Raw genomic sequence first — 226,450 nt, 5'->3', positions numbered from 1 at the left:
CAGCCGTCCCGTCCACCGCTGTTCCTTTCCGCGCTCCAGTGCCGTCAGTCAGCAGCTGTCATCGCCCTCCAGAGAGTCGTGAGTGCCTGGGGTCAGCGGGGGCATCGCGGCCCCCGCTGACCACGGGCACTCACGACTCGCTGGAGGGCGATGACAGCTGCTGACTGACGGCGCGGGACAGCGGTAAGCGTTGGCGGCGGGACCGGACGGCTGCGGCAGGACAGGTGAGCGGCTGCAGGCGCAGGGCTGCTGTCTGCCGCCCCCAGCAGGGGCGCAGAATCTGCCGCCTGAGGCGGAATACTCATTCCGCCTCATGGCAGAAACGGCCCTGACCACACATAGGGGGCGCACAGGGCACTCCACAACAACACGGGGCGCTCCACCACACACGGGGCTCTCCACCACACACAGGGCGCACAGGGCACTTCACCACACACAGCGCTCTCCCACACATGGAATATCACTGGACTAGGAACACCTTCTCAGTAGTAAGTTGGGTGATCAGACATCAGGTAACAATCCACAGGAAGGAGACTATCCTCCATACTTTGCCCATTAGCCATGCCCGCTGCTGCCCATCTCACCGCCACTACCTGCATATCCCAAACAGCTTCTTAGGGGTTACACTGGCGGGAGTTTGGGGGCCCAGACATTGTACAGAATCATCATTGTGTTCCTCCAACTACTCCTTAGTGATCTGAGCCATTGACTTGGAAACAAACAGGAAGATTTGGCTGCAGACCATCAGCTAACAGGTCCCTGCAGAGTTCACCATTCACGGATTGTGCCATGGTGCCCAGTGGTCCTAGGGCATGCCAGGAAAATGCCCCCAGACCATCACAACTACCACAGGCCTGGTCCATTGGGTCAGTTGGTCCACAGTGGTACATTACTGAGATACCAAGCATGCCAGCGATGCTCTCTTCTTGCTATGTGAACTGCCAGATGGCGGTCCTCGGCTGTCCAGTTTTAGTATAAATTTGCCAGTCATGGGTAAAGGTGGTGACTTGAGTGTCTTTGACCCCAGGTAGATTGTTTGGGCCCAGGGGTGTAGTGCCAGTATTCCTAAAAGAGCGTCACTTGGCTGTTTCTGAACCATTGGTATGAAAAGAGTACTGACACTTAAGTCACAGCATTTACCTATGACTGGCAGTCATTGACTTCTGCTGTGCAGAGGAGAGGACTGAGACCGAGAACTGACCGCAACGCAGTCACCAAGTGGTATCACATTATTGGTCATGAGATGTCTGGTGTCATTTGTTCCTAATGCAGTGATTATTCAGTGTAAAAGCTCACAAGGACACAAAGTAGACCACACCCCATTTTTGCATAAGTCCACCCCTTTTTCATACCAGGCAGAAAAGTGGTAACTAAGTGGTGACAAAAGTGTCTAAAATACATAATAAATCTAGAGTAAAGCCCTGTGCACCATGTTGTCAGCCAGAATTCTCTCTGGCGGAGACACATTAGTAAATCTGGCTCATTGTGTCCTTGCTTCATTGTCTGCATTTATAACAGAAACCACATTGCCAGAAGTGTTGCACAACCAATGGACTTATAATGGGGACTGTCATTTTGTCATGAATAATAGTTCTGTCCTTCCCATCAATCAGTCAGGCCTGTAAATCAATAGTACCAGCATCAGCCACATGTTAGAGACCCCTGGTATTCAGGCTAAATATGTAAAAAAAAAAGTGCCATATTATAGTAGACTGCTATTTCATCCTACAGTCCAGTAAGAAAACATAATTATAATAAAGAGGTTGTGCTGAGATAAAAATGTATAAATGTTTGGAGGTGCTATTAAAATAAAGTGATACTCACCTATCTTGATCCCTCACAGCCACCCCTCCAATTTACCCAGCCTTCACTTATCACCAATGCATCCTGGTTCCTGTAATGCGACATCCATAAAACCTGTCTGCTCAGCCAATCACTGCAGCCAATGACTGGATCAGTGTAGCAGTTCCTATGGGGATGACATAAGCATAAGGAAGCAGAAAGGACCAGGAGCATCGGAGCTGCAGTTCCAGGGGAATGGGGGGAGGTGACTATTAGTACCACTTTTTATTTTCTTTCCTCCAAGTATCATGGGTGATGGTTGCTATTGTTGCAATAGTTAAAGTGTCACTCTTGTTTGGGAAAACCTTGATCAGTCCTGGTCTCAGTGTTCAGACCCGTAACAATTCGGAGAACGAGCGGGGACAGGGCCGCACTGCAGCGCGTCTGCTCCTCACTCTGTGTGCTTTATAGACTTACATTATAAGTCTGACCCTTTTTTTCTAACAAAAAGTGGGAGTGACCGCACTGTAGAGTGGACCAGAACCGATGAAAACGTTTGACATATCTCTATGATACATGATGCATATGTCGCAACCCCTTGGTTACAGCTGACTGGCACATAAAGAGGAGAGCAGCTTTGAGGGAAGAGGGAACTATGCCGTGGCTATTGTATGTTTGGCTGGGGCCCCAGTGACTGGAAGGGGACACTAGCTGACTCTGCATATGATCATTTGAGGAGGGCATCCAGGAATTACTATTATTATCTATTGGTTCCCTGGCACTCTTAAAAGGGAACCAATCAGCCCAATTGGCTCGGCGGGGATGAGTGACAGGCAGAGAGGCCCGTTACTGGTGCCTCTACCTGTCAATCATCCTTGCCGAGTGCACTGACAGGGAGAGAGCGGTGACTACACGGGCCAGCAACTGCCCAGATGACTACCTGCCATGCCTCTCCCTGCCACGTGCCGGGGGATCAAACTTCATTTCCTATAAAGCTGCTGCTGCAGTCGTGGCCGGTACGGGCCGCAAGCTGCACAGGGGCATTATACAGTGCTCCAGGGAACCAAATCAGCCCAATTGAGCTGAGTGGTTTCCTTTAAGGGCACAAACTTGCATTGACAGTAAGAGGGAGGAAGTAGAGGTAAGCAGTCTCCTTAATGGACACTAGAACCATCTTTGTGAGGGTTTCGGGAATGGGAGGTGCAGAGAGTCCAGGACACTGAACCAACCAGACAACACCTGAGATCGTATCACAAGGAAGGGTAAAACCTGTTTTCCTCAGCTATGCCAGTAGAATTATGCATAACTCTTTCCCTCTTTTCTCTCTAGTGATGTCACCCGAAATTGGGGTCAAAACTGCTAAAATACTCCTTTTGGGTGCGTTCACACCTACAGGATCTGCAGCAGATCTGCAGCAGATTTGATGCTGTGTTCAGTTATTTAAATGAAATCTGCTGCAGAAAATCAGCTGCAGATCCTGTAGGTGTGAACGCACCATTTAAATGTATTTTAAAGAAAACCTGCTGATACAGTTGCATATACACTACTCAAAAAATATAGGGAACAGTAAAAGACCACACCCTCAATCTCAATGAATTAAATATTCCAGGTGCAAATCTTTATTGATTACATAGTAGAATGTATTGAAAACAATAAAACAAAAGTAATCAATGTAAATCAAAAGGAATATCCCATGGAGGTCGGGATTCGAAATAATACTCAAAATCAAGGCAGAAAATCAAATTACAATCCCAGATGTGCTTGATTGGAATTAGGTCTGGGAAACAGGCAGGACAGTACACAGCATCAATACCTTCATCATGCAGGAACTGCTGACACACTCCAGCCACATGAGGCCGAGCATTGTCCTACATCCGAAGGAACCAGGGCCCACTGCACCAGCGTAAGGTCTCACAAGGGGTCTGAGGATCTCATCTTGGTACGTACTGGCAGTCAGGGGAAATGCCTCCCTTCACCATTACTGACCCACTGCCAAACCGGGCATGCAGGAGGATGTTTTCTATTGCATCTCTAGATTCAGTCACATGCTCAGTGTGAACCTGCTCTCATCCGTGAACGGCACAGGGCTCCGATGTCAAATATGCCAGTCCTGGTTTTCTCTGGCAAATGGAAATTGCCCTACAACAGTGTTGGGCTGTAAGCACAACGCAGACTTGCGGACATTGGGCCCTCACACCCAGGGCCGGCCTTAGGGTAGATGGCGACTTGTGTGGGTTGTAGACACCTCCTCATGTTACCTCTATGGGTGAGAGCAATTACAAAATGCAAAAGTGACCAAAACAACAATCAAAAAGGATAAGAACAGAGAAATGGTCTGTGGTCACCACCTGCAGAATCTCTACTTTATAGGAGGTGTCTTGCTTATTGCCTATCATTTCTATCTATTGTATATGTCATTTGCACAACAGCAGGAGAATTTGATTCACACTCAGTGTTGCTTCATAACTGGACAGGTGTGACTGACTTAGGCCTTATTCATACAATCCCCTAGCCTAAGCCCCCCGCCACCCAGCACAGATCCCTGCCACCCACCCCCGGCAGCATGATGTGCACTCCTGTTATCGCATCTACTACTCACCTACTCCCCCTTTCTGAGCGGCTACACACTCACCGGACGTGGCCTGGACTACGCTCCTGGGAGAAGAAGGCAGCGTAGTCTAGGCCACTTCTGGTAAACATGAAGCTGGCCGGTCCCAGGGAGTAGATGAGTAGTAGATGCGATGACAGGAGCGCACATCATGCAGTCCTGGCATCTCTGCTGCGAGGGCGCGTGATCCGTGGTCGTGGTGCGGGTCGTGGCACTGATCATGTGAATGGCTTCATTCACTTCAATGGTCCCTAAAATGGGGCTACTGGTTTCCCTTTTAGGGTACAAACACACACACCAGATACGCAGCAAATACGCAGCAGATACCCAGCAGATCTGCAGCAGATTTGATGGTGCAAATTTGATGCTGTACTCAGTTATTTAGATCTAATCTGCTGCGTATCTGCTGCGTATTTGCTGCGTATCTCAGCAGTAAATATGCTGCGTATACAGTGTGTGTGTTTGTACCCTAAGAGACTAATATTGTTTCCTGTTATTGCTTTGTGTATGCACTGTAAATGCAATGTATATGTGATTGTTGTACTGTGCTCATGGGAAATCATGTTGTGCACATTTTAGGTCCTTGATTACCAAACTGGGAGGCAGCTGTACTCAGTGGTCCGAAGCACAGTGAGTTACAATGGGAAAGACTATTTTTTGGCTGTTCGCTAACTGGGGCATTTTGATAACCTAGAAGCCATCTAAAGTGTTTGACAGTAGGTAAAGGGGTCCCCCTTCCTGGCTGTCAGCATCCCACAATGTGATTGCTGATGGTTACCATGGCAGCTGGAAGGCTACCCAATTAAGGGCACTACAGTCATGGCCAAAAGTTTTGAGAATGACACAAATATTATATTTTCACATGATCTGCTGTTTTTTATGTGTGTTTGTCAGATGTTTTATCACATACAGAAATAATTGCAATCATATTATAAGTAACAAAAGCTTATATTGACAGTTAGAGTGAGTTAATGCAGCAAGTCAATATTTGCAGTGTTGACCCTTCTTCTTCAGGACCTCTGCAATTCTCCCTGGAATGCTCTCAATCAATTTCTGGACCAAATCCTGACTGATAGCAGTCCATTCTTGCACAATCAATGCTTGCATTTTGTCAGAATTTGTTGGTTTTTGTTTGTCCACCCGTCTCTTGATGATTGACCACAAGTTTTCAATGGGATTAAGATCTGGTTAGTTTCCAGGCCATGGGCCCAAAATCTCTGTTTTGTTCCCTGAGCCATTTAGTTATTACCTTTGCTTTATGGCAAGGTGCTCCATCATGCGGGAAAAGGCATTGTTGATCGCCAAACTGCTCTTGGACGGTTGGGAGAATTTGCTCTTGGAGGACATTCTGGTACCATTCTTTATTAATAGCTGTGTTTTTAGGCAAGACTGTGAGAGAGCCGATACCCTTGGCTGAGAAGCAACCCCACACATGAATGGTTTCAGGATGCTTTACAGTTGGTATGAGACAAGACTGGTGGTAGCGCTCACCTCGTCTTCTCCGAATAAGCTGTTTTCCAGATGTCCCAAACAATCAAAAATGGGATTCATCAGAGGAAATGACTTTACCCCAGTCCTCAGCAGTCCACTCCCTGTACCTTTTGCAGAATATCAGTCTGTCCCTGATGTTTTTTCTGGAGAGAAGTGGCTTCTTTGCTGCCCTCCTTGAAACCAGGCCTTGCTCCAAGAGTCTCCGCCTCACAGTGCATGCAGATGCACTCACACCTGCCTGCTGCCATTCCTGAGCAAGCTCTGTACTGCTGGTAGCCCGATCCCGCAGCTAAAACACTTTTAAGAGACAGTCCTGGCGCTTGCTGGTCTTTCTTAGGTGCTCTGGAGGCTTTTTGGCAACAATGGAACCTCTCTCCTTGAGGTTTTTGATGATGCGATAGATTGTTGACTGAGGTGAAATCTTTCTAGCTGCGATACTCTGCCTTGTTAGGCCATTTTTGTGCAGTGCAATGATGACTGTACGTGTTTCTTTAGAGATAACCATGGTTAACAGAAGAGAAACAATGATGCCAAACACCAGCCTCCTTTTAAAGTGTCCAGTGGTGTCATTCTTACTTAATCATGACAGATTGATCTCCAGCCCTGTCCTCATCAACACCCACACCTGTGTTAATGGAGCAATCACTGAAACGATGTTAGCTGGTCCTTTTAAGGCAGGGCTGCAATGATGTTGAAATGTGTTTTGGGGGCTAAAGTTCATTTTCTAGGCAAATATTGACTTTGCAATAATTGCTGTTAAGCTGATCACTCTTTATAACATTCTGGAGTATGCAAATTGCCATTGTAAAAACTGAAGCAGTAGACTTTGTAAAAATTAATATTTGTATCATTCTCAAAACTTTTGGCCATGACTGTATTACTGTGTAGCCACTGAGAAAATCAATATTGCATTGTGGGGCACTTCATTACATTTGGTGCCTAATAATGTTGGCCCGCCCTGGGCCACAATTTGTCCCTGAACATTATATTCAAAATATTGTTTGTTTTGTTAAGTGTTTAGCGCCACCTAGAGTGAACTTTAACCATCAAGCAACTGTGCCTTGTACTGTATTACACGATACTATGAAGCATTTTGTGTCACTGCCCTGTGAAGAAGGACTAAGTAAAGAGTCTCCTGGTATAACCAGCAGTCTGCAGGGGCTTCTTTAGAAGCAGAAGCCAACATTTGGTCACTTCTTGCACAATAACCATTTTACGTGTCACACCTCAGTTTGCGACATATTTACTGTGTCTCATTGTGTAACATGAATAGCAGAAAGTAATGGTCAGTTATAGTATGTGTGTTTAATCTCTTGCACTGATTATCAGGTGTTGGATGCTGACCAGGTACATAGCACCTGGTCAGGATGGACATGGCATTGGAGATGTTGGAAAGGGCCTGCATTGTGTTACATAGCATTAGTGCAGCCACTTCATTCTAGGGATTGTTGAGGGTCACAGTGGTCATTCCACCATGGTCAAACATGGTCAGTCAGATCCCTATTGCGAGACATTGTAGGCCTACCATATGAATATGCATTGATTGTGTGTAATGAGAAGCCCCTTTTAAGACTGCCTGTCACCAGAACGCTGTCTTTCAGCACTCATGATAGAATCATATGATACGTACATAATGCACAACTATGGGACTGTGATTTTCTTTTATTATTTTACTCTGCAGCTTGACAAAATGGCAGCTCATGCATATTTATCAGGGGATCTACTCTTTGCCAGCCCTCGTAGAATACATAGTTGTTTAGCTGTTGATTGGTTGATAATGTCACCTGACATTCTCACTGCGGCGCCAGCCTTTAGATTTATTTAGACAAGAGCAGTCAGTAAAAAGTGTATTATGTAATTTGCCCAAATATCCAGAAAATGTCATACACGAACACTGATAACGCTTAAAAATTATTAACAGACGCACTTTAATCCTTTAGCACCATATGATCAGAGCACATGCTGCAATACATGTAACATACAGGTGACTCTCTGCTGCAACAGCAGAACAGAGATCACCATTTAACCCCATAAAAGCCTGATCATTGGCTACCACAGCATCTAAGTGGCTAGACTGATGGAGGAAAGCCTAGTGACGGCCTCCAGATCTGCCATGTATGCAATTCTATTAGGTCCTGCTTAGTAGGCTGCCTGTTAGGGTTATACTGACAGTCATAATACACTGCAATTCAAGAGTATTGCAGTGTATTATAGAAGTGAATAAAAGATTGAGCATTCAAGTACTCTGGTAGGACTAGCAAGTTAAAGGGGAAGTACGGCAATGTGAAACATTTTTCAAACTGCAGCGGCAGGGGGAACATACCAAAATATCCTAACTCACCTCTCCCTGTGCCTCTTCAGCGCTGGATGGCTGCTCCAGGACCCCACTAGGCCCTGGGATCTCCCAAAGAGCCAACATCATGACCTTGTTGATGGACTGTTCTCTCAGCCAGTCAGTGACTCAGGCAGGACACCGCTGTAGTCACTCATTGGCTGATCGTGCACTCCATCAATCCATCAGTGTTGACGTCATCAGAACTCAGGGGGAAATGCCTGTCACGTTGCTCATCGCAGGCATGGAGAGAGGTAAGCTATGACTGATTGTTATGTTCTCCCCTGCTCCTGGTGGCTGTGAGATTTTAAAACAACGGCCATTATTTACCATTATATGGTGGAAATCCACTCAGTTTCATCAGTTTGTGAACATAGCCTTTCTGTCTTTTCAATCCACTCCTGGTTTTGGTTGTAAAATACTCAGCAAAAATACTGTGTGAGAACATAGACTTAGGCTATGGGCCCTCAATGTCATTTTAGGTGAAAAAACAATAGTTTTTTTGATAATGATCATGATCATTAATGACAACCATCGTCAAACAGACGTTTTCCACCTAAAAAGACATTGTGAGAACATAGCCTTACTCTGCAGTTATTTCTTTCACAACTTTTGGTTACTTATTACCAGGTTACATTTCCTCACATCATTTTTTTTTTTTACTTAGAATTGGTTGCACCACACCTCCGTCCCTCCTCCCCACCCTCTTCATCATTAGGAATGCCACTAGAACATTTTCTCTATGCTCAACATTTGCACAGGTGTCTTAACGATCCAACCCATGTGCCACAGCTGACGAATAGTAGGCAATCTGCCTGGAGCATTCCAAATGATGAGGAGGGCGGGGAGGAGGGACAGAGAGGTTGTGCCAGCCTAATGCATACACAATCTGGGCCACTCCTGTAGGGCACAGGGCTGCCAGTTTAAAAGTTGTTTTTTAGCACAATAACTGCATCACCTGCTGATAGGACCCCAGGACAGATCTTATATTAAAAGCAGTTATCCGAAGGTACAAGCGGTTTGGGGCGGTCAGATTGTGGGCAGAGAGTCACTTTAAGGTCTCTGTTTCTGCCTGTACCTTGCCAGTTATTGAGTTAGTCTCTTCCTGCTTGTTGATTCTGTTTCCTGGTATCTCCTCATCCCTGACCATATTGCCTGTTTTTTTACTACACCTATTGGATGCTGATTTTGTACTTTTGTTGCCTGACTGTTGTGACCCGGATTGCTGGCTATTCTTATTTTGTTTGTTCGTCTTGTCTTGTCTTTTGTTTCACGTATCCAGGCCAGGGAACGCTGCCTGGTTGCATGCTGCTGCAGAGGTCAGATAGCTAAAAGTAGGCAGATACAGTGGACGGAGCTGAGCTTAGGGTGTCAGATCTATTATGTTTAGCTTCTGTTGAAGGGCCTAACATTCAAACAGGACACTCAAGACCCAAATCTCAAGATCGCCAGCATCCCCTGTAAATATAGGGGACAAATATTAAAGTACAACTCCTTTAATACTCACCATCCCTCCGGTGACGATCGGCACTTGAATCCCCTGCCGCCCGCAACACCGTCACCTCCGGCCCCGGTCTTCAGAACTCCCTCACTTCTGGGTCTGTGTGAAGTGAATGGGAGAGAAAAGGCTGCCAGTGCGCCTTTTCATTGGCTGGAGCGCATCACATGGCTTCCAGCAAGCTCAGCCAATCAGGGCTGAGCAAACTGGGAGCCATGTGATGTGGTCCAGCCAGTGAAAAGGCTGCTGGTGCGCAAGTGCACCAGCAGCCTTTCATGTCCCATTCACTTCAGCAGAAGACGCCAAAGAGGATGAAGACCTGGCCCGCCCCCTGCTGTGACCTCATCATCACAAAATGGCGCCCGGGAGGAGAGGACGTGGTCGGCCGTAATCGGGTCTGTATGCTTTATTTAACTTCCGGGGTAGGGGGGGGGTCGGAAAGGGGGATATCGCAGCCAGATAGTTTATTTAGACACATTACAAAGTTATATAACTTTGTAATGTGTGTTAAATAATCTAAAAAAAAAAAAAAAAACGCCGGAGTTGCCCTTTAATTAGGGATGGTCTGAATCTGCCGATGTTCGGGTTCGTATGAACCCAAACGTTCGGCATCAGATTCCCGCTGTCTGCCCGCTCTGTGCAGCGAGTGGATACAGCAGGAGGACCGCCTGGAAAACTGGGATACAGCCTATGCTTATGGCTGTATCCCAGTTTTCCAGGCGGTCCTCCCGCTGTATCCACCCTATCCACGGAGAGGGCAGACAGCAGGAATAATTTCCAAGGGTTCGGGTTCGTAGGAACCCGACCCGAACCAGGTTCGGACTATCCCTACCTTTAATGTTTGGACAACCCCTTTAATGTGTACTATCATTTTGACAATCTTTTTACATGCAGTAGGGACATGTCAGAAGTTTTGTTCTGTGGGATCCATGTCCTGAGCCCCCAGCCAAAAGGTAAAGGATTGGGCAAGTCAGATTTAGACTGCACAGTTCTTTTGTTCCTTAGGTAATAACTTGTTGCCTGCCATGTTTGGCAGCAGCTTTCCTTCCTTTCCCTATTAAGAAGACAAGCCAAGCTAGCATGTGTATGCAGGATTGGGAGAGATGAGCAATCTTTACTCTAGGCCACCTTTGAAGCTTGGGGATCTGTGCAGCCATCCTCCCTTTGGATCGCTGCGCGGATCGTGTGAATAAGGCCTTAGCGTCTATGGATTCCATGTGCCTGTATGAACTCCTGACGAGGTCAGGAGATAGTAGATGGTGTTCTGGTAAGGTGCACAGGGCTCCATGTATTGAGTTTCCTTATCTCTCTGCCATGGTTAAGTTCTAATTTCTAATTAAGAGACTGCTAGAGCTGTCAATTATAGCTAAAGAAAGTGGCCAGGGCAGCTCTCAATATAGACAGTTCAGGGGTCCTAAAGAGAAGAACCCACTTTTTGTTCACTTGTTATGGTTGTGGCCAGGACGTCAAACATTTTTCTCAGTTATGCAATTGCATGACCCAGACACTTCCTTCCTCAGCCTCTGTATAGAGCTGCCATCAGTTTGATGGCTGAGAGGCTTCTAAGACAGAATATAATACTCTTTATTTGCAAAGCACCAGCATATTCCACAACACTTTGGGGGAAATTTATCAAGGGCTTTGTTACTATTTTAAGGTGAATAATTGGATTTTTTAACCAATTCGTCCACAAGTTCTATTTAACCCCTTCCCTCTAAAGCCTGTTTTGGCCTTAATGACCAGGCTCATTTTTCAAAATCTGACCTGTCTCACTTTATGCGCTTATAGCTCAGTGATGCTTTAACGTATGCTAGCGATTCTGAGATTGTTTTTTCGTCACATATGACACTTTATATTAGTAGCAAAATTTGGTCACTACTTTGTGTATTTTTTGTGAAAAACATCAAAATATCATGACAAATTTGAAAATTTTGCATTTTATGAGAAATTCTAAAAAAGGAAGTCATAGCACATAAATTAGTTACTAAATCACATTACCAATATGTCCTCTTTATTCTGGCATAATTTGGGAAACATATTTTACTTTTTTAGGGTGTTATGGGGCTTAGAAATTTATTAGCAAATGATCACATTTTGTGAAAATTTCCCAAACTGATTTTTTTTAGGGACCAGTTCTTTTTTTAAATGGATTTAGAAGGCTTGTATACTGGAAACCCCCATAAGTGACCCCATTTTGGAAACTAGACACCTTAAAGAATTAATCTAGGGGTTGTGACATAGTCCGGGGGTTGTTGCTGGATGGGAGGTATTTTCCTCTCAGGTTGTCTTGCTCTGAGGATTGTAGAGAGCTAGGTTCAAGGACTGGACTGGAGTTATTAAGCCATTCCAGGTTTTTAGGCATTTCCCAACATAGAAAGCTGAGCTGGGAGTGAGGGCAGAGAGAGGTGGTGTGTGCTCAAGTCCGGAGTACACCTATGTGATCTGTCTAGGAGGACTGGTTGGACTGTGTTCAGACACATGGACTGTGTACAAGGCAGCTGCTGCTGTAAGGTCTGAACCAACACTTAGAACTTCTGTTACTGCTTTAAAGGCCAAGCTGGAACTGCACTTATGTGTGATGGCAGCATGAAGGTAATGCTGGATTTTTGTTCCATTTGTTTTTGTGGTGTGAATAAACACTAAGATTTGAACTGTGAATTGCCTGTTTTCCTCTGTCTGCGACCGCTACCTAGCTATACCTGAGCAACTCCCCTACATATGGTGGCTTGGAGCGGGCATACGCAGTGAGGCAGAAGAAAAAACAGAGTTTTTTTTTCATTTTTTTTTCCTGGCACCATTGCATGTCCTGGATTAAGCCTGCAAAGCTTCAGCCGGCATCTCCAGACAAGATGGAGGAGTTGATTAAACAGCTGGTGCGGGCTAATACCCAGCAGCAAGAGACTAATGCCCAGCTGCAACAGGCTAATATACGGCAGCAAGAGACTAATGCCCAGCAGCAAGAGACTAACAAATTGCTGTTACAACAAATGGTGGCCATTCGTGAGTCTCCGCCAGTGGTTTCCCAGCTACAGCCTGCCGCCAGAGAGAGAGTCCGGACGGCGCTGAGAAAGGTAACGGCAGAGGATGATGTGGAGGCCTTTCTGGGAGTGTTCGAGAGAACGGCTGAGCGAGAGGGTCTCCAGCCTGACCAGTGGGCTGAAGTGGTTGCCCCATTTCTCACAGGAGATGCACTAAAGGCATACTTTGACCTCACTCGGGAGGACGCCCAGGACTACCAAAAGCTGAAAGGTGAGATCCTGGCACGCTTGGGGGTCAATATATATGTTCGGGCCCAACGTGTATATCAGTGGGGGTTTGTGGAATCCAGAGCCGCCAGGTCTCAAGCCTATGACCTGCTGCACCTGGTAAAGAAATGGCTCCAGCCCGAGACTTTAACTCCAGCCCAAATAGTGGAGAGGGTGGTGGTTGACCGATTTGTGCGCAGTCTGCCGGTCACTATCCAGCGCTGGGTAGGCCAAGGTGACCCAGGCAATTTAGACCAGCTGGTTGGTCTAGTGAAACGCTATGTAGCTACCCAAGACTTGGTGCGAGACTGTACCCCTGGCCGGAGGCCACCCCGTCCCATACTCCCACTTGCAGTGGCTGAGAAAAAGCTTCAACCTCCTGCTGGGAGTAGCTCCCCACCAAACCAACATTCCCCAAGGTTACATGAGGTCCCCATTATCCGCTGTTGGCGCTGTAATGGTCCGGGACATGTTGCGGCAAGGTGCCCCTTAACCTCTGAGCCTATGGACTGTGGCTATACTCGCCGGACATCCTTCTATGCCCGACCTGCTGTTAGTGTATGTACCGCTAACCTCCCGGACAAGGATAGGGCACCTCCCATGTGCCCAGTGTCTATCGGCAGGTGCAGGGTCAATGCTCTACTGGACTCGGGGAGCCTGATGACCCTAGTACGGGATACCCTGGCGCTTCCATCTCAGTTCACTAAGCGCAAAGTTGGAGTGTTGTGTATTCATGGAGACTTGAAAGACTATCCTACTGCCCAGGTGGTAATAAAAACTCCTGCAGGGGAGAAAGTCCATGAGGTGGCAGTAGCGTCGAATCTGCCATATGACCTGATAATAGGAAGAGACTTTCCCTTATTCTCTGCATTGTGGCCATCATTTTTGAATGTCTGTCCCCAAGAGTCAGGCAGAGCAGTAGCTGAGGGTCCTAATCCAGATGTTAAGCCAGAACCATGGGCCACCGAGATAGAAAGGCCAGCCGTAGGGGTGACCGCCACTTCGGTGGATGAGATGGAGACAATTCCAGTGAATGTAATGGTTGGGGATGTAGAGGACTTGCCACCTGGCCCCGAATTGTCAGATCTGGACATCTCTGGTGACAATTTTGACACGGCGCAACTTCGGGACCCGACTCTGTCCCGAGCACGGGGGAGTGTCTTAATGGTCGATGGTGAACCACAACAACAAGGAGCTGAGGCTATATTTCCTCGTTTTGTGGTTCACCACAATATGTTATATCGTGTCACTCAACTACGTGGGGAGAATGTTGAACAATTATTAGTGGCCCAGGCATATCGTCACCTGGTACTAAATCTTGCTCACCAACATGTGTTAGGTGGACACCTTGGGGCACAGAAAACCCAGGACCGTATACTGCAGAGGTTTTATTGGCCTGGGGTATTCAAAGAGGTGGAGGAATTTTGTAAGTCTTGTCCGACCTGTCAGATAACTAGCCCCCAGCAGCACTTCCGCAGTCCTCTAGTACCCCTCCCGATTATAGAGGTACCATTCGAGAGGATTGCCATGGACCTCGTTGGTCCAGTTCCAAAGTCTGCTAGGGGTCACCAACACATCTTAGTAGTTATTGACTATGCAACCCGGTACCCGGACGCGGTGCCGCTGCGCCATACCTCTGCCAAACTCATAGCTAAGGAATTAATGGAGATGTTTTCAAGGGTAGGGTTACCTAGAGAGATACTGACAGACCAGGGGACTCCCTTCATGTCTAAGGTCATGAAGGAAGTCTGCATGTTGCTTGGCATTAAACAGTTAAGGACATCTGTTTAGCACCCCCAAACGGATGGTCTTGTGGAGAGGTTTAATCAAACTTTGAAAAATATGCTGAAAAGAGCAGTGTCTAAGGATGGGAGGGACTGGGACCTGCTTCTGCCCTATTTAATGTTTGCAGTGCGAGAAGTGCCCCAGGCCTCTACTGGGTTCTCGCCCTTCGAACTTCTTTATGGCAGACACCCCCGAGGCTTGCTCGACGTGGCCAAAGAGGCGTGGGAGCAACAGCCTACTCCACACAAGAGTGTCATTGAGTATGTTACTAAAATGCAGGAGCGGATGGAGACAGTGATGCCCCTTGTCAGGGAACATATGGAGGCAGCTCAGCAAGCCCAGAGTCAGGTCTACAATAGAGCAGCTCAGGTCCGGAACTTTAACCCAGGAGATCGGGTTTTGGTTCTCGTACCGACTGTAGACAGCAAGTTCCTTGCGAGGTGGCAGGGCCCCTATGAAATTCTGGAGAAAGTAAGCAACGTAAATTACAAAGTACATCAGCCTGGTCGGCGGAAACCGCAGCAGATCTACCATGTCAATTTACTGAAGCCATGGAAGGATAGAGAGACTTGTGTTGGCTGCCCACAGTCGGTATGTTTAGGGGAAGGGAAGCTAACTCCTCCGACTGTTTCAGGGGAAGCAGCTGCCAGAGTACGTGTTGCTGACAGCCTTTCACCGAAACAGGCTCAGGAAGCCAAGGAGTTCATTAGTCGGAACACGGACGTGTTCTTGGACCTCCCTGGGCGTACCTCCATAATCCAACATGACATTGTCACCGAGCCTGGGGTAAAAATCCGGCTAAAGCCGTACCGGGTACCCGAGGCTCGACGCCAAGCCATCGCAGAGGAGGTACAGTTGATGCTACAGCTGGACGTGATTGAAGAATCTAAGAGTGAGTGGGCCAGCCCGATAGTATTAATACCCAAACCGGATGGAACTTTAAGTTTTTGCAATGATTTTCATAAGCTAAACGAGGTCTCTAAATTTGACGCCTATCCTATACCCCGGGTGGATGAGTTAATTGAGCGTTTAGGACAGGCCAGGTACTTTTCCACCTTGGACCTCACCAAAGGGTACTGGCAAGTGCCCTTGACGGAGGCTGCCAAGGAGAAAACGGCCTTTGTCACACCCGAGGGGCTATATCAGTATAAGGTATTACCTTTTGGTCTTCATGGTGCTCCGGCCACATTCCAGCGTTTAATGGATATTGTTCTTCGTCCACATCGTCAGTATGCCTCGGCGTACCTTGACGATATTGTCATTTTCAGTACTGACTGGGAGAGTCATCTAGCAAGGTACAGGCCGTACTAGACTCACTCCGTAGGGTGGGACTAACTGCTAACCCAAAGAAATGTGCCATAGGGTTAGAGGAGGCCCGATACTTTGGGCGCGGAGTCATCAAACCCCAGATGAATAAGGTAGAGGTGATACAGGGTTGGCCAAGGCCTGTCACTATCCGGCAAGTAAAATCGTTCCTGGGTTTGGTGGGATATTATATGAGGTTTATTCCCCATTTCGCTACTTTGGCAGCTCCATTGACAGGGCTCTTGAAGGGACATAAGTCAGTGATGGTACGCTGGAATGACCAAGCTGAAAAGGCTTTTTCAGCTTTGAAGTCTGCTTTGTGTGGGTCACCAGTCCTGGTGACACCTGACTTCAAAAGGGAGTTTGTAGTACAGAGCGATGCCTCTGAAGCGGGCCTCGGGGCTGTACTGTCTCAGGAGGTTAACGGGGAAGAACATCCCGTTGGATTCCTGAGTCGCAAGCTTACCCCAGCCGAAACCAGGTACAGTATAGTGGAGAGGGAATGCCTAGCCATCAAGTGGGCACTGGAGTCTCTCCGTTATTACCTGTTGGGGAGGAATTTTCGTCTGGTGACTGACCATTCACCTCTCAAGTGGATGAGCCAGGCGAAGGAGAGGAACGCTCGGGTCACAGATGGTTCTTGTCACTACAGAACTTCAAGTTCACGGTAGAACACAGAGCAGGCCAACTACAAGGGAATGCAGATGCCCTGTCCCGAGTGCATTGTTTGGCAAGTGTTCACCCCCTCAAGGTTGAACAAAGGGGGGGGGTATGTGACATAGTCCGGGGGTTGTTGCTGGATGGGAGGTATTTTCCTCTCAGCTTGTCTTGCTCTGAGTAATGCAGAGAGCTAGGTTCAAGGACTGGACTGGAGTTATTAAGCCATTCCAGGTTTTTAGGCATTTCCCAACATAGAAAGCTGAGCTGGGAGTGAGGGCAGAGAGAGGTGGTGTGTGCTCAAGTCTGGAGTACACCTATGTGATCTGTCTAGGAGGACTGGTTGGACTGTGTTCAGACACATGGACTGTGTACAAGGCAGCTGCTGCTGTAAGGTCTGAACCAACACTTAGAACTTCTGTTACTGCTTTAAAGGCCAAGCTGGAACTGCACTTATGTGTGATGGCAGCATGAAGGTAATGCTGGATTTTTGTTCCATTTGTTTTTGTGGTGTGAATAAACACTAAGATTTGAACTGTGAATTGCCTGTTTTCCTCTGTCTGCGACCGCTACCTAGCTATACCTGAGCAACTCCCTTACAGGGTATAATGAGCATTTTAACCCTACAGGGGCTGGAGGAAAGTATTCACAATTAGGCCGAAAAAAATCGAAAATTAAAATTTTCAAATAATATATACGTTTAGATTAAAGTTTCTCATTTTCAAAAGGAACATGAGAAAAAAAGCATGCCAAAATTTGTAACGCAGGTTCTCCTGAATACAACGGTACCCCATATGTGGGCGTAAACCACTGTATGGGCACACAGCCGGTCCCAGAAGGGAAGGAGCGCCAATTAGCTTTTTTAATGCAGATTTTGCTGAAGTAGTTTCTGAGCGCCAGGTGCATTTGCAGAGCCCCTGTAGTGTCCGCAGAATAGAATCCCCCCAAAAGTCACCCCATTTTCGAAAGTACACCCCTCAAAGAATTCATCTTTGGGTAGGATGAGCATTTTGACCCCACATACATTAGAGGAAAGTATTCAAAATTAGACAATAAAAATGAAAAACACTAATTTTTCCAATAATATGTTTGTTTAGTTTGAAATTTCTCAATTTCTCGAGGAACAAGAGGAAAAAAGTACCCCAAAATTTGTAACCCAGGTTCTCCTGAATACAACGGTACCCCATATGTGGGCATTAACCACTGTATGGGCACACAGCCGGGCTCAGAAGGAAAGGAGCGCCAATTAGCTTCTTTAATGCAGATTTTGCTGAAGAAGTTTCTGAGCGCCAGGTGCGTTTGCAGCGCCCCTGTAGTGTCCGCAGAAGGGAAACCCCCCAAAAGTCACCCCATTTTGGAAAGTACACCCCTCAAAGAATTCATCTTGGGGTGTGGTGACCATTTTGACCCCACAGGTATTAGAGGAAAGTATTTAAAATTAGACAGTAAAAATGAAAAACTTGAATTTTTCCAATAATATGTTTGTTTAGTTTTAAATTTCTCAATTTCACAAGGAACATGAGAGAATCCGCACCCCAAAATTTGTAACCCAGGTTCTCCTGAGTACAACGGTACCCCATATGTGGGCATAAACCACTGTATGGCCACACAGGAGGGCTCAGAAGGAAGGGAGCGCCAATTAGCATTTTCAGTTCAGATTTTGCTGAAGTAGTTTCTGAGCGCCAGGTGCGTTTGTAGTGCCCCTGTAGTGTCCGCAGAAGAGAACCCCCCCAAAAGTCACCCTATTTTGGAAAGTACACCCCTCAAAGAATTCATCTTGGGGTGTGGTGACCATTTTGACCCCACAGGTATTAGAGGAAAGTATTCAAAATAAGACAGTAAAATTGAAAAACTAGAATTTTTCCAATAATATGTTCGTTTAGTTTGAAATTTCTCAATTTCAATAGGAACAGGGGAGAAGCTGCATGCCAAAATCTGTAACACAGGTTCTCCTGAGTAGAACGATACCCCTTATGTGGGCATAAACCACTGTATGGGCACCCAGCTGGGCTCAGAAGGGAAGGAGCGCCAATTAGCATTTTCAGTGCAGATTTTTCCGAAGAAGTTTCTGAGCGCCAGGTGCGTTTGCAGTGCCCCTGTAGTGTCAGCAGAATAGAACCCCCCCCCAAAAGTCACCCCATTTAGGAAAGTAGACCCCTCAAAGAATTCATCTTGGGGTGTGGTGACCATTTTGACCCCACAGGTATTAGAGGAAAGTATATAAAAGTAGGGAGTAAAAAAGAAAAACTCGAATTTTTCCAATAATATGTTTGTTTCTCAATTTCCCGAGGAAAAGGAGAAAAAATGTACCCAAAAATTTATAACACAGGTTCAGAACGGTACCCCATATGTGGGCATAAACCACTCTATGGGCACACAGCAGGGATCAGAAGGAAGGGAGCGCCAATTAGCATTTTCAGTGCAGATTTTCCTGAAGAAGTTTCTGAGCGCCAGGTGCGTTTGCAGTGCCCCTGTAGTGCCAGCGGAGTAAAATCCCGCCATAAGTAACCCCATTTTGGAAAGTAAACCCCTCAAAGAATTAATCTTGGGGTGTGGTGACCATTTTGACCCCACAGGTATTAGAGGAAAGTATTCAAAAGTAGACAGTAAAAATGAAAAACTCGAATTTTCTCTCTTCGCCCGATGACGGCACCCCTGGAGAGGTCCACCCCCTGCTCCCATAGGACAGGAAACAGGATACAGGAAATCCCTGGATCTTTTAAAAGAGTAAACTCCCCTCCTCTCGTCAGTTTCTGTTTCCTGTCCCTACGGGAGCAGGAGCTGGAAGGGGTCTCTCTCCTTCCCAACCCTGGAAAAAGAGAGGTGACTGGGGTGGCCGTGGTATACCTTACCGGCGTCCCGGCGGCATCAGACTCCGCTGGTGGAGCAGCCTCCTAGTCTGGCTCCCCCCCCGACACCTCCGGAAGACGGGTCCCCGGGGCTCCCCTGACTCTCCTCGGTGCGGCTGGTGCTCCGGTCTGCAGCGCTGCGCTCGCGCGCGCTGTGGCATGGGTAACCGGAAGCACTGGGGAGGGGGTTGCTCTGCCGGCCGTGTTCGGCAACTTCCGGGGCTTAGGCCTGCTCGGGGAGAGCGCCGGGAGGGTGACGCCGTATCAGCGCGCGGCATAGGGGGCGGGACCAGCCGGTCACAAGGGATTCGGCGCCAAATTTAAAAAGGGTGCCGAGGAAGACGCCGGGGCAGTACATCCAGTACTACAGCTGCTCCTTTCAAGTGAGTAGCTGCCCGGTGCTGTTATACCGCTTCACTGTAGCTAGCTGCAGTGGGATATCTAACCTCCTAAAAACTTCTATTATCGTTATGGAGGCGGAAAGCGCTGAAACTATTGAAACCACTTCACCTTCAACACAGGCTTTATCGGAAGGGTCATCCGGTAAAAGCAGAGCTAAAAGCAAGGAATGCCCAACTTGTAGGAAACGTCTTAGTAGCTCATACAATAAACTTCTCTGTGGTAGTTGTATGAATAGAGTATTGGAAGATCAGGGGCCTTCATTTGTACGTAACATGAGAAGCATCATTAAGAAAGAAATTAGGGCTGCCATGCCTTCTCAGTCGCAGCCTCCACTTCAGGTGCCTTCTCCTACCCTTCCAACAATCCCTATACCAGCTCCGAATCTGCCTCCACCTATGGCTGCTCCAGTGGTTATTCCAACAGTTGATCTTGAAGAAGCTGGGCATAGTATGTCTGTATCCGAACCTCCATCCTCCATGGGAGATGAGGAGGAACAGAGTCTAGGCACAGAGGCAGAGGACATGGGGTCGTCAGGTGTAGAAGGATTAGAGGTTGCGACTGACCCGTCTCCAACTGTAGATATCCTTATTAAAGCAGTAAAAGAGACGATGGGCATAGAAGATACTCCTGAATCCCAGACTATACAGGACCGAATGTTTGGAGCTTTAGCGCCTAAAAAACGCTTGGTGTTCCCTATCCATCAGAATATCAAGACCTTAATCAAACATGAATGGTCTAACCCGGATAGAAAATTCTTTATCCCTGCTGCCTTCAAAAGGAAGTACCCGTTTGACCAAGAAGAGTCTAGTACTTGGGGTGTGGCTCCCAAAATAGATCCTCCGGTGGCAAAGATTTTCAAGCAGAATGCTCTTCCGTTTGAGGACTGTGCCTCCTTAAAAGACCCTATGGACAAACGGGCGGAGGTTTATTTAAAAAAGGACTGGGAGGCATCCACAGCTCTATTTAAGCCTTTGGTGGCCGCTACTTCAGTCTCTAGAGCTTTAGAAGTATGGTTATCAGAGCTAAAAGAGATGATTAGCAAGGGTACACCAGCGGAGGAACTCCTTAAACCCTTTGATACCCTTGAGAAAGCTATGTCATTTGTGTCTGAAGCGTCAGCTGACGCACTTAAACTTTCCGCTCGTTCGGCCGCAGTATCGAATTCTGCTCGCAGATCCCTGTGGCTTAAGGAGTGGAAAGGAGACATCACTTCTAGATCCAAGCTATGTGGTGTCCCATGTGAAGGCAACCTGCTTTTTGGTCCAGCTCTGGACAATATCCTTGAGAAGGCCTCAGACAAAAAGAAGGGGTTTCCTTTGATTCCTCAGCAGGCTAATCGCCCCTTCAAGGGAAAAGGTAGGAACACACAAAGGGCTCCTAATACTAATAAGAAAGAGTGGAGACCCACGAAAAAATCTAAAGGGTTCCTATTCAAGAACACAGATAGTTCCAAAAAACCTACACAATGACGCCAGGTCCCTGTGGGAGGTCGCCTTTCATGTTTTTCCTCACAATGGTGTGGTATTTCCAATAGCACGTTTGTTCTAGATATAATAAAACATGGATTGAAGATTTCCTTCTTGTCCTCCCCAGGGGAAAAATTTGTGGTTACAGATTTGTCATCAGATCCTGAAAAACATGTAGCTCTCTCACTAGAAGTACAGTCCTTACTGGATAAGAGAGTCCTGATTCCAGTCCCAGAGGCAGAGTATGGTAGAGGGTTTTACTCCACTTTATTTCTGGTAAGGAAGCCCAATGGTTCTTTCAGAACCATTATCAATCTTAAACCTCTCAACAAGGTATTGACCTATGAGAGGTTTAAGATGGAATCAGTTTCTTCAGCCATCCTAAATCTCACCCAGGATTGTTACATGGCCACCCTAGATTTAAAGGATGCTTACTACCATATTCCCATTCACCCAGACCATCAAAGGTTTTTGAGAGTGGCAGTAAAACTTCAGGATTCTATTGGTCATTTTCAATACCAGGCTTTACCGTTTGGTATCTCACAGGCACCTAGAGTGTTTACCAAAGTAATGTCAGAGGTAATGGCCCACATAAGAGAACAGGACATTATCATTGTCCCATATCTAGACGATTTCTTACTGATAGGTGACTCGTCTAGCTGCCTTCAGGCCCAGATTAAGATAGTGGAGGACATCCTCTCTAATTTGGGTTGGGAGATCAATGCCGAAAAATCTAACAAGATCCCCTCTCAACACTGCCAGTTTCTGGGAATCTGTTTAGACTCCAGATCCAGAAAGTCATTCTTACCAGAAAATAAAATTTCTAACATCTGTAAGAGAACTCAGGAATTTTTAGACACTCCTCTGACTACCTTCAGAAAGGCTATGTCACTATTGGGTCTATTCTCTTCTTGCATTCCTGCGGTCCCCTGGGCACAATATCACTCCAGGGTGTTTCAGTCTCAAATTCTTGGTGAATGGGATGGTGCGACAGATTCTCTTGATTCTTCCTTTCTTCTATCTCCACAGACCCTCAGGTCTCTTTCTTGGTGGAAAGAAAGAGATCATCTCACCAGAGGGCTCCCTTGGAATCTGGAGGACGTCATAACCATCACCACGGACGCCAGTCCTCGGGGATGGGGAGCTCATTCGGATTCTCAGGTCTTCCAGGGCCAGTGGACTCCAGAGGAAGCCAGAGACCCTCAGAACGTGAGAGAGTTGAGAGCAATATTCTTCTCCTTATCCCAGGCTCTTCCATTAATAGAGAACAGAAATGTCAGAATCTTAACAGACAACAGTTCAGCAGTGGCATACATCAACCATCAGGGAGGCACGAGATCGCCACAGCTCATGAGGTTAGCCCATTTTCTCTTCAGACTAGTAGAACCACATTGTCTGTCCCTTTCGGCTCTCCATTTGAAGGGGGTGGACAATGTCAAAGCAGACTTTCTCAGCAGACACTCACTAAATCAGGGAGAGTGGGAACTCTCGCAGGAAGTCTTTCTCCAAATCTGCAGTCTGTGGGGAACTCCAGATATAGACCTCTTTGCCTCACGCACGAACAGAAAGACCCACAGGTTCTTCTCCCTCTGCCCTGCCGACAGACCCATGGCCCTGGATGCTCTAGCGCAACCCTGGAACAAGGGCCTACTTTATGCCTTCCCTCCTATCAGACTGATTCCAAGAGTTGTCAGAAAGATCAGACAAGACAGGGCACACGTTATACTAATAGCTCCCTTTTGGCCAAGAAGGGTCTGGTTTTCTTGGCTCAGGAAGATGTCTCTGACGGACCCCTGGATTCTACCGGACAGGCCAGATCTCCTCAGCCAGGGCCCAGTCTTTCATCCACTAGTTCAGAATCTCCACATGACTGCATGGCACTTGAAAGGCAATTGTTGATAGATAGAGGCCTTTCATCGGAAGTCATCACCACTCTACTTGCCAGCAGAAAGAGGGTTACTTCTATCATTTACCTGCGTACTTGGAAAGCATTTTGCAGATTTATAAATAAACCGATTAATGTACTAGCTGCTCCGGACGTTCCTTTAATTCTACAATTCCTTCAGGAGGGTCTAAATAAGAACCTTAGACCCAGCACCATTAAGGTCCAGATCTCTGCCCTCAGTGCCCTCTATGACTGTAAACTGGCAGATCATCCATGGATCAAGAGATTTGTTAAAGCAGCCAGTAGACTATGTCCCACCATTAAATCAAGGATTCCTCCCTGGGACCTTAATTTAGTTCTAAATGGTCTTACCACTAACCCCTTTGAACCCATAACCGAATGTCATATTAAGTTCCTATCATACAAGTTGGCCTTCCTATTAGCTATTACGTCAGCACGGAGGGTTAGTGAGATTAGGGCTTTTTCTATACAGGCCCCTTACATGACCATTAGAGACGATAGAATTGTTCTTTCTCCTGACCCTGCCTTTCTACCGAAAGTTGTTACTGACTTCCACAGGTCACAAGAGGTAGTGTTACCTTCATTTTGCAACACACCAACTAATGAGCGTGAAGCATCTTTCCATTCTCTTGATGTTAGAAGAGCGATCATACACTATCTACAGGTCACGAAGGAATGGCGCTTGAGTAATAACTTACTGATATCTTTTCAAGGAAAAACTAAGGGTAAGACTGCCTCTACACAGACAATAGCCAGATGGGTCAAGCAGGCAATTGGAGAATGTTATAAAGCCAAGAACATTGATACACCAGTCGGATTCGGTGCTCATTCAACTAGAGCAGTAGCAACCTCATGGGCAGAAAGGGCATCAGTTTCCATTGACCAGATATGCAGAGCAGCTACATGGAGCACCCCACATACATTCTACAGACACTACAGGTTACAACTATCTTCTACTGAAGATTTGACCTTTGGTCGTAGGGTATTACATGCTGTAGTCCCCCCCTAGGCGGGTATATCCCTATTCTATTCTCCAGGGGTGCCGTCATCGGGCGAAGAGAGAAAATATAAATTACTAACCGGTAATTTCTTTTCTTTGAGCCCATGACGGCACCCCGCCTAAATCCCGCCCTTGTATGAGTGGGTGTAGGTATATGTATGTATGTATATATATATGTGTATATAGCTGTATATACTAAAAAAAAAAAAAAAAAAAAAAAAAAAAAAAGGGAACGTAGATATATATATTTTTTTTGTGTTTGTGTGTCTTGTGAGCTTCGCTCCTAGGTCCTTGCTAAAGACTGACGAGAGGAGGGGAGTTTACTCTTTTAAAAGATCCAGGGATTTCCTGTATCCTGTTTCCTGTCCTATGGGAGCAGGGGGTGGACCTCTCCAGGGGTGCCGTCATGGGCTCAAAGAAAAGAAATTACCGGTTAGTAATTTATATTTTTCCAATAATATGTTCCTTTAGTTGGAAATTTCTAAATTTCACGAGGAACAGGAGAGAAAATGTACCCCAAAATCTGTAACGCAAGTTCTCCTGAGTAGAACGGTACCCCATATGTGGGCATAAACCCCTGTATGGGCACACAGCGGGGCTCAGAAGGAAGGGAGCGCCAATTTGCTGGAGCAAAAGCGCAGCTAGAAACAGTTATTAGAATAGCGCAGTTACTAAAATACAATAAAAAAATTAGATTACAGGTAATGTGGGGTGGTTACGGGTAATCTGCGGTGGTTACAGACAATCTGGGGTGGTTACAGGTAACCTGCTGTGGTTACGGCCAACGTGGGGTGGTTACGAACAATCTGGGTTGGTTACGGATAAACTGAAGTGCTTATATGTAATTTGGGTTGGTTACGGCAATCTGGAGGGGGTCTTTGGCAATTTGGGGTGGTTATAGGCAGTGTGCGGTGGTTAGAGGCAACATGCGGTGGTCAGTGGCAATGTGTGGTGGTCAGTGGCAACGTGCGGTGGTCAGTGGCAACGTGCGGTGGTCAGTGGCAATGTGTGGTGGTCAGTGGCAACGTGCGGTGGTCAGTGGCAACATGCGGTGGTCAGTGGCAATGTGTGGTGGTCAGTGGCAACGTGCGGTGGTCAGTGGCAACGTGCGGTGGTTACGTGTAATCTGGCGTGGCTACGGGTAATCTGGTGTGATTACAGGCAACCTGGGGCGGTTAGGGGCAACGTGCGGTGGTTACGGGCAACGTGCGGTGGTTACGTGCCTCCGTGGATCCGGTGAGTATATGGGGAAGGGCGGGTGACTGGAGGACGGGGGTGACTGGGGGGGTGGGGGCGACTTGGGGGGCGACACTGTAACGCTTTTTATCCTGTCACCAATGATTTATGGTGACAGGGGATAAAAAGTGCCGGCAGCACTGGGAACAGGCGATCAGCGTTATATAGTATATACTGCCGATCGCCTGTTCTGGGACCCCACAGGGGGGTCCCCGATCACTGCCCCATGCTCTCCGCTACCTTCGGTGGCGGAGAGCATGGGGCTTTGATCATTTTTTCATTTCCATCCCTGCGAACAAACATCGTTTGTTCGCAGGGATGGGGGCGGCCATCTTGGATTTGATGGCCGCCCGGGGAGGGAGCGGGTTAGTGATCGGGGCACTAAGGGGGCTGATCTGGGGTCTGATTAATACATTTTCATCTCCCCCCACACCGTGGATTCACGATGGGGGGAGAGGAAAGCTGTCGGCGGCGCCGGTACCGGAGATTGCCGTTATAACGTTGATAGCGGCGATCTCCGGTACGGGAGCCGGGGGCAGGGGGGCCGGGGGACACAGTGACAGTGGCGGCGGGAGGAGGCAACGTGCTGCCGCCTCCTCCCGCCGCCCGATTAACGTCAAACATGACATCTCCCCCATAGACGCTGAGGTCGCATCGACCGCGGCATTTATGGGGTTAACTGCCCGGGGGGAGTGTGCCTCCCCTCCGGGCAGAGGCAGCGGGAGGATGTGGTGTGATACTGCCTCCTCCCGCTGCCCGATCTCACGACAGCAGGGGGAGGCAGGAACAACATGACGTTTGGGGAACGTCATGTTGCATTAACTACCTACTTTACATGACGTTCCCCAAACGTCATTTTGCGGCAAGGGGTTAAAAGCCAGTTTTTGGCAGCCAAATATTTTTTAGATTCGCCTTTTTTTAATCTGCCTGTTTTGAGTGTTCACCCAAAAATTTGCATTATCCGGGATTAGTGCACAATTTATCATTTGTGACTTTTTAAAACATCGCACAAACTGGGCCAGGCTTATGTCTGGTCAGTACTAGGTGAATTTGTTTGGAATTTTCTTTTGCAACTTACTCATTTACAAAGCCAATGCAACTTCCTAATAAATAACACTCAACATACTGGCACTAATTAAACACCAATCCCCATTACAATAGTTGCACAAATTACACTCCTTAGTAAATGTCCCCCTTTGTTTAATTTTGAAAAAAAAGATGGTTGAGGGGTGATCTAATTACAATCTATAAATATATAATATAAAAATTGATTGATCTTTTTTAAATTTAGGCCTGTGGGCCTCCAGCTATTGCCAAGCTTTGGCTGTACAGTCCTATTGGAAATTGTGTTTTGACACTTGTGTTCTATGTCTAAAGGAAAAAATATTTCACCATTATCACTACAGGGATTCTTCACTGTAAGAGCAGTGAGACCATGGTATGAGTACTGCCACATGATGTTGTTATTATGAGCAATTCCTTAAAAAAGTTGGATTGATGACTTTCTTGAAAAATATCCATTTTTACAGAGATTTATTCTGATTGCCATGTGTGCAAGGATGCCATTTCAACTTGGATAACGCAGTTGGCGTCTGCCTCCTAAGATTTCTTTGGTTTCTTGGATCAATTCAGTAGGGCTGTAGGTTAGACTTGATGAACTATATCTTTTTTCAACCTTATCAGCTACATAATTCCTGGGAAAACACAAATACAGTGTAAAGTACGCAACAAAATAATACAGCACCTTCCAATCACCATTAAATATAATAACTTTGTAGATAAGATAAATGATTTCTCACCTGATCCGGTTCCCATATGCAGCTTCTTCTGGGATATCCTAGTATAACATAATAATATAGTCAGACAGCTAGAATGTGACCTCTATTTCATCATGTACTATTTGACCTTGAGTTGCCCTGTGTATTTTCTTCATAAAGAACAAAATAGACCTAATCTACATGTACAAACAATATTTCCCATCCCACCGAGGTTTCAAGGTTTTCCGCAGCTCATGGAAGCCTAAAAAAACACAGCTTTTATGCTAGTTCCCTGATAGCATCAGTGAAACATGGCTTCTCCTCCACCTTCACGTACAAGTATTCCTCTTCAGCACTTTGTGTTCAGTGACATCAAGGGCGGCATCTTCCTACTGGCTTTGTTATTAGAAACCTCTGTTTTTCTACCTCACTGTCCATAGAGATGTTACCTGGATCGTTCCTTAAAAAATAAAATGCATGTTTAGGCCATGATCACACAACGTATATTTTTGTAAAAGTACGGCCGTTGTTGCCAATTGCAACAACGACCGTGATTAATACGAAAATATACGTTACCTTGCCATCTATGGAATCCTGGCCGGAGCGTATACACAGAGTATACGCTCCGGCCGGGATCCCTAGCGGCACCGCAAAGAACGGACATGTCAGTTTTCTGCGACCGCTATTCATTGAATAGCGGCCGCAGAAAACCCTGTCAGTGCACACAGTGGAGCGAGCGGCTCCGGCCTCCTGCTTCATTGTGTGCAGTGGAGAGTTCTGATGCGGGCGCTAAAGATCATCCAGCCGGTACTGCAGTTTGTTGATCTAGGAACAGGGCTGCAAGCCATGATGGTCAGGAATCCAGGATACTCCCAAAAAGAAAGGGGCCCTTCTTAGAGGTAAACTTGGTGGAGGTGTATGTGTTTCAAGGTAAGTGAAGATACTGATTATACAATATTTGTTACATTGCAGTTATTAACATTTATGCGTAGTACTGATTTGTGTACCGTCTGAAACCATTATCCACAATGTTGAAATTGAGTGGATGGCCGCCATTTAATGGCAAATATTTGCTGTTATTTTAGAACAACGGCTATTGTATTGAAATAATGGCAGTTATTTACTGTTATATGGCGGCCATCCACTCAATTTCACCATTGTGTGAACAGATCCTTTCTGTGTTTTTAATCCACTCCTGGTTTTGGTTGCAATACTGACTGAAATATACGTAGTGTGAACGCAGCCTTAAAGGTCTTTTCAATGGGTCTTAACATTTTGCTTCATAAGTTGCAAATTGAAAGCAGTGAAATTATTGGTTGCCAGGGTAAAAGAATTCATGGTGTAAATCCCTCCCCCCCTTCTCACCCCTTTATCTAACCTGTGTCCCGCAGTAGCTTTACATTACACTGGGGGGTTTGCTACATTGCCATGACACCGAGTGACACAGCTGTCAAATGAGGAGGAGGCATGCAGCAGCTATAATAGATAGTATGTCACACACATTCTGTTTCCATCACTTCAGCTACATGTCAAAATGGGTCACATATGACATTGTTTTAGTATGACTATATTAGTTATGTTTATAACAATGCAAATTAGAAGACATCTTAGGGCATTAAAAAGTTACATTGTTTCATGGGCTAATGTGCTGCCTCTCCCAACATTTAGTACACAATAGTAAATGCATTGTTATATCTCATTCACACATACAATTTTTATCCAGTATGTTTTTTGCTTGTATTAAAAAAAAATGGTTTTTCTTTCTTTGCATTTGTGCTGTAATTTTTTTAACACATTGTTCTGTGAGATTTTTATTCCTATACAGAAGCCTGTGGAAAATAAACACAGTACCTACTGTAGTGCTTGCTGCCTAAAGATCCCCAAAAAGCCACATAAATGGCACAAAAAGTATTATTAGTTGTGGGTTTCATATTTCTTTGATGTTACCCTGTACCCACAATCTCCCCTCCCAAACCGTCAGAAAGCTGCTTTTAATCCAAGATCTGTCCTGGGGTCCGTTCCGCAGGTGATGCAGTTATTGTCCTGAAAAACTACTTTTAAACTTGCAGCCCTGTGTCAAATTAGCGTGGCCTAGAGTGTCTATGCCCTATGCCTTTCTGTCCCTTCTCCTCGCCCTCCTCATCATAAGGAACGCCCCTGGGCAAGATTTCTCCTAATCATCAATTGTCTGAACACTGCACATGTGCTGGATCTTTAAGGCACCTGTGCAGTGTTCAGACCAGGGGCGGAGGGGTGTCGCAGTCCTTGGGCACAGACAGTCTACACCACACCAATTTGACAAAGGACTGCAAGTTTAAAAGTTGTTTTTTAGGATAATAACTGCATCACCTGCCGAATGGGGTGCAGGACCGATCTTGGATTAAAAGCAGCTATCTGAAAGTACAAGTGGTTTGGGTACAGAGTCGCTTTAAAGAGAACCAATCATGGAGTAAATTTTTTAAAATTTTTATTTCATTTATATTTTTGTTATATTAACATTAAAAAGAATATATGATCGAAGGGGTATGAAGGATATGAAGCAGAGCGGTGGCCAAACATTAATGGGATGCAAAGCACCACCACGAAGCATGCTGGGAACTTCCTGTCTTGCGTCGACTCTTTTAAAAAGGGCAGCGCAAGACATTACAAAAAAAAAGGAAGAACGGGCATAAAATTAGTTAAAGGGGTTATCCAGCTTTAGAAAAACATGGCCATTTTCTTCTAGACACAGCACCACTCTTGTCTGCTGTTCAGGTGTAGTTTGTAATTAAGCTCCATTTACATCAATAGAAGTGAATTGCAAAACCCCACCCAACCTGGAGACAAAAGTCCTGCTGTCTCTGGAAGAAAGTGGCTATTCTTTTCTAATGCTTTAATTAATGTTATGCCCATTCTTTCTCTCTATTCTCTTTTTTTGTAACGTCTCACACTGCCTTTTTTAAATGAGTTGGTGCAAGACAGAAAGTTCCCAGTATCCTTCTCGTGGCAGTGCTTCGCATCCCATGAGCACTTGGCCACTACTCTGCTTCATACCCAGTGCATAGGCTCTGTGTCTTACTGTTTGCATGGTATCTCCCCTTTTCTCATGCTGAATGTGTAGGATACATACCACACATGCGTATCACACACAGCACCGGAATAGGAAGAAAATCAGAGGTGGAATGTACCACTGAAACACAGTGAAGAAAACAAGATGGTGGTTGCCGACTATACAGGACTGGACCAGCAAGATTAGGCAAAGTATACAAAAGACAGTCTTTAAAAAAAAAAAAAAAAGTACTTATTTATAGTATATGTCCAGTTAGTATTAGGTAATTGGTTCTCTTTAAAGAGGTATTGCGGGCATAATTTACTAATCAGCTCATCAGTAACTAATCGTTCAAGTGAATGGGAGCTGAGCTGCAGCTGCAATTAGCAGCAACACAATGAATGGAGACAAAGGGGGACATTGACGAAGTCCGGCGTTTTTTACGCCGGACTTAAAAATGTCCCCGCAGCTCCGAAGCTCAGGGGATTTATGTAGAGGCGCACTGCCTATACATAAATCCCAAATTTTTAAACCTATGCCAGCTCATAAAAATGTGGCGCATGCGCTGCCGCACCCCCTGTATCGCCCCATCTCCACCCCACTGGCAAAGGTGGCGCAGATGGGGCCGGTGTGAAAAAAATATTTACAAAAATACCCTTTGCAAATATTTTTACGCCAAACAGCCCCATCTGCGCCCAAAAAAAGGCATTTTCACCTTTTCATACATGTCCCCCAAAATCTGTTTTGTATAGTGCAGCCGAACAGTACATTTTGTATGGAAAACCCCTTTAAAAACACTGTGGCCCTACTTTAGCTAAAAGACGGTTGGGCGGCATAACTACTTACAATACTTTTTTGGGGGGGTCAGCAGCAGTTTTTCAAGCATATGTTCTCGGTGGGGTGCTTTTGTGACCTTTGTCTCCCATAGACCTTTACTGTTTGTTTGTTTGTTTCTCTTTAGAGTGTAAATCCACCACTGTTTTTAGGAAAAATGTCCCAAAGAGAAAGTGTAAAAAAGACCGTCACACAAGGAAGCTGGAATCACACATGCAGTTATTGGTGCAATGTGTGATCAGCAATGACCTAAAGCTAGTAAGGACTTATACATGTTGCACTCTGCCACAGTATAGGTCTTCATCCTGTTCTCAGCACATTGCCAATGTCTCAGACAGAAGTTAACATATAACACATTAAATACACGTTTTACTAATTTATTAGATTTATCACTTTCTTATTCTAGGTTCCCTAAATATTGCATTATTTTTACCCCACATCTAGAGAAAGTATAATTAATTCCCATAGCAACAGTGAGCACAAAAGCAGGGCGTTCAATGTGACACGCCACTATGTTTCATTGTATGAATATTCTACACTCGGGGTTGGTATCCCTGGGGAAATCATATTACATAGTTAGAAAGAACTCATCTGTATTCACCATGGCCACAATATTATGAGAGGAAAAGGACATTTGGCCCCAAGATACTTTCTGAAACACTTACATGGAAGAAAGTATAAGTCCATTTTGTTGTTATATTCTGTCAAAGACAGATAGGTAATAGTCGTTGTGCTCTCAGTATATTAATAGCTAAGGGCCAATAGATGGCGCTATATTAAAATATAATACAGGTAAAGAATGATGAAACCCGCAGACCTGTGCCTAGGGCGGCAGTGTTGGAGAGAACATTTTGGTTTGATTTACCTGGGTGGATTATGTTTTGGGTTTGTGATTTTACTACTTTCTGTGCATAGTGGTGATATTCACAGCAAGTCTGCAACAAAATCCACATGCAATATATGGGGAATCACTCTAAGGGGGTGGCATTTTCAGTCAGAGTGCCTAGGGCAGCACAGTCTGTATATACGGCCTTGCATAGACAGTGACCACACTGATCTGCATAAATGTGGAGACTCAGCATGCTTTACTCTTATTGCTGACCAGTCACTTTAACCTCTTTCAGCCTACTACTAAATAGATTATTCATTATTGTATGAAAACATCTTTAGTTGCCATTTTATTCCATGTTCACAAACAGCAAAATACTGTAATAAACTAGTTATAAAACACAGCCATATTTGTAATCTAATAGTGTGCTACATTAAAGCCTAAGGGGGCATTTCTATCTGTGTGCGCAGTGCAATGTGTGCACACACAGGCTTAATTTAGCACATAATTAAATTAAAAATACAGCCGCATTTCATAACTATATTACTGCCATATTTTGCTGTGTATGAGCCGAGCCTCAAAGTTTTAAAATTATTAAAAGGGAAAATAGTGTTGGAGACACTGGAGCCTTCCACTGGAATCATCATGAGTCATATTAAATAACCTAGCCAATCTACTACAGCTTAGCACTGTCATAAAAACCTCAGTGTCATTGTTTCCCAAGTCTCCGTGCCTGGCACGTTACTCACAAGGAAATTACTTTGTTTCTTAATCAGGGAAAGAGGAAATTAACAACTCTTATGTCTCAGTGTCTTAGATGACTCACTTAAAGCCTGGTACTCCTTCCTAGAAAGAGGAAACCTCTGCCTGTGTTTTTTGGCAGCGTACTCTAATGTTGTTGTTTTTCTTTTTTGAGTAGAATGTGTCACCTAGATTGCTTTACTTAGTACAGCCACATAGTGAAACATTTTGATTCTAATCTGTTCTTGTTTTTTTTTATTGCAAATGTTTTTATTTTATCATTTGTACATTACAATGAAAGCAACCATGTTACCTGAGCAGCCTCATAGATATAAGAAACAACATGCTGGAAGGGACTCACTGACTTTTTTGGGAAAGTGTTCTACCCTGTTTTCCAGAAAATAAGGCATCCCCTAAAAATAAGACCTACCTGTAGTAGAGGTTTTAGTGAATTGCTAAATATAAGGCCTCCCCCGAAAGTAAGACCTACCAAAGTTTGGAAGCATGATTGCCAAACACCAGGGCATGCAGCTGTGATTCTTTTTAGCCTTCCGCCATTGCCCCCTACCTTTACCAGCCATTGCAGGACATGAAGCCCGTCATCTGCTGCCAACACTGATGTTCCCTTTTGTAGTCGTCACTTGTAACTGTGCGGGCAAGGCTTCAAGAGGCCTGTCGCCAGCTGCCATCCCAGTTGTCCCTGACCGCCAGATGTAGAGCTGCACACAGTCTGCCTTTATCCCGTACCCTGCCGCCATAATGTACACTGTTCCTGCTGTGCACGTGACATGAATTTTTCTTCATGGAAAAATAAAACATTCCCGGAAAATAACACCCAGTGCATCTTTGGGAGCAAAAATTAAAATAAGACAATGTCATATTTTCAGGGAAACACGGTAGGCATGCACTGACCTATACAGAGGTATTTTACAGGCAGGGGAGGGTTTGACCTGTCACTGTTACCTATTGTGAATGGTCCAATCCTATCTTATCTATATACTAATAAGGAGGGCACTGCTGTAAAGTAATCTGTGAGAAATGCTGTTATTGGGAAATTTTGATTAATATTGATAGAGGAGAATAAAGAGCTGTCAGATACATCTGGTTCCACTTATCGTCCAGTTGTGCAATTGATCAGGCATCTTAATATCAAGGAGTCACACACATTATTTCACATGAAAAAAAAATATATATATATATACTGTGTATATATATATATATATATATATATATATATATATATATATATATATATATATATATATATATTGTACTTAGTGTAGACAGATCTGCTATGGTAAGTGATAGCCGCTATAACCAGCTCATGTTGGCCATTGAATGTGTGACAATGGTACTGCGTTAGGGGCTCCTACCTAAGGTTTTGCCCAAAGGGCTCCAGCAGCCTTTATCCAGAGTTTTTATTTCATAATACCAATCCATTTGCATTCTAACCACTTACCAGATCTAAACCTTAGTTAACACTTCCTGTTCTGTGTGTGATGATAAGGAGGAGACTGGTGAAAAGTGGTCAGTACAGCATAGTCAGATAAGACTGTATTAGCTTAGTCTCCCCACACCTGTAGAATGGCCTTTGGACAGGTCATGTAGCATGCATACAAACCTGCTCCATACAAAGAATAGGGCCTCGAAATGTTCAGTGTGTGTATGTCCATCGGGCATCAGAAAATAAAAACAGTTCAGAACAAAGAATATGTTTAAATATCTTGATCTCATCAGTAATAGCAAATCTATGTGACACGTTCACTTGAAGCAAACGCATGGGAATGTTACAGTATACTTTATTGGCTGGTATATGTTACATGGGTGGCCCAACCATTGTTTGACCATGTTATAACTGCTATCAGGCTGACACCTAGGCTTTACCTCATAGTGCCATCCTAGATTCTGCACCTCGCATGGCCTGCCATACTATGGAGTGGCACACTGGCATCAGGGTCAGCACTAAGGCAGTGGCTTGTAAGCCCACACACTTAGCAAGCCACCATTATATCTTCACCTCAACAGAGAAGGAACATTCTGGCTTTATTTTTAACATACACGTCCCCACTACTATTACTCTGTAAGAATTCACTTAGCTATTACCGGAAAGTGTTTAGAACAGTTGCTATTTCTTTCTCAGTGGGGAACACATATTATATCTGACTTCACGTTACTTCTGTAAAACGAAAATCTTCTGGTCACTGCCAAAAGGAAAAGGAGAATTTGTAGTTTTTCTTTACCATAGCAATAATGGATGTGAATCTACAATAGTTACACTCAACACATTGCAACATGAACTCATAAGACACTTGGATGTGCAGTAGGACTGGTCTACTGTGTTTTTTTCTAGTGTATCAGTATCACAATCAGTATGTTGTTTTTTTTATTTTTATTTTTTATTTTATTGTGGAAAGAAAAAGCAGGAAAGCCACAAGTGAACTTACAGACTACATGCTGAGGTTCTTTTTGGTTAAATTTGAAGCTAGAACTCCAGCCCTGCAGGTCAGCTTATTCTGACCACTATACTGCTCAAAGTGCGGTCATTGTGGAAACATTCTGTGGCAGTCTGGCTTGTAACATGGTGTTTGGAACGTTTACTATACCTGCTGTGCCTTCATTTTGTATTACATGTGCAGTGAATGGGCTACATATTTATTATCATGTTTGCACCGGAAAGAATAGTAAAATGCAACACACTAACACAGCTGACTAGACATTTGACACATTTAAATTGTGCATTATGGCTTAGCCTAGACGGTTTGTACACCAATTGTATCTATGTTTACATACTTTTTTCTGCAGCTTTATAGAAATAGAAAAAATGAATAGGTTAAAAAATAACCATTTTCTGTACAAAAGAATCAAAAAAGGAGCATGCACAGAGGTTTACTCATAGTAAAATAAAAGCAAAATACAGCAGTTAAATAGGTATAAAACGTGGCCTTATTTTTCATTTAATACAGGGGGCTCTCAAGTTACAATATTAAATTGGTTCCAGGATGAGATGACCATTGTATGTAGAAACTATTGTATGTTCAGACCAAAACGTATGGAAAACTGGTAAAATCTCCTAAAATCTTCCCAAAATGAGATAAATGAAGATTTAAAGAAAAATAAGTAGATAACTAATATGGATAAAGCGAGGCCTTACATACAACAGTCAGAAAGAGCTACTGGAAACTATAAATTACTTTCTGTGTAGAGGACTGGAGTGTTTTTAGGGTTCTGTACAGTTCTGGCAGGGTCTCAGCTAAATAGAAACAAAGCCGCCCTCACCTGGTGCCCAAAGGGGCAACTCATCCTGGCACAGGTAAAGAGCAGTACAGGACATGTAGTATCACACTGTACTGTACAAAGGAGATACTAGACAGCCATTCAGTGCATGTACCTCACTAACTAAATGCCCTCTTTTATTGGTCGATCATCTAGTTTTTTGCATATGCCACAGATCCTGACTGTAATTAAACCTAAGTATATGTTTATATAAAGGGGCATTCTGCCCAAAGTAAACTTTTTATATTTTTTTTAGCCCTAGTAAGAAAATAACAAACAGCTTATTGTTACCTTTCTTCACTCCCCCGGTGTCCTCCTACACCATCTTTGGGTCCTCAGCTGAGCGATCTCGCCTCCTCTAGCTGTCTCAGCCAATCACTGACAGAGACGGGACAGCGTCACGGCCAGTAGGAGGACACCAGGGGGAATGTGGAAAGTTAAGAATAGGATGTTTGGATTTTTTTTTACCAGGGACAGCAACATAAGTTTACAGTGGACGGAGCACCCCTTTAAACTTGAAAAAGGAGAAATCTCAGTCTTTCCTTTATAACCTGTCTTCTATTTATAATTGGTTCCTAAATTTTGTCTTCAATAATTGTAATTAAAAAACTGTGTGAACACTAAGCAAAGAGTATTTAGTTGACAAGTCTTCCTTAAAAGAGACAAATCTAACCTGCTAAGATGTCCCTTTTGTGCACAAAGTGTTGAGCCTTCTTCCTTGGCGCCCTTCCTCTGCAGTAAACTATCTGCTGGTTAGACGAATCTAACCTGCTGATATGTCCCTTTTGTGCAGCGGAGTGCTGAGGATGAAGGTCTTTTGCCTTCATCTTCAGCGCCATATATGTGCAGTTAGTAGTTAGATTGTTATGCTAATCAGGGGGTTTGGAGCATTAGGGAGCCACCAGGAGTAGATCAGTGCCCTGTGTGCAGTAGCCCAGCCTCCTGTGCTGTAAAGGGAATCTAAGGTGCTGACAGTGTGCTGTAGCTGACAGCCCCCAGTGAGAATGGGGCCTGTTTGGTAATTTTCCGTGCAGCGGATTATGTACAATCTTATGTCTCCTACTGTACTAAAGAGTCACAGAGCAGTTGTTCGTGCCACACTTGTCATGCATCCTTCTCCCTTTTCATGAATAATCAATGCTGCCCGGCCTCCTGCTCGAAAAAAAAAGACATCTATTTAATTTCCATTAGGGGATTTGAACTGCTGGCAGGTCTCTAGACAGGTAAGTTACCCCTAGACCACAGCTCCAACACATTAGGAAGAAGGGATTCAATTATACCTGAGTGTTTCTTTCAGACATAACCTGCCTACAAAGGACTGATCTGCAATCTGACAGCTGAGCGAGCAAGAGGCCGGGGAGCATTGATTATACATGAAGAGGGAGGAGAATGCATGCCAGAGTGTGGCATGAACAACTGCTCTCACATAATGAAGGGTGTGAGCGCACACTACATCATAAACTATACTGTGGAGTGCAGACTACCTCAGCAAATTACAATGAGCAAAAAACAAAGAAAGGTCTGAGGATACAAAATTTATTTATTATACAAAAATTTAAGAAGACACACAGAAGAAAAAGAAAGGCTGTATACAGCAATAAAACCTAACTCTAAGGGGGGAGAATACAATAAGTCACCCCACCAACTGGGATCCTCCACATGAATGAATATAACATGCCTGAGAATCTAGCATCCCTCACATGTATGCATAAAGTATGGGGTACAACATGCAAAAATAACAATGAAACGACACAATACATAAAATAATGTATGCAAATGATAAGATATATGCAATGATGTACAAACCAAAATAGAGAACTGAGAGGAGATGAGAGTGACCCCGGTACTGACCCTACCCCACCCCATGCGTTCCATCAGCAAAATGCTGACTTCATCAGGGGACAGTGGAGGATCCTGGTTGCTGGGGTTTCTTATTGTATTCTCCCCCCTTAGAGTTAGGTTTTATTGCTGTATACAGCCTTTCTTTTTCTTCTGTGTGTATTCTTAAATTTTTGTATAATAAAATCTCTTTTTGTATACTATTGGATGTGCAGAGATTTTGTATCCTCACACCTTTCTTTGTTTTTTGCTCATGAACAACTGCTCTGTGACTCTTTAGTACAGTAGGAGACCTAAGATTGTACATAATCCGCTGCACGGAAAATTACCAAAAAGGCACCATGCTCATTGGGGCCTGTCAGCTACAGCACACTGCACACACCTCATGTAGGGCCCAGGAGCTGACAGATTCCCTTTAAATCACTCACTTAACATAAGTATTTAAGTACTAACTGCACCGGCATGGCACAGAGGATGAAGGTAAGATACTTACCTTCATTCTTAGCGGTCCATGCACATAAGAAACATATCAGCAGTTTAGATTTGTCTAACCTGCTGATAGTTTCCATTTAAGACCTCATTAATATGAAAATCAAATTTGAAGGCATACAATGTGAACGGACTCTCAGCTATGCATTTTATATTAGGTCCACTATGTGGAAATTTACAAGTATATCCATCCACTAAGTAATAAATAGTATAGATTATTATTCCTCTTAAAGGGCTACTCCAGCGTGGGGGCACTTTTTTGCTGGGACCGGGGATGAGTTGGCCGAGGGAAAAGACGTTCACTCACCTCCCCGGAGGCGGGATCCGGGCATCTCAGCGAACCAGGCACCGGAGCGCCACGATGCGGGACCCACCGCTAGAACCGGGGAGGTGAGTGGACGTCTTTTCCCTCGGCCACCTCGTCCCGGTCCCAGCGCTAAAGTGCCCCCACGCTGGAGTACCCATTTAATGCCTTTGAAAAATATTAATTTCCTGATACTTTTGTTTCCCATGCAGCTTCTTCATTTATACCTAACATAATCCTGAAGGTTATCCAATCATCATAAAAGTGCATGGTGTGTATATTGCCCTTAACTATAATGCAGTATACAACATCTTTATGTTAAACAGGAAATATCTTCTACATGTGTTATATAAGATAAGAGTGTGCAATAAGAGAATCTATGCTTCCTACCTGGCCTTACAAAGGCACTGAACAGACCATGCATTCCTCAGGGTAACAGATAATAGTAAGTGACAACTTCTTACTACTGCCCAGCCAGTCTTAGTCGGGTATGATAGTCTTACATATTTATTACCAGCTCTGCATGCTCATAAAATATAATTGCTGTGAGATTTTAGCCACAGGGAAACAACATCAAAATGTCAGTCTTATACTTTGCTGTGTACACCCTGCTGTTTTTAACTTCCTGTTAAGGCTTCTTTATGTAGCCCAGCACATGAACATGTGTGATAAGGAATGACAATTTTCCTGTGCCATATTACAACTAGATTCTGGTAGCTACATGAAGCTCCATTCAAAATACATGTCTACTCCATCCTCCATATCTGCTTCTTGAGTCCAGTCAGTGACCTGGAGGTCTTTAACCTTTCTGACCAGTGATTACAGGTGATTTACCAGACTTATTGCTTGTCATGTCCATACTTGTATGTGGGTCCTATAATATAAACCTTCCCTAACATTAAGGCTGAAAATTGAGTAAACTGGCCCAAAGGACAAAAAAGATGAGGCCTAATATTAACTTTATTCAAAACATGACCCATGTTGCAAAACATACATACAAATAAAATTTTCAGCGTGGGTCCTGTGAATCATTATCCAGCTTTAATAAACTTTAGAGACGTAAGGCCCTATCATACCAAGCAATTATCGGCTGTATTTGGCTGATTATTGGCTGTTACAGCCGATAATCAATTGGTGTAATAGCTCCTGTCTGCTGATCCTTGTCTTTTAACAAGTTGGAAAAAATTTAGAATAGCTACAGTCTGCTAGACGTCGCTCCATGTAATAGTAGCGACGTCATTTAATGGCAAATAATGGCCATTATTTCCAAACAACAGCCATTGTTTTAAAATAGTGACAATTATTTGCCATTAAATGGTGGCCATCCTCTCAATTTCAGCAGTGTGTGAGCATAGCCTTTATGTGTTTTCAATCCACATATGGTTTTGGTTGCAATATACTAAGCAAAAATACTGTGTGGGATACAATAATGAGAAAAAAATAAATGAATAAAGACTTATATTTCATTTCCATGAGGGGATTTGAACCAAAGAATGAATTGCTGGCAGGTCTGTAGACAGGTGAGTTACCCCTAGAATACAGCTCCAACAAATTTAGGCTCAGAGATTCAACTATATGTGAGTGTTTAGTTTTGTTTTTTTTCAGACATAAACTGCCTACAGAGGACTGATCTGCAATTAGAGACACTGGCTGACAGCTGTGTGAGCAGGAGGCCGGGCAGCATTGATTATTCATGAAAAGGAGGGATGAGGAAGGAGTGGTGAGGCGTGCCAGAGTATGGCACAAACAACACTTTAACACTTCATTACAGTAGGATTGTGCACAATCCACTGCACGGACAAATTACCAAATTAGGGCCCGGTGATGACAGATTCTCTTTAAGGTAGGGAGCACATCTCCTTATCTTACACCACCTCTCCCATCTTGTCCATGATCTGATCGGATCTAAGAGTTTCAAATGAATGGCATAACCAAGAGTTGGTGATATACATATAGTATATAGGCCAGGAGTGGTATGCTCACCCCCGGGTATACTAACACTAGGCTTTGTAAAGGTAGCACTAGGTGTGTGGGTGCAGGTGTGGAGCAAGGATACAGCACTTAACCAGGTTAACACTGTACTTAGGATCTTAAGTGCAATACAGTTAAAAGGGCGCTGATAAAAAAAAAAAAATCAATCAATCATAAACATAGTTTTTACACTTAAATGGGTTATCCAGCGCTGCAAAAACATGGCCATTTTCTTCCAGATATAGCCCCACTCTTGTCTCCAGCTTGGGCGAGGTTTTGCTGCTCAGTTTTATTGAAGTAAATGGAGCTTAATTGCAAACCACACCTGACCTGGAGACAAGAGTCATGTTGTCTCTGAAAGAAAGTGGCCATGTTTTGGTAGTACTGGATAACCCCTTTGACCTCCCTACTGGGTTTGTCTCCGTTTGAATTTCCTGCTGTTTGCAGGTCCCTGAAGCTCTAGTTGATGTCTTTTTTTCTTGACTTCCTGGTTTGGGCTTTCCCATGATGCACTTTGTCTCCTGTGATGTCTAACTGACTCTGTAAAACTGTTAGATGGCTTACAGCTTGCTCAGCCAATCAGAGCTGAGCAACCTGAGTCAAGTGACATGGAGAGGCTGGCTTAACAGGGCTTAGACCCGCCTCCCTCATGATGATGTCTTTGTCACAAAATGGCTGCCTCAGAAAAGCCTGGGGTCAACAGTCATTAGGTAAGAATGAGTTTACTTCACTTCCTGGTGGGGGGTGGAGGGGGGAAAAGATAGGGAAGGGGAGCAGATAGGTGATTGAAGCATATTACAAAGTTATATAACTTTGTAATGTGTTTCAATTACTGGGAAAAATCGTTTCACTGTGTGCTAGGGGGAAGCTCTGATGCGAGCGCGCGCTGGGATCACCGAACGGCCGGTCTCTGCACGGATCATCCCGGCTGGTACTTAAGTACCGGCCGGATGATCTTTCCAGCCGCGGAGCTCTTACGTTGTGTGAACATAGCCTAAAGGTGAAAAGTGCACAAAAGATAATCACAAAAATAGGCAAAAAACAATATCCTTGTGCTTGGCTTAGGTGCTTGTAGTGTAGCGTATAGGTAGTAGGCAGGGCCGTATTAACAACTGCTTCTGCCCTAGGCACTAAACCTGAAGACGCCCCATCTTCACGCACCAATTGGCCTTGCCAGACCTGACCAATACCACCATACCCCCATCCCCCCTGGAAAAGACACCAGATTTACTGGCAAGTCTGAACAGGAGGTGGGAGACAAAAAAAAAAAATGTTTTTTCCTTCCCCTGCTTTCTGGTGCTGCCCCCCTGCAAGGTGCTTCCCTAGGCCCCGGGACCACAGGTGCCTAGTGGTAAATACGGCCCTGGTAGTAGGTGTTACTTGGGTGTAGTAAGGTTCAGGGGCTGTTTTGGGGCTTTGCCTAGTAGTGCAGAACTCTGCCGGGACAACTTTTCACAGTTAAGACTGAGACTGAGGATTGAGAAGAAAGAAGAAGACCACCTTATGACAGAAGAGCCCACAGAGTGTCAGGTCTGGTAGTAGGAGTCCCAGGGTTGAACAACTGGGTGTAGCTAACTCCTCAAGGTTCCCCGAGTAGGTCAAGCAGAAATCAATGAAGGCTCTGGCCCTTTGCTCCACTGCAGATCAATCCTAGATATATGGATTGTCTTGAGTATCTGTAGAATAGGTTATCCCAGGTGTAGGTAAGGTTTTCCCAGGTGACACCTATGGGTTTAGCATACTTGTTACTAGAAAGTCTCTTTCATGAGACCCTGTAATCTGTGGTTCCTGACAAGGCCCTGACCCTCAGGCCAGGCCTGGTTATAAACTTCAGCAGGAACTCTGGTTTCTGTCTGTCTCTCTCTCCATCCACTAAAGAAGACTAAAAAAAGACCTTCCTACCAGGAACTAAGGGACTTAAATAGGGGTGACCGTGACTAACCTCCTATGGGTGGAAAGAATGCTAGAAAGAAGTGGCATACCTGAACACTGGGACACTATACAAACATTAATAAAGCAGGTCTGTCAGGTCTCCAGTGTTACAATATGAGAGGGCAGCTTTACTTCTCGCCCACACATTGCTGACTGACAGCTCTCTGCGCATTAAACAAATGCTGGGAAAGCTGTCAGTCACTGTGTGTGGACAGGGGAAGCAGGACTAACATGCGTCTGGTCTCAGCAGTTTTTAAATAGCCTGTTACATGAAAACACTAAAGAAAAGGCATCGCTCTGCTGCCCTCAGGCTAGCATAGGAGACCTGCCAGTGCTGCTTTAAAATGTTTGTCATTAGTAACAAAAAAACATTTGACATGTCTCTGAAAAATATTTAACTTCTTGGGTCCAACAGCACCTTGAGGAGTGGATGCACATTAGAGTGTTGGCAGGGGCGGAACTACCGCCGTAGCAGCCGTAGCGGCTGCTACGGGGCCCCTAGCATCGGGGGGCCCGTGACCTGGGCCCCCGGAGCTTACTGCCTACAACACCCGGTGGCCGAGCGGGCCTCCCGGGTGTTCAGTGTTCTGATTGACAGCGCGAGAAGCCATAGGCTTCCCGCCCTGTCAATCACTCTTGTGACCGCAAGCAGCATTTTGCTTGCGATCACAAGAGTGTTGCCCCCGCCCCCGACAGACCAGCAGCTTCCAGGCGAAGTCCGGGGCAGCGACATCACTGAGGTCAGTGTGGGTCGCGGCGGCTGGGACTTCCGGTACAGGAAGTGACACGCACCCTGTACCGGAAGTCCCAGCCGCCGCGGCGCACACTGAGCTCAGTGGTGGCGCTGCCCGTGACTTCGCCTGGAAGCTGCTGATCTGTCGGGTGCAGATGAAGAGAGAAGAAGAGACCTGCGACCGACGGGGATCGTGTGAGTTAGGTGAGTTGTGAGTTTTTTTATTTTTATCAGAGGGGAACACTGGGGGCTGTATATATATGGGGGATGCACAGAACTAGGGGCTATATATATATATATATATATATATATATATATATAGCCCCTAGTGCTGTGCATCCTCCATATATATATATATATATATATATATACAGCCCCTAGTGCTGTGCATCCCCCATATGTATATATATATTATATATATATGGGGGATGCACAGCACTAGGGGCTGTATATATATATATATATATATATATACACAGCCCCTAGTGCTGTGCATCCCATATATACACAGCCCCTAGTGCTGTGCATCCCATATATATATATATATATATATGGTATGCACAGCACTAGGGGCTGTATATATATATATATATATATATATATATATGGGGGATGCACAGCACTAGGGGCTGTATATATGTGGGGGATGCACAGCACTAGGGGCTGTATATATGTGGGGGATGCACAGCACTAGGGGCTGTGTATGTATATATATATATATATATATATATATATATATATATATATATATATATGGGATGCACAGCACTAGGGGCTATATATATATATATATAGGGGATGCACAGCACTAGGGGCTGTATGTATATATATGGGGGATGCACAATACTGGGGGCTGTATATATATATGGGGGAGGCACAGCACTGGGGGTTGTATGGAGAGGCACAGCACTGGGGGCTGTATATATGGGGGCGGGACAGCACTGGGGGCTGTATATATGGGGGAGGGGCAGCACTGGGGGCTGTATATATAGGGGAGGCACAGCACTGGGGGCTGTATATATAGGGGAGGGACAGCACTGGGGGCTATATATATGGGGTAGGCACAGCACTGCGGGCTGTATATATATGGGGGATGCACAATACTGGGGGCTATATATATGGGGAGGCACAGCACTGGGGGCTATATATATGGGGGAGGCACAGCACTGGGGGCTATTTATATGGGGGAGGCACAGCACTGGGGGCTATATATATGGGGGAGGCACCGCACTGGGGGCAATATATACGGGGGAGGCACAGCACTGGGGGCAATATATATGGGGGAGGGACAGCACTGGGGGATATATATATGGGGGAGGCTCAACACTGGGGGCTACATATATGGGGGAGGCACAGCACTGGGGGCTATATATATGGGGGGGAGGCACAGCACTGGGGGCAATATATATATGGGGGAGGCACAGCACTGGGGGCAATATATATGGGGGAGGGACAACACTGGGGGCTATATGGGGGAGGCTCAACACTGGGGGCTGCATATATGGGGGAGGCTCAACACTGGGGGCTATATATATGGGGAGGGACAACACTGGGGGCCATTTGTAAGGGGAACAACACAGGGGGCAATCTATAAGGAGGACGTCACAGAGGAGGCATCTATAAGGGTAACTACACTGCGGGATGTATATAATAGGGCATGCGCAGAGGGGGGGGGTATTTATTTTAGTGGACTAAACTGAGGGGTTATCTATAAGTGGACTACACAGAGGGGGCCATATACTACAGGGCAGGGATAGGGAACCTTGGCTCTCCAGCTGTTTAAAAACTACAGCTTTAGCTTTGACTGTCTACACATGATGGGAGTTGTAGTTTTGCAACAGCTGGAGAGCCGAGGTTCCCTACCCCTGGTATAGGGGATGCACAGAGGTTGTCATCTACTATAAACACAGAGGGGCTCTCTACTATAGTAGATGCACACAGGGCCATCTATGTGGAAGACTGAACAAGGGACCATCTATAAGGAGCCAGGGCTACCCACTGAAAGAGGGCTTAAAGGGGCCAAAACAGATGTGCAGTGTGTAGAGAGATGAGGATGGTGACAGAGTGTGGAGCCTAATATGTCTGTCTGGCAGATTCTGTGGATTCGTGGCTCAGAGAAGTTCTCATAATGGCCCAGGACAGATGAAGAAGATGATGAAAAGGGAAGAACTCCGATCAGAGAAGACGTCCCATGTGAGTCACTAAATATATTTGCACTGTAATTTATATGTAGTACAGACCCTGTGCAGAGCTGGGTGTGTTGACGGTGTAGTGGTCGGTTGAGGGGGGGGGGGGGGGGGGGGGGGACATGAAGGTCAGCTATTTGTAGACTCTCTGGATATCTAATGTTTTCAGAAAAATGACCCTGAAATGACAGTTACGCTTTCTGTCTGGAAAATAATGTATCTTCCATAGGAATACTAATGGGAGTAACCGGCAGTGAGAGACACAGAGGAGGAAAGTAGGATCCACACTGATGAGTGTTAATACACTGACACAGTTCAAGTACATACATGACCAAATTATGGGAGTGGAATAACTCAGATTTAATACATCCTTATTATGTCTACTTATTTAATCCAAGATTTTGCTAAAGTACACAGTTAGGCTATGTTCCCACACAGTATTTTGCAACCAAAACCAGTAGTGGATTGAAAACACATAAAGGCTATGTTCACACACTGTTAACATTGAATTGATGGCTGTCATTTAACCGCAAATAACTGCCTTTATTTCAAAACAACGGCCATTGTTTTAAAATAACAGAATTTTTTTTATTAAAAGACAGCCATCCTCTCAATTTCAACAGTGTGTTAACATAGCCTTTATGTGTTTTCAATCCACTCCTGGTTTTAGTTGAAAAATACTGACCAAAAATATGTGTTTGGGCAAAACTTCTGGCAACCCATATAGCAATATATTTTAAAAAAATTAAATAAAGAATGTTTAAAAAATAAATACTGTGTGTGAACATAGCCTTAGGAGGTATGCTCTTGTTTTATGCATATTTACATATAATTTATAGAAACTGATTTCTGGTGCAGATATGAAAAAATCTGAGATTTATTTAGGTTTTTTCCTTTTAGGCCAATTTCCTGCTCCTAATTTTGGTGCAAAAATGCTGCTGGTTTTCCATTGCAAAAACTGCATTTCCTTTAAGTGTGGTCATACTAAAAAATGTACCAATAAATATATAGCAGAAATCAGAGACATACACCTTTTGATGCCACAAATCTGCATGTGCTTTAGCACCATTATCCTGGTAATATGACATCATTTATTTATTTATTTTTCTTTGTTTTTTTTTCTCTACATTTGAATTTTGAAATCACCAGAAAAACACAGCATTAAAAATAATGGAATGTGATTTTGGTGCAGAATATGTATAGAAATCCATGAGAATTTCCACCATGTGAACGGGGTCTAATGTTTTGTGTGGTCTCTTCTGTCATAGATACAGAAGAACACTTGTGTGATTGTCTCATTAATCACCCTGATCCTTTTTCATAGAAGCAACATGACACTGCCTTTTACTTTAAGAATAAAATGCTATGTAGGGAAGTGTTTTATTCCTGTAAGAATAAAGACAAAGTGAGTGGTCCATGTTCTCCTGCCCTGTATTGTCTTTCCTACCAGGACTAACATTTCAGCAGATATACTGATGTTCACAGGAAGAATAATTGCTGCATTTAAGTCTGCAGCCCTAAATTACTGTGACATTTTTCTTTTATTGTTCTGTGAAACATGGGAAAAGAACAAATCTGTTGCAATTCTTGTCTGCCTAAAATCTCAAAGAGGAAAATAAAGAACAAGGCTTAAAGGAGAAATGTATCCATATATATAGTAGCCTATCCCTGGCTGCTGATATATACACAGATTGTGATGAAAACCTCTTTCCTAGATTGCACAGTTATGATCAACATCCTTGTCCCTCTTACAGGGGTCTTCCTATCTAGCTTGTTATGCCCTAGCAATAGGCTACAGGATAACAAGCTCATAGGGTTCCAGTTGCAGGGCCTCCACTGCGAGTCTAGAACAACCATCGACAGATGATGCTGATGGGGTAAGCCATGGTGGAAAATCACAGTCGACCTCTATGTTCTGGGCATTTTTGCTGCAGCTAAACCCTCCCAATTGAAAACACAAGAGTGCTTGGCCGCCAGTTATTAAAAGGGTATGGGAACCTTAAATCTCCAATAAGAATAGAGCAGAGGGAAGTTCATGCGCATCACTGCTCCATTCATTCTCTATAGGAGCTGCCAGAGATAGCAGAGTACTGCATTTAGTTATCTCTATTTCTCCCATAGAGAAAGAATACAGCGACTATGTGCACTCACATTCTACTGCTCTATTCTAATGTGAGACTCATATTCCTGTTCTCAGGCATGGTGGGGTCCCAGCTGTTGGACCCCCACTGATTAGCCTGGTATCCCCTATCATGCTGAGATAGGAATACCCCTTTAACTATTTAGTATAAAAATGCCACTATCTTCAGAAATAAGTGGATATCTACAAACCTTGTATGTTTAGAATATTTAATTCAAACTAGATTTTGTATCTAAGTTTGAATCTAAACTTCCCTATATGCTGAGGAAAGATGTAAGTGTATATACAATGAGATCAGCAACATTTTATAAAAAATACCAGTTGAAACACACTAAGTGCACTATTTTCTTTTGACGGTGTATAACCAATTGTGAAATCTTTTAAATTTTGTGTGGCCTTTGTTGTGATTTGCTTCAGTGGGGGTGAGATATATATATATATATATATATATATATATATATATATATATATATATATATATATATTATATATATATATATATAAAGTGTGTGGGCCACATTGCTAGACTACTTCTTGCAGGGCCATATGAAAGTGAAAGTGACTCTGTACCTACAATCTTTCCCCCCACAAACTGCTTGTACCATCAGATAGCTTCTTTTAATCCAAGATTTGTCCTGGGGGTTCATTCGGCAGGTGATGCAGTTATTGTCCTGAAAAACAACTTTTAAACTTGCGACCCTGTGTTAAACTGGCGTGGCCTAGAGTGCCTGTGCATTAGGCTGGCACAACCTCTCTGGTGCAAGGTTAGGGCACAGATACTCAGGGCCGCCGATAGGGCAGTACAAGTGGTACTGCCGTATGGGGCCCGGACCCTAAGAGACATGGGGGGGGCCCGCCGGCCGCCGCCCCCCGTCCGCTACGCTAGGGGGGCCCGCACGGCCCCCCTTGCCACTTGTCTCTGAGCATCCCGATAAGCTGCGGCCGCGCAGCTTCTCGGGATGCACTGATCGCTTTGATGTTCCGCCCGCACAGTGAGCACATTGAGCAGGCGGAACATTAAAGCGATCAGAATACAGGAGAAGGACCTGTCAGCGTCCTCCTCCTGTATTCTCTCCCATAGGCTGCCGGCTCTTCATACCAGCAGCCTATGGGAGGCCGGGACGTGACCTCTCCGGCAGGCGTGATCATGTGACGTCATCACGCCTGCCGGAAGTCCCGTCCCTGCGGCTCGCAAGATGGAGCCCGAAGAGGAGGAAGAGCTGCTGCCTGCACAGCGCTGATTAGGTGAGTAGGATGTTTGTTTTTTTAGGGGCACCTCTGGGGGCATTATTAGCTCATGGGGGCACCTCTGGGGCATTATTAGTATATGGGGGCACCTCTGGGGGCATTATTAGTATATGGGGGCACCTCTGGGGGCATTATTAGTATTTGGGGGCACCTCTGGGGGCATTATTAGTGTATGGGGGCACCTCTGGGGGCATTATTAGTATATGGGGGCATTATTAGTGTATGGGGGCACCTCTGGGGGCATTATTAGTGTATGGGGGCACCTCTGGGGGCATTATTAGTATATGGGGGCATTATTAGTGTATGGGGCACCTCTGGGGGCATTATTAGTGTATAGGGGCACCTCTGGGGGCATTATTAGTATATGGGGGCATTATTAGTGTATGGGGGCACCTCTGGGGGCATTATTAGTGTATGGGGACACCTCTGGGGGCATTATTAGTGTATAGGGGGCACCTCTGGGGGCATTATTAGTATATGGCGGCACCTCTGGGGGCATTATTAGTGTATGGGGCACCTCTGGGGGCATTATTAGTGTATAGGGGCACCTCTGGGAGCATTATTAGTGTATGGGGCACCTCTGGGGGCATTATTAGTATATGGCGGAACCTCTGGGGGCATTATTAGTGTATGGAAGCACCTCTGGGGGCATTATTAGTATATGGGGGCACATCTGGGGGCATTATTAGTGTATGGGGGCACCTCCGGGGGCATTATTAGTATATGTGGGCACCTCTGGGGGCATTATTAGTATATGGGGGCGCCTCTGGGGGCATTATTAGTGGATGGGGGCACCTCTGGGGGCATTATTAGTTCACCGGGGCACCTCTGGGGGCATTATTAGTATATGGGGGGACCTCTGGGGGCATTATTAGTTCATGGGGGCACCTCTGGGGGCATTATTAGTTCATGGGGGCACCTCCAGGGGCATTATTAGTTCATGGGGGCACCTCTGGGGGCATTATTAGTATATGGGGGCACCTCTGGGGGCATTATTAGCTCATGGGGGCACCTCTGGTGGCATTATTAGTATATGGGGGCACCTCTGGGGGCATTATTAGTATATGGGGGCACCTCTGGGGGCATTATTAGTATATGGGGGCACCTCTGGGGGCATTATTAGCTCATGGGGGCACCTCTGGGGGCATTATTAGTATATGGGGGCACCTCTGGGGGCATTATTAGTTCATGGGGGCACCTCTGGGGGCATTATTAGCTCATGAGGGCACCTCTGGGGGCATTATTAGTTCATGGGGCACCTCTGGGGGCATTATTAGTTCATGGGGCACCTCTGGGGGCATTATTAGCTCATGGGGGCACCTCTGGGGGCATTGTTAGTATATGGGGGCACCTCTGGGGGCTTTATTAGTATATGGGGGCACCTTTTGGGGGCAATATTAGCTCATGGGGGCACCTCTGGGGGCATTATTAGTATATGGGGGCACCTCTGGGGGCATTATTAGTATATGGGGGCACCTCTGGGGGCATTATTAGTTCATGGGGGCACCTCTGGGGTCATTATTAGCTCATGGGGGCACCTCTGGGGGCATTATTAGTTCATGGGGGCACCTCTAGGGGCATTATTAGCTCATGGGGGCACCTCTGGGGGCATTATTAGTATATGGGGGCACCTCTGGGGGCATTATTAGTATATGGGGGCACCTTTTGGGGGCATTATTAGCTCATGGGGGCACCTCTGGGGGCATTATTAGTATATGGGGGCACCTCTGGGGGCATTATTAGTATATAGGGGCACCTCTGGGGGCATTATTAACTCATGGGGACATCTCTGGGGGCATTATTAGTGTATGGGGGTACCTCTGGGGGCATTATTAGTTCATGGGGGCCACCGCTGGGGGCATTATTAGTTCATGGGGGCCACCTCTAGGGGCATTATTAGCTCATAAGGGCACCTCTGGGGGCATTATTAGTTTATGGGGGCCACCTCTAGGAGCATTATTAGCTCATGGGGGCACAGCAGGGGATCCTACATACAGGGGGCATCCCACATTCCTACTCGCTTTACTGCACATAACACCAAACAGTGCAGTTACTATGGGAGCCTACAGGAGGGAGAAAGGGAAGGAAGCTGCTAGAAATGTGCGGAGCTTAAATTGTTTGTCTCGCAGGTTCTGAAAAGATGAAACATATCTGGAAGGAATCATCATGGAGGTCTGGGCCGGATGGAGAGGAAAAGGGAAAGTGACTCCTCAGATCAAAGAAGACGTCACCTGTGTGTCCCTGTATGACACTTTTCTTATTTTGTAGAACATCATTTAGTAGGGGCGCCCCGAGGTGACAGCTACTACATTATCTGTACTCAGAGATATCACTGTGTTATCTGTGGTGTTACATAGGACTGCAGGTGACTACTACATTATCTGTACTCAGAGATCTCACTGTGTTATCTGTGGTGTTACATAGGACTGCAGGTGACTACTACATTATCTGTACTCAGAGATATCACTGTGTTATCTGTGCTGTTACATAGGACTGCAGGTGACAGCTACTACATTATCTGTACTCAGAGATATCACTGTGTTATCTGTGCTGTTACATAGGACTGCAGGTGACATCTACATTATCTGTACTCAGAGATATCACTGTTATCTGTGCTGTTACATAGGACTGCAGGTGACTACTACATTATCTGTACTCAGAGGGATATCACTGTGTTATCTGTGCTGTTACATAGGACTGCAGGTGACATCTACTACATTATCTGTACTCAGAGATACCACTGTGTTATGTGGTGTTACATAGGACTGCAGGTGATATCAGGTGATTTCTCCAGGTTGCAGAAGTTCATGCTGGTGTCTGTATACATATGTGCTGGTGTCTGTGTGTGTGTATACATGTGTGCTGGTGCCTGTATGTGTGTATTCATGTGTGCTGGTGTCTGTATGTGTGTATACATGTGTGCTGGTGTCTGTATACATGTGTGCTGGTGTCTGTATGTCTGTATACATGTGTGCAGGTGTCTGTATGTGTGTATACATGTGTGCTGGTGTCTGTATACATGTGTGCTGGTGTCTGTATGTCTGTATACATGTGTGCTGGTGTCTGTATGTCTGTATACATGTGTGCTGGTGTCTGTATACATGTGTGCTGGTGTCTGTGTGTGAGATCAATTCTAGAGAACTGGCTCATATACCCCATTTTTCCCAGTGGCTTAAAATGTAACCTCTGTTATACAGTTATAAAATTGTAGAACCTAAATGTGAACAAGGTGCAATTCAAATAGACACTTACTTGTATAGCTGTCTCTTGTGCTCTGTATGCAGTGCATTATATTCACCCTTGCAACGTACAATTTATAGCGTGTCTACAAGCCCAGTGGGGCTCATTATGATGGAGACTAAAACTTATACAAGAGTGGGGTAGGGGTTCCCCTGTATTCAGAATGCTGTTGAGTGCTAGGAAATGCCCCGTCTGGGATTATTGAATTTCGAGGGTCTATGCAGAGCAGGATAAAGACACCTCTGCTGCACAAACAGGATCTCCTAGAAAGCGTTCTCACCGCCATGTATTCACTATCACTGTCTTGGGTGAGCTAAACTAGTCTGCCTGGGGGCTGTATGATTTGTATATGCTCACTAACATGGAACAGCCTCATTATATTAGCCTTTTCAATATATTCTATGTTAGTAAGCATACCCGGGGGGGGGGGGATATTGGTGAACATATACAAATTAAACAGCCCCCCAGACCCTCGAAATTCAATAACCCCAAACGGGGCATTGCCTAGTACTCAACAGCATTCTGAATACAGGGGAACCCCTACCCCACTCTTGTATAAGTTTTAGTCTCCATCATAATGAGCCCCGCTGGGCTTGTAGACACGCTATAAATTGTACGTTGCAAGGGTGAATATAATGCACTGCATACAGAGCACAAGAGGCAGCTATACAAGTAAGTGTCTGTATGGTGACATTTAAATTGCACCTTGTTCACATTTAGTTTCTACAATTTTATAACTTATTAATGTGGGGGGCCCAGACACTTTGGTTGTATGGGGCCCCGAAATTCCTGATGGCGGCCCTGCAGATACTCTAGGCCAAGGCAGTTTGACACAGGGCTGCAAGTTTAAAAGTAGTTTTTTAGGACAATAACTGCATCACCTGCCGAATGGACCCCAGGACAGATCTTGGATTAAAAACAACTATCTGAAAGTACAAGTGGTTTGGGGGGGGGGGCAGATTGTGGGAACAGAGTCGCTTTTAAAGCCCTGCACATCTCATTCCCTGTGTGATCACATTACGATACCTACTGCTCATACTACAAGAGGGACACAGGTGCCTTGTTCTGCAGCTTCTCTCGTGTCAGATTACTTGCCAGAAGAGGCAGATGGGGGCAGGGCTGCAGACCAAATTGTTGGTCTATGTAAAGAGTCAGTGAAAGTAACATAAGGTGTACTATACCAGTGCTTCTCAATTCCAGTCCTCAGGCCTCACCAACAGGTCATGTTTTGAAGATTTCCCATACAAATAACACATGTGATAATACCTGATGTGCTGAGTATAAATATATCACCTGGGAAATACTAAGGAAATCCTTAAAACATGTACTGTTGGTGAGGCCTGAGGACTGGAATTGAGAAGCATTGTACTATACTACGCTTTTGCATAGTCTACAGATTTTGATTTTTTGGCCTTCTCCATAAAAGTCTTTGGGAATTGGAGAAACAGTCACCACTTAAAGAGTAACTGTCATGTTTTTTTTTATTGCAGAAATCAGTCGTATAAGCGATTTTAAGAAACTCTGTAATAGGTTTCATCAGCCAAAAAAGCCTCCTTCTGTACTCAAGAAGCAATCTCCCAGCCTCCCCCCCCCCTGACTTCTTATCTGTGCATTATCAGGCAAACACATCTTCATTACAGAGAAGCCAGTGAAGATGGGCTCTGCTCTCTCCATTGTAAGCCTATGGAGGGGGAGGGGCTGAGGGAGATGAGGGAGCAGGAAGAGGTGACATGAAGGTCAGCTGTTTGTAGACTCTCTGGGCACCTAAACCGCTAAATTCAGGTGTCAGAAAGGTCAGTGCTTATCTATGAACTTACTGAGAGAAGATTGCAGGGTGTTGTGCTGTGCAGGACTGCTCCGTGCTCAGTCACTCCTAACAGCCCCTCCCCTCTCCATAGCCACATAATGGACACAGAAATTCTGCTTCATTTGAGGTGAGGGGGGAGGCTGGGAGATTGCTTTTTCAGTACAGAAGGAAACTCTTTTAGTACATAAAACCTATTACAGAGTTTCTTAAAATCGCTTGTACTGTTGATATTTAATGTTTTCAGAAAAATGACCCTAAAATGACAGTTACGCTTTAAGGCTGGGTTCACACTACGTATATTTCAGGCAGTATTTGTGAGACTGTATAGCAACCAAAACCAGGAGTGGATTAAAAACACAGAAAGGCTCTGTTCACACAATGTTGAAATTGAGTGGATGGCCGCCATATAACAGTAAATAACGGCCATCATTTCAATATAACAGCCGTTGTTTTAAAATAACAGCAAAAATTTGCCATTAAATGACGGCCATCCACTCAATTACAACATTATGTGAACAGAGCCTTTCTGTGTTTTCAATCCACTCCTGGTTTTGGTTGCTATACAGCCTCAAACATACAGCCTCAAATATACATAGTGTGAACCCAGCCTAAAGGTGTTAACCAGGTAACAAAAACAATATTCTAAACAATTCCCCTTCCCACTACCACCCTATGTTTAATATACATATATAACCTATCTTGCACCCTTTCCCTGCTTTTTTCTTATTCTCATGTGTAATAATAATAATAATAATAATAATAATAATTTTTATTTATATAGCGCCAACAGATTCCGCAGCACTTTACTATTCTGGGGGTACATACATAGACAAAAAAATAGACATTACAGAGATCTACATATAATTATCCATACAGGTAGTGTACTAGTTTGTAGCTCCGACAGTCACCACACAAGCGTTGTATTGTTTTGTCAGATGGCAGTCGCTGGATAGTCTGTGTTGTGTTCGTAGTTGCACCTAGTTACTTGCAGATAATTTGCACCTTAATGGAAGGGGGTCCGCTGTGCTGGGGGAGAGAATCCTAGAAGGGGTGGAGAGGTTTTTAAACTAGGGATGTGGAGGGAGGACAATGTAGTGTGTAATATAGTGGTGGATAGGTTAGAGAGGGGACAGAACATTGAGGAGGGAGGAGAAGGGTCCTGTGGGGGGAGGATAAGAGCAGTGGATAGGGAGATCCATCTGTTGCGGATGAACAGTGAGGATGATTGTAGCCACAGCACAGTAATAAATCCTATTTCTTATAATGAAGCGGTTAAACACAATGGTAATATAAAGTGTATGGTTACTTATGCCAGAAGTCTAGCCAGCAAGATGGGGGAGCTAGAAGCCTTGGTTCTGGAGGAGTCCATTGATGTGGTTGGTGTGACTGAGACATGGCTGGACTCCTCACATGACTGGGCTGTCAATATTCAGGGATTTGCATTGTTCCGAAGGGACCGGGTGGGCAGAAGGGGAGGAGGAGTATGTCTGTATGTCAGAAATGATATTAAAGTGAGTGTAAAAGATGCAATAGTGGGCGATGACTGTGATGATGTGGAAGCATTATGGGTAGAACTACAGAAGGAGGTAAAGAGTGAAAAAATTATTCTTGGTGTAATCTATAGACCCCCCAACATTACTGAGGGGATAGATGGTCAGTTGAATAGACAAATAGAGCGGGCTGCCCGGGAGGGGACAGTAGTGGTAATGGGGGACTTCAACTACCCAGATATAGATTGGGGTCACGGTTCAGCTAAAACCACAAAGGGGAGGGAATTTCTTAACCTCCTGCAGGATAATTTTCTGGGCCAGTTTGTGGAGGAGCCAACTAGAAGTGATGCCTTGTTGGATCTGGTTATTTCTAACAACGCTGAGCTGGTTGGGGATGTCACTGTCCATGAACACCTGGGTAATAGTGACCACAATATAGTAACTTTTAGCTTAAAGTGTAGAAAAGAAAAACATGTTGGGAGGGCAAAAACTCTTAATTTTAAAAGGGCCAATTTTCCTGGGTTAAGGGCAGAATTTCAGGGCATAGACTGGGAGCGGCTGCTATCACATACTGATACAGCTAATAAATGGAAAATCTTCAAATCCACATTAAATACGGTAACTGTACTGCCAAATATATTCCTATGGGTAACAAATATAAACGGTTAAAATCCAATCCCACATGGCTTACAACCGAGGTTAGAAGGGCTATAAATGACAAAAAAGGGGCATTCAAAAAAAATACAAATCAGAGGGGTCAGCTATAGCCTTTAAACATTACAAAGAAGTCAACAAAACCTGTAAAAATGTAATAAAAGCAGCAAAAATTCACAATGAAAGACAGGTAGCCATAGATAGCAAAAGAAACCCCCCAAAAATCTTCAAATATATTAATGCAAAAAAACCAAGGTCAGAGCATGTAGGACCCCTAAATAATGGTGACGGGGAGTTAATAACTGCGGATCAGGAGAAAGCTGAGTTACTTAATGACTTCTTCAGTTCTGTATATACAAAAGAGGATGGAGCTGTGGTGGGTGGGGCCAGTACTGAGGTGGGTGGGGCCAGTGCTGCTAACACATGTAATGTACTGAACTGGTTTACTATAGATATGGTCCAAGATAAATTAAATAAACTCAATGTAACCAAAGCTCCAGGGCCTGATGGATTACACCCCATCAGGCCCTGGTATTGTGCAGAGGGACTGGCGTAAGGCAAATGTAGTGCCGATCTTCAAAAAGGGCTCTTAAACTTCCCCAGGTAACTTTAGACCTGTAAGCTTAACGTCCATTGTGGGGAAACTATTTGAGGGGCTTATAAGGGACTACATCCAGGAATATGTAGTGGCTAATAGTATTATAAGTGATAACTAGCATGGTTTTACTAAGGACAGAAGCTGTCTAACCAACCTAATATATTTCTACGAAGAGGTGAGTAGAAGCCTGGATGAGGGCGCAGCTGTGGTTATCGTGTACCTGGATTTTGCAAAAGCGTTTGACACAGTTCCTCATGGATGTCTGATGGGTAAGTTAAAGTCTATCGGTTTGGAAAGTTAAATGTGTAACTGGATTGAAAACTGGCTTAGTAATCGTACCCAGAGAGTGGTGGTCAATGATTCCTACTCTGAATGGTCCCAGGTAATAAGTGGTGTACCCCAAGGGTCAGTACTGGGCCCTCTTCTGTTTAACTCGTTTATTAATGATATTGAGAATGGAATTAACAGCAATGTTTCTATCTTTGCAGATGACACCAAGCTTTGTAGTACAGTACAGTCTATGGGGGATGTGCAGATGTTACAGGATGACTTAGACACACTGAGTGTTTGGGCGTCCACTTGGCAAATAAGGTTCAATGTGGATAAATGTAAAGTTATGCACCTGGGTACTAATAACCCACATGCATCATATGTCCTAGGGGGAGTTACAATGGGAGAGTCACTGATGGAGAAGAATCTGGGTATACTTGTAGATAATAGACTACAGAACAGCACACAATGTCAGTCAGCTGCTTCTAAGGCCAGCAGGATATTGTCATGCATTAAAACAGGCATGGAATCTCGGGACAGGGATATAATATTACCGCTTTATAAAGCTTTGGTGCGGCCTAGTCTGGTGTATGCTGTCCAGTTTTGGAACCCGATTCATAAAAAGGACGTCCTAGAGCTGGAGAGGGTACAAAGACGTGCAACTAAACTAATAAGGGGGATATAATACTATATAGGAGAAACAGTAGACCGGCACTACACCAAATCACCATGCAAAGTCAAGTAGCTGAAAGCCCACCGTGTGTCTGAGGAAGCGCGCATGCGCGCGGGAAAGGGCCTTCACACTATCAGCTGCTGTTCGGCGTCCCACGCTGTCTGCTACACTCCCTGGATCATGTTTTAAAAGCATTCAATAAAGAAGATTTTATACGGTGAGTGCCTCCCCTTTTCTCTCTTGTTGGAACTAAACTAATAAGGGGAATGGAGCATCTTAGTTATGAGGAGAGAATAAAAGAATTAAATTTGTTTAGTCTGGAGAAGAGACGTTTAAGGGGAGATATGATTAATTTATTTAAATATATAAATGACCCCTATAAGAAATATGGGGAAAAGATGTTCCAGGTAAAGTCCCCTCAAAGGACAAGGGGGCACTGCCTCGAGAAAAAAAGGTTCAATCTCCGGAGGCGACAAGCCTTCTTTACAATGAGAACTGTGAATCTGTGAAACAGTCTACCACAGGATCTGGTCACAGCAAAACAGTAGAAGGCTTCAAAACAGGGCTAGACAAGTTCTTAGACGAAAATAATATAAATGCATATGTATAGAACCTATCACCCCTTCCCTGTATCCATCCCCTCCTTGGTTGAACTTGATGGATGTGTCTTTTCTCAACCGTATTAACTATGTAACTCGAGTAAACATGGCTGGCGTAAGGCTTACATTCGATGAAAGGAAGTCAGTTTTGAAGTGGTATTTTAAGTACGAAAACATTAATGAGGTTCAACGGCAATGGCGAAATGAGTATCAAACAGAGCCACTAACACGTTTAACGATTCGTCGCATTCAAAACAAATTTGAAGCCGAAGGCTGTGTTTAAGATGTACACAAACAACGATATGGACGACCTGTAACAGTAACAAGTCCAGCTAACTCCAGTCGTGTGTTACAACAATTCACTCGCTCACCACAGAAGTCTTTGAGACAGTGTGTCTGTGAAACTGGAGTAAGTTGCTTAAGTGTTCAGCGAATTTTGAAGACAGCAAAGTGCTACATCCGACGATTGCTACACGCAATGAACGAACGGTTTAACAACATGGTGCACAACGATGACGAGTTTGTAGAGATGATTGTGTGGTCTGACGAGGCACAATTCAAACTCAATGGTACAGTAAATCGCCACAATTGCATCTAGTGGGCCGCCAAAAATCCGACCGTCCCATGTCGACAAAGCCGTGAATTTGCCAGGAGTAAATGTGTGGTGTGGGTTGTCGTACCGGGGCTTGATTGGGCCATTCTTTGACGGCACAGTTACCGGTGAGGTGTACCTTCATAAGCTTCAGACATCCATTTTACCTGCCATCCGAGACCTGTATTGGAGACAGAAGATTTTACTTTCAACAAGATGGTGCCCCAGCCCACTACCAACATCGTGTTAGGGCGTATCTCGACGAAAATCTACCAGGAAGATGGATAGGCCGTAGAGGTGCTGTGGAGTATCCACCACATTCCCCAGACTCAACTCCTCTGGACTTTTACCTGTGGGGAACACTAAAGGACGTCGTTTATCGACAAAAGCCACGCACATTGGATGAACTTCGAGAATCCATCGTACATTCATGTGCAAATATCGAACTGAACACGTTGCAGTTAGTAGTTTGTGGTGCAGTTCGGCAGCTTCGTTTGTGTGTGGATGTGAATGATGACCATTTAGAACACCTGCAGTGATATCTTTAAGTTGGACTTTAAGCTACACTTTCACCAAATATGAGACAACTCCGTCAATTAGTTTGCAAGTTATGGACTTTCAAACAGTGGATACATTTTTTTTGGACCACTCAGTAGATTGGCTTTTAGACAAAACTTGTGACTCAAGAACGGCAGCAGCTAGAAAGACAGGAGAAGGCTCAAAATACTCAGGGGGACTTGATGAGTAAGGCCAGCTTGGCGGATAACCCCTTTAACTCACTACATTGCACCCAGGCCATGCACAAGCACAATGTCTCTCAATTAAAATGTATGGATAATATGACAGGGAAAAACTGTGACCAGGAATCAAGACTTCCCTTCTGCTAACAGGTGATGGTCCCAGAAGACCCACTGGCAGGCATAAATGGCATATCCCATGAATACAGCACCAGTGCCAAAATAGGAATACCACTTTTTTATTGTTAATAGCCCAAATTGTAATTTTTATATCCTCCTAATGTGTTATCCAAAATGGTTTTAAAGTTTAACAAAAGATTAAGGGGGAGATTTATCAAACTGGTGTAAAGTAGAATTGCAATATTTGCCCCTAGCAACTAATCAGATTCCAACTTTCATTTTTCAAAGAATCTGTGAGGAATAAAAAGTGGAATCTGATTGGTTGCTAGGGGCAACTAAGACAACAGTTTGCTAAATCTCTCCCTTAGTGTTTTTAAAAAGTTTTGGCAATTTCCCCCCTAATTTCTCATTGTTACCCTTTTTATATTTAAAAATTCTAATTTTCTTTTTTTCCTAAAATTATGCTGGCACTTCCTGTTCTATACATGATCACTTTCCTCCTTATCACAGAAAGGAGTACAGTGAAAGAAGACACCACTACAGCAACACACCATTCAAAATAGTTGAAGCTCTCAGTTTAGTCTTCCCCTCCCTGTAGAATGACCTTAAAACAGAATGGCTTAAGGCCCTATTCCACCAACAGATCCGACGACAGATTATCTGTCAAAGATTTGAAGCCAAACCCAGGAACGGACTATAAACAGAGATCAGGTCATATAGGAAAGACTGGATTTCTCCTCTTTTCAAATCTACTCCTGGGTTTGGCTTCAAATCTTTGGCAGATAATCTGTCGTCAGATCTGTTGGTGTAATAGGGCCTTTAGGAACATTATTATTTTAAATGAGTTTCTGCTTCAGACCACGGTGTGTCTGTGCCTGGGGCCTTGCTGTAAAACCAAACTCTAAATGCTAAAATGTTTAATGCTCCAGGCAAGATGTCTGGCCATGATAATGTATTTGAAACCCTGGGAGTAACTATTTCACAAAATGTATTCTATAACTAGCGTAAAGGGCCCTATTACACCAACAGACTATCTGACAGATTTTTTTAAGCCAAAGCCAGGAATGGACTATAAACAGCAGGGCCGGGACAAGGAGTTTTGGTGCCCTAGGCAGAGAAGGCAAGTGGCACCCCCCCCCAGTCTAGACTGTACACTACGCGGGGACAGCCAGGAGGCTATACTGTATGTGGGGGCTGATACTTGGTCATCACAGGCTCTGCCGAGTATTACCACACTGCAGACTATATGGGGGAGTCCGGTATGTATACTGTACCCTCTAAATATAACAGGACCGTGTATACTGTACCCCCTGACTGTAACAGGACCGTGTATACTGTACCCCCTGACTGTAACAGGACCCTGTATACTGTACCCTCTAAATATAACAGGACCCTGTTTACTGTACCCCCTGACTAACAGGACCATATATACTGTACCCCCTGACTAACAGGACCATGTATACTGTACCCCCTGACTGTAACAGGACCATGTATACCGTACCCCCTGACTGTAAATCACTGGTGTCAGGGGGATTAGCCTGTACACAATAAACAGAATATAAGTGTTCACCAACCTGTGGCAGGACTACAACTCCTATCATGCTGTGACTGTTGTAGTTTTGGAGCAGCTGGTGACCCTCAGGTTGGGGAACAATATGGGAAGTGCTGTGTATAAAGGAGCAGTGCAGGGATATGGGGCAGTGTTATATGGGGCAGCCTTGTGACCTAGGTGACCTCCCTCTCCCAGCCTTCCTACACCTAAAGAATGATGAGAGTCAGTCAGTGAACTCACCAGACAGCAGCCCAGAAGTCGGTACAGCCTCCAGCAGTCAGACAGAGAAGAGGTCACATGGTGAGGAGGAGGCGGAGCCTCTGTAGGTCCTGGCAGGTCAATGATTTTTTTTTTTTTAAAGAAATTGAAATTGCGCCCCTGTAACTTATCACTAGATGGCGCCCTAGGCCATCGCCTACCCTTTGTCCCGGCCCTGATAAAACAGAGATAAGGTAATAAAGAAAAGACTGAGATTTCTCTTTTTCAAATCCATTCCTGGCTTTGGCTTGAAAAAAAATCAGTCAGATAGTCTGTTGGTGTAATAGGACCCTAAACCATACAAGTTGCCAAGATAACTTAAACTTGTGTAATAAATAACAAACTATGATCAGTTAACCAAGCTGGATATTGTTGCAGATGTTATTTAAGGCCCTTCCACTGTGTTATCACTACAATAGTATCTTCTCTTATATAACCCAATGTATACCCTAGCAGTGTTTACCATCAGTAGTTAACACTTCGGTCAGCCTGAAACATCCTTGATAATTAGAAAGAAAGTGAGCAAACAAACAAGTTGTCATATTTTAATTAAAAACAAATACATTTGTCGAACCAATTAATTTTAACATAATTACAGTAAATAGAATAGATAAAGGAAAGGTATTCTGAAGTCATGCAGTATACATAGCCTTACTGAGTCACCCTTCACAGAAGGAATAGAAGTCAAATTAACTGCATATTAGGTTATACCTTTAAAGCGTTTGTTCACATTTTGTAGTTTACTTATAGAGCAAAACTACCGCTTTACTTAAATACCCCAACAGTTTCTTAGGTCCTAAATTAATAGCATCATAAGGATCTATGATGCAGTCAGAGTCATTAAATCCAGTTGCAGTCTGGAAGGTCTAGCTGTAATATTGGCAAAAAAAAATGCCTATTACACTAATATGAAACCAACCCCAGTCTGATTATTGCATTTGGGAATTTCTTTACAGCAGACACTGTGCAGTAATTCAGAATCAGAGCAATAAGTGAGGTATTAAAGAAGTATTGCAATCTCAAAGTGATGGCATATCACTAGTTTATACTATTGCCACATAGAAGTCCGGACACATGGGACCCTAACCGATCCTGTAATTAAAGCACATTCTGTGCTGCAGCCACTTTCCTGCACCCCCCTCCACCCGCAAATTGGTATTCCTAGCTCCCTAGCTTTGCTGGGAACTGCAACCAGCCCCATTTACGTGAATAGAGCTGTGATGCAGTTACCCTGCACCCACTGTGACTGCAGGAGCTACAGTGCCAAATCAACATTTAGACATACCTAATCCAATCATAAAGTGATGGCACATCCTAGCAATATGCCAATACTTTATAACATGGGAATACCCTTTAACTGCATTTTGTGCAATTTGTGGCATTGGAAATATAATAACCACTAAAAAGTGAACTTACGCTTCAATAGGCTTTCCACCTACAAGAAAACTCTACCTAAGACACACAAAGTGATTCAGACAGGTCTCAATTAGGGATGAGCGAACCTCGAGAATGCTCGAGTCGATCTGAACCCGAACTTCAGGCATTTGATTAGCGGTGGCTGCTGAAGTTTGATAAAGCCCTAAGGCTATGTGGAAAACATGGATATAGTCATTGGCTGTATCCATGATTTCCAGACAACCTTAGAGCTTTATCCAAGTTCAGCAGCCCCAGCTAATCAAATACCGAACGTTCGGGTTCGGATCGACTCGAACCCAGTTTGCTCATCTCTAGTCTCAATACATATAAAATACAATCTGATTACAATATATATTTATACATTGTTTCCTATTTAACCTAAAAAAAATGCATAATTATATCTCTCTATCTATATTACATTGTGTACCTACCAAGAAACACTGGGCTAATTAACGGAATTTACTATAAATTAATTATGGAATCAAACAAATTTTCATGGTTTAAAAAAATAATAAAGTGTGCAGCTACTGGCTAGAAACAAAGCCCCCAGTGTTGTTGTGCTGTCTAGAACATGTAAAACATTCAGTTTAGTATATATGCTAACAGTGGAGTCTGTCCACCCATAGGCAATAATGGGTTCTGAACATATAAATCATAACCTTTTCATGAAATTTTTCACTATATATACACACATTAAATGCCATTGAGCCTATGGTTAATGGATACCCTTATTAGCTACAGGATGTAAAAAAAATATATATATATGATGTAAACAGCGCCTTAAAATGAAGGACCGTAGTTAGACTAAACTCCATGTTGTTATTACGGCGGCTGAAATGTAGGACAAAAAGTTGAACATGATATATTAAAAGAGCGCGTATATTGACATCAGGCACAATTTACATAAAAATATAAAAAATACAATGTCATAAGAGTAACATATTCAAGTACACAGCTGAAATGAAAATTTCTACTGATAGGTTCACATCTCCCAGCGTCCATGCTTCTTAGATGTCTGTACACCAGTGGCTCTGCTGATCTGCCTTGTAGTTAGTGAGTCTTTATACTAAGCATAGTATAGTGATAAAGTAACATGGGGGAAGGGGAGCAGATAAATTATAGGTGTCTCTCAAAGTGATATGCTTTTTTCCAATGCCATCCAGCACAATTATGAATACAGCTCTGTGCTACAGAGCTATAATTTAGGATCTTACTCCAGACCCAGGGGTGTAACTAGAAATGGCTGGGACCCATACCAAACTTTCATTGGGGCCCCCACCTTCCGGATTGACCACTAAGCCATCAAGTGTAGTCATAACTGCAAGCCCTTGTCAGAAGTGCTTTCAAGCTAAAAGGGACAGACATTTGAAGAACCTGGGAGGCCTGCTTGGCCACCTGGTGCTGCAAATGATGAACAGGGGGACAGGGGACCCAGTGTATTGCAGAAATGGGTCACCAGGTCCCCTGATGTGGTGGGCCCCATAGCAGCCACTATGGCTGCTACAGTGATAGTTGTGCCTTTGTCCAGACCAGAATGACTAAATTACTTTTTGTGTAGATTATATGTGGCACTTTAAATATTGGTGTTTAGAAGACGCTTATGAGCCAGGAGAGCAAGTTTCTCTACAACACAAATTACCTAGCGGGGTACTCTTTCTCAAGCCCTACCCTTTATGTCTTTTCAGAGGGAAATATAGTTGGATCCTTTACCCGCTCTCAACTGCTCTTTGGCATTGTATAGTGTGCCACTCTCACTAAACATGTTTTTACATGACATCACTTGACGTACAGATTGGTAACTGTGCCTGCGGGGTCAAATTACAGAGGACTTAAAATTTACTGTATTTAAGTATTCGTCTAGAATTTTCTGCTAATGAAAACAGATGTCATGTGAGAGTAAAGAGTTAAGTACAGTTATGTAAATGGCACTAATGTCATTATTACACAGGATACATTACAGTAATAAAGAATAGACTGCATTCAACCTGCATCACTCCCTCTAAAAGGACTTTTACTGCTCAGCCAATCAGTTACTGAAAAGGCAGTGAGCAGCAGGGAACAAGATGATGCTGGAACAGGAGCAGTACTGTTTTTTTTTTTTTTTTAACTGCTCCCCCCCCCCCAGCAACAGATAAAGGTGTATTCCTGTACTAAAAAAAAAATAAAAAAAAAAGTTTTAAAGGTCTAGTACATTATGAGGTTTAAGCAAAGATCCCTGAAGCCAATGTACAGTTCCTCTTTTAAGTAAAATAGTAGTTATGGAGCCTAACGCAACAGTAGCTAAACTAAAGAGAGAGATTTTGAGGAATGATTCAAGTGTCACCATTATTGTTACTTTACATCATTGTAAGTTCTTTTTTTATGGCTTTAGTAGCTATGGCTCTGCATACATTGTTACCACAAACCAATGCCCCCTGCAATGTTAAACATACGACATGTGCAATTCAATTAGTACTTAATGTGACAAGTGGAGGCAAACAATAAAGTGACATTTATGGCACTGTCTTATACGCAGATGTAGTTGGCACGTGCATTTCATGACTAAATGTTATAATCCTTTAACAGGACAGATCATGGAGAAAAGATACAGGTCTTCTTTCCATCTGTTCACTAGCACTTGGCAGCACATGGCACCAAATGCAGTTAGCAGCTTTGCATGCCAAAAGGAATGTTAGTGTTCAATAACAAAATGAACAAAACAGGTAATAATAATATAAAAACTGTTGGCTCTCCTGGGTACTTGGTTTGCTGACCTCTTTGAGCTGCAGTCCAATGACAGAAGGATAGTGGCATGGCGCTGGAGCATTTACCACAGGAAATCACACTATTCATGGATTTCAGAGTATATGCTGGCCTGCAAGAGAACACTTACCCTACCAAGATGTTAGGCAGTTATGGTTACCACAATATGCCACTGTCTGTATGTAAGAAATGCAGTGAACGTGGATTACACTATAACCACATAGATCATTTAGCCCAGGGATGGGGAACCTTTGGTCCTCAAGCTGTTGCAAAACTACAATTCCCATCATGCCTGGACAGCCAAAGCAAAGCTTCGGCTGTCCAGGCATGATAGGAATTGTAGTTTGCAATAGCTGGAGGGCCAAAGGTTGCCAATCCCTGATTTAGTCTGTACAGTAACTATACAAGAAAGCAAGTGACAGGATAAAACGCAACATATATCTTGTATCATAAAGTGAGAGATATTAATGTAATGTATTACACAGAACATGATGTGAAAATAATGGAGATTAACAGTTCTTGAATTCTGGCAAAGCAAATAAATTACATTTTCTGTACTCAATGGCTTAAAGTGTAAAGGAAGTTAAGAAATATTTAGTGTCCATTTGGATGGTCCTTGTTTCTGCCAGTTGATTATTTCAGCTGTCATACATATTAAAAAAATTCTTTTCAGGTCCAAGTTTCCATGGGCACAATAGCCTCCTTAGTTCCCACAGAAGGTAAAAGATTTTCTCCAGAAAGGAACAAGAAAGGTAGTTGAACCACAAATCCACGGATTCTCTGCACTTCTTCCTGTGCTTTGACACGATCCTGTGTGGCCAGTGCTGGCTTGGCAAGGTAATCGGGAAGGTGGAAATAGTATTGGACTTCGTCACTTGGAAGACATCGGAACACCTAGTTTGCCAACACAAAGGTATCATATGAGTCTCTATATGTATCAAATGAAATGAACAATGCATTTTGTAACCAAGCATGATATTCTTTACAGGAAACAGATAACTGATCTTAGGGAGACCAGCTAAAGAAAACACTGTCTGCTGCCAGTTAAAGTGCTCAATACAATGAAATGCTAGGTGCATCGTTCCCTGAGAAATATAAATATGCAAAAAGAGCCCGTGCAGCATCATTTAAGAGTCTCAAAGCTCAGGACTAGCCAGATATCTAAAAGGGTCAGCAGTTTGGAACATTAATTGTAGCTACAAGATTCCCTTTAAGCGTAATTTATTTTAGATATTTCTGTTTACTTCCTTGTTTTTTGTAACTCTACTGTGTATATTGTCACACACTTGTTGCTTTGCAATTAGCTTTATTACTACAATGGTTTGACCACATTTAACACATTTTTCAAAGCACTGCAGTGTATACAGTATAACATATCACTTACTAACACAAGGAGCTTTCTCTGCTCAGTGACTGTACCTATATGCAGCCGGATGGTTTATCCCTCCATACATGGCTGTCCATAGAGGAGCACATGACAATATACTGTATGTCACTGATCCTCCCCTCCACCAATGCACCTTTATGATTGAAAGCAGTGTACTGCTATGGCGGAAACACAGTAACATGTATTGGCCGCAGGTATGGTATAAGGCAGTGCTTCTCAACAGTGAGGCGCCCCTTAGTTGTTGGTGAGGCCCAGCTGGGGAGACAGTTTTCATAAAAGTAACTGTGATCTGCTCAGTCCTTTTGCTGTTTGCAAAAATCTCCATTTTAGCAACATTATTAATATATTTTGTACTTGCTTTATCAGCATATAGAGCTTGGGAGATGGGTGAAAGGTAGCCCTAGCATTATTTTTAGCCTTTGAATGGACTTTCACCACAGATTATGAGGCCCAGACACCCTCTTGGTCAGTCTGGTGAGGCCCAGGCATTGCCTTGGTCTGTTGGGTGAGGCTCTAGTAGAAAAAGTTTGAGAAACACTGGTATAAGGCATCCACCTGCATACAGGAATGGGCACAGAGTGGGGGCAGAGCTGCATTATTACAATGAATAGGGCTACAGTAAAGGCTCCCTTTATAGTATGTATAGTAAGTCATCTGTTATTATATCTATCTAACATAGAAAGAAGTTATATGAGGCCAGAGACTAACAACATGGACTAGCATAATTATGGCAAAGCGGTTGCTTCCTTACATATATGTATTTGATTTGTTATATGCACTTCAGTGATTGGAAAACATAAATGTAAAAAATGGCTTTAAGTAATCTATACTTAATCACACAGCTATTGTGTGTGGCCATATTTATTCTTGCATCATAGAATCCATCAAAAAAATTAAAGCTATTAGCTACTGCCCATATGTCTGGGAAGTTAAGTTATGCCCACCGCCATTAAATGCCAAGTTTATATCTATATGTTAGCATTTTAACAGAGTAAAGAATACAGTGTCTAGCACACAAACACAACACTGTAGTACATTACAAAAACGTTTGTTATGAAAAGAGAAATGGATGATTAGAAGTATGCCAAATTAACTGGCAACCTATACTATATCCTGACTATATCTTACAACATCATTGGAAAAGACAAGCACCATAAATTATACCCACTTTGTCAAATATGGTAGTGTTGCGAGCAGTTGTGGCCACCCACACCTCTTTGAAAAAATTGTCACTAACAGGGTCCTGGATGTTGATAGATGGATCATTTAGGCAACCAAGGAGAAGCCTGGAAGAGAAGATAATACTGAATGAGATCAAAGTCATCTTATGAGCAGTTACGGCTGATAGAATATAGGACTTTGTAAACTTTCCACCTTTGTGTACTTCCTTGGCAACCATTGCTGCATAGGAAAGTGAAAGAACAGCAATTCTGTGTGTCTAATGAGGATTTTGGTTTTCTAGGCATAGCTTCAGATGACAGTCATTAGTCAATATAAATCTTATACCATAAGTGTCTAAGAAACTGTGAAAGTGTCAGGGCAAGAGAGGTTTATAGAGTGTTCATATTATTGCCTTCGACTTGGTCTACCTGAAGCAATGCATCCGAAGTGACAGGGCAAATTTCCCAGCTTCATAAGCCTCCCCATCCATGACCGAGGGAACAGTCTCTGTGTCTTGAATAATAACAGCCATCTCACTGTCACGCTTCCCCATCATGCTGCGGTCATTAATATTAGCTGAACCTGAAAGGATGAAGGAAAATGATGAATTGTCTTATTAGCAGAGCAGTAATCGCGTAAGAATGCAATTCTAGGGACAATGTGTCAGTGCCTATATAACAAACTGTGCTGATCCCAACACGCACCATCAGTTTTACAACACAGCAACGTCATAGGTTGAACATGATGATGGGACTTTGAAAACCTCAGGTCACTGGAACCAGTGTAGAGGATTAGTAAGTGCTAAATGTTTTTTAAAAACCATGAGCAGAATTTTTTCTCTCTTGGTAACTGCATATACTTCCTGCTGCTGGGTAAGTTAACAATATTTGCCTGTTTTGCATTTAAGGGCAAACGGTAAAAGGCTATTTATTATTATTATTTATTTATAAAGCGCACTTAATTCCAGAGCACTATACAGGCGACAAGGGTAACAAACAAGAACATTACAAGATCAAAACACATTACATGAAGGCCAGGGGGGTAACTAGAAATGGCTGGGCCCCATAGCAAACTATAGCCCCCCCCCCCCCGACTGACCACTAAACGGTCAAGTGAAGTCATAACTACATAACTGCTAGCTCTGGGCAGGAGTACTTGCAGTTAAAGGGACATTTGCAAAACCCAGGAGACCAGCAGGGCCACCCGGTGCTGCAAATGATGACGGCTCAGGGGGCCCAGTGTATTGCAGGAGCAGGCCATGGGGCCCCCTGATGCGGCGGGCCCCATAGCAGCCGCTATGGCTGCTTTAGTGGTAGTTACGCCCCTGATGAAGGCAGATGGCAGACTGATACATGGGGAAAAGGAACCTGCCTGCGAGGCTATTCATAGGTCAGTCATTTTTCAGTGATAAACTAGCACACAGACTTTGTAGACAATAATTGCTACGGTTCTGAAATATGTCCATGTACAGGAAGAGATGCAATAGAGTGCATGAATTAAGAGAAAATACAGACAATATGAATACCACCATGATTGTACAGTTTGCACACCAAGCCCTAGCTGAAAACGCTGCTGGAAAAGCTGGGTTCACACCATATTTTTGCATCCTGTTGAAACCAATTTCTAAAAGCTAAATAATATGATGTTTTATTTATAGGAAACAGCTATTAATACCAACACAATGACTTTTAGGAATGGCGTCTTTTTTGTCCTTGTCCTTTTTTAATAGTACCATATGGGTATGCACCCCTCTGACTAATGGATTAGATGCCACAGCCTCTATTATCCACTACATTGAGGGTATTAACACAGGTGATACCCAATGGAAAACTCCTGAGCCACCTATTGAAGAGCAGCCACCTGCCATGTATGGATTGGGCTCAGCTCCTGACCAAGCTCCATAGTCCATGACCCAACAAGTGACTGTAAAGACAAGTGAAAAGCATGCTTTTTTTTTCTTCTTTAAAGGAATTCCCATGAACACAGAGTATCATCAATCACATGATAGGTGATAAGTTGAATAATAAATGGGACCCCTATGATTGCTACAATGGCTGTCAGCACTCCGCTATCTGTCAGTCCCACAGAGTTACATAGGGCAGCACTGTAAATGTCTGATCACTGCCTTATGCAAACAGTGGATAAGGGACCCATGCACTTATGATTGTAGGGGTCCTAGCATTGGGCCCCAGCAATCAGACATGTATTACTTATCCATAATGTTTCCTGTGAGAAAATTGCTTTAACACATGTTTAGGTTTTAAAGCCCATAGAAGTAATTTATTGAGCGAGTCGGGTCCTTCATACATATCTACGGCCATAAAAAAAAGCCTTCTGCTGTTTAATTGTATAATCTTCGTCTTCCTCCTATTACATTATTATAGAACTATTCTGAAGCAGTCACCTTAGGACAAGCAGTAGATGCAATTGTTACAGTGTATAATTATTTTTTACAGTTCATTCTTCGCTAATCTTTTCTTTTTGCCACAGACTGGTTTAATGGTGTGTATTAGATGGCGCTATAGGTCGGTGATTTGTGAGGAGTTAAAAGGAGCTTTATTGGCCATGCTGCATTCTGCCCAATCCTACTAAAACTGAAGGAGAATGAGTTCTATGCAGCTGCTGATATGAAATAATACAAAACAGCTTGCAGATAGAATATGCATCTGTTTTCTATAATCCCACGTGTTAACTATGGTTATAAGGTAGATCTTACGCAAATGGTGGCCATATGCTCAGTTCTAGCAAAGGTTGTATCACGTGCTAATTTCATTTGGATTTTATTGGCCACATTATGGATTTCAATCATGTATTCTTTAATGTGATTGGTTAACAATGTTAAGAACAGAAGCAAGACACAAGTCTTAAAATGTTTGCCTTCATTGTAATAAAGGATTTTAGGTCATAAAAATTACTTTATTATGATGTAATAAAGCAGAATTCAGCACCAGAGAAGTGGCCCAATGCCATATCCTAGTATTTCTTCCATTGTCAGGCCACGTTCACACAATGTTTTTTGATTAAATAATGGCAGTAGTTGCAGGTTTGCAACAACAGCCATTGTTTAATCACATTAACTCCTATGGAATCCCGGCCGCAGTGTATACACACTACAGTCTGGATTCCATGCGGCCGTACGGAAAACTTATATGTCTATTTTGTGTGGCCGCTATTCAAAATAAGACTATGCAAACAATGTAAAGTGTGGCTTTGGCCGTACTTTACATTGTGTGCTATGGCTAATTGAAATGTGGACACACCCGAATGTGCCAGTATTCCAATGAAAAAATAAGTGATGTTAACCAGGACGGTATTGCAGTACTGACTGGGTTGAACATCTCAGACAGCGGCCATTCTGTGACACAGCCGTTGATTTGCCATGTGTGAACATGGCCTCAATCTGGGTTTTAAATAAACTTAATATTTAATTCCTGTTTAGTTTTTTCTAGTGGAAAACATAACACAAAAAGTGAAGGAACTTTGACAACAATCTCAGACATTAAAGAAAAGCTTTTTCCCAGTAATTGAAGCACATTACAAAGTTATATAACTCTGTAATATGCTTCAATCACCTCTCTGCCTCCCTTCCCTGTCTTTTCCCCCCTCCACCCCCCAGCAGGAAGTGTCCTGACTCACACAGACCTGATTACTGTCGTCACCGTCACCAAGCTCTTCTCTCAGCTCCTTCTCCTGTTACACTAGCCTCCCCCCTCCCCTGCCTTGTCAGGTGACAGGCTTGCTCAGCTCCCATTGGCTTAACAACTGCAAGCCATCACTTGTCACATGTCATGCTTATCTTCCCTCAGACTGACTCCGGCACTTAGGCAGCTCCCCCCTCCCCTCATACCCTCTCTCCTGCTGCCATGGACTCAGTGAAAGAGTCATGTCACTAGAGAAGATAAGCCGAGGAAGCAGAGTCACCTGACAAGGAGGGGAGGGGGAGGCTGGTGTAACAGGACCTAGAGCAGCCCTCCTGCTGATGACTCATCCTCACAAGAAGGAGCTGCCTGGTGACGGTGACGACAGTAATCAGGTCTGTGTGAGTCAGGACACTTCCTGGTGGGGGGTGGAGGGGGGAAAAGACAGGGAAGGGAGGCTGATAGGTGATTGAGGCATATTACAGAGTTATATAACTTTGTAATGTGCTTCAATTACTGGGAAAGTTTTTCATGGCACTTGTCCTTTAATGGCTTCTGGTTTGAATGCTTGTTTAATACCGCTTTAAGACCACTGAAAACAGTCATGTGTCCCTAACATTTAAAGGAGAAGTCCGGCCAAAATTAATTTTTGATATGTTGTTACTTATGAAAAGTTATACAAATTTCTAATGTACATTAATTATGGAAAATGCACATATAGGGCTATTTTTCTTAATTTAGTAGATCAGGATGTGTTAGAATTCTCTCAGATCCAGTGACGTCACGATGAAAGGTGTAATTCCTATGGAGTGTCCAGCAGGGGGCGCTCTCTATATAGAAGTCTATAGGACTTTATTGTTTCTGTGGATTTCTATGTAATGTAATGTAGTGTAGTGTACAGTGCTTTATTGAATTAATACATCTATGGAATACTTTGTGGAGCAAGTGTCCCTGCTCCCCAAAGTATTGCATAAATGTATTCATTCAATACATTAGGATATCACAGTAAGCCCGCCACATGCCGATCCGCCGCATTCCCGCCTATATACACTGAACTACAGCTCCCATCATCTGGATGGGAGCTGTAGCTGGGTAATGGATATCACTTGCCTGCGATGCCACTGCTTATGCCGCCGGGCGCAGGGGGAAGCCGCTCAGTACACAGGAGCGCTCCCCCCTCCTCCTCCTTCCGGGAACCTTCTCCCTTTAGCACTGCTGACTCCCCGCCTGGCCGCCGCTCTCCCCCCACACATACCGGCTCCCGATGCATCAGCGCGGACACCAGGAAGCATCGGGAGCCGGTATATAAGAGCGGAGAGCGGCGGCCAGGCAGGGAGTCAGCAGTGGTATAGGGGGAAGGTATCCCGGAAGAAGGAGGAGGAGGGGGGAGCGCTCCTGTGTACTGAGCGGCTGGGCCCGGCGGCATAAGCAGTGGCATCGCAGGCAAGTGATATCCATTACCCAGCTACAGCTCCCATTACCTGTTCATACTATAAGCAGATGATGGGAGCTGTAGTTCAGTGTATATGCAGGGGATCGGCGGGAATGCGGCGGATCGGCGGGCTTACTGTGATATCCTAATGTATTGAATGAATACATTTATGCAATACTTTGAGGAGCAGGGACACTTGCTCCCCAAAGTATTCCATAGATGTATTCATTCGATAAAGCATACTGTACACTACACTACATTACATAGAAATCCATAGAAACAATAAAGTCCCATAGACTTCTATATAGAGAGCGCCCCCTGCTGGACACTCTATAGGAATTACACCTTTCGTTGTGACGTCACTGGAGAGAATTCTAACACGTCCTGATCTACTAAATTAAGGGAAATAGCCCTATATGTGCATTTCCCATAATTAATGTACATTAGAAATTTGTATAACTTTTCATAAGTAACATATAAAAAATCAATTTTGGCCGGACTTCTCCTTTAAAATAAAAACCTTTGGACATGTCACAGACATTTTAAAAAGTTATGATTGTTGGGGCCTGAGTTTTCAGACCCTCATCTATCATTAGAATGAGCTAAGTGAAGCAGCTGTGTACTGCAGCATATGGGTTCTATAGGCTGTAGAATCCAAATACTTAGACCGTGACCAAATCAAAATGTCTATGACACATCCACTTTTTTTCATATAAGGGCACTTTTAATGAATTTCTCTTACACAGAAGTCTCACAAGATTATTTAGGATACTTGTATTATGGTGTTACTAGAAATCTGCGTCTATTTTCAATTATTAGGAATATTTGATATCGTGGCAACAGGGCCGGCTTCAGCACAGGGTTTACCTTGGCAAGTGCTAGGGCCCCAGAGAGGTAGAGGGGCCCTGTGTTCTTTATGTTCAGCCCTTTCACTGTAGTGCAGGGTGAGTGGGCTGAACATCAGAAGGAGGAGCAGGACCTGCCAGCATCCTACAGAGATATGAAGGACCTGATCACATGACCAGGTCCTTAATACTAAAGTGTGGAGATCGCCCAGGCAGAGAGGAAGAGGAAAAGAGGGAGAAGACTGAGCTGTAAGTGCTGTTTGTATGTGTGTGTGTCAGTCAGTTAGTGTGTGTGTGTGTGTGTGTCAGTCCGTAAGTAATGTGTGTGTGTGTAAGTCAGTAATGTGTGTGTCATTAAGTGTCTGTGTCAGTAATGTGTGTTTGTGTATGTTAGGGTACTATTACACCAACAGATCTGACGACAGATTATCTGCCAAAGATTTGAAGCCAAACCCAGGAGTGGATTTAAAAAAAGAGGAGAAATCCAGGCTTTCCTTTATGACCTGTTCTCTGTTTATAGTCCGTTCCTGGGTTTGGCTTCAAATCTTTGGCAGATAATCTTTCGTCAGATCTATTGGTATAATAGTACCCTTAGTGTTGTCCCAAGTGAGTGTGCATAGTGGAGGGATGGATGAGTGGCTCAGTCGCCAAAGGGCCTGCAAAAACTTGGAGCAGGCACTGTGGAAATAACAAAATACCATAAACCTGCCTACAGCAAGTCATCCGGTGAGTGACCATATAAGACAAGTAAATTGAGGCACTAAGAAGCCACTGTCTGATGCTATCCCATCAAAGCAGACCGTGTCAGACAATGTAGGAACATGCTTTCAACTGGTAACATCCAGTTGGCTATTTAGTCTCACATTTTTAAGAAAGAACAACAGATGAATGGTACAGCACAGGAAGGCAGGATAGCCACAGATCCCCTTTAGTACTTTCTAAAATGTTGCCACTGAGAACAGCTACAGTAAGTGACCACAAGTACACATACATGACTTAGGGGGCATTCACATGTTCTGTGGACATTATTCATTATGATGCTGGGAGCTCTGAAACGGTTTCACTTTTCTACTCTACATATCAGTACAGTAGCACACAATTTAAAGAGTTTGGAAGCTTCTGGCATCATAAACTTTTAAAATAAACAGCAGTAGCTGTATTGTATGTACCATGAGGTAATAAATAGCACTTTTTTTGCACTTTGAATCCGCCTGGAAGCTGTTACTTTTTTCTCTTTTTATGGACTTTTGGTTCTTTTTGGATTACGGAACCTGTAACTTTGCTTCATTTCATTACTAACTACATTCTAATGTTGTGAAAGTCTCTTTTGACTAACAGGAGTGCTTTGGTCTTTATACAATTCTATGTAATAATGTAGCTTAACAGACACCTACAGCTATCTCTCACCCAGTGTAGTAGTATCAACACTGACAGCCACAGCACCTGACCCACATTCTACTTTAATGCATGCAAATTAGGCCAGCATTATTAATTTTTCACAAAACCTACAAGCACTTTCAGATTTTTTTTTTTTTTTTAAATCAGAAATGCCTGACACTAGCAAACCCGAAAAAACCCTTAAAAGCAATGACTGGTAAAGTGATTAATATTTATTACCTTTTCAAAATGGCCCCGATCAAGGGCTGGGATGTACAAGGCAGCAAGCAAACAGTAAGATGCGGAAGATGCTATCTAAGTCAGAGCTCCTCAATTCCAGTCCTCATGACCATGAACAGGTCATGTTTTGAGGTGATATAATTATCCTCAGCACATCAGGTATTATCACAGGTGGCCTTTGTGTGGGACATCCTCAAAACATGACATATTGGTGAGGCTTAAGGACTGGAATTAAGAAGTGCTGCTCTAGATGACTGGGCATGTATGTAGACTGCTAGCTGGTAAAAAAAAGTTGTCTGGACGCTATTTTTTAAATCATGTGGATGGCCAGAAGCATATACGTTGTTTACATTGTTACCGAAAGAGATGGCATCAGAACACACTATGGAAGATGAAAATGAGATTGAGGTAGTATGATGCCCTCAGCAACATACAGCACTTTTACACAGACCACCTACCAAAACATTATTATTATTATTGACATCAGTGCCAACTTCTAATATATTTTAGAGTTGGTATGAAAAATAAAATGGATTTAATACTTCTGCCGATGTATCCCCAATGTAACAAAATCTTGTTTTGTAACAAAAGCAGTTTTGAGAGGAATTGCAGACACTGCAGTATACAGTATGCACCATATGCTAACCTACAAGGGATATACCCCAAAAAAAAACGCTGGACAAAATGTGGCAGAAATACATATATGCAAACTTTATTTTAATAAGTACATCAAATACAAAGATAAAAAATATATATATTTTTATCAATAGGAGATACTGCACAAATTCCCCCAAAAGGATGGGTAAAAGCTAGAGATGGGCAAACCGGGTTCGGGTCCATCCGAACCCGAACGTTCGATATTTGATTAGCGGTAACTGCTGAACTTGGATAAAGCTCTAAGGTTGTCCGGAAAACATGGATACAGCCAATGACTATATCCATGTTTTCCACATAGCCTTAGGGCTTTATCCAACTTCAGCAGCCACCGCTAATCAAATGCAGAAAGTTTGGGTTCGGATGGACTTGAGCATGCTTCAGGTTCTCTAGTGGTAGCAAATAGGTACTATACAGCATAACCTCTAAGAATAGATGGAGTAACAGAACACAATTTGCACAGTGTGTGGTGGTCCTATACTAAGGGTACATGGATATATACTTTTGTGAGTATATTTATTGACTTTTTTTTGTTTTGTTTGTGGGGTGTTCTTGCTTTTTTCTGTGCAGCCTCTGCAGCACACACATGTATTGGCTTTAAGCTATATGTGCCTAATACTATTGCACTTTAGGCCCAGTATCTTATTATGTAAATTGTGTTCTGTTACTCCATCTATTCTTAGAGGTTATACTGTATAGTGCCTATTTACTATGACCCACTCCTTTGGGGGAATTTGTGCAGTATCTCCTACTGTAAAAAAATATATACATATTTTTATCTTTGTATTCGATATACTTAATAAAATTAAGTGTGTATATATGTATTTCTGCAACATTTAGTCTGGCATTTGTCTTTGGGTATATCCCTTGTAGGTTAGCGTGTGAGCACTGAAGGAAACAGACCCTAAAAGTTAGGCTATATTGTAGGTATAGTAATGGCACTATATGGTAAAATACAGTTCTCAGCTACACCTTTTAGTACATTAAGAAAAATAATTGTATCTTTTTCAGCATTTTCTGAGGTGTGCTATATTGATATTTGAAAACCTCCAAGCATCAGACATATTTCCCTACAAGTAAGTATGTCATTAGCTGGCTAAATATAATTATTAATGGGTGAACATAAATCATTTATATTCTAAGGTCTCTACATTAAAATGAATATTTTTTTTAGGAAACATGTTTCTGCAGTGTGTACAATGCCAAAATTTTTTTTCAAAGCACTCTGTGTTCTTCAAAGAACAGATAACAGGTTTGTCAAGTTTAATTGCTAAACTTGACTTTGATTCAAGACAGATGGGCTACATTTTGACAGCTAGCCCACTCTTGACGCATGCTCGATTTTCTGCAAAATGCAGTAAACTTATGGAAACGGTTTATTCTAACAGTTACACAATTTCGAGCCTAAATCCTTGAGGTGATGTTTAAGTATTATCAGAGCAAATATACAGTATACTTATAGCCAAGATAATCAACCAGTCAAAGCATGTAGATTTGGATACGGTTCCAGCAAATACCATGTGGCTCTCAGTCGCATACTTTTCACATACTGATAATTCTGAAATTATAATTTTATGCATTTTTAACATTAGTAAAAGGCAACAATTTAATTCTCCATATCTAAATGATGTTCCTGATTGATTTCATAAATACTAATGGTGCCGGGGTCTACTAGCTTTACAGTTCCTTTATAGTACATGCACAAATGCTATATACTGTATACTGGCAGACATAAGGTTAATAATAAGTACTCTCTGATACTATAGCTTTGTCATTAAGAAATTTACCTCCCACTGCAATTTAGCACCCACCCAGGTAAGTTGTAACTAGGATTTAGATATGGCGTTTATAAAGCATTGGCCATAACTACATACATAAAGTCCAACATATCTAAAATTTCAACTACCGTATTTTTCGCTTTATAAGACGCACTTTTTTTCCTCCCAAAGTGGGAGGAAAAACCAAGTGCGTCCTATAAAGCGAAGACGGCTCCCAAGCAGTGCTGAGCACCGCAAGGAAGCCGTCCCGCCCGCCCCCTGTATTGCCGCTCACTATGCATATGCATAGTGAGCGGCCCAGAGTGATCCTCTCGCCCGCCCAGCCCGCCCCTTCTATCGCCGCTCAGCTGAGCCGATCAGAAGCCCGGGAAAGTGCAATGAGCAGCACTTTCCTGGGCTCCTGATCGGCTAAGCGGCGATGGAGGGGGCGGGCTGGGCGGGCAGAGGGGATCGCTGTCCTACTCACCTGTCCGCCAGCACCAGCAGCTCCTCTCCCGACACTCGGGTCTCCCGTCATCCTCCGGCACAGGCAGCGGGGAACAGAGACGCTGCCTGTGTCCCGGAAGTGTTCTGCAGCGGCTGCAGGACACTTCTGGCACAGGCAGTCTCTCTGTACCCCACTGCCTGTGCCGGAGGATGACGGGAGACCCGAGTGTCGGGAGAGGAGCTGCTGGTGTCGGCGGACAGGTGAGTAACCTGTTTGTTGTTTTTCTGGTCGCAGGGGGCATTGGCTACTGTATGGGGGCATTTGCTACTATGGGGGGCACTGGCTACAATGGGGGCACTGTATGGGGGCATTGGCTACTATGGGGGCATTGGCTATTATGGGGGCACTGTATGGGGGCATTGGCTACTGTATGGGGGCATTGGCTACTGTATGGGGGCATTGGCTACTGTATGGGGGCATTGGCTACTATGGGGGCATTGGCTACTATGGGGGCACTGGCTACTATGTGGGGCATTGGCTACTATGGGGGGCACTATATGGGGGCATTGGCTACTATATGAGGGCATTGGCTACTATGGGGGGCACTATATGGGGGCATTGGCTACTATGTGGGCACTATATGGGGGCATTGGCTACTATGTGGGGCACTATATGGGGGCATTGGCTACTATGTGAGGCACTATATGGGGGGATTGGCACCAATCACACTGCTGCTATCTCCAAACTGTGACAATGAGCAAAATATTTTTTTTTCAATTTTTCCCCCCTAAAATCAGGGGTGCGTCTTATCAAAAGGCGCGTCCTATAAAGCGAAAAATACGGTATATAGACCACGTTATAGCAAGTATATGTCCCCCTACAATGTGATCATGTGATTTAACCCTTTGATGACCAGGTATATTTTTGTTTTCGCACTTTAGTTTTTTCCTCCTCGTGTTTAAAAGACCATAGTGCTTTCATTTTTTCACACACAGACCCACATGGGGTCTTATTTTTTTGTGTGGTAAAACTGCTCGCACAGCTCTGGGAGTCGGGTCGTGACATCACCAGGTTATCCAGGAAGTGACATCACCATTTGTCTTGATGCAGTAGTAAGTGCAGGGAAAAAAGCACTTTATAAGAATTTCCCGTAATAAGTGTATATTGGTAATTTGTATACCTTTTTGGGGGGCAATACAGCACTTTAATAAAAATTTTCGCCTGACTTCTCCTTTAAGCCAGGACAAGATCTGAAGCAGTCGCCTTGAGTTGAAAGTATAATGGATCGGCTTCCCACGGGAACCACTAAGCCATTTGAATGGCATTTAAATGCCACTGTTAATTTTGGCAGCATCATCTATTAGTTCAATAGTCGGCACAGACCGGTATGAGGTGCGGTCCCTGGCCACTGATAGCACTGTGAGCCCTCTCTGTACCCCCTCAGAGACGCCATGATGTACTGTTATGTCATGGGTCGTCTAGGAGTTGAAAAGGAGTACTCTTTTTTTTTTTAACACATTGTCTTAAGTTAAAGTGTCACTGTCGTAATTTTTTTTTTTTTGCAGAAATCAATAGTACATGCGATTTTAAGAAACTTTGTAGTTAGGTTTATTAGCCGAAAAATGCATTTTTATCATGAAAAAGCAGTTTGAAGCTCTCCCTTCTGTCTTCATTTTTCTCCTATGGAGAGAGCTAAATAAAAGACCAAAAAAGGGTAGAGTTAATCTACATATACCTCACCCTGTATCTCCTCTGACAGTCACCACTGACCTCTGATTACAGCTGTCACCCAGCTCGTGCCTGTAATCCTCTGTTATCTGCTTTCTGCTGCCGGCTAACTCCCTCCTTCCTCCCCCCCCCCCCCTTACCTCTCTATAGGAACAGACAGAGTGTGAGTCATGCAACAAGTCACAATTTTCAGATTTTTTGCAGTGGATGGAAAAGAGGAGAGGAGGGGGGACCTGGGAAAAGGCTTTTTAAATGCAGATAATGGCATATTTGGCTAATAAACCCAATTACAAAGTTTCTTAAAATCACCTGGACTATTGATTTCTGAAAAAAAAAAAAAATACGACAGTGACAGCTTCATTAAAATAGGTGTATAGTTTTTAAATTTATGTAACCACTTCAGTTGAGTGGCAGCAGTAAGGGGCACTACCGGCCCCTCTGCTGCCACCAACATTTGTGTCAGGTTGTCTAAGTCGTGCAGTTTCTGATCCCCTGCGCTGATCAAGTGCTGCTGCATAGCGCTATACAGAGCAGACTCCCTTTCTCTCTGTGCACTCTATAGTCTTATATACAATACACCGGGAAAAGGGGACCTGCTCTGTATAGCAGCGCTTTGCGCATGGGTGAATCAGTGCACTAGGGGCGTTAGGATGAGGATTGAATTGCTAATTGGCTGCCGGCAGACTGAGGGATAAGAGAGCAGATCAGATTTGCTTGTACGAAGCAAAAACGAAACTGCTTCACTCATCTATACTGCTAATAGCACAGAAATGGCACTGAGAATGAAAGTAGAAAACTTCTGTTCAGGTTTCAACTATAAAAGTGTTGTAAGGAATTGAAAAAACGTGGGTTAGATCTTCCAAAAAAAAAAGGCTCAGCTGTCCACATGCTGTGCCTTTAAAAAACAAAAAAACAACAACTTGAAAGGAGGCTGTGGGGACATTATACACAAACCAATAGTGCAGGGGTACTCAACAACTTTTAGTGAAGGTCCACTTACCGAGGTCTATTGTCAGGTGAAGGTCCGAGCTGAACATCAGTAGGAAACGTGTTTTGTTACTTTTCACAAACGTTCAGCTATTTACGTACAGAATTGCTGCTTATTAGCGGGATAACTGGCATTTTTTATCTCTCACCAGCCCTTTGATATTAGGTACAAAGGGGGTGACTGCCCTGGTAGCATATAGTCCCCTGTTGCTCCCCCAGTAGTGTATAGCCCCCCTGTGCGCTCTCCCCCAGTAGTATATAGCCCCCTGTTGCTCCCCCAGTAGTATATAGCCCCCCTGTGCGCTCACCCCCTGTAGTATATAGCCCCCTGTGAGCTCCCCATGTAGTATATAGCCTCCTGTGCTCTGCCCCTATAGTATATAGCCCCCCTGTGAGCTCCCCCCAGTAGTATATAGCCCCCTGTGAGCTCCCCCAGTAGTATATAGCCCCCCTGTGAGCTCCCCCAGTAGTATATAGCCCCCCTGTGCGCTCTCCCCTTATAGATGGCCCCCAGACAAAAAAAAAAAAAACAACAACCCACAACTCACCTAGCACCTCGCTCCCCCGCTGCGCCATCTTCCTCTCTTCTCCTGTCGGTCCGGCCCCCGGCTGATACGTGCTCTGTAGGGATGTCCCGGGGATCCCCAGCAGAGCGCGCACCAGTGACCTCAGTGTACGCCGCCGTCCTATACTTCTGGGAACTTCAGGCCGGCGGCGTACTCTGAGGTCTGTGGTGCGCGCTCTGCTTGGGAATCCCCGGGACATCCCTACAGAGCGCGTATCATCCGGGGGCCAGACCGACACTGCCCCCAGCTCTACAGGCGTACTGACATCTAAGAACAGTACGCCTATAGGGCGGGAGGCATTGAGGTGGGGAGCGGGACCAACTAACCGTCCTGGGGCGGACCGTATCCGGGGCGGTAAGGAGGTCTGACCAGGGGTCCGGACAGCTGGCCTCCGCGGTCCGGGTTCGGACCGCGGTCCGCCAGTTGAGGACCCCTGCAATAGTGCAAACCAACACACTATATATAATGAGCTTTTTGTCATGTTATTACTACCTACATGCTCTTCTCTGCCCAGCAAAAGTAACCTTGTCTTCAGCAGCAGCCATGGGGGGGGTAGCAGACTACCATTCATATGCTCACATCCATTCCAGGCTCACTGAGTAATTTTAACGAAAACTCAAGTCACTGAATTCTCAGCTCGCGCCCGCTCGCGTCTCCGCCCGTGTCATAGACTCCATTCTATCCACAGGCGGATTCCGCCCTCCGTCCAAAGAATGAACTTGATCATTCTTTGGACGGATGAAAGAATCTGCCCGTGCATAGAATGGAGTCGCGCGCGTCCGATGCAGTCCGCGAGCGGGCGCGAGCTGAAAATTTTGCAACCGAGTTTCCGTCAAAATTACTCAGTGTGCACACACCCTTAAAGGGGTTATCCAGCGCTACAAAAACATGGCCACTTTCTTCCAGAGACAACCAGACTCTTGTCTCCAGCTTGGTCGGGGTTTTGCTGCTCAGTTCCATTGAAGTGAATGGAGCTTAATTGCAAACCGCATCTGAAGAGTCGTGTTGTGGTCATGTTTTTGTAGCGCTGGCTCAGTGGTTAGCACTGCAGCCTTGCAGCACTGGGGTCCTGGCTTCAAATCCCACTAACATCTGCAAAGAGTTTCTATGTTCTCTCCACGTTTGTGTGAGTTTCCTCCGGTACTCTGGTTTCCTCCCACACCAGGGTGCAAACTTGGCAAAACTATGTTAAGTGCTGCGGAATCAGTAGGTGCTATACAAAAAAAAGTCTTATTATTATTATTATTATCCTCTAACATTATTACCTAGTACCCATCCTCAGCATTTGGGACCATTAAGCTAAGGCTTAACTATTCATGCTTGATCCTTTTTTAGATTTCTGAATTCTGGTTTTCTTTATCCACTAAGAAGTAATTTCTGGTCCAAAGACAGAAGCAAGTAAATAAAAACAGAGGGCTCTATGTATTAATGATGTTATACACAATCGGGATTGTGGGATTGGGCTGGGAAGGAAGTGTGAGGTGTAGCTTTAGCCAATAACTGAGTATATATTTAACTTTGCCCCTTTTAAACTCTGCCATGGTATAGTAGCGGTCTTGCATACTACGGGTCACAACGCTACCGACTTGCTTCTTTTTGCTTCATTATGCAGACAGTAAGTTCAATACAAAACCCCACATTGAACCAGTTTCTCTGGTAGCTTATATGTTGTCACAATGTCATGTTCGCCGTGGAGCGTTCTAATAAGACTGCAGCTAATTGACACCAAAAAGCCGATCTTGCTGTTCAACTACTAATATGGTATCCTTTTTATTCTGCTGCTTCTATATTTTACTAATCTTTGTATTGTTTCACTTTAACATCATGACCCTGCCCCCGACCCCAGGGGCTCTCCTGTTTGGCAGGTTTTTTTAACCAATTTAAAGGGGTAGTGCGGCGTTAAACAATTATTTAAAAAATAACACACATTACAAAGTTATACAACTTTGTAATGTATGTTATGTGTGTGAATGGCCCCCTTCCCCGTGTTCCCCCCACCCACGCTAGACCCGGAAGTGTGGTGCATTATACTCACCGCATCTCGTGCAGGGCCGGTTTTAGACTAAATGTGGCCCTGGGCAAAGTTGAAGGTGGGGCCCCAAATACTGAAATATTGTAGCAGCAATTTAAGGTTCCCATACACTTTTTGGTGGTACCTGCTGCTCGTGGTGGGTTCGGCCATCAGTGTAAGGTGAATGGGGCTCTTTGTACAGTCCTCTGACATGATATCAGTGGACATATGGGGTTGGGCTTGATGGAAAATCAACATCCAACCTCTTTGTTCTCAGAGAGACAAGCCGTCATCAGATCTGTCTGGCTATGGCTTACCCCTCCTATAGAGAACACAGAAACGCTCAACTGTGCCGAACATTCCTGTGTATGGGGAGGATAGGGCCAGATGAGATTTTATATATATATATATATATATATATATATATATATATATATATATATATATATATCTATCATTAGTGATGTGTGTGCAGCCCTTGCTGTATATAGTGAACAATGAAGATATATACTACCTGACCACATTCCCTGGTGTCCTCAGGCCTTGTCTGTGGGATCCCCCAGTCCCAGCTCTCACTTCTGGTCCTCTCTCTGAAGTGATCGGCCATTCAGCCAATCACTGGCCGTAACAAACAGACAAGGCCTGAGGACATCGGGGAACGTGATCAGGTAAGTACCAGCTTTATTATGTTATACGCAGACAATGATTTTTACACTTGCCAAAAGACAACTATTATTTGATTACTGTTGTCTCTATATACACAGAGCGATATCGGCCAGGTTAGGACAATTTTGCTCCGTGTATTATGGCCCTTAGTCACATTGAGTCAATTCAGAAGGTTACATGCCGGGACTGCCGCTACATGTCAGGACTGCCGCTACATGCCGGGACTGCCGCTACATGCCGGGACTGCCGCTACATGCCGGGACCGCCGCTACATGTCAGCACCGCCGCTAGTGGTGTAAACACAAAAACTATCTATATGCATTGTTTTAAAAAATAAAATAAAAAAATCACTATATCAGGACCAAATATTACCTCCATACCGTTATTGATGAAAACATACTATGTATAGGCCAATATTACCACCATAAAGTGACCGCCCCATAATGACACTATATACACGCCAATATTAGCACCACACCATGACCGCCACATAATGATTCTATAAACACTATATACAGAGCAATATTACTACTATAGACTGACCATCACATAATGACTCTGTATACACTATATACAGACCAATATTACTGCCATAGAGTGACCACCACATAATAACTCTATATACACTATATACAGACCAATATTACCGCCATAGACTGACCACTGCTTAATAACTCTATATACACTATATACAGACCAATATTACCGCCATAGACTGACCACTGCTTAATAACTCTATATACAGACCAATATTACCGCCATAGACTGACCACCGCATAATGACTCTGTATATACTATATACAGATCAATATTACTGCCATAGAGTGACCACCACATAATGATCCTATATACAGACTAATATTACTGCCATAGAGTGACCACTGCATAATGACTCTATATACACACTATATACAGACCAATATTACCGCTATAGACTGACCGCCACATAATGACTCTATATACAGACCAGCACACACCATGACCACCACATAATGACTCCATATATACACACCATATACAGACCAATATTACCACCATAGTGTGATCACCACATGACTCTATATACACACTATATACAGACCAATATCATGTGGCGGTCACTGTATGGCGGTAATATTGGTCTGTATATAGTGTATATATAGAGTCATTATGTGGCGGTCACTCTATGGCGGTAATATTGGTCTGTATATAGTGTATATATAGAGTCATTATGTAGCGGTCACTCTATGGCGGAAATAACTCTATATACACTATATACAGACCAATTTTACCACCATAGACTGACCACTGCATAATGACACTATACACTCTATATACAGACCAATATTACCGCCATAGACTCACCACTGCATAATGACACTATATATACACTATATACAGACCAATATAACTGCCATGAGAGTGATCACCACATAATGACTCTATATACACTATATACAGACCAAAATCATGTGGCGGTCCCTCTATGGCGGTAATAATGGTTTGTATATAGTGTGTATATAGAGTCATTATGCATTATGTGGCGGTCAGTCTATGGCAGTAATATTGGTCTGTATATAGTGTATATATAGAGTCATTATGTGGCGGTCACTCTATGGCGGTAATAACTCTCTATACACACTATATACAGACCAATTTTACCACCATAGACTGACCACTGCATAATGACTCTTTATACACTATATACGGACCAATATTACCACCATACAGTGACTGCCACCTTATTTTTTTCTCAATAAAATACACCGTGTTGCCTTAGTGACATCATCATACACTATACATAGGAGCTGCAGCCAATCACCGGCCTCAGTGGTCACCAGAGAATGGCTGCAGCTCCTATACACAGTCTATTCACCTCAACACTTGGATTCAGCAGTGCTTCTTATACACACACTAATATTTATTTATATATATATATATATATATATAAATAAATATATATAGTGTGTGTGTGTGTGTATATATATATATATATATATATATATATATATATATATATATATATATATATATATATACATATACACACACACACACACACACTCTAACACATCCATAAAAACACATTATACAAATCCAAACCATCCAGTCCACACACTACACACAGGACATGTAACACACACTACATTCATCCATTATACACATAGTATTCATACACACACTACATGTACAGTATACTGTACTTACCCCCTCTAACAGCATGCTGGGTGTAGTTGTCCTTGTCCATGGCAGCAGCAGCAGGAGGTTCTGCTCCTTACACTGCAGCCCTCTCCTCTATCGTCCCGACAGCTCCACACCAGGAAGAGAGAGGAAATCACATGGTACAGAAGGGAGGGGGAAGCTACACACTCCGGAGCAGAGCGTCCTGTAGCCTCTGTGTGACCCCTGATAGCAGCCATCAGCTGCAGCCAGGGATCACTGAAAGAGGCTGCAGGACGCTGTCTGTGCGCTCCTGCACCTAACACTCACTGTAACTGGGGCAGGGGGCCCCCGGGGGATGGGGGCCCTGGGCAACTGCCCTCTTTGCCCCCCCCTAACGCCGGCCCTGATCTCGTGTCGACTCCCGTCCGCCATCTTGGGACAATGACGTGGTCTTCGGGAGGCCAGCCGAACCACTCCATCCGTCCCCCCTCTGCCGCGTCATCACCAGCTGAGCCGTGATTGGCTGAGGATAACTGTGCTCAGCGAATCGCGGCTAAGCACAGTTATGACGCGTCAGAGGGGGGCTGGCATGAGGGACGGATGGAGCAGTTCGGCCGGCCTCCCGAAGATTACGTCATTGTCCCAAGATGGCGGACGGAAGTAGACACAAGATGCGGTGAGTATAATGCACCACACTTCCGGGTCTAGCGTGGAGGGAAACACGGGAAAGGGGGCCACATACATAACATACATTACAAAGTTGTATAACTTTGTAATGTGTGTTATTTTGTTGAATAATTGTTTAGCGCAGCACTAACCCTTTAAACCTGTAAGTTACCCATGTTTGCTATGCACTTTCTGTATCTGATAAAAGACCCCGAAACACATCACCTTTGTACAATAAACATATGTATTTCTGAACTTTGGACTTTTGAGCATGCTTCTTTGGACAGTGCTGACCTAGAGTATCACTTTTTTTTCTTCTCTGTATATGGGTGTCATTCTGGCAATTTCTGTACATGCAGCAGCAGTCAGGCTCCTTTACACAGGCAGATCACAGCCCGATATTAGAGACAATTGGTGCCTGTTAAAAGCCTTGTGACTTGACTCTAATGAGAGAAGGGAAAGCAGCTATGCACTTCATATGGGGCCACACAAAAGATATGACCAGCCAATGAACAATCTTTTACACAGGGTAATTCGTGTCAATTGCACAGATAGCACCCTGTGTGAAAGTCTCTTAAAATTTGTGTAATAAGGCCCGATAGTGTAACACAGCATCATGAAAATTGCAGAATCAAAGTAAAAGGGTTAACTGTCGTAGTAATTTCCCCGTAGCTCCAGAATAAGCATTTGATTATTTTAAGTTAAATTAAAAAAAAAAAAGGGAATATTCCCTACAATTAGCTCCCAAATAGCATTGACCACACATACGTACACACTTAGCAAGTCAACTTGAAGTGTTGAGCAATTCTCTAACACAATGACATTTACAACAGCTTATATAATAAGTGTACAAGCTCTTACCAATAATGACAGTGTTATCATCGGCTATCAGCAGTTTGCTGTGGACATAGATCAGTTCAGTAACAAGATTTCCTTCCAGTTCTGCATGTGTCCGTAGACCACAGAAGGATATGTAGTTCAGCCACTTATCCCCAACTGAAAATAACAGAACATTGTGGGTTAGACATTTTCTGAACAGACAGAATTCAGTAATAGTACTGAGCATTTCAGCACAAGAACAGAACAAGTGCTCCCCCTGCAGGCAGACAGAGAAACAAACCAACGATTCATAAATATCACTTTCTATGATAATTGGCTGTTTCTGCCTCCACTATATATATTTATATGTTTTGCTTATCGCATACATTGTAAACAACACAATACATTTCTAAATGATTATTTTCTGGGTCTATAACTATAAAAATAGTATTTTAGTGGTTAGTTACTTTTACACAATAAAAACACAAACTATCTTTTTTAGATTATCATATTCCGGGGTATAATGGCTTCTTTTTGCAGGACAAGTTTTCTTTGGTGGCATTCATTTTAATGATTTTTTTTTTTAGCCCCACAAGGGACTGAGTCACACAATTGTCCCTGTCAGTGTATAAATGACAATCAACCTACTGGGCCCTGCCTCAGGGCATGACAAGAATGCAGACGTGACAGACCAAGGCCATCACCAAGCTCCTAGCTGCCTTGGGAACACATCTGGACCCATGCATTCTGACCACTTAGGAGCCACAGACACTACTAAGCACAATTAGAGAGGAACGAAGCAGCCGGAAATTCATTCCTTGAGCTTTGCAGATTTTGGGCCAAAACTATAGTAGCTATAGCATTGGGACTATTACAGAAGGGCGAATTTGTTAAAGGATGTTGTTCTAAGTGTGTCAAAAATCAGAAAATTACAATTGAACCCTTAGAGGATTGGGCAAATTAAAACTTTTGCATTTTTTTCATAAAGTACACTGCAAAAGTGGAAAAAAATTAAATGTGTGGTGAAATTGAAAAAGAAACAAAACACTTTTTTTTTTTTAAACGCCGTTCGCCCTAAGGTAAAACTGTCTTGTTATACATGTTCCTCAAGTCGTTTCGATTACAACGATATGTAACATGTATAACTTTTCTTTTATCTGATGGCTTGTCAAAAATTCAAACCATTGTTAACAAATATAAGTTCCTTAAAATCGCTCTATTCCCATACTTATAGCGCTTTTATCCTTTAATCTATGGGGCTGTTTGAGGTGTAATTTTTTGCGCCATGATCTGTTCTATCGGTACCTTGATCGCTTTTTATTACAAATTTTCTGGATTTAATGCAACAAAAAAAATGTGCAATTTTGCACTTTGGGATTTTTTTTTTTGCGCTTATGCAGTTTACCGTGCAAGATCAGGAATGTGATAAATTTTGGGCGATTATGCACACTGCGATATGAAACATGTTTGTTTATTTATTTTTATTTATAACATGGAAAAAGGGGGGTGATTCAAACTTTTATTAGGGAACACCTTTATTTTATTTTTTTTAACACTTATACTAGAAGTCCCCCTGGGGGACTTCTAGTATAAGTACACTGATCTCTCATTGTGATCTATGCAGTATAGTAATAAAGCATAGATCAATGATATAGGTGCAGAGTGCAGAGTCGGGATCAATGCCATTACGGAGCAGACCCCGGCCGGTGCCAGACGCAGGGACCGCTCCTCCGCGGGGGGGGCGATCCCCCCACTAGACACCAGGGAGTGGGGAAATCTAGGATTCAGATGCAGCTGTCAACTTTGACAGCTGCATCTGAATACTTAATCAGCGGGCACAGCGATCAGACCGGGCCGAGTACCCGGGTTACAAGCAGCACCCGGGACCGTGGCAGTTCAGAGCGGGGCTGCCGCGCGGCCCCGCTCTGAATTCACCTAGCGACCGCTGGACGTACGGGTACGCCCAGGGTCGTCTAGGGGGTTACAAAAATATATCAGCCAGTCAATCATCTAAATTCCGCCATAGACATCGGTGGATCGGCAGCATAATATAAATTTCTCTCTCCAGGACAGGAGTGCAATTACTGATTATGTAAGGCCCACGCTCAATTTACTGATCCCAGTAAATTGGTATAACTCAATAAGAGTTTACAGTGCCAGTGCATGAATAATATAGACTGTGCCTTAACTGGTCCTAGTGAATTCCTATAGGCACCCAGTTACTTTGTAAACTGGACACTTTGGTGGCAGCTACAACAAACAATCACCCACAATCAGCCTTCCTATCCTCTTCTCTCTGTCCCTAAATCGCTCTGTTAGTCTCTCCCTGCTCTGCTGCCATCCTGCTCTCTTCTACACACACAAACTGGCCACCTCCGTAAACTAATCACTTTATATAGAGGGTGAGGTGCTGACATCACAAATGGGCCTGCAGCTGATTGGACAGGGGCTAGGGATTATGGTTAATCCCTTTCTCCCGCCCAGTAATGCTCCAGAGAGCATGTGCGGCCATCATTGTATTTTTGTTGCCAATTTCCTTAATGAGTAGGCAGAAATTTACTTTGCAGAATGAAGCAAATTGACAACCTGATTCGCAGAGAATTTTGATTTGCCAGATTCGCTTCCCTCATCTCTAAGCACAGTATCATGAAATAAATGGGCAACATCACTTTAAAACCTTTAGCATGCTTGCTGGGCATGTCAAAGTTTTTTTTTTTCTAAACTGGTTGGGAGTCTGGGTGTTCAGACTCCTATAAAAAAAATTACACAGACCTGGGAGAAGCACTCAGATAAGTACTCTACTACTCAGCTTGCTGCCTTTTCTGTCTCACTGCAGTGAACACACTCTACATTAAGACTATAAAACCCATCTATAATGAGATGAAGAACACAGTTAGGCGCCAAGCCAAGCACTTTCCCCCTCAGATCATTAGAGCTGGTAGGTTTCCTAAAGCGACAGACACTTTAAATGCCCAGAACCAAAGCTTTATCCACTCCCGGCCATAAGGGCATTGGCCCAGGTGACATTAAGACTGATTGTTACCGGCCATGGGACTCTGTGCTGGGCTATTTCAATAGTGAAATGAAGATCCTTTTATAAAAATGTGTGTCCTCTTAGCAAATTCTGCTCTACTAAACTGGTACACTCATTTTGTATGTTGGAAAACATTAAACTTACTTTCTGCCTTTAGCTGTTCAATGATTGAATGTTCTCCTCTGCAAATGGTTCTTTACATTTTTTATAGAAAAAAATAAGAAAAGATTAAAGCCAAAGAAGTGGTCACAGAATACAACAAAAGTAGTAAAAGTAGCAAAACACAGCAATTCTGGAACAAAAATTCTTTGTTACAAGCATCGGAACCTAGAGGCCAGGCAAGTACACAAATGCTATTCAAATGTTTTCATAAACATCTTGCCTATTGTCATGTGTATAGAGATTTCCTGTAGCTTGTGCTATATTTATGTCTATGAATGCTACACTGACATGACCACAAGGGGGCACTGAAACTGTAAAAGTCAGTACAGATCGATGTACAGGAAAACAGAACAGAGGCCCAGATGTAGTATGGTTGTTGCACCAGAATTGTGGAGCACAGCTATTGAGACCCATTTATTATGCATAGTGTGCCGATAAGGTGCAATTGTATGTAGTCTGTCTAGGATTGCGTTTGTGTGTAAAACAGTGATTCTCAACTCAAGTCCTCATGGCCAGCAACAGGTCATGTTTTCAGGATTTCCCAGGTGATATAATTATACTCAGCACATCAGGTATTATCACGTTTGTTCTTTGTATAGAATAACCTCAAAACATGACCTGTTGGTGGGCCATGAGGACTGGAACTGAGAAGCACTGGTCTTAAGAATAGACAGTATTAGTTTTAGTAAATTGTTTCCATCATACTAAAGACCCTATTCCACCAACAGATCTGACGACAGATTATCTGCCAAAGATTTAAAAGCCAAACCCAGGAGTGGATTTGAAAAGAGGAGAAATCCAGTCTTTCCTTTATGACCTGTTCTCTGTTTATAGTCTGTTCCTGGATTTGGCTTCAAATCTTTGGCAGATAATCTGTCGTCAGATCTGTTGGTGGAATAGGGCCTTAAGAGAATCTACAACATAAAGATCTAGACACATCAGAGGTCAACCTAATGGTAACACATCAAGTTTTTAGTAATACTTTTAAAAATTAATCAGACAGACATGTCAAACGTTTTTATGGATTGGAGTCTGGGTGTCCAAAGCCCTGCCGATCGATAGAAAAAGTCGAAAGATAAGTGTCTTTTTAACAACTGCCTTTCGCCACACTGAAGAAGACTGATTCTATAGAAACCTATAAAGTCTGTCATACAACGAGAGAGGCGCTTACCACTTCCCCCCCTTGTTCTACAAATTTAAACCAATCCAATTATTGTCAGCCATATATTTACTCATTTTTATAGATCAAAAATAATTTTCTCAAATTTACAATGCAATAGATAAATGCTGCCTCTCACAATGTTACCTGTAGTTGAAGTGCATGACAGCCTGCAATGCATTTCCTCCTCCTGTTGAAATGTCTCCTTCAAACCCTGGGAGCAGCGGAGTGATCACAAACACTCGGTACCTCTTGTTTTCCCTTTAAAAAAAAAAAGAACATTGTACATTACCTTCCCATGACTATTTACTTGTACATCCTAACAAACTGTCTCAGTTAAATGTTTGCTTTCTAAGTGATTCATTTTGAAATGGTAGATTTGAGTGTTACAAGGGACAACATAGTTTCTTTCACAATTTACCAAGCAATACGCGATTACATAGAAAAAAAAATAAATACATTTTAAGGCTACGTTCACATGCTGTAAGACAGCGGCTGTTCTGTGACACGGTCATGTCACAGAACAGACGCTGTCTGTGAAGTTCAACCCAGCCGGTACTTCTTTTGAATTGGAGTTCCAATTAACCATTGCAGACAATATAAAGTGCGTCCGGAGCTGGACTTTATATTGTCTGCACTGTTATACTGTCTGCACATTCAATGAATAGCCGACGCACAAAACTGACACATCAGTTTCGAGTGCAGCCACATTGAATCCCGACTGGAGTGTATACACTCTGGCCAGGATTCCTTAGAAAAAAAAATTATTTGTTTTTTCCTGCAACAACAGCCGTTAAAATAATAAAAAAAACATTGTGTAAACATGGCTTACAACTACTTTATGTCTAATGTCTATAAAGTGATACTGTCACCCCCGTACTCTCGCTTCATTTCACCGGGGACAGTGTCATATAGGCGGGGCTGCAAAACAGGTGGCCCACATTTCCTGACTGAAGCCCCACATAGGTGACACTGTCCACTGATGAAATAAAGCGATTTTGTGAAGCAGAAAAAAGACAGTTTTATACAGGTATATAATCGAATCAGCAGCATGGATTGTTGCAGGGAACCGCACATAGAGGACACCTTAGCGTCCCATTAAGCGTCATGGCGCTGCTAGGAGGAGGTTCAGAGAGGGGTCACACCAGGGGAGCCAGAGTGCGCCGCTATAAGCCGATGGAGGCCATTCACCGCACCAGAAAATTAAGCATTTAAATGCAGCTGTCAAATCTGACAGCTGCATTTAAATACTTTGAAAAGCCACATCCCTGGTGTCTAGTGGACAGTCCCCATGTGACAAAATCGCAATGACACTGATCCCGGCTGGGTGCTCCATTGCTCTGGGCTGCTCCAGCAGTCCATAGCAATGGAGCACTGATCTCATCGATTTATATACTGCATTGATCTCTAAGAGATCAGGACAGTAGCATTTTAAGTCTGAGAGCCTGCAGCCTGTCATTATCAGTGAGGCCCCAGCTGCAGATAGCAGCTGGCCCTAACTCGCCATGAAGCGAGCTCCGCTCCCAAGCTTGCCTCATAGTGCTTAATGCAGTCTGGACATACCGGTATGCCCAGGGTCGTCTGGTGACAAGCGGTCCTGCAGGGCTCCAGACTAAAAAATTTACCTAGGAGCCATTGGCTCCTAACCTGAAAAATTTAGGCGCCAAATAGAATATTTGGTCTCCAACATTTTAAAACATGTAAAATTAATGTTATGTTAAATGGGACTTACTGTGTGCAGAGGCCACGGCAGCATCCTCCTCCTTTAGATCCTTTCTTTTCTTAGTTTGAAAACGTTCAACATGGAAACTTGCAACTTGACAACCATATACCCCCCTGCTGCCGGTGTGTTCCATATATATATATATATATATATATATATATATATATAGCTAGCCCCGGCAGCCGATGACATATAGCCCCTGTGGCAATGTATATGGGAAGTGGTACTGTGCAGTGTATATACATACAGACACTGAGGGAAGTGGTACTGTGCAGTGTATATACATACAGACACTGAGGGAAGTGGTACTGTGCAGTGTATATACATACAGACACTGAGGGAAGTGGTACTGTGCAGTGTATATACATACAGACACTGAGGGAAGTGGTACTGTGCAGTGTATATACATACAGACACTGAGGGAAGTGGTACTGTGCAGTGTATATACATACAGACACTGAGGGAAGTGGTACTGTGCAGTGTATATACATACAGACACTGAGGGAAGTGGTACTGTGCAGTGTATATACATACAGACACTGAGGGAAGTGGTACTGTGCAGTGTATATACATACAGACACTGAGGGAAGTGGTACTGTGCAGTGTATATACATACAGACACTGAGGGAAGTGGTACTGTGCAGTGTATATACATACAGACACTGAGGGAAGTGGTACTGTGCAGTCTATACATACACACTGAGGGAAGTGGTACTGTGCAGTCTATATATACAGACACTGAGGGAAGTGGTAATGTGCAGTCTATACATACACACTGAGGGAAGTGGTACTGTGCAGTCTATATATACAGACACTGAGGGTAGTGGTACTGTGCAGTCTATACATACCCCCCCCCCCCTCGCACCCCACACGCACTGACTACCGCACCTGGCCGCCATCACAACAGACACACTACCAATCCCCCGCCCAGGCCGCGGTCCCCCCACACACATTACTGGCCGGCCGCCACCCCTGCCGTCCCTCCGGTTGTACTCACCCACAATCTAAGCTTGGTGCCGCTGGGGTGAACTTGAAGAACCGCCGGGTGAGGAGAGGAGGGAGAGAGGCGCTGGAGGAGTGTGGCGCCTCTGGGGCCGTCCATCCAATGAATGACGGACGTGCTGGATGACGTCACTGGAGAAGCGTGTCCCCAGTGTGTGGGGACACGCTTCGGTGCAGCGTGCTGAAGGCGGTCATTGTCCTTAAAGAGACAGCGCGCCGCCGCCGGGGCCAGTCGCAAATGGCGCCCAGATTAATAAATCTGGGCGCCATTTGCAAGATGTCAGTCGCATTGGCCACCATTTCGGTCGCCATCTGGAGCCCTGTCCTGGCGTACTAGTATATCCAGGGTTGTCCAGGGGTTACATTATTGCATTCCTGATCTCGCACAGTAAACAGCGTAAGTGCAACAACGCACCAAAGCGCAAAACTGACAATTTTTGGTCACATAAAAACCAGAAAAATTGTAATGAAAAGTTATTTAAAAAATGCATATATGCAAGAAAGCTACTGATAGAAAGAACAGATCATGGCACAAAAAAATTATGCTTCATGAAGCCCCATAGACCAAAAAATAAGTGGTGGTAATAGAGCAATTTTAAACACATTTAGCTTTTTTTTTTTTTTTTTTTTAAAGGTTTAAATTTTTTTAAAAGCAGTCATTGCTGTAATCATACTGACTTAGTTAACATAGATAACATGGCAGTTTTACCATAGGAGTAAACATAAAACCCTTGAAATGATATTTTTTGGGGAAAATTAAGTCCATCATTGCAAAGTACAATTGGTGTCACAAAAATAAGAACTCATGTGGGTTTGTAAGTTAATAAAAAAAATGCAAGCACATTTTAAACATGAGGAGGGAAAAAGCAAAAGTGCAAAAACTAAATTTAAAGCGTAACAACTGTCATGTTTTTTTTTTATTGCAGAAATCAGTAGTATAAGCGATTTTAAGAAACTCTGTAATAGGTTTCATCAGCCAAAAAAAACCTCCTTCTGTACTCAAGAAGCAATTTCCCAGCCTCCCCCCCTGACTTCTTATCGGTGCATTACCAGGCAAACACGTCTTCATTACAGAGAAGCCAGTGAAGACGGGTTCTGCTCTCTCCATTGTAAGCCTATGGAGGGGGGAGGGGCTGAGGGAGATGAGGGAGCAGGAAGAGGTGACATGAAGGTCAGCTGTTCGTAGACTCTCTGGGCACCTAAACCGCAGGATTCTGGGGTCAGAAAGGTCAGTGCTTATCTATGAACTTACTGAGAGAAGATTGCAGGGTGTTGTGCTGTGCAGAAATCCTCCGTGCTCAGTCATCCTAACAGCTCCTCCCCTCTCCATAGCCACAAAATGGAGACAGAAATCCTGCTTCATTTGATGTGAGGGGGGAGGCTGGGAGATTGCTTTTTCAGTACAGAAGGAAACTCTTTTAGTACATAAAACCTATTACAGAGTTTCTTAAAATCGCTTGTACTATAGATATTTAATGTTTTCAGAAAAATGGCCCTGAAATGACAGTTACGCTTTAAGGGGTAAAGCCCGGGGCCCACATGAACTGGTCTATGATCCAACATCCCATAGAGTAGAGATGGGGATCTTCTTTTCCACGGGAGGTTTGAAGTTGGGCTTTTAAACAGGGTTTTGGCGCCATTACCAGATCCACATTTGTTCTACAAAAACGGTCACTCTCAGACAGAGTACCTGGAAGGTAAAATCGAAAGGTGGACGGCAGCACACCCTTGATCTACATATAGGGTGCTCACTAGTGTCATACCTGAGTATGTATGACCCAATAAGGTGAGCGTGCATTTGGGGTTTCCATATCAGCTCCATTGGTTTTATTTATTCTGCACATTCTGTTTTTTCTTTCATTATAAACATTAAAGGATAATAAGATACATAAGTTAAGTTACCTGTGAGCTTTAATGATCCTCTGTGCAATGGTGTCCCCAATCTTATTAAACACCACTTTATTGTCCGAACAGCTAATAAAGAACTGGTTCTGGAACACATAATGTAATGTTTTATAGTGAGTGCACTGAATTATTATGATTATTGGTAGACACCTACACAAACACTTGTATTCCATTCATATAGCTACACTGTCAACTATTTTAGGAAAATGACAGAAAAATTAATTTTGTGCTTTTGAATGAATTGTACAGAAGGGTGAAATAAATGTAAAATAGTAAAAAAATACGTGGCAAGCGTTGCCTTGGTGACATGCACTTCTAAGACTAGACACAACGTCTGGGCGGCTATTCTTATCTAGCTGGAGAATGTAGTTTTTCCAGACTACCAAAATAAATGTTTCAAAGAGTGGATGAGCATATAGCTGATAGACACTGGGCTGACATCACATATCAAGGCTGGGAATGACTGACTGGTGTTTTGTTGTCTACATTCTCTAGTGCATGTGTCTATCCAGCCCTATAAAACGGTTGGCTAAAAACGTGGCATGCATGTATTTGGATTTCTAATAAAGATGTGAAGATTTTCTGTACATCGATGCTGTTGCAACCTGTTCATCTATATTGTGGAGCCATACTTGGGGGTTAGTGGTCGACCAGCGTGCATTCATCTTTTCCTTTTTTGCCTTCGATTATACCATGATGCTCCATTCTGCATATGTCTCAGCCATGTCAAATGTTTTTTATTTAGGACAGGTATACTGAGTTTGATTATTCATTTACTGAAGCTTTCTGGACTAGTGTTGAGCAAAATTGCCGAAAGTTTGAGTTTGCTCCAATCCAAACAATAAGCATGTAATTGTTTCTTTGATGTGCATTCCCCCCTGGCTCCCATCTTGGGCCATCCAAATTTTCCGCCAAGCTTTACTGATCCGGTTTTCAGACGGTGGGTAGCGGCGGGGAAATGCAGGATCACGGATTTCCTATCTGGGAGTTCATGGGTTGATACCAGCACGCTCTTGACATGGGATGACCCTTGTCCTTTGGGTCATTTTCGGGTCGCGCAACTTCGTCACTATCTTTCCTCTCTCCCCACACCCCCACAGGTTACGAGGATGCTCACCTCTTTCGAGACTCTTTGTCTTGAAAAGAGACCTCTTAGACATACCCTTTCCATCACGTACCAGCTCTTACTGTCCTCACCCGAAGAACCCATCCCTGATTTTATGGCTAAATGGGAAGCGGACTTGCAGATTACCTTCACTGCGGAACAGCGTACGCGTATTTTCTGTTTGGCCCATAAGTCGTCAATCAGCTCCAGATTCCAGGAAGCTGGCTATAAACTGCTATCTCGGTGGTACCGAGTCCCTGCAAAGCTTCATGCCCTAATGCCGTCGGTAGACCCGTTGTGCTGGCGATGTGGGACTGCTGAGGGTACATTGATGCATATATTCTGGGACTGCCCAGTTCTCTCTCCATTCTGGAACACAGTCATTAGGGTGATACGAGAAGTGACTGGTCTCACCCTGCCCATGGGCCCGGCGCTTTTTCTCCTCCATCACTGCGAGATTCCTCTACGTGAATATAAGCACTCTCTCCTTAAATTCCTGGTGATGGCAGCACGCTCTTGTATTCCCTTGTTATGGAAAAAGCAAGGTCCCCCATCCCCCTCTCTCTGGCTGTCCAAAGTCAATGACCTGATGTACATGGAGGACCTGACCTCCAGTGTCCTCCACTACGAAGACCGCTTCAAACGCATTTGGTTTACATGGATGCAATTTCAAGATACTGAGTCCTATAAAGACCTACTGAGAGACTACACTTCAGCTTGAGGCCTTGCTCGCTGTCGGCCCTGAAGGCCCCTTGGGTCGCTGGGTTTGGGCCCCCCCCCCTCACCGCCCCGGACTGTTCTCTATCCCCCCCCCCTTCCCCTCCTATTCCCCCCCCCATCCCTGTCCTCGTTTCTCAGTCTTACCTTGCCTTTACTTAATTATTTTCTCTTTTCTCCTTTCCTTTTTTCTTTTGCTAATCTGCTCCTTTTACTTTGTCCTATCTTACTTTCCCTCCTCGGGACCATCTTTCTCTTCTCTCGTCACTACGGCTCTGGATCTTGATCCTGGAGCTTGTGGTGTACATGTTGTTTATAATACACTAAGAAATGTTGTTCGTTGGGCGGAGGGGTTGGAGCTTCTCCTTCAGTCGGCCTTATTTCAGTGGAACTGCGGTTTCACTTTCTGCTGCGCTTTTTATTCTGTCACATGCTGATGTAATAACTCTATTGCAGTATTGTCTCTCACTCATGTCTACTGTCGGAGATGTTTCCGATGTCTTTTTTTGCCTGACGTCAATTTAAATAAAGAATTTAAAAAAAAAACAATAAGCATGTAACTCCCAGTAGCTGGATAAGCTAGAAGCAGCCATGGGGAGTTGTGTAAAACAAGGGTACAGCCATAGGCAGTATTCATGCTTTCCTGGTAGCCTTAGGGCTGCTTTATGCTTCTCCAGGCAGCAGGAGTCAAATGCTGAGGGTTTGGCCGAACCCGAATGTTTGGTAAGTTTGCTCAACACTATTCTGATGATGATACAAATGTGTCTCAGAACATCCACAATACAATGATTTTTGTGTCTTTGTGACTCTTATGTCTTTATTCCAATTAAGGTCACTTTGGTTGTAATAAGATACATAGGACACTGCAAATAATTCTAAATTTACAATTGTGTTTTTTTTATCCTTCTGCCAGATTTCACTAATTCTCTTTACCATATACTCAAACAGAAATATAGCCTTTCTGCAAAAACAAATTTCTCTCCAGCATTACTTATGGCCATACATTTTAGACTGCTGTTGGCAAAACATGCATTTGGCCAACAGCTCTCTCCCCCAATCCCTACAGATATAAGCACACTCCGCTCAGCTAAACTTGCACATTTTCTGAATGCGGGAAGAGAAGAAAGCAAAAGGACCAGTCATGTTGAAACCTAACTGGCCTTCTCTCCACTTAAAGCGGCAGTGGACCTGCTGATATGAGCCAGCCGCTATTTACCTCTGGAATCCTGGGCTGTCCAATATAGTGGTGTTTTCGGCTAATTGCCAATATGCTAATTAGCGTGTTCCCCATGCTACCGGAGCAACTGCTCAGGCCGCCTAGCTTGCCCCCCTCCTGGCTCGCCCCACTATGCATATTCATATATGCATAGCTAGGCCACTTGTTACGACACATGTGCAGGAAGCAACCCGTAACAAGCGGCCTAGCTATGCATATATGAATATGCATAGTGGGCGGGCCGGGAGGGGGCAGGCTAGGCAGCCGAGCGGGTGCTCCGGGGGTATAGGGAACGCCCCAAATGCTCCAAACATAGCATATCAGCAATTAGCCGAAAAGGCCGGTATACCGGACCCCACCGGAATAAGAAGGACAGCCCGGGATTCCAGAGGTAAATAGTGGCTGGCTCATATCAGCAAGGTTACTGGTCCAAACCTGCTGATAATGCCTCGTTAAATCTTCATATAAGAAAGTCGACTGATCCTGGCAAAATTATAAGTCATATGGTGAGATTTAGTGAATCACAAGTCAATCAAAATGTAACCACCTCTATGTAGATGTAGTGCTTGCTGTTCTCAATCACATGCACGTATGCATTGTGGATGGACTCCTCATGGTACTTAATCCCAGCTGACCAGTCTGCTGCAGAACGGAGGACCTAGGAGGATTAAAAAAAAAAGCAGGATAATTGCAGAGAAACAAGAAAAAAAAGGTTCTAGAAGCACTGAAACAATCCAGAAAACCTAAAATCAATAAAGATATATTCTTCCTTTGAGAAATATTTCCTAAAAGATCAATATGTAAAAATACCTGCTTAAATAACAGTAGAATCTGTGTACCATTTATCTTGTCTACCAAACAAGAACTGCTGAAATCTGGTTACACTTAACAGTCAGTGCTCAGGGTAACAGTCAGGGTAAACCACTTGTAGCTGCCGCCCCTCTGCCATAGGAGGCTTTAAAGGCTAGGGCAAGTGTGCGACTATTGTAATTTGTAACTAAATACAGAGAGATAGCTGCAGTTTACAAAACTGCATAAAAATAACCCAGATTTATTGAAGGGTGTAAAACACACACGGGTGCAAACTTTCCACAGCAACCAATCACAGTTCAGCTTTCATTTTACCAGAACTGATCTGTGATTGGTTGCTGTGGGCAGTTCACACCAGTGTATATTTTACACCCATTGATAAATCTGGCCAAATGTGTTCCTTTCCCCAGTTAAAACCAATATAGTAGTGCCACAAAACCCTAATAAGAGAGTAGCTGGTTCAGTTTGGTTACAATCATGCAGAATAAGGGTGTGTACACTGTACATGCAGCAGATTTTAAGTAGCATTTTTTGCAATTTTATGTTCCAGATCTTATGCTATGTAAATTCAAATCAGTAGTTGAATAAAGCATAAAATCTACTGTATATACAGAACATGTGAATATATCCGGTGTCAAATAGAGAGGGAAATTTGAAGCAATAATAAATTGTAAAAGTGACACATTCATTACATCCCTAATAACAAAGCCTACTCCTATCTTCCTGATATATGACTGCTAAAATTAACGGTGTGTAGAATTTACTGGTAATAAAACATCTACACTCAAATGGGTCTCACAGATGTGATGTTTACAGTGGTTTGATACCAAGGAATTTCTAGTGGCAACACACACAACAGGCCACCAGGGGGAGCCCTCAGAGTAGGTTTTAGCACTAAAGTGCAAGTTTAAAAAGAATTCCACAGCTCCAAAGCATTCAGCTTCTAGACAAATTAAAGACGAGGGCAATTTGCTGGTACAAGTAAAATACTTGGGAGGTGTGAAATACTATCAGGGTTTTCAAAATCTGGCCTGTCCTACAGCACTTATGCAGTCTGCTAACAATGTATTCAATCACTGTATAGTTATAAAAAAAAAAAAAAAAAAAAAAAATCTATACATATACAGATCAATATGGCAGCATAATGATGACAGTACAGTGTACAGTGCTGTGGAGTTGGCACTATATACAGTAAATAAAGGAATAATTATTATTATAGACAGTTGTTAGACTGATTTGTACATCAGAATAAGTCAGTAATAATGTGACACATACACATAAAGGAGACCATATAATAAGGCCAAACATCTATTCATAGCAATGCTGGGAAGATCCAGTGTGAAATCCATCCATATGCTAAAATGGAGTGAAGAGACACTTGCCAAGTTTGTTTGAACAGAAGCAATACACACACATACATACACTTTAGTGTATATTGTCTATTACAAATGATAAACAATCAATACTATATGATAAAATGTCAGTAAGTTTTGTCAGGGAACTGTGTACAAGGATGGCCAGCAGTATTCCAGTAGTCTCGTCACTCCACCACAGAAGTACATTCTACTATATATATATATATTTTTTTTTTTTTTAAAGGTGATGCCCACCATCAGCCCTTTTCTTTTCATCCATTGCATACCCTCAATAACTTGTTTTGAACCTTGGAGGAATATTCCCAGCCTATGTATTTGTGTCAAACTGCTACAGAGGTACAACCAGCACCTCTCACCTATAAGCTATAATGAGGTTCTGGCGACTCGATAGGTTGTATGATAATATTGACTATGGGGAAATACAATAGGGGGAATTCAGTTAGATTCTGACCTCTTAGCTGATTATAAAATCATGCCATGCTGAGCAGTAGCATGCACAACTTCTTGCGTTAGGCTTTCAGCACTAAGCCCTATATGTCAAATAAGTCAGGGATGGAGGTAGGTGTGCATGCTGTAGCTCAGCAACTCCTCCATGACACCTGAGCACTGTGTATGATATAGAGCTGAGAGATTTAAGAAATATTTAAAAGATATTTCTGGTACATCTTTCTGTGTGCCTCAAGCTACAAGCTCTATGACTAGGGCAAACTGGAAGATAACTGCATGTTTTTGTGCAAGGAACCCAGGTGTGCAAAAAAACTGCACTTTTTTTTGTTTTTCAGTTTGTGCCATGTGTGCAGGAAGAGAGATTGGCAAAATTTTATATTTTGCTTGGACTAGGCGAAAATGAGGCTAAATATCTATGCAGCAGCCTCTCCTATGCTGGATTTGTCTTCATATACAGCAGTGCAAAACCAGGAAAATTAGAGCAGCAAAAATAAAAGCGCGCATTGATAAATGTGCCACTCAGTCAATGTATCGATGCCACTGAGGGCACAAACATGATGTGAATTTAGCCTAAGATTTTTCTAAACAGAAACTGGATTATATCTGAAATAACCATATTCAAAGTGTTTTTGCCTGTTCACACCAATCACATTAGCTCCTACTGCATGAATTGCACCCAACCATGTAAAGCTAGCTTTAAATTTTTTCTTCTCCTTTGTATTGATACGAATTGAAAAATAACCATGATGCAATACATAATAAAGCACAGAGGGACTGTGCTGTGGATTGTACTAGGCAGGGCTAGTAAACACAGCCCTCTCTTCAGACATGACGTTATTTTGGTATTGCTCATAGAGGCGCATTTCACTCTTTTCCCAAATCTTCTAGCAGGAGGACAATATTTGAATATAATATTTTCCAGCTTTAGGTATAAAACAGGACTACTAGTCAGTGCACTGCCATTTCCTCTTTCCATCTGCTCCAGGTCTCCTCCATCTGTCTCCAAGCACTGTGTTTTTCAGCTGACAGTTCTCCTCTATGGAGGAGACACCCACTGATCTATGGAGGGTGCCAATGTCTGTGAAGCATCTCTCAGAGTTGGGCGACAGCCCAGAACTGCCGCTCACTGCAACTTCTCAATGATCCGCCACGCTTGCTTAATTAAAATTTGTTTCTTTTTATGTTCTGGGTAAAAAATGTAAAGTAGTAATCCTAAAACAAATCACCAAAGAAAACCTCAACTTCTACCTACTGTACGGATACAGAAGTGCAGACACAGGCAAAGACATGAAATGCCTGCTGAATAAAACAAAGGGCTATTCTGGTCTTAGAATAAAATGAAGATGCTGCTGGGAAGGGGGAGTGGGAATATGGAAGAGAAAACAGGACTGTCATCTTAGCCAATCATTGGACATCTTTCAGTGCAAGGTTTACTCAATATACTCAAAATATTACACATAGAGCACTATGGGCCTAGTGTGTTGGGGCTGTACAAGCATCATCATTTCATAGATCAGCAGTCTGCTTACGGAGTAAAGCAATGGGCAATCACAGCACACTGCTGCCAGGCACACCTAGTGGTACCTAGTAATTCAAGCCATGAAAATTTAATCTGTAAATATATATTTACCTGGTGTCATATTATATGTGTGATAATTAATAATATAGTGACACCTGATTGTCCACACACCAAATTATTTGAAGGGGTATTCTGCTAATACATAACTTTTCATATGTTGCTGCCCATGGTGAGACTAACAATTCCTTCCATACTTGTTATTATGTATTCATGCTTCATCTACCAGTTCTGAGCTGCTCCTTTCTGTTGAAGGCACAAAAAAACTCCCTGTCCGGCTTTATCTGCAACTTTGTAGCTTCCTTGTAATGCTGGGAGGGTTATTCTGAGGTCAAGTTGCTGATGAACTCACTTTCATTATTCCTCCTGTCATTACAAAGTTGCAGATAACGCCTGCCAGGGACTTCTTTTACATCAGCAGCCTTGGAAGGGAGGAGGGAGAGATCAAGAGAAAAGATCAAACACAGGTTTTTGTCTCTCCAGCAGAAAGTAGCAGCTCAGAACTGTGGGAAGTAGACTGAACTGTGGGAAGGAGATAATAAGTATAAAATTAATTGAGTGGAATACCCCTATTAATGCTGCCTAGCTTTAAAGTAAATGTGCAACTCAAAACAAAATCACATGCTAACTTTTTTTGAAAGTCATTATTCCTTGAGCTCAAGTTACTACTGGTCACTAGAGACTAGCTGTTTGAATAACCATTTGCAACAATAACATATACAGTGTCCCTGTCAATATAAGAAGAAAAAAGAACTTTGGTTAGGGTCTGCGTGAATGCAGGGAGCCGGGGGGGGGGAGGGGGGGGGGGAGAACCACATTCTTCTCCTGCTTATATCTGAATGTACACTCTGATCACTTTTTTTTCTTGAGAGATGACAAGTAGTTGCTTAGAACAGTCTTATATTACAAGGATGTTATAGACATGTAGTAAAGCATTTTAGAAATCAGAAAGTGTTTCTCTTTGTTTTAAAATTTAATTTTTTGTGTTCCATTAGTTAAGTTGACAATGTGATCACTTAAGGACATTATAATGTTACATACGACAACATTTCATTAAATGTGGATACTAACAGGAGAGGGCAGGGGAATTGTCTGCTTCCTGAAATTCAGCACTACCGTTCATGTCTTGGCATCTCTAAAGCTTAAATGTCAGCGCTCCGACAGCCTCTGAAAAGTCTATTTCTCACACCTACCTGTGCGTCAGCATGAACTGACCCTGGAACCTGATATGGCAACTCCTTGGCCGTTTTGTGAGATTTAGGCAGCAGGAAAGGATAGGATAGGGAACGGTACTTGGGCTTCATTATCTAAAACAGAGGATTAAAGCAAATCATTAGACTATTCATGGAATAAAAGGTTCAAGCCAGAAGTAAAACAGATATGCAGATAGGGTATAGAGACATAATAACAAACTGATTACAAATGCCTGTTCCCATCTTACTTTGTGAATAACATTTGTGATACTAATTCACAGGCATATGAATATATGAGGTGTCAGCTTTGTTGTGGGTATTTGTCATGTATATCAAGTAAGGATTAGGATTTATGAAGGGTTTTGGTTTGGGAACAAAAAGCTTATTGTTAAAAGAAAAAAAAAACCAAACCAAAACACATCTTAAAAAAAAAAAAAAAAGTTATTCCCGTTTCCACCTTGTACTTTGCACCCTATGCTGCATAAAACACCTTACTAAACAGCTTCCTAGGTTGTGGAGTGTTTGTTTAGGGCTATGTCTACACAATGACTTTGGTTGTATTATATCATGTTGCATAAACGTCTTATGGCAAATACATAATTTGTGCAGTCTTCCTGAAACATGCTTTTGCGTTGGAAGTTTTAAAGGGAATGTGTCATCAGAAAATGACTTAAGCCCCTATTACACGGGGCGGCGGAGAGGAGCAAATGAGCGCTGTCAGAGCATGTCTATTGCAGTCTATGTCCATGAGTCTTTCTGTAAAGCATGTCACTAAATGCTGTTAAAAAACGCCCAGGCAAGATGGCAGACCATATAACAATGTACAAAAAGTAAATAAAATTAAAGTCAGAAAATAGAAACAGATTAAAATAAAAAAACAAGCTTTTAGTATGTGATTCTAATCAGTAAAAGAAAATTTAGGTGACACATTCCCTTTAAAGGAGTCACTATATTATACTTACTATGAAAGCAGTAAAAGTTTCAAAATAATACAAAAAAAACAAACAAACAAAAGCACAATACTCATTACTGCTGCACCCAAACAGTGGTCTCTGGGATCATATGTCATACTACTGGAATCACTGCTATGGCCAATGACAGACTGAAGCAGTTGTGTGCCCGCCGATTGTAAACAGAGACCAAGGGGACGGCTGGGCAGTTTGCGCAAGATCAGTTTACTTATATTTTATTAAAGTCACTTTTATTGAAGTCCAGCAATTTATTTTTACTTTTTAAAGTGGCAAGCCTGGGTTAAACAAAAATTTTAAAATGTTGTCATCTGCCATGATCCATCTCCCACTGCTGCTGGTTCAACCATACCCAGTACCCTTTTCTCACCACTTTCCCGTCTACCCATGAGTATTCTAGTAAATCACAGACCTTTGCGAAGTTCCAGCGCTGAATGAAGTGCCTGGCCACATCACGTGCAGCTTTCCCATGTACCACAGAAGAAATGTCGTGCCAGGGCATTCTAGGTGTCTGGTATCTGTCAATGAAGTCTAAAACAGGGATTAAAGTTTAACAAACTGTAGTAAGATGTACACACAATAAAGCATAAAACTTGTTACATCATGTACATAGTGACTAATTTTGGTTGTATATGGCAGCTAGTTGCATGTTGGTTGTTGTACGTGGATCTTATTATACCCTTAAAAGATTGCACAACAAACATTAATCAGACAGGGTCATCTCTAGGGGCTCAGTAGCTTACCGTCAAAGGGTTTATCCAGCTGCACCCAGTCTTTGAAGACAAAGTTGCAATAATCTTTCCCATGCCAGAATCGCGTTTCACCAAGAAGTTCTCCCACACCAGTCTGTAAGCTGCGAACAGATCCCCTGTCTGTAATTGGTCCAAACACAGGAATGGAAAATATCACTCAGACAGTGTGAAAAATGTTCTAAGCAGGTTCACTGTCTGTAGCTTATCTATGAAGCATAAAGAAACACTACCACCAATGCAAAGAATTATAACACCTTGCCATAACCCGCATCATATTTTCTCATAGCTGCAGGTCGGATTAGTTAATATGCATCCAGTTTATTATTATTTTTTTTTTTTACATGTTTAATCATATGGCAATGTAGGAACACCACTTTAAAGGACAAGTGCCATGAAAAACTTTTTCCCAGTAATTGAAGCACATTACAAAGTTATATAACTCTGTAATATGCTTCAATCACCTATCTGCCTCCCTTCCCTGTCTTTTCCCCCCTCCACCCCCCACCAGGAAGTGTCCTGACTCACACAGACCTGATTACTGTCGTCACCTTCACCAAGCTCTTCTCTCAGCTCCTTCTCCTGTTACACTAGCCTCCCCCCTACCCTGCCTTGTCAGGTGACAGGCTTGCTCAGCTCCCATTGGCTGAACAACTGCAAGCCATCACTTGGACTGGGGAGGGGGGGCTGCTGTAACAGGACCTAGAGCAGCCCTCCTGCTGATGACTCATCATCACAAGAAGGAGCTGCCTGATGACGGTGACGACAGTCATTAGGTCTGTATGAGTCACGACACTTCCTGGTGGGGGGTGGAGGAGGGAAAAGACAGGGAAGGGAGGCAGATAGGTGATTAAAGAATATTAGAGTTATATAACTTTGTAATGTGCTTCAATTACTGGGAAAAAGGTTTTCATGGCACTTGTCCTTTAAGATGTGACCACACTACCTACAAACAGGTAGCATACAACGTGACTATGGGACTAAGGAAAACTTGCACGGTGCCCTATGTACCTAGGTGAGACATGCAAAGACAACATTTGGGCTATCTCAGGGTATCACCTACCACCAGGGCCACAAGCAACAGGTGTCACCATGCAGCTTATGTCGTCTTATAAGAAGTTTCCCTGGCAAAAACAAATTGGTGGCCTATCTACAGGATGGATTAACAGTAGGTGGGGTGCAGACACCTGGCACCCCACTGATCAGCTGTTCAGTATTCACACACAGTGAATAGGGTTGGGAGCAGTGCACTCATGTGAAGAGGCTGGGCCTGGTTACTGCAGTCCAGCGCCCTTTTACTTGAGCTGAGCTGCATCACCAGCTCTACACAGCGGGTGGAGACAACTGCTTCAGGCCCTCCCAATGTGTAGTCCGGGTGCTGAACAGCTGATCAGAGGGGGTGCTGGGTGTGGACATCCTTTCAATCACTGAATGATCACCTATCCTGTGGATAGGGCATGAGCCTGTTTTGCCTGGAAACCACCTTTAGGTCTCAGTATCTGCCCCCCATTTGGATACTGCTTGTGTATAACCTACATTCACACCTCACATTTTTAGGGAGTAACAGACAGACTATGGGTAAGGAAGGTGCAGTCAGTGCCATCAATTGTAGCAGTCAGAGTTGTTGTCACTCTTTTTTTTTTTAAGTTGCATATTGAGCTATTTTATAGTTTACCCTCAGGGCTCAGTAATGGAGACTGGAGAAACCTGTTTGCTTTCTCCGCTTCAGCTTTATCTTACCAATGTGCTATTTCCGTAACTTATTTAGTAATAGTTGGTTATACATTTTAAGAGGTTATGTTGCAGATTCATTCTATCACATGATTGGCATAACTTGCACACTGCATCTCTTCTTCATGACAAATTTACAGCTGAATACATTTCTTACATTGCCATTGGTTAGAGCAAAGTATATTTCTACAGGAAACTCCCATCTAAACCATGGTAATGCCTGGGCCTCACCACGGTCAAAGTTCTTGTTAAAACAAAAAATCATTCAAAATTTTCTTATCGCCCCATTCTCTCTTAAACCCAGTACAACATTAAGACATGCACAACAGGAGTCAATGGTGCTGAACCAAAAACTGGACAGGCAGAGAAGAGACTGTGCAGTACATAACTACTTCTGTACAGTCAGTGACACCAACATCTGGGAGTGTCTCACAGGCAAGGCCTGTGTCAGTTTGATGAGCTCTGGCTTAGAGGAACTGTGCACTACCATATGCTCATATTATAGGTGAGCAATTGGTACCAGATCTTTTCAATAACACATTTCACCTTAGTTTGTACATATTACAATACAGGTGCAGACCTAATAGCTATGAAAAGGTTAAATTGGGGTTCATGCTCCTTTTTACTTACCCATAAAGAAGAGTATTACTTAGGTATAAGATGAAAAGCTTATGCCAACACCAGCACAGTAAAGCAGCATATATCAAAAGCACTGACATGTTATCTGTGCTTTTTTGCTTTTAACAAGCCAGCACCATCACCATAACAATTTAGACTGCATATAATAATGAACAAACTATGTAAGCATTGCCTTCAAGAACGTATACAGCATTTCAGGCTAGCCTTGTAATTTATATATTGGTTCTTTCCTAATCTGGGTTCTTACGTCATATGCAGCGGCTTCCGCATTCATGATTACATGGCTTGAAACATGATGACAAATTACTACGATATCAGTAAATATTATCAGCATACCCTTTGCTTTTGCCTAATTACCCTTACACAACTATATAAAAAGCAATGAAATGTGACAAGGCCCAAGGCATCTGGTTACATATACTGTAACATGTAAATGGTTCCTACTTCGTGTAATGGTGCATATAATATGTGATGTGTAAAATTTCTCTTGGTTATTTATTTATTTGGGCCTTCGTGTATTGACACAGTTATGGCACTTTATTCTACAGTCAAACTTACTCCATGTATGCTAGCCACAATATGTACGTAATGTGGCTGCATAAAAGAAAAATGTAGCTAATATTTTAGGACTTTCTGGACATGTATATATATTGGCCTGAGCACAATATGATATATTTTTTTCAATGGATAAAATTATTAACCATGCAGAGAAGTTGATATACTGGACAGGACAGATCCTTTTCAGAAAATAGTCTTAGGCTGCATTCCCACGTTCCGTGATCCCCCCGCGCCTGGACAGCATCTGTAATTAGATGCTGGGAGCGGGGGAGACTGTATTCATAAGCGCCGCGCTGTAATGAATCAGCCGCGCGGTGCTGTTACTACAGCGCGGCGCTTATGAATACAGTCTTCCCCGCTCCCAGCATCTAATTACAGATGCTGTCCGGGCGCGGATGGACTCCGGTACATGCATTCCACGTCCGTGATCCGTCAGGATCACGGAACGCAGCCTTATGTCCTAAATACGAGAGCAATATGCAAATATACATACACCCAGTACAGCATGTTCTATACAAGGATGGGGGGACGAGGGGTGTTAAAGTGTACCTGTTGTGTACCTGCCACGTCCTCCTGTTTGTACCTGTATTATGTGATACTTCAATAAAAAAGAACAGCTAGTTATTGATGAGTGCCGGGATCATCCTTTATAATCTGCTGGGACCAGTTCTGACCACGAGAGCACCTCCCCACTGCAGTGTGCCGTCTTACTCCAGTAACGGTCTATGGAGCCAGACTTTTTTTTACTTACACAGAGCGGGGAGAGGAAGCGCAGCAGCACGGTCCTCTCCCCGCTCTTTCTCCCGATACAGCTTCCAGGGTACAGGTTCTCTATGAAATGTCAAAAGTTTAAACACTTTAAACTCTTTATCCAAATATGCAATTTATAGCTACTTTATGCTCAGCTCTGTCTAAAAAATGGCATCACATGCGTGGAAGACGCCTGCTGTGAGAAATGCAGGTACAAAAGCAGCTGGGGAAAAAAAAAAACAAAAAAAAACCTCAGAACCCATGCATAAGTAGAAACTATTAAGTTAGTTAAGACCCCCAAAAAACTAGGCAGGCCATTAGTACCATGTACCACCTACACCGCACCAATATGGAGTTTCGCTCACTCACCAGAAGTATACAGAGTGGACTTTCGCACAGAACCACTCAAGGGATGAAACAACCTCCGATGAGGTTTAAAACCATGGAATAATTTCTGTTGACTACTGTGAGCATCAGTAAAGCCTGTAGAAAGGGAGATGCTTTTATACAAGAATAAAAAAAATCATAAAGGGACCTTGTAGAACAACTGTATTTACCACACTGGTGTTGGCACCTTACCACAGGGTAGATTCAACTGGCAAGCCCAACTACAGTCATAATAAGCTTGCCATTATGAATAAAGGTGTCCCAGGAGACAGCTATAAACGTATCACTGTGTCTGTGTAGGGCAATGGTGGATACTAGCATAAAGACTTATTGCTTGTTAATTTATAAACACCTAAAAAAGTCTAGCGTGGCCACTTTTAGATAAAAGAATGCAAATCAGAATTTTCATTTGTAATTCTGATTAAAATAGGAACAACAAATCATTACAAAGAAGCATATATATTAGGATGAACAGGGATACCCATCTCAGAGTAGGGCTATCCGAGGACTAGCTTTTACGAACTAAAAGCTTGACCTGTCAAGGCGTGATGGGAGATGTCGTTCTACAACAGCTGAAGGGCCGTAATCTCCTCTCACCTACAACCATTATTTCCAATAGATGTCCTGGATTTCTGCTTAATCATTTTGGGCAAGTGATATTTATACCACACTGTCAACATATGTTTGGGCTTGTAGCACTAGAGAAAATTAACACGATAAGAATGGTTATAGAATGAATAAAGGATAACTACCAGAGGAAATCAGAACGAGACCCCTTATTGCATTATAAAAATAGTAAAACAAAGGACATTGCCTTCTCTCAGTACAGCAGTCTATGGCTTAAAGGTGTACATACACTTTCAATAAACGATCTGTCAGTGGAGTGTCACTCTATACTGACAGCTAATTCGCATAATACATTGATGGCTTGAAATCAGAAAGATTTTTAACAGTTTTCATATATTTAATGTATACTAAACAGTCTTTTCACTTTCCTTCTGCCAGTACTCAGTGTATATAGGAAAAATTTAAGTACATACGTGACTGGCTGTCTATGCTGCTGACGCTGTCTGCATGCTGGAGGTTGTGCTTGTGGAGCTGCTTGTACAGGCTGAACTTCGCAAACTTTCGAGACTTGCCCATGCCTCGTATCTTTGAGCTGTCCACCACTTCTTCACCTTTTTTGTCCTGAACTTGGAAGCTAGTTTTCTTGGTGGACATGTCTTCTCCATTCAAAGCCTGCGTAGATCCGGACAACATCTAAAGAATGTATTAATAATACAGGTAAGAAAAAGTAAAGTACAAAACATCCCAAATGCACGTTTCAGAACTGCCCTGCCTGACCAAGGGCAATTCCAAAACGTGTGACATTAAGAGAAAAGTTTACATTACCGTGTTGATGCCAGTTGTGGACTGTGCGGATACGATTCTCTTGACACTTCCAACATCTGTTAGTCTGTGCTCATCATCATCCCATCTTCCATAGGCAAGGTCAATTCCTCCAACAAAAGCCACAGACTGATCAATAACCACTATTTTTTCATGGTGTGCCCACAAGTACACAGATGAGGACATATGATCAGGATGCCTCATCACCTAAATCAATTAAAAAGAACATCCTTAGTTGGCAACAGTAAGATCAGGCATTATGCTAGTTATATACAGCTGCCTAAAAGCTCAGTAACATCCAGGGTGCTATATTGACAATTGCTTGAGTGCACTTCTTGGCAGTAAATGTAGATGTAGCATTTTTAATGGTTTTGTGAAAGAAGCTCTTTTTCTATATCTCTACTAGAATAAAACCACAACAGTAGCAAAATAATTTACTATGTCATAGTTTTTCCGACTAAAGTGACTGCAGGCCTTTCCTCACTCAGTACTAGTGGTAAATTCAATTTTTTTTTTATTATTTCAAATCTATAAAAGATCTTGAGCATGCACACTAAAAATAGGAAGTACATTTCTCAGTCTATCATCAAGTACTGATGGTTTAGTAACCTGGACCTAAGGAGCCTAATCAGCTGAAAAGGACTTTTATCTTATAAGATATATAACTAAGTTCCTTACAGTCACCTATATTATTGATTTATTAGAAGTCTATTGTCTAATTAAATAGCAGGAGCTGCGTATGTGCTGTCCTTTAGTCTCTGCCTCTACCGTATGCAGCCACTTTGCCTCAGAATAAATTTCTGGGAACTCCAGATAAGCCATAATGTCTGAAATGGTTTAGGGCTCTTATACACAGCCAAAAATGTATTTTAAAATGGGAAATTGTGATGTACCTCATATGTCATGATGTCCCTAAGGGGGTACAGAAAGAGCTTACAACATGATCACTCTTTGTACAGCACTGCTCCCGACATAGAGCGAGCCTCTGTGCGGGTCATTTAAAAGCAGCATTTTTGCTGGCATACTTTTATTAGTAGTCCAGTGGCCACAATAGCTTCCTGCAGCGAGACCTTAGGAAGCAGATTTGTTCTTCAGGCAGCCCGGCGCTTCTGTGTCGTCTCCCAGGCTGCCTGACAGGCTAAAGCAATTTAGCCGATTTTATGGATCAATGAAGTACGTATGTATTTCATTGATTTCTATAAGAAATCATTGTATTGCTCAGAGGAATCCCCAAGGGGGACTGCAAATTTATGTAAAAAAAAATCCCTAAAATCGAAAAAAAAATTAAACAAATAGTAAACACATTTGCTATCGCCGCGCGCAGAGTCATCCGAACTATTAAATTATCAAATTCCTGATCTTGCACAGTAAACAGTGTAAGCACAATAACAAGCCAAAATGCAAAACTGCAGATTTTTGGTCACATCACATCCAGAAAAATTTGAATAAAACATGATCCAAAAGTGAGGTATTAATAAGAAGTGCAGACTATGGTGCAATAAAAATGATACCTCAGATAGCCACACAAACTAGAAAATAAAAGCATTATAAGGATCAGAACAGGGCAATTTTAAACACATCTGTTAATTTTTAAAAAGTAAAAAAAAAAGCTGTAAAATAGAAGTAATATAAAACTGCCTCTTGTAATCGTACTGACTTGACGAACATAGATAACATCAGTCTTGCAACATGGTAGTAGGTCCTGTTTTGCAGTATATTTTATGGAAAAAATTAGCGTGTCATTGCAACATACAATTAGTGTCGCAAAAAATAAGACCTCATAAGGGCCTGTAGGTGAAAAAATACAAGCATTATGGCCTTTTAAACACAATGAGGGAAAAACAAAAGTGCAAAAATGAAAATTGGCTTGCAAGGTGAGACTGCTTGACACTGCTCTGCAATGTTGGTCTTCTTCATACAAAAAAATTGAATAACTCTGTATATAGGTCATACCTTAATATTAGGATGTATACGCAAGAGAGTTCTTTTGCTGTACTCGCTGTTTATGCCCAGTGCAAGTTCCACTTCCTTGTACAACATAACAAAGATCTTGACACCTTGTTGCTGTGAAAGTAAAGCAGAAATGAAAAAAATAACGTCAAAAAATTTGCTGCAGAATAGCAAAAATTCCCAAGTATAAGCATAGTTATTCTACCAGTAATAACTTGTTTATTTGCACAATAAAGAGTTTCCCAGGACTCTCCAATTCTTATATCTTAGTCATATACTCATTTGTTAGCAAAATTGTCTGTACCGAGATTACAGTTTTGTGAAAAAGCCATAAAAGATAACAACCTTGAACATCACAATGCACTTTGGGACCTGTCAGTGTGTCATATCATAGCCGAGGGTCATGTGCAGTACAGAATTGATAAATTATTATTCGCCCATATGCATATAATAAAGATATTTTGACAAATAAAAATGTTGCAGTGCATACAGTTTGCTGTTGTCCTTTAGTTATTCTAAAAAATAATGGCATTAGGCTCTACTCTTCAGCATGTAGTAAGTGACATACCCAGCTTCCCCAAAAATAAGCCCGTTCATTTTTGCTCACAAAGATGCGCTAAGTCTTATTTTCAGGGGATAGCTTATTTTTCCATGAAGTAGTCTTTACGTTTATTATGAACAAAAAAATTAACATTGTATTGATACAATCCAGCAGTTCCTGGACCACTTTACAACAGGGACGGTATTGCAGCTTCCGGCCACCAGGGGGAGCTCAGCACAGCAGGGACAGCACAAGGTATGGTGACAGGGTAACTGCTCTACAGCTCTACATCTGGCGGTCGGGAACAACAGGGGGGAGGCAGGCAAGAGTCTCTTGAAGCTTTGCCTGCACATTTACAAGTGGCGGCCGCGGAAGGAAACATTTGGGTTGTCGGCTGGTGAAGGTCTTCATGTCCTGCATACAGCTGCTCTGCAAGGGACAGTGATGGCAGGGGGAAACAGCGGCAGGCTACAAAGAATCACAGCTGCATGCCCTGGTGTTCTGTTTGGCAGGCATGCTTCCAAACAAAAATTGTGCTAGGTCTTATTTTTGGGGTAAGACTTATATTAAGCAATTAAGCAAAACTTCTACTAGGTCTTATTTTCGGGGAAACAGGGTAGCAGCACACTGACAGTAAGACTACAGGACCACCAAACTAGCACTCTTACTGCATAAGTGTGGGTTTCTGAAGCACTGAATCCGAGGTCACAGCACAGGAAAGGCAGCTGCCGGGCAGGGATAACTGCACTAATGATCCAGGGAACGCACCTAGTGCGCCACACCAGCTAATTAGCATATCACATTTTTGCTACATATCTCCAAAAATTGTACAACCAGTTTCTAAAAGAAGACAACCAGGATTCCCAGAGCTATCACTGCATAACTTTGGGTTAGTAGTAGGTTTTATTTAACTCAAGGCAAACTTGATTTAAAAAGTCTCTCCCATTGTACAAATGTGCTAGGGTGTCCAAATAGTTGTTATTTGCTCCTATAAGCCTGGATTAACGACAGTTGTTTCAAAGCAACGGCCGTTATAAATGATCATAAATAACGGCCACTGTTTTGCAAAAAGGGCCATTATTTGCCCTTATTTTTATATTGTGGGAATTTAGCTCTAATGTGCTATTTCATTCAATGCAACACTTTCAGGGATAGTGTAATCAGACAATTTCTTAATGTTCAAATATAGTTACTATGTTACATTTATTTTTTTTCTAATTTTCCAGTTTTATATTACAGTGAGATGTGAGACCAATAGACAGAGTTCAATAGGTGAAGCTCACAGCTCAGCCTCCCATCTCCCTGCGGAAGAACCTCTACTTACAGCTTTTCTTTTGAGAAGACAATCCAGTCTCCATCGGTTTCCTTCAACCACTGGCCGCTTCAGAAAAATTTCTGGGCTTAACCTTAAAAGAAAGCATTAGACAACATTAATTTGTGTATATTAATTGTACCTCCTACTTCTGCATAGAGAAGTCCCTATTACTTCACTAAGACAACAAAAAACAAACACATAAAATAAAAAATCTGGAAAATCTGAGAAAACAGAACAAAAAAGCAATAGAAAAGTTCTATCTACCACAAAATGCTTAAAAAAAATAAATAAATGAATAATCTACAACTCACTGCTAGTGATGAGCAACAACTAAAATACTCGAGTCAAGTATTTTTTAATGCTTGAGTGCTCGATTTGAGTAACGAACCCCATTGAAATGAATGGGAGACTTGAGCATTTAAACAGGTGCCCCCTGCATGGCAAGGGGAAGGGTGCCTGGTTACCCTTTTAAATGTTTTTGGTCTTATTTTTGTAAATTTCATCCTTTCAAGGGATGTTTACATGAAATATACAAAAAATAATAATAATTTAGCAAAACATTGTGACCTTTGCATTGACAACTACACAATGGCCACAGGCAGTGTACATACTGTATTGTTCTACGTTATATGGTCTGATGTTGCTTTATTATTTGGGCAGCCAAGAATGTGTTTTTCTGGTGCTGTATGGCACTCAGTACATATTGCTAAAATATTCTGGAAGGACACTGTATGGTGGAACTATTCGGGCTTGGCATAGCACTATTATGGAAGCGAAGAACAGCAGTATTTGGGAATGATGTCTAACACACTGGATAACTAATGTGTAACTCCAGGCATTAACATGACTGGTTCACTGTATATCACAAATATATTTGCCCTCCCTTCTTGCCTTGCATCTGGACAAACTGAAAATTAGAAATAAACTCTTTGTGATGTAAGTTACTGGAAACCTTGGCAAACACTGAGGACTGTACACATGCCAAGGTTACCATCATCAACCCGTCACAGCTCTGGGAAAGTGTTGGTAAGGATTTGCAGCTTCACAGGGTTATGCTATTAAAACACTAGAACATTCCTTTTACTGAGCAACCGGCTAGTTCCAAGATGCTGGAAAGCATTAAACCCAGCTAGACCAAACAATCCACAGTCTGTGTTCTCATTCTGTGGTATTCGTGACAGATCCAAGAGCAGCTTTATTTTATTCAATAAATGAGGGTGAAAATTAAGAATATGCTAAATATATTCCTGTTTAATGTGAAATTGGACTCTTTGGTTTAGATTAAAGAGGTTTTCTCAAGAAAATAGACTGAAGAGCTATCCATAGGATTTATTATCAGTCACTGATTGTTGGTGTGCCAACACCTGCCACCCAAAATAAACTTTAGACATGTCAACCGGCTTGTCAGTTAGTGATCACAGCGGGTTTTAGAGTGTATAAGGCTAAACTGCCAGAATTAGCGAGTGGACGGGGAGTGGGTTGTACGGTCGCCATGCTCTATCCCCGGCTATATGTCCCGATCATAACAGGTCTCACCTGATGACATGTCAAAAGTTATTTTAAATGACAGCGAGTCTTTAAGCGTTGTTTTTTATTGGTTATGCTACTACTATGACCATCAACAAGTAAAATTTAAACCGGTCTAGCACTGTCCATAGTCTGGGGAGCAGTCAAATCAACTAATAAACTCCCTTAAGGGTAGCTTCACACACACCGTATCACAGCGGATTTTCTGCTGCTGATCCGCAGATTTGATCTAACTGCACCATAAAATCTGTTGCGTATCCTGTACGTGTAAATGCAACCTAAGAGCGCGTTCACACATACAGAATCTATAGCAGATTTGATGGCACAGATTTAAACTTGCAGATTCTAAGCAAATCTGCAGCTTCAAATCAGCGTCATCAAATCTACTGCAGATCCTATATGTGTGAGTGCACCCTAAAAGGGGTTATCCGGGATTTGAACAACATTGCCATTTTTTTTTTCCAGAAACAAAACTCTCCAGTTAAGGTGTGCTTTGAAGTGATGAGCGAATAGTATTCGTTTGAATAGCTATTTGATCGAATAGTACGTATAATATTATAATAGCACGTATAATAGTATAATATTCGAACGATAACGCAGTAAAAATTCTATAAAAATAGTGATTTCATATTCGTGTCACTTGCTGGTAGGAGCTAGAGCGGGACAGACTGTATACCAGGGAGAGAAAGCTTTTAGGTAAAGTTAGGTAGGAAGGGACCCCAAAAAGCCCCTGTTAGGGCTAAAAGTATAAAAACCATTTATTAAGAAGCTGTTGTGAGATAGGCAGTGTGTTCAGTAATCTACTGATGTACTGTGATTGCAGGATAATACCTGTTATCTTGCTACTACTGATTTGCGCAGTCTGCATCCTGTAAAGGAGTTGAACAACTCTCTCATTTTATTATTGTAAAAAAACAATTCTATATCCGGTATACGGCTGTGTACTGTGATTGCAGGATAATACCTGTTATCTTGCTACTACTGGTTTGTAGTTAGTGTTAATTTTCGTTATTACGTTTTTTACACTGCACCTGATACGTACGCAAGTGCGTACAACTGGACTGAAACGTACGCTTCTACTTTAGGTTCGTAACTTGTTCGTGAGTGTTCGGTGAACACAAACCGATCACAAACATTTTTTTTTTTTTGTTCGAGTTCCAAACCGAAAATTGGGATGTTTGCTCATCACTAGTGTTAGATGTACCCAGGCATGCTTCCCCTGTTGTCCCATATGCATTCCAGAGGTGTTGGCGTAATTTCCTGAGAATTCTTTGTGCACTTGGTGACCTCCTAGTGGTCGAATATTGATTTCCAGGTCCCAAGTATTTTTCTCCCATAGTCCCACGAATCAAATATTTCACTATTCGCTCATCTATAGTGGTTAACAATTAAGCTCCATTTACTTAAATGGAACAGAGTTGCAAAACCTCATGCAAACTGGAGACAAGAGTGGTGCTGTCTTAAGAAGAAAGTGGTCATGTTTTTCTGATACCAGATAACCCCTTTAAAAGGATCTGTATTTCTTAATAAATATTGCACCATTATTAATGAACCAGACTGTAATATGACCACCAAACTTGTGGTTTGCAGCTGGCTTAGGGGGTGGGATGTGTAAGGGCCTTTTTGTTTTGTGTATCGGCTACCTGGCACCTGAGATTTGTCCCATTCTGCCATCTGGACAACATACTGTATATGTGAACAATGCACCCTCTACCCCAGCACATAAAAGCATCTGTTCTAAGATCACAGCTAAGTGACATAGTTGGCTTATCGGTGTTATATATGGTGTTTGCTGAATGGATTATGAATACTTTAGTGTATAATTTAAACAATATATAAAAGTAAATATATTTAAAGCGACGCACATGCTATACCAAATGTACAGGACTGGAATTAATGGAAAATTTCTGGAATTAACAGAAATATAGCTTAACCCCCATCCTACACAAATCTATGTTCAGTTATTATGGCCCATCAGTAATTCTTCCTTTAATAGACCTTAGCCTGCACTGTAGCCTCCTTTACCTACATATACAAAACCATTTCCTCAGGTTGATGCGCAACATACAATGATTATGCATAATTTGTATTAAACGTGATATAAACTTTAAAGTAAAGGGCTTCTCAAGTAAGGGCCAGTTCACACTAAGGACTCATCGCTGAATCAGCGAGGAAAGTGTTCTCACAGAATTCCGCAGGGAATACATGAGTAAAGCTGTCCGTCTGGAACCACCTCTGGCGTAATGTTTCCAATTCCGCACTGAATTTTGGCAAGTATTTTGCGCTGAAAAATTTCAGAATAGAATCTCACAGCTCAATTCATTTCAATGGGATTCTGCCAGCGAAATCCACCAGCAGAAATGACATGTCAATTCTGGCGGAAAGCAGATCCGCCGTTAAAATTCTGTGCGGAAATTCCACTGTACGAACTGCAGAGCGCAAATTCCATTGAACTCACTGGCTCTGCACTATTTTTCAGTGAGGAATCAGCCCTGAAATTCAGCCCTGATTCCTTAGTGTGAACTGGCCCTAAATGTGCCATCATTACAGGCTGAGACAAAGATAACTAATGTTTGTCAATGGAAGCCCAGAACAGTCTGTCCCTGTTGTCAGAGATCTCTAGAGCTCATTTAGCTACATAGGAGTAAATAATGTTTGCAGTCCTTTTTTAACCATGTGCATATGTTTAACCCAACACAGGAGCATTAACAGCAATGACATTTATAAGGATCCAAGGTAATACAAACCACCAATCTGTAATGAAAATTTCCTCCTTTGCAGCCTCCATTGCATCAGCCACATCATTAAAATATCCTTTGGCATTGACATACCTAAAACAGAGCAAATTTATTACCATGTGACAATAAGGTCATACCCCTGAAGGATACATTGTAAAATGCAATATGCTAAGCAACTACGCACTTTGTAATGACCACACAGTAATGGCATTACCTTGTGACTTTGTAATAACAGAGGCCATTTCATTTTTTGCCATTAGGCAAATGTAATAAAAAGGCAAATGGCAGGAATGTGTTTGTTTTTTTTTAGCTGAAATGAGAGGTTACCAGTGACTTACAGATGAGCAACCATTTACGGTGCAGAAATAACCTTCTAGCAGAACTTGTGCAATGATAAGAAACGCATGTTTAGCTTAATTTCAGATTTCTTGAGGTCAAGGTGTAAGGTGATAAATACACGCCTGGATAAACACAGTTTTAAACACTGAATACAAAAACTACTCCTAACATGAGTACATTTAGGCTATGTTCACACTGCGCATGAGTCCGGCCGCATTTCGTACGCCGCCGTACATGTGCGGCTGAAACTACGGGCGTGGGAAAAAAATCGACATGCGGTCGGATGTGTACGAACCGCGAACATACGTAGTACAGTTATGCTTCCCTAGCTTGTTTCGAAGCGATCTGAAACAGGTCATTTACTTGGAAATCTTCGCCCAGCCCAATAAAACACACAGAACCTTTTGGATGAATTTGGCAGAAATAAGTACTTCGTACGGGACCGCATGGAAATCCAGGGCAGTAAGTTGGAACATTTCCGTCCCCAAACAATGGTCTTGTTCATTTTTCACGGCGCCGCATACGATCCAGCCGTAAGCTCATACGTACTGTGCATTGTGTGGCCGTATATCGTATACTTTCAAGCGAACGCATCAACCTCAAAACTACGTGCGTATATTCGCGGTTCGCACTACGGCCGGACTCATACGCAGTGTGAACATAGCCTTAAAGTAAGATGTCTGTCTTCAGGAGCTGTGGGGGGACAGGGCTAGGAAACTAGTAATGCAATAGGGCAGATATATATATATATATTATATATATATATATATATATATTCCACCTAGCATTGGCTGTATAGTTTTGAATATAGGTGTGAATATCAACCCATTTTACTGTTTATAAATATTTTCGTGTCGTCTGTGAAAAACCGTTTTTAGCAGCGGGAACTTACATCTGTTTATTCTTACTAGTGTCTCTTTAGTACTCTGAAGGCATAGGGGTGCACAGTTCCTAGTACGCTTCTAGTACGCTACCATAATACTGCCCAGAGCTCTACCACCATAATGTCCCTTACAACCCTGCTAATTAGAGAGCACAGCAAATAAAATTGGCAAAAAGGTGTAAAGAACATGCTAGACTAAAATGTGTGCAGTCTATAGAGCCAATGTCAGAAAAGGGCTGAGCTTAAAGTGGTAGTGCGGCGCTTATCATTTATTCACAAAATAACACACATTACAAAGTTATACAACTTTGTAATGTGTGTTATGTATGTGAATGGCCCCCTTCTCCGTGTTGCCCCCCACCCACGCTAAACCCGGAAGCGTTGGTGCATTATACTTACCGCATTCGTGTCGACCCCCGTCCACCATCTTGGGACAATGACGTAGTCTTCGGGAGGCCGGCCGAACCGCTCCATCCATCCCTCATGCCTGCCCCCTTATGCTGCGTTACAGTTATGCTCAGCCAATCGCTGCTGATGACGTGGTATAGGGGGGCCGGCATGAGGAACGGATGGAGCGGTTCAGCCGGCCTCCTGAAGATTACGTCATTGTCCCAAGATGGCGGACGGGGGTCGACACGAATGTGGTAAGTATAATGCACCAACACTTCCGGGTTTAGCGTGGGTGGGGGAGAACACGGGGAAGGGGGCCATTCACATAGATAACACACACTACAAAGTTGTATAACTTTGTAATGTGTGTTATTTTGTGAATAAATGGATTAGCGCCGCACAACCCCTTTAACATAAGAACATCACCAACATCTTTATGTCATCTTTATATCACTTTTATTTAGCAAAATTACATTAAAAAAAAGACATAAAAATCTGAAGCACATACCTGAAGCAAAAAATATTTTATGAGCACGTATTACTAGTGAGGCTGGACTGGGGACGAGAGCCTAAGGAGGGGGGCGACACGGCAGGGTTTAGAGGGACCATTTTAGCATTGGGTTTGAGCACATACAGTTAGGTCAAATAAGGGCTAAGGGGGTGGACAATAGGATTGTAAGGGGAAGGTAAGAGAAGGATGGGGGAGAAAGAGGGGAGTTGTTGATGGGGGTGTTTTTAGGGGTGGAGAATGAGGGGCCTTTATAAGTAAGAAGTAGGCTTTTGGGTGCAGACATTTTATGTTTGCTGGGCTCAGTTGTAATCGGTGTCTGTGTACCCACTTACTGGCTGCTGCTCAGAACAGAGTCTGTTTCTGTGTTGTTAAAGCAGCTCAGATTGTTGGCAGAGGATAGAGGGCCTTCGGGGCTGCAGGCGCACGTTGAAGGCCTGCTTCAGGGTTCGGAGGGCTGCCGCATCTGCCTCTTCCATAATGCATCTGACGAGAGGGAGGAACAAGCCTCCTGTGTGCTTGGGCCCAGAGGGCCCTTGGGTAAGGCACTGAATTAGGAGCCCCTCACGGGACCCTCAGTTGGCAGGCCAGTTGGGGGGGGAGGAGTTGCCTCCCCTCCCTACAGGAGAGTGGGTGGTGTCGGGACAGAGTCCAGTGAGCATGCCAGGCAGATCGGGTGGTGTGCTCATCCGGTATTTTAACATGAGGACCGGGAGGAAGTGCAGAGTCGGCAGGTGCTGGCATCTCTGCAGGAATCACAGATTGGATATCGTGAATTAAGCCGCACCTCCCGCAGCCATAGCAGGGCTGGAGCTTCCAGACGTGCCACTCTGACGGCAGGGGATGCAGTGTCACTAGGAAAGGAGCATCCTGCAGTGCAGTTATGTCATCAGTGAAGTGACCGCTCGCCATCGAGTATGGAGGCCTTCCACTACAGAGGATCCACATTAGGATGCAGGACCTTCGACTGCTGGATTCACAGCATCCAGGCGAGTGCTCAGTGTTATTGTCTTTTTCTGCGAGTAATCAGGGTGGGGGGAGTGAGTGGGCAGGGGAATGTGTCCAGGGGTCTGATTTATTGACGGAGTTGCGGTAAATCCTGTGTAGGTATAGGCCATGGGGGAACCACTAGGGGTAATGAACCTCAAGGACCACCTCCATCATAAAGTTAAATTGGGATATTGATACTTGGAGGGATATTGTAACCACCCTGTGTGAGGTATTGTTATTGGAAATGTTTGTTTATTTTGTTAATAAAACGTCCAGCAGATCTCTGTCGATATTTATTGGGAAGTAAGTAGACCGGAAAGAGGAGGTAGGGTAATGTGATGGGCCTCAGCAATACCTTTGCATTGTACACGTCATGAAATCTGGCTGGCCAATATAAAAGTATAGATATTCTAAGCATAGTACTTACCATTTGCAAAGAGTGTGTTTTTCAACTGCTGCATATGATCCAAATCTATGAGCAGTCAGAAAGTTTTTCCCATGCTTCCTAACAAATTCTTCAATAGCCTGACCCCACCATCGTGCATGTCTGTAGCTGTTACACTTCAAAATTAAAGACCTAAAAAAGCAAAACACAGAATACCAATATAGTTAAGGTGGAGAAAAACAAAATAATTCAGATTACATAAGAATGACAGGATACACAGAATATCTGTGTATTACAAGGCTCAATAATCACGCGGCAAGGAGTGTATGATTGCTAGCGATGTTCATGCAGCCCCTTTATTTAATCAGCAGTCGGTTGCACATCTCTTATTACAAATAGAGATGTGCAGCTAGCAGCAGATCATATTATGACATTTTGAAAGATAGCAATTAGGCGATAAACAAGCGTTTGCACACTTGTCGTCTGATCACTGGCTATTACACAGGAAGATATCTGCCGGATTTGCCAGATAATCTCTCCGCATAATAGGGCCTTTAGTTTGATGCATTTTCTATTAGAATGACTGTCCTTGATGGGCTATCTACTAGTAGTTGTACATGTCATGACAATCCTAATAAAAGCCTTAAAAAAAAGTGTCTCAAACAAAATAAACCATTTTATTTGGTTTGGCGGTTTCCTAATCGCAAAACCCTGTTGGTCACAATATAAACAGTACTGAAAAGTTATAAAGCAAGGCATGCCATTGTAGGCTATGGAAAATATCAATTTCATGTAAAAACTTAAACTTCACATTAAATTCCATTTTTAAACTGATGTTGGTGATAAAGTCTTTGCAAAGTCTTGCACAAACAATATCACTTTAAGTACAGATGTGCTCGTAACACATTAAAATATGTCAACATATCTTACATTCCACTTTATAATAAAGTAGTTCAGCATACAGTATTAGTAGGTGTACTCATAGCACTTACTGACAGCAGCTCCCTGTGAGCCTCAGAGCTAAAACCAGACTTCCCTCTTCCAGGCTTTGCTGTCCTGCTCTGTGGTGATTCTGTTCATAAGATGGCCGACATGGAGGAGCATGTGACTATGCCCTGACCCAGGGTCCTCCATAGGCAAATACAGGCTCAGTAGTGGACAATGGGGATGGGATACGGAACATGCGGTAGAAAGTGTGAACTGACAGAATGGTTCTCTCACCTGGAGAGGTTGTCTATTCGTAAACCATACTGGGTCTCTGTATCTTTCTTCCCAATTTTTATGTTGAATTCCTGATCGACTAACAGAACAAAGGAAATTGCTCCACTGTCAGGTTTCATGTACAAAAGGAAAGAATCTTTCACGACCAGCCATCTGAAAAGTGAGAAAAGCTACAATGAAACTCAGATTGTGTGAAGTAGACAGTAGAAGAGCACTTGTGAAGACCACATAAATTCTGATCATGTTGACCAGGTAAGTCAGGTTTTTTCATTACACACTGCATTAAAGGGGTTTTCCAATTGGAAGACACTGATCACCTGATTGGGTGAGGTGCAACTGCTGGAATTCTCCCAGATCTACCCCCCCCCAACCACCATTTGAATGGAGTGGAGGCAGGACAAGCAACCTGCCACTTTCTTAGCTATATGGGCTGAACAACGTGAATGGAGTACACTGTACGGCTGTGGGGAAACCCCTCTAACCATTTAGGGGGAACATCCATTATATACATAGGTCTTCCATTTTCACAGGCTCATTTCATCATTAAGCAGTGTCATGTTTTGGACCATGCATGAGAAGGAATCTATAAAACCAGCTAATTCTGGAACAAGGTTCTTTGGACAGATAAAACCTAACTAAGGGTCCTATTTCACGGGCCGAGGAGGGCCCAATCAACGATGTAAACGAGCGCCGATCTGCTAGATCGCCGCTCGTTTACTGGGCCTATTCCACGGCCCGATGATCGTTGAGCGAGGGCTGCAGGGATATCGTTACCGATGTCCTTGCAGCCCTTGCAGTATACATTACCTCCGCTCCCTCCTCCTCCCCGGGTCTGGCGCGCTCTATCTTCAGAATGGCCTGTCAGCGGACGGAGCGCTCAGCCAATCACAGGCCGGGATCCCCGCGGCCTGTGATTGGCTGAGCGCTCCGTCAGCTGACAGGCCATTCTGAAGGCAGAGCGCGCAGGACCCGGGGAGGAAGACAGAGCGGAGCAGAAGACCTGACAGGTAATGTATGCTGCTGCTGCTGCTTCTCAAATCGTCAGTCGCCCGCCGTGCACCGCTATTCAACTGTAGCAATGCGCGGTGGGGGAACAATGATTTTAGGTCTGGCCCTAAATGAACGATCAGCCGATGACACTATCATCGGCTGATCGTTCTCTCTATTTCACAGAGCGATAATCGGCCAAATCGGGCCGATTATCATTACTGTGGAATAGGGCCCTAACATAGGAAAGAACAGAAGGACTCATGGACTGTGGAATACCACATTATCTGTCAAACAAGGCAGTGTTGTACTATAGGCATGTATGGCTGCTAACAGAACTAGGTCACTGGTGTCTATTCATGATGTGACCACAGGGAGATGTGGCTGGATGACTTCTAAAGTACTTTCCCCTTCAGAGTCAAATTCTGCAATCATCATAGGATCTTGCTTTACAAAACAAACAGAAAATACCGCAAAACTATTATAGAAGTGCTAAATCCTGTTGCAGCTCTCTCTTTATTTTTGATAACATTGTAATTAGACTACAACAAACTATGAAAAGGTTTCTATGTAGTACAATGTGAAAAAAGGGTTATTCTTCCATTACCTTTTGGACCATCGATAGCAAACACTTCCTTGCCCACAACAATTTAAACCAGGTATTCTGTGTCCACCAGATCTCTTCATGATCATTCCTTCACTGAAACAAAGCATAGGCAGATTAAGTCCGCAACTATAATTTTATTATAGTAATCACAGCCTTATTTAATTTAGAGGGCTTTAAATGATACAAATGATAATTTTAGTACAGTGCAGCTGTTCTGTTGCCCTTAACATTCCCACAAGCCGCTGAGAACAAAGATTTGCCAAGTGACCCCCTCCAAGAAGGCAAGTCCAGAATTCCAGCATATCATAGCTATTTCTTAGTACTCAAGTTCCAGACTGTTGCCCCTCTGTAGAGACACTTATTATGGCAATGTTCTCATTACACATTATAGTATTATCTGTGTGAGGGTGGGTTCATACTGAGGAATTCTCACGGATAATATCGGCGGAATTCCGTCGGCTGTCCGCGCGCACAGACGCGCGCCTTTCCGCCGGCTCTATAGACACCATTCTATGGGCCGGCATATTACGCTATCCGCTGAAAGCAGCGACATGTCACTTCTTTTGGCGGATAGCGGAATACGCCGACCCATAGAATGGTGTCTATAGAGCCGGCAGAAAGGCACGCAGCCGTGCGCGAGGACAACCGACGGAATTCTGCTGAGTTTATCCGCGAGAATTCCGTAGTGTGAACCCACCCTTAGTTACTGAAGCCCCGTTCTGTGGCACTGAGCAGACTTTCTGCAGAGGCTTAGAACAGAGCCCTGACAGAAACGTAAACCTAGTCTAAGTGGTAAGGCAGCATTCAATATAATTGTATGTAAAGACAAAGCCAATTCTTCAAGAACAGCAATAGTAACTTATTTCACACTGGTTTGTTAGGGTCCATTTACACAGAAAGATTATCTGCCAAAGATTTGAAGCCAAAGCCAGAAACAGACTATAAACAGAGATCAGGTCATAAAGGAAAGCCTGAGATTTTTCCTCTCTTCAAATCCATTCCTGGCTTTGGCTTCAAATCTTTGGCAGATAATATGTCAGATAATCTGTGTAAATGGACCCTTACAGATTATCATTATACTCTGCCATTCTTTTAAATAAATTTACCATAGAAATATGAGGGTCTAAATCATTACTAGTATCTAGCATCTTGTCATAAGCATAGGCTAGGTATCTGTATGAATTTTAATGCATTGTCTGTAGTAAATATTTTTTTTTATTTATCTCAATTGTGACAGGTTCCTTTAAAGCACCTCTGTATCCACACCAACCCACCCCACCAAACTGCTAGTACCATCTCATTTGAGGAGTGTAAATCCTTACTGTTTGTGTCTTTTAAAATGTACTAGGTGCCTTGATTAGAGCAAAAAATGTTAATCTTTTAATCTGCAGCGTTGTGCAATACTGGCATGGCCTAGAGTGTCTGTGCCAACTCTCCTTTCTTCCTCCCTACCCTCATTTTCATTAGGAACGCACCCAGGCAGGATTTCTATACATCACTTGTCTAAACTGCACATGTGTTATAGCGACACAGGTGCACAGTTTAGACAAGCGATGAAAAGAAATTCAGCATGGGGGTGTTCCTACTGATGAGGTGGGTGGGGAAGAAGAAAGTAGAGGTGTCACAGACCTGGGGCACAGACACTCTAGGCCACACCAGTATGACACAGGGCTGCAGACTAAAAGATCATTTTTTGCTCTAACCAGGCACATTTTAACAGACATGACCTGTAAGGATTTACTCTCAGTCGCTTTAAAATATAGACAAACCATGGTAATGTTCATTTTGGTGTGTGAAAATATCAAGTGTGGAGTGTGCCACACTTTACTATAATTTTTAGTGCAAACCCAAAAACAAATGTACAGACCATTTAATGCTTAATAATTCTGGCCTGGGTAGTGCTAAAATTCAGGTGCAGCAGGCATAGTATGGTCATGTGTGGGCCACATATCATAAGAACATAATGAAACAATAGAAGTGAATACAGCTGTACAATATTTTGTTATGGCTCCCAATGAGAGGAACCTGTTCTTAGCCAGGAAACAGACTGTATAAAGCATTCGTACACAGCAAGTGACATGCTATGTAGACCCCGCATCACTGTGCAGACAATCACAGAAGATTAAAGAAAGCAGCTGAGTAAACTAACCATATAAAACTTACATGCCCTTCGGTCCAAGGTCATGGATAAAGGATAGCTGACTTACATCAATAAATTCCCTCTGGAAGGAAGTATATTACAAATTAATCACATGGCAAACTTTTGGTGCACTAATACAGAGTCCTGCTGCTCTGCTACAAACCCCCACCCTCTTTGGATCAGTTCCTGAAATGGTCATGTAATGAACAATGTGATGGGAGCTTGAGACTGGGGTTTTATTCTTTTCTAATAAAGCATCACTGGCACATTTTCACGCAAAAGCCAATGTATCCTTGTGCACAGGCTCATACGTCATGTACTGTCAAGCCAGTGCACTAAAGTAAATGTTGATTCACACAGGCCATCACTTTAATTGTGTAAGAACTACTGCGGGAGTAAAGGTTATTTAGTTCTGGTGTACAGCAAGCTCTTGGGAAATAAAGCCATTCGATCAATATATGAATACCAGCACAGACCTCCCATACAGTATTTTATTCAGACTACCTGACACTGACTCAAATAGAATAAAATGTTGAAATAGAGATTTAATCAAGAATTCTTTTTTGTAGCCTTTGTCTCTGAAGACCCAAGGGTTAGAATAGTGCTAGACTGCCGTGCAGTTATAAACCCTGGTTTCCATCGAAAGTCACTGTAATAATATTCAGGAATAATCACACTCTCAAATATCTAATTCCACTGTAAATAATGCTGGAACAGGCTGTAAATCCTGCCTGTCTAGCAGTAAATAAGCAGGAAAACAGGCAGAATTCTTACTTACTGTTGCATGATAATTCCTGTACATCGGCATCTTTAATAGCGCTGATAAGTAGTCCTCTAATTGTTTCTGCAACAGAAGAGAAACACTTCATATAAAGTAACAATACATAAATACTTTAAAGGGGTGTAGACATTGCAGGTATTCGCGAAGTAACTTAAAAGGAATGAGTCACCTACATTTTTTTTACTGATTACAGCCAGATACTAAAAATTGTACTTTTATTTTTTATTCTAATCTGTTTCTATTTTCTGACTGTAATTTTTTTTTTTATTTTACTTTTTTATGGGGGCTGCCATCTTGCCTGAGCTGTTTTTAAAAGCATTTAGCAACATACTTTACAGCAAGACTCATGGGCATAGACGACAATAGACAGAGTTGGTCCCCGGGAAATAGATCTGAAACATTACTCAGAGTACTCTGTGACCTTTAAAGAGGTCATTCCATGAGAGACTGCTATTGTCTCCTCTATCTACTGGTGTCACATGTCACTGCAATGCTGTACAATTCACTTTACAATAGCCACCTCTTATCACCACAGAACTGGAATCTCAACTTAGTTTTAGCCCCAGTGGTGAAAATGAAAACTGCAAGACAGGTATCAGGAATATTTTGTAATAGGGTTTGTTCACACTGACTAAAATCAGCAGAATCCCACCTGCTTCAGTGTCCCACAGTATCTTTATAGGAGGGCTAGCAAATTCTTTGAGCAACGCACACAGACACGCGCAAGCCCTCCCATAGAGATACTGTGGGACACTGAGGCAGACGGGGTTCTGTGGTGGAGAGCTACGCCAAACAATTCCTCCGATTTTACTCAGTGTGAACATAACCATATAGATAGAAAATTAGAAAAAAAAAAGTTACCAAAAAATTCTTAAAAAATATATGTTTAACATAAAAAACTAAAGTGACACGGTGTGAAGGGTAAATTTTGCAGTTTTCATACTTTATTTGACATCATACGTCATGATGCTTGTTTAAGTAAAAAGTCATCTTTTATCAACCGCAGATTGTGTTAAGTGGGCGGGGCTTCGCTGCATTAGCGCCACGTGGTCCCGCCCACAGTGCCACCATTGGTCCCGCCTCCTCAACACCCATAGGTGGGCCAAACAAGAGGGGGTGGGGCCTAGACCTTAAGGCCAGCCTGTTCCTGTTCCAATGGCCAGCTACACAGAGATTATCTGACAGATTTTTTTAAGCCAAAGCCAGGAATGGATTTAAAGAGACAGGAAAACTCAGTCTTTCCTTTATAACATGTTCTCTGTTTCCATTCTGTTTCTGGCTTCATTAATTTGTCAGCTATATCTGTCTGTGTAAACACACCATAAGACATTGATTGGCTGTACCCGCCACTTGCAGCGAAAATCATACCCAACCCCTGCGTTTTGGGAAAGATAAGCTGCAGCGAGAGCTCTTTTATTGCCCGCACCCCACCTATAGAGAACACAAAAACGTTTAGCTGTGCCGAACGTTCCTGTAGATGGTGGTGGTGGTGGTTGGGAGAGACAACTAACGGCCAATCAATCATCCAGCCATTATTTATCAAAGGTGTATGGGGACTCTTAGGGTGTGTTCACACTGAGCAAAACGAGCGGAAATTCCAATCGGAACCTGCGCCATGGACTCTGCTCGGAATCCCGCCTGCCCCACTGCCTCAATGTGAGGTCTGCCCTTATTGTAGCAGCCACAGCAAAATCTGCATCATATTCTGCATTTAATGCATGCAGATTTGTAGCAGATTCGTAACAGATTTTATTAAATAGAAAACAGAAAATAAACACCATTGATTGCCTATAAGACCAAACACACACTTCCGCCATTCAAATCAAATCATTAGAAAAAGTGTTGAAATCATTACCCTTCTACTTGAAGACTGCTCTTCTCGAACAATCTCTGCATTCCGGGGCAGATTTGGCATTGACCTAACATCCCCTCTTCTTACAGTTTGTCTTCTTACTGTGTGGCTATAACAAAAATATAATTGTGCAATAGTTTCAAATCCAGAAAAATGAAATGCTAACCCCTGCCAGTAAAAACATACCTCCTGGTAGGAATAGGGATTCTGATGAAAGCTTTGTATCGAAGAAGTTCTCTGTGGAGGTCTTGAAAGTGCTTGAATTTCCTTTTAACTTGCCATGTAAACTCCCCATGAGTTAGCTCAATGGTGTAAATGTTCAGAACGGATGTCTAGAATGAATCATAAGTCAGATTTAAAAACACAAACAAAACAGAGGGGTTCCAAAAGTTACAATGCCCTCTGCCTTTTCTAAACCATTGTAACTTAAAGGGAAACTACCAGCAGGTTAAAAGCATCAAACCGGCTGATTTGTCCCAATAGCGCATGGGGCAAGGTTTTCTAACCTTGATCCTCAGTGCCAGTTTTCGGGACCTTTGTAATTTATTTAATATGTAAATGAGGCAGTTTGGTGGGGTGGGGGCGGAACTACTACCCTCACCAATCTGCCCCTTATTATGAATACAGTGGTCCCTAAACATACAATATTAATTGGTTCCAGGAGACCATTGTATGTGGAGACCAAAACTCTATGGAAAAACTGGTAATTGGTTCTAAATCCCACAAAATGAGAAAAAATTAAAATTTAAAGGAAACTAAGCAGCTAACTCATATGGATGCAGTAAGTCTTTACATTTAACAGGCAAAAAGAGCTACAAGAGACTCTAAATTACTTCCTATGTAGTGGACAGAAGCATTTTCAGGGTGCACCTGGTGCACAAAGGGGCAGGTAAAGAGTAATACAGGACATGTAGTATCACACTGTACTGTAGAGAAGAGATACCAGACACACACAGCAGTACAGGACATGTAGTATCACACTATACTGTAGAGAAGAGATACCAGACACACACAGCAGTACAGGACATGTAGTATCACACTATACTGTAGAGAGGAGATACCAGACACACACACACACACACAGCAGTACAGGACATGTAGTATCACACTATACTGTAGAGAGGAGATACCAGACACACACAGCAGTACATGGCATGTAGTATCACACTATACTGTAGAGAGGAGATACCAGACACACACACACACACCAGTACAGGACATGTAGTATCACACTGTACTATAGAGAGGAGATACCAGACAGCCAACCAGTGCAGGCACCCCACTAACACTGGGGTTTTACCAGTAAAATTGCCACTTTCATTGGTTGATCAGCTAGGTTTTTTTTTTCATGTGCCAAAGATCTTGACTGTCTGTAGCGTTGTATGTCGAGTCTGGTCTTAAAGGACAACTCCCACAAAATTTTTTTTTTGCTCATTTAACACACATTACAAAGTTATATAACTTTGTAATGTGGTTAAATACCCGGCCTGGCCCCCTTCCCCCACTTTCGGACCCCCGACCACCCACCCCGGAAGTTAAGGAATGTATACATTACCTATTACGATCGTCACGGTCCTCTTCTCCGGGGCGGCATCTGGTGACGACGACGTCAGAGCCGAGGGGCGGTCCGGGTCTTCTTCCTCCTCGGCGTCTTCATGCAAAGTGAATGGGGATGAAAAGGCTGCTGGTGCACATGCGCACCAGCAGCCTTTTCATTGGCTGGAGCGCATCACATGGCTTCCAGCTTGCTCAGCCCTGATTGGCTGAGCTTGCTGGAAGCCATGTGATGCGCTTCAGCCAATGAAAAGGCTGCCGGTGCGCAAGCGCACTGGCAGCCTTTTCCATCCCCTGGACCCGGAAGTCGGAGACATCGCTGGATGGCGAACGGCGGCGACGGAGAGGCGGACGGCGGGCGAATCGAGTGGCGATCGTCACCGGAGAGATGGTGAGTATGGTGTCTGTGTGTGTCTGTGTTTTTTTTTTTTTTGGGGTCCCGCGGGAGTTGTCCTTTAAGTTACGATGGTCCAAAAAGGAACATTGTATGTTGAAAATATTGTATCCTGAGGCCATTGTAAGTTGAGGGATCACTGTATAGGGCTGGCAGTCTGCAGCGACATCACTCCAGCCTCATTACTGCAGAGCACCTGATGAATATTTATTAGGAGTCCTCTGTGCCTTTATCACCCTCATTTACATAGCTAAAACTACAACGTTTGCGAAAACAGAGCAGAGGATTTAGGGAAGAAACTTCCCTTCATCCTCAGCACTTAACATACAAGCAGGTTAGATGCTTTTTACAAGTTGATAGTTTCCCTTTAAGGGCATATTTAACATAAAACACTACGGGCAGTCCTAATCTGTGGTACCTTTGACAGGCTGGAAGCTCAAGCCAATAAACATGAGTATTTCACTGGTAAAACATCTAGAATAGGCTAGGTTCACTTCTGTGTTGGATGCTCTCTGTTCAGTGGCCTCGGTCAGATTCCATTTGGCAATTTGAAGTGAACCCAACAGACCCTATTGACGGTAATGGGGCTTGTTGGTTTGAGTCCACCATAATGCAACATTCTAACAGAGCATATAAAAAAATACTGCATGCAGCATTTTTGTCCTATTATTCAAATTGATTCAGCAAAGGAGGCTCCAAATGAAGCCTCAGATATTGAAGTGCACACACCGATTGGCTATCCAGTAGAGATTCTATAGAGTATAATACTACATGTATTGCACTTGACTGGAGCCTAACCCCTTCCTGCCACAGAAATTTCTGGTGACAGCATTTTTGTTTTTTACTGTGCAAGAAAAATAATATTTTACCACTCTGAATGATTGGTGACACCAAATATGTTGATTTTTTTTAATAAAAGGAAAAGGGGGTTACATTTTTAACACTTAGATTTTTGCCCCATAGATAACCTGTACAAGCAATATCTTGTAAAATACAATGCAGTGCTACTGTGCTATACTATTACAGTACTACAGAGCTCAGGGCAGGCCAAAGAAGTATGTTATGAGACACACACAACACAGATCATCAAGGAGACAGTATATTATACATCCCCATTGGATATTAAATATTTGAAGGGGGCGTCAACTTTTGACATTCTTTGGTGTTAGATGTGTCCCCTGACAATAAGCTCATCACAAATTGACTTCCAACAATCAGCAGAAATCTGTAAGAAAACCTTGCAGCAAGCTATATAATCCCCTACACAGTTTCCACTTACATCACTGTCTTGTCAGACAGAAAGTCGAGAGAGAGAAAAAGAGAAAAAAAGAGAAAGAGAGAGAGAAAAAGAAAGAGAGAGAGAAAGAGAAAAAGAGAGACACAAACACACACACTCTTTATAACTGGCCTCCAACCTGGCCAAGAGTCCAGGATCCTAACTCATGCCCCCCCTCCCCCCATTAACTAGGAATTCCTCAATATGATGCAGGATAATGGTTTTTCTAAACTTGGAGAATAAGCTTTATAATGCTAAACAGGATTAGCCATTTGCATTATGTAATCCCTAATATCCTCAAACATACAGCTTACAGTGATTAGTGATACAAGTAAGCAGCTACATGCAGTGTGTATGACATGTTACGTCTGCCAAACAAACATCTATAGTCCACACCTTTGAGGAAGTTGATGAAGCAAACCTCTCCACTTCCAGAACCCGGACCTTAATGGGGCAGCCAGTGAGGTATGACTGAAGATCAGGCTCCTTGAAACCAGTTGTGTTATAAATGGCAGAAAATGGAAGGCTGACACCTAGGGGGAAAATGTCTCAAAATATTAAAATACATAATGCTCAAAATCTGCTGTGGAAACACAAAAAAAAAACATACAAAAAAACCCCAAAACACATTGAAATCAGTGTCATCTTTTAAGCTTCCATTGATTTCAATGTAAGCTTCCAAGAAGTAATGTTATATGTTTCTCAGAGCTAGGTTACATAGACAAATGAAGGGCAAACATATTAATATGCATGTTTTGGCTGCTAAGTGCTAATAGACAAAGGTTAAGAAACCCTGTTTACAGAAAGAATATACAATCTGCTTGGAAATTCCCCTCAATTCCACATGAAGCAAAAACAGATCATGACAGTTTTCACAGGTAGATAATATAAATTTATTGTGGCTCACGTGCGATCACATTTTAATTCACTACCATACAAGCTATATTACCAAGAGGGGGAAAAGGAAAATAAATAAAGATATTATAAATAAAAAAAAAAATAATAATAATTATTATTATATATATATACACACACATACATATACACACTTTTTTTAAAGTGTTAATTTTTGAAAATCAGCAGAATCTGCTGCGAAAGTCTTAGGCTGCAGTCACACGTTCCGTATTCCACACGAAACACAGACATGGAATGCCTGTAACTGACTTCTCCCACCGGCCGTGCAGCATCTGTGATAAGATGCTAGGAGTGGCAGAACTGTACAGATATGCACCGCGCGGTAATGACAGTCGCACGGCTGATTCTTTATACCGCGGTGCATACCTGTACAATTCCCCCACTCTAAGCATCTTATCACAGATGCTGCCCGAGGCGGGCGGGGGGTGGGGGAGGGTGGTGGAAGAGTCTGTTACAGGCATTCCACGTCCATATTCCGTGCGGAAGATGGACTATTGGATGGACATGGCTCTATTGGCATGCCCAGACAAAAGAAATGACAAGAGCAAAAAAGTGCACATTGTATAAAACATATGGAAAGGATACCAACATATAACTGCTTAGTACAGCACAATACACTTTATTGACTAGGTAAATGGGGTATAATACTTTGGCAAACGCACCAGGGGCTATTCCGAGCACATACTCCAAATAGAGGCTCCAAACTTTGTGTCTAATACTGATATGTCCTGCCTTCCTCACGGGGTTGTTCACCAACATTTTTTTTTCTTCAAATGAACTGGTGCCAGAAAGTGCTAGATCTGTAATTTACTTCTATTAAAAAGTCTCAAGTCTTCCAGTACTTATCAACTGCTGTATGTCTTACAGGAAGTGATACCCATAGAAAACCTCTCCTGCTCTCCAGACTGGAAAGAACCCCACTACCTGCAAGGCATACAGCAGCTGAGTAGTACTGGAAGACTGGATTTTTTTTTTTTTTTTTTATAGAATTAAATTACTCTGTCACCAGTTGATATACCCTACTGCACCTCAGGGGTAGCTCTTTTATAGATAGGAGCTCCCCAAGGTACAGGGAATTAGATTAATAATGTAAGAGGCCCTCAGGGGTTCTTAAATTATACTATAGGTTTGACAGCCCCTGGAGAGGGAGGTGTCAACTTTTTATCCTTCCTGGTCACACTGGTGGTCAGATTGTGAAATACATCCTCTCTGTTGTGCTAACAAACATAGGCTATAGTCACCTTGTCAAGTCCAGTACAGGCACTCTGGTCGTCCCGGTGCAATGGTTTACGTCCCCTGGTGATGCACTGTTCCAGCCCTGCTGATGACATTCTGCACATATCGCAGACCCAGGGATCTGCCCCATTCAGTTTGAAAAGTCATCTGCAAAGCTGGGAAAACGCATCGTGAAGGAAAGTAAACCGAGGCACCAGGTGGGACAAGATGGCACATGGTTCTAAAAATTATATCATACAAGTGAATGGCCAATTTTTTTGGATTACACTAAGTCATATATTGATGGAAGATGGTCACAGAAAAGAAAGATCTTACCAACATCTTTCAGGCACTTAGGTCATCATTACTGAATCTGCACCACGCTCATGACACTAACATGGCAGCTAAAAATCAGGCCATAAACCATGTGACTACTAAGCTCCTGAGTCAGGGTCATATAACAGACACTTGGTACAACAACTAGCACAGTCTGAACTTTGTACCAATACGTTATTACTGCCACTTGGCCTTTCTCACACTGAAATTTTGTTTGGTTCTTTAATATGTTCTTACTAGTAACTTGTATTGGTGTCCAGGAATTTATTACTGATGACCCATCCTCGAGTAAAATAGGTCATTATAGGAGAAGTCTGGTGAAAATTTTTTATTAAAAGTACTGTATTACCCCAAAAGTTAGACAAATCCCCAATATACACTTCTTACAGGAAATGCTTATAAAGTGCTTTTTTCCCTGCACTTACTACTGCATCAAGGCTTCACTTCCTGGATAACATTGTGATGTCACGACCCGACTCCCAGAGCTGTGCGGGCTGTGGCTGCTGGAGAGGATGATGGCAGAGGGATGCTCAGTGTCCCTCCAGTGCCATGTCCCTCAGTGCCTCCCTGCACTGATCCGCAGCAGAAAATCAGCTGTGATACGGTAGTGGGAAGCTACCCTAAGAGGAATCCATCTGCAGGTTAGATAATCCTTACTTGCTGATATATTCTAATAAGGCAGGCAGATACTGTGTGTTATGGTAAAAGGTTACTCTTATTATTATGTAAATAATGGTGTCTGCTGTACTAGGGGCAGTTCTTTCACTCACCAATGACTTAATTAAAAAAAAAACTGTTTTAGGTCAATGTGACTTGCTGAAAAAGATAGGGACCACTGCTGTAGTGATGGCTAATGTTCATCTCATCATATGAATGACACACTGAATACTGTAAAGCAAAGTTTTTTTGGCAGAGTTTTTAATTCTGTTAGATATTTTAAAGATGTACTGAAAATAGAGTTTACAAGATTTTTAAAGGAGCTTGGAGCCACAATTTTCTTTGATATCCTTCATGTGTGAACTTACCACTAGTTTTGTGGTCAGTGACGACATCATAGTCCACTTCCTCCCCATCAAAGTGAAGCTCGCTGGTGTCCAGATTTTCAATCAAATTACTCATGTCTGCAGCAATCTTCTCCAATGTAGAAGAATCTAATTTTCTTTCTGGTCTCAGTGACATGTTAAGCACTAACAGCCTGTTAACACAGGGGCCTGGGATAAAAGAAAACAAAGGTTTAATATGTACATTTGTTGCTATTTGTAGAACCTTAACCTTAAAAAGTTAAAAATGTCACCTGTAAAAACAGTGCAGTCAATAAATGCCTGTATGAAACCATAGCGATTCACAGCAACACAGCACACTAATGATCTGCGTGTACCATCCTTAGGGCCCTATTGCACCAGACGATTATCATTAACTATCTTAAACGACCGCTATTGTGAAAGACCTGAAAATGTTCACTCATTTCCATGGAACGATAATAGTTACTTATAATCGTATTTGCGATCGTTTTTTCTTCTCTATTGCGTTCGTATGTACAGCGAACGACCAAACAACGTCTTATTCAATGCGAACGATTTGCGAAAGTTTTGCGAACGAGCAACGATAAAAATAGGTCCAGGTCTTATAAAGCGATCAACGATTTCTCGTTCGATCGTTAATCGTTTACTGCATTTCAACCGAACGATTATCTAATATATTAGATTCGAACGATTTAACGATAATCGTCCGGTGGAATAGGGCCCTTAATGGGGTTATCCAAGCTCAGAACAACAAATCAAGTTCCAGAAAAAGCACCTCTCTTGTCCTGAGATTAGGTTTGAGTTTAAAACTAACCTGAAACACCAAACCACCCATGCTGCGTTTCCCGATGTTGGTAATTTAGAGAAAAACTACTTTTATCGCTGCGGCACGGTGGGGAGTCAATCTGACGTGGCCTAGAGCATCCATGCCTTAGGTCTGTGGCGCCTCTCCCTACCTCCATACAGCCCAGGGGCGTGCTGAAAATTAAGGGAGGCGGGGAGAGGGGTGTAGCAGACCTAGGGCAGGGATGCTCTAGGCTACACCAGAGCGCCTCCCCGCCCTGCAGCAACTATTTCTTCCAAACACTGGCATCGGTAGAAGGGCGGACATGGAGCGAGAAACTCTACAACGTGGTACCGTGGGTGGCTATATGGCGGAACAGATTTGCTTTAATGCTCAGTTCTATTGAAGTGAATGAAGCTTAACAGTAGTTCCACACACAACCTGAGGACAGAGCTTTTACTGTTTTTTGCTAGAAAGTAGATGTGCTTTTTCTAATTCAGCATAACCCCCCTTTGACATCTCTAAGGGTGCGTTCACACCTACAGGATCTGCAGCAGATCTGCAGCAGATTTGATGCTGTGTTCTGTTATTTAAATGAAATCTGCTGCAGAAAATCAGCTGCAGATCCTCTAGGTGTGAACACACCATTAAAGTGTTTATTTTCATCCAACAAAAGTACAGTACATGTATGTTAGTAAGAACGGAAGAAGTGGAAGAAAGGCCTCCCACCCACCCACTATTTTATTGTATATGTGGACTGCAAAACCATGATTCATTGTCTTCAAAACAACCTATGCATGGTGCATCCATATTTTCATCTGTAATTACCGATCCACTGAAATCTATTGGGTTCCCCAAATACAGACCAAACAACAGCAGGTGCCATTATTTCACAGACCCATCATAAACAAGAACGTGTGCATGGTGTCAGAGACATCAACCGCCCTATACTGTCAACAATTGCAGGGCACATAATAGGAGTGCTGTCTATACTGGGAAGCTTTTATGTTGTGTGCAGTCATTTTAAATGATAAGTGACAATAGTTTATTGGCTTTTTTTTTAATCTAGATTTCTACTTGTTTCTAGCATAAGTTCCTATATACAATATTACTTTTTTGGACATCTCCTAATATCCGTGTAAGGACAATGCAGTATTCCCACCATTCTTTAAAGTGACTTTACCACCAGGCACAGGCTGAAGCACTGGAGGCGGGCCGACCCACCCTTAGTGGGAGGAAACCCCCGCCCCTCTATGATAGGGTTCTATTGTTTCTTATGGAGTCACGTCATGGAGGGGCTGAGGTTTCTTCCCACTGGGGGTAGGTCGGCCCGCCTCCAGTGCTTCAGCCTGGGCCTGGTGGTACAGTCACTTTAAGGCATATGTAGTGATATTTAGCCTTATCTGCCTTTACTTTGAAGGTCTTCTCCCCAAAACTCCTTAGTAGTTGACAGCTTGATCTTTCAGTTGACTTTATTTTTCTCCTGCACCTTTAGTGGCAATAGCTGTTTAGAATATCATAAGTGATGAGGTTAGGTTACTAGCTGTATCCAATGTGTGAATACTGCCAAGCAGAAGCTCTGAGAAACACAAAACAGCTCATACGTATCCTGGAGAAAAACATTTATAAAAGTAAAAGACTTGCCAACATATGATTTATTTATAAACCATCAACAGATTGTGCTGGATGCAAAAAAAAAAAAAAAAAAAAAAAGACAGAAACTCTCAGAAAAATACTAAACTACAAAGACAAAATATGTAAAGACAACTTCAATATTACATGTATTTCATATACTAATGAGTATTAATAATGAATTTGACAGCAATTTTAGTATGGTAGTTGATATGATTTATGCAACATTATTCTGGTATAATAACCCACTGCCAAAGTATAGGTCGGCGTCCCATGCCATAAAACCTATCCTATCACATACCTTTCTATAATAAACCACACTGAGTATCACATGTAGCATCATATTTTATAACAAATTCTAGGCAATACCAATTGTAGACAAGTTATCTACTATAACACTACAAGATAACAAGAATGCTCAAGCCAAAGTATGTCAAGCGTTAGATAAGAAGTAAGGTGCGCTCTCACACTGTCACAGAGATAATGCTCAGCCCTTTACTTGCCCCAGGCTAAACATTTTTATTATATCTATGACATGCAGGACTCACCCATTCTATGTATAATAGACAAATGTTCAATCCTCCTTTCTAAAATTGTTAAGATTGTCTTAAATTTTCCTGTCTCATTAGCAATATGCCTTTATATAAATTGGAGGCAAAGGAGGTAGAGTACCGGCCTATATATTCATGTGCACAAGCCTATATAATAAAAACATCAAAACTTATCAGTCCAAAATGAAACAGAATGGATCTGTGCTATAAACAATACAGGGTCTGTAACTATCACCAAGGTGGTGGGTCCCACAGAAGTTCATCTACAAGACTATTTAACCCATGAAAATCCATAACAGGTGAAGGAAGTAACGAGAAGAGGGAAGAAGCAGTTTCTTCTGCTAACAAACCATCTGACATGCAACTTCAGATAAGTGGGGCATTGGATCAATAAGAGAGAATATCACTGTTTCAAAAGACAGGCATTTAACCTTTGCACTAAAACACAATCCCTGCAAAAGAGAAATAAAGAATAGTCCTGCTCTTTGTAAGCCTGACATTTACAACATACACCAACTACTGATACAGGCACAAATTAGCTTTTTTGGTGGACACACACACACAAAAAAAGCACTCCTTAATAAAACGTGCCATATTTTACGCCAACCTACTCTGAACTGAGCCTGGCATATACCAAATGCAGACCTTTGTAAATACCCCGACATTTAATTTAAGGCACAGAACACTAACCTTTATATCCAAATATAGGCCTAGCTGAATAATAATGTTATATAATGACTTAATACTACCCTATGTCTTAAATGAATAATACCATTATACAGTGACCACACACCAGACAAGTGAATACAGTACTCAACAGTCGCTGACAGAGGTAGCACCACACCAACATACAGTGACTCACAGTTGACATTTCTTGGTATAATCATTTACTCTTCCTGCCTTTTCCATATAGCCCAGAATAGCATAAAGACTTCATTCAATAACTTATCTGTCACGTTTGAGCAGCTAGAGATGTCTAGGCAGCAATTTTGTGTGAAGTGCCCCCAATTTATGCCAGCCAGCGTCCCCAATATGCCCAGGCAGTAAGTGAACAGTAGTTTGAATGGCTTGACAAAGGTCAAATTGTATTAGCCAGACAGCTGGTCATATCCCATTAAAGTCAATAGGAAAAGTGCTTTTAAAAGGAAGCACTGCATGGTTTTTAACATGGAAATGTGTTTTCGTGCCCAAAACCCCATGGTTAAATAACTGCATGAACATATACCATTACAATTCCACCCTGATCATTAAAAGATTGGCTCCAGTTTTTCTGTTTCTGAAAGAAAGCAACCATGTTTTTCGAATCCAGAAAAATGCTTTTAACCCTTTAATGACTGAGCCAGTTTTCATTTTTGCGCTTTCTTTTTTTCCTAGTGTTAAAAAGGCCATAGCGCTTGCATATTTTCACCTACAGACCCACATGGGCCCTTATTTTTTGCGACACCAATTATACTTCGCAATTACAGACTTAATTTTACCATAAAATATTCTGCGAAACCAGAAAAAAAAATTTGTGCAGTGAAACTAAAAAAAAAGGAGCAATTCTTTTTATTTTGAGGGGTTTCGTGTTTACGCTGTTCACCCTATGGCAGTGATGGCCTTGACACACCAGCTGTTTCTAGACTACAATTCCCATCATACCTGGGCATCCAAATCCATATCTTTGGTTGTTAAGGCATGATGGGAATTGTAGTTCTGACACAGTTGGAGCGTCAAGGTTAGCCATCACTGCCCAATGGTAAAACTGACATGTTAGCTATGTTTATGAAGTCAATATGATTACAATAATATGTAACTTGTATAATAACTTATTTTATTTGATGGCTTTTAAAAAATTAAAACCTTTTAAAAAAAAACTAAAAATCTTTAAAATTGCTCTATTCTCATCCTTATAACGGTTTTATTGTTCAGTCTATGGGGCTGTGTGAGTGTCATTTTTTGCGCCATATGTTCTCTTTCTTTCGGTACATCATTTGCATATATGGGACTTTTGATCACTTTTTATTACACTGTTTCTGGATTTGATACAAACAAAAATGTACAATTTTGTACTTTGGCGGGTTTTTGTGCTTACGCCGTTTACCGTGCAAGATCAGGAATGTGATAATTTAATAGTTATACATGCGGCGACACCAAATATGTTAATTAATTTATTTTTATTTATAAAATGGGAAAAGGGGAGGGGATTTTTTATTAATAAAAACACTTTTTCACATACAGTAATTGAAAGCCCCCTGGGGGACTTCTATATACGCAGCACTGATCTCCCATTGAGATTAATGCTGTGTATATAATAGAGCAATGATCCATCAGATCATTGCGCTATTTTACTGGTCTACAGCAGACCAGATACACTGATTGCAGAGCTGGGATCAGCGTCATTTAGACACTGTGCCCCGTCCGGCTCAATAGAAGGGATCTTCCCTCCGAGATCACATTGTGGGGTGGGGATACCCCCATTAGACAACAGGGATAGGTGAGCAAGCAGTATGTAAATGCAATTGACAGCTGCATTTAAATGTTAAATTAGCCGGGAGCTGCTGGCTAATACCCACGGTCCACGGCTGCACATAGCAACCAGGGACCACGGGCTGCGGAGAGGGCTCATGCTGAGAGCCCTCTCTGTTGACCCTTAAGGGCGCATGACGGGTATCCTCATCATGCATCGTTAAGAGGTTAAAATGGTACATGAAAATGGTTGGTCAAGGTGTAACAACCACTTTTCTCAGTTTTTCTTCTATAGCCTGCATGTTTTCACATACAGTGCAGGCTGCTGTGTCCTGTGCAGAGTGGAATCTGTCAAAAGAGCTGCTGTTTCACCATCTCTAGCCTCCCTCTCCTGAACAATCTTCTAGTCTTATTTCTAAATATTAGTAGGCTCTCTAGCAAAACCGCCATTAAAAAAACTGGATTGATATATTCGATGTTGGAAATATATAGTTTCTAAGGGCAACGTGAGCAATATAGGTGGAAAACAGTAACATAATATATATGAGTCAAAGTTGCATAGAAAAACACTTTTTATATTAGTAAAATAAGGTTAAAATTCATAGGAACATACGCATCTATAAACATATAAATCTCTGTGTGTAGTTGATAAGATGATCGTGAAAATATGTATAGTATAGTTCATAATGTAGGCATAACCAGTTTTTGAATAGTATAGTTCATAAAATGGTCAGAAAGATATGGGATTTTGCCCGTATGCGACTTTGCAGGGCCCTTGCAACTCGCTGTAATTTATGACCACTATGCTTAAATTATATTAGTTATTTTTATCAATCCGACATATAATGCAACAGTTAGTAGTAATTATTCCCGTTTTCACAGAGGTGATACACTAGAACAATATATGAAATTGGTGGAAGCCCACCTCTCACCAGTCCGGAGGTTTTGTGTCTGCAGTCGCAGTTTGTGGGGAGCATACAGATGATTATTTAGCTTCCCCTGCTTGAAAATGTTTCAATCGGGAGCTCTCCTCGGATGATGCGGCAGAGATCTTATCTTGAGCGCTGTTATGCTCACAGCGATATACTTAGTATCAATTAGTATTCAATACAAAGACGCACTGTGCCAAAACTACTATCACCACTCCTTATCACCTACCTTTTTCTTTGCATATTGGATGCATTGAAAGCACTCCCATACCGACAGCAACCACAGGAGTAGCGCCCAGCCAAGGGTGAACGATCAACTGTACCGGGAGAGACAACCAGATACTAAGTATATCGCTGTGATCATAACATCGCTCAAGATAAGATCTCTGCCGCATCATCCGAGGAGAGCTCCCGATTGAAACATCTTCAGGCAGGGGAAGCTAAATAATCATCTAATCTATATGCTCCCCACAACCTGCGGCCGCAGACACAAAGCCTCCGGACTGGTGAGAGGTGGACTTCCACCAATTCCATATATTGTTCAAGTGTATCACCTCTGTGAAAATGGGATTAATTACTACTAACTGTTGCATTATATACCGGATTGATAAACAGAGGAATGATAACTAATATAATTTAAGCATAGTGGTCATAAATTACAGCGACTTGCAAGGGCCCTACAAAGTCACATACGGACAAAATCCCATATCTTTCTGACCATTTTATGAACTATACCATACAAAAACTGGTTATGCCTACATTATGAACTATACTATACATATTTTCACGATCATCTTATGAACTACACACAGATTTATATGTTTATAGATCGCATGTTCCTATGAATTTTAACCTTATTTTACTAACATAAAAAGTGTTTTTCTATGCAACTTTGACTCATATTATGTTACTGTTTTCCACCTATATTACTCACGTTGCCCTTAGAAACTATATATATCCAACATCGAACATATAAATCCAGTTTTTTTAAAGGGGGTTTTGCTAGAGAGCCTACTAATAATATTTATATACACCAGTCTTTTGGTGCCAACCAAGTAGTGCACTTGCTATACACCCTCACCATAACTGTACTATAAGGTTGAGTTCTTACACTAGAATTTTCTAGTCTTATTTCTAACCAGATGAAAAGTAAAGTGATATTTCACTCTAGACGAGACAGCACAGCCTGGAATATATATGGGTATATAGGTGTCAGAAAGAAAAACTGAGCAATTTTTTTTTATACTTTAAAAGGCCTATTAGAATATTTTGGTGCAAAGAACATATATCTACAAGATATAGCACAGATATAGATACAACTATACACTCCAAGCAGAAATATGAAGACAGGAACGTCACCATCATTAACAATTACGTAAATGGACATGGGACAGTGGTGGCTATACAGGAATGGTAAAAGAGATATACCAGATGTAGTTGGCCTTCTACACCATAGTAAAGGGATTGTACTTGTTACTTTTTTGATGCAGAAATCATGCATATTCCATGTCAGGTAACCTGGATGTGGATCAGCCCTACTGAATGGGGCTAAACCAATTGTCAAAATCCTCAGCAGAAAACCAATGGTATGCTTTTTTTTTTTTTTTTTTTTTAGATAAAAGTCCATTGTGTGAACATAACTAAGGGAAGCAATAGGTCATACAATGTTTCTTATAAACATTTGCTAGAAGATGTTTTTAATCAAACGTTTAACAATGTTATCTTCAGGCTTCATAAATATTAACAGAATATTGATGTCTGTGGTCTCCGCACAATGTACAGGCTGAGAAGTCTTGGCACACCTGAACAATATCAATAAAATCATATAAACCTCAATCTCCGCAAGAAGTCATTAAAGAGGTCATATAAAAAAAATCCTAGAAAAAAAACAAAAGGGAAATAACCTTTCCATCACCAGCTCATGGATTCCAGCAGAGTCCTCTAAAGGTGTACAAAATGGCAGCAATTAACGCTGCCCCCTTTAAAGAGTCACTGTCGTTTTTTTTTTGTTTTTTTTTGCAGAAATCAATAGTCCAGGAACTTTGTAATTGGGTTTATTAGCCAAATCTGCCATTATCTGCATGTAAAAAGCCTTTTCCCAGGTCCCCCCCTCCTTCCTCTTTTTCATCCACTCTAAAAAATCTGAAAATTGTGACTTGTTGCAGGAGTCGTACTCTGTCTGCTCTAGGGAGAGGGGAGGGGGGAGGAGGAAGGAGGGAGTTAGCCGGCAGCAGAAAGCAGATAACAGAGGATTACAGGCACAGAGCTGGGTGACAGCTGTAATCCGAGCTCAGACAGGTCACTGGTGACTGTCACAGGAGATAACGGTGAGGGATTTGTAGATTAACTCTTTGTTGTCCTGTTTTGGTCTTTTCTTTAGCTCTCTCCATAGGAGAACAATGAAGACAGGGGAGAGAGCTTCAAACTGCTTTTTCATGATAAAAATGCATTTTTCGGATAATAAACCCAATTACAAAGTTTCTTAAAATCGCCTGGACTATTGATTTCTGCAAAAAAAAAATATTACATGACAGTGACACTTTAAGCTATAACTAGAGATAAGTGAACCTACAGTGCGCGTACGTGGTAAGTCAGCAGTTCCAGTTCAGTAAGAGAAGACTGAGGCCAAGATGCAGTAACAGATTGCCGATACCAGGTCTAGTACCATTTTTGTGCCGCCCCCCCCCCTACACAATGCATTTCCATTGTCTGCTTTAAGTGAATGTATCATCAGGTACATCACTTTGTGATTTTAATCTTAATAGATTGGTGACAGGGAGCATGGATGCGGTCCTTTTTATTGAACTGCCACCCGGTTTCTGCACTCGTTAGCGGTCTATTTCCCAAACCCCAGGCACAGAGCACTACATCCATTTTAAATCAGTTTTTCCATTGACTTACATTATATACAAAGAAGAAAAAAAAAAAAAAAAGCCAATAAGACGGTCTACAAAGTTAATGTGAAGTTTAAAATTTGCCTATGTGCAATTCCTGCAGAGCCAGGTCATAAGAAAATCATATGGAAATATAGACAAAATAAATATAACTGGCAGGCTAATCCTCTGTCCAGATCTCAGATCATCACTCAAACCTTCACAGCATACAGCGGGGCACAGGAGTGCACATTCAGGGGATGGTAGAAAAGCGAAAGGTTCAGGAAGCACATAACCCACTTTTGTAGGCTGGTTTTCTATTGGGACAGTAATCACATGTTTACGTATTATCATTATCATCTAATATACGAATGATCATCTCACAGTCCTGACTACACAAACAAAAAGAAACAAATGTACGGACTGCAATAACTTTGAGAAAGAGTGCATACTGAGGTGTCTGTGAAAAAACATCATTTTCTTCCAGCTTTAGATCCTCACTTATAACAAAATCATTGACCTTATCTTCATAGACAGAAGTGCTGACACATTTTCACATAGACCTACTACCAGGGGCTCAGTTCTTGTCCTCAAATGGATGAAAATCTTGTCTTGTTTCCATTACAAATAAATAGGATCATTGATGATCTATTCTGCGATGGATCCATCCTAATGTCATGGCTTCCATTATACACAAGACTAATGTGGACATACTTAGGGCTGGGCGGTATACCGTGAAAATACAGATACCGTCACTGGTGTCGGCTACCTGACCTCAACTTTGCCAGGACTGTACCTGCGGTATTTTCACTATCTCCCTGTCTGAGCTGCACAGGTTGAAGGACGTCTCATATGTACTGAGTGTGCAGGGACGCCCAGACACATAGGAGACTGGCACTGTGTCTGAGCGCCCCTGCCACCCCCAAACCCCGTCCCAGCACCCACCGACCCGGCACGCATAGCACAGCGGAGCCCCTGCCTTTCTCAGCACAACCTCCTCGTGTCAGCACAGCGAAGCCCCCACCCACCCATCTCAGCACAACCTCCTTATGTCAGAGTGTAGCTCGCCCGGCACTGCGCCCCTGCCAGTCTCAACCTGTTCCAGCGGCCCACACCAGCCTCACTCATCGGCCCCGCACAGCAAAGCTGCCACCCGCCGGCAAAGGGATACTTTATGGGGCCCCTCAGGTTCCTGAGCCCAGGGGCAACAGCCACCCCTGTACCCCCCATAGATACACTCCCATCTTTCTGCTTTAATACATTCTGAAGGCTACAGAATTTAACCTGGTCTAAGAGCAGGCCTGTAATAGGCATTGTAGGTATCAACATATGCTCCAGCAGGTGAGTGAAAGATAATTATCAGCGGGTGCTGGGCACCTGACAGCATTCCTCTCTCCTTCGGCAGCATGATAGTTGAAAAGATACAGCATGAGATGAAGGGGTACCACCATGGCCCAGGTATCTCACGTTGGCTGCTGGACACTACAGTGTTAGGTTCAAGGCATAGTTAGGGCCAAAAATGGACTATAAACAAAGAACAGGTAATAAAGGAAAGACTGAGATTTCTCCTCTTTTTAAATCCATTCCTGGCTTTGGCTTAAAAAAATAAAAATAATCAGACAATCTGTTGGTGTAATAGGGCACTCAGCCTTGTGCAAGATGCGAAGATGCAAATCCCTCCAGGTCTTATCTGTAATGGTACAGTAGACCACTGCCCATCCCCTCTATCTTTTCTCCCCTTCTCATTATCTCCCAGCTGCTTTACTTATGACCCAAAGAAAGAGGAGGGGAAGTTCACTTAGGATAAGGTTCATACACACCATTTTTTATGGGAAATGTCACTTTCAAGGTTAAATGTAAATCTTTTATTTCATAAGGTCATTGTTAGAATGAAGTAAGGTCGCATTCACATGAATCACAGCTCTGGAGACCTGATTAATGTCAACTCCTTATGGAATAAATTGTAGGTTTGGGACCCAGCCACATCTGCTCAGCTCTATCGCATCTGTGACCATAGCCGGGGCTGTGCCAGACCGTAAGAGCTCTGCAAACTTAACTCCTGTGTGTCAGGCCATCTGTGGTATTGCCTGTACAGTCCATGAAGAGCTTTGGGACTAAACGGAGTTTATAAAATCATGAATTTTATTACCAATTCCAGACATTACAGTGAGAAAACATTAATTGCATATTAATATTAAACATAATTGATGCTCATACTTCCATTCCTTAAATAAAGGGGCTTCAGATAGCTCACAGACCACCACTGCATTTTATACACTCAAAGTCTTCAACAACTTTTTTTTTTTAGTTAGATTGCGTTTGGCTAGAGATATTTGCCAATTTGTTAAAAAGTATAAATTAAAATATTTAATATAAAAGTATTCTTGCCTTTACTCAGTACTTGAAGCACTATTATCAGCAATTACAGCCCCCGTTCTTTTTGGCTATAATATCAAGTTTTTAACATCTGAATTTCACATTTTTCTGCCATTCTACTTTGTAGATCCTTTCAAGTACCATCAGAGAGCGTTCAGAGGGCCTATTAGAGAACCTGACCTGTAAAAAAAACAAAACACCTGATGCATGTTTGTATATAAAGTGAGTCCTGACACCTGCAGTTTGCTGCAGCAATTTCCTATTTTTGTCTGTTAGCCACGGCAGCGTGCAAACTGCATAGTGTGAACAAGGATGAGTAGGGTGTTGCCTATTTGTTTGCTTTCACACCAGGAAGCAGCTGAGGGATGTCAGCCGGATGTCAGCCTCACACTGGAGCCGGGTAGGTCAGTAAATCAGAGGAGATAGGAAAAAAAAAATGGCACCTTATCTGATGAAGAGCCTAGTACTCTTGAAACGTGTTATATGTGCATTACTCAATACATTACAGTTTTTTTATCCAACCTTTTGCTCCACTCCTGTCTTTTTGGGCACGGCTATTTTTACCCATTCTTTTTCCCATCTCCTCTGGTTCACCTCACGAGCCCCTCCATGTACCCTAAACTAGCTTTTGCAGCCTAACACCACACCACAGGACTTAAACATCCCATCTGGATCCCTGACTAACCCCAACATCTGGGGTAATATGAGCCTGTAACTATTCCTATTATTCCACCTTTATTGTCCATAGTATCACACGAGGCACTGCCTTTTGCCTTTTTTCTCTATACCCTATTTAAGGTCAGTAAATGTCATTGTGATAGTCTGACACAGTGCTCTCTTCTGCCACCTCTGTATGTGACAGGAACTGTCCATAGTAGTAGCAAATATCTATAGAAAACCTCTCCTGCCCTCCAAAATAGAAAGAAAACACCACTTCCTGTAGGACATATAGTACATTATATTAATTTATCTTTCATAATTCAGTTATCAAATATATGTGTAATGTTAAAAGGTTATCCCGGATTAGAAAAACATGCCCATTTTCTACCAGAAAGCAGAACCCCTCCTGTCCTCAGTTTGGGTGTGGTTTTGCAGTTTAGTTCCATTGAAGTGAACAAAGCTGAACCTTAATACCATACACAACCTGAGGACAGAGGTGGTGCTGGTGGGTTTAATAAAAAATACATATTCTCAGCTTTCCATACATAAACAGCAGCTCTAACAGAATCCCTTTTCAAGCAACAAAGTCAAAGTTGGGTGGATTAAACATTATGACAGCCAGGATAAAAAATTACTTTTACAAGAGAAATGCTATAATGCTGCCCATTTTTAACATGTGACCCATTTGCCGATAACAAAATGAGAGGTTAATAAGTAACAGGACATACAAGAGCAAAGTAATAAACATAACAAGCAGCAGAATGAAGGGTATCAATAAATAGAAACAACCTTTTAAAATGTCATTTAACATGTCCCAGCCAAATCATTTGAGAGCAAAAAAATAACAGCATCTGTCATCAAAATGTTGTTTTCAAGCATTATGGACATATTTACACTATGTAAAGGATATTTTCTATAAATGCCGCTCCCCAGGCTGCCTGCTGTCATCTTCTTCACAACTTTCACTAACGTGCCAGGAAATGGCCACTTGGTATAGACAGTATTGTTTTGTCTTTGGTGAGCTGGCAGAGCAGGACAGATAAGTATAAAGCACTGCCATGTCCCCCCCACAGATTAAAGGACAACCCCACACAGTCACAAATATACTTTTTATACTTTCCAACCCTCCCAGCACTATCGCAGTTTGAATTTCTGGCCATTTGTGGGTTCCCGAAGCTCTAGGGAGGGCATCTTTGTTTCTTCCGGCTCTCACCTGCTTCTCCTCGCTGTCGATACGTGTAATAGCGCCAGCAGCGGGTAGGGGAACGAGGAGAAAGCGGATGCTGACCTGACAGGTCGGTGCTTGCTTGCTCTCCAGTCTCCACATCGCCCTGTGTAATAGGGCTTAAGGATGTATTTAGCTTTTATTTTACCTGTGTAAACCTAGCCTTAAAGAAATATAACTATATTACTACAAAATGTTCTCTAAATCCACCCACACCTTAATACCAATAGAGTTCCTTGTCTGGAATAGGTTGCATTGTTCTAGTAACCCATCACAGTTCATGCCACCAGAAAAACTTTACCCACTGCTTGCCTGTAGTGTGCACTAGAGCAGTGATTTTCAACCTTTTTCGAGCCGCAGCACACTTTTTATACTTAAAAACTCCCGGGGCACACCACCAACCAAAATGGCACAAAATGACACTAAAACAGTACATATTATACATATAGTTAATAATATAGATTCTAAATGTATTTATACTCACTCAGTGTGAAACTTGGGCCTGTTGTCTTCTCCCCCCCTGTGCTTCTCTCCACCATACTTCTCCCCCCTACTTCTCTCCTGTGCTTCTCTCCACCATACTTCTCCCCCCTGCTTCTCTCCACCATACTTCTCTCCCCCATCCCCATGTTTCTCTACCCCCTTCTTCTCTCCCCTCCCCAGGTTTCCCCCCCCCCAAGCTTCTCTCCCCCATTGTTTTCTCCTGTTTCTCTCCCCCCCCCCTTCCTCCTCACACTCGCCGCTGCTCTCCGCCTCACCTACTGGCCCCCGTAGAGCCCGGACGTGCTCCTCCAATCAGCGGAGACTGGGAGCGTGGTGCGCTGCGGCACCACGCCCCCGGTCTCCACTGATTGGATAGGAGGAGCACGTCCGGACGCTACAGGCGGCCAGTAGGTGAGGCGGACAGCAGCAGCGACCGGCACACTGGTTGAAAATCACTGCACTAGAGGTCTGTAGGTGCCAACAGGGCAGGGCACAGAACAATTTTTTTTTAAGACCGGGTGTCACCCAGGCTCCACTAAACCTCGGGTTAATAAACTAGGTATTGCCACTTTCTAGTTGTGACTACAACTTTGGGCGCCATATTTCAAATCTGTACATTGGTAATTCATGAAGTGGCTATGTACCTAACATATTAAACTAAGACTAGAGATGAGCAACCTTGAGCATGCTCGAGTCCATCTGAACCCGAACGTTCGGCATTTGATTAGCGGTGGCTGCTGAACTTGGATAAAGCTCTAAGGTTGTCTGGAAAACATGGATATAGCCAATAACTATATCCATGTTTTCCACATAGCCTTAGGGCTTTATCCAACTTCAGCAGCCACCGCTAATCAAATGCCGAACGTTCGGGTTCGGATGGATTCGAGCATGCTCCAGGTTCACTCATCTCTAACTAAGACCCATCATCTTGTTCTGCTGTACAGTAAATTTAAACCAAACTGGGAGCTTAAATGCTGATGAACTACAGATATATATTACATGTTCCTCTAGCATAATACTGAATAGTAAGACATGAAATATTATATCCTACATTGTACATTGCTATTACATTAACCCCTTCAGGACCAGGCTAATTTTCGTTATTTCCTCCTCGTGTTTAAAAGGCCAAAGCGTTTGCATTTTTTTACCTATAGACCCACATGAGCCCTTATTTTTTGCGCCACTAATTGTACTTTACAATGGTAGAGTTAATTTTTTGATAAAGTATGCTGTGAAACCAGAAGAAAATTATTTGTGCAGTGAAATTGAAGAAAAAAAATGTTTTTTCAGCATTTTGGGGGTTTGTGTCTACGCCATTCGTTCTATAGTAAAACTTACATGTTATATATGTTCCTCAAGTCAGTACGATTACAACAATATGTAATTTATGTAAATTATTTTATCTGACAGATTTTAAGTAAGTGTGTTTAAAATTGCTCTATTCCCAGTCTTATAACGCTTTTGTTCTATGGTCTATAGAGCTAATTGGTCATTTTTTGCGCCATGATGTGTACTTTCTATCTGTACTTTGGCTTTTTTTTTTTTTTTTTTGCGCTTACGCTGCAAGATCCAAAAAGTAATAATTTAAATAGTTCGGGCGATTATGCACGCCGTGATACCAAACATGTTTGTTTATTTAATTTTACTTATAAAATGGGAAAGAGGGGGGGGGGACGGAGTCGAACTTTTATTAAGGGAGGGGATTTATTAATAAAAACTTTTTTTTACAGAATTCATTAACTTTTAGTCCCCCTGGGGGACTTTCAGTATTACTGCAGTGATCTCCCACAGAGATTACTACAGTATTCTTAATACAGCAATGATCGATCAGATCATTGCTGTATTACTCTGGTCTTCGGCAGACCAGATACATCGGTTGCCGAGCTGGGATCAGCATCAGTGCGGCAAAGAGTCCCGGCTCGGTAAGGAGAAGGGATCTCCCCTTCGCGGTCGCATCGCAGGGGGGAGATCCCCCCCACACTAGACACCAGGGAAAGGGGGAAATAACACATTTAAATGCAGCTGTCAGTTTTGCAGGTTTTAGGTAATTTTATAGGTTTCAGATTTTTAAAATCTACACAGGAAGATGGAAAATTCTTGATTTTAAAGACTTTTTTTCTAACATAAAAACTATTGGTCACTTTTTTGTTGACACATTCCCTTTAAGTAAATGGACTTTACAAGTACAAATCTTTACAGCTGTAAAAATTTTGAGACAGAAATGTCTCATATAGGTTCCCTATGAGTCACTTTTGTATGCGACAATGAATTACATCTACACCACATGACCCACAAGGTCTTCAACTGCTATAGAGATCATATAATCCATAAAACTAATAAACAGACAAGGAAACAGAATCAATCACTTCCAATGAAGAGCTTCGGACATGGTGCTTATTGACTAGAATGTACACCAGGTAATAAGCACACAGCTACTTTATCAAAGTCCAGTCTTCATAGATTAATGGTCTCTAGGCTGCAGACATCACAGACACTAATAGTAACCAGAAAATGATAAACCTGCAGCTAGAACATGCGGCATATGTTGTCAAGCTAAGGTTTCTACACTATCACATAGTAACAGGAGCTAAATTCATAAGCGTAAGAGCACTTCATAGCTACAGAAATACCAATCTGTGATAGGTAAACACTAGTCAGTAGCTAGGAAAGAGACGGATTGCCACGTATCACACATAAAGCTCCTCAGCAGCAGGTGCGTCATAGCGCAGAGTACTGAACGCAGTCTAGGCTCCATGGTGTACGGCAGGTCTATTTGTAGAAATGGTATACATCCATACGCTGGTTGTTATGGAGATATAACATATGTTTTTACTAAATGTCCAGTTTGGCTAAGTGATCAATTCTTGTGGTTTACAGTATGTTATAATTCATAGAAGCTCTTATACTGCACAGCAACCAAGGGAACTCTAAAAACTGTACATGCATTTTCTGTCTTTGCGTTTGTATTATTATTTACTTATAAAGCGCCTATAATTCCAGAGCATTATAGAGGAGATAGGGAGAACTAAAAGGATTATTACTAGATCAAATCCAATTACATGAAGGTAAATGGCAGACTGGCACAGAAGGAGAGGGGACCCTTCCCGTGAGGGCTTACAGTCAAAGTGCAGCCAAAGTGGGATGCAGAATTATTATAGGCCATAACCTAGTTTGAAGAGGAGTTTTCAGGTTACTTTTGAAGGTCTTGATGGTGGATGAGAGACAGATTTGTCAGGGTAGCAACAGAGTATGGGGAAGGCAAAGTCTTGAAGGCGGTTGTGTGAGATACAAACAAAAAGGGGGAAGCACAGAAGAAGTAATTGGAAGATCGAAGGTTGCGTGAGGGATGGTGGTTTTCATATACACATGTACCACCTCCATTATACTTTGAAGGGATTATTCAGGCTTAGAACAACATGACCACTTTCTTCCAGAAACAGAACCACTCTTGTCCTTCCTGTTTTTGTTTTTTTAGGGTACAAACCCACTTGACGTATTTGTTGCGTGAATCTGTCTTAAAATAAGCAAGCAAAACGCAGGTTGGCTTTATACGATTGTTCTGCTTTAAAATACGCAATTGCGTATTTTTGAAGCGTGAAGCTACATGCGTTTTTCGCACACGTTGTTAACAACTGATGCTTTGCTAACAACAAGCTTCACGCTTCAAAAATACGCAATTGCGTATTTTAACGCAGAACAATCGTCTAAAGCCAACCTGCGTTTTGCCTGCTTATTTTTAAGACTGATTCACGCAGCAAATACGTCAAGTGGGTTTGTACCCTTAAGCTCAATTCCACTGAAGTGAATGAAGTTGAAAGGCCGCACACAACCAGGTGTGGTGCTAAAGTAACTTTTTTTTCCCCCTTAATGGTGCGTTCACACTTACAGGATCTGCAGCTGTTTTTCTGCAGCAGATTTTATTTAAATAACTGAACACAGCATCAAATCTGCTGCAGATCCTGTAGGTGTGAACGCACCCTAAGGGCCCTATTCCACGGGACGATTATCGTTTGGATAATCGTTAACGATTAACGATCTCAAACGACCGCTATTGCGAAAGACCTGAAAACGTTCACTCATTTCCATGGAACGATAATCGTTACTTATGATCGTAATTGCGATCGTTTCTCTTCGCTATTTATTCGCTATTGCGTTCGTATCTATTGAGAACGACCGAACGATGTCTTATTCAATGCGAACGATTTGCGAACGAGCAACGATAAAAATAGGTCCAGGTCTTATTAAACGATCAACGATTTCTCGTTCGGTCGTTAATCGTTAACTGCATTTCAACCGAACGATTATCGTTCAGATTCGAACGATTTAACGATAATCTGAACGATAATCGTCCCGTGGAATAGGGCCCTAAGGCTGCGTTCACACTACGTATATTTCAGTCAGTATATGTATATTTCAGTCAGTATTGCAACCAAAACCAGGAGTGAATTAAAAACACAAAGGCTATGATCACACAATGTTGAAATTGAGTGGATGGCCGCCATATAACAGTAAATAACTGCCATTATTTCAATATAACAGCCGTTGTTCTAAAATAACAGCAAATATTTGCCATTAAATGGCGGCCATCCACTCAATTTCAAAATTGTGTGAACAGATCCTTTCTGTGTTTTCAATCCACTCCTGGTTTTGGTTGCAATACTGACTGACCTATACTGACTGAAATATACATAGTGTGAACGCAGCCCAAGGGTACAAACACACCGTATACGCAGCGTATTTACTGCTGCGATACGCAGCAAATACGCAGCAGATAAGATCTAAATAACTGAACACAGCATCAAATCTGCTGCAGATCTGCTGCGTATTTGCTGCGTATCTGCTGCTTATACGGTGTGTGTGTTTGTACCCTAAGGGTATAAACACACACACCGTATATGCAGCGTATTTACTGCTGTAATACGCAGCAAATACGCAGCAGATTAGATCTAAATAACTGAACACAGCATCAAATCTGCACCATCAAATCTGCTGCAGATCTGCTGCGTATTTGCTGCGTATACGGTGTGTGTGTTTGTACCCTAAAGCAGGTTTCCAGGAAAACTACTTTCCTTACATTACACTTGTCATTACCCTGACTTTGTAAACAGACAGACTACAGACCGTCAGGTAATAAAAAAGTATTAGGCCTTATTCACATGTCAGAAAACCGATGTGCATCCGCAGTTGTCCGCAATGCATGGACTTTACATAGCCAGATAGTGTACCATTCCGCAATGGCGAGTCCATACCAGGACCTGCACATTTTTTTATATTTTTTTTAGGTGGGGGGGGGGGGGGGGGGGTTGATGCATGGATTTAAGGCTATTGAAATGTTTGGGTCCGTAGTGCAGTCGGCAATTGTGGGTGCACAATTATGAACTGCATTAGAGATGACTGAATAAGGCCTTATTGTCACAAAAAAATAAAAAATAAAATAAAATCACATCACGCAGTCATTTAAAATGTTTTGATTGGTTGGTGTCCGAGTATCGAGACCCCTACCAATCTGTAGATACATCTGGGAGAAGCTGTGGAATGAGGCTTACAGCATTAACCACTGGATCCAACTTATTGCAGGAGACAGGCTTCATGGACTACCATGTCAGGTCAAGAGGAGAGCCTGGGACCAGCATGCCACCATTCTCCCAGTATTGTCTAAAAATTGGTGAGGAAATGAGCACCAACCCTCCTAGGTGATTAAAAGCAGCAAAATTATGGTATAACTAACATTTTCTATAATAAAAAGACATAATCCTGTGATACATGCTGGCCATTAAAGCACAGTTTTCCAATGTATAACATAACTTTGTATTAGATGACATTGGTGCAGATGTCATAGTACACAGGACAGTGGCACATATCCCATTCTCAGATTAACCTCAGAGTCTCAGTAGTCCGCAATATCACACTAACAGAACATGACAGTAGAAGCCTCATGGTAGTCAAATCATATGACAACTTTTCCAATATCCCTAGTTAAAAACATAGCACACAAAAGAACAAAGAAGCATTCATCACCCACCTGAATAATGAAACCTTACATCTTTTTATGTTAGTAACACACACCGCTTCATTCAGGGAGCAGGTGCAGCAGTGCGACAGACATGGGCTTTCCATGAGCACAGTCCCCCTTTAGACAATATGGCTCTTGCACTTTGCTTGCCCTCAAAAGGATCAGAATCTGCTTCACTGCTGTTTGTATAGTGCAGATGCTGTTTTAATTATTGGAGGCAAAATGGTAAAAATGTTCAATACATGTTTACTTAAAGGAGAAGTCCACCAATTTTTTTTATTAAAGTATTGCATTGCCCCTCCAAAAGTTATACAAATCACCAATATACACTTATTACGGGAAATGCCTATAAAGTGCTTTTTTCCCTGCAGTTACTACTGCATCAAGGCTTCACTTACTGGATAAAATGGTGATGCCATGGGCTGTATCCATGTTCTCCAGGATTCCCTAGGGCTGCATTCAACTTCTTCACCCACCAGAATTTAAAGCAAATCCTCCGCCCCTCTATGATGCAGCTCCGTTAGAATCAACGGAGCCGCGTCATAGAGGGGCGGGGGATTCCTCCCACTGGGGGCGGCCTGGCCCGCCTCCAGTGCTTCAGCCCCGGCCCGGTACCTGTGGATAGAACGGCGCCGATCTATCTGTGAGTCATGTTAAAGCGAATATACGATGGTACATTCGCTTTAAATGCCCAATGATCAGACTCAAGCATGTTTGTGTAATGCCTGTCTCTAGTTATATCACTTTACTTCCCCTGTACTGCAGTCACCACTGATATAACTGGGACTCTGAGCAGCAAGACAGCCCAGGGCTTACAAAAGGCTGCAACATCTGCCCACAACATTTCTACAGAAACAAGTTTAGGAGAAGTTATAATAAAGTCAAAACACAAAACTTGTCTTTGTGTCACTTTGCCATTTCCTAAAAAGGTAGCATGATGACACTATGGACTTAACTTTCCATATATTTAATGTAACAAAATACATTCTTGTACATGAATATTTTCTGCAGGGCACTGCAGTCACTCAGGCTCTTTACTGCAGACAATTACTTGGAATAGCAGTTTCTTTTTGCTTTTATTTGCTTGTTAGGACACAGGCCAGCCATTGGCCATCTTGCTCAGTAGTTCAAAATTATGATTCATTCCCAGAAAATAAAAGTTCAGTGAGAAAAGAAAAGATAAGGGTGCAGGGTCAGCTCTGTGCCAGGCAAGAGGTGCATGCGGGGAGAACGCTGCTGTCAGATACCTGGGTAGTACCTTCAATATATCCTGCGTAACAGGGGCTACCCCTGCGACAGGCATCTACACTAACTTAAAGCTTATATAGATTAAAAACTTTAATTTCCATAAATAAAAGGGCATGAGGAGACTATACTCTCCATTGCACAAAGCTGTACTTTTTTGTCTTAAAGGGGTAGTGCGGTGGTAAAGAATTATTGACAGAACACACATTACAAAGTTATACAACTTTGTAATGTATGTTATGTCTGTGAATGGCCCCCTTCCCAGTGTCCCACCACCCCCACCCGTGTACCCGGAAGTGTGGTGCGCTATACATACCAGTCACGTGCCGACTCGTCTCCGATCTTCAGTCTGCGATGTCTTCGGACGGCCGGGCCAAATCCCTCCGAGCGTCCTGAGTGTCGGCCGCCCTCTTCAGCGTCATCAGATGCTCGGCCGCGATTGGCTGAGCAAAGTTTGGCTCAGCCAATCGGGGCTGAGCAGCTGATGACGCGGTAAAAAATTATTGACAGAACACACATTACAAAGTTATACAACTTTGTAATGTATGTTATGTCTGTGAATGGCCCCCTTCCCAATGTCCCACCACCCCCACACCCGTGTACCTGGAAGTGTGGTGCACTACCCCTTTAATGCTGATTAATACTGGGCACAGCCCTTGGTGGTGTCACCCTTATGACTTCCTCTACAGCCCAAGCACCTAGGTAAACCTAGAAATGACCCTCTGACCCCTCTACAGGGTCAGTTCCATGTCAAGAGACATCAACCAAACGCCCCATTTAGCGTGCACTGAAGCGTACCACGTAACATGCCAGTGCAGCAGAATTACACAACCTAAACAAAATAATCTTCATAGAAAATGATAATGGCAACATAAAGGTTGGAAAATGAAAAGCATCGATACGTCTGTGTGAGAGAAACTCAGTCTTCTACCGCATGCTAAAAATAGTGTCCTCCTCGTTCTCTCTGTCTTCTGTAATAATCAGATTTCATAGGAACGCAAGGACTGGATAAACACTATTAGGACACAGGGATGCACATTGTGGGTTTTTTTTCTGGCAGCATCTGGGATAAACGTCTATTTATTAGAAACTGGAGCATCTAATGAGCAGAACAGAGCTAATTCATCTCGCTCTAGGGGTTTGCCTGGCTCACAGAGCTGCATTCTTGAGAAAATAGAAAGAAAACCAGATATTGTTTATTCTATTACCACAGCTGAACTCTGCGAGCTTCCCAGGGAGGAGAATTAGGTAACATTTGTATCACTGGATGGGTGATGATGTGGGAGAATAATCAGGGCAGCACAACAGGCCGTTACATAGTGATGTACAACACAGCAACAAGAGCTCATACACAATCATCTCCAACGTGCAGTAAAGTGACATCCAGTGAATTCCAGCAATACTGTTCCTATGATATAGCATTTACACTATTACATGATTTATTGGTAACCAGCCAGAGCAAGATTATATTTGTTTTACATGGAATAACGCAAAATGATCCAAAAATGATTTATTTCTTGGTGAACCTCTGTATGTAACCAGGTCCTCTTACAGTACTAACTTGTATAGAGTCAATTCCATTTTCCAAATACAAGTGGTGATTGACAGGCGTAGCCTGGTGCTGCTCTAACCATTGCTATGGTCTAAGAGGATGTGGGAATATCCAGGTCAGCAGATCAGCAAACAGAAAGCCTTGATCTAATGAGACAATAAGCTAAAACTAATTGTCATAAAATTACACAAAAAAGTCCACAAGACTGACACCATTCAGTCACATGATCAATAAAATGAGAACATTTAGGCCTGTTGCACATAGCCATATTGTGGTCAGTGTTGGAAGGATCCTTCCATGGGCCTGCATTCATGAAGGAAGACAGGATTTTTACATGTAATAGGAAGGTTGCTTTGCTTTTATGCATGAATATATTGCTTCACGGAAGCAACATACTGTAGCACATGGAATATTTGCAGTTGCATAAAACCGATCAGCAAGGAATCTGTATGTCACCTACATGGCCCTCTGGAGACCATCCCAATATCCAGGGTTAGAACTGGTGCTGTTAAGCTGGTCACATATACAGTGGGGAAAAAAGTATTTAGTCAGTCACCAATAGTGCAAGTTCTTCCACTTAAAGGGGTTGGCCACTTTATATTAAAATAGGGCAGTACATACTAACAGCAGCTCCCTGTGTACCTCATAGAGCTAAAATCAGACTCCCCTCCTCCAGGCTGGGCTGCCCTGCTCTGTTTTGTTTCAGTCCATAAAATGGCCGACATGGAGGAGCATGTGACCAGGCCCTGTCCCCTGTGTCCTCCATAGACACATACAGACTCAGTGGTGGACACTGGGGAGCGGGGCCTGGTCACATGCTTCTCCATGTAAGCAATCTTATGGACCAAAACACCACAGAGCAGGGCAGCCCAGCCTGGAGGAGAGTCTGATTTTAGCTGTATGAGGTACACAGGCAGCGGCTGGCTGTATATACAGTAAGTACAGTTACTAATACTGTACACTGAGCAATTTTACTATAAAGTGGCCAACCCCTTTAAAAAGATGAGAGGCGTCTGTAATTTACATCATAGGTAGACCTCAACTATGAGAGACAAAATGAGAAAAAATCCCGAAAATCACATTGTCTGATTTTGTAAGAATTTATTTGCAAATTATGGTGGAAAATAAGTATTTGGTCACCTACTAACAATCAAGATTTCTGGCTCTCACAGACCTAAGATTTCTGGCTCTCACAGACCTGTAACTTCTTTAAGAGCCTCCTCTTTCCTCCACTTATTACCTGTAGTAATGGCACCTGTTTAAACTGGTTATCAATATAAAAAGACACCTGTGCACACCCTCAGTCAGACTCCAAACTCCACTATGGTGAAGACCAAAGAGCTGTCAAAGGTCAAAATTGTAGCCCTGCACCAGGCTGGGAAGACTGAATCTGCAATAGGCAACCAGCTTGGAGTGAACAAATCAACTGTGGGAGCAATAATTAGAAAATGGAAGACATACAAGACCACTTATAATCTCCCTCGATCTGGGGCTCCACGCAAAATCTCACCCCGTGGGGTCAAAATGATCACAAGAACGGTGAGCAAAAATCCCAGAACCACGCGGGGGGACCTAGTGAATGAACTGGGACCAATCTAACAAAGCCTACCATCAGTAAGACACTACACCGCCAGGGACTCAGATCCTGCAGTGCCAGACATGTCCCACTGCTTAAGCCAGTACATGTCTGGGCCCGTCTGAAGTTTGCTAGAGAGCATTTGGATGATCCAGAAGAGTATTGGAAGAATGTCCTATGGTCTGATGAAACCAAAGTGGAACTGTTTGGTAGAAACACAACTTGTCGTGTTCGGAGGAAAAAGAATACCGAGTTGCATCCATCAAACACCATACCTACTGTAAAGCATGGGGGGTGGAAACATCATGCTTTGGGTCCCTTTCTCTGCAAAGAGGCCAGGACAACTGATCCGGGCACATGAAAGAATGAATGGGTTCATGTATTGTGAGATTTTGAGTGCAAACCTCCTTCCATCAGCAAGGGCATTGAAGATGAAACGTGGCTGGGTCTTTCAACATGACAATGATCCAAAGCACACCACTAGGGCAACGAAGGAGTGGCTTCGTAAGAAGCATTTCAAGGTCCTGGAGTGGCCTAGCCAGTCTTTTGTAATTTTCTGGATTTGTTTTCTCATTTTGTCTCCCATAGTTGGTCTACATATGGTGTCAATTACAGGCCTCTCTCATCTTTTTAAGTGGTGGAACTTGCACTATTGGTGACTGACTAAATACTTTTTTTCCCCACTGTATTAGATAGTGGTAGGTTTGTGATTAAACCACTGGGACTGATCAACTGTGATTGTTACACCAAGACAGCCATACAGATTTTAGTCCATATTGGCCAATAAAGTTGTGAATGACAGCAGGCAAAGAATGAGCCGGGAAGGTCCTGGGAAATTGGGGTCTTTTAAAGAAAGATCACTCCTGAATGAAACAATGTTCCCAAACAAATGATCCTGTCTGTTGGCCAAAAACACATTTTTTGTTCACCCTTCCCCCAACATCTGCCAACAGTTGCCATATTTTCAGGAATCTGGAGCAACCTTGAATGGGTGAATTCCCTGCCCCGAGCTGCCCTATTGGGCTCCACAGGCAGGTGGAGGGTTTCCGTCGAGCACAGATAAGGTCCCCCTTCAATATGCCATACGTGTGCTTGAGGGAAACCCTAGATCCCTAGACCTAAGTGTGTCTGTATGCATACACAGCTCTTTTGGTATCAAGTGACAAGAAACAAGCTACGTAGCCCACTCCATTTTCTAAATAAGTAGCATGCTAGAAGTGCTCAGGGTCCTGAAACAAACACTATGTGGTCATGTCCAAGGAGTTACACCACTTTTTGTCTAACTGATATATCCCTGTCATTACAAAGGTAGATGAATAGGCAGAGAGTGGAATACATACCCTGTTTATATAGGTGGATACAACATCTTGCACATGTATAAATACACGATAAAATTATGGGCATAAGTTCTGAATCATTACAGAAATTTTTTTTTATTTACCATGATTGTGTTAATAACATAAGAACAATATAAAAAAACACTTAAATATATATTTAAAAACAACCAAATCTTAATACAATTCAGTAATATATGGAATTGTATTAAGATTTGGTTGTTTTTAAATATATATTTTTTTAAGTGTTTTTTATATTGTTCTTATGTTATTAACACAATCATGGTAAATAAAAAAAAAATTCTGTAATGATTCAGAACTTATGCCCATAATTTTATCGTGTATTTATTCTTGTGGTGGGTTTTTTCTGTGTATATGGTAGAGTGACACCTAGGGCTACAGTTTAGGGCTGTACCATATTTATACTGAAGGTGATTCAGTCTCTCTACAGTGAACCTTGTTTGTATATATATCTTGCACATGTAGTAGGTGAGACACGCCACAGAAGCTTCATGGCATGAAGCTAAGGTAGTTCTTTCTGCATATGCTTTTAGTTGACCTCCATTCACAAATACAGTGGTGCCTTGGAGTTAGAATTAGTTTTGTGGACTTTGGATAGGTCATTAATAGTGTTGAGCAGACTTGGCGAACTGTTTGGGTTTGGCATCATTCTCCAAACCTGGTATTTTACTCCCGGCGGCTGGAGAAGATGCATGCCACCCTGAGGCTGCCAGGAAAACATGGATACAGCTTAAAGCCTAAAGTTGAATCTATGTTTTCTAGGACTCTCTAGGGCGGCATCAAAGTTTTTTAGCCGCTCAGAGTTAAGTGCCAAGCATTTGGGTTAAGAGAACGTACCAGAACAGCTCTGCAAGGTTGCTCATCACTAGCTTTTACTAATAATTCAGTGCAGGTCAGACCACAGCAGCTTATCTGTACAAGTAGTGGTGCCTGGTACTAGAACTCCGTCCCACGCAGACAATTAGCAATACGACATCTGTATGTCCTAATAAGACATATGGACAGCGTGTGCCTACATGGAGTAATCGCTATACTGAAGGCCCCCTAATATCTGTTTATCAAGACTAAATAGGTTAGGACTGGAATACACTAGTGTGGGTGGTGATCTCCAACCTGGGCTGCTGTGAAGGAAGAACCCCCAGCATGTTGGGGGTTGTAGTGCCACAGTAGTTCTCTTACATTAACAGATGCCCTAGAACAGATCTTGGATTAACAGCAGCTATCCAAAGGTACACACGGTTTTTTGGTTGTTTTTTTTTTTTGGGGGGGGGGGGGGGGGGGCGTTGTCAGATTGTGGGTACAGAGTCACTTTAAAGTAATAAGGTCCGCATTGACATTGCTGGGGACTATTTCTGTTTTGGTGATAAGAAAAAGAATGTAAAAGCAAGCACTATTAAATAGACCTTTATAGGGGAGTTCCCTATTAAAAATATTGATGGCATACTGACTAGACTTTAAAGGAGTTATTGTGCGCTATTGTTGGCTACTTTTGCCCCACTCTAGTCTCTATTTCAAGTGTTTTGCAATTAAGCTTCATTTACTTAAATGGAACTGAGTTTCAAACCCCACCCAATCTGGAGACAAGAGTGGGGCAATGGCGTTTTTTTTTTTTTTTTTAAATATAGCACATGACAAAAAGGTATAGAAGTCCATTAGCCTAAATCTTTAATCACATTGGCACATTGGCCCAGCGGCCATCTTGTGTCAACAGGTCATGCAGTGAGGATTTGGGGGCTGGACGAGCATCCGTGCCCTGTTAAGCCAGCCCCCAGCTCTGCCCCAGTCTGAGATGTGGGTGCCAGCAGTCACATGACCTGCAGATTGCTCGGCTTCTTTTGAAGCAAGCTGGAGATCATGTGACTACTGTCACCCACATCTCAGACAGGGACAGAGCTGGGGGCTGGTTTAACAGGGGACAGCGCTTGGCCAGCCCCCAAATCATCAAAGCATGATGTGTTGACACAAGATGTCGACTGTCGACACGATTAAAAAGGATTTAGGCAAGAAAGGTAATAGCACCAGATTTAGATTAAATCAGTCAGTATCGCACTGCCCCTTTAAGTTTTCAAAGTTTAAATCAACATTAAACATATGGCCTCTATGTGTCTCCCTTCACTGAGCATGTGTACAGCTACTGCGCATCCACATTCCATAGCGGAGAAGCAGCTCTCCTGTCACACAGCACAAAAACCTCTGCAACCACACAGTGACATTATACTGACTGAATTGCCGCATAATAAAAGAGCACAGTCTCCTGGTAAAGCCCCTATTACACAGGGTGACGGAGAGGAGCAAACAAGCGCTGTCAGAGCTCGCTAGCTCCTCGTTCCCCGCTCGCTGTTGCTGCTATTACACGCAGCGGCAGCGAGTGGGTGAGTACAGGGGGGCACAGGGAGCTGCGAGGTGGCTGCCCGGGTGATCGCTTTATCGTCCAGGCAGCCCATAGCAGATAGCAGCAGTCTGCTACCACTGCTCCTATATCACAAAGTGACGGCAGCAGATCGCTGCTATATTAGTCGTTAGAAACTATAGCAACATTCAGCCGACATCATTTATGTCGGCTGATCGCTGTCTTCTATTTCGTTATCGTTTCGTGCAATAGGGCCTAATGGTGTGTTTTTACAGACAGATTTATCTGACAGATTTTGGAAGCCAAAGCCAGGAATGGATTCGAGAAGAGAAGAAGTCTCAGTCTTTACTTTATGATCTGTTTTCTTTTTATAGTCTGTTCCTGGTTTTGGCTTCAAAAATCTGTCAGATAAAACGGTCTGTGTAAATGCACCATTAAGCTAGGGCTGGGCGATATTGACCTAAATCATTATCGCGGTTAATCGCACATGTAGCCACGGTAACGTTAACTGAATGATAATTATGACACGCCCCTTAGGTAAGCCACACCCTTCTGTAAGCCACACCCACTTAACCGTGCCAACCTGGGGATATTTTGTTTAAATAGAGTAAAACAAATTATTAAATAAATAAATTAACTCACTGAGCAGCAACACAAGGATGAGCCATTCAGTCTGTTGTCCTTATTTGTTATTATAATTAGGGGGTCTCAGAGACCTGGACATGTATATACAAGTATACAGCAATGTACAAAGTACAGGACGTGTATATACAGGTATAGCTCTATGTACTTCGGAGCTGTATACCTGTGTATGCATGTCCTGTAGTGCGTACATAGCCGTTTACCAGTATATACACATCCTGTAGTGTGTATAGCTGTATACCCGTATATACACGCCCTGTAGTGGCAGTATTATATATGTATGTACACACTACAAGACGTGTATACACAGGTATACTGCTTTGCAGGTTCTACATTAAAAACACATGCACACTCAGCTAAGGTGAGCATTCATGTGTCTAATGGTGTGTTTACACAGACAAATTTAACTGACAGATCTTTGAAGCCAAAGCCAGGAACAGACTATAAACAAGGATCAGGTCATAAAGGAAAGCCTGAGATTTCTCCTCTTTTTAACGGTGCATTCACACCTACAGGATCTGCAGCAGATTTTCTGCAGCAGATTTCACTGAAATAACTGAACACAGCATCAAATCTGCTGCAGATCCTGTAGGTATAAATGCACCCTAAATCCATTCCTGGCTTTGGCTTCCAAAATCTGTCAGATAAATCTCTCTGTGTAAATGCACCCTTCGAGGATCACAAAAGACAGCTGGGGGTGGAGCAGGGGCATAGCTAGGATTCATGACACCCCATAGCAAAAAAAAAAAAAAAAAATACATGGGGCCCCATGAATTTTGTATGAGCCCCCCCAACCTCTGGCAGCACATAAAATTGAAGACTGGGCAGCTGAAGCGGGGGCAAGGGGGACTGCAATTAGAACTGGGGCAGGGTGGCAGCAGCTGGGGGTGATCTGGGCACAAGGAGGGGGCAGAAGCTGGGGGTGATCTGGGCACAAGGAGGGGGCAGAAGGTGGGGGTGATATAAACTGGATCTTCTCCCTCTTCACTAGGGAGAAGATACAGCACTGGCACACACTTGGCCCTCACGGCTGCCACCTCCTCTAACCCCCCCGAACAGTCGCTGACCTGCCCCTCATACCCAACACACGCGGCATTTCCGACAGGCGCCGACCCGCTCTTCATAACCAGCACTGAGTTCACACACGGCCCTCCTGGCCGCACACACCCGCAGGTTCCAGTTCTCTGGAGAAGTAGGTCGCAGGGACCGCAGGATCGTGTGATGGATAGCATCACTGTGGGTGGTGGAGCTGTATAGCGGGATCGGGGGTCTGCACTGCGCCCCCACATCCCGCTATACTGCCCCAGCGCAGCGACGCCATACATCACACGATCCCGCGATCCCTGCGACCTCCTTCTCCAGAGACCGGGAACCTGCGGGTGCGTGCGACCAGGAGGGCCGCATGTGAACTCAGTGCTGGTTATGAAGAGCGGGTCGGCTCTTCCGGAGTGAGTGGCGGGGGCGGCCGGGAATGCCGCGTGTGTGCCAGGTATGAGGAGGGGGTCAGCCACTGTTCGGGGTGAGAGGAGATGGGGGGCGATGGGCTGCTGCCAAGTGTCAGACTGCTGCAGGGCAGGGGATAGGTCGTCGCCTGCCTCAATAGTAAATGTGCGCCCTGGCTGGAATGCCAGGCAGGTTGGGAGCGGGGACGCTAGGTAGCTGAGGGGGCGGAGGAGAAATACCGCTCTGGCAAAGTTGAGGTCGGTTTACCGACGCCAGGGACGGTATCTGTATTTTCACGGTATACTGCCCAGCCCTACATTAAGCTCCAGATTTGATAGTATAATTAGCCAAAGGTAATTGCCCTCGGTTGATACACAACCTGCATGATAACCAGGCGTCGTTCCTTCTGTGTGCAAGGGACTGGGACTTAGGGTTTAGTCTCTTTGTTTGAACAGAGAAAAGACCAAATACCATCATGGAGGGAACATGAACCACAGTTTGGTTGTATGATTAACGATGATTTAAACATATTAAAAAATTTTTTTTTTTTTAAGTATATTGCAAAACTGCTTGCGTTCACAACCTTGAACTTGTAACAAAACATTTTTCTGACAGGTTTGCTTTACCATGGCCCCATTCACTTATCCTAGGCATCAAGGTGGTCCAGCAGTGACACCACCCCATCTAACATAGATGCCACATTTAGTAATTCCCCAGAACTTATTACGGGAAGTATTCCTAAATCACTTGTTAGAATACTGGGGATGAAGTTTATTTTATAAACAGAAGCAGCACTTTGTGTGGAAATGCATGTAATCTCTTTCCTGACAGCCATAATAACAGAAGCAAGTGTGACTTGTGCTATTGATGTTTGGCAGAACTGGTTTTTCCAAGTAGGTCAGGCACCTTTCACATGGCGTTTATTAGTGGCTTATGCTACACAACTATAAAGTTTCTCTGTGCTATAAACAAGCACTGACACACTGACATGAACCGGTCCCATGAACACCTTCAATCCAGAATACTCTGCTCTACTTTCTGGAAGGATCATGTAGCAACCTCAATGCGACAGAATGGAAGCGTCAAGTCTACAGAAAATAAAAGAGGGGAAATGTATCAAAACCAGTGCAACAAATAGGTGACCGGCCAATCAGCTTCCAGCTCCGTATTTCCTAGGATTTTAGCTCATGATGGCAGCAAGCTGATACACACAAGGACTTTCACTTTCCTTTGGGCTAGTTTTGGTTACTGTTCCTATTTGTGATGTGGGTAATAGTTACCACTAAGTTGGTTCCACTCCTGGTTTTGGCTAAAAAATATTGACAAAAATACAAATGGACCCAATACATTATCTTTGTCCGGATTCACACCTGTAAAAAAGGCTGATTTACAGCTTGAAAAAACACGCCCATTCTGGTCATTTACATGGTCACTGTCACTAGAAAAGTAACTTGGATAATGTCATAAAGACATGACAAAGGTTTTTAAACGGTCAGAGCGTTCAGGAGGACATGTTGGGAGAAGAACGTGTTTGGAGCATCCTCTCCCAGCTTCATGTCACATGAATGAGACGGCTGCACAATGAATGTTCCCAGAGTGGGGAGAGAGAGGTGTCTGACAGCGTGCGGATCTCCATGCTCATCCTACTGATTGGTCATTCAGACACTGAAAAAAAAAACTTGTGACAGGTACACGTTAAGGCTGGGCTCACACTACGTATATTTCAGTCAGTATTGTGGTCCTCATATTGCAACCAAAACCAGGAGTGGATTAATAACACAGAAAGGATCTGTTCACACAATGTTGAAATTGAGTGGATGGCCGCCATTTAATGGCAAATAATTGCTGTTTTTTTAAAACAACGGCTGTTATATTGAAATAATGGCCGTTATTTACTGTTATATGGCGGCCATCCACTCAATTTCAACATTGTGTGAACAGATCCTTTCTGTGTTTTTAATCCACTCCTGGTTTTGGTTGCAATATGAGGTCCACAATACTGACTGAAATATACGTAGTGTGAACCCAGCCTAAGGGTGGGTTCAAAATGCGGCCATAAAGACAGCCCTACTAACATCAATGGGGTATGTCAGGATCTGCGGCATCCGGCATACTGCTGTTATTCAGAATCTGCGATGGATCTGCCTGAACAGAACCTCAAAACTGGGTGGGAACATAGGCTCATATAATATTAAAAGGAAAACAACTAATAAACACAGAAAACATAACTTTTTAACCCAGCAGTCAATAAGTACTAGAAGTAGCTATTCACACTGGTGTTGTGAGTCTATAGGACAGATGACAGCTCTGCTCTACTAGCACGGGGATAGTACAGTGTATAGGAATGTGTGGTGTGAATAAGCAATGCTCCCCGTGTTCCCGGCCAGGACAAACAGCTGGAGACACAGGCAGAATAATACAAGCTTCCATTGTAACACCGCAGACTACAGAGACGCCAGACAGAGAGCACTGTCCCCTATCTCTGCTCACGGCAACAAGTGATACAGAGTCCGCTCCGCCGCTGGGATCCTCCGTCACACTTGGAGTCAGTGAGGAGGCTCAGCAGTTGTACGGTTACTACTCACCGGCGGCCCCTGTGGGAGCTCGGGAGACATCCCGCCGCCCGTGCACTTATCCGGCTCGTCAGCAAAGTCTCCTGATAATCCCCGCAATGAGCAACGGGAGCCGCGCGCACCAACCTGCCGCCCGCACCGAGCATCGGGAATTCGAGCCAACTCCCCACAGTACGGGAGGCTAGCCCCTCCCGCCGGCTCCTCCGCCTATCACACCTGTGTGAGAACTTCTGGCCCCGCCCCGTGTACTAGACGTCAGTGAGGGGCGGAGCCCGCGTGTGTGGGAAACTGATATGTTATCTGTTCGTGTTGTAACCTGCGGAGTGTCTGCACGGAGCGGACCTGGGGTCACCCGCTCTCCTCACCTGGTAACCAAGACAACGCGGGACGTGTGTGTATATATATTATATACACACACAGGAGCCCGCAAGGGAACAGCGGAATACCCAGTATTTGCATAGAATACCTAGTGCTGAGCCACAGAGCTGGCACTCTGACACACTATGACATAAGCCTATAGCAGTAGTAGACAGTATTACATCACAGCCGGACACACTGAACAACTCACCTACTGTCGGGAAGACTACAACTGCCAGAAGGGCCTGAGAGGCTGTGGGGATGGTGGGAGTTGTAGTGCAGCAGCAGCTGGAGCCCAGAGCTTGGGATACATTGCTGTGTATGGAGTATCAGTCTGTAGTGGATCCCATTGTAGTGTCCGAGCACTGCACTACATGTATCCTCTATGGGGCCACCATGTGTGTCCGAGCACTGCACTACATGTATACTCTATGGGGCCACCATGTGTGTCCGAGCACTGCACTACATGTATCCTCTATGGGGCCACCATGTGTCTCCGAGCACTGCACTACATGTATCCTCTATGGGGCCACCATGTGTGTCCGAGCACTGCACTACATGTATACTCTATGGGGCCACCATGTGTGTCCGAGCACTGCACTACATGTATCCTCTATGGGGCCACCATGTGTCTCCGAGCACTGCACTACATGTATACTCTATGGGGCCACCATGTGTCTCCGAGCACTGCACTACATGTATACTCTATGGTGCCACCATGTGTGTCCGAGCACTGCACTACATGTATCCTCTATGGTGCCACCATGTGTGTCCGAGCACTGCACTATATGTATCCTCTATGGGGCCACCATGTGTGTCCGAGCACTGCACTACATGTATCCTCTATGGGGCCACCATGTGTGTCCAAGCACTGCACTACATGTATCCTCTATGGGGCCACCATGTGTGTCCGAGCACTGCACTACATGTATCCTCTATGGCAGTGATTTTCAACCTTTTTTGAGCCGCGGCACACTTTTTATACTTAAAAAATCCCGGGGCACACCACCAACCAAAATGACACTAAAACAGTACATATTATACATATAGTTAATAATATAGATTCTAAATGTATTTATACTCACTCAGTGTGAAACCTGGTCCTGTTTTCTTCTCCCCCCTGTGCTTCTCTCCACCATACTTCTCCCCCCTACTTCTCTCCACCATACTTCTCCACCCTGCTTCTCTCCAGTGCTTCTCTCCACCATACTTCTCCCCCTGCTTCTCTCCTGTGCTTCTCTCCCCCATGCTTCTCTCCTGTGCTTCTCTCAACCATACTTCTCTCAACCATACTTCAACCCCCTGCTTCTCTCTCCCATGCTTTTCTCCACCATACTTCTCCCCCCTGCTTCTCTCCTGTGCTTCTCTCCACCATACTCCTCGCCCCTGCTTCTCTCCTGTGCTTCTCTCCCCCATGCTTCTCTCCTGTGCTTCTCTCAACCATACTTCTCCCCCCTGCTTCTCTCCTGTGCTTCTCTCCACCATACTTCTCCTGTGCTTCTCTCCACCATACTTCTCCCCCCTGCTTCTCTCCACAATACTTCTCCCCCCTGCTTCTCTCCTGTGCTTCTCTCCACCATACTTCTCCCCCCTACTTCTCTCCACCATACTTCTCCACCCTGCTTCTCTCCACCATACTTCTCCCCCTGCTTCTCTCCTGTGCTTCTCTCCCCCATGCTTCTCTCCTGTGCTTCTCTCAACCATACTCCTCCCCCCTGCTTCTCTCCACCATACTTCTCCCTCCTGCTTCTCTCCTGTGCTTCTCTCCACCATACTTCTCCCCCCTGCTTCTCTCCTGTGCTTCTCTCCACCATACTTCTCCCCCCTGCTTCTCTCCTGTGCTTCTTTCCCCCATGTGGGCAGCGCACCACGCAACCGCCCACATTATAATCCGCCGCTGATCGCTGCGCATTGCCAGGGAACAAAACACAGGGGCACCATAGTTTGGGGAACTTTCCCCGCGGCACACCCGACCATGTGCCGCGGCACACTGGTTGAAAATCACTGCTCTATGGGGCCACCATGTGTGTCCGAGCACTGCACTACATGTATCCTCTATGGGGCCACCATGTGTGTCCGAGCACTGCACTACATGTATCCTCTATGGGGCCACCATGTGTGTCCGAGCACTGCACTACATGTATCCTCTATGGGGCCACCATGTGTGTCCGAGCACTGCACTACATGTATCCTCTATGGGGCCACCATGTGTGTCCGAGCACTGCACTACATGTATCCTCTATGGGGCCACCATGTGTGTCCGAGCACTGCACTACATGTATCCTCTATGGGGCCACCATGTGTGTCCGAGCACTGCACTACATGTATCCTCTATGTGGCCACCATGTGTGTCCGAGCACTGCATTACATGTATCCTCTATGGGGCCACCATATGTGTCCGAGCACTGCACTGGAAAACATTTGGGGCCCAATAAAGGGTGAATGGTGCTCAGGTGCAGTGACTGCTTCATTTACTGAGGGGATGATTAGGAAATTGGAGAATTCTCAGGATCAGTGGGACCCAGAGTGTTCAACTCGCCATTTCCTATCCTGCAATGGTCATAACAAGCCGGGATGGAAATAACCCTCTAACCCAAGGCAAATACAGTATCTGACCATATCTACCTGTACAGTAGTCATATGAGCATTGGGTATACAGGCAATGGTTTGCCCAATGCTTCCACTGCTTACAATTTATTTTCTAACTTACTAGGGGACACATAAAAGAAAAAAAAAACACCTTTGAAAGTTCTGTCCATAATACAGTAAACTAATTATGAACTAGGAGGGCAATGTAACCGTACACTGTCCCGTGCCCTATAAGCTCATATCAGTGGGTTAGAACCATCTGATGGTTACTCTTTAAAGGGCTTGATACACCATTAAAAGCCTTATAGATGCAAGTCCCACCTCTAGAAATCAGCTCTATGTCCAGAGCATGGGCTCTTGGCCTCTTCTGAAGGGCCTGAGGTGGTCAGGAAGCCAAAAACAGATAAACTGGGCGATTCGGGCTTGCGTAAACCATGCAACGGCATTACATACTCTGTTTCCATAACTTCCAGAGTTAGCTAAACGGCTGTTTACAGACCTACCATTACAGTAATGAGAGTTACACAAACTGTTTTTGGCTTCCAAACCACTTCTGGCCACCACAAATAGGCTAAATGAGGCCAAAAAAACTCTTGTTATAGACATAGATCCGCATGTTGTGGGACCTGCAACTATCAGATATTTATGGCATATTGTTAGGAAGCAGGGACAGGATGACACAAGGACAGGTGAGCCCTGAAGCTAACACCTGCCCCGCTGTCCCTGCCTACTTGTCACAGAAGCCCTAGGCAGCAACGAACAACTGGACGGCAAACCCTGATCTCAACTAAGTGCTACACAGAACAAAATAAGACACACAATAAGGCAAGGTCAGAGGTCCAGGTCAAAAACGCACAAGCAGCGCAGTACAAAACAAAATCCAAGGAGGTAGTCAAATAGTCAAGAGCCTGAAGTCACATAACCAGAAATACAATGCAGGATATAACACTAGGACAAGATACATTAGTAAACTAGGCACTATTGCAGGCAAGGCATGAACAAAAATGCAGGATACTTATGGAACCAGAAGTCCCAGCCCAGATCAAGCCTAGCAGCTTACTGGCAGTACCAGCCGTCCGTTAGCCCAATTACAATGCCAATCAGCCAGGGTTGGCGAGGCCCCAACCGTGGCAACATCATAGAGAAGCGCTGGCGCACACCCTACCCCCCTCCCCAGCAACCCAGCTTGGCGCCAGAGACACTGTCGCGCTGCCAGATGCCCGGCTCCTGACACATTCTGTTGATATAGTAGAAACCAATGTTTGGCACTCCAGCTGGCCCAGGTGCCCAGGGAATAATCAAGTAATCCAGGAAGGTAAATCCCAGCATTCATGTGTTTTCAATAGTGGAAATTTGTGTTTGTGTTTTAGGGCACATGGTATGCTGCACGTGTTCTAACCATCATCTTTCTCAACAGAATACAATGCGTTACCTTTTATTCTGCTGAGAAAGACCTGATGGTGGGAATGCATGCAGCGTACGCGTGTGAATAAAACACTTTTTCAGCATTGAAATTATTTACTTTCTTGAATATTCTGTGGATATGCTATAAATGTCCCAGATGAAAACTTTGGTGGCAGTTAAAAAAACAAACATACATATACTTTTCTTCTGTTTCTATACTTACCCTCACTCCTGGGTCAATCTTCATTCAAAATTCCCGCAGTTTGTGGGTCCCCGAAGCTTATCAGCAGCATCTGTTCCTCATAGCAGAGGAGGGCTGGCCTAACAAGTCAGACCAGCCTCGGAGAATTCATTGACACAAGATGGCGCCGTCCGTGGTTGACAGGAATCACAGAAGGCTTATTAAACTACATTACAAACTTATACAACTTTTTAATATGCTTTAATTGCCGGGAAAAAAAAAAAAAAAAGGAGTTATTTAATTCTAATAATAATAAAAAAAAAAAAAAAAAGACAAGCAAATTATAGATGAAACTTTGATGTAAATCTTCGAGCAATTGCTTATTTGCTTTTCCTGAAGTTTGTGCAAAAAATATGAGAACATTTTGCAAAACATTTAAACTTTTTTACACTAGTTTTCTAGTGAAAGCATTAATGGGGAAATGTGAGCACCATGATGAAGAAAACAGTTTCCTCTGGGTGGGAGTCCCCACTGATCTGACATGTCAGAAGTGAATCTTGCTGAAGCTGAACCTGCACTGTAACTCGTTTTATTACCCGAACATTTGTGGACTTGGTGCTCAGAATGTTTACAGTTTCAAAGTTCATTACTCATATCTCACCTTTTATAGGTATCGAGGCATCCTCACTGTGCCCCGAATGTTGCAATAGTGAGAACTCTGTGACTAGATTTCAGCGTACCAATCCTTGCCCTACTAGGAAGAGAAGTCCTTAGTATCTGGGAAGTAATGAGTAACTTAATTAACTTAAGGCTGGGTTCACACTACGTATATTTCAGTCAGTATTGTGGTCCTCATAGTGCAACCAAAACCAGGAGTGGATTAAAAACACAGAAAGGCTCTGTCCACATAATGTTGTAATTGAGTGGATGGCCGCCATATAACAGTAAATAACTGCCATTATTTCAATATAACAGCCGTTGTTTTAAAATAACAGCAAATATTTGCCATTAAATGGCGGCCATCCACTCAATTTCAACATTGCGTGAACAGATCCTTTCTGTGTATTTAATCCACTCCTGGTTTTGGTTGCAATATGAGGACCACAATACTGACAGAAATATATGTGTGAACCCAGCCTAATGGTGCGTTTACACAGAGAGATTTATCTGACAGATCTTTGAAGCCAAAGCCAAGAACAGACTATACACAGAAAACAGGTCATAAAGGAAAGACCAGGAGGAGCCCAGTAATACTTCTTTCTACACACCCAGGTAATTCAGCGTAGTCTGTCCCGGCTGGAGCGCAGCGCCGCCCTCCTCGGCAGGGCCGGGTGACGTCACGGAGACCCGACGGCGTCCCTAGTAACCAAGGGAGCCGCGGGTCTCACGTCAGCAAGCGTCGACCGGCCTAGCAGCTGAGTGCTGTTGTACTCAGGCTGAGTGACGGATCTCACTGCCACTCAGCCTGCAGTGCACGAGCTGCAATGTGGCTGGATTCAGAAAGCCGGACCAATCAGTCTTTGGTACGGGCTCCTGATCCAGTTTAAAGTGTAGTTAGTGCCAGTTGCAAATCGCTATCTATTAGGTTAACCCTGGTCCCAGCTTCCCCGTGTCTACTCCTGCGAACCCCGTCCTAATTCCTTCCTGCCCGACCTACTGTTATTCTGACCTCCGCCTGACCTGTGACTATTCTTTGTATTGCCGATTCTGTACTGCGTTGCTCGTGTGGTTTGACCAGGCTTGTTTACTACTCTTTATTGTGTCGTGTTTCTTCGTCTTGTTCAGTGTTTCACGTACGTAGCGTAGGGATCGTCTTCGTGGTTGTCCGCGACCGCCTAGGGTCGATTGAGGCAAGCAGGGATTCAGTTTAGGGCCCACTGTCTCTTGTACTGTCCGTATTGCTAGTCCTGACAATACTATTTTGGATGCCACCACACTTGTTTTTGTTCAAAATGTTTTTACAAAGCTGAGCTTCTATTTTAGTGAGAAGCAGCTGAGATGCCTATACAGCAGATGCCGTGCTAGCTATTCATGGATCAGTCAATTCGGAGGTGTAAATTACGGAGGTGCATAAAAACAGCCAAGAAAGTAAAATCTTATATAGGTATTTACACCCTGTGATCTTGATGTGATCTGAGTACAGTCATACAATAGTAGAGATGAGTGAATGGTTCTCTCAGTGGACATATTTTCCAGTACAGTACTGAAAATGAATGTCTATTTGTCTGTCCATTCTTTAAAGGCATCCTAATGCCTCAATCGTTTGACCCCCAATTTGGCATGTAGGAACATTGGGTGCCCAGGAAGGTTTATCTAAAAGTCATGACCTTACTGGACATTTATAGACATTATAGTAGGATTCTCTTTGTTGTCCACAACAATCAATTGAAGGTCAGCTTTCATTATGCCAGATATATACAACAATCACTCACAGTTGTTCTCTGTTATCAGCCATTATTACAAGCTGTCATTTACAGGCTTCTAAACACTAGAACTTAGGCACTTAGGTTTTCATCAGGGTTCCCTCACACACTTTTTGTCTGGCATTTTTTTAGGCCAAAAATAAAAATAAAAAAAATCTATTAAAAAAATGCCAATGCTGGTGTTTTTTCCCCATGCATTTGCATTTTTCAGGCATTTTTGACTTAATGTTTGAATGATCTTTTTCCTGCTGAACTTTTTTTTCCTCTCCCATCACATGGCCTAGCTGCTGGACCACAAAAGGCGACAAAAACGCCATATGCACAGCAATGGTGTTTTTGAGACAACTAGAACAATCACAGTGAAGTCTATGGGAGAAAAAACACCACATCCTCAGCATGCTGCATTTTGACAAAACTGCCACAGAGCCTCAAAAATGACAGAAAGGAGAGAAAAACGCTACGCCCAAAAAACACCATTTGTGTAAGGCGTATCATAAACTAAACTTCCATTGATTTCCAGCTAACATCTGGCCGCTGACATTAATGCAAGGGGGGAAAAAAATGGAGATGGAGGAGTCAGTGCTGCAGAACAGGGAGACAGCACTCCAACATATACCCATTAGGAGATGCTTTTAATTAAAAAACAAACAACTTAAAATTTTTATTGAATTTGATATTGAAGATTAAAGAATCACCCAATAGAGTGGCCTCTACCAGCCTTACTGATCCTGCCTGCAAAACAGCTACTACTTCCATGGAAGGCAGAAGGCACTAAACTCGGTGGAGCAGTGACAAAATATAAGTCTGGCAGCTCTGGCAAACCGGGGTATATTTAAATACTTGTAATTGAGTTTTAAATTTTGCTCCACACCCTAATGGAGAGCCTCCTAATAATTGTTCATGAGAGCCTGCTGGTGATCATTTTTTTCATTGATAAGTAGCACAGAGCACCAAAACTTGGCCCACTACAATAAAAATGTAACAGCAAATAGGTCAACACAGTCGTATTCTGTACAATTATCATCTTTCATGTATGGCAGTGGCCTTGAGGTGACACAGAGACACAGTTTTGTTTTTTTGTAAGTAGTGCAGAGCGCCATAACTGGCCTTGCTACAATTAAAATGTAACAGCAAACAGGTTAACACAGGCATATTCTGGAGAATTATCAGCTGCCTGCCTGTCTAAGTAGATGAGGTGCTGGTAGGTCGCCTATTCACTGTATGGATGGAGTTATATGCTGTGCTGTGTAGTAGCCCTAAGAAGGGCTTTTGGGGTCTTGCCTGCCTACAATCACTTAAAATCCTAACTCTCCCTACTCCAAAATCTCTCACTCAATTTCAATGTAGGAGCAAGTAGTTCTTTTGAAGCCTATTCTACACAGGTAGCAGCTGCCTGCCTGTCTGTGAGAATAAGGAGCTTATGTGCTGGTAGCCGGCGTATTTACTTTATAGATGGATCTATATGCTGTGCTGTGTAGTGTAGTAGCCCTAAGAAGGGCTTTTGGGGTCTTGCCGGCCTAAAATCACCTAAATCCTAACTGTTCCTACTCCAAGATCTTTCCTCACTAGGTTTGAGATGACATCTGACGACAAGTTCATATAGTTCGAGGTCACATGAGTAAGCCATCCCTTCTCCACACTGATGAGGGGCAACACCCCGAAACAACTGTATGTGGATGGTTACCTGGCCTTGGTTTTTCCCTTGTCATGACATTGACTTATAGGGCCACTTAATATGGTAGTTTTGGTGCCACCCCTTGGCTGGTTCTTCCTGGAAGGATATCTGGCTAGTCCTGTGTTTCCAGATTCTTTGATGAGGCTCCACGGGCTCTTATTTTGCATATTTATGATTCCCAGGGAGCAATGCACCTAGGACTTCACTGCTTTGGGCGCTTTCACTGGCAGCCGGCAGTGTTGTCGTTTGGCTGGTTTCCCTGGGATCAGCGATCGGTTTCTTATGGCTCTACTAGGCATTGCTCCCACCTAGCCAGAATCCTGCTCCACACTGATGAGGGGCAACACCCCGAAACAGCTATATGTGGATGGTTACCTGGCCTTAGTTTTTCCCTTGTCATTACATTGACTTATAGGGCCACTTAATATGGTGGTTTTGGTGGTTTCCTTACAGGAGCCACCCCTTGGCTGGGTCCTTTCCAGAGGGATATCTGGCTAGTCCTGTGTTTCGAGACTCTTTGATGAGGCTCCACGGGCACTTCTTTTGCATATTTATGTTTCCCAGGGCGCAATGCACCTAGGACTTAACTGCTTTGGGCACTTTTACTGGCAGCCGGCAGTGTTGTCGTTTGGCTGGTCTCCCTGGGATCAGCGATCTGTTTATCCAATTAATGTAGACACTGTCCTTGTGAATTTTTACTACGTTTTTGCTTGGATACTCTATTGAAAATAAATATATAGACTAGTGCAATATTTGATCGGATAGCTAATCGCTCATCTCTATCTGCCTTTAATCTATTCAAGATTTTTAAATGGTGTCCTCTTTCAGCTATGGCCATGTCTATAAGCTAATACATATGCTGAACCACCAGGGATGGCATGAAAAAATTATTTAAATGCCAATGTCAGTTTTGACAGCGGCATTTAAATGTTTAACTAGATGTGCATTTCCAGGAGAAAATACACAGTGCTTGAAAAGAGCGCCCCTTTAACGGAAACTTCCAGAGAGCCTCTTTAAGAGAAACCTTAACCCTTTAAGAACACAACATATTTTCGTCATGGGTCCTTTAGGGGGTATTAGGCGGGCTAGCTGCTTTTGCCCATGTGGTGTCCCACTGTTAAGTGCCCTGGGCACCTGTAGTAAAGTTCTCTCTTCAGGTTCAGTGGTATCACCACTAGGTGTCAATGTTACTTTTAAGCCTTGTTATCTCATGCACAGCTGAAGTTAAGCAAAAGGTAACTTATTGTTGTACCACGTGTTCAGTCCTGACCTATAGGAGATGTTCTTTCTTCCTCTGCCTATCCCTGATCTTCACACACACATCCCCTGGTGAAGTCGCTAGTTAGCCTTGTGTGGGAGAAAGTCAATGTTGAATGTATTCAGTGAGTTGGTTAAGACATGTGTATGCAGAAGCAACCAGAGACACTCTGTTCTTTTAGTCTATCTACAATCAGGGCCGTATTTACCACTAGGCACCCGTGGTCCGGTGCCTAGGGCAGCACCTTGCAGGGGGGCAGCACCAGGGAGCAGGGGGACAGAAAAAACTATTTTTTTGTTTTTATTTTTTTAGTTTCCCTTCTCTCGTTCAGACTTGCCAGTAAATCTGGTGTCTTTTCCAGGGGGGTGGGGGGTATGGTGGTACTGGTCAGGTCTGGTATTGTGAATAGGTGAGTGAGGATGGGGCGTCTTCAGGTTTAGTGCCTAGGGCAGCAGCAGCTGTTAATACAGCCCTGTCTACAATATCTATTATGCAGTGCTAGACACTACAAAGGGAGAAGAGTCAGGGATAATCCTAGCCCACGCCGTAAACCAGCCTAAAAGGTGCAGGGCAGTATCCTACAACACAAGAGGAACTAGCCTGGATAGAACAAAGCTACCAGAAGAACAAGTTCAAGAAGACATAGAAGTTGGCACTACCTATATATATTGCCGGGCCTACTGGTAGGTGTGTACATCAAGGGTGTAGCAGATAGTGTGTCTCTTGCAGTGGTTCTCTCACAGTGAGTGGAACAGTTCATCTATTCACAGTCGTAGTAGTACAAATAAATCATGGGCACTCACCGTTATGTAGACTTGCTTTATTTCTTCTTACAAAACATCAAAGTGGCAGGTAAAAACGGGAGATGCCTAAAGGTCCATTTACACAGAAAGATTATCTGCCAAAGATTTGAAGCCAAAGCCAGGAATGGATTTGAAAAGAGGAGAAATCTCAGGCTTTTCTTTATGACCAGATCTCTGTTTATAGTCCATTCCTGGCTATTCTGGCCATTCTGGCCATTCTGTAAATGGACCTTTACCCATGCATGACAGCTGTTTCACACGCCTCTGCGCACTTCATCAGATGACGATAAACCCTCCCTGGATGACATGTTAGAGGTGGGCGTTTACAGTGATTTAAAACCATGTTTAAATCATATACAAACATTCAAAGTTATATTACAAGAACATGCTAAGATCTATTCATTCATTTAGTCCAATTTTTCCTTGAGCGTCTGAACTTATTATTCTGGCCTCTTGCCTCAACAAGGTTTTATTTATGTCACCTCCGCTCTGGCTGTACACTCTTTAGACTATGTACCTGTCTCATATGTTGTATGAGGCGTGGTGCTCCTACTCCTGTGTGTATTAATCTAATGTGTTCGCTAAAGCGTTTTTTAAGAGGGTGGATTGTTTTACCTACGTAGTACATGTTACAGGAACATTTTAGAACATATACTACGTTTTTTTGTATTGCAGCAGATTAAGTCATTTACCATATTTTATATATATATATATATATATATATATATATATATATATATATATATATATAGTTCAAACATTTTATTGAGTTTTCACATAATATAACATTGGTACTGAAGAAAAGTATCAGTAGCAGTATAAATTCACGAATATACATAACTAATAAAACAAGGCCGACAACAATAACTAAACCTTACTCCACTTATACATAGAATATAGATAGTAGATATATGGTGCTATTTATCTTAAGAATATAGTGTACAAATACAAAGCAAAGCTTACAAGAATGGATCTAGGGTACCGGCAGCCGACATCTTATAATACCAGGTGGTTGAGGTAAAGTGAGACATGATAGGACGTCTTTCTGCCTGCGAGAAGCTATGGATTAGGAATAGTTTCCATTTCTTAAAGAAGGAAGCTGTAAAGGCCTCCTTATTGCGTACAGTGTCCAGCATCTCCCAGTGTAAGGTTTCCTTTAGAATAGAGGTCAATTCCGAAATAGTCGGTAGGCTAGGCTGTAGCCAATGGTTTAATAAACATTGAAGGGCTAGTAATAGGGTGAGATGTACCGCGGGGGGATAGGATGGTGCGACATGGGAACAGCCACAGGTCCAGTGTCACCATGGAATATATAAGTTATCGGATCTAAAGGAACTGTAAGCGACCACACGTCACGTATAAAGGATTTTACTAGGAGCCAATAGGATTGTACTGAGTTACAAAGCCATAAACAATGGAAGAGGCCTGCCTGCGGCTCATCACATTTGGGACATTTTTTGAGATAATGTTCCAGAGAGTAAGTAAAGGAACGGTCAAAGGCAAATACTGCTTTATGGAGGATTCGGAAATGAAGTTCTCTTAGCTTTACACTGGGAGTTGCTGTACGGACTGAACGAATCCCTTTAAGAAGTTTATTTTCTAAATTTTCCGAGGCCAGGACAGACGACCATTTCATATATATCTCCATCCTCGCAGGTTCACCTCTTTTCCTTGCAATAAATGGGAACACCAGTTGCAACGTCTACATTTATAGTTGCCTAACAATGGACTACTTAGCGAATGTTGCTTTCTTTTTTCTGCTATACTTACATATTTACTTCTAACTATTGTGTCTTATGTTACATCGCCCCTTACATCGGAAGGTGACTAAGGGGCGTTTAGTATATATTTTGGAAAACAAAGGGTCATGTGAAATCAGATGCCAGTTGTCATTAATCGCTTGCTTAATCTTGTTTGCCAAGGGACCAAAATTAAATGAAAACGCAAAGCGCTTCCTTGTGTCTGAACTGTCCTCTGTTTTTGTGCAATTTATTTTTGTTTTTTTGTAGCTCTTCTCTTATTTTCTCATAAGCGTTTTTTTACGCTTTCTCTAGATCATTACTCGGATATCCCCTATCAGTCATCGTGTAAGGTATGTATCATCCAAGCTATTGATCCTGTGCAACCGCAGGTACTGCCTATAGGGAACAGCAGGTTTCGTGTGTACGGGGTGATAACTTGAATGGTGTAGTAGGGCGTTGGTTGCTGTGGGCTTTCTAAAGCCAAAAGGTATTTATTTGGTTATCTTTTATTGTTACCAACACATCAAGAAATGCAATACTATTGGCTTTCCATTTGCTTGTAAATGTCATGTTCATATTGTTGGTATTGAGATATCTCACAAAATAACTGAACTCACTAGGTGTGCCGGACCATATTATGAAAACATAATCAACAAATATTTTGTAGCAATGTAGTTTGTGTATATTTGGGTTGTTGAGTGTGTAGATTATGTATTTCTCTAGTAATCCTAGGAACAAATCAAATTGGAAGTTGTTATTATGGAATATGAATATGAGGGCATCACACACAAAATCTATAAAACCTGTCCCTTTATGAGTTTGCCTCAGCAGTTCGCTTATGGCCTCTACTCCTTGCGTGTGGGGTATACGTGTGTAGAGGCTTTCTACATATATTGTTCCTAGTATGACTGCTTCTTGCCATTGCACGTCACTTAATACATTTTAAAATTCATTAGTGTCCCGGACTAGAGATGGTATACTATCCCGGACTAGAGATGGTATACTAGTCAAGTAGCCATTCCAGTTATTTAGATAGTGGTTCTGTCAATAAACCTATAGCTGGCACTATAGGGCATCCTGGAGGTGGTCCTAACTCCTTGTGAATTTTAGGTACATGGTACCAGGTAGCATTTTTTAGATGCATGGGAGGCAGTTTTTCAGCCGCACATTGGGACAACACCTCTTTCTCTACATACTTTCTTAATAAAGTCTGTAGTTTTTGCTGGGCTTTGGGTATGGGATTATCTGTTAGTTTTTGGTACACATTAGTGTCTCCTAATTGTCTCAACGCTTCTGACTCATAATCATTTCTCCACATGACAACCAAGTTGCCTCCCTTGTCAGTTTTCTTACAGATTATTGCGTCATGTTTTTTTTTTATCTAGTTTAACCCTTTCCCGCACGAGGACGTAACTGTACGTCCTCGCGCGGGTGCGAGCGTTTGCTGTATAACTATACAGCAAAGATCTCAATGTGAGATCTGAGTGCATATACTACAAGTCCCCTAGGGGGGCTTCTAGTATATGTGTAAAAAAAATAAATAAATAAAGTGTTATTAGTAAAAAGCTCCCTTTTCCCAGGTTTTAAATAAAAGTAAATAAATAAATAAACAAACATGTTTGCTATCGCCGTGTGCGTAATCGCCTGAACTATTAATCACATTACTGATCTCGCACGGTAAACGGCGTCAGCACAAAAAAAATCCCAAAGTGCAAATTTGTGCATTTTTGGTCGCATCAAATCCAGAAAAAATGTAATCAAAAAGTCGTATATGCGCAATCAAGGTACCAATAGAAAGAACACACCATGTCGCAAAAATTTACACCTCATACAGCCCCATAGACCGAAGGATAAAATCGTTATAAGCCTGGGAATGGATCGATTTTAAGGAACGTATATTTGTTAACAATGGTTTGAATTTTTTACAGGCCATCAGATACAAGAAAAGTTATACATGTTACATATTGTTTTAATTGTAACAACTTGAGGAACATGCATAACAAGTCAATTTTACCCCAGGGCGAATGGCGTAAAAACACATTTCCCCCAAATAAAAGAAATGCTTTTTTTTTTTCAATTTCACCACACTTTGAATTTTTTTCTGGTTTCGCAGTGTACTTTATGCAAAAATTCAGCCTGTCATTGCAAAGTACAATTAGTGACGCAAAAAATAAGGGCTCATATGGGTCTGTAGGTGTAAAATTGCAAGTGCTATGGCCTTTTAAGCACAAGGAAGAAAAAACAAAAACGCAAAAACGAAAATTAGTCTGGTCCCGAAGGGGTTAAGGCTTCTTTTTCTTCCCTAGTCAGGGTGTCTGGATCAGTAGGGCATATTAAAGCCTTGACTTGTTCCAACACTTTTTGTTGGAATAATTCCAAATTGCTATCGGGGCAGTAAGTGATGTTGAATGGCAAGAAGGAGCCATACTTGGACAATAAATGTAGAAATATACCCCATACACAAGGAGTAGAGGCCATACGCAAACTGCTGAGGCAAACACATAAAGGGACAGGTTTTATAGATTTTGTGTGTGATGCCCTCTTATTCATATTACATAATAACAACTTCCAATTTGATGGTTCCTGGTATGTACTAATAGAGCGTATATCAATAGGTACGCCCGTCACTTGTACCCTTGCTAATTTGTACCTAGGATTACTAGAGAAATACATAATCTACACACCCAACACCCCATTTATAAACAAGCTACAATGCTACAAAAGATTTGTCGACTATGTTTTCATAATTTGATCCGGCACACCTAGTGAGTTCAGTTATTTTGTGACATATCTCAAGACCAACAATATGAACCTGACAGTTATAAGCAAATAGAAAGCCAATAGTATTGAATTTCTTGATGTGTTGGTAACATTAAAAAATAACCAAATAAATACCACTGGCTTTAGAAAGCCCACAGCAACCAACGACCTACTACACCATTCAAGTTATCACCCTGTACACACGAAACCTGCTGTTCCCTATGGGCAGTACATACGGTTACGCAGGATCAATAGCTCGGATGATACATACCTTACACGATGACTAATGGAAAGAGGATATCCGAGTCATGATCTAGAGAAAGCAAAAAAAAAAAAAAAAAAGAGCTTATGAGAAAAAAGGAAAAGAGCTACTAAAACCAAAAATAAATTGCGCAAAATCAGAGGACAGTTCAGACACAAGGAAGCGCTTTGCGTCTTCATTTAAATTTAATCCTCCCCTCTATGCTGCTCCACTCTACTCTAAACTTTTTAAGCACTGCTGCAACTACCTCTACTATCTCCTACTCCTTCAAGTATCTCCGCAGTACAACCAAGTTTAAGCACTGAAGTTGGTACAAAGATTTATCTACTTGCTGCCAAAGTGTTTTGTATTATTAAGAGATTGTACAGTAAAGTTCTATTTTTTCATCACTGGGACTCTCTATACACACTAGCCACACACCTTGGGTTCCCTTTTCCCCTTTCCGTGGATGGCAGTACCGATAGTCCGGGTGGGTCGATTGCCACTCAGGACTACCGTGACAAGAGCCCAAGGGACCTATCACAGCCCGGCAGGTCACCGACCATTTTGGGGATGCAAACCGGCCATACAAAAAGCAGGTACCAACATCACATCTGTGTGGACTAGCACTGGTGTGACGACAATAACCATCAGTGATATTATCATAAATACTATTACTAACCAGTGGCGGATTATAATGTGGGCGGTTTGGGTGGCCGCCCGGGGCCCGAGGCTCCGGGGGGGCCCATGCCGCGCCGCCCACATTATAATTTGCCCACGCTGCTGCGGCCCGGCCCGCCACTGCACTCTTGTGACCGCAAGCATTATTTCGCTTGCGGCCACAAGAGTCCCCGGCTGATGTGCGGCTGCCGGGGGTGTCTCGTCCTCTCCCCGGCAGCGCGCACATCACACAGCTCACTGTGACGCCTGGGCCCTGACTTCCGGTACTGAGCGTCTCTAACGTGAGCTGTGTGATGCGCGCGCTGCCGGGGAGAGGACGAGACACTCCCGGCAGCCGCGCATCAGCCGGAGGCAGCCGGGGACAGACCAGGAGCCGAGAGGATCGACGGGGGAACGGATGGCAGGTGAGTTGTGTTTTTTTTTTATTTACTGACTGCTGTGCAAGGGGGGGGGGGCATCTATAGAGGGGAAAGAGGGGGACCATCTATAGAGGGGGAAAGAGGGGGGGCCATCTATAGAGGGAGAAAGAGGGGGACCATCTATAGAGGGGAAAAGAGGGGGGGCCATCTATAAGGGGGGAAAAGAGGGGGACCATCTATAGAGGGGGAAAGAGGGGGGGGCATCTATAGAGGGGGACCATCTATAGAGGGAGAAAGAGGGGGACCATCTATAGAGGGGAAAAGAGGGGGGCCATCTATAGAGGGGGACCATCTATAAGGGGGGAAAAGAGGGGGACCATCTATAGAGGGGGAAAGAGGGGGACCATCTATAAGGGGGGAAAAGAGGGGGACCATCTATAGAGGGGAAAAGAGGGGGACCATCTATAGAGGGGAAAAGAGGGGGACCATCTAAAAGGGGGGAAAAGAGGGGGACCATCTATAAGGGGGGAAAAGAGGGGGACCATCTATAAGGGGGGAAAAGAGGGGGACCATCTATAAGGGGGGAAAAGAGGGGGACCATCTATAGAGGGGAAAAGAGGGGGACCATCTATAGAGGGGAAAAGAGGGGGACCATCTATAGAGGGGAAAAGAGGGGGACCATCTATAAGGGGGGAAAAGAGGGGGACCATCTATAAGGGGGGAAAGAGGGGGACCATCTATAGAGGGGAAAAGAGGGGGACCATCTATAAGGGGGGAAAAGGGGGACCATCTATAAAGAGGGAAAGAGGGGGACCATCTATAAGGGGGGAAAGGGGGACCATCTCCTATAGGATTAGCACCCTCCTCTCCTGAAATCCTCTGTGCTGCTGTGACCTCCCCTATAAGATCAGCCCCCTCCTCTCCTGACATCCTCTGTGCTGCTTTGACCTCCCCTATATGATCAGCACCCTCCTCTGCTGACATCCTCTGTGCTGCTGTGACCCTGTGACCTCCTCTATAAGATCAGCACCCTCCTCTCCTGACATCCTCTGTGCTGCTGTGACCTTGGGGGGGGGGGGGACAACATCAGGGGACCGGGTGAGTTGGCAATATGTTTATTGGGGGCAGTGGAGGTGGGGTGGACAATGCTTACTGGGGGTAGCAGCAAGGGACCAAGCATTATGTTTATTGGGGTCAGCGGGGAGGCAGGCAGTGTTTATTTGGGACAGCGTGTGTGTGTGTGTGGGGGGGCAGTAGTGGATCATAATGTGGGCGGATTGACTGGGGTGGGGGGCCCAGGTTGGGTGGACAGCCCGGGGCCCAGGGTACATTTAATCCGCCACTGTTACTAACTACTACATGAAGCCCTGCATCACTGTAAGGCTATGTTCACACAATGTAAAAATAAGTGCAAATAATAACCATTGTTGCGAAACAACGACCATTATTTGTAATTTTGCAATATGTGAACATAGCCTAGTCTAGATGCTATTGTGTAATGTCAATAGTTACAAAAATAAAATCAGGTAAAAAAGTTAACACATAATAATTACAGTACTGAAGTGGATATCAAAAACTGTTAATTTATTTTATGGGAGTGTTGACACTGCTAATGTGAGAAGAAAAATTTATGTTATTAAAAAAGAAGCACAAGAAAAATTATAATGTTTGGGCAATGCCTGCGTATATTGCCTGAAATCAGTAACAATTTTGGTACTAAGGCCTTATTCTCATGTTCTGTGCTCGGTCCATTTATACTGATGAAGTGCTGCGGACCGGACTTCAGAACTTCTGACAGCATCATTTATTACGATGCAGTGAGCGGAACAGATGTGTCAGTACAGTAGTGTGGAGATCTAAACCGTTTCCGAGCTCATGGCCTTATATTGAATGATGACGGGAATTCCAAAGTCCAGCGCGTAGACCAACAGTTATTATCGATTGCCATAATTGTACTCTGTACATATTAAATTGGATGGTATTGTAATTTTTTTAATCTTCTTAATAAAAAGTGTATGTTTTTTTTAAATAAAGTTTTATTTGATTTTTCATCATTTTTGTGGAAAACAAAACAAAATACATACATCAAATTGTCAGACAATAACACTGTCCATGACCCATGAACAATAAAATGTAAACTAAACATAAGGAAAGGTTATTTAGTCCCATAACCCATGAGGAGAGGGGTCTCAGGGCCCGTCCGTGGCCCATCTAAGTCCTGAGGCAGCGAATCTGGGGAATGTAAAAATTAATCATCGGTCACAATATCAAAATAGCTATTGGTGTCAAGTGGCCTATGCTCAGTTTGGCTGACGGTGGGAAGTCTCAAAAAAAGTGTATGTTTTTAAGGGAAAATATCCTCATATGCTTTATTCTTTGGTATATTACTGTCCGCTATTAATGTGCAGTCAGGAGAGAGCTGTCCATCATAGCCTAATATAGGAATCAGGAAAGCTTAAGACATCTGGGAGTCTGCCTCCTGGGCACTTGCCATAGTCGCAGGGACATCATACAGATCATGCATGACCAAAACGTAAGGTGAAGGTGCCCTTATGCTTCTCTTTGCCTGTATAGCACAGTCAGCAGTTTTGAGGACCCCAAACTGCTGACAAATCCCTTTTAAAAGAAATAGAGGACTGCAGCCACATATTAGAAAAAGGTGTTCACGTAATCTTTGCACTATTAGGAGGAATAGAAATGTATTGTGTAGGGTTTCTTTGGGCTGACGGCGGAATCTGCCTGAGCATAGAATGGAGCCTATGGGACGGGCGAAACTTCATGCGAGAGCGTGCATGGAATCTGCAAGAAGTTATCTGCATGATTTTCATAGTGTGCATTTACCCTAACTCTTTTAGGATCTGTATTTTCCAGGGTTGTTATAGTATCTATGATGTCTTAGTCAGGAAGCTTGGTAGTAGGGATGGTCCAAACCGTGTTCGGTTCGGGTTCGTACGAACCCGAACCCTCGGTAATGATTCCCGCTGTCTGCCCGCTTTGTGCAGCGGGCAGATCCAGCAGGAGGACCACCTGGAAAACTGGGATACAGCCATAGCCAAAGGCTGTATCTCAGTTTTCCAGGCGTTCCTCCCGCTGTATCCGCCCGCTTCATACGAACCCGAACCTCGGCAGGTTTGGACCATCCCTACTTGGTAGTAATTCCTGTTAGAACATCTACTGCACAAAAATGCAACAAGGTGCCGCTGTGTTGGTATAGAAATAATGGATGTAATGAAGAGCTATGAATGAGGTTTTCTTTGGCCAGAACCCTGCCATTGTTTAATTAGTAGTAAGAAATCAAAGAACCCATATACAGTGGCACCTCTGTTTTTCTACTTAATTGGTTAAGGAAGGCAGTCTGAGAACTGAGCAGTGTCTTCCCATAGGAAATATGTAAATGTGTTTAATTGGTTCCAGCACCCACCAATAATTATCTACAATACTCATTTATTACATTGAAAAGTGCCCAGTTTAATCACTGCACTACAGAACAGCACAGTACAATATACACAAGAAACGTTCAACAAAACCAGCAAATATAGCACAGTAGTCACTAACTCCCCACTCATCCTGTACTTTATAGTGCCCCCCCATCCCAGAACTGTATAGGAGATGCTGGTGCACTGACTGTACTACTACTGTACTGTATATGCACTCCAGCAGTCTTATACAGTACTGTACTGTATGTAAAGTCTCACCAGCGCTAAACTCACCAGGTACAACCCACCATCCACACTCGCAAAAATGTTTAGATCCTGAGCAAAGTTTGAATTCTGAATGTTACTTCCAGGTAAATTTAATGTTTGAATAACGCTGTATTACTTTACTTCAAGACTGAGTGCCCGAAAAGTGTTTAGGATCTGAGCAAGAGTCTGAGAACCAAAGTAAGTTTTCCTTGAAAATACAGTTTGAGTTTCGAGCAGTTTGAGAACAGAGGTACCACTCAGTGGCGGATTATAATGTGGGCGGTTCGGTCCGGGGGGCCCATGCCGCGCCGCCCACATTATAATGCGCTCACGCCACTGCGGGGAGAGGGGGACCATCTATAAGGTGGGGGGGGGGGAGAGGGGGACCATCTATAAGGTGGGGGGAGAGGGGGACCATCTATAAGGTGGGGGTGGGGGAGAGGGGGACCATCTATAAGGGGAGAAGGGGGGACCATCTCCTATAGGATTAGCACCCTCCTCTCCTGACATCCTCTGTGCTGCTGGGACCTCCCCTGTAAGATCAGCATCCTCCTCTCCTGACATTCTCTGTGCTGCTGTGACCCTGTGACCTCCCCTATAAGATCAGCTCCCTCCTCTCCTGACATCCTCTGTGCTGCTGTGACCTGCCCTAGAAGATCAGCACCCTCCTCTCCTGACATCCTCTGTGCTGCTGTGACCCTGTGACCTCCCCTATAAGATCAGCGCCCTCCTCTCCTGACATCCTCTGTGCTGCTGTGACCCTGTGACCTCCCCTAAAAGATCAGCATCCTCCTCTCCTGACATCCTCTGTACTGCTCGGACCTCCTCTATAGAGCAGCACCCTCCTCCTTACATCCTCTGTGCTACTGAGACCTCCCCTATAAGATCAGCGCCCTCCTCTCCTGACATTCTCTGTGCTGCTCGGACCTCCCCAATAGATCAGCACCCTCCTCCTGACATCGTCTGTGCTGCTGGGACCCTGCAACCTTCCTTACTGGGGGTAGCAGCAAGGGACCAAACATTATGTTTATTGGGTCCAGCAGGGAGGGGAGGCAGGCAGTGTTTATTGGGGACAGCGTGGGGGGGGGGGCAGTAGCGGATTATAATGTGGGCAGATTGCCCGGGGGGGGCCCAGGTTGGGTGGACAGCCCGGGGCCCAGGGTACATTTAATCCGCCACTGGTACCACTGTGTTATAATTACATGGAAGCCCAAGTTTAAGCTGCTTTAATATTATAAGTATTTCAGTCTGGTAGCAGCTGCAACATTTCAAAGCTATTGGGTACTCTACTGTGACATCACAACAGACTTTCACTCAAACACACTGCAGTAGTATCCCAAGTGTGTTTATTTCAGGTAACTACTGGAACATGACACCTGCTTGAGCCAGGTAAGATATTGTGACATTACAATTTCTATCAGGTGATCTGTTCTGATCAGTTTTTTTTTACCATCAAATTAGTCAGTTAAAATAAAAGTGCTTTATAGGTTACTAGTAAAACGCAATGTACTCTTAGGCTGGTTTCACAAATGGTAGTTTTTTTTTTTTATTTTTTAAACTACCATTGCAGTTTTTGAGCCAGAAACATGTGTGACACCAGCATTAAATGTTTATGTATTCTATGGTGCAAACCAATTGTATGTCCCTATGAACTTACATATTAGAGGTCAAGTCAAATAGTGCTCCTCAAAAAAAAAAGAAAGAAGTATGCTGCTTTTACTTTTGCTTTCTAAAAGTAGTCATTTAGTGCATAATAGCTATTAGAGCTTAATAGAATGCAGACCATCACAGCCCAGTTCTTGTTTACAGTGTATGTTTGGAGTATGAGATAAAGATCCTAAAAAGTACCTGTTATGAAAAAACCCCGACATGTCAAATGTTTTCAACGGTAGGGGTCTAAAGGCCCTGTTACACAAAGTGATTATCAGCCGCATTTGGCCATACAGTATATCACTTTATGTAATAAAGGGCAACTAACATCCACTATCTCCTATGGGCTCTCTGGACAATCTAAAGATGATCCGGGCAGTCCCCCCGCACTTACCCGCTCACTGTCGGCGCGTGTAATAGCACTGGCAGTGAGCACGGAACGAGGAGCAAGCAAGCTCTAAACTGAGAGGTCGACGCTCACTTGCTCTTGGTGATCGCCCCATGTAATAGTGGTTTAACTATTTGGACTCCTACTGATCAGAAGAAAGAGTTATGAGAAGTCTGCACTATGTCCCACTATGGGACCGACCAGACTGAAAAAAATCTTAAGAGCCAGAAGTGAACATGTGGACTTCTCCTGGCTCGTTCTCATGATTGAGTTTTTCAGACACCAACCGACATGTCAAAGTTTTTATTTTATGGCAGTGCCCATTTAAGAGTGTGCACATTGAATGAGTAATACTAACCAAATATGCATGGGTGACAAGCAAATCATTGGCATCCTTCTGTCCCTAATATCCTCATTTTCCCTGATTCTAGATGCCTCAAATGTGTCCTGACAAATAACTATTTTTACCCTTTTAGGTTCAATTTTTTTTTTAATTGAAAGTTTTTCAGGTTATAACACATGCAAAAGCATTGACACACATTGATTTGCATGACAATGCTGCTCATATTATCATTAACAACAAATTGAATAGTCCACACAACAGTGCAAATTGCATTGGTCTTAAAAACAATAAAACATTTGCACATAATTAGTTCATTTAGAATGGTTCTGGTGCCCATTTAAAGTCTATGCTCATAGAAAAGTTTAAGCAAGCACCAAGAAACAATAAACCAAAACAATAACTAATAGCGGGTAAACAGGACCTTTCTCAAATCAGATGAATGAGGGAGGTTTCTGGGCATGCTCAGTGTCCCTAATAGGGATCATTCTACAGAGAAGGGGACACAGAGTTGTGAGCAACAGCTATTATGTGTACCTCTGTTATCTATATACCGGTGTTACTTCTCACTGGGAAATATTACTATCAGCAGGTTACATGAATCTAACCTGCTGTTATGTCCCTATTGCACAGGAGTAATGATTTTCTAGGGCAGCACGGTAGCTCAGTGGTTAGCACTGTAGCCTTGCAGCGCTGGAGTCCTGGGTTCAAACCAAGGGCAACATCTGCAAAGAGTTTGTATGTTCGCTCCGTGTTTGCGTTGTTTCCTCCGGGTACTACGGTTTCCTCCCACACCCAAAAACATACAGATAGGTAAAGTGCTGCGAAATCTGTGTGCGCTATACAAATAAAAGCATTATTAATACCTTCCTCCTCTGTGCCATTCCGGTGCAGTTAGTTGTGTGCTCCACGGTACGATGAGATAGTTGGGTGCACTGGGGCACAGTTAGGAGCGCTGCCCACCTCCATAGAGCCGATCTGCCCCCAGCCAGCCAGCTCCTTTCCGATTATAATGAATGGAGCGGGATGGCCGGGGTAAGATAGTTGCTATGGGAGCATGCACTGCTCCAAAGGGGTGCCCCAGTGCTCCGAATTGTCTCACTTGACCGTGGAGCACACGACTAACTGCACAGGAATGGCACAGAGGAGGAAGGTAAGAGACATACTTTCCTCCTCAGCTACTCCTGCGCAATAGAGACATATCAGCAGTTTGGATTGTCTACCTGATGATATTTGCCCTTTATGGATGGGTTCACACTACGGAATCTGCGCGGATAAGTTCCAGTGGATTCCGTCACTCGTACCCACTCACGGCGGTGCGCATATCCGCCAGCTCCATAGACACCAGCGGCACTATCAGCAGGTTCTGCCCAATGAACCGGCTGATATATCCAAGGAACTGTTTACCTTACAAGTCAATAGCCATTAATAATTCTTTTCTTCTCCTCCGCATTCTTTAGATATTCCCTAATTGCCCGTATGCTAATGCGGGGATTTGGAGCATTTTGGGCATTTCCCATCCACCCAGAGCACCCCCCTCGGCTCGTCCAGCCCACTATGCATATTCATATATGCATAGTAAGGCCTCTATTTACTGCACATCTGCAGGGAAGATGTCCCGCGGGAGACAGGCTGCTTCCTGCACATTCGCGATTTGGCCTGGCCTTTTGACTCACTCCAGTCTCACCGAATGAGCCAGAAGGCCAGGCCGAATCGCGCATGCGCAGGAAGCAACCTGTCTCCCGCGGGACATCTTCTCTTCAGATGTGCAGTAAATAGAGGCCTCACTGTGCATATATGAATATGCATGGTGGGCGGGCCGGGGGATGCTTCGGGCAGATAGGAGACGCCCAAAATCCTCCTAAGCCCAGCATTAGCATTGGGGCAATAAGAATATCCAAAGAAGGCAGAGAAAAAAATTATTAACGGCAATTGACTTGTAAGATAAACAGCTTCTGAGGCATATCAGCAGGTTCATTGGGCAGAACCTGCTGATAGTGCTACTTTAAGACTAGTTGCCAGAATAAAAGTTGCAAGATCTCAGAGTTATTTTATAATCCTGTATAGATCGTAACATGGAATATTAAAATAATAAATAAAAATGACCAAACATCCTTGAAAAATATGTTTAAAATAAAAACTTGTTTTAAAAATAAGCTGAAAGCGGAGCTGTGATTGGTTACTATTATGCCAGTATCATGAACTGGTGAAAACAGAAATTGCATGTTGTACCCCAAATGAAGTGCTTTTTGGTACTACTCAACTTTTCAGTTTAGATAAAAATGTACCTGACTGAACACATTAGATACGTAGCTTCAAATTTGTAGAAGGTCCTGTACATGTGAGTGTACCCCAAATCAGGAAGCCTGGCCCACCAGCTGTATGAAAGGAACATGCCGTTTGGCTGCAGCATAAAAGCTTTGACTGCAACCAAGTTGAATTTATTACATGAATCACCTGTGTGACAATGTTATAATGTGAGACTTTAGAGGAGAAGGAAGAGATAAAATAAATTATACCTTATTATGAGTAAGATTACTTTCACCATAAGGATACAGGCATCTGATGAATAATTACTGTACTTAGCTGCCTTCTCCGTGTACTTTACATGAAAGAAAACATATGCTGTGTTATCCCATTCAAAATGGCCATTGTCAGCTGTGACATAGTATGTAATGGTATCGTTTATTTAAAGTGTGCTGCCAGTTAAACAGGACCTGTAACTACTACGGACATACTTGTTTTCTTATAGAATATAACTATTTTGGAGCATCTGCCCTGGATGTTTCTTAAGTTATTACTCCTAGAAATAAATGAGAGAACTAAAAACTGGCTGTAACAGCTGTGCAGCACATCACTGCCCTGTTCCCGCCATACATCAATGCATTCTAATATTGTCAATATCAGTGTCGACCGTGCAAGACTTTGCGGGAACACAATGGAAAGAAGGAACTCAGACATGTAGATAAAGTAACACATAACTTTTATTCTATAGGTGCAGCTAAAATAAAACCAAAGCGTTTTGTGCCATGGTCCTTTATCATGGATACCATGATTAAGTGCCACAGCGTGAAATACGTTGGTTTTATTATTTTAGCTGCACCAATGGAATAAAAGTTATGTGTTGCTTTGTCTACATGTCTGGCAGTGCTGGTCCATGCACTGAGTTCCTTCTTTGCATTGTGAATACAGCGTCCAGCTAATGCTGGGATACGTGCCCCCCCCCCCTTTTTTATATTGTCCTAGAGCCGGACTACACGGGTTTGAGGTGAGCTGATCAATCTCCTTCCTTGTACTGTGGGAACACACCTCTTTTAGGAAGAATAACAGAGTAATGGCACAATGCAGAGTTCTAAGAAAAGATACCCCAAACTGATGGAGAATACAAAGATTGTATGGAGATTTCAGAATATCTGTATCTTTTTTATTTGATAAAACAATGTTTTATTTGGGAGACAATGCAAGCTGGCCTCCTTAGTGCTTGTGCTGCTCACATAAATAAGGCGAGAAGTCTTCTAGAATGCTACATGCAGTCTGCAGTGATTACTGTTGAGTATCTTTGTAATTACATTTCATCACAGTGAACAATTCAAAATTACAAGCTGTCCAGAGCAGCATTTACAATCCTGATATACCCTAATATAAATGTTTAGTATTTTAGTATAGCGTTTTCCTCTATAATTTGTTTTTAAAGCGCAAAGTGGTAAAGGTCAAGATAGCTGTCCCCATAATTGTGTATCAATTGTCTGACATGCAATTTACTAAATTAGGGGTGCCTTTAGACAGAGAGATTTATCTCACAGACTGTTGAAGCCAAAGCCAGGAACAGAACAGATCAGAAAGGAAAGACTGAGATTTCTCCTCTTCTCAAACCCATTCCTGGCTTTGGCTTCACAAATCTGTCAGATAAATCTCTCTGTGTAAAGGCACCCAAAGGCTATGCCTCTTGCACAGCCAAAAATACATTATAGTCATGCCAGCCCTAGGGGCATTTGTCAGACTCCCAGCTGCCATGGCAATGATATACCTGTGTATTCATAGCAGTGAGGGGGTCTCCTTTCCCTGTTAGTTTCTTTACATGCTGCTCACTATTGACTGCCCAGAATGTGAAGAGTTAATTGCAGGGAACAGACTCACATCTGCTCCTGGAAATGGCAGCATGGTCCTGGCTGTGTATCTCACATGGAATCCTGCTGCTCTAGAAAGAACAGTGGCAGAAGGAGCTCCCCTATTGTCAATAAAAAAAAATCATGGCCTATAAACAGTTACCTGTTGGGAATGGACTCTGGCCGTGTATGACTAGCATAGCAGTGCAGAGAATGATAGAGGGAACTTAACACCTGTCATTCTCTTTTTATGCCGTGGTCAACAGAGATTGACCCATGTATAGACCTAAACTGCGAGGAATGGACTCCTCTGCTTCTGATGGCGGGGGTGCAGTGATTAGCACCAGTTGGGCTTGGGCTAAACTGTTGGCCATCAGCTTGAGTAAGACTCAAACTGTTAAGGGGTTAATAAATATAAAAAGGTGCAAGAGTAGCCATTAAATGTTCATCTCCAAAAAACTATGTGGCAGAAATCTAGAAGTGTTATTTGTCTGAAATAGGACCGGAGGGCAGGGATTTAGGGCTAAAAATCCATGGTCAAATATGTTGTAGCATTAGCTTTAACCCTTTAAGGACATGGCCCATTTTCGTTTTTACGTTTTCGGTTTTTCCTCCTTGTGTTTAAAAGGTCATAGCACTTGCATTTTTCCACCTAGAAACCCACATGACCCCTTATTTTTTGCGTCACTAATTGTACTTTGCAATTACAGGCTGAATTTTTGCATAAAGTACACTGCGAAACCAGAAAAAAATTCGAAGTGTGGTGAAATTGAAAAAAAAAAACGCATTTCTTTTATTTGGGGGAAATGTGTTTTTGCGCCATTCACCCTGGGGTAAAACTGACTTGTTATGCATGTTCCTCAAGTCGTTACGATTAAAACGATATATAACATGTATAACTTATATTGTATCTGATGGCCTGTAAAAAATTCAAACCGTTGTTAACCAATATACGTTCCTTAAAATCGCTCCATTCCCAGGCTTATAGCGCTTTTATCCTTTGGTCTATAGGGCTGTGCGAGGTGTCATTTTTTGCGCCATGATTTGATCTTTCTATCGGTACCTTGATTGCCCATATACGTCTTTTTGATCGCTTTTTATTACATTTTTTCTGGATTTGATGCGACCAAAAATGCGCAATTTTGCACTTTGGGATTTTTTTTGCGCTGACGCCGTTTACCGTACGAGATCAGGAATGTGATTAATTAATAGTTCGGGCGATTACGCACGCGGCGATAGCAAACATGTTTATTTATTTATTTATTTGTTTACTTTTATTTAAAACCTGGGAAAAGGGGGGTGATTCAGACTTTTATTAGGGGAGGGGGCTTTTTACTATTAACAACACTTTTTTTTTTTTTTTTTACACATATACTAGAAGCCCCCCTAGGGGACTTCTAGTATATACACTGTGATCTCTCATTGAGATCTCTGCAGCATAGATATGCTGCAGAGATCCATGAGATCGGCACTCGTTTGCTTTCGGCTGCTGCAGCCGAAAACGAACGAGTGCCGAGCCAAGGACGGCGCCATCTTGGACGCGTCCCCGGCCGGCATCAGTAACGGAGGAGCGATCTCCCCCACTAGACACCAGGGAAACGTTGCCTCCGGTAATCGGAGGCAGCTGTCAACTTTGACAGCTGCCTCCGATTAGCTAATTAGCGGGCACGGCGATCAGACCGTGCCCGCTAATAGCGGTGGTCCCGGGCTACACGCGGCACCCGGGATCGCGGCACTTCAAAGCGGGGCCGCCGCGCGGGGCCGCCCCATAGACCCAAGAATAAAAGCGTTATAAGCCTGGGAATGGAACGATTTTAAGGAACGTATATTTGTTAACAATGGTTTGAATTTTTTATAGGCCATCAGATACAATATAAGTTATACATGTTATATATCGTTTTAATCGTAACGACTTGTGGAACATGCATAACAAGTCAGTTTTACCCCAGGGCGATGGCGTAAAAACACAGTTCCCCCAAATAAAAGAAATGCACCACACTTTGAATTTTTTTCTGGTTTCGTAGTGTACCAAATGCAAAAATTCAGCCTGTCATTGCAAAGTACAATTATTGACGCAAAAAATAAGGGCTCGTATGGGTTTCTAGGTGGAAAAATGCAAGTGCTATGGCCTTTTAAACACAAGGAGGAAAAACCGAAAACGCAAAAACGAAAATGGGCCCCGTCCTTAAGGAGTTAAATGAGAAGCCCGGAAAAAATAAAAAAAAATCCTGTACAGGCAGCAGGTAGGTGGAAATATAAAAAAAGAACATAATATTCAACCATCCCAGGCCCCTGTAGCACCGCTTTACCACTCCCAGACCACCGCTAACCTCCTTCAGCTTCTGCTGTTGCATCATCATGACTCAGCTGATGGATTGCCCGCTCAGCCAGTCACTGGGGCGGGACACCACTGCAGTCAGTGACTGGCTGAGCGGGCAATCCATCAGCTGGATCAGATACTTCCTCCCCCCCACCCCGAGGAAATAATAAACGTCTCCCATAATGTTTTTACCCCCATGACGAGCTCCACTGCCGAAATATCAGCAAATTTCAAAACATGTACATTAAACTCAAGTACCCAAAGGGCATAATCCACCGCTATAAGAGCCTAACCCTTCTGCTTCTCTCCTTTGCCCCTGGCCTATTTGCATCCACCCCTACTATTGACAGATGCGAATAATATCTTCTCCTTTCATACTCCCCATTAAAAGGAAACTATTAGCAGGTTAGAATAATATAACCTGCTGATATGTCTCTATAGTGCACAGGGTTCTAAGGATAACAGACTACCGCCCCAGTGTGCCAATTTACCCCGGACCACTCTGCTGATATTCATTAGGAGGGGTGGGGCGGCCGGGGAGGTTCAGTGCATTGGGGGCAGTAGTTTTTCATCATCAGCAGGCTAGTTATTTCTAACCTGTTAATAGATCTCTTTGATATTTAGCCTAGACACACTAACTGTGGAGCCTAGTAAGGTATTAGAGAAAGCAGGGCCCAATATTACTCTGCATTTTGCTTTATCTGACCATAATGAAGCGCGGCACTGACACTGCTGATTAGTCAGTCTGAGACAGAATAGCTTTGCTTGGACTTGTCAAATACTGTCACCATAAAGGGAAACTTACCTTACTAAGAAATGAAATCCTGGTGTGAAGCCAGTAGTCTAAATTATACGACGATCACGTGGGCTACTTTTCCACTGCATACATCTAGAAAATAAAAACGTTCAAAATTAGTCATATTGTTCAATGAATCATCATTCAAATAGAAAACCCATATGGAGAGATACAGTTGCCATGTAGATTTTCTTTGCCTATACTGGAAGAAAATTCTAAACTAAATTCTAGGTCAGCTTTGCAATCGTGACTTCTCCAAATTTCATCTAGCTTCGATGGTGAAGATCTATGAATGAAGCTGCACGACCATAGTATGCATGAGGCCTATATCTCACTGAGCAGTGCATTATAATAAGTCCTTTTTCGGGCGGTAGCCCGGGTCCCTGAGCTCCTGGGGAGCCCATGGCCACCCAAAAAGACTTATATTTTTAGTGGTGTATTGTCTCCTGGCTATAGTTCTGCCATGATTTGCAAAAAAAATTGCTGCTTTTTAACTGCAATTTTGAACAGATCTAAGCATCATGATATTATCTATCCTGTACTATCAACACCACGCTAGTGCTGCCATTGTTACAATGGGGTGGGGGGCCCGGGCACTATGGTAAGGTTAATTCACCCCTGATCGCACTCCTAATAACTTTTCAAAACCAGCATGTTTATCCTGCGGCACCAAGTACTGCACCCTCTAGAGGTTGTCAGATATTAGACAGATGACCTAAGGCTAGACTGATACCACACTTTACATACTGTTGAAACGTACCATTTTGTTTTTGGTGGCAAATTTACCATTATAACAGAATGCAACAGGCCATGGAGATGTTGCAAGCCCAGATAGGTCTGTTATTTTTTAACACAGAAATCAGTGGCAACAGGAGGCAAAAGGATAGGCATCCTGTTTTAAAAGTACTTCTGTTTTCAAATTAGGAAAAAGAAAAACAAAACACCTTTCGACAAGATGCAAAAAGATGGTTTGAACAGGGCCAAATCAAGTAGTACTAAAGGTCAGTATTCATGGGATCAGACGGACAAGTAGTTAGCTAGCAGGAGTTCTTGCCCATTTAAAGTTAAGCTCTGGTTTGATTGCTACAGTCACCAGTGCACTGGAAAGTCTGAGGAGTTGGTTCTGGCAAACTGCAGTCTTTCCAATGGCATTCTATAATTAGTCAGGGTGGCACATCAAGGCGCTTCTTCAGGTGTCCTGTCCATAATTTTGTGCTTAGGAGTGGTGAGATATAATGAGGAAAAGATGATATATTAGTAATATAGGTACAATAAATACAAGATACTGGATAGAATGAGAATAACACCAGGATATTTAGGATATATTATTAGCAACACAGATATGTTTAGATAAGTACAAGAACTACACTGGTTTCAGTTGTCTGACACCTTTAATGTCTCTACTGAACATTTGCATACTGAATAAATTACTAAACTGAGAAAGTAGGAGAAAAGTTCTCAGTATCTGAAAGCAGTCGATAAAAGCATGTCACAAATTATTATCACCAATATGAATTATGCAGCAACAGGCGCATCTGTATAGACATGAATATGTCTGCTAGTAAAATACTATGCTTAAAGGGAATGCATCATCAGAAAATTACCTACTGTTTAAATAATGTTTTTATGGTATGGAATGACCTCTTCAAAAGGTCACGGAGAAGGCTCAGGTATGTTTCACATTCATCTCAATGGGACAGACTCTTGTCTATTGTTGTCTATGCCCAAGCAGGGCCGATTCTAGGTTTTTCAAGCGAAACCTTAAATAGTGCCTACACTGCCCCATCAACCCCCCCCCCCCCCCCCCCCAGCCTATTGAAAATCATAAGTAAAAAGATGATGGTTGACCTCAGGGAGATCAACCAAAAACACCACAGAGACACCATCACAGGTCTCGACGTGAGTGTATTCTAGGACATTGCCCCCTGGGAAATCAAATATGCAAAAGAACACTCCAGAGACACCATTACAGATCTCAACGTAGTGAGTTATCCAGACCTTCCTCCGGGAAGCAAAAAACAGGCCAAGGAATAGCTCCAGTCAAGACCTGTGATGGTGTCTCTGTGGTGTTTTTGGTTGATCTCCCTGAGGTCAAGCATCATCTCTTTGCACTTACTAGCATTGCTCCCACTAGCCAGAAACCTACTCCACACTGATGAGGGGCAAATATCCCAAAACAGCTGTCTTTGGATGGATACCTTCCTTGGTCTGGTTGTTCTTTCCTAAAAGGAAGGTCTGGCTAGCTCACTACGTTGAGACCTAAAATGGTGTCTCTGGAGTGTTCTTTTGCATATAAGAAAATCATAAGTAAGGGGGTTGTGCAGAAAACCTGCAGATTAACTGCATTTACAATCCAGCTCCACCATTAATCACCCTGGTCATGCACTACCTTCCAAGACAGAAAAGGTTTTAAAGTTTCCACCAGTGTGTAACCAATTCTTCAACCTTAATTGCTTTTCCAAGAATAAAGGCACCTGATACATACAAGAGTAAATGCATTGTGTCTACTCATGGTGATCTTATTCATGATCATCCTACCATTACAGCTTGTGCTCCATTTAACTCCTTAAGGACCCATGACATACCAGTACACCAGTGGGTCTGGCAGCAATATGAAGTGAGCACAGGAGCTGAGCTCACTTCATATCACATGGGGTGAAGGGCGTAACCAAAAAGCGGTAAACAGATGCTAGGATTGATGATTTATTACATTTCATAAAAAAAAAAAAATTATCAATCTTACACAAATCTGAAACTAATAAAGACTAGAGATCATGACACAAAAAAATGACACCCCATATAGCCCTGTAGGTGAAAAAAATAAAAGACCTATAAGGGCTTATTCACACAAATCCCCTAGCCGGAGGCCCCACCGCTGCCCGCTACGGATTACCCCCCCCCCCCCCACTGCCTGGCCGCAGAGATGATGTGCTCTCCTGTTATCTCACCTACTACTCAACTACTCCCCGCAATGACGGGCTACATGCGCTCACCGGAAGTGGCCTAGACTACGCTGCCAGGAGAAGGCAGCGTAGTTCCGGCCACTTCTGGTGAACATGAAGCCGGCCAGCACTGGGAGTAGGTGAGTAGTAGATGAGATGACAGGAGAGCACATCATGCTCTCCTGTCATCTCTGCGGCCAGGCAGCGGGGAGTGATCCCTGCCACGATCCGCACTAGGGCATGTCCTTTTTTTTTGTGGTGTGGGTCACAGCACAGATCATGTGAATGGCCACATTCCCTTAAATGGGCCCTAAAATTGTCCGTGGTTGCGATCCACGACCACGGACAATTTCACAGGACGTGTGAATAAGGCCTAAGAGTCTAAGGTTAAAAGGGGTAGTGATCACTGTAGTGTAGTGATGTCTTAAGCATATAACAATACTTGCAGAGTGTTTACAGTCCAGACTTCCTTGTATTCTACCTAAAAAAGCGCTGCGGAATCTGTTGGCACTATACAAATAAATATTATTCTTATTTTTATGTGTCCAGCAGGTCATGGGCTCAATGAAGTCAGTGGTGTGTAGCAGACAATATAATTTATAGCTACTCCATAAAATCTGCCGCCTGTGTGGCCTCATGGCAGGAATGGCTTTGTGTCCATGAGGCTTGCTGTAAAGCATGTCACTAAGTGCTTTTAAAAACCGCTCAGGCAAAAGTTAAATAAAAACAATTACATTTAATAAATAAAAAGAAAATAAAAGAACAAGTGTTCATGAGGATTGGCACTTTATCTGGTTGTTATGTATGGTACTGTTTTGCAGATATCTGCTCTTCAAGCTAAATCTGTAATTTTTAGGTTGGTCTCCCAGAGCTAGTGGACGAAGCTTGCTGTGGGTGAGAACTGGGGCGGGGGATGCCGCGGGTGAGTGACGGGGCAGGGGGGGGGGGGGAAATCACAGTCGGGGGGGGGGGGGGGAACAATGCTCTGGGGCTGGGGGGGCAAATGGTGCAAGTGACGGGGTGGCTTCTGTTAGAGAGGTAGACAGTGACAGCTGCACTGATCACTGTCTCCCTCTCTAACAGCAATCACCCCTGTCAGTTTCCCCTTTCACTTCGGTGGATTGGGTTAGAAGCGTTAACCCGGCCCATTGAAAAAACGGAGGACACGTGATTCCGACACGGAGGGTGGGGGCCAGGAGCAGGGAGTGGTGTCGGGTTGGACTAAGATTTGATGGTTTTATGCAGTTGGTGGGGGTGAATGCACCTAGATAAACAGCAAAACTGTGCAATATCCATAATAAATTGATATTGGAAAGCTATGGATGCGCAACATATTAATGCAAAAATAATTTTTGGGGGAATACTACGGCAGTGCTTCTCAATTCCAGTCCTCAGGCCTCACCAACAGGTCATGTTTTGAGGATTTCCTTAGTATTTCACAGGTGATATAATTATACTCAGTGCATCAGATATTACCACAGGTGTCCTTTGTATGGGGTATCCTCAAAACATGACCTGTTGGTGAGGCCTGAGGACTGGAATTGAGAAGCACTGGTCTATGGTGTTTGTAAAAATAGATGAGGAGAACCTGCATGGTGTTTGTGCGCAGCCTAAAAAACTGCAGCAGCAGCATAGGAGCCATGGCAAAGCTATAATGAGCAGTCTAAACCATGTTAAAAGTTCTGGGATGATATCTTAGCTGTCTCTCACAGGTTCAACCCATCTCACCCTTTCCCTCCCATACAGTTGCCCTGCATGTAGGTAAAGGAAGAGGTTTTATAACAGGAGAAAAATCTTGTCTGAAGAAAATGCTTCTATTACAGAATTCCTCTGGAGGTACATTTTTACTAATTAGGATAAAGAGTCAGCCGAAACCCCTGATTTCAGCCTTCCAACCACTATGTTGGATTTTAACTGCCCTATCCCTTTGTACTCTGGGAAATAAGCTGCTGCCAATGGAGTTTAGCCTCTTTACTCGTGAACACTTGGCAGAGTTTATGGGGGATTGGGGGGGAGCACATTATGAGAAAACTAATGTTCTGCTGACAGCTATTGAAGGTGTATGACCATCTTTATTTAAATAGTCCTACAATTAAAACAGAAATCAAGTACCATTATCTGGTACCATTATGAAAGTATAATATTACTGTGGTATCTACACATGTACTGGAAATAATAATAAGCAAAGACTGTGTTTATAGTGCAATGAAAAACACTGCAAGGAAAACTTCCTTTTAACTATCAGAGATCCAGGGAGGCCATCTAGTGGAAAGACTAGGTTAACATCCACCATTACTATGCAATACCAGGTTGAAATTGTTCATATTTAACACATTATGGTAACATAATAAATTAATAAATCAATAACAGTTAATACACTTCTTTTACGACTTACATGTAAATTGTCCACTTGCAATGTATAGATATGTAACTTTTAAAATACTTTTACAATAAAGACATGCCAGGGCCCCTGGCTGAGCGGACCTGGAACATCACGTCCCAGGCCCCTTTTTTTTCCAAGAAGCGTCCGGGGTCTGGAGCTGCGGAATACCGGCACCAGCTCTTGAGCAAGAAAGGTGACTCCATCTTATTTCTTTCATCCTCCCGGACACTTTGCCAAAAATCACACCAGCCCGGAATTCCCCATACTTGCTACAAATCTTATTCAACGTTAAAGGCGGTGTGCACAACTAATTCACAACTATTTTTCTTATTGTCTTAAACTGTCTAAATTGAAATATGCATTAACACAGCAGCAGGTCTTGGTTGATGTAATATCCCACGTGCCTCCATAGACAACAAACAAATCCTGTGTAGTCTGATATTGCAGTCAGATTCCCTTTTATCTGTTATTTCTTGCTAAGCTACAAAATGTATGTAAGGAACAGAGAGGGACAGATGGAAGTATGTTTGCAGGAAACAGTAAACAGAGTTTGTCATCTCTTTCCATGGCGATGCATATGTTTACATAAGGAGTTGTAGAGACAAAACTATAATAATAAAAAAAAAATCTTCATTCAAACCTGTAGCCAAGCTGCTTTCTTATTTGTTTTGTCCAACACAAAAATTTCAGGTTGCAAAAAATGCTGTCTTCTGCCTGCCTTTCACTTCCATCCAGCCTGATCTGTGCCCATCACAATCCAGTTTCTGTCCACTGTCTTAATAATGCAAAAGGTCCACATGATCTCCAGGCATTGTCTGCATTGTACAGCACAGGTGTCAAACTCTTCAGCTGTTATAAAACTACAATTCCCATCATGCCTGGACAGCCAAAGCTAAAGTTACATTATTATAACTAAGGCATCTGTTCTAGCACTACCACACAACAGTATACAGTGCAGGGTTACCCCTGTGCACTGTATATTATTATATACAGTATATAATGTTCTTTTAGCCCATTGAGTGGTGATTGAGCAGTAGTCATGTCAGGTAGCCTCCCCCCCCGGGTACTATATACAATAATATACAGTGCAGGGGTGGGGGGACCCTGCTTTGTGGCAGTGCTAGAACAGAGTGGGGTATTGGGAACTGCAGGTCTTAGACACAAACATTGGTAGCAACAGAGAGGGCCTGCTCCCCTTAAAAACTAAACATTTTTTTAAAATAGTTATATTACTAAGTTATAAAACTCTATTAAAGCAATGTATTAAACATAAAAGCCCACATTTATCAATGTCTGCGCCTAACACAAACTTGGGAAAAAAAGCTACAATTTTTATGCAAGGACACCCCTTTGTGTGTAAAAACTTTTTTCTAGTTTGTGCCTTGTGCGCCACATGGTCTGAGAAGGGGCAGGGAGGGTGTATGGCATTGCACATTGTGAAGAGTGTTCTCTCCATGGGCAAAATTTAGCAGTATTTGCACCCCAATTAGCTTAAGCAATAAAATCTATGCCAGCTCTGAGATTTCTTAGCCTATTGTGCATAAGCTGCCTTTATGCTGGAGGTATCAAGAGGTGCATTGGCACATGGATTTATTCAGTGGCTGGAAACCAGCAAAGTTTAAAATTAGCTGTCCATAAAAAAAAAAAAAAGCACTCAATGATAAATGTGCCCCAAAATTTTAGTCTTCAGAGTACACCTTTAAGAAAACATAACTTGTGTTTATCTTGAGAAGTCACCCCCTATGTAAAAGTAACCCCCTATGTAAAGGTATACTAATAACAGAACATTATTTGATGATTTGTGCTTTTAATGGAAAAAAAAATAAGTGGACATTATTCAGAAAACTATAAAATGTATCTGATCAAAGTTTTTATTTGAACATACTTTAGTGTCAGGGCTTCACAAAGGAAATGTATGCAATAAAACCTGCAATGGGTCCAAACTGAAGCCGTCCTGTTAAAATGACTCAACAGTCATGTGATATACTGTTGGCAAATTACACAAGATCACAGTTGTGTCTGTAATAGGGTGATGTAAACTTTAACAGGACAGTTACTGTCTCACAAGGGTGATCTGAATATATATATAAGTTTGTTCCTTACATGCAGCAATAGTTTAAAAACAGCTATTTGCCGACATGGTTGCATTCACCTAATATAATAAAACTTCTTTAAAGGGCTTGTTTAGAATTAGAAAAATACATTTTCCATTTTTTATTTTTCAGAGCTGCATCTATTGCAAAAGGTGTCCATACATAGCAATGGGGCGCCATGATTGATGAGCAGGTGATTTTCTCCCTGATCAGACTGGTAATATTATATATATATTGTTTATGCATATATAATGCAAGGCAATATATGCGCATAGGAGTTTATAAGAGAGTAGGTATCATTGGACCATTATCTCTGAAAAAGTTACAGCAAGTGACGACACGCGTAGGGTCTATCCCACTGACAGATCCCTTGATGATATTGATTTGGGTTACCATGCATTTTGTATTATATAAAGGAATTGTTATTTATTTTGGCACTAGCAATTTAAGCATAGGGATGTATAGTATATACAGTCAGCACGATATAGGTGTATTGCATATTTTTGGACCAGGGGCTCTGATGAGATTTTAGGATTTGGGGAGGTTCACCTGTGTTGGTTTTTTAGTGTTTTTTTAAGTGTTTGTCCAAGTTGCTGTAATGTTTGTTATACATGAGAGCTAAATAAAATATGTAATTCTGTATTATTGAACTACATTTGTGGGTGCACCATTATTTTGTTTTTCTTTTCTTAGTGTAAGCAGATTAAAAGCATCATACATATTTTAACTGTTTTTAAAAATCAAAAAACTATAAAGTGATATGGAAAAGGGAAATACAGTTTTATAGCACTGCACATTGATATCTGATATGTTGGTACAGCATGCTGAAAATCTAAGGGTTTAATGCTAATTTTTTTTTTTTTACCAATCACCTTAAGAAAATGTACTTATAAAAAGGTATGTTTACATGTTGTACTTTTTAATTTTCACCAATGATTTTTGCACCATTTTTCTGCACTTTAAAATATATCATGAAAATATTTGCTTGTAATTATTATACGTATATATACCCCCCCCCCCCCCCCGAATGGCAGACTGCTAGAAAACCCACAATGGAGTTGCAGTGAAAGCCGCACTTGTTCAGTTCCTCACCTAGAGAAATTTTATGTTGACAGGATTATTTCCAATGACAATGCACATGACATAATCAGAAGAGGAAGTGAACATTTTATGTGGTTGTTGTAACATTAAACATAAAGAGGATGTTGTATCTCTGCGCAATATCTCCAAAGACCCAAACCAGAACTTAGTAATGACAACAAGTGGGTGTGTTTGTGTTTACTCAGCTAACTTCCCATTTCTCTATGTGTTGTGCGATCATTCATGTGCAGTTAGTTTAATGAAATGCGCTATTTGACTGCTGCAGGTGATGGTAGGTGGAGCCTCTGATGTGGACGGAAATCAAATGAAATCAAAGTTGTACTTAATGAAGCGTACTTGTTATTAAGAAAAACATTTGACACATCACAGGGACATAAGGGGGAATTTATCAAAATTGTTCTAAATAGAAAGTAGTCTAGGTTTTGACTTTTAGGGTACAAACCCACACACCGTATACGCAGCAGATACGCAGCAAATACGCAGCAGACTTGATGGTGCAGATTTGATGCTGTGTTCAGTTATTTAGATCTAATCTGCTGCGTATTTGCTGCGTGTTTGCTGCATATCGCAGTAGTAAATACGCTGCATATACGGTGTGTGGGTTTATACCCTTAGAGCGAAAATTCTCAAGATGGTACAGGCACCCTCATAAATTTGGAGCAAGCAAGCAGCTGCGCTATTTCACCCATTAAAATGGTGCATCTAAAACTTTAAGTTTAATTTTCTCCATTTGAAAGTGTGGTCTGGACTGAAGTGGCTTTGCACAATTTTGTACCTTTTTGCGCCATTTTTTTTAAAAGTTGAATTTGGTAAATTAACAGTGGCACTGAAAACATATGTACCAATAAACCTATTCTGAGAACAGATGTAAGTAAGTGGTGTAAATGAAGTGACTTTGCAAAGATTTGCGACTTTACTTCAAAAGACATATGTGAAACAATGATACATTTCCCCCATAGTTTATATAGATTATAGATTGTTGGCTGGCTGTCATGATTTCTCAGATGACTCAAAAATTTTACATGAAATGCACAACGCTAAGCATAGTATTAGACAAAGCATTTTTTTTAATTCCCCGGTAAATCTAAAATCGTTCATCCTATTACATGAAATAATAGTCATTAACTATGGTTATTGCGATCATTATATGCTTGCCCAGGACAACCCACAAAGCATTTTTAATATGTGAATGACTCCCCTCTGCCCTGATAGCAGATGGTGGGGGAAAGAAGAAAAAGCTATTTAATTTCAACATATGTGATCCTTCCTAGAGATGAGCGAACCTGAAACATGCTCGAGTCCATCCCAACCCGAACTTTCAGCATTTGATTAGCGGTGGCTGCTGAACTTGGATAAAGCCCTAAGGCTATGTGGAAAACATGGATATAGTCATTGGCTGTATCCATGTTTTCTAGACAACCTTAGAGCTTTATCGAAGTTCAGCAGCCACTGCTAATCAAATGCCGAACGTTCGGGTTCGGATGGACCTGAACCCGAACCCGGTTCGCTCATCTCTAATCCTTCCCTTTATTCCTAAAGGAAATAAACCACCAACTGGCAGCAGCTTACATCTCTCTCTTTCTGTTAAGAACTCATGCACGACCATAGCATGCATTTATATTGTGGGTCAGGAGAGACAGATGTCAGCTGAGCATTCAATGGACAGTTGTTACAAACTAGTGGCACCAATCAGGGTAGGAACAGGTAAGACACAGACAGTGGACCCTGCACTTGTCTCCGCCCACTGTCCCTGCTTACTCGCCACAATCAGCCCTAGGCTGCTGCGGACAAGTTGGTGCCAGTCCCTGACCTAGGATAGGTGGCACACAAAACCCAGACAACACGCACACACACACACACACACACAAAATAAGCAAGCTAGGTCAAAACTAGGGGACATCAGAGGTAAAACAGAAAAAATACACTTAATAGCCAGCAAGTGGTTAATACCCTGGAGATGTTTTATAGCAGGTCAGGGGGCTGGTCCAGAATCTCCAACTGGGAACATAACACATTGATTGGCAGGGAGGAGACCTGACAGTCACAGAAATCACCAAAACAAATTTAACTGTGTAAGTACCCAGAGGGAACTCAGCAGGGAAAGAGGTGTGGCAGAGAAAACAATTAAAAAAAGCAGAAAGAATTGGACAGTGTTCACACAAGAGCAAAAGAAACACAAAATGAGCATATTAATATTGCCAAAAGCAACATCTCGTCGTACTTAAAGAACCGAGGACCACGCCAAGATCCCAACTGGTACAGTCCTTACAACAGTTATCTGAAATGTACAAACACTCTTCAAGTATGTTGTTAATACTTATATCTATATACATAATGTTATTTCTCAGCTGTATTTTCCAGGGTCATCCTTTTTTTTTTTTTTTTTTTTTAAATGTCTTTATTTTTAAGGTTATAAAGAAGTATAACATGTCGGTATAGAATCATGAAGTAGTAACAACAATGCAATTGGTGCGCAGGCCTTAATACAGTAGGGTTAAGTAATAAAGTGGTTACATAATCTGGTGTAAACTCATTTAGTATGACATGGGAAGATTTCAAAATGAAAAAACTATATACAATCCAGGATGATATGGTGCTTAAGAGTTATGTCAAGTAACGATTAACACTTCTTGTGCTACCTGGGTCTTCTTATTAAAAGCACTACAGAGGACCAGCACATTTACCCAAACTTCGCAAAAGTGAAATTCTTCATTACAGTGGTACCTTGGTTTAAGAGTAACTTGGTTTAAGAGCGTTTTGGTTTAGGAGCTCACAGTTTTTCATAATTGCAACTTGGTTTAAGAGCATTGTTTTGGTTTAAGAGCTCCCTGTACTGGGTGGGAGGCGAAGCGGGAGAGGGGCATGGTCTGCATAGCGGGGTCTACAGCCCTGTACTCTGACCCAGGAAGTCTCCCTCACCCTCCAAATCATAGCAGATCCACTTCAGGCTGGGGCTTGCATCAGGGAACAGGACTGTGGAGGTAATCTCTTCATAGCTGTAACCCCTCTCTCCCCGAACAGAGAGTGCTGCATGTATGTGCCCACATCTGCCCCGCTCATACCTTCATGCTCCCTGCAGTCTCTGTCAGCCCTTATATTTCCCATCCTCTCCATTACTGTACAGTAACCTATAATATCACATATTCTGATGTTTCTGAATGTTTCTTTCATCTGTTTTACATGTTATTCAGAATAATAAATCATTATTTTTGGGGTGTGGAACCAATTGTCTGCATTTCTATGATTTATGGGAAAATTTGCTTTGGTTTAAGAGTGGATTTGGATTACAAGCACGGCCCCGGAACGAATTATGCTCGTAATCCAAGGCACCACTGTATAATTATCTGATTCCTACTTTATAACTCTCTGAAACCTATACAGGTGCGGTTATTAAAAGGATGTAAAGACTCCTCCAGCAATCCATAGCTGACTTTTGTTCCGAGTTTGTAGAGCGTAGGTAACTGGAGTCAATATGAAGATTGCAGTCATCCACTAAGCATGTGTATTTACAGTGTTTACACTAAATGCAGGCTTAGCCCTGCCCTCGGACATTGATAAGGGAATTAGTGGTGGCAGGGAAACTGAACTTTTTTTCACAAGTGGACTACTTATAGTCTTATCTTACAAGAGAGGTGCGGTGGACACAGGTGACTCTGATTAATGGATCTTCATGGCGCAGTAATGCATAGAATACAGGAATAAAATACACTCTCTAGACACAGTTGATATTATTACTGTCTGTATTACACATTTTTATTTTATTGTTTTCTTGTGTGGGGTTTATTAAACTTTTCAATACTATAATTTGAAGCAACCAACACTAGAAGTCATTTAGGGTCAGTGTCAGGAGATGGTACAATCCAATGTGTGGGCTTGTGCAATGAAACCAAGGTTTGTAGTTTTTGCTAAACTGCTGATTAAAGTTATTCTGCGTTTACATGAAGCGATAATTCGCCCAATCGATCGTTTAACAATTTTGAAGCAACAATTTGGTTTTTATAACAATCAGCATTTAGACGAATAAATCGTTAGAAAACTCGTACGGAAGATTATTGCGATAGTTAAAACTAAGCCCATCTTTCACATAGGGTGAATCTTTGTAAGACTGTTTACACAAATTTTTAGTGAACGGCGATTTGAGAACATGTTGAAAGATCAAAATGAACGATTTCTCAATCGTCGCTTGATCGTTTGTTGTTTTTACACAAAACGATTAATGCTCAAATGTGATCATTGATGCGAAAATTCGATAATCGATAAACGATAATCGTTCCGTGTAAACGCAGCATTAGTCTTTATAGTCTGATTAGCTAAAACTATTATATAAAAAAAATTATAATCAGATTAACGTATGAAAATATGAGAGTAATCACTTAAAATGGCTGATACCTGACAGTGGTCTACTAAGAAAAGGGGATCGGTATCCTTTTTTTTTGGGGGGGGGGGGAAGGACTGTAAACTTTCATTTTGTACTTTGCTAGAAATGTTAATGTAGTTCTCACAGCTGTAGGTAGAATTCGGCCAGGAAAGGGACAGGGTGGACACAGAAAGTGAATCCAAAACTCATCCCCGCCCTACTTGACTCAAACAGTCCTAAGCGTCTGCAAACAATTGAGAAGACAGTTCCTCACCTGTGACAAAGGTACAGAAAGCCGGGGTCAGATAAAGCCAAGGAATAACACAGGATTAACCGCAGTTTATGTTTTTTCTTAAAGCGTACCCACAATCGGACCCCCCCAAACCACTTGTACCTTCGGATAGCTGCTTTTAATCCAAGATCTGTCCTGGGGTCCGTTCGGCAGGTGATGCAGTTATTGCCATAAAAACAACTTTTAATCTAGCAGCGCTGTGTCTAACGGCCGGGGCTTATGGTGCGTTTACACGAAGCGATAATTGGCCCAATCGCACGATTATCGATTTCAAAGTAACAATTTTTTTTTTTATAATGATCAGCGTTTAGAGGGTACGATATATCGTACGGAAAAATCGTTTTGCGATCGTTTTGCGATATCGCGCCCGCAGCCCGCCCCACCCGCTCAACCGCAGCCCCCTGCGCCGCCCCGATCGCCACTCCAATCGCCCCTCCAATTGCCACCCCCGCCGCTCCGATCGCCACCCCCGCCGGCGCTCCAATCGCCACCCCCGCTCCGATCGCCGCTGCCGCTCCGATCGACCCCGCCGCCCTGGCCGCGAGCATACGTTACCTGCCCCGCGTAGCAGGTCTTCAAATCCCTGGCTCCCCTCTTCAGCGCATTGATTGGCTGAAGAGATGAGCCGGGAATTTCAAACGGCTCCTCTTCAGCCAATCAGTGCTGCCATGCATTGATTGGCTGAAGAAGGGAGTCGGGAATTTCAAACGGCTCCCCTTCAGCCAATCAGTGCTGAAGAGGAGCACTGATTGGCTGAAGAGGAGCAGTTTGAAATTCCCGACTCATCTCTTCAGCCAATCAATGCACTGAAGAGGGGAGCCGGGGATCTCGAAGACCTGCTACGCCGAACAGGTAACGTATGCTCGCGGCCGGGGCGGCGGGGAGGTTGCGATCGGAGTGGCGGCGGGGGTGGCGATCAGAGCGGCGGGGGTGGCGATCGAGCCGGCGCAGGGGGCTGTGGATGAGCGGGGGGCCGGGCTGCAAAGGGGGGTGCGGCCGGACTATCGCGTGACGACTGTTTACATGGAACGATTGGCAAATTTTTTGCGAACGAAGAACGACGATTTATGAACATGTTAAAAGATCAAAATGAACGATTTTTCGATCGTTCGCCGTGTTTACACGTACGATTATCGTTCGAATTCGATTGTTATCGCGAAAATTCGCCCGATAATCGTTCCGTGTAAACGTAGCATTACATTTGTATATGCATTAGGTTGGCACACCCTCTCTGTCCTTCCCCCCCACCCTCCTCATCATAAGGAAGATTCCAGGCAGATTGCTTTCTATTCCCCACCTGTGTGTATAATGAACATGGGCTGGATCGTTAATACACCTGTGCAAAGCTTAAACAGCAGTAAATGTTCCTGGATCATTCCTAATGATAAGGAGGGTGGGGAAGAAGGACGGAGAGGTGGTGCCAGCCTAATGCATATACCAGTGATTTTCAACCAGTGTGCCGTGGCACACTAGTGTGCCGCGACACATGGTCGGGTGTGCCACAGGGAAAGTTTCCCAAACTATGGTGCCCTTGTGAAACAGGAGAAAACAATTGGGGGAGAGAAATCTGGGGATGGGGGAGAAACAGGGGAGAGAAGCAGGGGGGAGAGAAACATGAGGATAGGGTGGAAAGAAACAGCGGAGAGAAGCAGGGGGGGAGAAGTATGGTGGAGAGAAGCAGGGGGGAGAAGTATGGTGGAGAGAAGCACAGGAGAGAAGCAGGGGGGGAAGTATGGTGGAGAGAAGCACAGGAGAGAAGCAGGGGGGAGAAGTATGGTGGAGAGAAGCACAGGAGAGAAGCAGGGGGGAGAAGTATGGTGGAGAGAAGCACAGGAGAGAAGTAGGGGGGAGAAGTATGGTGGAGAGAAGCATAGGAGAGAAGCAGGGGGGAGAAGTATGGTGAAGAGAAGCAGGGGGGAGAGAAGCACAAGAGAGAAGTAGGGGGGAGAAGTATGGTGGAGAGAAGCACAGGAGAGAAGCATGGGGGGAGAAGAAAACAGGCCCAGGTTTCACACTGAGTGAGTATAAATACATTTAGAATCTATATTATTAACTATATGTATAATATGAACTGTTTTAGTGTCATTTTGTGCCATTTTGGTTGGTGGTGTGCCCCAGGATTTTTTAAGTATAAAAAGTGTGCTGCGGCTCAAAAAAGGTTGAAAATCACTGGTATATACAAATGTAAGCCCCGGCCGTTAGACACAGCGCTGTAGGATTAAAAATTGTTTTTAGGACAATAACTGCATCCCCTGCCGAACGGACCCCAGGACAGATCTTGGATTAAAAGCAGCTATCCGAAGGTACAAGGTACCCTCAGCTCATGTACTGCACAGTGTTGTAATGATGCATCGCCCTATAGTTACTAATATGAATTCATACCTATAGATACATAAAACATAATGCTTCCTTATACATAGGAGTGGCTTGAGATTCCACAAACATGTTTGTGTGGGTTTCCTTTGATACTATGGTTTCCTCCCACACTGATGAGAGAACCAGCTTTCTATCAAATGAACATATTTGAGGCAAATATTACTGTACAAGCAATAGGAAACAAGAAATCTTAAAAGAATGCGACAATGAATGCACAAGACTATACCAATTGGTATAAGTGGCCTACTGTAGGTCAATGGTTGGCCCTGTAGAAATGGCATTGGTTATGGTTCATGTGGTAAAAGTTGTTGCAGTATTATTCGCTCCATACTTGTATGCATGTAATGTAACTCTGTGCGTATTCATAGAGGTAATAGTGCCCTGACTATAATCAGGCTCACCAGAGAGCACTTTTTGTCTTATCCCCTTCAGGACCGGACTATTCTTTTTTTTGCGCTTTTGTTTTTTCCTCCTCGTGTTTAAAAGGCCATAGCGCCTACCTTTTTTTACCTACAGACCCACATGAACTCTTATTTTTTGTGCCACTAATTGTACTTTGCAATGGCAGACTTAATTTTTGCATAAAGTACACTGCAAAACCAGAAAAAAAATTAAATGTGTGATGAAATTGAAAAAAAAAACTAAACAAAACACATATTTTAAATTTGTGAAGTATTTGTATTTACGCCATTTGCCCTAGGGTAAAACTTGTATGCATGTTCCTCAAGTTGTTACGATTACAACGATATGTAACATGTATAACTTTTATTTTATTTGATGGCTTCTAAAAAATTAAAACTCTTTTTAATAAATTAATGTTCCTTTAAAATCGCTCTATTCCCATGCTTATAACACTTTTATCCTTTGGTCTATGCGGCTGTGTGAGGTGACATTTTTTGCGCCATGATGTGTACTTTCCATTGGTACCTTGATTGCACATATGCAACTTTTTAATCGCTTTTTATTACAATTTTTTGGGGATTTGATGCGAACAAAAATTCGCAATTTTGCAGTTTGGAATTTTTTTGCGCTTGTGCCATTTACAGTGTGAGATCAGGAATGTGATAATTTAATAGTTCGGGCAATTACGCACGCGGTGATACCAAATATGTTTATTTATTTATTTTTATTTATAAAAAATGGGGACAGGGGGGTGATTCACACTTTTATTAGGGGAGGGGGATTATTTATTAATAAAAAAACATTTAATTTACTTTTTTACACATATACTAGAAGCCCCCCTGGGGGACTTCTAGTAAAGCCACACTGATCTCTCATAGAGAGCAGCCGAAAGCAATAGAGTGCTGCAGCTGAAAGCAATAAAGTGCCAAGCCGGGATCAGCTCCATTACGGTGCGGACCCCGGCCGGGACCAGATGCGGGGATCGCCCCACCGGGACAACGCCACTAGACACCAGGCAAGTGCCAAAAGAGCATTTTAAATGCAGCTGTGACAGCTGCATTTAAAATGCTAATTAGCGGGCACGTCGATCGGTTGCCACGCGGCCCCCCTCTAAACTCCCTCACCCGCATGAGGACGTACAGTTACACCCTCATAAGGGAAGGGGTTAAAGGGAACTCTGGCCCGGGGGTATTTTTAAGCTATGGCCGGGGAGGGGGTGGTTATGGACAGCGGGGGTCACTTACCTCCCCGGTTACAGTGCCAGGTCCCGGATCACGCCGCCCGGTACACCCGTCCCGTGACCACTTACTGGTGTGAGCTGCCGCATGAGACGTAACGTCTCAAGGTAGCTTAGCCATTCAGCGGCCGAGGCAGGACTCCTCTATACCTTTTCATATTACGGAGACCTAGGCACAGGGGCACATGTAAGTCTATAGCCCCTATTGCACAGGGTGAATGAGAGAAGCAAATGAGCACAGTCAGCACTCAATTGCTCCTCTTTCCCGGGTCAGTACAGCGGGTCGAGTGCTGGGGGGGGGGGGCTCCCCGGGTGATCACTTGATTGTCCAGGCAGCCTATAGAAGATAGCAGCGGTCTGCTGCCACCGCTCCTCTTCCGCAGAGCGACGGCAGCAGATGGTTGCTATATGAGTCATTTGTCTTTCAACATATTGAAAGACAAACGACTGCAACAATCAGCTGACATTGTTCATGTCGACTGATCATTGCCTTCTATTACACATTACACATTAAGATGATTATCGGCCGTAACAGCCGCTATTGGCCGATAATAGTCTCATGTAATAGGGCCTTATGGAAGCAGCCCAGGTGCTGATGCAGATTATGCGTCCTGGGGTCGGGTTACCAATTAAATAGAAGGCTAACCCAGCCCCCTAGAGAGGAGATCACATGTCCTCAGACCACAGGGGGGGGGGACCTGAGCATGGTCTGAGTGGACCAAGAGTAGAGGATTTTAGACTACAAGAGTCGATAAGAATGAGAAAAAGAAAAAGAAAAAAAAAGAAAGGGTGCAAGATAGGTTATACACCGTATGTCTACAACTGTGCATTGCTGGAAATATCCTGTTGTCTTTCCCTAATTTTTTACTCTGAAATAGATTGTGAGAAAAAACATTACAGAACGTCATGAGGTGGTAATGAAAAACAAGTAGAACATAAACAGGATGATGCAATGGGGATTATGTTGCAGTTTATACAGCTTTCCTGGTTTCTGTAATATGTGTTTTTTTTTCCAATTTCCTTCATAACTCTATACTTGCATTTAAATGTGCCTGACATTTAAGAGAATGACAATTGTTAATTCAGGAAAATGTATAGTGAAGGCTTGTGATATTTTAGCATTATTTAGTTTAAAAAAAACACAACCCATTGATTATTACTAATGCCCATCTTAATGAGAATGAGTCATGAGAGAAATACATCAGAACTTCAGGCAGGGGGGAAGGGAAGGAAAATAATAAAGCATTGAACTCACCTGTCCCCGTGCCTCTGATACGCTGCTCCTGGCTGGGTTCAATTAACAGCAGCGAGCGACTTGCAGCTCTGCTAGCTGCAATGTCCTGTGCCTGGCTGAGTGATTGCCCAGCCAATCAGTGACTGGGACAGGACACCTTCAGAATCATTGACTGGCTGAGCGGGCAATCACTCAGCTGGGCCATGACGTTTCAGCTGGAGAAGCCAGGTATGTGACGGTATGCGGTTTCCAGCTAAGGAGGACAGCCGGATGCTGTAAGGAGAGTATGGTGAGTTCAGGTTTTTTTTCCTGCCCCCACCAGCCTGCCTGCAGTTTTTGTACTTCTGTGGGATTTCGTATTTAAATCAGGTTTTTATAGTAACTATTAAAAATCTTTGGTGAAGTTTTCTCATTTTATAATCTAGATTTTAAAATCACCCAGCTATCGTGCAGTTTTTATTATGGCCACTAAGCCTAATAATCAGATAAGACTTCCTGTCCTGTAGAGAAAATGTTTCTGCATTCTTGTTAACACAGGCAGGATTACAATGGGAGGTAGTAGTAGTATATAGATAAGATGGGATCAGCCCATTCACAAAATGTTACGGTCAAAACTACTTCCTCCCTCCCTCCACAATGACCTCTGCACAGGTCACCGAGCAGGTGTGTGTGTGTGTGTGTCTGGGGGGGGGGGGGGTTATTTTTGGGATGTGGTAAGCTGCAGAGAAGGCCTGACTTGGCAGCAAGGTTTTTTTTTAGTATTCTGTTAATATAGCTCAATGACTTAAATAATTATTTTTCATGGGTGGAAAACATGAATCCTAACAAATCATGACTAGGGATGAGTGAGAATACAGTAAGAACGAAGCTTGTCAGGCTGCTGGCTTTGAAGTCCGTGCCCCGAAAAGTTGGATCCAGTCCAGGAAAACTTCTCCCAGGACTAGATCCAGCTTCTCCCAGCAGGAAAGAGCGACAGGAAGCAGCACAGACTTCAAAGCCAGCAGCCTGACAGTACTAACAAACCGCTTCACTTTATTCCTACAGTAAATTCGCTCATCCCTTATCATGACCAATCTTAATACAGTGGATTCATCAAACAAGTCACGATTGATCATAAATGATTCATCATACAGTATGTGTAATAGACAACATACTGCAAGTCATGATGCTGGTATAAGCAGTGTCCAATTCTTTTACTCATTTGATTCTGGTTTATACACAAAGTATATTAGAAAGTTGACTATAAAGTAATTAGGCTTTACTTACATAAACTGGAAAATCCCTTTAATGTACTTGGCTCATTCAGACTGAAATAATCATGCAGTGCATGCTGGGGTTTGTTTGTGAAGCTATAGCTACCGAGCCAAGTAATATCTGGATAAAAGTTTGCCTCATTTCAGATCAATATAACTAATGGACTGAGTAATTTATCTCAGCGCTCCACTTTGTCAGTTACAAAAAAGAAAAATGGTTTTAGAGCAGAAAAATGCATAAAACATCTCTAACAATTAAAAAGAATACTATAATATGTACTGGTTCCAGAAAGGACATAATCATAATATAAAAACTTTCCCACAAAGAAAAAATGCGAATTGGTCAGTAATGCTGTAGTATTGTAATGCTGAAATATGGTCAACGACACAACTAGCATTATAATATGGCCAAACCAAGCTTAACCCTTTGATGATCAGGCCAACTTTAGTTTTTGCGCTTTTGTTTTTTCCTTATCGTGTTTTAAAGACCACAGACCTACCTACAGACCTACATGAGACCTTTTTTTTTTTGCAACAACTATTGTACTTTGCAATGACAGACTGTATGTATTTGCATAGAAAATACAAGGCAATGGATCCGCAGCGTAACATCCGCTGTGGATCTGGTACATGTGAAGACACCCTCAAATGGGAAAATGGGGTGATTTAACCCCTTAAGGACAGAGCCAATTTCGATTTTTGTGTTTTCGGTTTTTCCTCCTTGTGCTTAAAAGGCCATAGCACTTGCATTTTTCCACCTAGAGACCCACATGAGCCCTTATTTTTTGAGTCACTAATTGTACTTTGCAATGACAGGCTGAATTTTTGCATAAAGTACACTGCGAAACCAGAAAAAAATTCAAAGTGTGGTGAAATTGGAAAAAAAAAACGCATTTTGTTTATTTGGGGGAAATGTGTTTTTACGCCATTCGCCCTGGGGTAAAACTGACTTGTTATATATGTTCCTCAAGTCGTTACGATTAAAACGATATATAACATGCATAACTTATATTGTATCTGATGGCCTGTAAAAAATTTAAACCATTGTCAACAAATATACGTCACTTAAAACCGCTCCATTCCCAGGCTTATAACGCTTTTATCCTTTGGTCTATGGGGCTGTGTCAGGTGTCATTTTTTGCGCCATGATGTGTTCTTTCTATCGGTACCTTGATTGCGCATATACGACTTTTTGATCGCTTTTTATTACAATTTTTCTGGATTTGATGTGACCAAAAATGCGCAATTTTGCACTTTGGGATTTTTTTGCGCTGACGCCGTTTACCGTGCGAGATCAGGAATGTGATTAATTAATAGTTCGGGTGATTACGCACGAGGCGATAGCAAACATGTTTATTTATTTATTTATTTATTTACTTTTATTTATAACCTGGGAAAAGGGGGGTGATTCAGACTTTTATTAGGGGAGGGGGCTTTTTACTAATAATGACGCTTTTTTTTTTACTTTTACACTTATACTAGAAGTCCCCGGGATTTCTAGTATAAGTGCTTTGATCTCTCATTGAGATCTCTGCAGCATAGATATGCTGCAGAGATCCATGAGATCGGCACTCGTTTGCTTTCGGCTGCTGCAGCCGGAAACAAACGAGTGCCGAGCCGGGGACGGCGCCATCTTGGAGCGGTCCCTGGCCGGCTTCAGTTACGGAGATCGCTCCTCCGGGATAACATCCCGGAGGAGCGATCTCCCCACTAGACACCAGGGATGACGCTGCGTCCGGTAATCGGATGCAGCTGTCATGTTTGACAGCTGCATCTGATTACTGTATTAGCGGGCACGGCGATCGGACCGTGCCCGCTAATACCAGCGGTCCCGGGCTACAAGTGGCACCCGGGACCGCCGCGGTTCAGAGCGGGGTCACCGCGCGGCCCCGCTCTGAACTCCCTTACCGGCATCAGGGCGTAAATTTACGCCCGATGTCGTTAAGAGGTTAAAGGGGTTATCCAGCGAAAATATTTTTCTTTTAAATCATCTGGTTTCAGAAAGTTATATAGATTTGTAATTTACTTCTATTTCTATGTCGTCTTCTAGTACTTATCAGCTGCTGTATGTCCTGCAGGAAATGTTGTTTTCTTTTCAGTCTGACACAGTGCTCTCTGCTTACATCTCTTTCTGAGACAGGAACTCTTCACAGCAGTAGTACATTCCCATAGGTTTATTGTGTGAATCTACTACTGCTCTGGACAGTTCCTGTGGGACATACAGCAGCTGACGAGTATGGGAAGACTTGAGATTTCTGAATAGAAGTAAATTACAAATCTATATACCTTTCAGGAACCAGTTAATTTGAAAGAAAAAGATTTTCGCTGGATAACCCCTTTAAATTACGAGATGGGATTTTTTTTTATTGATGAAAGAACAGTTTCTGAACAGTAATTTGTAGCCCACCTGGGTGAATTCTATAATAACTCCACTGATCTCTATGAGAGATCAATGCAGTACATATGTACTGCATTGATCAATGAGATCAGTGCTCGATTACTATTGGCTGCTGGAGCCCATTGGAATCAAGCACCGAGCCAGGATCAGCGTCATTGCGGCACTGAGGCCTGGCCCGGGCAGAAGCGGTTGGGGGGGGGAGCAGACCGCCACTAGACCACCAAGACTAGGGATTTAAAGCCATTTAAATGCAGCTGTCAGTATAGACAGCTGCACTTTAATGGCCAAGTAGCCGGCCTGCTGAGGGGCGTGACTCCCCCCCCCAAACTCCCCTACCTGCCCCAGGATGTACGGGTACATCCTGGGTAATCAAGGGGTTAAAGAAAATAATCATACAGAGCCGCTATGTTCATTAACATTTGCTATATAGAAGCATGCACACACATACAATCACTATGTACAGGCACACATACAGAACGTATGTACAGTTTTCTAAAATCCAGGTCCACTGCTGCTGAATGTTTGTATATGTAGGGGGCACACTATCTTTTATTTAGTGGAAGAAGTGTGAAAACTTAATTTGTCTGTGTATTGTATGGTGATGCTATTAAGTGACAGCACATGCTGTGGGATGGTTAGGGGAAACTGTATGTGACAGATTGTATGTTCCTTAAGAGTGGTTTGCAAGCCAACTCTCTACCTCTGGGCTTATCACAGTCCTACCTCAAGTCTCCTCATTCTCCTGTCCAATTCTGTGTTGAGATTCCTCAGATTACTCTCCACAAATAGGGAGCTAGCTATAAGTTTATAAGTAGGGGTGAAGGTGGCCATGTGCATAGTTTGGAGATTAGTTTTATCCCTGCTCTACTCCCAGTGTAAGAGTAGTGCAGCATAATCCAGTCTCCTGTGGTGGTCCACTGGGGGCCTGGCCATCCGGTCATCAGTCCAGAGTTTCCGCTTGCCAATTGCCTGCTAAAGCTCCAAGGGGGGTCACTTCTGCTGACAAGGGACCTCTACTCTGTCCCCATCAGTAAAGTTCATTGTTCTGCAGTTACAGTATCCCTGAATCCTTGTGTTTGTGTCTTGAAACATCACATCGTAGCAGGGGGTAATAGAAACACCTTAACAGGTGTCTCGTAGACCTTGGAGATTGGGTCGGAGACCTAATCCACCAATTCTCAGGTCAGCCCTCCCTGCACATAAGCTGATGGCCATGGAAGCACAGATGCTTGCCCCCTTGCACCCAACCACGAATTAGAATAATGGGCTACAGAGGAAACACATGGCACATGATGTCTAGATTGGTAAGTATTACCGTACCCCCTTCCTAAGGCCTCCATCACATGCCCATGTCAGTTTTTAAGGTCAGGAAATCCTGATCAAGAGGCTTCCAAAAGCTTCAGGAAACCTTCAGGATTTCTCGACAATAATCCGTTTTTACTATCAGGCAATGCTTTTAGCAATCTTCACTATGCCGGGGTTTGGATGAAGGACCACTGCCATTGGGGGGGGGGGGGGGGTGCTCATATTTTGGCGCTCCCATAGAATTATGTGGGGGCATTTGTGCTTAAATTCCGGACGAAAATAGGACAGGGTCTTTAAAATTCTGACCTATTTTCCGGAACGGACACCCTTCCTGAAGAGTGTCCGTTGCTAACGTACCCCTGTGGGTCCGGAAATCCGTCCAGATTTCCTGATAAGAAATCCAGGCAGATTTTCTAGACATGTGAAGGGGTCTAAGGGGGGCTGTCCGACCCTTAAATTCCTTGGTTCAATGATTGTCTTTCAACAAAAACATTAACGTGCCCAGACTTCCTCAAAACCATATCCTATCTTTTGAACCAAGTGCCAGAGAGACTCACTGACCCTCTGGGAATCCACAAGCTTTTGAACATCATACTCCAGTGCACTCTAAACCTGAACTGGACAAGGAGGTTTCCTAGGAGGAACACCAGATAGTAAATATTTCTTTAGAAGTGACCTGTAAAAGACATATGTATTTTGAAAGATTCAGGAAGTTGTAAGCGGAAAGAGACAGGGTGGATTGTCTAAGTTAGCTTAAAGGGAATATATTTGGAACCGAATTTACCAGAAGAAACTTGCCTACCATACCATCTGCCAAACATAAGTTAAAAGCCCAATGGATCATATTTTGTTAGTGTTTTTCTTTTGATTTTAACGTTATCAACACAGAAAGTTGCAATAACAACCGGGAATGTTCATGAAGCCTTCATGAGAAATTTCTGTAAATTTATTGTAAATCTGAATGTGGCAATTAAATTCGGAGGAAATTCCGGTCTTCTTTGATATGCTACATGACCAATTTCCCATTGGAAACACCGGCCCTTGATCCAATATGGCGTATATTTTAAGATGGCAACCATCTTCTGGACACAGCCTAAAAGATAGGCCTCCTCACTAGAGATGAGCAAAACTTGAGGATGTTCGGGTTAGTCCGAACCCGAACGTGGGGCATTTGATTTTGTGGCTGAAAAAGTTAGATGCAGTCCTTTGGTGTCCAGGAAACCTAGACAACGCCTGAGGCTATATCCGAGAGTATTGAAAAGGTAAATGCTTTATTTCATATCAAAGATAAAAAAAAATGTCCATGTTGATGCTGAGGACCTCATTTATTATGTTTAATGAAATTCAGTGAAATAAAGCATTTACCTTTTTTTGTGTGTGTGCACTGAAGCACTTCAATACCAGGTCAATGCCTGAAGAGGACACACCAAGGTCTTTTTCCATCTTCCTGTTCTAAAATCCTTTTAATCTATGGTCCCCAGATAAGGGACATATCAGATATTAAACTTATAAAAACAGTCCATAAATCCTCTGAAATACTGTCTACCTAAGTAGAGGCGAGCTGACAACTATTTTATTTGATTTGTGTACATATGGCTCTATTTATGTTTTCCAGGCAGCATCCATGCATAATGAAAACTCACATGCTCCGGTTTGGACACAACAGAGTGTGCTTGAGGTTTGCTCATCTATACCCCTCCCCCATTTGCTGGGATATTCAGAATTGTTCTTTAGACTTTTAACCTGGTATATTGGTAAAAAAAATATTTTAGTACCTTTCTGTGGTCTTTATGCTTTTCTTCAGCATCTTATGCAAACTGTCTACTCTCTTGCTTTCATTGGCCTAACATCCTGTCTAGTGTACATCTAGTAATTGGCTTCCTGTTCCTGATGTACACTCTAGCCAGAAATTCAGTCTGCAGCATTTACCTTCTACTAAACCTACAGGAACCTCCCACATACATGAGAAAAACAGAGCTGGCTGAATTACTGGCTACAGTGCCCAGCAGAT

The 226,450-nt window shown here is 43.0% G+C and overlaps 1 protein-coding gene, 1 long non-coding RNA gene and 1 other non-coding gene across 6 annotated transcripts; all 3 read right to left on the bottom strand.

The window, feature by feature from the left end:
* Window positions 1-27,147: 27,147 nt before the first annotated feature.
* On the bottom strand, window positions 27,148-34,946 carry LOC138794887 (uncharacterized). Its single transcript, XR_011363523.1, has 3 exons — window positions 34,855-34,946; window positions 27,362-27,399; window positions 27,148-27,256 (listed from the first exon to the last, which is right to left on the bottom strand). It is a non-coding gene; the product is annotated as an uncharacterized lncRNA (long non-coding RNA).
* Window positions 34,947-65,936: 30,990 nt separating this feature from the next.
* On the bottom strand, window positions 65,937-201,159 carry PLD1 (phospholipase D1). Of its 4 annotated transcripts, XM_069975186.1 has the most exons (28): window positions 171,323-171,482; window positions 150,206-150,373; window positions 138,604-138,789; window positions 135,509-135,645; window positions 132,075-132,220; window positions 131,892-131,997; window positions 130,034-130,099; window positions 129,279-129,337; window positions 127,116-127,208; window positions 125,522-125,674; window positions 124,343-124,492; window positions 120,815-120,898; window positions 116,550-116,631; window positions 114,688-114,798; window positions 112,738-112,941; window positions 112,386-112,605; window positions 111,328-111,441; window positions 107,275-107,403; window positions 106,944-107,062; window positions 105,564-105,677; window positions 100,709-100,819; window positions 97,121-97,209; window positions 92,641-92,754; window positions 91,317-91,366; window positions 88,181-88,315; window positions 68,591-68,744; window positions 68,170-68,287; window positions 65,937-66,508 (listed from the first exon to the last, which is right to left on the bottom strand). In XM_069975186.1, the coding sequence occupies exons 3-28, from the start codon at window positions 138,755-138,757 to the stop codon at window positions 66,284-66,286; spliced, it is 3,237 nt and encodes a 1,078-aa protein (XP_069831287.1). In that variant the 5' UTR covers window positions 138,758-138,789; window positions 150,206-150,373; window positions 171,323-171,482; the 3' UTR covers window positions 65,937-66,283. The 4 variants fall into 4 exon arrangements, with proteins under 4 accessions (XP_069831287.1, XP_069831288.1, XP_069831286.1 ...); XM_069975187.1 differs by lacking the exons at window positions 150,206-150,373; window positions 171,323-171,482 and adding an exon at window positions 201,076-201,159; XM_069975185.1 differs by lacking the exon at window positions 150,206-150,373.
* Window positions 201,160-225,813: 24,654 nt separating this feature from the next.
* LOC138796101 (U2 spliceosomal RNA) lies at window positions 225,814-226,000 on the bottom strand. The gene has a single exon (XR_011363719.1). It is a non-coding gene; the product is annotated as a U2 spliceosomal RNA (small nuclear RNA).
* Between the last annotated feature and the right edge of the window lie 450 nt (window positions 226,001-226,450).

Source organism: Dendropsophus ebraccatus, chromosome 6 (assembly GCF_027789765.1).
Source record: "Dendropsophus ebraccatus isolate aDenEbr1 chromosome 6, aDenEbr1.pat, whole genome shotgun sequence".
Taxonomy (NCBI): Eukaryota; Metazoa; Chordata; class Amphibia; order Anura; family Hylidae; genus Dendropsophus; species Dendropsophus ebraccatus.
This window is presented reverse-complemented; position numbering and strand designations above follow the sequence as displayed.

Bases quoted from the DNA above. Each gene is read 5' to 3' on its own strand.
- PLD1 (XM_069975187.1), bottom strand. From the start codon at position 138,757: ATGTCACTGAGACCAGAAAGAAAATTAGATTCTTCTACATTGGAGAAG. The intron at 105,678-106,943 runs GTCTGTGATTTA...CCTCTGTTTTAG, and splicing joins AGCGCTGGAACTTCGCAAAG to ATAATGAAGCCCAAGTACCG. The intron at 100,820-105,563 runs GTAGGTGTGAGA...TAATCCTCCTAG, and splicing joins CAGTTCATGCTGACGCACAG to GTCCTCCGTTCTGCAGCAGA.